At 27.8% G+C, this 288358-nt stretch overlaps 1 protein-coding gene across 4 annotated transcripts; it reads right to left on the reverse strand.

The window, feature by feature from the left end:
- Positions 1-20164: 20164 nt before the first annotated feature.
- Positions 20165-231580, reverse strand: LOC129959639 (neuropeptide S receptor-like). 4 transcript variants are annotated; one of them, XM_056072522.1, is made up of 5 exons: positions 231378-231580; positions 180467-180568; positions 98859-99218; positions 32026-32259; positions 20165-21340 (listed from the first exon to the last, which is right to left on the reverse strand). In XM_056072522.1, exons 3-5 carry the CDS (start codon positions 99180-99182, stop codon positions 20630-20632), a joined length of 1269 nt encoding a protein of 422 aa, XP_055928497.1. In that variant the 5' UTR covers positions 99183-99218; positions 180467-180568; positions 231378-231580; the 3' UTR covers positions 20165-20629. The 4 variants fall into 4 exon arrangements, with proteins under 4 accessions (XP_055928497.1, XP_055928499.1, XP_055928498.1 ...); XM_056072524.1 differs by lacking the exons at positions 180467-180568; positions 231378-231580 and adding an exon at positions 150199-150589 and having other exon boundaries at positions 99039-99218; XM_056072523.1 differs by lacking the exons at positions 180467-180568; positions 231378-231580 and adding an exon at positions 150199-150589 and having other exon boundaries at positions 99003-99218.
- Positions 231581-288358: the final 56778 nt, after the last annotated feature.

Genomic DNA, 288358 nt, shown 5'->3' on the forward strand with positions numbered 1-288358 from the left:
ATTTTTCAATTTTTTAATCTTATTAGATTAGTTAAATATTTTACATTAAAGAAAATTTAATTCAATTTGAAAAACAATGACAAGCAATGTTAAAAATATTTTTTTTTTCATTTGAATACATTTCCTTTTTTTTTTCATTCTTTACTATTTTCAGGGTAAAGGGTTGTTTTTCTTGCTGATAGAGTTTTAGAAGCTATTACAAATTTTAGAAGAAAGCAAAAATAAAATTAGAGAATAAGAATGTTTCTGAAAAGTATGTTTTGCTTATAACCTGATTAACTTGTCCTTGCTTGTTCAATCAACACACCTTGTTCAATCAAAGACCTTGATGCAATAAATGGGATGTTTTTCCGTGGAATTTCTCATATTCTTTCTCAGACGGATGTCTTAGACATCTGGTCAAAAATAGTTTCAGATTTGCTATATAATATTTTAGATGGATACAAAGAAATCATATTCAACTATCCAACAATTTTTTAATATCATGATTTTTGTTTGTATAATTTTTTTCAATATTTTATGAGTTTGAAGAGTTTTTATCAAAGTTTTCAAAACTATTATTCGCAGCAGAAGATATTCGACATTTTAACAGACAGGAATATTTTGATTCAATGATGACAATCTTAGTTTTTATCGCTTTTTGTCAATATTAAAAAGAAAGTCTTTCAATTATAATCACAATAATCAAGGCCGGCCATTAGTTAATTGGGCGGATTACTCCAAATTGTGTCTCGCTCCTGAGGAACAATCTACAGAATGCAGTGTACTTTGGGCACAATTTTGTCGCGTAACTACAATGGATATGAGGGTGGACATGTGGTGTATACGCTATTAAAGGGGCACAAAACGGATAAGAATTTTAGAAAGCTTTTTAAAAAAATATTTATAACTCGGAACTTAAGAATTTTTAAGAAAAGGGTTCGTACCAAATTTAGGCCAATAAGGCATGTAAACTTTTTTAAACTTTGTCACTTTTTTTCTGTTATATTTACTTTCTAGGTTTTTTTTTGTTCGATTTACACTTTTCTTCACCCCATTAAAAGAAAAAGTCAAAATGCTAATAATTTAATAATCATCTTAAACTAATATAAGATAATTTAAAATTCTGGCTTTGTTTATTAAAAAGTATAAATATAAATATGTCGAAGAAATATTCAGGTTGCTTCATTTTTCTTTCTTTTTCAGACCACTTTTTCTTTAATATATTTCATAATTATTAAGTATAATTATTATAGATTCGGGGGATCAATTGTTCTCGAATTCCGCCCAGATGGTATTAAGTCAAACCTATTTGGAAATAAGCGATTAGCTCACAATTTTTTGTATCTTCAAAATATTGAATTATCGCCGGGCATACACAACTATGCAAAATTTTAGAAATTTAGCTCATCAATGACTTAATGAGAAATCAATTGCAAAATATTATTTGTAACAAGTTAAATAAATAAAGCTTAAAAATAATATTAAGGACAGAAGAATGTTGAAAATGTGAAGTTTTATCAAAATTCTGATGCAAATTTTCTCAAAAATTATTATTTTTTTTTTGTAAAGAATAGTTGTTAGGTATTTAAAAACCGCTGTATGAAAGAAATTAGAAAAAATTCGTTTCAAGTTTTAAAAATTTTGAAGTTCTCAAATAAATAGTATTATTCTTTTTAGTATTCGAGAAAACCAACTACCTTTGTTTTTAATAATATAATAAACATTTACTCTATTTTTACAGCTTTACGGAATACGTAAGAAACAGATATTTCTCAATATATTTTCAAAAGAATTTCGCAATATTTCAGGTTTTTAATTCTGATTACATTTATAACGATTTATTTTAAAAGGAAATATAAACAAAAAATAAATGCTACTGGTAAAAATAACACTAGATTTAATGTATCCTTATTGTTTTGAAAATCAAATTACATTTTACAAAAACATTAATAAAATAGTAAATAATAACAATATTTATTTTGAAAACCTTTCTATTCAATTAAAGAATTATAGTTTTATTAAATTGAAAAAAAAAAATGCATCAAATTTCCTGGTGACAATACGAATTATTTTTTTATCCACAGTAATACATTAAATACAGAATTATTATAATTAAAGTCCATCTAGAGTTAATTCTGGGGCTGTAAGATAAAATGTTTTTTTTTTTTTTTTTTTTTTTTTTTTTACTTCTTTGTATCACTCTGTAACCTCCCACCTGGGAAAAAATTCTATCAGTTTGCTTGGAGTTTATATTTAAGGGGCCATTTACATTTTTTTCTTTTTATTAAAAATATGAATTAATTAATTTGAATACTTTTAGTTAAGAGAAAACACTGGATAATGTCTTTTTTCCCCTTTGAAATGCTTTTTTTATGTGGAATGGTTTGCAGTTTCACATTGCTCGCTCTATTCAGACTTTCTTAAAACGCCATTTCACACAAACCCTTGTGATAAATCGTTATTTTCGAACAACCCGGCCGCCACAATCGTCTGATCCCACATAATGCGATTTTTGGCCGTGGGTTTTTTCCAAAGACTCTGTGCCTAAAGACAAATGTCAGGCAATCCCTGATCTGAAGGGCAGTTTTAAACTTTATGCAAGGAATTTTATGCTCTGCATTAGAAAACACAGTGTTCAGAGTGGAATACATGGTGAAAAATAATAGAGGATTCATTGAGTATGCGTAATGCTGCTCTTGTTTATTCGTCGCTACAGAGCGATATTTTTTTATTTTTGTTTAGATTGACTTAGAAGAAATTATTTGTTTTTTATGGTGTTTGAAGTCCTGTAACCAACTCTAGAGTTTTCTAGATTCGTGAAATGAAATTTAAACCGCAATGAAATAAATTTCATCTGATTTTTTTTAATATATGAAAAATTTGCCTTAAAAGTGAATACAATATTACATATTCACCAAACATTTAATAATTTATTAAAATTATTCTTACCGTTTCTTCAAACTTTCATTAGTAGCACAGTTTACAAAGTGTAACGCTTGTATTTCACATTCATGATATGTTGTTACTTTTGGTTCTTTTGAACCGACTTTAGAGGATTCTAAATCTGTAGATTTTTATTTATAAAAATCCTGTACATATTTAATTCCTTTTTTGGACTATTACCATATTGTAATAACAACAAAATATCCATAGCTCCAATAAAAATTGTATACATTAGCTAGATTAGGGTAACAATCTATTTAATAAATATTAAATTAATATGATTGATAAATAAGGTTATTTAAATTGGTATAAAATAATATCAGTTATAAAAAGCCCTCAACTATCGTCATATGTGGAGGGTCTTGAAGAATAAATTTCGCTGCATATAGTTCTCGACGCTCTGATTATCTGAGAATGTATTGGGAGCATGAAAATGACTTAGCTTATTTTTAATAGACGAAATTTGTAATACTTGATGCTTATATATATATATATATATATATATATATATATATATATATATATATATAACAAAAAAGTTTATATACAATAAATTTGCTGGAACTATTGTTACATTGTTTCATTGCAATGAAATCTGCAAAACATCGGTTGCTGTTAGATATGTCCCATCGATCACAACTTGCAAAGTGTGGTTTTAACTTTCTAAAAATGATAATTTCAAGACACACTACAAAGAGCATGATGAACTCTCAAAATAATTCCAAAATGCAGAAGCATTACTTGATGATACTTTCAATGGTGAGCAATACAAACAATAAATGGTCACATTCAATGAAATCTTGAAGCAGAAACGTCCAGAATATGACGAAAGACATGGCAAATTGTTTTCTATCATCGCGATGCTTGTCTGTATGTTGCCAGAACATTGAAGGAAAAAAAAAAAACTTTAGAAATCTTCTTTGAATTGTGCTGCCCGACCTACTGTATTCAGCAGAAGTTGCTCCTTCAGATTATTATTCATTTTGCTTTATACAGAGTTCATTTTCTACAGGTGTCAATTCCCACACTGATAAAAAAAAAATTGGTTCGATATCTAAATGGATTGTATCTCAATATCTATACTTTTTCATTCCAGTTGTTGTCGTGGTTTGCGGTATCCTGGTGATAATGTCTCGGCTTCGGAAGTGGAGGGTTTCAGGCTCGAGAAACCACCGTTCCGATTCCGCCAAAGAACAGTCGTGTATGCGGGTGTGGTGCACGTTGAATCCGTCAGGGCCAAACATTCTTCTGCTGGTGTGGTATGGTGTGGAAGTTTGGGAAGGGGGTGTCGGATCGGTTGTCGTCTTTGGAATTTGGCCGCCGTTCAAAATTACGAGGTCTGTCCCTAAATAGTCCTAGTGTTGATTTAAAACGGGAAGTTAATATTACTAAACTAAATCCAGTTGTTGCCCGAACTTCTTCAACTTTGTTCTTGAATCCAGAAAGATGTACAAATGGTGCATTTCCTGAGTGGAGGTAATTTTAACTAAATCTCCAACATGTGTCTTTTTTTAACTTAAACGAGGACTAACTCGTATTTACACATCTAATAAATAAATCGATCTTTAATTTTTATATCAAACTTGTGTCTTAACTTAAACTTAAAAGTGGACGGACTCGTATTTATACATCTAATAAATAATGCGGAAGGTAAAATAATCCATTTTACGAAGAAATAACTCTGTTTATCCAAAACTGAAACTGTTCACTTTACCTGCCATATAGATTTTCTTCAATATAGCACGCGTAACACTTTAAACCTGGTAGACATCGATTCAGCAGCATAATATAATAACAATCTGATAGATTTCCTATGATAAATATTTCCAGTATATACAGAAATCACAAATAGATGTTGAATTCTGAAGTTTAAATGAAGCCTTTTGAGGCAATTACATATTATGGAATAAGGCTTGTATTTAAGAGCTAATAAAAAGCAAAATAAAATTGAGTGATGGATATTGAATGAAATATTAAAATGCATAGGAAGCATTAAAAAAAATCTACAATCAAAAACATATGCAAGTAGGTACATTTCTCAAATCCTCCAAATTTTTAATTCATATTTTCTATATTTCCGCGCTCTGATATAAAGAATCTTTATTCTGATTATCTAATTTTCAATTTCTGATAAAAAAATACACCTATCCTCAATTTAAGTAGAAAAAACTTCTGAAGAAAGGTTCTGTTTAATTTAATTAGAGAGCATGATTGATTAGACTTGATAATTAAGTGAAAATTGGAATACTCTAGATATCTCACTCGATTTGATACTAGAAAATTTAAGACGATAAAAAAGTTTTAAAATATACCTCGTTGTATAAAACGAACAGTTTTTATTAAATATCTCACTGTATATCCATGAATTTTCTGCGCCTAAGAGCAATCAATATTTTTTACATCACAGAGGGAGTGACTGAAAAATAATATGGTAGCTATTGAGAGGCAAAAGCAGCAGTGCATAACGCTTTGAAACTAAGTTCCGGGTACCGAAGTTCATAGGTATAGCCCCATCAGCTTCAAGAAACGTGCTCTTGCATAAAATATCAATTCAGGAGTTGCTCAAACATTTTCTTTGAGCATACATAGTGGGTGGGCATCGACAGTGTCATCATGAATTTAAAATGGACGCCTAAACAAACGCTTTCATAACTCTGTAAACACTGATAAGAAGCAAAACACTTAAAATAAATGTATATAATAATGCAAAGAAAATAGTTGTTACTTACTATTAAGAAACATTTATACCATTTTTACTCTGATACGCCTGTAAGAAATCAATATAAATGTGGGTGTGCTTGTGCGTGGGTTGAAATTATTTATTTACTTTTATGGTGCTTTATTGAAAACGATACAAATGCTATTTCTTTTTTTTTCTTTAGTTATTTCTTTTGTTTTGCGAATTAAACATAAGCACAAAGCCTTAAAGAAACGTCTATTTAATTGATTTAATCCAGATATTCGTGTTTTTTCTTTAAATATTTGTTCACTTTTTTTAATAGTTGACCGGCTTAATATAAACTTTATAAAATAAAAAGTAATTGGTTTGAAATGGACATCAGTCAGTGACAAACCGTGCATATAAGCTAATGTCAAATATGAACGAATTGAAAACTGCTAAAACATTTTTCAAATAAAGCATTCTCTACATGTCTTAGCATAAATTTTTTCTACTTTCGGAAAAAGGAAAAAAAAATATTTAAAAGAAATAAATTTAAGCCCATTTAACTAAGGGCTAATACTCATTTTGTCGCATCTAAATCTAAGACTTGGCTGACTAATGGTCTTCCATCTGATAACTTTTGAATCAAATGCTATAAACATCGATTTTAATAAGGTCTTCAATATACCTCTAGTATTTTTTGACTGAAATCGTATTCCTGAAAAAACTGACAAAATGAAACCCAAACTCAGCATTTAAATAATTATTATGAAATAAAGTTTTCAAAACAAGAAAAACGTTACGGAATAATTTATTAATTTCAAGATATTTTTACTAGTAATTTAACATTATAAGTTGGGATTTTGTGAACTCTAATTCATTGTTTAAAAATTTAATTCAAAGGAAATATATTTCAGATATACTTTTTTTTAAAACTTACTGTTGTTTCATTAAGGTATTAGAAATATAATAATTTTTTTAAGTTCATTGAGCAATTCATAGAATAAAATAAAATTGAAGAAGCATAAAATAATGAATATCTGCATAGGAAAATTTTATTCACTCAGCTTGTTTGATAGATTTATTATTATTTAAGATGAATACATTTCAGTTATTTTTACTACAAATATCAGAAAACAGGAAAGGATATTTATTATTTCTATTCTTTTAAATGTGTTACTAGATATTTTTATTTTCACATATTTTAATAGTAAAATGCTAAATAATATTTATTCAGTGCAAGAGGAACCTACATATGCTAAGTGCGATAAATTATTTTCAAGTCGAGGATTGTTTTTTCATGAAATATTAATAAAATATTATAAATCCAAAATGCCCTACCGAACATTTTTCAGGCATCAAAGTTTAAGTCTGGATTCCATCGCAATGCTAAATTTAGCTTTCTAGCAAAACACAGATGACATCTGATCGCGCAACATATATGACTTTGTTGGAGACATTTTTATAGTTTTTTGTGAAATATTCCTTTATTTCCTCGATGATGATGATTTCAAGAATGGATATATGATGTATCCCATCTTATATATTTCCTGATTCACCTCGGCTAAAATGATTTCCCGAATATATTACGTGACATGATATTACAACACTATTTTTTAATATTTTTTTTGAAACAGAAACTAAGTTTTTGCTTCACGTTTCCATTTTTTGAAGATTGAAAAAGAATCTTTCTGGATGTATTGTTTGATATAAGAATTTCGACTGTCGTCACTCCGGGATCTGAAATAAATCTTCACATTTGCCATATTCCTTGTCGCAAGACTTGAATCCAAATCTCTGAATCAGTTTCAACATTATTAAATTTCATATTTCACTCTAAATAAATTTCTCAGAAAAATACCATGCAGAATATTAAATATCAATTTCTTTATTTTAAAAAATCATCAAAATCTAAAGTTCTTAAGAGGGAATTTCTAATGAATATTATTCTTACTCCTCAAATTCCTTAAGCAAATCTGTTAACGTGCAAGAAATATATAAATTATCAATTCCTTATTTGTTAATAATTTTATGAATTGAAATAATGTGGAAGAATGAAGTATTAGAGGTATGTTTGAAATAATTCCATTTTTAATCCTCAGACACTCTTTTTATTACTTTTTTATTTGTTGTAGGAATCGAATTAAATCTATGACAGTTTCAGCATTGGGAATTAAGTGCCAACTTAATTCATATTAATTAAAGTAAAAAAAAAAGTTGGAGCTGCTGTACGTGAGATTTTAAGTTTTTTTTTTATTTGTAATCTCTATAAATGAATTAAATTTCTTTCATAATTTCTCAAATAAAATAATTCAATATCGAATGACGCTGTATCGAATCAATTAAATTTTTACGTTTCAATTGTATCGAATATCAGTTTAAAAATCTCGCTTCATTTATAACGAATGATTGGGATTGCTGTTAGTTGAAAATAATGGAATATATATAAATAAATTTTAAAATTACGAAGAAAACAGCATAAAACTTTCAAAGGGTCATTATTTCGTTTATAAATTCCTTTACTTCATTCCTGAAATTATTTGATCAAATAAAACATCATCGGTTATTTATTGAAATCACTGATTTTTCTAGCCCGAGTACAGCAGAAGAAAAACTATCTAAAATTCTAACATTAAATATCTACATAGTTTAATAATGTTAATTCTTTGCTTCACAATTATGTACCATTTATGCTTTAATAATTGATATTTGGTAGTTTATAAGATTTGTTATTATTTATTATGCTCATTCTCTTGTAATAGAAAATTGATATCCATAGCGTCAGTGATTCAATTATTATAGGGAAGTTAAATTTAACTTTCTCCATTTAATTGCTGGAAGAAATTTTCTACTAGAGTTATCTTCTTCATCGTCCAGTTTTTGAACTATTTTGCTTTATCTCCTTTTCTATGATTTGAAAGTGTACCAGATAAATTTTCCATTCTCATTAGAACTAGTTTCTCAACTAAATTTCCCGAATTGTTACTATTCAACAGCCCAGTATAATTAGAATGATTTATAAATTTATTTATAATTAATGCATGATTCACCACAATGTATATTATTTGCCTAATTTACCATTTTGTGTCATGCACAATGAATAATATTTCTTTAGGGTCATTTAATTTGGGAGAAACAATTTGTATGATCTTCGAAGGCAAAGTATGCTTTAACTATGTAACCGCAGACAGAAGGCGACGGAATTTGTCATGAGTTGATTAATAGATGACGCTTCATTTTCCTTTTCTCCAAACACAAATGATGTAATTCTTGGAATCCAGACGCCTTACAGCAAATGCACATAAATTAGGCAAATTATGTATGTACCCTCTTACCAACTAATTTCAGGCCAGAAGGATTATTGGACCAATGTCTCAGGCTAGAGTTTCTCTCTATGCATTGAGGTTCAAGAATAGATATACTAGACTATGTTGTTTTATCATGCGAGAAATGCAGAACAATTAGTGAGGCGTGATTCTGGTAATAATTAATTATGTTGTCCTATAACTGTAAATGCAATTCCATGAATTTCCATGCAATTGAATAGGAAATGTCTTTTTTACTAATAGTTATATTAATAATTCTACAAGATTCCTTGATGTATTCATTTTGGTTTACAAATATAAATAAAGGCCCTGACTATTTTAAAAGAAAGAAAATGAACACCTAATTTTCTGATTTGAAAATAAGTATACGTGTTTATTCTTTTTTCAATCGGATGAAATTTATAGCATTTTTCTGCTGTATTTTGTAATTTTTAAAAGACGTGATAAAAATTTAGCTGCCTTAGCAGAAGCAAATTGATACATCAATGGATGACACATCCAAAGAATTGTGAAAGATAATTAATTGAGCTCCTTCAATTTTCCTTTGAAATATGCAATTCTTATAAAACTCTTCCAATACTTTAAGTAAGTAAAACAACAAAACATATTTGTATTTTATGGCTTATCTAGTTATTTCCTAGAATAACGATCAACACCTAGTTAAAGCGTAAAATTATCGACATGATTCATTCCTCTTGTTAGTATTAGCTACTCTGTTGGCTAATGAATATTATAAACATGGCGGATTTTAATTAACATTACGAATTCGAAAGGCTGTAAAATGATAACGTTTAGCTAGAAATAGAGCATCAATTTCAATTAACCTTAAATAATTATATAATAATTATGATATAAGCTCTTATACATCATTTAAGAATATAGAGAGTATTACTTTCGTTTACACTCCTTATTAATTTTTGTTAATTATATATAATATATAATTATCTCTGTGTGTACGTATTATAAAAATTTATATATATATATATATATATTGGGATAAAGATATTTCATAGTTACATTAATTTAATTAAGCTTCCTTATGAAGTATGAATGTTTCAGGACTGATGTTATAGAACTGATGATGGATAGCAAACAAGGAAGCAATGAAAAAAAGATTTTAATCTTTTTAATCTTTAATGTGGTGATTAACAATATTTCGTTTGATAGATGGATAAGAAAGTGCAACGTGATTATTGGTTATTTCAACATATTATAATTTATGATTTTAAGGCGTAAAAAAATTGTTAGTTCCCTGACCAGACGTAAAATTAATTATGTTATTTTGTTCAAATGTTTCCTTGTTTGAGATTTATAAAAAGCTCATTTATCTTTTGGGAATAATGGAAAATGTAATTACTTAAACATCGTCGTCGAAATATTGTGATGACTCCAATAATGTTAAGATTTTCTTGAATGTTTTAGAAATCTTGCGAACGGAAACGAAAAAAAAAGGAAAATAGGTGTTGTAAAAGTTATAACTTCTGCACAAATGGACATAAGATGTTAAATATATCATCCAACGTGTATTTCATGTATTTCCAAGCACAATCTTATGCACATTCTTATCAGCTTATCAAAAGTATTTTTGTAAATCGATTATGAAAACGCACTCAATCAAAGCTATGAACTGAAACAAGTATCGCCAGATACTTGTTTCAGTTCAACTGGTTTCAACTCAAATTATAACACAAGATTTTCATGTTGTTTGAAGCTCCATTTATATAACACTTGAGGAATAGAAGAACATTTCATAATAGACTTGTTATTGATTTAAAAGTAATCTGTCTGAAGCAGAAGATCGTGCTTATCAGATGAAGACATAGTCAAAGCCAAGGATGAATTGAGATGTAAATCAGAATATAGAAAACCTTTTGATTGCGCGTATTTAAAACAACCTTATATTTCCTTATATATTTCAAGTATTGAAATATCATTTTGCGAGATTATACTTGGTTGTACAGTTAGAGTAATTGTCCAACAATTACTATTCCGTAAGAAGCATTTGGTTCATTGAACGAGGAAGATCAATTACTATGTGTTTCAACTGCAATGGGCACTACAACTCAAAATCGTAAAAATATTTTAATTAAGAAAAACATAGTTAAAGAATGCTATTAGTGAAGTTTATATAGGTTTTTACATAAAAATGTCGTGAAAGTGTAGTTTATGTGAAATATAATGAACGTATTGGCATATCTTATAACTTTAAACGAGCAATTCTTGTGTGTGTGTGTGTGTGTGTCTATATAAATTTATTTCGCGTATCTCGGAAACGGCTCAAACGATTTGGATCAAATTTTACATTTAGATATGGTTTAGCTTTTTAAGTTGTCTATATAGGTGTCTTTCTTGAAAATAACCTTATTTTACATACACAAAAAAAATAAACATTTTTACAACTAACTATTTGAGACTTTTTCTATCTGTTCTCCTGCTGAAAATGTCATATAGCGCCATCTGGTAAATTTTTGTGTAACTTGCATTATTGCCATAGGACAATAACCTACTGGTACCTCAAAAAGTTTGTGAGATGGCGCTATATGACATTATCCGAATACGAATGCATTCGGATCACAACCAAAAGCAACGATGCAATTATTGTGATAACCAAATCGAATAGCATGTTAAACTAAGTGTATTCATGATTTTTTAAATTTTAATTACCAGTTTATATGTAGATAATATTGAAAAATATTCATGTGTAATCAGTATGTGATTCATATCTAAATAATTTCTCAAAAAAAAAAAAAAAAAAAAAACAGCTGAGCGAAGCTTGGTCTCCCAGATACTAGTCAAGTTTAAAAGACTATGGTTGGAAATATAAAGGCATACAGAAGAACTGCAAGTTGTTTTTTAATGAAATGAATACTCATTGAAAAGAAGAAAATCTTTATGAACGGAAATTCAAGCTAGAAATATGAAATTAAAGTCAGATAAATCTCATTATGCATGACTTACAGTATGTATCACAGTACCTGAAATTGACAGAGGAAGATGTGACGCCAGATATATTTAAGGAATTATCACAAAAATAACCGATTTTTTAAAAAAAATTGCGCTAAAGAAACTGTTCTACAAAATCACTTTATCTTTAATCCTAAGTCAGTGTGTGTAAACAAAAATAATTTTATTGCTAAAGGTCAAATAAGTTCGGTCTATAAGGAAATTGCTACAGATTATTAAGTATTAGACAGGGACTAAAAATATGCGAAAAAGGTGTATTAAAAATTTTTTTATTATAATTACAAAATTCAGTTGTATATTTCTAACTTGGATAAATGAAATTTATAAGAAATAAGACATTAAAAATTGCAAAAAAAATTATTTGATACAGCAAACGAGATTTATCAAGAACTTATGAAAAGCTTCATTTTTCGAATTGCCATCAAATATTCTTATTTAAATTTTTAAATATTAATGTAAAGTAATTGTCAAGATTTTAGAAATTAAATTTTTATTTTAGAAAATTAGATGTGTTAGACCCAAAACGATGTGCATTTAAATTTTAAATTTAGTGTTAGTAAGGGAAAAAAATTAGTGCATTTATTGACTGCAAAATATAGAAATATCCTTAGAATTAATTTTTTTTGTGCTGATTACTTTAAGAACATCTATCAGAAGGATAAAATCATGCCACATTCCGCATTCATTTTTAAAACATTCGTTTTCGGTTAAATATTTCATTAATTTTCAAAAGTGACACATATTACTCCACATTCTGGGTAGAAGCTTGTTGAATCAATGACCAATGAACGCAGGCTGAAGTTGTGGATAAGTGTTTTAATTCTGCTGTACAAAATTTCCATTAATGGAAATATATACGTGCATGATACATATAAACAAAGTGAATTTTTAGATTTATCCTAAATGAAAGGCTTTGAGAAAACGATGTTGAAGTCTAAAAAGTACAGCATTTATTTTGAGTATGTCACGAAAATCATTGAAAAATATTATTTGAAATCTTTTTCACCGTTCCTTAAAAAATAATATAAAAACCATTTTCTCTATTCAACTTATATATTTTATATAATTAAACTAGTTATACTACAATGTTAGATCAAATTAATTTCAAATATTGCGTAGCCAGTTTCATTTTTAAACGACCTTAAGAATTTCAGTAATTTTGCCATATTATCCGCAAAATATTTATAAATTAACAAGATTTTATTTCGGCGAAATATTTTATAAAATTATGAAACACTTAAAACCTTGTTCAGTGTAATTTCATTTCATTATGTACTGGCTATTAAATATAAATGAAATAGCCGCTGACTTATTTCAATGATAAACATGATTTTTGCTTTCTTTTAAATATATCTAAAAGAAAAACATTGTCTTATTTAATACTATGAAAGAATAATTTGATTTTGAAATCATATGTAAAGAGACACTGATTTTAAAGTTTCATCGTTGTGTAGCATTTCATTGAAGACACATTAATGAGTATTTGTTTATGAGGCATCTTCTATGATTAATCGTGTTCTAGATGTCACATTTATTGTAAACCGAAACCATTCAATACTATTATTGATTTCGTTGTGAAAGATAACTAGAAAAGCAATATAGTGATAGTACTAACTCCTGTTGTAAATTACTACCATACCATTATTAAGTACACACTACATTTTTTAAGGATAAATAATCAAATATCCATTGTGTTTAACCATAAAAACAAAAACTTTCCAAACAAAAGATTTCATGAATTCTAAAAGTTATCTGCAACTACAGGGAAACAGCAACTTATTTTATCAAAAAAAAAAGAAAAAAAAAACCTCAATTCAGTATTGCAATGTAAATAAAGTAAATTTCAAAACAATAACAGCTCACAAAACAGTTTCTACAAAATGTTTGCCGAAGTTTATATGTAATTTTCTTCTTCGTCGACAGAATAAAAGAAGTTTAACATTTTATATTATAGTAATAATTTCAAAATCATTGCAAGCGTTCAATATATACAGGTAAATCTAAAATTCTATATTTTTTTTTCAGGATTACAAGCGAAAAGCCACGCCTGCTTTTGGCAAAACAAAATGTTCTAGTAGATACCTTAAGTCGGGAGTATGAATATTGGGCCTCAGAGATTCGAGGGCTTTAAAAATATACCACAGAAAATCGGTTTATCAATAAAAAAAAATCCATTTTCACAGTAGCTGTATCCAAAGGTATTTGAAAGCTGAATATTCTGGTCGATACTTTAAATCGGGAGGCCGCGTATAGGGACTACGAGACCTGAGGGCTTTAAAAATATATCGGTAGAAAATCAGTTGGTCAATTTGAAAATTCTACTTTCGCAGTAGTTGCATCCAAGGTCGTTTGGAAGCTGACCACGAGTATGTCGATAATTAACCATATTTTTCTTATCTCAGAAAATATATAAGTCCAGGACTTTGAACTTTGATGTATGTGCTCTTGTCTTCTTGTAGGACCGTTATTAAAATTTATTTTAAATTTAAATATACATATTTTATCAATAAATAATATTTTGTTTATAGAAATTTACATATATATATATATATATAATTTTTAAAGAGCAATAATCTTAAAAATAAGGTTTTAAGATCTCAAACTTAGAATATTTTAAATGTAAATTTTTCAGATATCTGAAATATTGAGTATATGTAATACTCAAATGTGTAATGATATAGTGTTTTCTGTAGCAATACATGTAATTTTGTTTGCGTTTTGTAACGAAAAAAACATTCCGAGCCTGTATAGCCTTACGAGCATCCTCGAAGTACAAGGAACGTTCGTCTTCGCGAATTAAATTATCTACCTTTTAAAAAAATCACCCTTAAAATATTTTTTTGAAAAAATATCTCTAAGAAAATGGAAAATTTTAAAGGAAGTCAATATTTTTACTTGTTGTGCGAAATTGAAGAAAACAACTAAAATCATTGCACGAATAAATTCGAGATCCCCATGGTGGATTTAACAAGGCAAAGCAAGAAACGATTAAAAAAATCGCGCTTTAAGAAGCAAATTTCAGATAATTGAGAAGAACTTCCCACGGGATCTTTCAATAATATTGAATAAATAAAGCAAAATAAAAAAAGTAATGTTTTAGATATGATAAAAAGAAATTATTATTAGAAATTATTAAAAGAATATTCTTGGAATTAAATAATTCAACATAACCTAATAAGCAAAAAAATACTCGCTAAATGAAATGCAGATATACTCATTGGGAACACAATGCAACCTCAGTAACTTTTTATTTTTATTTTTCAGCGGTTGTATACATCTATCCAATTATTTAAAACAGAATTCGGATTGAATTACCTACAAAGAAATTTAATATACCGAAATAGAATTCTTTAATTCCATTCACGAAATTTATATTTCTATTTGGTTAAAACTTTCCAGTAATGAGATTTTAAATTGGAATTCTGTAGCTATTCATGGTTTAAATTAATACGTTGTGTAAATTCATGAAATAATTTTATTAGTGTTAAATCTAAGGCGCCTCGATCCCTTTGAAAAAATAAGTGAAATATCTATTACAAAAGATTTTCCCGTTCTGAAAACAAAATCTATTAATTACGCACATTTCACTGTGCAAAATAATCTTAGAATATATTGGATAAATTGTATTTATCATGAAAGCACTAATAATAGCAGACAGAACAGGAAATAAAATAAATCCGTTTTCTTCTGTAACATGAAATGCGATGTAGTAAATTAAAAAGATTATTACAAAACTAATGCCGCCATGAAAAAATAATTTTATGTTTTATAATGACAAAACTGAAAATAAATCCGTTTTCTTATGTAACATGAAATGCTATGTAGTAAATTAAAAAAAATATTGCAAAACTAATGCCGCTATCAAAAAAAGGATGATTTTATATTTTATAATGTTACTTCAAATAGAGGTTTTATCGATATATAAAGAAAGTTTAAACAAATCCTCTAAAAATGAGCTTTAGTATTTGATTTATTCAAATATTTTGAAACCTAAAAGTAATAAATTGAATAGAAGGACTAAGTTTTTATTTTACTCTGATTTTTATGAATATTCTTTTCCCAGGGAATAATCTGCCTTACATTATTAAAGCGAAGATTATATGTCTGGAAGAAAAAAATTTCCATTTTCTTATAAGCGAAAAGAATATTCTATCCATTCGAGATTTATTTCAATCAATACATTTTCAAATATCTCCTTTTTTTTCTTCTTTTAAATACGAGAACTTGGTATGATTTACGATCAATGGCACTTGTCAAATTGGAGAAAAAAGTCACCCCATCCCAACTCCGAAAAAGGTTTAGGAGCGACAGATTGATAAAGTCATTCAACAAAATTTTTCTGTATCTTTCTTTCTATTCTTCAATGTATGCTTAAATGAAAACCATTTTTGGAACAACGGCGAAAGTATGAGTGTGAAAGTGATATTCATGAGTAAATTTTCAGATAATTTATGATAGGTCCTGTTGTAAAAGAATCTAATACAAAAAAAAAAAAAAAAAATGTAGGATGAAAATTTCGCTGTAGAATACTTGAGCACTTAAGGTAATCTTGGAAGGATTTTTTTTTATTTATGGCAGATATCGAAAAATTTAGAGAAAGTGTTTAAAAAACTTATTTTAGAGTTGAAGTTATGCATTATTATCTGCCATTTTCATAAGTTAAGTAGATGATAGAGTGCTTTATCTAATTCAAAAAAATATTATTTAAAACTTTTCAATAAAAATTTCTGATTTCCCTTTTTTTTATTTATCTAAAAATGGTTTTTTTCCATAATTAAATTGAATTAACAATGTTTAAACCGGAACCTTATATTATTATCGTTAGAGTTAGTCCCAAGTTCATATACGCTTGATACAATCATTTAACTTAAATTATTTATTAACTTACTTATAAATCTAGAAATTTAAATAAATTATGGATTAAATTATTATTTTACAAAAGAGATGAAGCAGAAATTATTAGAAAATTAATTCTCAATATATTTCTTTGTAGTAGATATTTAAAAACAATTTTTCCCTCTGTACTTTTATATATCCCCATTTATATCTTATAATTCAATAAAGAATATAATTATTTTATTGAATGCCATTTTACCGATTATTATGACAGATTTTTATACATATAATTTAGGTGTTGAATCTGCATGTTATCTCTAAGGGCCAAAGCTTTTGCATTTTGTAATAAGATAATATCTTGTAAATGTCATAATTCAAGAAAGATCACCAAAATAAGGTTTGAAAAAAGTAACGTTGTTTGATTATCAGCATTGTTACCAATTTCTCAATAATATCAAAACTGTGGGGTTCTTATCTATTTTTTTGTTTAATACTATCTTATAATTGTTTGGTTTAATGTTATAAGTGTTCAAGCATGTAAGTTCTTCATGCAAGCATGAGACAACAATCTCATTTTATAGTCTGAAAGTGACCAGGCATATTCATATCCAATAAATTTTCTAACACAGATGAATCTCTGCTTAGGAAAAAACGTTATTTATTTGAGCATGTTATTCTTTTTCTTAACACATGTTAATTTCGGATGATGCACTGATTTTTAGAAATGTGTTGACAAATAAACTTGATAAACTCAATATTTTTCATAGAACATTATGAAATTATGTGATGTTTTGTGGTTTTGACTTGCAGAAATTTGATTCGATTATTTGATTCTAAGAATTTAACGCTCTTCTAAATCTAGAATTTGAGAACAGTAAATTTTTATTTTAATGGCAAAATTTAGATAAATAAACATTAATAATAAATATAATACATAACATTAGTAACAAATAATTTTAGTTTTATTTTAATTTAAATGCATGTTATTTTTAAAGGATTTTTTTGAGAAACTTTTTATTGCCTACTGTTGTCTACTGTGTAATTTTATCAAATACTACAAATGCTTTTTTCATGAAATCAATCGCCGACAGTTAAGAATGTCAAATTTTAGGATTTTTTCAATGAATGTTGAAGGATTAAAAAGTGATTTAAAAAATAATTATTAAATTTTAAAATTTTGCTAAACGCAATAACACCATCTTCACATAACATATAAAATTCTTTCTCATGACTCGATATACTGCCTATCGGCAAATAAACAGCATATAATTTACTTAATTCTTTTACTCCGAATTTAGTTTTAACAGGATACATGCACTTTTCATTCTTCTTAATTATATAATAGACATTTAAAAATAATTTAGTACTTATTTAGGTTTAAAAATATTAAATAGTGTTTAAAAAATTATGTGCCTTAAAATAAATATGATTTTCCAAAATTATTTATCTCTTACCTTTATTTTTTATTTCTCTTAATAAAATCCGAGATAACAAATTTATGATTTTAACTATTTTAATGAATTCTGGTCTCTAATTTTCTCTATATTTAGTCTCCAAAAAAATTATCATGTTTATGTCGATTATTTTATACTATATTGCTCCTTTAAATATTTATATGGTTGAAAAAAAGTATAAACAAACTATATAAAACACAAAACGCATTATAAAAAAACTTATGTTAATTAAGTTTAATTGATAAAGGCTGCTCGAGTAATCTTTTTTAAATTGACGCATTCTAAAAGCAGAATAAAATGCCAACAGTTTTTGCTTTCCTTAATTTGTTTATGTGCTTATGCTATTACATGTAAATTATTTGTAAAACTTCTTATTTAATCAAGATAATCCTTTCAAACCTTTTTACTCGCCTAAAATATTTACTGAAATAAAAAATTATTTCATTAAATAATGGCATTTGAATTTCTTTTTAAACTTTTTCAATTTATAATACTTCAAAATGTTTAATATTGATTTTTATAGCTGATATTTTTCTATTTTTAATAAGCTTATTAAATTCATAATCCCCCAAATTTAAAATCAACTTAATTCATTATTTAATCGCTTTTTTATTACATATGAAATAAATGAAATATTCATTTTCACAGTAGTGAAAATGGAAACTGTTTGTTAAATATGTTTCTTATTTTAAAAATTATCAATTACGTTTAATGGGTGCGACCGATTTCTTTAGAAACAATTTCTTAGCAAGACGTTTGGTTTCTCAGTTTTTCACCCACCAAATGCTTAAAATTCGATCGTGCTTTTATGATTATCGATATTTGTATTGTATTATAAAAGTTAAATTAATATGCGTGAAGATCTCTGCGTTTAGTTCCTTTTATCGTGATGAAAAAAAACATTTTCAAATGTATTGGAATACAATGTAATGAATTATAATAATAAAATTAGTTTATTAATTGATTTTCGTTTCTTGATGGGAAAATATAAAATAAATGCATCCAAAAGCATTTTAACATAATTAATAGAATGGCATATTAAAATAATATAATATGTGCTGTACATTACTGCGCATGAAATGACGCCACTAACAATTCATGCTTTGAAATACACAAATGAAAATTTTTTATAAGTTTCTATCTTGAAATGAGTATGCGCCATTTTTAGGTAAAAAAAAGGAAGTGTTTCTAGTAACTTTATTGCATTATATATATATATATATATATATATATATATAATATAATATATGTTTTATTGTTATCAGGACATGTAAATATTAATAAGTAACTAACGCTAGATATTCTTAGTTTTCAAGAATTATTTGTCATTTTCTGCTATTATAAATATGAAAATAAACTTGAACGTCAGAAATATGATTATCTTAAATAATTTCATAATTTTGTCGTGTAGGCAGCTAAAATTAACAATGTATTTTGCAACAAGTTTTTGATTCATTAAAAGATAAATAATAATACTCGCAGTTTTGAAATATAATACAAAGAAATCTAGAAATTTCATAGATAAAATATTTTTTGAAAACGCGCTTTTTATATTATGTATACAAAGAATCCAAATGAAGGAAAACTATTGCATAATAATTCTTTTATAATTGTCACAGTTCCCAAGGAAAAATAATTTTCTTACTGATTGAAACGTGAATATAATGGTAATAGTTAATTTATTTGCCACTGAAAGGGAAAAAATCTGTTTCTTTTAAGACGTTTTACGCCGTAATATTATTTCTTTGAATGATTTTCATTTTTCTATAAATGCATCCCAAGGTAAATTAGTTCCTTTTCAAAGCATTAAAAATAAAAATGTACTTATTTATAAAAATATATCTTTACGAATAAAATCTATTTCACATAATTTAAATATTTTAAGATTTTTTATATAGATTATTTAGATTTATATATAGATTATTTAATTGACTCGTTGTGTCTCGGGTAGTTTAACATCAGTGAAAAATTATTTTAAAATGAAATTAATGCACAAATCAGCCGCAAATTTTTATTGAAACCATCAATAATTACATTTAATTTGGTTTTAAAATGCACATCTATTACAATCAGATCTACAATTTCTATTACTATATTTACACAACAAATGACATATATTCGTCCAATAACAACAAACACGTATCATTTCAATGCAAGAAAAAGCAATTTTCGTCCTAGAGTATCTCATAGAAGATATTTAACCAATTTATACCAAGATTAACAGCAAATATTGAACACATTATACATCTCTCTGTAACATCAAAATGAAGCACGATCATGTAGCAGAACATCAAAGTTAATATCAAGTATATTTAAATGAGTTTTACACTTAAGTTACATCGAATGAAATAATCCGCTTAGGGATTTTCAAATGGAGTCTCTCGATTCCAGATGAATGTCTGTTTCATCGGAAGAAAGTTTTTGAGCTATGAATGTAGCGAGTGGTGTTGAAGAAAGAGAATTCAGACATCTGCGCAGTCACATTTTGGAGCCTTAGCACGTCTGGCTTCCCCAGCTGGAGTTGGACTTCGGCCATTTGGCCTTCCACTGCAAGACCTGTGTCTTCTAAACGGGTGTGGAGTATGATTATTCATGGAAGCAGAATAAGTGGTGTCCCATGAGTCACCACCAACTGCTGCTCCACAAGACTGGGCCATCAAGCAAGTGCCAAGATCTTTCTTGCGATATACAATCTCTTTGAAATCTTTGCGAAGATGAACATTGAAGTAGCCATAAAATATTGGGTTAAGAGCAGAATTGAGCAATGCAAGGGTTTGAACCCCAAGGATGACATTCTTGGAGACCGTTATGGTGTAGTTGCTGTAGATTCTGATGTTGTTCACGATAAAGTAGGGAGTCCAGCATATAATGAAGCTAGCTATGATACAAATGGTGAGCTTCAGGGTCTTGATTTTTGCTCGTGGTATCATGGAGGCTGCATTTTGAGATCTGCGTAGAAATACGGACGACGAACCTTTATGGTGGTGATCTTTAGCTGCTTTCCAAACAGTGCGCAGGACGTTGATGTAGCAGTAACAGATGCAAATGGCAGGAATGATTAGAATATAAGTTGTGAGCCATGTGAAGTATACTTTGCGTTGCCATAATGCAGTGTATCCTTTGCTTTCGCATTTCTGACGAATAATTCCAGTTTCAGCGTCTCTTTCTTCTACCTGAAAAGAAAATAAATTACATGTATACAGACTAAATATTTAGGCAAAATAGATATTATTAAACATTATTAAGATGGTATTTTAACAAACTGTAAATGAATAATTTATTAATTGAAAAAAAATGCTTCTAAATTAATTTTCTGGATTAATTTCTAATTTCATTCTTCAATCTATATTTTGTCTTTAATACAAGTGTTTCATATATTCCTTTTTTAAAACAATTTATATCGTTTTTGAAGCTTTTCTAAGTCTATATATAATATATACGCATAAGTAGATAGGTTTCTTCCAACAGAGTTTGCAAAGTATGAAAAATGTAAAAATGTTCAAAGTTAAAAAATTTGTAATTTTATAATTAAAACTTTTTAATTAAAAATTGATAATTGCAATTACTAATTTTTTAATTTAATTTTTACTTATTAAAAATGTAATTGAGCAACATGAAAATAAAAAGAAACAATTACCATAACCAGAATGTTAGTTAATTACTGAAACTCTTGTTTTCATTTTCGCTACTAACTGGCTAATGGGTTTAGTAACCGCAATGTAAAGTATGCTCGTTTAAAAAAAAAAAGTTTTTTTTTTTAGATTATAGAAAAATTTTCTATGACAGAAATCAATTTCTCCCTTAAAATAGCTTTTTAAAACATAAGTGTTGAAAATTTGTGCTTCAAACAAATAGTTTATCTTCAAATATATCATTTATTATATACTATAGAGGTATTATATTCATTATTATACTATTTTGCGTATTGTGCTTTTTGTAGCTTTCCCAGTGCCTCCAACTCTTGTTTGTTTCGATAAGAAATAATCTGCTATTTTCTTTTATAATATCAATAATTCCTAATCTTTCCTAAGACATTTCATCACTTCCTTTGTGAGGATATATAAGAAAATTTTGTTTTGTTTCTTGTGAATACCTTGTGCATCAATAATGAACGAACTTTAGACTATAGCATGGGACTTTCTATGTATAGCTCGAATTCACTAAAAAAATTGTATATAAATCATGCCAACTTATAAATTATTTTGGGGATCCAGATAACTTTTGTGCAAAGAAGGTGAAAGTGATCTTTAGCAAATAGCGAGATTTTAGATAAGAAAGGTATTCAGAAATGGAGATAGCTTTAGTGGATGTATCACATAGAAGCAAATAACAGAGATAACGGTAGAATAGGAGATGAAACAGGATTTCTTCTTTATCGCCTACAAGTTCTTTAACGGAAATTCACGAGACAATTGCTTCGAGAATGTCACTAACAAGTTGCTGCTTCGAATAAAGAAAAGTGAAAGACCTTTCAGAATGGGCGAATCAACTACTAATGCAATAGCTTTCTTCTTCTCAAACAGAATATACAAATATGTCTCTTCCATCATCAAAGGGTTAAATTTGTAATGATATCTTAAGAACTCATTTTCTATGTATGCAAAAATCTGAATTCCGGCTGGTATCCTTTTATTAGATTTAATTTTGGAGATTTTTGTTATATAGAACCAATAAAAATCTGTTAAAAATCAAACGGCTGTTTTTCCTAAGCTACTGTATTTCCCCCAAAATAAATTACCGACCTTTGGAGTAATTCTTTAAATTAAACGAATTGCGTAGTTAAAAAGTACTCTGCGGGACAAGAAGTCAAGAAAAATAAACCAGAATCAAATATTTGCGGTACTCATTGAGATGTTTGTTATAGAAATAACGTTAAGAAAAGAAAGAAATTTCTTCAAATTAGAGCTGAAATTCCACCAAAACATCTTCTTTTTATTCTCAATGAGTAAATTCTGTTTGATTTTTCTAGACAATGCAGAGTATTTAAGAAAATTTTTGTGTCTCAATAAACTTCTTTTAAAAGAAGAACAGTCAATAAAAGCAGAAATAAAAATTGCATTATGTGTAACTCTACAAAATAAAAATAAAATCTGTGCGATATCACTAAATTTCAAAAAAAAATATCATCTGTTCTATTCAAACATTTTGCATATATTTGCATGGAATTTTCTTTCACGAATGAGTACAAATAGTGTGGCTTCTTTAAAAGTAATATCGTCTTTATATTTCCCTATAATGTCTTAATTGAATTGTTTGAAGAAAATGAGTACAGATATTTCATAGTTAATAGATAATTGTAAAATTGGTGCATTTCTCCAAATAAAGATTTTAATTCTATTGAATAGTTTTATTAGAACCCATCATAAAAGCGTATACGCATTGAAGTTTAAGAATGGCATATTGTGATTATTTCTTCCTATTTATTTAAATCTTTCTCATATTTTTTTTTATTTCCTTCATTCCCTATGGTTAGATGTATAGTTCTGAACAGGCCTTATGGATTTTAACATTTCTATGCTTTTTATTAAATTATTTTTCATATTAATTAAATTGTTGATGTTGTTTCTGATCTCAGATGGTATAGCTGCGCTATTCCACCTCCATGAAACCAAAGATCTCTAAAAAGAATTAAATTAGTAGCGTAAATAATGCCCCATTTATTCTGAAATCGCAAAAAACTTTTTTTAAATTTGAAAATCCATCGCACATCGGCTAAAATAATGCACACAATTTTAAATATTGTCACAGAATTTTTAAACCAAATGAAAATGAACGAAAAATTACGACTTTCCGTATTTTTCGAATAAAATATTAATTTTCTCTAAAGTTAACCCTCCATTCATTTTTTTTTTATGTTTTGCTCCAGAACTTCTTTGGGTCGATAGAAAACCCATATAATGTTCTAAAAAATAAAATTCATGTAAATATATAAAAACTACAAAAATACAAATGTTTGGCTTTTTTCATGTATAATTAATTCTATTATATTTTAACTTTAAATTTCAGCTAGCGTTCTTCGCTAACCCTATGCGCCCGTGGCGATCAGCTTCTTAGCACAGAATATTGAGTTTTTAAATCGTTAAATTATTAATGCAGAATTTATTTAGCTATTAAAACCACTAAACTACTAAATAGAATGCATTTTTTTTAAAAAATTCGCCTTGTTATTTAATAAACATAAATATAATTGAATTGTTCTTCCACAAGTTAAAGACGGTGCAAATTAAAAAGTATAAATACTACGAAATAAAAACAGAGTCAAAACCCTACTTCCGAATCGTCAAAAAAAAATGAATTAAAACATTTTGACGAATGAACTTAAATTTCTTACTAAATTTAAAACATTGCTTCATACTGTACATCAAATTAAAGTAAAAAAAATCATTAAAATTTAATTTGATGCACGAAATGAAAAAAAAAAAAATTGCGGAAATGAAATTGATCTTATTGAAAGAATTAATTTTTTAATTTTTAAGATAATGCAAAAGTTATATTCGTGAGACAATATTATAGAAAGATATGAACGTCAATTTCTTTAGACAAGCTATAGCGATTACCTATCTAGGGATGATTAAGTCTATAATCGCGCTCTATTGAATTTTTCTATTTAATGCCTATTTCTGTCGTCTTTTTTCTTTTGACTGAATCGAGCTTCGGTGACCATCTTCTGGTCATTTCTGACAATATTTTGCTGTTCCAATAATTAGATACTCGAAGCGTTGAATTGTGGCAGTAAAAACATTTAATAGAGCAGTGTGAAATGTTTTATAGCATTATAATTACAATTGACTTGCCATTTGGCAATAAATAACAAGAGAGATTTCTTTGCCACGTACGTTAGCGTTATATATATATTTGTCGGTAAAATTTTTCCTCTGACTTCCGCCTGCAGGTTGCTTTATTCCTCCATATCATTGTATCACACCATGTCTAATCCTTATTAGCCTAAGAAATTCTCCAATATTGTAACTGCATCCATATTATATTGCTCTGTATTCAGAATATCGAACAACATCGTAGATATAATATGCAGTTATTTTCAACCTTCATTTGTTGCTAAAAGTAAATGTATTTCTAGAATCATTCAAAAAGGAAAACATTTCATAATATCTCAATGCATCTTAATTTATTTGCAGTTTTAAAAGGATCAAAAGACCTGATTCTGCGCCAAATATTTTTATGAAATTTCATGGACCTTAATCTAAAGATTCAAAATAATGTATCACCTTTAAAAAATTATCTTCAGATGAAAAGAGAGATAGCATTTTATAGTTTTTCCGCCAAAATACCTTTTCGATAGTTTTTTTTTTTAATCCGCTGGGAATATAAGGTTCAAAAGCATGCATGCATTATATATACACATTTAAAACATTTGTATATTTAATGCTCCTAACAATTAATGCTTACTGCTTTTGAAGCAAACACTTTTATGGAAAAAATAGACCTGGCAAGCCATTAAGGAGTAAGACTTGTATCTCCATTCATGGACTTGTTTAAGTTTGGCACTTTTCTGTTCTGACTGAGGAAAACATTCTACGAAAAGCTTTAATAATTCATATGCATGCTTTTTACTACATTTTGTTTTTTTTACAAAATCAAATCACGCTTTTGTACGGTAATCTTTTTACTTATGAAAATATCTGTTGAAATGTTAGGGTCCTTTCAAATATGTGTGCAGTGCCTTTATTCTTCTCAGAAACATAGGTTCTCACAAAATAAATTCAATTGCGTTTTGACGTCAACAACCGTAATAACATTAATGTAGTAAATGGATAAACAAATGCATATTTTTCTATCTAAAAGCATTTGGAAGAACAAATTCATCATAATATCTGAATGCGGGCGAAATAAACACAGATAAAACTGAACCATCCATAAAAGTTATTTTAACGTCTGTATTCAAAATATCTCCTTTTCAGCTTTTAGCTTTGCTATCGAAATTATTTTAATGCTTATAGCATTTGATAGCTACAGGCGACTATCAATAAGAAGAACAACACAAAATTAATAGTTGCCATATTATGACAATCTCAAAGGCCTTATTGAATATCTCATCACAACAACACGGAGGTGACAAGAATCTCACCGGCCACGGTGCCACCCATCATAATGGAGGTATGTCCCATCATTGGAGTGGGAGTAATTCCATCCCACAATATTACCCACAAGTGAGGTGATGACCTATTTACTTATCCGAAAACCTCTAACTCCCGAATTCGTGTCTCCCTTAGTCGTAGTTAATCGGTTTCACATATAAATTAAAAATCGCGATTAACTGAGCTTAAATACAAAGAAGAACAGCTCAAAGTAAAAGGGTGTGTGTTTCAAATGTGAATGCACCTCATTAAAAATGAAAGTGAAGCCCATTCATAAAATTAAAATTACTCCATAAAGTACATCACAGAAATTAAAGGGCGAAACTGGGTAAAAAGCAAATATTTTATCCAAGTTAAATTAAATTTAATTTGAATATATATATTATATCTTAGATAATTTTCTACAAATTTCAATTAATGATTCCTTTCAGATCAGTGTTGGTAATGAATTTTACATATTTAATCTTGATTAGAAGAAAAAAAGATTTTTGTTTATTTCCCCAAGGATCGGTAAATACACATGACTTGGAAATGTCACATGAGAACATGGTATATTTTCATTTACAGTTTGGTACATAGCTATTTATCATTATATATGTAAATAGTAATTATTTCGGAAATAGCGTTAAAGAATAACAATTCGTTTTTATCCAAAAAGGGAAATTGTGACCTTTCTTTCAAAATTTATTGAAAATTATCTATAAAACAGAAATAGTCCAAATATAAAACAGAATATTTCGCATAAAAATGTTGTTGAGTAAAATAATGCGAGATTTATTTGATACTTGTAACTATGCAAGCATATAAGGAATATATGGAGAGAAATGCAAGCATTCTTTTAAAGGTGAAATTGGAAGACTTCATCTGATAAAAATAATTTTTGATAAAAAATTGATTTAAATTTTAATCATTAAATTTAAAGTTAAAAAAATCACCGAGGAAAATGCCAGCCCTGCCATGTATAATTCTGTACATATTTCAAAGTAATACATGTTTGCTTGAAAGAAACTGATTTTTAAGAAATATTCGAAATATTAAAGTTTAGATTTTAAAAAAAAGACCAAAAGAACTTAATTTGCAATGTCTAAATGTGATTTAAAGAATTATTTTACTACCAATTATCTTATTGGACGTTGATTTTCGACTAAATTAATTTGGGATAGAGACAAAACTTTTCACGTATGTAGTATAACGACAAAAAGAATTATATAATTAAATGCTTTTTTTTTATTCTTAAAGCATAGTCATTGATGTTAAAATAGCAGAGAAAATTTCAATTTCGAATCAAGTGGAATAAAATTGTACAATCAATTTGCTTTTATGATCATGCAGACTCATTAGCAAAACAATCCCTTTTATTTTCTCGAAAAATAAAGAGAATAAAGAGTTTCCTAAAAGAACCTCGAACAAACATTGCATTTATGTTTAACATTATGTAATGTTTTGCTTCTTGGACTTACTAATTGTCTGTTTTTAAATACAAGTTTACTGTACCAGATAGATAGATCGCAATGCAAATACAATTTCCCGTACAAAATTCAAAAACACGATACTCTGAATTAGCAAAAATAACCTTTTGTGCACAGATACGGTGCATACAATGCACCAGTAGTCAGTATTGTTCAGACAAATAAACGCCGTTAAAGGTATAAAAGCCACAAACCCTCTAATCCCTAATAATTACCTCCTTACTTGTTCCGATAGCTACCTACAATAATTCCAATAGTTCTCATATTGAAAGTTTTACCTTAAAAATGATATAAATTTATTGGTTAGTATTTATTAAATCTCCTTCAAAGTAGTATGTTCCAACTGCAATTTACTTCATTCTACATTTTACCTATTCTCAACTTTTTAATGTCGTTTATGTCAACCCCTTCAAGGGTTAAAACGAATTTTCTTTATTGCATCAATAGACCCATATCTAAAACCACGAATAGTCAATTTCAACCATAGAAATAAGAAAGTCATACGGAACCATATCTGGTAAATACAGAGTTTAATGAATAAAAATGGCAACGTGAGAAAGTACCATATTATGGTGAAACAACTTTATCTACTCCAATTCAGGATATTCCTTAATTTCGTTATAGAGATTAGTTCGTTGATGAGTGAGTTTGTCACCAATTTGCTTATTTGTTCATGATTTGGAAAAGTGTATCTTGTACTATAAAGTAATTTAATTACAACGGAATTCACATCTTCTTTAAGGATTTTAAACCACGAAAATACTCTTGGTTTTGAAAAATAGTAGTTTTTAAAGAGATTTTGCCATATTTAAAATACTTTGTAGAAGGATTTGCATTTCGAAAATAAATTATATCATATATAATATTTTCCTAATTGCATTGGTTCTTTTACAAGATTGATAAATTCTTAGTTGATTAAAAACAAATTTATTTGTAGACATTTATGTGAAATCAGATATTTATATGTATCATGAAAATATTTCATAAAAATAAGTTAACAATTTCTAGAATATATGTATGTATCTTATATGAAGTATTCATGACACATTTTATTCATAGTAATTCATAGGAAAAAAATAGTAAATTGCATTTGCGGTTAGAAATAATAAAAACAAATTTTGACTGCAAATCCAACTTTTGTAGGCTATCTTTGCAATCTTTTGAAGATAATCTGCACGATTTTCGACCTGTGTGATTACAAATAAAGCCAATAAAGTGATCCGGGAAAGTTGTTTCGAATATTTTTTAAATGATTTTTTTTTCTTGAATTGTTTATATTTTTGTACTTTCCTTATAACTTCGCCTTGCAAAAACTGATCAATTAGATTGTATTTTATAGGGAATTGCACTCTTGTAAAGATTAAAATTCTCATTCACTAATATATTCAGATTATCTATGATTTAAATTTGTTTCTAAGACCGAAACCGACACTAAAAAATCTAGTAGCTATAATTACATTTTTTGAGTACTCTTATTCAACTGCTACAAACCATTCAACCTTTTCATAGTTGGATGCAAATATGTAGGAATCCAAAATCTGTTTGAGGAAATAGGTAATATTTCTAAATTTGTGGGATTGAATTATTTAACCAGCAATTAAGCAAATACTTTAAAGCATTTCAATATACATCCTAGGTGAAAACATCAAGGTCATTAAGCAGTCAACGTGTTTCTAGAAATGCAAATTTAGAAACAATACTCGTATAAACAGGTCAAATTCATGTTTACCTAATTAAAACTTAAACAAAGATGAAGGCATCGCACCTATACTTGAATCTTTATCTCATTCAATGTTTTGCAAAGGTCCTTCAGCTTAGTGCAATCTTACGAAATATTTCAACATCATTCACCTAAATTAAATGTTCTTCTAAACAACGTCTCTTTATTTCGGTTAAGAACACACACCATGAACAATTTTTAAAGAGAAATTCACTACAGAAACAGGTACTGCAGCATACTAATCGCCTTGCGATTTCCAGCAAAACTAAAAAGACGTAAGGACGAATGCAACATATCTGCCTAACGTCGACACCCCAGGTATAGCGAAACAAACACTTCATTAACAGTTGGAAATTCTGTAGATAGTGAAAATTAATAAAGTCTACATTTTTCCTTTGTAACTTTCTATACAAAACGATATCTAACATGGACCTGTAATTACTAGATGTTTGATATTTTAATTTGTAATTAAGTCAAAGCAGCAATTTATTTAAGAGATAAAAATCAAAATTTACTGAATCGGAATCTGTTAACTTTTTTATATGAATTGAAATAACAAAAAAAATGTCCTAAATAAGTTGTGTTATCTTATTAAAAGTTTAATTCATATAACAAGGTGTTAACTAATTCAGCACTGATGCCGGTTAAAACAGAATATTGGATAAAGAAAGGCTGAATAACAAAAATCTGCTTTTTTTAAAAATATTTACATCAAGACAATCAATTATTATATCACATATTAAACCTATTAGTTTCCTTTTGGAATCCAGGTGCATTATTTAACGTGAACATATTTGTTTATAAAATGGCTAATCCGCAGCTACATAATGAAATATATGGTGGATGGTACATGGGAAAAATATTTTAAGAATTTAATATTGTATCTGACTACCTGCCTTAGTGTTCAAACTCAAATTGAATATCGAATAATTCTAAAATTTTGCAGTCAAATTTAATTTCCTTAATATAATAAGTGATTAAACTGTTGAAAATATATTCTCATGAAATTAGATTTTTCATCGGAGCTAGATATGAGAACATTAGAATTTCGATATATTCAAATTCTTTTATTTTATTATAATTTATTGTATTTTTATCAGATATTTTCATGTAAGTGATACTGAAATTCAAACAAAGAAAATATTCATAAAAGTACGAATTGTTTGAATTTGGAAAATTAAAATATCATAAAATGTGTGAAGATTATAAAGACAAAAGAGTGAAAAAGAATAAATATATTCTATAATCAGTTAATGTTCAGATAATTTCGATTTCACCGTCGCACACATATTTGGGAACACTAATAAAATTTTAAATGCTATATAGAAGGCAATAAAATAACATTCTTTGTTTGGAGTCATTTGAAATAAATCAAATGAATAGAATGGGACCGAATTTCGTATACGGAACATGAAAGGCATGCAAAGATAAATTCTACGAAAAAAAATTAGTATGTAAAGTCGTCGTCACTAGAAAGTATTTTGGTTCTTCTATCACGCACATGCAAGAATATATGCACAATTGGGGTAAATAATGCAAATTTCCCACGCGTACATGGCAGCAGCGGCACTCATTCCTTTCGAAACCTTTCGAAAAAAGAATAAAAATTAACATTCAGTTCTCTGATTAACTGTTCATTTGTGCTCTATATGCGTCCTACCTAACTTGAGCTTGCTTTGCTCCTGCAACCGTTTTATATTAGAGAATGCAATACTGCTGGTGTTCCGAGGAAATCTAGAAAGTTTCATATTTTATCGAAAAGTTAGTTGTACATGGTAACACCGAGATGAATAATTTAAAAATTCAAGGAAATTGGATGAATAGAGTTAGAGCCGACAGAGAAAGATAAGCAACATTAGAGGATGCAACAACAGTGTTTATTAGAAACATCCAAAGATACATTTACGAGCTGAAATAAGGAACATCATATATTGGATGCAATATTTGTACTCAGGGAAAATCAGCAGAATGAAATTATTGCACATGTCCTAAGGAATTCTGTTGAATAATAAAACATTATTTACTGAGAATTTGATATTGTACCTCAACAACTTATATTTGGCCATTTTTATCAATTGTAAAATCTATGAAATTTAATCCATTTTTCTTTTATTGTAGTTATTGATCAAAAAGCCAATTCCGATAGCTTCGGAACCTCTTTTATTGGTACGTTTTAATGCTTTTCTAATAAAATTTCGTTAGTTTTATATTTAAATATCTCCAAACAAGGAAGTTATTTTATATCCACTCTATGCAATAATCTATCATTTCGTTAATTTCTTTTCGGCTTAAAATTCTTCAAAATGTGATGGTTGTAAGTGTACACACGAAATCTTTCTAATGTTTTCTTTTGAGTCTTATTAGGAGTTTCTAAATATTCCTTATGAAAAAAAAAAATTCGTATGCCTGCATATGCTAATGAAACTATTTAGTTGTAAAATTTTAGTCATATACAGAAACAAAATTTTAAATCCGAGTATTTATTTATTTTTGTTAGTATTTAAAATTTGAAGACACAGGTTTTTGAAATAGAAGGCAATATTTAAATATTAATCAAATATTGCTCTACTTACTTGAACAAAAATGAAGATTTGAGGGATAGCAAAGACAAATGCTAACAGCCAAGATCCAATGATGAGTCGTTTTGCCTGTGTGACACCACCTGTTGTTCTCAGAGGTCGACAAATCGCCAAATAGCGGTCGTAGCTCATCGAAGTGAGGATGAAAGTAGTACTTGCCAGGGTCACGATTTGGGCATACACAATCACTTTACATGCGATAGGTCCCAATTTCCATTCTCCAAATACCTGAAAGACAAATCCCAAATATGATATAATGCCAAAAAATTAGCTTTAAACAAAATATTGGCAAAGAAATATATAGAACTTAAGTTTTCTAAATAAAGTGAACAAGTAAACTGTAAAATGTAATAATTTTTTGAATTTTTATTACTTTTTCAATAATGGAATAATGTATTGTATGACATATAAATATCGTTCATGCAAAACTTGCATTATTTGTAATCGATTATGGAAATTATTTCTAAATTATTCTGCTAATATGCTACTCTACTTGTTATTTCTATCTTTATTGTACTTTCTATCTTTATTTAAAATTGCCTGACTCTCGTTTAGTTAATTAGTAAAGAAAAAAAAAACGGTTTTATAGAATCATCGTGCAGAAGGCAAGGTAAATTCAAAGGTTTCAGGAAGTGAGACCATACAAAGAAATTGTCTATCTAGAAAGTTCTATCAATGATATAACAGTTACAACAGGTGATCAATATCAAGCCAAAACAAGCAAATGATTCAGGTTCCCACACGCATTAATATTCGACGGTTGAGATAACATTCTCTATACAGTTGGGCTGCTATCAGACAATTTTCTCCTGCTATTGTAAGTTTAGAGAATACCAGCCGATGATCAGAATGAGTGGACATACAGTGACCTCTGCAACATTATAGATAAGTTTGTGACATACATTTTATGCGAAATAATGTTCTTTTATTATACCTAAACGCTTTAGGAAATCTGAACAATGAATTTCAAATCCTCCTGCTTAATCCGAGTGTTTATAAATAAATATTCCTATTTTGCGAGGCTATTAAAAGAAAAGTAAAAAAAAAAAATTGTTACTCATCGGAAATCAAATATAAGAGTTGAAAGTTTAAATTGAACTTAGTTATGTTGAGTGTGATAAATTGTTCCAGAAATAATAAAAATATAGCGGTACGATAACTCATCTCAATTTTTTTTTTTCATCCTGGTGTGAAACGAGTATAGCAATATTTGATATTTTTGGAGTGGTGTACATCAAACAGCAGGTGTTTGTTCCCTGATATCAAAATATATTGAGGAACGTGAGCAATATCTGCAAGTTTTCTTCTCTCAAGATATGCATATCCCATCAGAGATGTTTAAAATGTATAAAATAAATTATCATATCGCCTTGATATTGTTCGTATTTTTAAATGTGTTTAAAATGGAAATTTTTAACTGTGATGAATTTAAAATTTTTAAAATGTTAAGTACATATTTTTGTTCTAAAGAAAATTTAATATAATTTCTGGAAAACAAAATTGGAGGCAAATTTATGAATTATATATTGTATAGCCTGATGAATGCATGATGCGCATTATTTATCTTCTTTTTGTTTATTTAGATGAATGAATGAATGAAAGAAGCGTATTATTTGTTGTTCAGATTGATGAATGGATGAAATGTATTATTTGTAGATTATACTGATGCATGAATGATGAGCATAATTTCTTTTAGCTCCCAGATATTAGATCTGAAAGGGGATTGGAATCGGGAAATTCCAAATTATTCATTCAAAGCAAATTTGATATTTAGCTTGACAAAGTGGATTAGGAATATTAGGAATGATAATTGTCTAAGAGAAAACAGATGAAATTGAATTCATTCATGAATGAAATCAATTTAGCTAAAAAAATATTGTTAAATATCTGGCTGGAAAAAAGTTTCCTTTAACATAAAACGAAAGGTAGAAATTCGCTATTTTATTGCCTCTTTTGATTATGGCAGGCGCAACTCTTATTTTACGCTTGAAAAACTTCTTTTAAATTCCTTTTAAAAACTCCCACCTTAGAAATTCGCAAAACCACGAAGTAAATTTATGAACAAGGCGTAAATGCAATGACAGTAAAATCCCAAATGCAGCATTTTTTAAACAAAATCGAAAATTTCTTCTTCACGCTTTGAGAATGTAAGCAGAATTTGAAAGTTAAAAAAATTCATATAATAAAAAAAAATAATGCTAAAACTTTGTTCAGATACTTCGAAAAAAAAGAAAGAGTATAAAAGTAAGTGAAAATACTACGGTTGCATTGTTAAAGCTTTTATGAAGTTATCTGATGGTTACTTTTTTATATCTGTAATTTTTCCGGTTTTATTATTCAAAGTTGCAGCCTGCTGCTTTTTCCACATAAATTGTGGCAAACTCTTTTAGTGTGAGTACGAGTTTGAATGTCGTGCCGCCGTTTTCTTTTAAAACTATGAAATATTCGTTTACAATAACTTGCGATTAAAAAGTAAGAAAAAAATATAAAACGAATCACGTATTCTGATCAAATTCAAAGTTTATAGTTTTATCACTGCAGTTTTTTTATAGATTTCTTTTTTAGATTATGAAGAGACAGAATTGATAATATTTTCAACTCCTTTTTATTTAATTTTTGCAACCTTTCCTATCTTTTGCTTAGGCAGTTGTTGAAAAATGATTAGATTTTCACCAATTTAAGATCAAAAATATTAATTTTTTTTAAATATTAAAGAAAATATTTAAGAATATAGAGTTTTATAAAAATTATTGATACATCTTTTTGAAAAATTTTCTGATCCTTTTAAATGTATTTATGTTCCTATTCATTAATGCTATTTATTTATATGCTATTATTGATTAAAACTTTGATATATCCTATGCAAAGAATTTAATCTATAGATAAATTTATGTTCTATTGTTGGAGTAAAATATTTTTTACTGAATAATCTGAAACAATTTCATTAATTCAACTCTCAAATACAAGAATTTTATCATTTGGTTAAAGGAAAAGCATGTTACATGAAATAGAAACATTTTATGTGTTGAGTGTGTAATTTTTCTAACTGATAAAAGTTTAAATGAAAAAATGAAACATAAATAACTATAAAAGCAAAACCAAGTTCTTATGGTAAAAGTGGCGAATCTGGTAATTCTAAACCAAAATTCACAAAAACACTTTCCAATAAAAGCCACTAAAAGACATTCATACCATTCTTGGAATTGGATTTTTCATACTAATAGGAGATAGACTATTCATATAATTGAAAATTCCTTTTTTAAAAATATTTCTTAATTTGGGGGAGGGAGTCTTTTCTATTATTGTCTTTAGCAAAAAAACTATTTATTTGTTGATAGCACATAGATATTTATTCGGTATTTATTATCTTTATTCTATGTTTGGTTACTAGAATCGAAAACATTATAATATGTTCAGTAATTCATCATTATAGCATTTACTGCTAGCAAAATTTTTTCATGAAAAGGTACTGAAAATATTCAATTTAATGAATATTTATCTTATTATAACAGTTAGAAGCATTAAATATGATTTTATGTTTTAATAATTCAACCTAATTCAAGTCTATTTTTTACATGTTATGTACTTAATAACATTATATAATGATTTGAACTTGTAAGTAGCTTTTCAAATAAAACAATCTTTTAGTAGAAAAAATATTTTGTCTTTAATATCAGAGAAAACCTAATTATATCAGAGATTGCAGTATCAGCAATAATTATCTCAGCTGGAAAATTTCGTTATTTTCATATGTTTTAGAAATAATAGTTTCCAGTTTTATTTTAGAGTGCTGGATTTTCACCGCTTTGAGATATTAAAATGGTAATATTTCATAATAACTATGAAGAAAATACTTGTATTTTCTTTTAAAAAAATAAACATTTTATGAAATCATATTTAATTGCTCCAAAATCGGAATTAATCTACAATATCAAACACTCTTTAAGCGATTATCAGAGCATTTTTAAACCAACAATACTATCATCATTAAGGAAGATAAATTGTCGTTGAAAAAGGAAGTCTGCCAATTATTCCAACTATTTACATTTTTTATCCAGAAGATTATTTTTTCTTAAGCAATTGGTTTTAGTTTAACGCTAAGAAAGTTCTATCCCTTTGATATATCGCATAACAAATTATTCGTAACATTTTATTTGAACGAGAATATTCAATTTTTAAATATTTTATCTCAAAATGTATAAATTAAAAGATAAAGTAACGAAATTTGTATTAGTAATTGAAGTTTTACAAATTTTTTAACGTATTTAACAATCTTATAATAAGTTTTAAACAAAAGATATTGAAAAAAAATCAATCATGAGGAATTTTAATGATTTTTAAAGCATCGTATTAATTTCCATATACAAAGTTTTCATTGAAATATTTGATGACTGCATTTATGTATTAATGGTGACAAATATGTAAGCATCTTTTTCAAAATAATATTTCATATAACGGCATTTTATATCAGGCATATATTATAATAACTTTTAATAGTAATAATAATACTTCTGGTACTATGTATGATCTTCTGTTTAGTCTTTGATATGGATAAGTTTATTATAGTTACAAATCATTTTCTCTTTTTTAATTAAAGTTCAAATTATTAAAATATATCTTTTATTTCCTTAACTTAGATACGTTGCATTTTAGTTATGCGATATTATAATTATCATTTATTTATTTATATTACATGTATTTTATGCAATTAGATCTTCATTATACTTACTGTACTTTATGAGGCAAAAGAAAAATGTATCAAATGAAATTCGAAATATACTGTGAAAATAGTTAGTATCTTATCGCTAAATTAACTTTATTTTCCGCTACTTTATTTTCTCGTGATCGCCAAACTTTATTTCATCAAAAAAGCAGATTAAAAATATTTAAGTTTAAAACTAATTAATCCTAACAAAATAATTTCTGAAAATTAATCTCAAATACATAGAATGATTGCATTATTCCAGGAAATCATTCTCATTTCCATTTACTTTCAATAAAGTTGTTAGTAATTTCTTAGAATAAAAAAATCCCGGAAATTAATTATAAATGCTCCTTTCTGTCTTAAGGCTTGTAAACTGTGAAAGAGATTTTTGGAGGAAGAATTTTCCTTTCTTTTATGCTTTTTATTCTTTATTTTCTTATTTTGACGGTAACAATTTGAAACAATAGATAGTTTTCATAGGGATTTAAAATTTACACCGCGATGCTATTTATGAACCAGATATTCAGTTCTAATACTTTACGCTAAATGAAAAAATATTTTTATTTATGAAGTTTTGTATATATATTGTGGAAATTCCTTTTATTTTTCCGTAGGGCTTTGAGTATATTATATTGCTTTCTTCCTGGAACACTTTTATTCTTTTTTGAAGCCGTCTGTATTGTGATACCATGCATATCTAAAGATTTCTTGCTGATTTTTGCTAGACGCATATAAAGTGTCTCATTTTCTTCAACTATATATGAGTATGTAATTCTTTTGTCGTTAACATTATAAATTCAGTTGTACTTTCTAATACATACCCTTTGAAAATAACACGAAGCTATTATATCTTTAAATAGGATTTTTTATGAAAAGTTGGTCAATTTCTTTTACTTTTTATATTCATTAAAATAAATTTAGTTTTGCACTTGAAATCATATTTAAATGCTCTTACATTCGAGCTTGAAATGCTTTCTTTTCAAGCTATTCTTTTATCAAAGTAGATTTATTAAAGTACAAGTTTTGAGCTAATTTTAATTGTTGTGTAAATTAAAAATGTACTATTATTCTTCAGTTTAAAATGCAGATCTAACTGAATTTTTCCCCTTGATGTACACGTCTTTTTTTCCTTTGAATAAAAATTTTGTCTTTCATTTTAAATACATAGCAGAAAAATATAACAGAAAAACTTTATTTCAAAAGAAAAATTAAATTTAACTTTAAAATAGTCATACAATTGCAACTAATATCAATCTTTCAAAGTTGATATCTGAAATATACTAATGAAATAAAGATTAATTTTATTTTATCTTAATTCTCACATTTTTCTGAGGAAATCATCAACAAATTTATGTATTTTATTTGCCTGCAAGGTGCAAAGAAATATAACATATTTAAGCAATATTGATTCAGACTTAGCAGCTAAATATTAAACGTTTTCCCTTTCAGTTTACTTTTCCTGTATCAAGAATGAGTACTGAATGAAAATTTAACTTTTTTGTTCTACATATTATTATCTATTAAGTTATATAAACAATCCTAAATTTTATTAAAATCATTAAAATTCACATAATTTCTTTTAAATTTTTACGAGAATAAACACTGTCTTTTGAAACATGTTAATTTAAAAAAGAATAAACGTAGAAAATTTGAATTCAAGAAACATCTCTTTTATAATAATATAAAAATAAATAAAAAAAATGTTTTAAAATAAATAAATGTTTTATTTACTTATAATCCGCTAAGAAAAATAATTCAGATTTTTTTTTTACTAGAACTTAAAAATATATTCTAAATTCATGAACATTCCCATTAAGATGCTTAGTTGGCTTCTAATTACACTTTTCTAAAAGAAAATTAACTCGTCTGCAGCTTCAAATCATGAATTAAATTAAAACGCACCATGTTAATTGACTGTTACTACGAATGCTTATTTAATTAAAACACACTCACCATCTTCACTTTTTCATTCACTAATACGACGATTTAACATAACAAAAGCACGTAAAAATCTCATTTTAAGAATAATACATGAATGTAGTGCAAAAGCTGCTTAGCATAGAAGCTTTCGTGTGGTATGAAGGATTTATGTTCGAGATAATTAGGATGAGAGAGACATAGAGAAAGGAAGAATTTTATGGACTCGCTATATTATGACAAAATATACATTAGAGATTGGTAGTATTTACTTTTGAAGTGTATTAAAAAATTTTTTAATGTAAATATTGGATATCTACCGTTAATGATACTATAAAAACTGTAATATTATGAACGGAAAAAAAAACTCTACATGTTTTTTATGGATTGTTTGCATTTTAATAAAGGAATGTACCGAATACGGAGGCAAAAAAAAATGGAAAAGTGGAAATAGTTTATTTAATTAAATTTAAAACATCATTGAAACTTTTTTCATAAATTAAGAATTATTCTAGAATCCCACCTATTTCAAAATCTAATAAGTATTTTAACTGTTCACGAATTCATAAATAACTGCAAATGAATTTAACAAAAATAATCCAAATATATATAAATTGATATAGTAGGATAAAGTGCTCCCAAAAATGAATTGATATGTGGCGACATTTTATTCAAAAATATCGATTCTTAGTCTCATGCAAGTTGCTTTTATAGCATGTAATAATATAGTCTGAATTTATTTTTTAAACATTTGTAAATTAAATAAACAAGATTTTGTAGTTAAAATAAGTATGAAGAAAAAGGTATAAGAATGTTATTTGAATTCGAATAATAAACTAGACAATGTTAACAATAGAAAGAAAATAGTTACCTTCAAAATTTAATTGCTAACAAATTTGGGATTTAATGTTTAGAAAAAGAACTGTTTGTGTCTAAATATTTTGAAATAAAAAAAAAATATTTTTTAAAAGATCTTTCAGTTGAAAATATTTGCTAAAAATATCTCTTCTTTCTCTGTTAACAAGTAGTCAGATATCTGAAGCGAAATAATCTAGGGAAGGGATTGAAATTTGATTCGTTTTTCGCAGTACAACGACTAAAGATTAGAGTTTCTGTAAGCGGGTTAAGGATTTTCGGATTACATACTACCTGCGATACAATCAGATTACAGCAGAGCGTATCATTCGAAAAATATGCACCCATGCGTGATTGTAGTGTTTAAAACTTTTAAAAAGCAATTTAATGGCGAGATATTTATGTGTTGTTGTTTATCTTATTTTCTATATGAGACCTTTTTAATAATTTACCTCAAAAATTTCATGTTTTTCATAGCTGGGATATCAGAAAATTTTAAAGAAATTTTTAATTGTCTATCTAAATCCCACTTACCTTCAGAAAGTAATAAGCTTAGCCTAAGTCTCAGAAAATAAAAGATGAATACTCACATGTTTTGATCTCTCACTTTAGAAGGATAATTCTAATTTAGTTTAAGTTGCTTAAGAATGGGAAATTAATAAAAAAAAGTTCAGTTATTTTTGAATCAAAAATATATGGACATCTAGGATTATATTTCAATTCCTCATAGCAGGATACCATTTTAATCGTATTTAATACAATAGAAGCTGAAGAATTTAAACTCTTTTTTAAATAAAGCTTGTCTTAAGAATTTTTTCAGGGTTCTGTCATAAGATTTATGTTTATTCTTTTCCATGTTTATTGAAAGATGTTGGTAGATGAATAAAATATTAAATATTTTAATCATAGAATATTTTAAATAATATTTCCATGAAGATAACTGAGTTACTTAATGAGCTTGAAGAAATTTTAAGTTTTGACTGATGGTAATTTACAAATTCTCAAAAAAAGTGAAAGTTTGAAAAGTGAAAATTAACATACATAAACAAAATATCTAACACCACCATCGTTTCCTCTCGATTATGGAAGAGGTAACATACTTTAAAAATGTATCTATTTCTGTAATTAAAAATTTGAAAATTCTGGAGTTGGAAAAATATAGTGATTGAAACGAAATTCAATCGATACTTAATTTTCGAACAATCGATACTTAATTTATTTCAAGATTTGAAGTTCTCTTGCAAATCATTGCGGTCAAGGCTTTTTTCCTTTGAATTTTACTGATTAATCAGGGAATGGATTTTATACTTAGAAAGTGGTACAAGTATTTTTTCCCCTGAGTTTCGAAGAGTGAAATAAATTTTTACAAAATTTGGGCAAGTAATATTGAGCTAGAAAGAGTCGCCACTTCTATCGTTCCAGCAAACAGATATAACAGAATGAAAATGACATTTATGATAAATGGGAATTTTTACTGTTTGACATTCATGCTGCTCATACACAACCAAAAGACATATTTACAGATAGTAAAATAAAAGCAGAGGGCGATAACATTCCGTTGAGGAAAATTCTTTTTGTGATCTCGATAATAAGAATATTATTTACCTTTTCAAGGTCAGAAACAACGAAGAAGTTTTCTTTTATTCTGTCATTTCATGTCGTATACTACTAACGTAAATCCAATTAAAAATACTTTTGAATAATCTTTTATTTTTTAATACTTTATTCTGTACATTAAAAAAATTGCAAATATATAATTTTAATTCTCTCTCATTTTATTTTTATTGTTATTATAATCCTTGATATAGTATACAAATTTGGAATGTTTCATAACATAAATGAAATTCATAATATACATGAAGGGAAATTACCTGCGCAGATGAATAATTTCATGCAACAAATATTTTTTTTAACTTGTAAAGTTTTTTATATATTTCCTCATCCAAAACTGTTTTTAGAATAGTATAAATTATAATTATTAATATTTTTGCTTTGTATTTTGCTTATTATTATATGTATTAGATGTTTTATATATGTTTTGGGGTTAAATTTAGGAAATTTATGAAACGCTTTCTACAGAAAAATGGTTCACGACAGAAAAAAAAAAATCTTTTAAAACACTCTTTCAAACAAGAATTTGTTTTACATTAGATTCTCCAAAAGATATGCCATGCTTGAAACAGTGTAAAATTAAATATAATAAGGGTATGTCTTTGTGTTACCATGTAGATTGTATTACCATGGACATATAAAAATTAAGATGTTGTCGCTACCTGACAATTTTTCAAACTGAGGATATCCAATAACTCTCATGCATAATCTCTCTCCAATACATTACAAAATTAAACATTATTAATTAAAATTAATTAAAGAATAGATTAAAACGTTACAGAAGAAATCGATTTCAATGCAATTTTTGGTATAGAATTTGGTATTTATTTTTGGTAATTTAATGAAAATTTTTTTTAACTTTACTTCTACGTTGGGAATATATCTTATCATTTTTACTATGTCCGTCAAAAGTTCTCTATGTACAACCTTTGAGAGCTTTATTAGGACACGCGTTCAAGGCTCTATTTTATTAAAAATTCAGCTTGCCTATGAGTTTAGGTATTCAATATACTATGGCAGGAGTGTTATAAAAGTCTACAAAAAGCACTTTTTCAGATGTTAGTCTTATATGAAATAAGATTTGAAACTGCAAGGTTTGTCTAGAAATAGTTCTAAAATAGGTTCTAATAGAAATAGTTCTAAAATAGGTTCTAGAAATAGTTCTAATATATCAATTAAAAAGCACTGCAGAAATTTAAAAACAGTGCTGGTACCATAAATATCGCTTTTCAACAAACGGTAAATTATTTGCATGAAAATGAGGGAAATGATGACATTATTCTGTGGCAATAATATGGTAGAAATTCAAGTCAGGAAATTTCAGTAATTTCTTTGGCGAGTATATAGTGATAATTGTAGATAACAACTAATGTTTTGAACAAAAGAAAACTTGCGCAAGGAAAATCTATGTTCAATATTTAAAGGCTTGTCTGCAGATGATAATCTACAGAGTCTGTCGCTAATTGTATAGAAATAAAATTAATCTAGAAAGTATGGAGGGAAAATTTTGACTTCTAATTCTCTGTTTACATTCCCAAATAGAAAATACCATGCATCATTATTGAATAAGTTAATCATCAGAGAATATATAAAAGGTTAAAACCGATAAGTCTATTTAAATATCTTCTAATTAAGTAAAATAAAGAAAAAAAGTTATTTCAAATAGTTTTTGGAGAATGAGCAGTTCGTTTGGATTTCATAACTAGTAAAACAAAATCCACACACCACTTTGTGATGAAAATTTAATGAATTGAACACTTTAATTGCAGAGGATTATTGCAGTACTGAAAACGGTTTACCCTGCCTGTTAAATTAATCTAAAGGTGTAATCTCGAGCATAAAAATTTACAGTACAAAGAATGATCGAAAATATTTATTGCTAGATTTAAAGAAGTATTTAAAATTCACATTTAAGACTTATTTAAGAAACTGTAAGAGATAGTTTATTATTTTACTTATAAACCCCTATCTGTAACATGATTTCCAGTATCTGCAGAATTTGAGAGGAGCAGGATTTTAACAATTATTTATTAAAACAACAAGCAATTAATTTTTTTTTAAATTTGATTTTTACTAAGATATTTGTTCAGACCTTTTTGGACTATAGAAATTCCGTATTGTCATGAGACTAAGAAAATGTGTGGTAAGACTATATATTCTATGTTCACCAGGAGAAGGCACTTCGGTCCGCCTTCTTGGAGGTAGAGTTCATTTCAGCGCGGAGAAGACGTGTAAACTCCTCCACTCTTGTTAATGAGACAACCCTAAATGCGCGCCAAACAGCGAATGTTTACGCTTTATCACTTACTTTGTTTTATCGTCTGCTGTCGTACTTTTCGTTCTTCTAGCTAATTATTAATAAAAAAGATATATTTAATTTCAAAACTTATTTTTTCAAAGCAAACAACTGCAAAATGTATTTAAAAGGGCGAACTACTCACTCGAAAGAGAGATATATAATAAATAACGGTACTAAATTTTGTGAAGATGAGGCTAGAGCTGGAACACTTTTGTTTCCCCTTTCCCAAGCCCAAAAACGTGCTGCTACAGCGACTGGTGTTTCACTTAGAACAATTAAGCGAATAAAAAATGAAGATATATCCACAAATGGACAATTATCTACGCCGGGGAAACATCGAAAGCGTCCCGAGACTCGAAATGCAATATTGGACAATTTTGATCTGTGTGTTCTTCGAAATATTGTGAATGAGTTTTATGCAAACAACAAAATTCCGTCTTTATCTCGATTGCTTCCCGTGGTAAAGGAGAGAATAAATTTTCCTTGGAAAAGAGGAACTCTATGGAAATACCTCCACACTGCAGGTTTTCAAAACAAACGTTGCAGAAACCAGAGACAGATCTTAATTGAAAGATCGCACATTGTAGCCAGGAGATTTCGTTTTCTTAGGGAAATGAAAAAATTCCGAGAAACAAAGAGAAACATAGTTTATATAGATGAAACGTGGTTGGACAGCAATCTTTCATTCGAGAAATGTTGGAGAGATGAAAAAATTGGCGCTGCCATCAAAGATAGCTCAGGTCATCGTCTGATTGTGGTTCATGCTGGATCAGAATCTGGTTTCGTTCCAAATGCCGGATTAATATTTAAAGCTGGATCTGCAACTGGAGATTATCACGGGAAGATGAACTCTGATAATTTTAAAAAATGGATAGTTGAGAAGCTTCTACCTAATATTCCAACGAATTCAGTAATAGTTATGAATAATGCAGCTTATCACACAAAAGTAATGGATCCCGTACCCACAAAAAGCTCAAAAAAGGATAAAATGTGTGCCTGGTTGGAAAAAAGCAAATCCCGTATGATAAAAAAAATGCGAAAAGTTCAGTTACTTGAACTGATTGCTGCAAATGCAAGTGGCGAAAAAAAATATTTCATTGACGAAATTCTAAAAGAACAAGGTCATGATGTTTTGAGACTTCCCCCATACCACTGTGACTTATACCCAATAGAATTAATTTGGGCGGATGTTAAACGTTACGTGCGAGAGAGAAATGCGACTGCCGACATGAGTTTTCAACGTCTTGAAAGTCTTGCTTCGGAAGCCATGATAAATATTGGATATCTGAGATGGGAAAAACATTGCAAACATATAGAACACATTGAAAAAAAGTATTGGGAAACTGACGGCATTGTCGAAGAAGTCGTGGAAAACATTTCTTTCAACATCAATTCGGATTCTGATAGCGAGAGCAATTTTTAGTGATGATGACACTGATGATAGTTATGACGATGGACATTAATTCTAATTCCTATAGTTTTCATTTCCTTTGTTAAGAATGTCTTGGTTATTTTTAATTAGAAACATTTGAATAAAATTTAATCAGTTCAAGCAGTATGAATAAACGCCTAGTTGATGTTTTATTTATTAGTAAGTTCTAATATTACAAACGTAATGCAATTTTTTTAAATTCTATTTTTATTCATGAAATAATTTAAATCAGGATTCTTCATTATAACTAGATTCTGAATTATGTCTCATTCCAAAAAATAACTGTAACTTATTTATCAAATTTAAGAAAAAGATATTTTAAACCAAATTTATATTTTTTGCAACTTTTAATAAATTTTATAAATGGAAATGTCAACTTCAGCAACAAAATTTCAGTGTTGAAAATACTAAGTATTGTATATTATTTTGGAATTTGAACTATCTATTTTTAATAGTGCACAGATTAAACAAGAAATAATAAATTGTTTTTTTAAAATATAGTAGCATTGATAAAATTGATGTCCATCTCTTTTTAGAAATTTTCCTTGATAATTTGGTATGCAGTAATGAAAATTTTTTTTAAATATTTTCCAATTTTAAAAGAAGTGGTTAATGTTATTGCTATTTACATTACAGACAGCAAATGCCAAGCTAATATGAAATAAATATCCTTCTGGCTAGATTTTATTTATTTTGATCAGCTGAAAACAAAGATTTTATTCAGCATTGTTTTCAGCTAGAAAAATACAACAAATTAAGGGTAAAATCTCTTAAAAGATGTACATTTTGTGTGGTATGTTGAATGTCAGTCAATAACTCATGGAATTCGTCAACTGTCTCACTGAAATGATAATATAAAAAAGTGTAAAAGCTAACGATCGCCAATTGGCAACCTTTCTTGACACTGATCACTTTCTCCTTCCGAAATCATCGAAATAGTATCGTCTGATCCCACGTGATGAGGGCGGAGCCAAGTGCCAACTTCTGGTGAACGAACAATATATATATGTTATATGAAATTTAATTATATTTGGGATATGAATTTGAAAGTTGTGATTTTGTAAGAGAAACATTGTGCCTTATCATATTTCAGTTAAATATAACATCTCATATAAGCCCGGTGTAGACTTATGAAAAAAATGTTGTTATTAAAAAGAATTATTTTCATACTGAGAAAAATTTAGGAAAAATACGATGTAAGTAGTTTAAAATCCTCATAAAAAGTTTTTAATTTGTTACTTGATCTGCTACTTCAACAGCTTCAATAGTAGTCAAGAAATATAAATAAGTTATGCAATAAGGCGATCTTTATAAAAATGGCTATTATTACATAATTTTTTATCATTATATAACGTAAGTTACTTAATATTAATTAAAATTGTTTTCCTCATTTTTGGACACCAGCTTCCTTACCTTGGCTTAATACTAAAAAACATGCCTTTTGTGGTCCATCATTTTACAGGAAATTTACACGTATTTACCATCATTTTTAATTGTTGAAATCAACAATTTAAATTTATCACTTTAAAACCAAAATTCATTACAAAATAAAGCATTATGTCTTCTTTGACTAGCAGAAAAATTTAAGTCACTTAAGATATTCTTTTTGATTACGCAGCTTTGGCAAGCAGAAACATTTAACTTTACAATACACACACGTAATCCAATCCTAATAACATACATGTACAGTTAGGGAAAAAAAACACCGAGCCAAACAGATTTATTTTGCAATCGATCATCCTATGTGAAAAGCTACAAGTACAATTTCAAAGGTAGTAATGAATACTAAAAGTTCATGTTCCTAAAATTTCGTAGGGGTGTATCAACATATTTAAAATTATACAAACTTTTATATTCCCTATGGTAACACCCTTTTTTGATGCCATGAATACTTTCCCCATGGAAGCACAACTTACATTGGGATATATTTGATATTTTTTGTTAAGGGATTAATTCCATATTTAGATGTGTAATATTTTGATATTTTCTATGCGTCAGTAATAGCAGTGTCTCGGTAAGTGCTGATTTTTTAAAATCATTTTTGTGCACTTTAAAAGCATCCATAAAGCTACAATCTGCATATTAAAATCGATTTCTATTTCATTCATGAAAAAATATTCACAGTGAAAATTTTTAGAAGAATTGATATTATTTTGTCCAAAGATATAATCAAGAGCATTAAAAGTTTGTTTAAATTGCACCTAAGCCTGATTTTCCATTACGTTGAATGCACCAAAATGGAAAGTTTCATTATATGAGCGAAATATATAAAATTAAATATATTTTTTATCATTTGAAAATGCCCATTTTAATGTTAAAATTAATAACTTGATGATTTAGAGAGAGAGAGAAAAAAAACTAAACTGGTTTTTATTCTTTTGCGCTTTTTTCCTGAATTTTTTTTAAAAATGTATCTTTTCTATAATCACGGTTTACTACTCTTAAATAGGCATGAAATGATACACCGCTTTATTTTACAAGCATACAAAAAGTAGTGCATTTCATTCACTAATAAATGTAAATATATTTTTTTCCGTGTTTTGCCGGTAACTTTATTCAATGCAAATACTTTTTGTTTGTCAAACGTTTCATTGTATGAAGTCATGTATACATAATATATGGGTGTTACGGAGGTGAAAAGCAAACTGCAGAATATCGCTCGGGATTTTTATTCATGTGTTTAATTTTCATTATTGTGGCACTTTTTTAACCTATAATTCGCCACATATCTTGGTGCTTCTTACATGAATAGAAAATTTGAAAGGAGGTATAGTTATAAGAATTATGATATATAGGAATAATTATATATAACTATAAGAATAATTATTATATATAGGCAATTATAAGAATAAATTTTCCAATGGATGTCTTTAAGAAGTAACTAGCTTAATAATCGAAATTTATATTAGAACATTTTTGCTTAGACAGAATAAAGTTAATTTAATTAAACTGGCATTGTAAAATTTTATATTTATCAATCAACTACATTAAAGGGATTAATAAAAACCGTAAAAACAATAACAAATTGCAATAACATATTATTACAATTATAAAAATCTGTCGATATTTTAAAATTTGTGAATGATACCCTAAATGCATCATTATAGAAGCAATACAGAATCTACTTGTAGGAATGAGCTGAAATTTTGCATTACCCCATAAATTAGTCTTGTTCTTCGATTTATGCCCAAAGTTTTTAAACTCAATTGTTTAAAAATTTTTACATTTTAAAAATTACTTTTTTATGTTAAATATGCATTCAAAATGTGTAGACTATCTTATATTTTCATAACATGAAGATTTTAGGTCATTAAATTTATAACTTTTTAAAAGCTTAATAAAAGTTCAAAATTTGCATATTAAAAAGTTCAAGAGTGTGTTAAGCTCTTTTAAATGACATCTATTTTATGATTGTACGCTTAATGATGCCATAATAAAATTGGGTGGCTGCATTTTTTTTCCAAGACTGTACATCTTTGAGCCTGTCATAGGTCTGAACCCTTTTCTTCCTTTAGGTTTCCATTTGCAATTTTAGTTCATTCCTAATTTAAAAAAAATATTTGATTAAGGTATAATGTGAATTGCTCGATGTCCACATACTTTTGAATCATTAATAAGAAATAAATTAAATTATTAAATTATTTATAAGACTGAATTTTAACGAATGCTGGATCATTCCGAAAGATCAATAGGTATTTAGGGTTAATTATCCGCAGTGAACGCTCTTTCAGCTGAAAAGGCATTTAGAATGTTTTCCTATTTGAGTCCCTCAAATTATTTCCATGTCTTTATATACCAAAAATGATTTTTAAATCTTGCCTATAACCATTATGAATGTTTCTTTTTCTAAAGAATGTAAATGAAGCCTATTTTAAAAGAAATGAGAATACCTCGGCCATTTTTAAATAAAATGATTTAGGATTTAATAATCTTATTTCAAGATCCACAATACCAGTCCAAATGTATTTGATAGAATTTCATTCTAAAATAATTTTATGTTTCTATAAGGCAGTAAAATGTAGAAAGAATGGAACAAAAACACTAATTTCTGAGCTATTTCTTTAAAATTATAAATATAGCAATTCAGTTTTTCAGGTAATAAAGAATGACTTTGTATACTCTTTATGATAACTGAAATCATTTTGCCCATTATACGCGAAATATAATAAAGAAGTGTGAATTAGAAACCTTATTTAGGCTTGCAAGACATGAATTAAATTTGTTCCAAGGATATATTTTTTCGGTAATCCAAGAAATTATTTTTCCTTTCTGAATTTAGTCTATTTTGAGACTTCTGAAGAGGAAAAACCAGTTGGATTCTAAGCAAATAAAACAACCATGATAAAACTGGTTGAGCGTATTGTAAAGATTGATTTAGAGAAGTCTCAGCGAAAACCTAATTTTTGTTGATTTTCGTTTATTGTTAGAAATTTTATATGGAAATATGCGGACATTGAGGTTATGTTTTTTTTTCCCGATATCCTTAAATTAATAGGAATAAAAAAGGGATCGAAAAAAAAACAGACGCAGAATAAAATGGTTTTCTTAGGAATATGGAAATGAACTGGATATTATTGGATGAAGTATTGATGTATTTCTAATCAGTAAAGAAGATTGGAATGTCTGAGGCAAAATAATTCTGTTAAAAGTATACGATTGAATTGATTAGATTTCTTGAAAATTAATTTAAAGTTTTGATCGAAGACAAAAACATATTTCCAAGCAAAGGTCTGCGAAACAAATTTTTTTATTATTAATATATCAGTTATTTTCTTTTATAATAGACAACATTGAATAAAAGGAATAAAAATTGAATCAATGAAAAAAGTTATGTAGCTGTATTCAAGATAAAATCAGCAAACGGGAAAATTATCATATCTGCAATAGAAAAAATGCTTAACCAAAAGGTTTGCATTTTTTACATGTATACACTTGAGAAAATTATTGCAACAAAAGTTTTGCTATTTGTTATTTGGAACATATTTGGTATGACATAAAATATATATTGTTCATGGATCTTATATCAGTACTTCAAATGTCAAAGAAAACATAGAAATTTCCAAATTGTGAAAAGCTTGTAGTCAAAATCCCTTGAATGATGCCAGGATATATGATATATAGAATTTTTCAATCTCTTCCAAATATATCGTCCTTCATTGATTATGACGCCGATGTCACGGCAAAGGAACAGTGCCAGGAAGAACAACGACCAAGAACTATAGTTGAATGTGGGCGTCCAAGAATTATAGCTACTCCCGAGTAACTTATCTGAATCTGGAAGCAAGATGCTGATGTTGACTATTCTTAAAATTTTTCTGCAAGGATGCTCATGACTTGCATTTCATTAAATGTCTAGAGCAGATGAAATCATTGACCCTGGCAGTCAACGCATTTGGAATTATCTTAGTTCGAATTAACGGCCATGGGAATACTGAGCTGTTCACCAATCAAATTGCATTTAATTCATAAAATGATTCGTGACGATTTCTGGATGCCTGGAACTCGGTGTAGGATCAAAATTTCAGCGAACTGTAGTAATGCAGAGGAATTGGTTTCTTGGTTTAGGCCAAGATTAATGTCGGTGGCCTCTCTACATTCACCTTGCAGATTATTCTTTAATAGCAGTGCGGTATAGAGATAAGCATCCCCGTTTAGCATGCATGTACGTTTCTAACAGCCTGATTTTTACTTACGCTTACTACCATGAGACTTAATTCTGTTTTTATGAACAGAAATGTCCAAAATTAACGGCCAAATTCACAATTGTTATACTATCAACTAATGCTTGAAAACGTAAAGACTGCTTTATATGAAATAACCAACACGTGCATCGATTTGAATCCTGTTGATACTAGAATGGTATTTACTTTCGTATCTTAACTCGTCTAGAAACATTCCTAAAAGAAGGTTTATTTTCTATGTTTATGTAGAGATATCCGAAGATTTATTCAAGGCTACTTAATCTCGACATGAATCGATGCTGTTAGGCTACCATAAAAGATTATCACATTCTCCATTTACAGCTCTCTACCATTTAACTTTTTTGCTGTTATCCTACTATTGTGCTAACCCATATTATTTATTGAGTATTTTTTTTTCAATATTTCCTGATTAGTATTTTATTTTAATCTGTAATCTTTGATACTTTCATGTTATCCGATTTAATGTTTTTTTCATATTGTTACTTAAATTTTGAATCCCATTGCTTTTTAAATCGAATCTCCGGAAACATAATACACGATGCAAGCTTACATGATTATATAAATATAATTATTTTATCAAATTCAAGTCGCAACCTCTTTTATAAACTAGCTTAACGACTTTTGCACTAGCAAACAAGATAATAAAATAACAATCCATTCATATTTAAAGAAAAAAATAATTAAAAAATTGTTTTCAAAGCATATACACACATTAAAATATTTATAAAATAAAGAAGGATTAAAACATCTATTTAAAAATTACATTATTACAGATATGAAAAACTCCAAATAAAAGTATGAAGAAATGTGGATTAAATTAATTAATTAATTTTCAATTTCCAATCTGTCTTTTGCGATAGTTTTCTAAAGAAAATAACTAAAAATTTAGGATGAAAATTTGAAAAAACTCAATTATTATTGTAGCATTTGTCGAATTAACAGATTAAAATTAATATATTGTAGATATCACTACAAACACAATTGCAGAATTTTTCCGAGATTTTAATATTAGTCAGGTCCTATTGACGTTATTGTCACTCCAGACGTATTTCATTTCCTAGACATCAACTATTATGAGAAAGAATCTAATGTGTCCAGTATCCTCCCTAATATATAAAACAAATTTTAGAAGATTGAGGTTTAATCAATCATTTGGACCTACTATTCTGATAATGGTGGCCAACTTATCTTTCGGAAATGTTAAGCTGTTAATTTGAAGAAAATTTATGCCCAGGATTAGTACGTTGCATTATCGTATGTAAACAAGCTTAAAACAGCACGCACTTTGTCAGTTCACGGCTGAAGTACTAGAATTTCCTTACAAATGCTTTTGATACATTAGGGTGTTTTCTGTCTGATGGATTCGGTTAGGTTAGTTTAATGGTATAAGAGCCAAGTTAGGTTATGCGCTACAAAACAGATGGTGGAAGTGGACATTGAGGAAAGAAATAAATGATAGAGTTTAGGCAATAATTAAAATTTTATAATTGAAATTGTCACAAGTAATAAAAGGAATAATTAAATTCCTATGGGAAATTTTTTTTCTTTGTCCCTCCGACAGTTTGTACGCGAATAAAGTTCCAACACAATGAAATACCAACTCTCTACAGCAGCAACATAATAAATTTCTACATCATTCTTGCTTAAAGTATTCACTAGATTGAAAAGATGGGTGTGTCTGTTGAACAGTACGATCATCAGATTTTATATCCATTAATTTTCTTTTTCTTATCGAGACACATAAAGAACATGATCTGTGAAAGTTCGATCGTCCCAAAGAAAATCTTTTTGCCATATGCTACTGAACATTTTCATAAAATGTCTGAGTTCTTTGTTAGTATATGTCAGTTTGTGATCTACGGTAACGTATTTTTGTCTATGGAAAAGGTTTCAGTTGTAAATGCGGTATCGTATAAATCTGGATCTTAAAAAGATTTGTTTCTTTCAATGGGCCCGGAGTCCATTAGTATATCCATTCTATGTTCCAGCATATGATCCTAAAATGACAGCTTTTATAGTGTCCTTTCCATATGCAAATAACCATTACAAAATATGCTTTTTCTGATCCTCTCAGCTTAACTTTAAAGTTTTCACGGTAGTTTTTAATCATTCTGTATTAGCAACTTTAACATTTTTCCAATAAACATGATTTACTGTTGACAAATCTTTTCAGGCAATTTGAATTAAAGATATTTAAAAACTGCTGGATGAGTAATGAAAATATATCTTCGAAATCTTGAATTTCATGATACTAGCATTTGAATATAAATGGATATTTCACAATCCCTTTTACTATCTTCTTACTATTTTGCTGTTGCCCATAATGTCAATTTTTAGGATTTCTTACATTGGTGATATGATGCTTTTTCTTAAAATAGGTTTAATAATTTTATCAAAATTTTTTTGTAGTTTTTAAGGTTTTATCTTACTGCAAAGCTCAAGTTAAAAAGTTAAAAATTATGCAGAGTTGAAAACAAAACTTTTGTTTTCTTCTAACATGAGTTTTATTTCGCAGAAAAAATGAATCACTTGAATTTTTCTCGTTATAAATCTTAATTTTTACATTTCATTAGGTATATGTCATTTATTCAAGAAAATGACACTAAATCTTGATCGCCAAAAAAACCTCATTTGTAAATGTGTTGCCAGTTAAAAAATTATTCTAGTAGAATTATTTAAGCTATTTTTTGCACTCATTTTAAATTGTTACAGCTGTTTGTGAATTCTCCCATATCCATCAATATTTTTTGCTAAGAATTTTAATATAGTTTTTTGAACTATTACTGGAGATTTTTAGCTTCCTAGGAATAAACTAAATGAATACATTGCGATAAATGTGTTTAAAAATTCATCTTCATGTCTTCAAATATAATTTAACTAACATTATATATTTCACATTATATTTATCATTTTTCCCTGTAGCAAAGTTTCATGCGTGTACAATAGTGTTTTCTACCTTATGAATAAACGAAAAGTTTTTGTTTCTGAACAGAAAGGATCGTGCAGCAACATCTTTGAGAACTTTTCGTACTTGAAGAAGTTTCTGAGTGCTGTAAGTCTTCATCGTGTCGACTTCACTCGATGATAAATCTTTTACTCTCACCATGGACCCACATACGCATCACAAGAGCTCTTCGAAGTCGCTCAAGTCTTCAAACTGTCTCTTCTTCTTGTGAGTTCTTCCATGAAAGTAGATAATAAAATCGGTCTATCGATTTTCAAGCGAATGACTGAGATGTAGCGGCTTCTTCGATGCGTCAAAAATATCTTCCTGAAGTATAGATAAATTTCTGAATATTATGATGGCTATGAGTGTAATCAGGAGGATGGGTATTGCATATAATTTCATTTCCCCTGAAGCACGGAAACCCGTAATTTCAGATGGTTATTGCCAACAAAATATAAATATCCTTAGTTTATTGTAGAAAGAATATGTTTCATATATTTCATGCAATAGATGGAATAGATTTTAAATAAAGCAAGTATTAATCTAAATATAAATGACAGAGAAGAACACAGGAAGTATAATTAATTTAAATAAATTGAGTATGGGAAAAATTATGCTGGCAGTAAATAGTTTACATTTATTTTTATAGTTTCAAATTCTTACAGGAGCAAAATAATCACTTATTCTTAAAGTAAAATTATTTATTTTGTTGAGAAAGATATTTTAATCTTGAAAGACTATGTTTACGACATTGCTTATGAATTTTCTATGAAATTCATAAGATATGTCGCAATTCCATTTTCGTGCTATTAAATTTTCAAATACATAATCATATTCTATGCAGAATCTTAATTTCACTTTACCCACTTAGATATAAACATAGTTGGCTGAAAATCAGTAATTGTGTCAAGGTAGTTTCAGAGGACAGGTTAAGTGCAGCTATATAACTCTATATATCAACCTAAATATGCTCAATTGGGTTCAGATCAGGAGAAAGTAAAGACCAATACATACATATTATAAATGTATCGAAATAAATGTAATTGTCTACTAACCACATTCTGTATAATCTACTAATACCTTCTTACAGGATGAAATAGTAATCCAATGCAACTAACTGTTTGTAGACAGATAATTGTGTCAAGAATCTCATCTCTATGTAATTCAGCATTAACTTTGTATCTTTGCTTCTCCAAAGCATATCTGCTTCGAAACAAATGCTGTACCCCCAAGAATGTCTTCGCCATGAATGCGACAGAACTAATAGCGGCTGTTATTAAATACCATTGCAGCAATCTTCCTAAATTACTTTAACAACAAAATTTGGAATCAGCTATAAAGGGTATACACCACCATTTATTTGCATTCTAATTGACATGTGTTCGTGTCCAATTATTACGTTCATTTCAGTTGCGTAATATGAGGCATATTCAAATTGCTACATGCCTTCCATATAATTTTCCGTTGTTAAATCTTCTAAGCACATTTGATCATGAGCAGCTTTCCAGTGATTGAAACAAGAGAAAATCTGAGGTGGTTTGACATAGTGGTTCTGTGTCTCCATGCAGTCTACTGAAAATAGCGGTAATCAGCGGCATTTAAACTACAAAAGCCTCACTTATCTGCATATCATATCCTAATGCAGTATTAAATTTTACATACATTGCATAATTTGTTTAAACATTTACATAATTTTGTGTTGAAATCACAATTTTTCGGATTTTTTCCTGATGTTTTGGAAATTAATGTAGATTGCTACAAATGTATTCCGTCTACGATAATATATCCTCAGAGCTTTCAAAATTTTGACAATGGGAACAAATGACTATGAAATTATTACTTTTCGGAATATATTCGATCCGATGTTCTAAACAAATTTTAGCATAGTCATTTCTATTAATCTAGTAGGATTAAGGTTCTGATCAACATGAATTATATTCATCAAAACATTTTGGATTCAATGAGTTACATTTTGCAATGTGAGTTTCATAAAACTCATTGGAAATAGTGGCATATAAGTTTTTATTCATTTGATTCTGAAAAAATACTCTTTTTTAGACTCTTCCTATATATATATATATATATATATATATATATATATATATATATATATATATATATATATATATATATATATATATATAATATAATTTTTTATTAATGTTTTACAATATTTAAAATTTTGAAAAACGGATGAAAATTTAATAGAATACAAACAGAATTTTAATAAAATGAATTGTAAACAAACTAAAATTTATTTAAAAATTCTTATTAGCACTTATTTGAATCGTGTATATAGGGAAAATAGAGCTCAAAAATATATTCAAATATAAAATATTATAACTAACGAAAGAAGAGTATGACTATGTGTATCATAAATTTCATTTCATATATCAAAGAAGAATTTCACCTCTCATGCAATGTAATTTTAAATATTTTCGAAATATATTTTTGGAAGACTATGAAATATTAACATTTTTGAATGAAGCGGAATTTCGTCAGATATCAATTTTTATGAATGTACATAGATGCATACGTTTGAAATGCAAAAGCTCAAAAGCATAAGCTACTCATGCCAACAAACTGCAATTTAAACAACTGTTTAGTTCAGTTATTCTTCAAATATTATTCAAGGTAGTTTTCTGGTGAATCATTCTCAACCTACAAACTAGGATAGTCTGTTCTGTTTAAGGATGGAATTTTCGTATCATGCCAGCGAAATCGTGTGCTCCATTTTTATAACGCACTCTTAGAATATTACAAAAGAAACTCTCTTCAGAACACGAAATCCTTTTTGTTGCAAGAATACTATTTTACTTTTTTATTTTGCCTTCTGCAAATGTGTTTGGTATACATTACTTGTTGAAGAAATTTTATATAGAATTCCTAACTTTGTTCTGTCTTTTCGCAAGATGTGGCATCTGAAATCACAACTCCTTAGGCTTACAAAAAGCATTTGATTTTTTTTTTTTTTTTTTTTTTTTTTTTGCTCGTTCTGAATGCACCTGCTCACACATACGGCACTAGTGGATCCCAAAGAATCAGAAAAAGGTTTTCAAGTTAGAAAAAAATTTAAGAGCTATTACTTTCTAGTTGAAAAGTGAAGGCAGAACTGATTTGAAAAATTTAGAATTTAATAAAATTTATATTATTTAAGACATGCCTTGCCTCTCTTGATTTATCTGAAATGTAATTTGAAATAAATAGTGATTACTTATTTAAGGCTTAAAATGCATTGATGTAATAGTGCTTTCTTCATACATGAAATATGCAATCATAACATAAAAATAATTTTTCATTAGACTAAACATTAAACAAATTCTTAATATAAGCTGGAATTCGAAATTTAACTATATTCTTTAGTTTCGACAAATTTTGAAATTTAAAAATTTAATTTTTATTTTTCAAAATATATGGAGCTAATTCCGATTAAAAACAGCACATAAAAAAAACAAAAAAACATTTTCAATAAGTCAATTATTAAATTATTTCAATCGTTTCCCAAGACAATTCAGTTAAGGCTGCAAAGACACGAGGAAATGATATTAGAATTTTCAAATGATCCAATATATCAACAATACAACTTACAATAATGACTACCTCAGTGCTTTGAAATTGTACAATTAATTGTTATTACAGTAATATAACTTTCCTGCGCAGTTAGTTTCGTAGTAAAGAAGAGTATTTTAAAGATATTTTTATGGATGCTGAATAGATGTCGGGACAATCTTGGCATCCATTTAGCGACAAAAATAAAAATTCTAGAAAATGCAAGAATTTTGGTGATATCTTCATATCTCTCTTTTGACGATATCGTTGTACAATCTAAGATCTGTGATCCACCTTGAAAATTCAAAACCATGTTCAGGGGACTATATAAGCGAAAGTGGTTAAAGCTAGTGAATAGAGTAAATTCTCCCTATAGAATAAGACTGTTAAAGAGTTCTGTAACTGCACTCTGAGAGCTCTAATACTGTGCTGTTATTTAATTAAAGATTTGCTTCAAGTCTGTGCGTTGTTGATTTTTTATTTGCGTAAATTTCTATTGTATTTTACAACCCGTGTTCTATTTGTGGAATAAAGTATCACCAATTGTCATCGAATTTATAGGATTGCACACCTTTTTAATGGATTTTCAGATTCAAGTTAGTTTTCATTACATATATTCCAGTTAAGGAAAGGCCTCGATGGCCCGTTGGTAAGGTTTTTTTCTTCGAAATCCAAGGATCCCAGGGTCGAGACTCGATTCTGCTGATGAACTGTCGTTTAAGCGGGTCTGAGGTAAGTTAATTCCGTAGGTGCCAAATGTAATCCTGCTGATATAGTGAGAGGAGAGGGGGTATGCAGCTCTGATGCCGTCCTCGTCATCTTACCGTGGTTCTGCATTACGAGGTCCATCTTATGATAGCTCTAGAGTTGCTTTAAAGTGGAATGTTAATTTTAACTAAAACTAAGCTCTGCGTGAGAAAGCTTATCACTCAATAAGCATTTACCCAAAAGATGAGTCCATTCTTTCTTTTAAGAAGAAAATAAGAAAACGGCTGCTTCAGTTCTGCTCTCACATCGAGTAAGGAAATAAATAATTTGCGGATGTTTCAGAAAAATCGCAAAGGAGAAAATCGTATGACATCATAGATAGAAAAATTTTAATTGGTTCCTTTACACTTTCAATAATAGCTTAAGCACCGTTCACCACCTTATCTTCTGCCCAGGCATCCAGTATGTGAGAAACAAAATAAATTTTTTAGGAAAACCTTACAGATTTATCTCGCGTATTCAATGTACGAAACTCTAAACGCAAGTGCGATGTAGAAATTAATAGAGACAGAGCACTCCTTTGTTATCGCTCTTGTTATCTGACACTGTTTGAAGTAAAGGTTAAAATTGCCATTAGCCATTACGTAGCTATGGGAGTAATGATATTATAACTGAACAACGTTAATATAAAATTATTGACAACAGAATTCTATTTTTTGTGTGCTGCTTTTGTTCCAATATTTTCACTCGTAAATGTAGTGAAATAAAATTATTATACAATTGTATTCGTTATATTTGGATTTCAACTGTGAAAATATGTAATACTTTATCAAATAATAAAAAAAATAACCAAATTGGCAATTTGATATTTTTTATCCAAGCCCTATATATTTCTAACGACAATATTAAGACATTAAACACTGAAATAAATTGTTACTGAAAAATGATTGCATGTATTCTCAAAGGTTTTTTTTGTTTGGAATAAATGCTGTCTTTTGAAGACATTTTTTTTTAATTTTTCTTTTTTTATATAACTTAGTAAGACAGACAATAAGATAATTGTCATCGGTCTGAATTTTTATTAACATCTGTCAAAATAATTATGAATCGGAATCGGGAAAAAAGTATAAAACATACAATTTCTTTTTTTTTTTTCGTCATTATTATGCCAATTGATTATTTTATTTTTCTGTTTATATTAACCCTTTCTAAGGCCATGAGAAGTATGCTTCCAACCAAATTTATCAATCTTTGTATGAAATTATGTAGGTTGGCATGAGTTCTGACAAATTATTTTAGAAAGACAGAAATTTAGATGCTTCAGTTCTTTATCTCACACAAAATGATGTGTCTTGGTTTGTCACTAAATTATTAATTAACCAAATTAATTAATCAAATTAAATTTATCTAATAAGCTAAATGAATCCCTTTTCTTATTCTAATTTCAAGCCTAAAATATTTTAACATAATATGACTAGAAAAAAATGGCCCTTTAAAGGGTTAAGAGGAATCATTACTCTCAGCATAAACAGGATAATCCCTAGAAATATTTTGTAAGCTAACATAGTGAACTTTGGGAAGTGGTGAATGAACGTCATATAATGCATGGGAATGCGTCATATCATGCCTAGAACGTCATATAATGCACGGGAAGAAGTAAAGAAGACGGAAAATTTTAGAAAAATATGTATTATAAGTAAAATTTAAATTTCTTTATAAGTTACTTCTTAGAAATGTGGGTTTGCTATATGTCAAAATTATTTTATTGAAAATTAAATTTTTATGTCTTAGCATATTTTAATTAAATCAATTTAACATTTTCGATGAAGGTCAGTAAATTATTTAAATTTCCTACCTAATTTCTAGTTTATCAAATAAATTAATTAAATACGTGTACTATTTTCTGAATTTCAGATTACGAAATATATTCTATAAATATTCAATTTATGCTAAAACTTCGAGTCCTTCAAAAGTTTTAAATGAAAAATTCTTAATTATAACGAACAATATTGAATATTTTCATGGTTAAATATTAAAAAGTATGAAACTTTATTCTAAAACTTTTAAAGGATTTTTTTCATACATTATTCATTATAATTGATATAACATTTTATTTATATTCCTTTCATTTATGCTCATTCCAACGACTGCCATTTAAAGGTTAAATCTTGACCAGTGTGACTTTAAAACAGAAAATACTAAATACTTTTATTGAGAAATTATTTATAAAATGAAAAATAGATGTTTAAACAATCTTTAAAGAATTAGAATTTTGAAAATTTTGGATTTTCCTTAATATTTCATTATGCTATAAATTGATCGTATTCAAAAATATTCTTATATTCTGTTCAATGAAACAACATGAAAACCCTTAAGGAATTATAAAACAGACCATTTCCAAAAAAATCAGCAGACATTTCATAAATGTTCAGCATTTTTTAAAGCATTTGTAGTATTGAATATCTTTAAGAGGATGGCGGACTCTCTTAAGAAATTTTGCGAAATATTCATTTAGAGTAATGAAATACTTTAACATGTGTATTAAAATATAAATACTTAATGAATCTTAAAAATCTCTTTAAATTGAAATAAATAATTTAAAAAATTAAATTTAATTATTTTTAAATTTCGAAATCCTCCAGAAGTCTATGTAATATTTTTTGACTTATTTCTCCATACAAATTTATTTAGAACGAAATTGAGCATGATTTTACAATTCCAACTGGAAGCCAATTTTTAAGAAATATTTTTAACCACATTTGAGTTTGTGATTTTTTAAACTAAAATTGATTTTAAATATTTAAAATAATTCGAAACTTAAAATGAATATACAATTTCCTTTTAATATTTAACCGAAATCCTTTATTATCAATTTTATGTAATTTCCTCAGTAATTAAGGTACCTGGAACAATATTTAAATCCAATTAAAGCATCGTGCAGGGAAACCGTCATTTAAATTATATTTATTTCTATTAGCTTCACACTCATTACTTTTATTGAACAATAAATTTATAAAATAATTTAGTTGAATTTAAGAGTATATTGTGGTCATAAAACAACAAAACGAATATTTCATCATTATTTTCCCCTTTTTTCAAAGTCCAACGTCTTCTTAAACTGTTTAATTAGCTTCGTTATAAGTAAAAGAAGTATTCTTAACAATGAACAATAATTTAATTCTTTCTAATTTTTAATCAATATTTTATCATTTTAAATTTTTTTTATTTAATTTTTATTGTTAAAGCTTATATTAGTAATATATTATGAGCATTTAATTCTTTTTATGTGAAATAACTGTATAACTTTTCTCTACGCCAACAAAAATATATATTCTAAAATAAATATAAAAAAATTCAGAATACAAATAATATCGGATAATTATTATATATATTTATTTTTGATGCGAATTTCGAGCTTGTCTCGACTGTGAAATGGATTCCTATAACTTTAAAGTATGTCTCCTTTCTGAAATTACACGAAGGAAAAGTCAGACATATCATTCTCTCTGCTAGACAGAAATATGTTTTTATTTCTTTTTTTATGCAATTACTCCTTTTATTCTTAAGAAGCAAAGGTTACAGCTTTTTTATTGAAATTTTGAATGCATTTGGAAATTTTAGTAAAATGCAAGACTTTATAAAATCTCACTCGATAATGAATAAGTTTGTTTATTTGTTTAAAAACTTTGGCTTTATAAATGCTAAAATTTTTTTGATGATTCGTCTTAGCGTTGTCCAATAATTCAACGTGTTATTAACTACTAGACTCCAAAATTGTTTCCAAACTTCCCTCGTATAGAAGAAACTTATTCGTATGTTTATGAAACATTCTCTATATTCTGAAAGCATATCTTTATTACAAAATGCTTAAAGGTTTTTCACGTTCCATTTATTTTATGGTGCATGATTATTTTATAAAAACAATAAATTCCAACTTTATTGAGTTTCTACATATTATACAAAACTTCAACTAAATAAAAATACCACGCAATGCAATCTTAGCCAATTGTTTTCTGTGTGAGCATAGCAAGTTTCAAAAACGCACAAGAGGTTTAAACAAAATTATCTAATTATCTTAAACTAATTATCATTTTGAAGTAAAAATAGTCCCTTATGTTTCCAGAAACACATAGAAGTTTTGCATAAAAATGAACGACTGGATTATTCAAATCGAAGTTCGAATTATTAGATATGAAGCTACGCGAGTAATTAGCAAGCAATATCAAACGTTATATACTCTCGAGATTGATTTTAAATTTATTAGAATAATATGTCTACTTACTCTTCCAAATAGGTACGTTACAACGTTTCAAAATGTTGTGCAATATTAAATGATGTTAAACAATATTGCTAGGGCCGCGGTGGCCTGGTGGTAAGGTCTCGGCTATTGAGCTGTAGGGTTTCAAGTTCGAGACCCGATTCCACCGAAGAACCGTCGTGTAAGGGCGTCTGTTGCACGTTAAAATCCGTCATACCAAACGTCCTCCCGCTGGTGTGGTGTGGCGTGGAGAGGGGGGTGCCAGCTTAGGTGTCGTCCTCGTCATCTGACCGCGGTTCAAAATTACAAGGTCCGTCCCAAAATAGCCCTAGTGTTGCTTTACAACGGGACGTTAATATAACTAAACTAAACTAAAACAATATTGCTAATTATTAAATAATATAATATCTCTCAATATTGTAAGATACCGATGAATATTAAATAATATATAATATCACATAATACTGCGCAAAATGCTATCACAGTATACTGTCCACTATCACACAATACTGGATTTTAAAACGGAATTCGCATTTTTTTACATGCCGATTGATTCAGTATCCATTTTAAAACAAGAACCATACGCTATGACATAAGAGAGTAAAGAACAGTTATTTCAAAATTATTCTTTATTTTTATACATGCATTTGATAACTACGTATTGCTATTAAAATGTGTGTAGAATACTAATTTTTTTTTTTTTTTTTTTTTTTTTTTTACTTTCAGAATTTTAAGAGCATTAGTAGACATGTAGGAAATCATATAAACAGTCAGTTCTTCACAATTTTTATACATTGTTACTAATTTCATCATTATCAGTAAAAGTCTTTTGGGACCGAATTCTCTGGTGATTCAGAGTGAAAGTTAAATCTCATTTTTAGTCACCTCGAATATATTTTAGATATTATCCCAATACATATCATTAATTATTAATTCATTACCACTACTCTCATTTCACACTTGACTTCTTTTTCATTTTACTTGCGGAAACATCAGTGTCACTTCAGTTCAATAGATAAACGAAGTGCACGTAACTTCGTCTACTTAGTAATGCATTTTGAAGATCTTTTATTTACTTTGAACCTTGTTCTATCGAGGAGCCTAGACAGCTAATATTTGCGCGAAATCTATCCATTCTTTGAGACCAAAGGTTGAGTGTCGTCTATCGTTTTTAACCAAAATAAATTCATCCTATGTGTATGAAGAAATGTAATTTTTATCTTTTGTCAATTTTTATCTTTTTGTATTATTCTCAAAAATATGTGATTAAACTTTATTGGATATTCGACACCTTCAATTTGATTCTTAATAAATTAATGATTATTAATATTTGAAATATATTTGTCTTGGTAATTTCAAAACACCATTTTCATCTGACAAGACATGAAATTCAAGGCAGTCCTATGCTATTTATTTATTTAATACATTAATAACTTTGTAGAAACTCTGCATATAATTTGGAAATTAATAATTATGAAACTATTTGTATAAATTAGAAATTAATTATTTTGTAGAAACTACTTGTATAATTTTGAAATTAATAATTCTGCAAATCTATTTGTTTCAGTTATTGAAATGTTTTATCGATATAATTGTACAAGAACTGAAGATTCTGTGTGATCTGATGAAACTTAAAAATTCGCCATTTCAGTATTTAGTGATTAAACAAAATGTTTTCTTATTTTTTTCAATTGTCTATAAAAATATTTTGAAGATTAAAAGAGTAACACCTATCAATAAAAATCTGTCTTTTAAGATAACCATTACCATTGTCATAAATAAGAACAATTTTAATCGTTGAATCAATATTGATAATAGGACTAAATTATTGAGCTACCACAGCAGAATGAATATGAAACATTGACAAAAACTAAAATTTATTTTGATAATTTTATTATGATAAATATTTTCTTAATTTTTCTTATTAAATTTTATAATTTTACTTTTATTTAATTCACATTTATATTTATTAACAACCCAAATATTTTTTCTTTCTTTGCGATCTGTTTCCTTTCTTAGTGCGATTTAAATATTTAATAATTTTTATGTCTCCTGCTAAATTTATCAAGCCGGTTAAAGATGAAAATGCGTGTTATTAAATTATAATACTCCTGCTAATAATGTTTTATGTTGTTATTCTGCCTCAACTTTGTACTAACTATTAGTTGATCAGTTTTATAAGCATATTCTGATTTAAATGCGAAATCTTTATCAAAATATTATTAATGTGTACATCCTTCCTAATAGTATAAAGCTCACCGCAATCTTAAATTTAGTTCGATTCTTTAGGGATTATTCCTTACCGACAAAATGATCAATTGCATCCTCATAACGTCAGAAAAATAATTTCATAAACTTCTGACTCATCGACAAAATGTTTATTCTGGTAGACACATTCTTTCAGTCTTAACATACCTAGACTCAGCTTGTAAGATTTTTTTATCTGTCATCTCGCAGTCAGACGCAGAACAGAAGATATGATTGATCATTCTGTGAACATTGCCCTGCCCTTTCCAACTCATCCTTCAAAATTTTAAACAGAGAGACAAATTATGGTCTCAGACAAACATTATCGACCTCCTCCGAAATTTAATTCTTCGAAAAATGCTTTTATTTTTATTATAATGTATTTTAAGACATGTATTTTGACTTAATTGGATACATGTTACATAAAATTGTTAAAACAAGGAATATTTTTTTTTAATTTGCTATATTTTTTTCCATTTAATCTGCATTATGGATTTTTTATTCAAAATTTAAGAACAATTTACAATGCCAAAAACTGATGTTATTTATGCCTTTATGATTACAGTATTAGGTTTGCAATTAATAACTTTAGAGCACAGTACATGTTTTTGTCATTAATAATATTATTATTCCTTTTGAAAAACTTTATAATCGCTTTTGTGATAGAACACTCACAAATTGAAGCAAGTACTTTTTATTAGAACCACCAAACAGTTTTATGCTATGCTGCAATAATATAAAAATCTTCAACAGCTTAAAGGGAATTCGCTAGTTCGGGGAGGTACAATTTAGTTTAGTTCAGTTAAATTAACTTCCATTTTAAAGAAACACAAGAGATGTTTTGGAACGTACCAAATAATTTTGATTCATTCGGCCGACACGTGAATTGGCCCACCTCTTTCAAACTTTCGCACCATGCCAACTGGAGGTCATTTGGCTCCAGCGGATTCAATAAGCACCAAACTCGTTATACGACAGTACGTCGGGGTAATCGAGTCTCCAACCAGGAACATTCCAGTCCGAATGCCCAGACCTTACCACAACCCCACCGTGGAAGTTGGGAAATTACAGAGATGGACAATTAATGGATAAGCACAAGATATACAAATGTAGAGCTAAGAAATCCTTTTCAGAAAATTATTAATCAAAAAGGATTGATATCAAATATATGATTCACATATCACATATAATTCACATATCACAAATATGGTAAATTATCACTTATTTAGAAATAAGTCATGGCATTAAAAGAAAATATTTTTGAATGTTTAGTAATAATACACATTATTTCTGATATGTATTGGCAAGAAAAATCTTATTAGTAAAACTTTTCTAAGAAGTGCATGCTGGAAGTGGAGGTTAAAAATCTAAAAACTATACCGAAAAAAAAATATGTATGCATCATTTTTATATTATCAGATTATAAATCTTCTGCTTGAAGTAAAATGAATAAAATATGAATTGAATACTTTTTCGCTTTTAACTATGTAAAATCAACCAAAGTATTTTTCTTGTTTCTTTTTGAAATGAACTTATAGGCATCATAAAATGTCTATAAATTTGAATACGAAATATGAGATTGACATGCATCTCCCAATTTAAAACATTAGCTTCAATTTGAATATTCATATGTTATCTATTACATAGTCTTAAGTTTAAACTTCAAATATTTAACTTATAATGCTTAAGCTTTTAAAAGTACCAAATTTCATATAATATTTAGGAACTGTTTTAAAATATTATAAAGTAATTCAAAATTATGGTTAGCAGGATTTTCAAAGAAGATGGAATATTTTAATTTTCTCGGAAATTTCTCTTTCTAAAACAACGAAAAATATAGTTTTTCGGAAACACGAATCTGCTCATATCAAATTGATTACTGGAATCCACTATTTTTCTGTTTCGAATAAAAATAAATACACTATTACAGAACTGTTTTCAGATATCTAGTCCTCGAACGCTTAGAAAAACTATAAACTGCAATTATTTTGATAAAAGCGATCATTTTAAAGTAAAAATTACAATACTCTATCTGAAAAACGTCATTGTAGTGCATGATAGCGGCAGCATTTCAGAAATGGATCAGAACCCAGTATAAAAACTTCCAACGCGGAAAAAAATAAGCGATTTAGAAAAGGCACATCATAATTACTTCGAGATTTTCCATTTAATCCCTGAAACGATCTGCGCAATTTCTGTCAATGGTCTCATGAATCTCGCGAATTTTAGAATGTTTAAATCCCAAAAAGCAATCAAAAACATTTTTGTTGTAGCTTTATATATTCTTAGCATAGAAGTCTATTAAAGTGAACAGTTAGCCTTTGTAGGCGTTTCCAACTTAAAGGAGGAAAAGTTCGTTTACTAAGCAAGGAATCTTTCTCAAAGCTGGGGACTGTCAAGAAGTTGTGGAGTGCAAGTGACTGCTCTTCAAGAATTTAAAATTCTCTTTTGGAAACATGACAACGGCTTAAAGTTTGTTTCATGATTCGTCGCAAAAGAGAAAGGGCTGATCTTTATTAAGGAACATAGTTTGAGAATTTCAAACACGGAAGTCTTGCTAGATGAAATGTAGAGAAAAAAAGAATGTGCAAGTTTCTCAGATATTTATCAAAGTCCTTAAACTTTAAAAATAAGTTAAATTTATCAACTTTTTTTCTGTTGTCGATTTAAATGGTAACTGAAAAATATTCATTGCGAGGTTATTAAGCTAAAATTGTTATTAGACATGGTTACCCTTGCCCTTCTACTTATTTAGAATGCGTGTATTGTATTTTATCGTATTTCTATTATAAACTTTATTTTGATTTTTCTTTCCTTCTGAAGTTTACCATCGTTTTATTTCGTATACGTATGAAAGTATTGCAAATAATAGAATTAAATACGGTTAACATATATACAAAGTTGGATAGTATAATTTCGTCATTCTATTTTATTGCTTTACTTCTCAATTATCATATTTTTAATATAAGTTTTTATACATATTTTTATATTGTGTTAAAATGGCAAAAATCAATTTTATTCGCTGATGACACTATCAGGGAGTGCAATTTCTCATCAGTTTCAAGTACAGAGAATTATTGTGATCTGAAAACTCCATAAATATATTCGCTCCTCAGCAGGAATGTTGCATTCCAATAATTATATGTGGCACCGTTTAAACTGATGCAAAGAACAGAATAATTTCTGAACAATAGGAATCATGTCCTTTTAATCGACGAAAGTCATTTCAGTTACTTTATTTCATTCTGAGCTTCAGCTTCCCGGACTACAGGTTGGTATATGATTTCAACCTATTAACATAAAGGGAAGAGAACATTAAGGAGGGCTTTGAGAATACATGCTGAATAGTCTCACCAAAGACCACATCTTCGATAGGAATACCATAAATGGAAATCACTATTGTTAGCGTCTGGATATTTGGTCTTGACAAAACGCACAGGCTACGCCGCACAAGAATGTGAGAAGAAGGCATAAGGTCATATTCCTTACTGAGGGGCGTATTTGCTGCTAGCCTTTTTGGGTAAACAATCATTTGTACTAGACGCACTGTTACAATAGCGCTCTTTTTCACCAAATTCTACATTGCATGAACTGAATTTACTCTATAAAGTTTTCTTTACCGTCTAATTACAGGATACTGTTATTATGTAATGAGTGTTATACCACCTAGGTACTTTTTGTAATGTCAAAGCATGATAAAAGTCCTAGCTAAGGTTTTTTTTTATTCAAGCATAAATAAATGTTCAAAACTCGTGCATTTGAGGATTATGGTAAACATGAACACATTTAAGCGTAATCCATATGTCATATCGATTGCAAATTCAATATATATATATATATATATATATATATAATTCATGAAGAACAATTTTATACAACTTACTCCCAAACAAATTATTGTTCGAACTAGGCTAAATAATCATATCTCTCAAAGTTTGACAGTTTATTTAATAACTGGCTTTGTTTAAGCGGGAATAAAAAAAATGTTCAAACAAAAAATTTGGAAAACAAAGAAATTTAAAAAGTTAGTGTGTAAATTGATTTTAATGATAATTTGGTTATCGGATTAAATAAAAAAAAGATTATACAACAACTAGTAACTTTATAAGAAGTTAACAACTGGCATCTTTGCAAAGTATTCTTACTTTTTACATCTTTTATTATAACAAACGATATGCGGTATCTGTTTTTGAATGTTTAAAGTTCAATATCATTTTCTATTCGTTTTGAAAATCAAGATCAAAACCCAATACAAGATGTAAAAAGGGAAGTCAGAACTTAACTGCATAGAAATCGTTTGTAAGATCTCTTACGGCAAGATAAGACGATACAACTGATCATGTATTATATTTGTTGACTAGTTTTTCATCGAATTCCTCTTGCGTGTCCCGGCTTTTTCGTTTTGTTTTTCACTTTGTCGTTTAGAAGAGAACTAATGTCAAAAACGACGTGAACTAAGAAAGTGTGTGAGTTATTGTTAAATCTTGAGTAAGAATCTAGACTTCAATGAAAAATAACTCCTGACATATCGTGAATTAATGGACTTCTTTCTTAATATCAGACATGACAAATGATTCAGATATTACTTAAGGTCCCAAGTTTCGTATAAATTCACAGAATCGTATTAGAGATTGAAAAAGTGTTGATTTAATGATATTAATACAGAAAGAAATGATAAGATCACGCTGAAGCTTAACTTCACAAAAAGCAGTATAGCATTCAGTTGATATCGGTAAAAATCGTCTTAATTTTCAGTGTACTGAAGAAAAAAAAAAGACGGAATATCCTTACAATAGCAATAAAAGTACAGATTTGTGGATTTATGCATGGAAATCTCATATTAAATGTGTCTGTGACTGCTAAATAAGGGTACAATAAATTTTAGAAAATGTTCAATATTATTATATAATTCCATATGTGAAGTAGTAGGTAAGTGTTGAAATAATTATCTTTTGGCGCTAAATCACCCACGCTATTAGATTTATTTTTACTTTATATTTTCAAGCTAAAAGGAAAAAAAATCAAGTTAAAAATCTTAATTAATATTGCTTAATAGCTTTGTTAATTATATTTTAAGGTTCCCCATTTAATTATGCATAAATAATGTAACAGATAATACACAAGAGAATATATAAACGTTGATCATCTAAGACATCGTATGAATAATCAATCAAAAATTTTTCTTAAAATAATTTCTTTAGCCAATTTAATAAACAATTTCAGGTGTAATGTAACGCTCGTAACGATGTATTGACTACACTAGATTAAATAAAATTACCAAAAAGTTTTCTTTCTTCATCCCTTTATGTTTAGAAAAATATTCATATAATAAATTTGATTATTTTTGAAGTTTTGCAATTTCATTTTTGTAATTAAAATTCAAATAAACTTCTGTCATAAAACTTTAGTTAATACCAGCATAATAAAATCATTTTATTAGACAAAGTAATCTTAGTAAATAAAAAAAATACTAAAAACAATTCAGATTCATTTATCAATTATTTTTATTTTATTTTAAATTTATGATAATAAACTTTAAGTGATTTAAACGTTGCTTATTCGAATCCCGTTCTTTCTTCTCCTTTTATAAACGCAAAGATCAATAAGTGCAACCAAGGCTCTGATATCAAAAAGTTAAAAGTTTCTACACTTATTAACATGGGATTTATTTTAGCCATATAGTTCAAATTTCAATGTCTTTTCTGAAAATTTAATCCGGATAATAAATTCAATGACACAATCCGAATCAGTTTATTACGTATTGCAGAATAAACTGATCGACACTCCAACTAAATCCAATTTGTTGAAAAATGCATTTCTCATCATGGGGAAAACAAGAAAAAAAATCATAGTTTATCTATAAATGTATAACTTTGATTTATTTCAATAAGAAATATTTGATTTATTAAATACAAATTTTTCCGAATATAATTCCAATTTACAACTTGTCAATTAATATCTCTCAATCATATATTGATCTATTCCCATTATTCTAGGCTTTTCATATGTTGTCTCAGTTTTAGAAAGTGACATTGACTCTTTATTGACATGCTTTTGATAGTCTGTTTCTACTGCTATTTTATCATCTAAAATATATTGAAATTTAATGCTCGTTTTATAATAATATAACAAATGAGTAACTGATTCTGATAATCACTGTAATGTTTGATTTATATTAAACGATATATCTCTGAAAAAAAGGTACATAGTGATTTTATCAAAATATAACTCACTTTTATAGGCGATAAAATATGCAAAGTAAAGCTATTATTTATTTTTTTTTAAAAATGTAGACATTTCATGAATTTTAAAGTGATCAGTTCCAATGGTCAGAGTATTTTTATTTGAAATTCAAAGAAATTTATGTATAATAAATTAGTGGAAAATATCAAATAATAGGGATTTATAATGCAATTAATGATGCAATATTCTGCTTTGCTTGAAACTATATAGGCTTTTACATTTCCTTTTCAATTTTGCATTTATTAATTTCATATATTTTCTAAATTTTTCATTAGTTCAATAAAAAATATGCAAATGTCATTGCAGTTTGAATTTTGAAAATAATGTTGTTGTAAGTCAATAATTAATTTAACATTTCATCTTAATTTCAAAGCATAATGTTGTATTGTATTTATAAAGTATCTTTCTAAATATTTCTTTGAATTTTGAATAATTTATAAAAGGCTGCATAGAGGTATTGATTCCGAGAAATACTGAAAACTGTTCAATTCGTTTTAATGTTTAAAGTCATTTTACAAGAGCCTTTACAGGAATTTCAGTTTTAAATCTATACTTTCAGTTTATGAGAAATTTATTTCTGAAAATAAATTGCCTGATATTTAATTTCAAATATCACAAATGAGAACCTCTTTTTTAGATTTATAATTGATCTATACTTGTTAATAAATATTTTAAATGTCTTGATTTATCGTTCAAGTACGTATCCAATAGTCCTAGCCGATTCAATTTTAAATAATTTAGTCTCTGAGTTAAAAAAAAAAAAATAATATATCATGGATTCACATATTTTCAATTTGGAAAGCTATATAATCTATTTGATAATGGTTTCTAATTCATAATTCAGATTAGCGTAAGTCTGCTACATTAGAACTCCATTAGAAGAAGCCAGAAGAATATGTAATGCATTGAAGATCATACTTCTATTCAATGCTGTTATTCTAACGAATAATGATATATCTGAATTACAAGCATCTCAAATAGTTCTTATCAAAATTGCTTAACATTTAATGACAAAATGTTTTTACATATTTTACTAATTTTACAAATTATTTGATATAGTATTTTGATATAATGCATTTGGTATAACGATATATAATTTAAACGAGCATAAAAACCTATTATTGTGCCCTAAAATTTTCTGATTCTACAACAGAATAGGCATCCCTCTGAACTTGCTTAGTAATCATTCAACACCACTCATTCTTTCCTTCAAAATAGTGTGTCTTACATTTTTTCAGCTTACATAGTTTGCATTGAAGGTGACATGCACAAGATGTCCTTTAATTAAACTCAGCATAGCACGATTCCTCACTCCCCGATGATGGAAAAAAATCCAATGATCTCAGGTGTTTATGGGTGTTTCCATTATTTTATTCACTTAATGTTAGTATGAGTTAAATTATTTAAATGGCACTAATATAATTGAAATGTGTGTCTGAGCTTTGAATATCACCTGACAATGTACAAAAGGAGTTTTGATTCCCTCAATTTAAAACTTATTGTGTGACATTTAAATTAATATTATTATTAACATAAATTTTTGGTAATTTCTAATATTTTCTTCCTTTTTTTACATGAAATCGAGTTTTCATGGAAAGCAGAGAGCATAAGAAATGTCAATATTTATATAAACATTTTAAATGTTTGGTTTAAAAAAAATCATACTTTCCCTAAATTTTTAAGAAAGAAATTTTCTATATGTATAATAAAAATGTATAACGCACTCATATATGTTATATATAGGGCAGAAACAAACTAGTATATAATTTCATTCAGAAGTGGTTTCTAAAATGAGATAAAAACTAACAACAAAAAAATTTGGATTTATAATTTTCTAACATAATATGTTGCACTAAATGAGAAGAAAAATTTTATTACTTGAAGATAAAGGTAAATTATCTAAGCTTATTAATTCGATTCTCCATTATAGAAGTTAATCGGTTATTAAATACAGAATTCATCAGTTTTACAGAAGAGAGGATTTTCGATTTAAGGAACATTTAAATGCGTTTAAAACCATTAAGATCCTTTAGAAATGTGCAATTTATCATTGCCTTTTTATTTTTACTTTGTGATAAGAATCATACAATATTTTATTAACTACTCCTAATAGATTTTATTAGCAACATGATGTTTATGTTTTCATTTTCTAATATTAAAAAAAAATGTTTTTTACAGCTTTATTCAATTTAAAATGAATACGTAATTTTGTTTTTCATTTTTGTGTCTAATCAAATTAAATTAAAATGTACATTTTAAAGCAATGGTTTTTTTAATAAAGAAGTTAAACGCAGTTAATTAATTTCTTTCTGGAGATGGAAAATTAAATATTTAAGACGCCTTTCAAAATGATTTGGAGCAAAAGAAAGGTCTGATAACTAGATAAGAGTTGAATGGTTTGAAATTACTTCTTAAATTTAATTTCGTACCACATGTCTGGCATTTCCTTTATTAAGAAAAAGAAGTATCATTCCTTAAATTAAGCATCATATTAAAATCTGTCTTATAAGTAAATCTCTACTTACCTTCATTTCATTTTTTTTTTAATTTTTAAATTTTTTTCGTCTGGTCTTATAGTTTTTTTTCTTTGAATGCAGTTCCTTTTTTTTCGTATTATAAAAAAAAAGTCACTTATTTCATTATGATGCAAAATGTATCAAGTGACTTATCTTAACGATTTTTTGAAGACTTAATGGCCTTCAAATTATCTCATAAATAGATAACATTAATAGAAAACTGTTACTCAATTAAAATCCCAAAACACAATCTTTATCCCTAATTATTTATGAAAATCAGTTTTTTTCTATTCAATATTATTTTTTTATAATGAATAATAAATTTTAGAATATTTCCTTAAATTCTAACAATTAACTGTAGTGAGAAAGAGTGGTAGATACTTGTGCTATAGCGACAGTGGTAGTGCTTGCTCTGAACACAACATTTGTCGAAGATAAAAATTATTAGTCACATAAAATTATTAGTCACAATAAAATTCGATATTTGAATTAACAACTGTGTTCCAAGTTGTGGTTGAATTATTTATAAAATGTTAATCATTGCATATAAGTTTCACGTGCTGAATCTTCCTCCAAATTTAACCGTATTTATAAAAGAAAAATGTCAGTGGAAAAAGTTTATTTGTTCTATATTTCCTTTATTTTTACTCCACATTCATCAGATCAGGCACAGAATTGGTAATCTTTTTCTAACAAATTCTTGTTAAATGTTAATTTGAACATAAAAAAATCTAAATTTCTAATTCACCATAATTTCAGTTACACGTCCTTCCAAACTTCAAAGGGCATTTTCATATTAACATTATTTACCTGATTCCTCTAAAATATGCTTTCCTTTTCTTAATGAAAGAAGTTTTTCACTTGTTTTGCACTTGTCACTTCTATATTGATAAATTAGTCACGGCTTATTTTCAATTTCAAAGTCTAAATCTTACATGGAAAAAACCCGCACTATTTTCTAACATGGAAAAGGTGGAGATTTTATAACATAATGAGCGAAACGGAGAGTACATTTCGGGAAGATCAAATCAATTTCGTTTTCAATCATTCACATGACATTTTTATGATGATAAATTAAAAAAAGTAATATAAACTAACAACGAAATACAGATTTTGATTTTTTTAAATGAACTTAATCATTTAAAGATATTAACACATTTTCAATCATTTCTAAGTTGACTTAAAGTTATCATGAGTTACTAAAAAAATATTCAATATATGTTTTAAGCGTCCTTATTTCTAAAAATTAAAAAAATTGCAATAATTAAAATTGATAAAAAGATAAAGTGATAGAAACACTCTTAAAATATGAGATGTCTTCATGCAGCATTAATTACGTTTTGAATGAATACTCTAGTAATAATTGTGACAGGTTAATTATGATTGTCTCAAGTTTTAAAAGATTTTTGTTGAAGATCGACTAATAAAACGAGTCTAAAAATTATTTTTAAAAAAAATATAATCATAAGTGTAAATAACATACAAAGAAAGAAGCTTGACCGGAGAAAGGTGCCGAAAGAAAATTGATTTTTGTAAGTAATTTTATTAAATTTTCTTATGTACTGACTCGAGACAATGCATATCATATGCATTTATACTTTTCTCCTTCTTGTGTCAGTTATCAAACAATATAGATGAGATAACTTCCAGGTAATGAGGGCTTCAGGGGAAGGATGTATATAATTGATTCATTTATAAGCATTTCATTTGCATGTCGTGGTTTGAAATAATGCAAGGATTATATTGAACAGAGAATTCTAGCTCTTGCTATTTCCATTGATTAATTTAACTTTGAGAATACCCATTCTCTTAATACGTTCCCATTCCCTTAAAAACTGACTGGCCAGACAGCTTCAGATAATAATACAGGTGATGATAATCAAAAAAAGACACAATTATGATGCTTGAAATCCTCACAATTTGCTGTATCTCATCATTGGTGTCGAGGGCGTTAATCAACCACAAAACCATTATTGTACCGCAAAGGGGACCGATAATCTGCATAAGGCATTTTCTTATACTTCTACCCTCTCTATCCTGACGGAATCATAACTTTAGTAAAATTAGTGTCCAGTTTTGAAACTTCAAGAAAAGTATTTGGGAATAAACATCGTAACTTTGAGTATATTAAACACTTCCTGCTTTCGTACAACTGTCTATTTGACAACAGCAGAAGGACGTACGACCCCGAAGAGTGAAATAGACATCAAAACCACCCGCGTTTATAGCGGATCTTTTCCAATTTCGTAGTCAAGAATCTGCTTCAAGGTCATTTGGAATGCAGTTCGTTGAGCAAAAATCTGTTAAATTTATCAAATGTGAAAAGCTATGGGTAGTTTGATTTTCTGAGAAAGATTTAGAGGAAAGGAACATACGATCGTGCACATGTAGTAAAATTGATTATTAGGCTTGAATTTTCCGTGCATGCACTCATTTTTTGACATATTAGAATATTGCAATTGAACTGAAGACCTGCTACGAAATAAAAGTACATAGCAGAAAAAGAATATTTTCTTCTAAAATGGATGGTTTGATACATTAAATGCCGGGTCACATTTTATTTTTTTTACAAATAGTCTTCAGAAAAACTGTCCTTAAACAAGATAATATATAGTTAAAATACTTTTTTGGAATATAGTCTCATTATTATTTTCTCTATTGTGAAATCTTTAATGTGATTTATTGTACATAAGACATTACTGTGACTTGAAAATCATTATCGATGTAACTGAGCTGTATTTTTCTCTAAATATTTTTTAATGCTCTAGAAATATCTCAGTGAACTATTTTTCCTCTCTATTTGTAAACTATGTAAATTTTTTAAGAGTAAAATGTTAAAACTAAATTGAGGCAGTTTTGACACTATTTTAACCTTTCGAAGCTTTCATATTTGCAGATGACGGCTTATTTGATATATTTCCGTTTTAGTCTGCAGTTAAACTTGTATCTTAAAACATGCTAATGCACCTTGAAAAAAGTAGAAGACATCCGAAAAAGGCTCCAAATATGGATGTTCTACTTTACTGGAATAGTTTATGCAAATTATAAAGTGCCTGCTCGTGCAAAGGAAGAAACAGAATATTGAATTTCGTGCAAACAACTGAGTATGTAATAAGGGATTTTTTTTGATAATCTAAAAAAAAACAACATAAAATCAATTTAAGGAATTTTTTCATATAAAACAAATACTCTGTGTTATGATGTATTATTTTAAAGCGAACCAAATCAAAGCTTTTGCAACATGTTTCAAAAAAGAAACAAATGTCGGACAAACTTGTTTTATATATCATTGTTTCAAAACAAACAAATATGCAGAAGCTCTTTCAAACAGTAATTTTTTGAGAATCCACAATAAATTTGAAAATATAAAGACATTAATGTATTCATATATCTAAAATTGTTTACATTTTCATTTTCTGTACAGAAAACAGGCTCTGCGATAGATTTTAGCCCTATAGGAAACCATCATATATTTTACAGCATTATCTCAAAACAAATTCAAAAGAAAGGAATTAATGATTTAGTTAGATATTTCACTATAATTATTCAATAATTAGTAAAACAGTTTAGAATTTGGTTGTTTCAGTCATATCAACACACTGAAAAGGACTTGCTTCAAAAATTTATAGCAATTTTATTTTTATGAGAAATTGTTTTATGCATATTTTGCAATGTTTTATGCATTTTATGCAATTTCTGTTCAAAGTTAATTTTCAAAAATAATTATACAAGATAGATACTCTTAGATAAATCTTTTGAATAAATATGAATGTAACTAAATGTTAAATAACTTTAGATAATTGATTACAATAATATTTAGAAGAGATTTATTTTTAAAAAAATGGTAAATTTTATTACAGTATTTTGGATTTTGAACCTGAATCAATATTTTATGATGCTTTACATTCTATATTGTCCAAATTTAATTTTCAAGAATAATTATCTTTCATAAAAAATTGCAGAATTCTTTAAGTTGACACTTTTTCTGAATTTTAAAATAATGTGTTAGAATTTCTTTATTTCTTGACCAAATTTTAGAAATTTCGGCTTGGTAGCATTTGAGAGATACATTTTTTAGTATTTTTGAACAGATGTCAAATTTCTTTTCCAATCAACAACTTCTGACTATGAAATGATCTCGAAAAAAAATAATTGACAAAGTAAGCAAGATACTAACACTTCAGTTTCAAAGATTCTTACTAATCTGTTGTTTCAAATATGGTTAATAAAATCTATTCATATCATGGTCTGTTTATTAATAAATATATGGATATTTCAAATGCCTTTTTTATCGTTTATTATAAAACATTCGACACTTCAATATCATCTCAAAAGCTGCTTCCATACGATCGTCTATTTATTCATTGAGCAACTGGGTGAGAACTGACACAAAAATCAAAAATTTAATCAAAAACCATAAAATTGCTGGCAAATGAATATATATATATATATATATAACAATTAGTAGCATGGAATAATTCAAAAACTGTGTTTCCATTATATTAATTGAGCCTTATATAACAATTAGCAGCATGGAATAATTCAAAAACTGCGTTTCCATTATATTAATTGAGCATTCAAACATTCATTAATGCATTTTCTTCATGATATCTAATATAATAATTTCTCACTAGAAAATTTTTTAAAATGCTCATCATAAGATAGTATAAAGCTGATAAAACGTTTTGTGACATAGTTAACAAAGTGAACTCATGATATGAGCATTTAAGGAATTATAATTAATATATCGATATATGTAATGATTGACTTTGTATTTATATGGGAATTTTTAGCACATCAGCAATTGTTTCCTTTTGTTAAATGTTTTAGTTTCTGAGTCGTTTCGATATTTAAAGGTATATCTATACTTTCGGTATGTTTTGCAAGCACTTACCTGTGAATCTTTGAATGGAGTTATAAATTCATATCATTATTTATTCATGATTTTAGGGCTTTTTAAGTAATATGTAAGCATTCGTGTAGTTTTAAGTTATTTAGATAATCGAATGAAATAATAAATACATTTAAAATATAAATACAAGTTTGCTTTTAAAATGATAAATAACATATCTGATAAGAAACTTATAAGATCTTTGAAGAAAAATCTAAAGATACGAAAAATTCTCTAAAGAAATTGTGTTTTCTGCTTATCATTTTATACCCCCAATCCATTTTTATCTTTGGTCAGTGCAAGAAAAAGAAAAGTTTTTATTGCTACTTTAGTGAATTTCAGAAATGTGCTCAGTTATCATAAAGATACCTAAAGAATATAAAATTTACTGCTTAAGTATTGAATTATTGCTAATGTTAGAAATGTTCACACTTTTTACAATAAGCTTGTTATGTATTATTATAAAAATAATTGAGGATTTACGATAATGGTTTTCTTTTTGTGAAACTTATTCCTAGAGATAAGTTGAAATACTTTCTAAACGATTTATATTAATATTGTACAATGAAGTTGGCAAAAATTCTCAACTTCATCTCTGTAAAAAGCACTTTAGCAGATTATTTCGATTTCCGGTAAGTATTATTCTTTATTGCCTATATATCTGCAAAGTATTGTATTATCTTTAAAATGATACTATTTTACACATTTAAAATTCTTCCTTAATGTTTTTCTCTGTTTTTCGTACATTACTAAATGTCGTATAATATCAAGAATGCAATGCTGCATATGTTACTATTATCGATGCAATTGATCGCATTATTAAACAAAATGAAATCCTTTACAATATACTGACATTTCTCAAAAGCAAATAATTAAAAAAAATCATATTTTAAAATCAGAATTTTTAATTGTAATAAGGCATTTTAAACTTTATATTATTAACTATTAATTGAAGAAAATAATTCAAGATTTAATTTTTGAATAATTAAATATGAGAAAGCCTGATGACATCAATATTATTTATAACGCTATTTAAATACAGTTTTACATAAAAGTAATATTTTCATCTGATTACTCTTTGCACAAAAAAGTACTAAATGTGCTATCCGTTCTTCATCAAAAAATATTTATAAAACTATTTGATATTTTTCCTGTTTGATTGCATCTTATATATTGTCAATTCATAATTATATCCCATGAAGATCGTAGTCCTTCAAACAAAATATAAACCCCATTTTAGTTATTATTTTCTTTATTTCCTTCAGGCATCCTCTTTCTTCATGCCTTTTTTTATTTCCAAGGCAATCAATGGCCATTTCATTATTATTTAATTAATATTAAGAGAAAATGTTAATGAGATTAATTAATATATCAAGTCAAAATTTCTCAGAAAAGTCCAAATCTTGCGATACGACTTCATTATACCGTTGAGAGACAACAATGAGACTGTACAAACACACGATACAGCAGAGCCTGATCTCTCAGAAAAGTAAAAGCTGTCGATTAGTGAAGCGCCTGTCGATTGTTCAGGAGAAAAGCAGTTACGGTCGCTTTGTGTGAGAGAAAATTCCTATCGAGAAAACAGACAGAAGAGTATTGGAAGTTTAATTAAAAATTTTCCATCTTTTCATACTTCTCTATTCTTAATAATGCTACAACCAGCTTTCTTTCTCTTGATTGTGGAGCTAGTTAATATCAACTTACGTCCTTTCTCCTATTATTTTGTGCCTCGAGATTTTCTGGGCCTCCTTTCAAAATGCAGAAGAAAAACTGCCTCCCTTTGTGCATTTCTGTTTTAAGATTTCACGTCTTTTTTTTGTTGACCGATGAGCTGACAGACGCACCCGATAATAGCTATTCTGTTTTGTTAGCTGGGAACCTGAAGCGATGTTTGTATTAACCACAGAAAATGCGGACTTCAAAGGGGTGGGGAGCACATTTGAGGAATGTTAACGTTCCTTCTATGTCATTTCTACATCCTTTCTTTCTTTTATTGAGTTGTAATATTCCAATGAAGATGTTAGAGGAGATTGATGTTACACTGCAAAAGAAAGGGAAATAGTTCTTTATCCATTTTTCGGACAGTTTTAGCAATTCTTCCAGTTCGGCATTTGCATTTCTTTTATCCTTTAAACTTTTGCCTTTCAATTGACGCTATTCGTTTTTAAAATAGTTAAAAATCTCTTTTCAAGGAATAAAAATCATTCTGGTAAATTTACTTGTAATGTAAACTGACTTTTTTTCTGTTTATGTGAATTTCTATCATTTACCTCTTTGAAAAATAAAGTAACATATCTTGAAAGATAATTTAAGCTTTAGGTAATAATAGTAATTTAATCTATAATTTTTCATTCATTACAGTTTTAAAATAGAGAAAGACTGTATATTTATTGATCTAATAAAGACTATAGTTATTTATGAACCAATTCAGACTTTCCAAAATAATCAATAAATTTTGAAATGCAGTTCATCATTTTTTAATGGCGGTTTGATGAAATCTTCAAAACACCTTTGGAAATAAAAATTGTTACGGAGATTTACATTAAAACCCGAAGTCATGGATAAATTTTGGAAGAATGTAAATTGTCGGATGTTTTTAATTCATGAAGAATTTAATAAAAAGTTCGATATCATATACTCTAGTCAATTAATACCTGACAAGAATTCTTAATAACAACCTGGTCATTTCTGTATTTTTCAGAGGCAAATTAACGGGAGCTTAGTACTCGGAGCATCTGTAAAATGTGATCTTCTTTTTTATACAGAAACTGTAATTTTTTTCACTCCGGAATCTATGGTTCCAACATGAAAATATCCATTGCAGTAGGTCATCAAATATAAAGCTGAAACTAATGATGACATTCCGGCAACAATCATTTATTATGGGACTAGCTTAATTTGTTTCAAAATTTTACCAAACTTAACTCCATTGGACTTTTTCCTTTGGAGATACATGATACAGCAGGTGAATACATCTCTTCTAACAGATGGCATGCTATTCAATTCGTGTTAGTCAGGATTATGCAAGTATTCACCTGCCATGTTGTATAAATGCGAAGGGAATTGTAGTCCAGATCCCAAATATATATTGCAGATGGCAGAAATCTCTTATTCAAGTAGGTAAACGAATCAAAAGATAGATTAGAGTTATTTTTTTCTACATTTCCTGTCGTCATTTTTCTGGAAATCAAGGTCAATCGAAACCAGGTTACGTTCTTGGCACTGGTGTATGCAAAATGTCTACTACTTTATGTCTATGATACTCTGCAACTAAATTTCTATGATACTCTACAACTTCATATACGGCTTTTTCTGTAACGGGTATCGCTTTTAATATAAATATGGCTAACTTTCTCATGAATTAACATTATAAATAGTATACTGCTGCCACTCAAAGGATTTTTGCAATTCCCGAATTCTACTTTTCTGACATTAGCTGTTGCCGTTTTTATGTTTATGTGAGAGACAGGTTATTAAAAAACATCATGCATATGTTAATAATTTAAATGTGAAGGCATATTGTTTCTTTAGATTACTATGTATTCTTTAATCTTGCCTAAATTTTATTATTTATATGATATTCATATGGTATTATTTTAATGTGATGTTACAAATTTCTCATTTTTAAATATTATAAACTATTTATTTCAATTGTATTCGTTTATTGCCTTAAGTGTTTCTATATCATTATATATTTAAAATTTTAATATTTATTCCTGTATAATAAACGTTTTTATAAATGCATGTTAAATAAATTACCGAAGCGGAACTTGCTAGAAAACATTTTGAAAACATCTTCTAAGATGAGTTTTTATTAGATATTCCTCCAGTTTATTTGAAAGTCCACAGGAAGCATATGATCTGATAGCTATTAAAATACAATTACATAGCAATATACAATTAATAAAATATATAATTTGCAAATACACAATAAAATGTGATCATATTATTATTATTTTTTTTATTATTTGTGAAAGGATGCCTATTCGATTTTACGAAGTTAGATGGTGAAAAGAACAATGTGACAAGTTATTACCTTTGCCTTTGATAGTATTTCTTAGTTATTTTTGGAATTCAAGAACTGCCTTCTTCGATCTGAAGAACCAGAGACGCATTTCAATGGTTCTTTGTGTATCATTTCCCAGAGGGGACACTTCTTTGTCTTCACTGAATCGCCGTATCTAGAAATCTCATTGATATGTGTGGCGTGTTTGGTTACCTGGCCTGCCTTTTAAAATGCCATCATTGAAGTGTTGCGAAAATAACTTGTGAAGTAAAGAATCAAAATAAAATCTACAAACATTCTTTTAAATTAAAATAGCATCAGATTATTCTTGGCCAAGCTATTTTTGTGCTCATGAGTAATTTTGATATTTATCCTGAACATTTAAAGTGATTCCAAATTAAGGGCTTTCCTTTGTAAGAGACAATATAATTACGATATTCCATATATATCTTTTACACTTTGAATCGACCTCAAGTGAAATTATTATTTTAATAAGTATCATTTTATTAGTAATCAAGCATTAATATTCTGATTCAATAACTGTTTTTTTTTCTAAATAGCTATAATTGTTTACTTTTCATGCATTTAAACAAAATTCATTTCAGATTTTCCACGAAATTATCTCTCTCTCTCTCTCTCTCTCTCTCTCTATATATATATATATATATATATATATATATATATATATATATAATATATATAATGAAAATGAGAATATATATCGATATATATATATATATATAATCCCTTTAAAGTTGAGGGATAAAGCAGTTGCAGAAATCGACATTCGAAAAAATAGAGAAACAAAGAATTCAGTTTCTGATGCGGTAAGACACAAAAACTCAAGGTAATCACTCATAATAAAACTTTACCTGTGTGACTCGAGGGACACGAAAGCCGGAAATGAATGTCGTCAACAGTTCTTTAAGAGAATCGCAATTTGAAGATTTCGTTGGTTTAGAGAAGAAGGTGTTAGTGGAGTTCTTTCAAGATTCAAGATGATAAAACTGTTTTCTTTTCAATCTACAATCTCTTAAAGGAAAAATTATGCGACTTCTTCAAACTCTTGACAAAAATATGAATTGTAAATTATATATATATATATATATATATATATATACTAAAACCATTCTTACAACTATAAACAAACCTGTGTACTGATAAGGATTCATCAATTGAGTAGTTATGCTATACTGACTGAGGCATAAACTAGTAATTTGATATATTTTTGCTTTTGTAAAGTAGCGAAGGAAAATAATTCTCCAAATTAATGTTTGCTTTGTGACTGTTACAGTTGGTTCAGCCGAGGATCCTAAATTATTCAGATCCAGATAAAAATTTGATTCCAATCCTTAGAATAGTATTTGGTTCCTAATTGTTCAGGAATGCATAATTTTAAAATTTCGGGAATATAAAGTTTTTTTATATTATCGTTAAGATATATATAAAAAAAGTTTAGATTCAAAAATAAAGTTTCATGATTTTCCATTTCCTCATGAAAATGAGAATAAAATTGGAGACAATACAATTATGATACAAAAAAAAATGTGGCATATGTGAATTCCGGTTCATGTTGTAATTTTAAAGTACAATGGAATAAAACAATGCTTTTTAAAAAGTGAAATTCCTTCTAGGTACGTTTTTTTTCTTTTAATTTTAAATTTACCTCGCCTAAGAAAATTGCAAGTGCAAACTTGAATAAACTGCATAGCATCAGTGCTTCAATGAATAAGACCGAAAGGCTCGAAAAGAAATAATAGATTGCTTAAAATGCACGACAGAAATTCAGGACTAAAACAAAACATAAGAAAAGAAAATATTACCTTGATAGCTAGGATGTTATTTTTACGTCCATCATTAGATAAGGCAAATAGCATTTGAAGCATGGCCTTCGAACTAGAAGTAATGATTTGAGAAGCTATAGACTGAAGAACAAATAGCTGACAAAGTCATCAAAGAAAAAATAAATAGGATGTTTTACATAAATATGTGCCCTATGGCAGTTTCCCATTCTTTGGTCCAATAATAGCCTCCTAGGAATGGAATTTTCTACAAAATTACTTAGCAACACATTCTGTAGGAATTATAAGGAACATGTTTCTTGATAAAAACATCAAAGTAATGTGAACGTCGACAAAATTACAGGGTTTACACCAATCTAAAATGTCTGGGACTTATTGGCACGACAATTTTATGCAAATATGAAGCAGTGCAACAAAAGAAAAACTTGAATCTTTTGTCATTGAATCGAGCAAACGTATCCCCCATTGAGTAAAAAATGTACGTAATATATTTGATACACAGTGTAACGTATGAGTAAGAACATAAAATATAGTTTATTTTTTCAATAAAATTATTTCCGTGTGATTCTACGAATCGTATTTGTGTTATCGATTCTTTTACCATATGTTTAGCTGGAAAATAGGTTTAAAATATTTACTTTTTTTCGATTGCTGAATTTTGATTTTTTTTTTTTTTTTCATAATTTGATTTAAACTGTCAGTAATTTGTGCTTTTTTAATATTTCACTCCTAGCAGTAAAAATGTATTCTATTTGTGATGGCTAAATTCTGTTAGCATCATACACAGTTTTTCTTGTAGAAACCAAAACTGGACATTTTTATGCTTGATAACGCAAATATCCCTTTTGCAATTTACTTAGAAATTATCTTTTCAAAAAGTAGTAGATTTTTCAGTGTTCGGATGCACAATTTTATAAAAAGGCATGAATGGGGTGTAGTTTATTAGATGCAAAATAAAATTGGCTGCATTTTTTGTTGCAAGCCATGTTGTTTGTTATTGATTAGGAAAATAATATAATGATTTGAATTGCATTAATTTATGTAAAAATACGAAAGCTTGTATGCCAATAGAAATCCATGTTACTTTTCGTTTCCATATAACTGAATTTTCAAATGAAATTCAACCGTTTCCTCCAAATCATGCTTCTAAGTCCGAATCATAAACTATATCTGAGCTATGAAACATTAATTTTACTTATTTATAGTAGCATGATGTGAAGACGCTATCATTTAATATCGTGTTAACAATCGTTCACAAATATAATTACGTTAAAGTGAATTCGAGATACCTCGCTATTTTGAAAATTAAAACAAATGTTACATGCACACTTCAGTAATGTTAAGAGATAATTTCTTTTCTAGATATCCAAATTTATTAAAAAAAATATTGTAACTTACACTTTTATTTTCAAAATTTTTGGCAATAAAAAGTATATTTCATTAAACAACATTAAATAGAAATTACATTCGTTTCATAGACATGATTTCAAAGACAAATAATAAAATTAATCTCACACCTTGTAAAAATAAATAAAATAAAGAAAAAGTTCAATCTGAGTCTCTAAAATATTATCTTTTGAAAATATGATAGGAAATGACAATCAATATATAAATTGTTTTTAATATACATAATGCATTTTTTTACAATAATATTCAATAAAAGATTTAAATTGTTGCATCTACCTTTGTTCTTATTAACCAGTTTTTAATTAAAACCGTTTAAGTTTCTTAAAAAATAAACATTTCACGTAATCACTTTTTGTATTATTTTGTAACTTAATTATCATTAAAAGAATAATGTATGAAGGCACTCATAAGTAGATTGATTTTAATAACCTTATTTAAATCGTAATCTTATCCTATATAAGAGACTGGCCGTTAAATGATTTGTCTCTTTTAAAATTACTCTTTTTGAGAGGTTGTATTTTTTTCACATTCATCAAATCAAACAATTTACTAAAATATTTTTAAATAAAATTTAGAAAGCAATAATAAATTTAAATGCGGTTCTTGGTATTTCTCAAAGCTATTTCTTGTATGAAACCTATTTCATTACCTTGTTCCTCCTCTTTTGTAATACTCATTTATGTATTTGACGATCAATTCAAGCTCTTGACTATAACTTCCATATTGTTTTATTTTAAGTAACTATTCGATTTGAAAAGACAGTATGAGTTGAAAGTATTTTTACGACTTCTTTAACTATTATTCCAATTTCCACTTTAATTACACCCAAAGGAAATTGCCTATTATGAATTACCATCGCCAGATGTCTTAGAAAGTATTAAATCGATTTCTGAGATTTCACTCATCATTACTTCTTGGTATCCGATTACTTGATAATGACATTAAAAGTAGAGACAAAGAAAGTAAATTTGATTCAATATCCCCGAAGTTCCCCTTTTACTCGCAATTGTTAAGTTGAGTAGTCTTCAAATGAAAAGGAAATTGAACACTTGTAACTATAATCATTTACATTAAACTATTATCATTTGATTAATTTCAAACCTTTACCTAGTTCACTTTCATTCTAGTATATCTGTATATTACTTACTAATCTTCTAGAGTCTTTGTGCACAATGAAATATTGTTTATTAAAGAGTTTATCGTATCATCTATCTGAATAGAGAATGATTTTTAAATGCAGTTAACTTCTATTCCGATTTCAATAGACGCCTTTGAAAGTTGTTAATCAAATATTTTCCAACAACTTTGAAAAAATTACCAACATAAATAAAATGCGCATGAATGAAAAGTATATAATCATTCCTATTGCTCGGCAATGAAATTACTCAAGAGAAAATATCAGAATCATCAATACAATGTTTGACTTCAAAAGACTTCAATTCAAGATTTGACTTCTATACTTTAATAAGCATCATAGCTTTAAAATAACCCTCAATACGATAAAAATATTTTTGAAATCATATTTGTATTTATAGAAAAATTGAATTCGGTGTACAGTCCATACACATTTTTAAAAAAATTAAATTAAAATTTTAATTTTTTATATTATATTAAATTAAATTAATATATAAATTTTTTATATATTAATGTTTATAATTTAATTATTTAAAAATGATTACGCATGACCTGCCTAGCCTATCTTTTCCCCATGATAATGGTCGGTCTATTTTTAATAAAGAACTGGCAGCCTCCTCCATTTGGCATAACATCAAAAGCGCTTCTGTATCAGGTCTATCAACTTTCTTACTCTTATGTATGCGAAGCATACAAGAGAAAGTATTGTAATTATAGTGAAAATATCGAACTCGAGAGTTTAAAGAATTCGCAAATTACCAACCTTCCTGAATTCGAAATAATTCGAATTTCCGTACTTTTGGAACTATGTCTGTCTGTCTGTCTGTGAACAAGATAACTTAAAATGTCTTTGATTTGGACGTATGAAATTCAATGAATGGTCTTTACATAAAAATTGTAGATTTTTATCAAATTTTGAAATAAATTGATTGAAGTTTGTCTGACTGACTGTCCGAATATAACCTAACACGATGACAACAAAATATCTGTCGGTCTGTCCTATCACAATTGTGATAGGATATACCGACTATAGACCACACACACACACATTATATATATATATATATATATATATATATATATATAATGATTTAAACGATTAGCATTATATTTAATCAGATATGGTAATAAAATGGTATAATTTTTGTAGACAAATTTCAAATTATTTTCTTATTTAATTTCATAAATTTTATTTTAGAAGTCACAGTTTTCAGTTTCAAAGAAAAAAATATACCCATATCTGTCATTTATTTGAAATAAAGTTTTGTCAGTCAAGAGGCATAGAAAATGCTGACATAAATTTAGAATGTTAATTTATTTCTGATTGAAAATCTGAAGTCAAACTTTCTATCTTGTGTTCAGAATTCAATTTTATAAGAAAAGTCTCGCTATTTTCAGTAATCTCTGCTTTTGAAACTAGTGCCACTCAGATCTTTAGAATTTTCTGTAAGTGAATTCGAAGATTTCTGAGCGATTTATCGAACTTAAATGCATATCTCGTTCCCCTTTTACAAGACATCATTTGAATGCTCTTCGGTAGAAAACAGTAAGGCTCTTTTCAATAGAAATTGAACTTATTTGCATGATTACTATTAGCAATTGTATTTGAAAGTAATATACTATCACAAATCGGTTCGATTTGTCTGCGGCATCGAAAGTATTCCGGAAATAAAAATCTCGAGTTACTATCACCCGCGATTCTTTCTTTTTCAATAGGGATTTCAAGAAATACAATTTCCTATGAAGATTTAGAGTTCTATAGAGATCCATTCTACAATATTTGGGTTCTGCTGCATTTCCGCAGAAATACCTTTTCTTCGACTTTGTCATCGAACCGATTATATCTCTTACGCACTTGTGACATGAAATATTTCTTGCCTAGAACTTAAAAATAGAACATATATTGCTTTTTCCAGTTAAATTACTGGATCGGAAATTGAGTTCTCAGAATAACATCGAAAAGATTCTTGCTTGAGTTTTTTTAGATGAAAAATGATTCAAGAAACAAACCATTGCTGTTAACATATAAAGTCCTATATTTCATGTGAATTTCTCTATTGATAAAAGAGCTTGAAACTGGACATATTTATCGATGTCTATATTTATCATTTTGAATCAAACTCGAGGTGTTTTTCGGAATGGAGAAACCTTGTTTGAAGAGTAGTTGGATTGAATTTCTCATCTAAACAATTTAGTTACGTAAATATTTTATAAAAGTATCAAATCCATGAATATATGGAATATCCATTATACCCGTTTCTTCAATTGATTGGTTTATGTATTATAAGCATAATTTGAAGTCAAAACGTATTCTTTAATATTTTTCAATTTAATTTATATGAAAAGTTTTTTTCTCTAGCGGATTTTTTTAACAACTTGTGATTACAAGTTAGTATAATTCATCTACTAGTATTTAATGGATTTCCTCAGATGTTATTAAGAATTTGAGATATTAAATTTTGCTTTATTGAAACTTAAGTGAAAATAGATTTTGAAGCTTGATATGCACATATACATAAATAACATTAATTAATAATTTCGGGGATATATTTTAGAATAATTCTAATTCATTTCTTAAGTTCATTGAAAAGATTATTCCTAATATCAGTTTTTTACTTTATTTTTATTTTTATTTATATTATAAGTTTCATGTTTCATGGTGAAAGCTATTATATGTAATTTTTTACCAATCACATCATTTGAAATTAATTAACTGATATTATCTTTAAATAAAAAAAAATAATAAAAAGTAAATATTTTTAAGAATCAAATGAAAATTAGCTAGCTAGACTTTTTTTTTAATATTATGCTTTGTTCTATTTTCAAAGATAATACATCAAAATAAAATGTATATTTTTGCATTTTAATACAAAAAATGTACTCAATCATTAAATGTTTTAAGGGATATTAATAAAAAGTGCAACAACAAGTACATTACTTACCCCAGGTATGGTTTCAATATACAGTACAGTGATTTTCATTTCAATTGCATTTTTGCCAATCAGAATTAAGCATTGAATTGAATATTTATAGTTTATTTATCATCATTATTATTATTATTGCTTTCATGTTGCGGATTATAAAAAAATGGAAATTAAAGTCTTCATTTTTTTATTCTATAATCATGAAACAATTTAGACAATTAAGTAATAAGCATAAGGATTTTGATGCTTTCTTTTCAAGAAAATAAAATGTTGCATGAAAAATAACTTAAGAAATTACTTTATTTTCTGATAAAATGCAACGTATGTTTTTAAACAAACAATTGGATTTTAATAATATGATAATTTGAGAATTAATAAAATTTTGCATCTTATTGATACAATTTACAATAAACATAAACGAACTAAACTAAACATATGTCGTTTATGCTTAAGACTAGAAACGACATTTTGCCAGAATCTCAGAAATTCATAATAATAGCCGGAGAAATTTACTTTATTTTCTTAACTATAAAAATGGAAACACCATTTCTAAATAACGGTAACTTATTTCTAGATAATATTTACAAATTCTTAAAATTCATATCACGAATTAAGTTGCTAATATTTTCTTAAGTTATTTCAAATTAATTTCTTTGACTTTGGAACAAAAAATATTGACCTTTATTTTTAGTATGGAAATGCATTTGTTATTGATTTCAAATTATTAGATAAATACGTCAGTGAAAAAAAAATGTGGAACAAATAAAACCCTATATTTTAAGAAAAAGTAAAATTTTGAAAATAATCTTTTTTTTACATGTGAGGAGTAATCTTCTTCATCAAACAAATTATAAGGAATCTTTATTTAGACTAATGAATTTAATAAAATCTATAATCCAATTCTGATAAGAAACCAAACATTTATTATATTTTATCCATAACATTATATTTTTTAAGTTTTAATTCTGCTTAATAGTTCTTTTAAATATGTGTCATGAAATCATTAATTCATTTGAATGTTCATTTGTATTAAACGTTATTTACTGAGAAAATATTCATATGAAGAACCTGATGCCTCCTTACGTGCATACTGTCATATTTGGCTATATACGAAAAATAAAAAAGAATTACTCTTTCAAACTGGCAAAATAATTTTATAGTCAGCATAATAAGGGGAAATATTGAGTAGTATTTAATCTTTTTTAAAAAAATTATCCTTTAAGAACTGAAATTATCTAAAATATATACAATTTTTTTTTTCTTTTCTTTTTTTTCCCCTTCTTTTTTTTTTTTTTTTTTTTTTTTTTTACTGCTGCTGCTCAAATTTAAAGTTATTACAGGTTTCCCAGCTAAAAGTCTTTTAAAGATTCTCTCAGCCCGCCTTTCATTCAATATGTCCTAAATAAATATATAGAATTTTTAGGCTGTGGATAAATTAGTTATACGAAGGGCCATGAAATCCTTTTAATTTAATGGCTTGTATTCAGAGGAAAATCTTCCACTGATGCAACATTTACAAGAACCGTAAGTAAAGAGTTAATCAATCTTCCATGTAAAGTACTAATGCATTTGTGTCTAAATCCATTAACATTGTATAAAACAATAGATAGTCTATATAAAGATAGTAAACATGTTGCAGTTGGTTCATTGAAAGCCTAAGTGATTACTTCCAAAAGCGATAGACTATTTGAGTTGCACAACTATCCTTAAAGTCTAATCTTTTCAATGGCCCTTGATGTTTCCTGTTTTAAAGACACCGACAAATGTCCCCTTAATGTATTTCTAAGTGCTCTTCTATATTTAAAGCCCTGTAAAGATTAATTCTAAATTAGAAATATGTGGTTAGCAGCATGGTTGTGGCTATTTTAAGAATGTTTATGTATGCAAGATAGCATTATATTATTAAAAGTCAACAGCTTCCAGCTCTTCATGTGTGTCGTTTCTCAGAAGTTAATGTAATTAAAATTAAGCAAATGTGATCAAAAGGAATCAGATGTTGTCGTTTAGCCAACAATTCTAGTTTTTTATTGTGCTTTCCGGTTTGTAAAATCTAAAGGATGTATCTGCGATTTTGATAAGTGTTCTGAACAGTCTTAAATTTGACTTACAAGCAATAGGAAAAATGTAACCTAAACAATTAACTTTTCCTAAATATTGTATATATCATAATTTCTTTCTACCATTACACTTATAATATTTAATTTTGGTAAGAATATGGTCCGTTATACAAATCGTATAGAAAAGACTTATTGTCTTAATTTTTTGGCAATTCATACCTTTTAAGGAAACAGTATTTATTTTTAAAGAAATATTATCTGGGTATTTTAAGAAAAAAACCTCATCTAAAAATGCAAAACTAAAAACTTAATCCATGAATAAATACTTTCCGAAGTTGCATTTATAATTAAAAATTCTTTATAATTCATAATTAAAAAAATTGCAGTGAATATAACCAATGTTGATGAATCAATTAAAATAAATAACGATAGGCAAATATCAATAAAAAATATCTCTTCATGCTTTCTGGTAACACATTTTTTCAGTATTTCTTTTCTTCTCTATTTTGCAGGGAACTGCATTCTTTATCATTTAAAAAAAAAAGAAAATATGTTTTAGTTTTGACCAGAATCTTTTATTAGTTGTTTAGAAATTGATGAATGTCAAAATGGTGAATAAGCTGGGCGAAGATATCTTGTGCACAGGGATGAGACAGCAGCATATAAGCTATCGGATTCTCGGCTGGTTTGACGGCATATCGGATGAATAAAGACAACTTTATTTTTCCGGCTGGTGAGTAGGTCCATTCAAAAATGGGAGGAACTAACGCGTTGAGTGCACCCTAACTGACTTGCCTTGAATCACAATTCAGCGTCTGGACTGCGCAATGTCATTAAAGTTTGCGAGTGTGACTTGCCCTGAATTAGTTTCTGTTTTGATTACTAAGGCTCAGCATTCATGAACATAATTAAGTCACGAATAGTTTTACAATGATTATTCTAAATAATCGAGTTTATTTAATTATATAAATTCCATCATAAAAATTAGTGTATTCATATTGAGATTATCATAAGCATAGAATCTCCAATCTTTTCTTTATATAAGTTTCCTCAGTTGCTTATCGTTCTGATGTTTTTGATTATTTTCTTTTTCTTATTCTAAATCTTTCTATCTGAACAGAGAAGAGTGAATTTATATTTCAAAAATGATATTCCCTATATATATTCTCCGAAGGAACCATTTCTAAACCGCTTGCTTGAAAAAACCCGCATGATCCTTGCTTCAAATCGAGATTTCAAGCAAGGGTCTTTGTAATTTTTCATGCTAATTATACTTAGATAATCTTTTGGGGAATATTCTTTTACAATTCAATGTTAAATTCATTCATGCCGATTATTTCAAAGCATTACCCTTCCTATGGATCTTAAGGTTGAATAGTTTCTGTGGAACTAGAAGCTTCAAGACATGCTTCATTTTGCAATTTTAAAATTTTATAAATATACATACAAAATATTATGATTAACTTGTCCAAAATATAAGCAATGCTTTTTAAATCCAAGCATCTTTTCTGTTAAGACTGAATAATTATTCTTGTATAATTAATTTCATTACTTAGAATGTTACAAAAAAAGAAGGAAGCATAAATGAATCGTGATATGCAATTGCGTTATAAATATTTATGAATAGGAAAAAAATTGTTTTAAGAACAATGTAAAATGTGCCTAGAATTAAAATTATCTTTCTCTCAATAAAATGATTTTCAACATATATAAAAAATATTGGTGCAAAATTGCAGAAACAAAAATTCAGATTTTTTTTTAAATCAAAAATATTTATTTAAGAGAAATTTAAAAACTTTTAATCTCTCATTGATGGAATCCAAAATAATGATTATTTCCTTCAAATTAAACGTCATTTAAAATTTAATTTATCTGAAAAAGAAAAGTTAATTATCTGAAAGAAATTTATGTTTCAGCGCAATAAACAAATTCATCCAAATTCATTTTTTTTAAAGAAATGCAATCTTTCCAAATTTGACATATCAGCGTCATTAAAAAATTCCTTTCTTTCAGAGATAATGAAATAAAAGTCAATGTTCAATTTAATTTTCATATTCCTATCATCTCATATTTATGTTTCATCTTTTAATATACAAGAAAAAAATTCCTCTTATTTGTGAAATTTTATATGTATCTGAATAACTGTATAAATAAACCGTCTTAAAAAGAATTACTAGATTAATTCGTTGAATTACAAGCTCAATTACAACAAATTTTGTATAATATTTTTCAATATTTTCCGATATGAAGATTATTTTACATTGTTATTAAAGTATGGAGGAAATGAATCGAATATTATTTTTGACTGTTTGACGTGTAAAATATTAGAGTTTGTGAGACTTCATACAAAGATTATGCCCTTTTACCATCTTATCTAATGGCTTCATGTTGTTAATTGGTCTTAGTGAGATTTATTAAACATGCAGTTAGTAGTTCTTAAAGCACACTACTACTTTAAATTTGTAAAAGATTTCTGAATACTAATAGTTTCCAAAGAAGATGATTTCTATTCCATGTACTTCAGTTACATCTAACATTCTTTCTATAACTATTCATAATAATTATTTTAAAATTAATTGGTTTATGAAAAAGTTATATTTATTATCAAGATTTGCATGAATATACTTTATTTTACGATATATCACCGAAAATAAGTTCTTGTGAATGTAAATACAAAATAAAAATAATACTTTCAGACATTGTAGGTTTGCTGATATTCAGTTGGAAATTAACAGTGCAGAGTTACTTCTGAATTCCATATCAATATCTTGGATTTCACGAAAATGCTGTTGAGAGCTTTGACATATTTTCAAATATTGAGCTTTTGAAAGTTTTAAACATTATTCAAATAACAGGATGCAAACTTCTGTAACGAGAATGCGATTAGATGAACGTCTTATTTGAGAATGCAATTTTCAATAGCTAGTTAAAGATGTAACTTTCAATAGAAGTTTACTGGCATATCTCATTTATGTATTGGGAGTATCATATAAAATGCCTTGCGGACTCTGTAGTGTGCCTTCTTGAGATGCTTTGTTCAAGTAAAATTAAAATCGATCGCTGTCAAAAGAGAATATCTTTACATTTTCGAAAATGCACAATCAATAACTACAATATTAAAAAAATATTTAAATATACTAAAGTTAATAAAAAGAAAGAATATATATATATATATATATATATATATATATATATAGTAAAAGAAAATGCTTTTTACAGTTATATCAGTTTAATGAAAAGTGAAGTATGCATAAATTGATTTGTCATTTTCCCTTTAAACTTCTTTCACCATTAAGGATTTTCATTTCCAATACCTGTTATTCTTTTCATGAATGTCCTGGGAAATACTCGACAAGGACACATATGAGCCCCTAATTATCGAAATATAAGGAATTTTTACCATTCTTTTATTTACTTAAATATCAACATTTGATGGATTTCTTATGTATAGCTCCTTCATCTTCAAAATCGTATTTATATAGATTATGAGAATTTCGTTTTTGGACAGTTTGATGCATTTATTATTTTTCGCGTTTCTATCTTCTGATGCTTAATAAGAAATTAAAACAGAATAATAACAGACGTAAATACGTAAATAAGAAACTAAAACAGAAAAATGTTTGTATTTTACTTATATTAAAAAATTTCACCTCAAATATGTCACATGTGCACAATAATAACGCATCTGTAACGTATCTGAAAATGGTATTTTTTTTTTCTTGAATTGATGAGATGCTTTATTTATTTTATTTTTTTTAATTTATTTTTGCGTTCTTTGCCCATTTTCAAAAAAAAAAAAAAATAGCGAAACAATTTCTCACTGTCGGAAGAAGTTGATAAAAATAGAACAAAATGATGATGGGTCATAAAACATGGGAAAATTACGTCAAATAGAAACAAGAAAACGATGTAATTTTGGCTTAAATTGAATGTAAGCTAATAATATACAAAAAATATTTTCAGTAAAAGTAATGAAGATGATTACAAAACGAACTGAGGCTTAGTAATATTGATTTGTTGTCGTCGCCTTTAATTTTTATTTCTTTTCAATACTGTTCAGAGTTGTTTCTTTTATTAAAATTGCAGGCAGGTAAATATACAAAAAGGAAATGCATCTACGCCAAAATGTGTGATATGTAAATTGCTTTATGAAACACTTATTCCAAAAAATAACTCAATTTTCTTATCTTTTATACATGTTGGTGCTATTGATGCTCAAAAAAGTTCTTATCACATTTATTAAGGAGTTCCAAACTGCACTAAAATGTAATGTATTCTGAAATTTCAGCCAACAATTAACATACCGTTTAGTGATAGCTTTTTTTGAGATACCTAAATTTAATAAACATTAATTAATATGACAAAAGAAAAAATAAGAAATGCCAGAAAATTTTCAAGATTTTTTTTTTTTTGTTTACAGAAATTTTTGTTTTATAATCAAAAATCCATGTATTCCAATTATGATTTTTAAGAAATTGCTAATTAATTTTAATACAATTCTTAGTTTTCCCGATTTCTCTTTCGTTTTAATTTTCTGAAACACATAAGCCTGTGATTAATCATATAGAAGTTTCGTATTGCAGACTTCAATTTTGTAACTTTCACAAAAGTAATCTAATCATGTCAATTCTATTTTTTTTTGCAGTCGATTTAATGTCATCCTTCATTGCTGTATTCACACACTAAAAATATTATATGTTTCTTTTATATTATTTATGCATTTTAAGAAAATTCATGCGCACATTCTAAATTATAAAAACTTATTTCAAAAATGTCCTAATGTTTTTCACCTTTCTTTTTCCTTTTTTGTTTTCTTAAATTCTGGATAATTTTTTTAATCATATCAGCTCCGTATCTTCAATTTCAGAAACAATGGAACTGGTAATATATAGCTAAAATTCTGGCATATATTTTGTGTATAAAGCTGTAAATTATAATAAAAGAAATGGATGGTTACTTTTCATAGGATGTTTAATTATGAGTATTGCCTAAAGCATTTAAAGCATTAAAGCTGGCCATATCGTTATATGAAACCTGATTATTTGCAGCTAACAAGGCAAATGTGGCTCAGAGTAGGAATGCTAGAATATCGTATTGAAACCAAATGGTGTAAAGATTTCCGTATAGCTATTGGTGGCATTGTTGCATTTGTTTTTAATAAAATTTGAATATTTATTTTGATATTACTTGATCTTCAAGCAACCCTTCAAAATATTGTTCTTTCGTATTTGACCTCGTAATACATTAAACTCAATCATTTTGATGTTTACTACCCCCTTTTAAAATCTCCTTAATCTCTCTTAAATGGTACGTGTTTCACTGCCTGGTATTTATTTCGTATTTCACCTAATAGTATATAAACATATATTTAAAAATATGCAGGCCTAAATTCAAACAACAGTTTTTCAACAGTGAAACATATCGCCAAGTTTCCAGGGGAAAAAGTTACCGATTTATTTTGAAAATTAAGATAGATATTTCAATATTTTAATGTTTATTCTCCATGCAAGACTATTCTTAAGTTTGTGGATATCTGCGAATTCGAGCCTCGGATTCGAATCTTACTGATTATCCACCAGTAGTCCAACTGGCGTTTTCATATTCGTATATTAACAGTAGCAGTGTATCTTAGTTGTAATTGTAATATGCATATGTTCATATATAAAATCCAATGTTGATAATAACTTTCAGTACCCATTTCCTCATGGCGATATGAAATAAAAGACTTTGTTTTGATTTTAAAGCGGTGTTCAACTTATTCATTATCTCATACACCATAAGTTTTATGAATCATTGGAAAATCGTTAATATTAAAACAAAGGCTAAATTGATGAATGATTTTATAATAAATACCATTCATGTATTTTTTGATCGATGGAAGTAATACTTTCAACATTTTAAGTCTAAATTTGATTAAGTTTTGGGTTTTCCTCATTTGTATGTTCAGGGAAGAATTCATTCTGTTGCATGACTTCAAATATCGCGATAAATAAAATGTAATTTTAATAAAGACAGGAATTTCAGAGTTACAATGAATAGTGAGGAGTCTACAAAAATTAAATTAAAAAAAACATTCTCAAATTATATTTTAGAGAAATTCATAATTTCATTAGTTTTTCGTTACTAAATTTGACACCAGTTTTAATATTACTCGTTCAATGGTAGTTAAATATATTTTTTTTAATTCTTAGAGCAATAACTATTCTAAAATATTTCTGTAGAAAAAAATTATAATTCTAACAACAACTAGAGAGCTATTCTTGGAAAAATATTTCTAGTAAAACGTTTTATTTCATAAATGTAAAGTTAACATAGATAAAAGAAATTTTCTTGTAAACAAATTAAAATATTTCTGCAATATTTTTTTAATGGTTAGATGCAATTAATACTAGTTACTTTTCTTATTTTATTGATTTCAATGGAGAAGTGTGTTAAGATCAAGTTTACCAATATATTATGCTTTTCATAAACTAAATGAAGAAAGTATGATGAACAATTTCCAATCGATCATATTAGGAGTTCCAAGAAATGCCTGTTGATGCTGTTGCATATTATTAAATTATATTTTACTCACATAGTTATTCCGACAAAACATAAATGCTTCATAATTTCGTTTCATGGCTTACTTTTTATAGTATTTTCCCATTTCAAAATCTAAAACTAATCCTACTATTAACTTGACAACAGTCAAGAGTAAAATTACATCATAGGACCAAGTATATTCATTTGATTTTTTTTAATTCCATTTATTAATATCTTGAAATTTTAGAATTTTCCCATGTTAATATGTTTTTTATCTTGTTTATTATCAGAAAAAATAAATTCCTACCTTTCAAAACATCGTTTCTGTTGCGTATTCTGCAGATGAATATTTACTTACATCTACTTAATTTTTAAGAAAATAGGACCCTATTAAGCTAAAGTCATTTTTAGCTATCAGTTAAGTAAAGGGGAAAAAAATGCCACATTTTCAAAGTTCTCTAACTATTCAGTGTTAAAATACCAAGACGTTCGAGATATACTCTGAAATATTAAAAAAATTACATTGTAGAACTTTCAATGAATTATAATTCATTGAATATTGCAATAACGTCTATAAACATTCGCTGATAATTGTATTCTATGGAAAACTAAAATGCATTAGCTTTAACTATTCAATATTTAATGATATTCTTCTAACTGTTGCTTAAACATTCATTTATTTCATGTATTCTTCTACCTTATTAACAAAGTTTAAGGAACAGTTAGAAAGAATATATTTCGATAAAAAACTGAATACTTTCCGTTTAAATTATTGTTTTTGCAATAACTCTATCTTTATTCCATTAATGAAAAATGTAGAAATCAATCGGGTATAGCGACAAAAAACGATACATTTAATTCTTAATGTAAGAATATCTTTCTGAATATTTTGCATAATTTTTCGATGCATTTTGTTACTAATTTTTATTTATTATTTAAATTAAAAACTCAAGAATGAAAACAATAAAAATCTTTTATAAATGCCGTGAAAGAGCGACACTCGGATTTTCTGTGGAAATAGATCTGATTTGTAATCCGATGGCAAAGGATAAATCTTTTCTTGTATTGACTATACTATCAAATGTCGGAACTTACCTCGAAAAGAAGTTCTGACGTCATGGTTATACAGCAGACTGCTAAGTCACCAATAGCTAGGTTCAGAATGAAGATGTTTACTCTGGAGGAACGGTTTCGATATCGAGATAAAGATAAGACCAGCACGATAATTGTATTTCCTACCAAAGTGACAAGGATGATGACGGACAGGGTAACAACCTGTTGAATAACAGCCCCACTCCATTCATTTTTTGGCCAGATAGTCGTATTTGTTGAAGTGTCGTTGAATTCGTCGGTGACGTTAGCTGTGACTAAAATCTTTGGCAATATAAACAGAACCCAGAGGGATAAATGGAATGCCATGTTTTAATCTTGTAGTCTTTGTAGGAGTTTTTACACCTGAAAGAAAAACAGTCATTGTAAGATATATTTATCCCAAACAAAACAATGCTTCGCTTTAAAACAAAATATTCGTTTCAACTTAGTATCAAACAAAAAAAAACATATTTAAAACATTAAAAATTACATTTAGCCATTTGTGAATTTGAAAAACAACTGAATTATAGGATATATATAATAACTTGCAATATGTAAACAAGAACTATAAAAGCGGACATTTTTCAGATGTTACAGCAATGTGGTGAATGCAATTGCACATATTATCAAACATTTAATTGTAATTCTTACAATTCATTGAGATGCTGAGCCTTCCTGCAAAATTCGCGTTAGGTTTCAAAACTAAAGTGGCACATATGTTGGATGTTTAGCAGATGGGCCTTAATAGATTACAACTGGCAAAAATTGGACAAAATTATGAAATGAAATTTAATATGGAAATGTCGGAAAGTCTTGAAATATTGGGTATTTTAAATCAATGAAAATTTTCTTTTGTAAAGTAATTTTACTCCATTGTAGTTAATGATTCAAAGTCAAAATAAAACAGGAAGCAAATTACCAAAAATTTTTTGACACAAATTACTACATTCAGCTTGGAAAATATTCCCATATAGAATTTGTCAAATATATTTTTCAAGGGAATTTTAAACATATAACATATGGATTAAATATCATTTGATACTAAAATAACGCCCTGCAGCTGATCCCTTAGAGATTTTTTATATAGGTTGAACAATCATTTATTATAATTTCCTGAAGTATCGACCATGTCAACAAATGTTTGTTAAGATCCTTTTCATTTGAGACATTTTATCAATTTTATAAATAATGATGATAAAGTTTTTTTATATGTGATAGTTATACTTCAAGAAATTTCAGATAAATTGCATAATAAGCATACAGCAAAAAATAGACAGATTCAGTAATGCAATTGAATTTATAAAAAAAAACTTAAGTCGTGGAATTTAATGAAGGTATTTTTAAAGTAAAGTACTCTTTTAACCTTAAGCCATATGGGATTTGTTTTAAAAATATATCGTGTTATTATTTAAATAACATATTTTTCAATTCGAATCAATAATATATGATGCTGAACTCACCATCTAGTATTAGCAGTGAAACAAAATATTTAGACTGTTTCTAAACTTTACATGTTTGTCTCAAATGAAAATTCGATTGAAATAAATGTCTGAATGTCAAAAAGATGCTTGATAAATATTATTTGGAGCATATCTTTCTAGATAAAAAGCAATAAAATTTTAGATTAAATTACGCTTGCTTCCAATTTCCCCGAAGTAATAAAATTATTTGGACGTTGTGTTTTCTTTCTTGGAAAAGAGATCAATTTTCATGGACTATTGCTTATTTGACAATTCTCTGGGTAATATTTTTCGAATAATCTTGCTCAGTTTTATCGACTTTTCATATGAGCCATCAGACAGATATCCCCAATTGCGTGCATAATATTAAACCAGATTTCTGCATTATTGGTGAAGACCTAAAGGTCAAATGATACTACGAGAAACAGAGTCGACTAACGGTTTTTCAGAATAATTATCAATAAATATATAACGTAAATATAGTCATCAGAGTATCGCAGATTCTATGAAGTTTTATTTCAATTTTGATAAATTGAGCTGCAAAATATATGCTTATTTTAGTAATGGAACCAGAAACACGAGGGTTAAGACCGGAGTATCTATAAAAAAGTGTATTTAATTTTTAATGAAAGTTTGAAAGAATCCAAATTAATGATATTTTAGTATTTTTTCAGAATTCCTCTTTTTAGAATGATATAGAAGAAGGTATTAATATTAATTAGCTATAAACAATAATTCGTATTGTTTTTGATGAACAAATATATTTATTTTAATGCAAACAGTGACTAAACTACTATTTTTTTAAATCATCTTATATCAATTTGACTCATTTATTATTAAGATCATATAGTTTAGTCGTTAAATTGTTCACTGAGTAATACACATTTAAATCACTCTATTCATTCAGTGTTAATAAATTAATTATTCCATAGATACTCTTTATATGTTAGAATCCACTACATACTGCCGTAAGGTTATCTTTTGAGGTTGATTCCATCAAATATTGAAAGGTCTCCTTAACCAACAAAAATCTACTTTTCATTTTGAATGTTTTAAAATGACTGTTTGGTTTTATGCCGAAGACTCGTTCTTTTATTTAAATACGTAAGCAGAATCTTTACTTCAACGATATGAGTTGAAAACATATTTTCCGCGTCTAATCCAAATGTCAAAGACACATATATTAAAGGAATTCACATCCTTGGATGATGAATGGCAATCGCCTTCCCTACAGAGAAATGTACTTTATGCTTGTTATAACAGAAGCAATGGTATACGAAACATGAACAGCTGAAAAGTATGATAGTTTAGTTTTTTTACTTAAGTGTCCTTCTGAAATGACTTTTGCAGAAATTTTTATTTCGCTTAAGGTATATGATTAGCATCGGAAGGGGACTTCAAAAAACAAATATTTTAATATTTATATGATGTTTTTTTATTAATATAAGGATAAAATGATGAATAAAAGTGATAATATTTAAAAACTGTTTCAGGTTTTTATTAAAAAGCATATTTTGATTTAAATTTTAGCATTCATTTTAAAAAATGGATTATTCCAGATTTTAAAAAAAATTGTTACAGTTTTTCATTTTTTTTCTAACATGACATATATAACTTATCTAACTATTATCTAAAAACTGTATTCAAAAATAAAAATTGTGTGTGTAATATATGAAATTATCTATAAAATTTTGAATTTTTTCAACAATATTTACATTAAACAATGATAAATCCACTTCTAGAGAATTCAACATCAATTCACAGTTCATTAAATTATGCATAACATAACGAGCACTAATTATAAATTTCATTAAGATATCTTTATTATTTTTTAGATAAGACGATCCCCTTACAGTGGAATTATGAAAAAACTCGTTCTCTATAAAATTCATCCAAAGTTTTAAAATATAATAAGCATCACTGACATGTCAATTGTTTGTTATAACTTGAGACAAATTTGACTAATTGACTAATTTGAGACTAATTGACATAGAGACAAAATAAAGGCATCACTGGAAACAGAAACGTATCTATTGTTTGGAACAGCAAAATAAATAAATATGCGAATTTTATTTAATGCTTACACACCTTTTCAATCCAGTCGAATAACCTAAGCTAAAAAACATTCTTATTCCGTTTTCCAAATACAGGCTTTTTTTTTAACCAGATCAACATAAATTTTCATAAAATCAAGACTTAACACAGTCGAATCGAATTTTTTATGCCTGAGTTTAGGTATTATTTCTTATTTTTAATTCGCATAATTGATGCAATTGTGTGATATTTGTAATTATATATTATTTTTAAAGTATGCAAGTTATTAATTCTGAAAACATTACTGATAACATTTACCTTACCATAACTGAAAGAATATATACTTCTATTGCATATCCCTTAATGAATGTTGACATGGCGAATTCAAATAAAATACGATTAATTTTACAAGCAAACAATACTGATTTCAAAAAATTAATAAAAGCTAGCATTAAAATTCATTTCTAATATTAATTTTATTCATTCCTTTTATTAATTTTATTATAAACTGAATCCATGAAAAATAATTAAAAAGAAATGGAAGCATACATATTTCAAAAATTTAGAAACAAAATAATTAACATCAGTTCCAGTTAAATCCCCCAAATTTCGGTTAAGCAAACACGAATTCGGGGAATCTATAAACAATTTTTTATAAAACACTATCATTTAATATAATAAATATGATTTCATTAAATGCAATTCCTTCTTACATAAATTTCATACAACCCTTTAATAGTTTCGATACTTTGTTGAAATTGTTCGCCTTTTATTTTCTCTATTTCAAAATGTATGCTGCTGCGGTATATTTCTTACAATCCAACACAATAACATCAATATAAATATTCGGATGCAATTTTTAATAAAATTAACTACATAAAGTATTAAACTTAAAGCATTTATGTGATGAAAGAGTTTTCTTCAAATGTATGATTTTACTATAGTTCTGAATAATCTACGTTATTCTTACAGAGAATCATCTGTAACAAGAACGAATAGTAATTCCCAATCTGTTTTAGTAATTATTTTTCAAGCGAAGTGTAGATATATTATGAAACTGCGTAATATTTGTCTTTTTCATTGCATTTCGTTTGTATTTTGTCCACATCCACAGGGTTGGAAAACAAGGTTTTCATATGAAAATGCTTTATTCTATAAAATGATTGCGGAAATTAATTGAAAGAATAAATGCATCTTTAAAATTTTCCTTGGTTAATTTGTCCAATAATAAAACACATTTCTTTCAACTTGATGATGTGTTTTCTGAAAATGCTTGATACAGTATTTTGAGCCCCCATTATACATACACAAACTCAGAAATAAAAGGGAAGCTTCGAAAATATATGTCAAGATTCTACCAATAACGTACAAGTACAGGATGAATATAATTCATAAACAAGGTTACTGCAGAAATTAAATTTATATTTTAATGAAATGGAGGAATATACCGACAATTTTGTGAAGAGTCTTCAAAAGGATCCGTTTTACATTTTATTCATATTTTCCGTTTGATTTTCTTATAAAAAACTTTCGCAGGTTTATATACAGAAAATAAATTTACGGAAAAATACTTTTGTTTTATATTTTTAATTCAAGTGATCGTATGAAGCTACATAATACTTTAATTTACATCCATACAATTCGGTTCCAAAAAATTGCATTGGACAAAAAATTCGATTAAGTTTCAAAGTATTAAATATGTTAGGTTAATAAGAGATTTTGTTAAAATTCAGGATAGGAATATGCATTGGTGTCCAAAAGTTAAGAATAATTGGTAATTATGAGAATAATGAATGTTATCTAAGTCGATACGACATTAAACGTGATATACGGAGGTAAAACGGTTATAAAATGTAGAAACAATGCAAAGAGTGATAATATTTATTTTTATTTTCTAAAAAAATATTTTGAAATTAAAGTGATCATAAAAGGAGTTCACACTTTAGTAAAAAAAAAAAAAATATTCATTGACCCTAATGAACTAAGCAGGTGGCACTGCAGTTCAATAAGGTATGCGCTTACCTCTAATAGGCAGGACAATACACAGCAATATCTCATACTTGTTATGACATTGAGAATGAGTAGTGAGCTCAAAGAATTCCAAACATCACGAACAATGCTTTTCAGTTCTGAAACAGATGTTGTGTGTGCGGTTGCTAGTTGTCTCTTGATAATACCCCCATATGCTATATGTGATATAAATCAGGTCAATGATCAAGCCACAGCATCCGTTGTATATTTTCCATCGCAAGGAAATCGATGATTTGGTTTTCAGAGTAGCAAAGCACGTTATTATCCATATATATGAAATCATGATCGTTGGTATTTCGAAATATGCGAACATAAGACTCAATACCTTTACCTCTGTATCTTTTAAAAATCACAGGCCACATCTCAAAGATATGAAGATCTGTTCAGCTGTCCAGCATGACATCAACCCACTCTATTATTTTCCATGACGGAAGCGAGGTCTTTTCTTTATGTTTTCAGACTGAAAACGAATTCCACGTTGTTGCCATATTATTTGCTGAGCATCTCATCGGCCCATTGTCCCAAACTCCTGTACTGATGCTCCAAACTCTAGTTTAAACGAGCGCATTCATGCGTATATGTTAGGGGAATGCAAAGTGCTGGTCAATGTTTATAAGATAGCAACATGGTTGAGTCTCTAGTAAATAGTCTTTAATACGGCAAGAATGAGGAATTGTATTGGAAAATTCGTACTCCTATGGCGGCTGTGAGCGCTGAGGTCGGTTTCCTAGAGCATCTGTCCTCTGACGTCGTGCAATAATTGCCCAATATCTGCCTTTGTCAACAGTTGTAAATCTTGGGCCACCTTCATATTTGTAGCTGGCTAACATTACCAACACTTTCAAAACCGTTACTGATCACAGACTGAGGTACATTCAGATTTCGAGACACTTCGATTTGTGACCACCGTCCAAATTGGAATATTCCAACGATCCTTTCTTTCACAGACATGCCTGTTTGTAAATTTTGTGGAATAAAACGAAACCTAATTAAGATTAACAATAAATTATGTCAAAACAAATCTAAATAGAATCATTAAATAATATCTTGAATGTAATTTCAAACATGAACTAAAGCAGATAAAATTTTACTCCAGTTTCAAAAAGAAATTCTGCGTTTGAAATTTTCTTTGAATTATTTTCTCTTACCTCTAATAGAAAATGAATATACTAACCATAAATACTAAAAAGAAAGATTTATAAAATATACATAAAATAGCAGCATTTTTATTTCCTTTTTTTTGGATAAAATTCCTGTAAATGTGTAGATAAATAAAGAATTGGATACGGCTAGAGTGTAGGACATGATGTTTTTCATTGTGATAAGCGTTTCCTTCTGATATCTCCACCATTCTCCAAATACCTTAATCCAGAAAAGAAGATTTCAAGAATGCGACAAAGCATTCGGAGTTCAGGAATGGGAAAAGGAGATTGCTACGTCAAATAGCTAAAGAGTCGGTTTCAGTAATGTGAAATCTTGATATGCCCTTCAAACGATTTTTAGATGATGGGAATGATTTCTTGAAAAAAAAAAGATAAAGATTGCTTGTCTCCAGCGGAAGATTGCTGTCACTGTGCTCATCTTTATGCAGTTGGTTAACATATAAATATTCAACTCAAAACATATGCTATCTATTGGGAAAGTATCAGTAGCAATATTGAACATCTAATACCGGCCATATATTCCTGTTTCTGAAGATTTGCTTACAGAAGAAATGTTATGGGAAATTAAGCTTGGTTCTGAAGGTATTATTTTGAAAATGGTCGGAAACAAGTATTTTCAGAAAAAATAAAAGATTACTTTTTACGGCTTTTCTTCGAATATATAATAAGTTTAAACAAAAATAAAATTGGAATGCATAAAATACTTATTCAGATTAAGGTTCATTCTATAGCTATTTGCAATTAAAGAAAACAATATGAATTGGAATTCAATTTGATTTTCCAGAAGGATTTACAGTTACATTTTAGAAAAGTCGATATACGAAAGATCAAGCACACATTATCGCTTTCATATAATACTAATTAATTCAATTTAATACATCTTGTATACATTGAAAAAAAATCAAGGTTTAATTAATAGATATTTTCAGAAAATTCCTAATCTCCTCATAAATCAGTTTTAGTGGCTGAGGTAATGAAATTATGAATTTATTTATATCCTTCATATCCGCAATTATTTGAAACACATTAAAAATTGATAAGCATAAAGTACCCTACACTGTCTTTTCATCGATTAAGTGAAAAGATCCAGCTGTCGAAAAGAGAATTGTTTCATTTCTCTGTGGCCAACGCTTAATAAATCCACTACGTACCAAACAAACTTCGACCTCTCATACAGAAGCAGGGCACGCCATCGGTAAGAGCATCGCTAATGTTATCGTACCCATCAGGAAAGCTAAAAACTGGTTCTAAATATAGCATATTTCATTTCTATATCTGAATAGCTTCTCTGGTGGTATCTTAAATATTTATTAGAAAAACAAATATTTAAACTAGGATATGTTTACTAGTCTTCATAACAAGGCTATTTTAGACCTTACTTAAAAACGTTGAAAATCTGAAATACCAATATGAAGTAAATTGAAAAATTTATCATTTTAAAATTGCCAATGCCAATGACGTGTGGGGTTGTTTGGAAGCTACTAGGCTCGGTGGCCTTTCATCATCCGCTCGGCTGAAATGATTAATGAGTGAAGGACAAAATATTTTGAGCATAATAAAAAATCTAATTAACGGTTCCGAGTTTTATGAAATCTTAAAATCATGACAATTATTTTACACAAAAAACAACAACAATTAGAGCTAAAAAAGCCTTACAAGGACTTTGAAGTGATATGTTAAGTCCTGATAAATGCATTGGCCGTTAGCGGGTAACTATCACGTTGACCAAGTGCTCGGGTGGGTCAGTTAGTGGATAAGCTTCCTTGGTCTTCTTCCATTTCTATTACTTTTTGGAACGTAAACTGGAATGTCACGAATCGCTTCGTTGCTGTTACTGTCTAATTTTTGGTAACAGTTAGTGACTAGCTTTTCTAAAAATTCCTCGACTGAAGACAACTGAAGATCTTTCAGAAATATTTATTCCTGGTGTACTAGTTCATATTCGCTATTTGTCTAGCCGTTCCATTTTGGAGTGTTTCTAGTTTTTTGATGTGGGTTTTTGCTGCCGTCCCCAGACGGGGGAGGCATAAATTATCAGTGGGCGCAGCAGTGACTTGTAAATCAGAAGTTTATTCCTTAGCGAGAGTTTGGAGTTCCGGCCCATAAGCGGGTATAGTACTGCTTTTGCTTTTTTGAATTTATCTCTTATTTTGTCTATATGGGGTCTGAAGGTATAGACAAAATAAGAGATAAATTCAAAACAAAAGGAGCACTATAACCGCTTTTAAGATAATTGTGTATTTGAAATGTATCATTTCAATGACCTTTGCTGTTAAAATTTATACATTGCATAAATGTATATAATACTGAAAAAAGTTCAGAAACTCAACTGCAAATGCGCAAAACAGGAGCAGTTTGGAATATTATTTCTTTTTAAATTGAAAAATCAAACTATGAACGTCAAAACCATCTAGTATCCCTAAAATTCTAAATAAGATTTAAATGAACTATAAATATTTTTCTTTCTGAAAACTAGAACGACAGTTCCTTCATAATGTTATCAATACGTGAACATGCTCAAGAGTAAATAAGCCAATATATGTTGTTTAATGTAGGATTTCATAGAGATAATTTGTAAATTTCAAACTTAAAATTATCTCTGAAAGAAATATTGTAGGTTTCTTTAGGGATAATTAATTGAAGAAATGTTGAAACTCAAATGTGATGTTCAATTCGATAATTGTCTTCCACAAACTTAAATAAATGAATAACATAAACATATTTGAGAATAAAAGATTGTGGTTTACATGCATTTTAATTATGCCTTTGCAAACATTTGTTGAATGACAGACAACCTGAAAGATAATCAATTAATATCGTATAATAGGAGCGGTGGGCAAATTTGATGCATTCATGCGAACATAATGATAATGGCGTCGTAAAATTTTAAACAAATGTAACCATAAAATATGTATCAGTTATATTGTTCTATGAAAATGGCAATTAATCTACTACATATCAATAAAGTGAGCAATGTAATTACTTTAAATTAGTAATTAATATTGAAATTAAATTCATTTATTAGTAGCACAAAATGGTCTACAAAAGCTGATTGATGTAGCAATATTTAAAATAAACAATAAAGCCTAATCATAATTTAAATCCATTGTTATCCAATCATTACCAGAGTTGAACAAAAGAAATGTATTGTTTAATAAACGTGCCTATAATTTTTACACCCTTTTTATTCAATAAAAATTACCAAGCAAAAAATTTAAATATAATGACATAAAAATAGTTCCAATTTTTCAAAAGTATAGTTTTGGAGAAGCAATTCTCGTTATTTAGTGAAATTGCATTTAAATTAAGTTAAACTAATCATTTATTATATGTACAGAATGAATTCAGTAATGGCGCTAAGGAAACGAAATTATTGCAATTACGAAATCAAAGAGAATGGTATAAAATTATGTATTTTCATCAAAATTTAATCATAAAATCACGTCATTTTCAGCAAAATTTAATCATGAAATCACGTCATTTTTAAGCAAAATTTTGACTGTCATAATTTATCCATTTGATGCTTGCTTTCTTTTTTCCATTTTTTCCTCAAAATAAAAATATAAAACTATATCATTAATTTGATCTTAATTTTTATGATTTTTTTCCTTTTAGCTGTTGATAAAATTCTATCATGATATAGGTTTAATGTTTTATACATCACTGCATTATCTGCCTATTTTTCACAAGGAGGATCTTCGCGTTTAAATTTACTTAAAAAAGTGCATTCATTTCTTAAAACCATGAGATAAATCTTTATTTTCATACGGAGAAATAAAGGAGAGAAAGAATTCATCCTGTGTTATTGTATTGCAGTGAATGGTTAATTAGACGAGAAATCTTTGTTTTCAGATTTGATCTAAGGGTAATTTCCAAGAAAACAGAACGACGTATCTTAATTAACATTTTTTTTTATTTAGTTCAGATTCAACATTCTGCTTCCCCAATTTATAATCGGTAAATTTAGGCGTCAGATAACACCTTTTTTTTTCAAAAAGTTCTGTGAAAAAAATCTGCATTATTTTTTTTTCTTCCTTAGCAATTTAGCAGGAGTTTTGAAAGGGCCAGTGTTTAAAAGATATTCCTAATGGTTTTTTAAGGATTCTAATTAGTAATTTTTTTATGAATTCCTTCTAGCATTATTAGAGATTATATCGATTATGCAAAATAGAGTCTTCAAGATTCTAAATTAATGATAAAGAAATTAAGAAATTTCTTTACAACAGGAAGCTTTATTATTGCTTTTTAATTTGAAAATATTCTTGAAAATTTTGACGAAGAACTAATCTAATGATTAGAGTAACTTAAATATTCAATTTTGACAGACATTTAATTGGCAGTTCTACCTGATTAAAGAAAAATCATACAACTTCTGTATAGATTTACTTTTAGTAATTTCGATCTAAAATCGCATTTCAATCTATAAAATCTAAAAAGTTCCATAAAATGAGAATCAGGGAGCACATTTTTATTTGAGAAGCATGAATTTTATTTGAAATTCATCAAAATAATGTTCAATGTATATTTCAAATGTAATGTTCAATATAAGTATTTCAATTTCAATATACATTTCATACTACGTATTTCGAAGAGAATATTCACATTTAATTTTAGAGATTTATTGATTTGGTTTTACTATTTTCCCACCGAAAAAAATTCATCCAAATATTTATTTTGACTTTTTCACAAAAAAAAAGAAGTGATAATATTGGTTTTATTTATTAAATAAATCCAATTATCTTTCGCTTTATTTACTGTATTTTTCTTTTTGCAATATCTGCTGATAGAATACCTTTTAATTTCTTTTATGACTCATTCCAAAATAAATCGAGATTTATACGATAATATTTCTTTGATTACTATGTAATATAAGTCTTAATTTCTACGAAAACTCAAATGTCTCAAAATGAAGAAGGTTTGTAAAAGATCATCACATGCATCTATATATAAAAAGAAATTATTGACAGTTCTTATCATCGGTAATTAATCATCATTATATAAACTCATAGTGAAATAAATTTTTAGTGTATAGAAAAGAGAATTATGCAAAAGGAACAAAAAATAAATGTGAAAAAAATTTTGTGCAATTATATTAAAACACATATTATTAATTTTAATAAAACTCGCTTGCCTCATTTTATTAGATATACATCGACATAAATTAGTTGAAATCTCTATTATATACATATATTTCGTGCAAAACATATCCATTTCGTGCTGTCAGGAAATGTGGTTTATAATACTTTTATAACATACTTTCCTGTAAAATATCTGTAACTTTGATGAAATATATAGAAGTAATGCAAAAAAAAAAAAAAACTAATAATAATATTTTGAATAGAATTGTATGAATAAATGTGTGTAAATAACCCATTTTAATGACATTTGTTGCTAAATAACTGTGGCTTTTTGTTGTATACTTAAAGAAATGTTTATTTTGATTTAAAATTTGTAATGAAACTATCATCCTCTTAAAAATACAGAAATATAATGTTTCAATAAATTTTTGATGATTCATCATGTATTGGTCAAATTGTATGTAGAATTATTTTTTCCTTAGTGAGATCCTAACAGGTTTTAACTATATGCCCCTCAAAAGTTAAATATCTGAATTCTGTAAAACCATAGAGTTATATAATTGGTTTCAGCGAAAAGTATACTGTGTCAAAGACTATACTATATCAAAGCTTTCATTTAAAAATTCTGTTTAAAATTTCATGTCCATCGCATTCAGATGATCGCTTTGTGACAAAAATGTTACTAGAATGACATCCTACATTTTCTACGTTACATCCGACAATTCTTCGAAGATCTCCGGTTCCAGAAGAGATTTTTATCAACATAGTTTATAGCTAGCAACTACGGATTCTTGATCTGTCAACATACGGAACTCTGTCAATATAATATTTATTTTCTTTCGGCTAGTCTTTTGAAAAAAAGATTCTGGCATCTGGGAAGATATTTACGGTTCTAACTCTCCATAGTTTATATATAAGGTTTTTTCAGCTCTTCTTGAAAAACAATGCTTATAAGCTGTCCTGCAGTGACATCTGAAAAGTTTCTGAAATTCATTGTATTTAAATTTATGCAATTCTGCGTTTGATGGCGAATTTTGTCTTACAGAGATTTCCTCGAATAAAGCTACTCAGTTGTTTTGAAGATAAGTAATAATAATTCCCATAAAATGAAAGTAAGTGATTGCATTATTTTTCTTATTTGACAAAATTTGCAAGAAAAGCGGCTTTTGTTTCAGAGCAACATTTCTAAAGAATGATGTGCATTATATCTACAATGTGCTAATTATAAATATTTCAAAATATTAAATGGGGAAATTACTACTTCTTTAAAAATAATGATTCATATTAATTTGTGTTTTTCCCATTTTGACTTGATTAATTGATTTTTCTTGTTTTTCTTCCCCTAATTACACAAGAACTCAGAGCTCTTAGATTATTGAAAGAACTACTGTTCTGCTAAAATTGCTAATTAGTTATGTGAGCATTTTCTAATATTGTGCATCTGTATGAGTTAAATAGTGTTAATTTGATATTTTCATATATATATATTAGAAAATTTCTGATTTGATTCAAACAAAATTTCGATGATTAATGAAATTACGTATAATGTATCTTGTTCGATGTTATTTTAAATTACTTTATAAAGTTGACTTCAGTATATCTTCAAATCTAAAATTACTAATGTTAACTGGTTTGTTTTAAAAGAACGAAACTTCATATTCCAAATGGCTTGTGAAAGCATGTGAAAAAAAAATCGACAAAGAAAATCATACTGTCTTCTCTAAATATTTCAAACATTTTTTTTAAATATTAATAAATGGCTTCTGAAACATCCTGTTTCATATTTTGGAAACCATTTAATTAGATCGGTGAAAGTTATGCTGAAATTAATTAAGTTGATTTTCTTTGTTTTCTTTCCGAGATAATTTGTTTCTTCTCTCTCTCATATTATAGAAAAATTTATGCTTTCAAAAAATTTTTCATTCATGGCATTAATTTTAACTGAATCCGATTCAATATGGTATATAATAATTTTCTTTTGAAAAATAATTCTCTGTCGCTCCGATCAGTGGTACTATAAATTAATATACTCAGCTTAATATAACTAATATCTATTGAAAATCGAAACTTTGTTCTCTCTGTAAATGAATTTATATTTGTGAAGGTAGAAACTATTATTAATTTCTCTCAGTACTCTGAAAATTAAATTATGAAATTTCAAAGATATTTAAGTATTTAAATAGATAATTGATCTTTAACATTACGAAAAAATAAATGTTAAATATTGATATTTAATATGTCGAAGGATAATAAAGATATATTTAAAATTTGTCAGAAAAAAATTATCTAACTTGTAAAAGAATGGAAGGAAATAAAAAAAAAGTCAACACTTTTATTAAGACTGATTAGGTACGTTTTTTGCTCCACACCTCATTTTAATTTATAAAATATTCCAATATTAAAAAAAGGCATTATCGGGCATGGTTCCATTCTTTTTTTTTATAAATTGATATATTTATCTCTTAATGACTGTTTGAGCGAGTTTTTTATTTTCTCAATCCTTTTTAGCTTAATCATTTGAATTTCAGAAATTCTTTAATGCGTAAAATTCGTAATTATGTGTTTTAAATGCAAAGGGAACGCATTAAATTACTGAATATGGAAATGAAATTTCTTTCATATCTTATGATTGACTTCTTATATAAATATAAAATATCTATTTCGTTTTCTTTTTAAATAGGATGAATTGCTTGCAATCTGTTTCTACTAATAATAATGAAAAGCGTATGGTTAGCGCTCTACAGGCTAGGCCATTTGATCAAGAGTAATCAAGTTTGGCACATTTACACTTTAGAGGAATGACTGTTTTAAAATTTAATTATTTATTAAGAAAATTAAGCGAGATTGTGCATTTTTCCTGCAGAACTTTCAAAAATATTATAAAAAATAATTTTCCATAACTTTAAAATTTAAAAAAATGATTTTTAATTATATCAATTTCATTGTTATGTTTCCTCCCTTAATTTCGGCAATTAAAAAAATAAATATTTTGAGCATAATTTTCAATAACAGTTTTCATTATTGCAGATAAATTAAAACAGTTTTCTTTGTTTCATCTAATATTTAATCACTCGATTTTCTTACTTTATTGACAGCTGAGGATTAAAGTTTATTATCTGCGTATTTTGTATAATGAATTAAAAAGTAAAGTTAGATTACCTCGAAATTTAACGCACAACTAGAAAATAGATCACCAGCACAGTCACATTTTTAAGAGCTATATGATGTCATAGAATTTGTATCCATTTAGATGTTTAGAAACAGAATAACAAAACATGTATAAGCTATAAAGGGGACATGTACAAGAAATAAACAATAAGCATAACATGTATAAGCCATTAAATTAACATAGCTTTATGTTTATCTTAATTTGATTCCTATAATTAATTCGTTAAGGGAATCATGGACAAGATTTTAATATGAAATTTGATCTAATTAAATATTACTAATATTCTCGGTGAGCTAACTGGTCACTAAAGACGGAAAGTGCAAAAAAAGTCCGGCCATAATTTTGCTTCGACAAATAATGTTTTAAGATATGATTTGAATCAGTTAGATACTTGAAAATAAACATCATACACATGAGCTTGTTGCATGTTATACTTGTTAAGAGCCAAGTATTTGATGCGGTAGTTTGGAGAGGATCACTCAGATGTCGGTCATTCTTGTTATCCGGTTATGGTTAAAAATTATTAGGTCTGTCTTAACCCTGAACTTTAAGGGAAATTAATCTGCATAAATACTTACATGTATTTATTGTATAATTTTTATTTAATTAAATTTTATGAAAGACTCTTTCCCAAAAAATATAAATATGAACTTAAAATATCAACTAAATATATTTAAGTTCCCATTAATGTAGGTGTCATCTTAATTTAAAGCCAGTGACGTTACTTTTATGTCCAATTTAATATCTGACCTTCATAATATATTTTTAATATTATTATTTATTTGTTTATATTTTATTTCATAATATAATATATTAAACTGATTTAAATCGAACATCTTTTTGGCCCAAAAAACTTTAACCCTCTAAGATCATTTATGTTTAGGTGCCTTAGAATACGTGAACACATGGATTTTTCTTCCAAAGACAAGATAAATTTCCTACCCCCTCCCCAGAAACCACAATAACAGCCCGCGTTCTTGAGAGCTGATATACAAGAATTGACTCAGCTTAGCTCATGGCGATTAAGCAAATGTATCACCGGACATCTTTTCACATAAAGCCTGTCTGTCCCTTAAACCCATATAGGTGTGCCTCTCTGACGAAGAAAGCATACGCCTTGGTTATTCAATAATTCATGCTATCCGAAAAGAAAAGCAAATTTCTCAGCGATGTCCAGGCGTTTCGGAGTACCATCCTCAGTTTGTCGATTGGAAGTTTGAAGCATTTCAGTATTGATAAATTTAAATAAATAAGAGTCCCATGTATAATTTAAAACGCTTTCCCAATCATATATCCATATAATTAAATTAATCAAGTGAGAGAGTCATTCATTTTAATTTAAAAAAGTAATAAAATTGCTTGCCAAATTTCCGTGAAATGATTGAAAAAAAAAAAAAAACCTTCCAAAAAAGTTTTTTTTTACTGAAGTCGGTTCCAAATAACGCTTAGTTTTGAAGCTGCACGATGGCTAATTGGGGACGGCCTATTCTGTCATTGTAATTCGTGATGTAATTAAGCGCCAGTCGACTCCTTTGATAGTTTCATTTCGTTAGTAACAGCTAGTTTTGAAGCAGTACGAAAACTATTTTCGGACGGACCTCACCATTTTACATGAATGGCATCTGGATCAGCACATACTGTTCTAAGCTGCCACACCTCACTAGTGGGAGGATATTTAAGCCTAGATGTCAAATTTAACGGGTGACAGCCTTAAATACACAACCGAAGTTTAGTGGAATGAAATTTTGAAGTTTTCACCTTCTAGTCTCTAAACTGAGATATCTCTGTTCTGACCCCCCCCCCCCCCAATCAATAATTGCAGTTCATGAAATAATTCATTACGGACACCATTCTTGTGGTATTATAAAATAAAGGAAGACTGACACCTATTTTTCTAAAAAATCAATAATCAAGACCATACAAGTATCATGATTTGTCAAATGTGGCCCCTTAATTTGATTTTGATTTCCATACTGGGTATTTCTGTAAGAAAAACTATTGTCTGGACAAAATATAACCCAAGAAATTGTGTATTTCCATAATTTTCTATGAAATATCTGCAATTAATTAATTTTCAATATGAATAAAAATTCACAGCAATGCAATAAAGCAGTTTTTCAAGTCCTCCAGTTTAGTATTTGATTAAATAAACTTATAGCGGTTAACTCGTCTGTATTCTTTGAAACTCAAACTGAAAGAGAGTTGTAATTTTGAATTTAAAATTCACTCTGCATAGAAAGTCTCTTTTTTAATACCGCTCAGGCTTTATTCCTTTCACCTTTCAACGCCTAGACGGTTTTAGTCTAAATATTATTAACACTAGAAAGAGGGGAAGTTACTTTCTACCAATAAAGCATGGGAGAACTCTTTTCAGAGCTCTGAGCTGAAATTAGCCAGATTAAAAGAGATAATGCAATGGAGCTACTCAACTGTAAACTGGCCTGCATTTTTACGTTTCGGATGTTTTTAAGACAATTTCTAATGCGGGACATAAAGCAAGCAATCCACCGAAGGATGTGTTTTCACAAGGAAGTAATTTAGGAATGGATTTCGTAAAGATCTTTCCGCACAGCTCTTGGATATTTATCTGTTATTTTTTAAAACTAATATCTTTGTCCATTACTTTAAGATAACTATGGTTTGAGAAATAATTTCAATTGACAGCATATATATTTACTTTTAAGCTTATTTTTCAGTGTCTTGCGAATAAACCTTGTATTATTCGTCTATTAAAGCAATGCACAAACAAATTCCCGCATAAAGGAAAAAAACAACATTACGACATTATTTTGCTCTTAAATTTCTTATAAAGAGCTTAGTATTTGTTCGTTGTTGTATAGATCGCATTAGAATGTTCATTAACAAGAGTCCCTTGTATGTATTCTTAGCAATCTGCCTGCCAGGCTAAATTCGAATTGTAGAATCTTCAGCTTGCTTAGAGAAATATTAAATGCTTTTGAAATGAATTATTTGTTAAAGAAAATACATATTGCACGGTTAATAATAATTATAAAAAATATTTTGGAAAGAAAGAATTTTCATTTGACAAGTTATATAATGTAAATATACAGTTTATTGATCTACCGATTTGTGTCTCACTTTACACGCTTAGGGTAAATAAATAAGTTTTTGGAAATAAAGGGAAAAACATTATATAGAAGCATGCAAGCATGGACAGTTTGATTCTTTGTATCATCTACTTATTAATGCTGCTTTAAAAATTTTTTTAGAAAACTGTAGTAAATGATTTTGATAAGCGTGTATAAGTTAAACTTATACTTAAGGATGTAATATTTTCTTTATTTATACTTATGATAGATACATAAAGCAAAGATCAGTATATACATTCTGATATTATTTACCAACCGCGAGTAGTCTATTTTATTCTAATTACCAATTCATCTCATGATTTATTATAATGCCTTAAAAAATGCCGAAACAATATAAAAAATATTCATGTTTTGAGACAAACATTTACCTGAATAAAGTTCAAGATGACTGTCGACAAATGATAAAGCTTATTTCATTAATTTCTGGTTTTAAATGCTGTTACACGCTAGTGTGTACGCAGAAAAAAACTTCAGTTTAAAACTTGTATTTGTTTGGATAAAGAATGGGTGGTTTTCAAATATTCACTGAAAAAAAACTGACTATTTCCTGGGTAAAAATAAATTTTCATTCACTATAACAACGACACTTTAACCATCCTTAAATTAATTAGTTAATTTTCTTTAACTTATATTGTTTTAAATTAAGCAAAAACTTTCTATGACCACATTCGATAGCTGAATAAAGAAAAGTCAAAAACTTTTCTGGAGTAGAAAAACGAATTATTACGAGGTATAATGTTACCCAAAAGAAAGCCTTGATTTAATTAATTCAGCTGTTCCAATCGAAACACAAAATGAACAGAGAAGGAAGTTACGTTGTTCCTTTTTCATTTTTTTAAAGAATTTGCTTGCTTTGTAAACTTGAAACTTTTTTTTCAGAAAGGAAAGTCTACTCGAAATCTTTTGCCTTTTGAAGATGCTTCTAGGAGACGAAGACAATAAAAAAGTAACTTCGTGTGTTACGACAGAAAGAACTTCCTCTTATGTTAGGAGATGCGACAAAGAAGAAGATTAAAAATTCAAATTCATATAAAAGAAAAGCTTCAAAATTTTACGAACAAATTTCTTTTTGTAGTTTTCTCTCCCTTAAAGACGTTCGTTTTGCTATATAGTTTATATCACGTATTGCTTTGAAGATATTTTAGGCATTTATTAGAAATTAAAATTTTAAAAATTGTAGAAACGTGTACTCTTTCTAAAATACTGGTAGTCTATTGTGTAATATTTTTGAAATATAAAATATAATTACATATTTAAAATTTTGAAATAATATTTCCATCAGTTTTCATTCTACATTTTGCTTTAAAGAAACAATTTAATAATTATGTTTCTTTAATTTAAAAGCATTCCCCCAGCTTGCAAAATTTTATTAGCTAAATGCTATTATGTTCGGGAACTGTTTAGAATGTTTTGAAAATGCGAACGATTTATTGTATTACCAGCAGATAAAACACAAGGGTATCATCTGATTGACTAGTCAAAACAAATTTCATCCAGTTAAAATACGAAAAGTACATGAATGTAACTCGTCAATAACTCATTCATTCATAATATCAGTCTCATTCAGGTACTTCAGAATACTAGAGCGTCCGAGTTTCTCTTTCAAAGACATTTCTCTACCCTCTCGAAACCCACAATGAGTGCCAGATGTTCTGAGGGAGTTGGTATACGAAAGAGAGCAGTGCTAACTGATATCTGTTAAGCAAATATATGCTCGGACTTCCATCGACTTTTCTCAGAAAATTTCTTCTTCTCAAACCTTATGTGGACGAACATCTCTAATGAACAAAGCACGCACATCTGGTATTCAATAGATCACACTTAAAGAAAGGGGCTATAATTTCTCAAGGGCTTCTAGGTGTGTCTTCCATCCACCATAGATTCGTTGGACTGGCGTTCGGAGCTTTTCAGTATTGATAGAGTAAAAGGATAGATAGAATTCAAAATTTCTTCTTGTGAAAAGGTCAAATTTACGTGCACTGTTACAATAAACTGCCTTTTCACCAGCACATCCTGATGTCAAATTGCTCGCCAAAGCATCAGTTCAAGCATTCAACAATCAAATTATTCTCCTTTTGCGACATGTTACTTCTATCACCAATGATGAATTTTCTTTAAAGGCAAAAAGGTTTAAGTTCCAAAGTACTACAAAGACAAAAGTAATAGAGGTAATGTGACTGCAAAATGTTGCTTGAAATGCACATTTACGTTTTTTGCGACTGATGGCAAAATTGCATAGATATATGAAGTAGTTAATTGAAATATACTGCAAATTCAACAAAAATGAATGGAACATATCTGCAACTTTGTTATTTATTATCGCATCTGCACAAATCTGGGATGTTTGAAACTTCATTTCTTATTGCGGGATTAATTTTAAATAATTAAAGGATGAATTTGATTTAGAAGAAAAGGAAATGTTTGAATATTTAAATTAAAGGAAAAAATATTTATATATATATTTTTAAATCATACTCATATTAAGGAAAAATCTGAGACATTTTTGTTTTTTCTTTCTAAATTCCAGGAATAAAAAAATCGAAGGAAGTCTTATTTTATTACTAACAAGCCGATATTTATTTAATATACGGTGACAAGTAGGCTGGCTCTTTTCCGGTAGAGTATTCAGCAAACAAAATTAATTATATCAGTAGAAATACTGTGAAATTAGGAATGAGATTTGATACGCATACATAAGAAGACTTGCTGAATCGAATTATTAAAAAAATCTCGATTTCCATAATGGAAAAATTCCAAGAGAGTAATTGATGAACTATGTTAATTATCTAATTACCTTGGTAAAACACCTTGTCTATCTCAACAAAACTTATCTTAAACCATTCTATAGACAAAATTTTATGAAAATGCGTTAATAATCAACAAAGTTACAGAAGTGTTCTTTTTTTTTCCTGCCAACTGTACAGACAAGCATGCAGCATCCTTTTTTCCAAAAACAGAATAAATCCTGGAATTTTTTTTAATGTAGCTGAATGTAGTATAATTTTTTTTTATTTCTGTTTGCCGAAAATAAAACATCTATATGAGAAAACCATTTTTTTTTCAACTACCTCATACGATAAAAGACTTCACAGCTTCGTGCTATCTCGCTATCCTAAAGGTCTGGTGTTTGAAGCCTGATTTCACCGAGAATACGAGGGTGCGCGCCTAGTGCTCATTAATACCTATCAAAATGAATTTGAGGCTTTTAAATAGATGAAATGTGGAAATCCAAAGTGTTTGTTGTTGGTTAAGATGTAATACTCGTCCTATAACGACGATATAAAATTACAAATTCAAGGTACAAATAGTCCATCATGCTATAAAAGAAACAGGAGGCAGATCCAACAACTCAATTAATAATATCAACCTATCTAACTGGGATTTTAGAACAAATAATGATTTTGTTTTTACTTTAGATGATAAGCCCTTGATGGAAAGCCCAACTCAGTATTTCATTTTTTATATATACAGGGTGGTTATAATTAAACTTCCGCTATAAACAGCATCATACAACGCAAACGGGTGAACGGATTGCAACGAAATTTAGTCTACTGACTATACACGAGATGCGCTCAAGAAATTTGGAAAAAAAAATGTTCCAAAATGTCCACCAGAGGACGCTTTTTCAGGAAAAACATTAATTTTAACACAATAAACGATCAAAACGGAATTATAGAAACAATATTAACTAGTTTCTGATCACCTTATCATCGAACCATATTAAGTAAAGGTAAGGAAAAAATAACAGTACGCTGTTTTAGAGGAGGAAAAAAAAACAGTTCAGTTTACAGAAACAAGAACAAATTAGGACGAAATTCCACAAGATGAGCAATTGTTAATCGTGTCCAGGATGATGTAGGGAAAGGTGCTTCATGTGATCACCCTCATTCACCTGCAAAATTTCAAGTCGATGGACAATGTGTTCAACAGCAGATGGTGATCAGTTGTGATACTCCGCACATGAAGCGTTATGAAGTTCTTTAAGTCACTGAATGTCGCAACAAGATACCGACATCATTACAGTTTTTCCCGGTTTTACATTTTATTACTCATAATTCTTGTTCTGGATTGTTAATATTGTTTCTGTATTCCGTTTTGACCGTTTATTGTGTTAAATTTAATGTTTTTCCAGAAAGAGCGCCATCTGGTGGGCATTTTTGAACTTTTTTTTTTTTCGAAATTCCGTAAGTGCATCTCGCGGAAATCCTATATACTATATTTTGCTGCAAACCGGTCATCCATTTGTGTTGTAGGATGCTGTTTATAGGGGAAGTTTAATTATGACCACCCTGTATATATTTGTTTCATTTCATATTCATGAATGGACAGCTTCAGCTTCTCTTTGTTACATATAAAATTTGAAATTTATCGGCATTATATAAAGATGAAGATCTATAAAAAACAAGTTTAGAACTAATCAGGTAAACGAACGTTAGAGTTCATTTTGCTGATATTGGTGACAGTAAGTTCCAGTCACGACTCCCAAATGCGAGATATATAAAATAATCTTAAATCTAAAAAAAATATTGCGCTGTCTTCAGTAGCTGCATGAAAGAAGGAGAAAAAAAAAACGCGATCAGAAACATAACTGTAGAACATCACTAGATAGTTTCTTAAGTCTCATCAAAATAACCTGAACAATGTTAGTTCTTTGATATTCAGGTCTCATCCATTCTACCACAATAGAGAGCTCAAAACAACAAATTGAAAGAACTACTATGATTGCAAAAATTGAGACGTGTCAGCGGTATAGAACGTGACTGTATGTAGTAATGGGAATTGCGTACTGTCATAAAAAAAATAGAAAATACGGATTTATGAATAAAAATAAGAAGATCATCCATTTAATATACCTTGGATGTGTTCTCCTTCAGCACAAGGCGTTTATAAATCAGGTCAGTGATTTTCATTGCATTTACGCTAGAAATAATGAGTCTCCATGAAAAATGAAGTGTCATGTTTCTTACTGTATCCTTAACCCCCCAAGCTCTTATAAATTGGCTGGCGCTTTCAAGAAATTGATGTGAACGCTGATAGCAGAAAGAGGCGGGGATTTTGTATTGGGTACTGCTGAAACTGCAAATATGTATTTCGGAAATAAGTTGAAAGAGAATAAAATTAAAACTTCGTTTGTTCACCAACAAGAATTTCAAGCTGTGATTTATAATTATTCTTTTTAGTTTCTTAGAAACATTGGATTGGCATATCAAATGGTTCGATATCCCATATCCATAGATTGAAGACTCACTGCATGCTCATGAATGTACAAAATAATTTCTAAGAATTTTCATTTATTCCATTTATTTCCCAGCAACTAACTCTATCGTTTTTAATACATTAAATTTAAATATCATTTTTAATACAGCAATTTGATTTTATTTTAAAAACCTAAAATTATTAATAATTATTTGAATTTATAATTGCAGTGGTTGACAATGACTTTACTAATAATATTAAGAAAGTAATGACGGATACTGTGCGTTATCAGGATTTTTACTATATAAAAGTAGTGCTTTTTTTTGTTAACGTGTATTTAAATGAAAAATTTTTGCTTGGAAAAAATTATGCTTTCTTGAGCTTTAAAATATATCATAACCATAAATAAAAATACTAAAATATATCATAATATCAATATATTTTATCTTAAAACAAATGTCTTAAAATATGTCATATTTAAAATATATATAACATAAAAAATGATAATTTTATAAATGTTGGATTTTTTTCGATAAAATGACAATGTGCTCTTCTCATGTTGAAAGCACAAAATATTAAAAAAAAATACACTTGTATGTAAAATAAAATAAGAATTAGATTATTACAGAATTCCTCTAAATCAAAATAATTATCGAAGTACTTTTTTCTGAAAAGAAACGAGAGCCATTTTTCTTTATATCAAATATATTTCGTACCAGACGACCAGCCAGAAATCTTTTAAGTCTGACTTTGCGTTTTTAACTTATTGGCCTCTTATGATATTTTTCACTTGTTTTAAATTATTTATATTTAAAATTTCATTTTTCTTATTTTGAAATTTTCTAAAGCCTTTCCATCATGTTATATAAAAAAATATACATGAATTAAATATGAACAAGATTCTAGTGTCTTTCGTAATTTGAATACAAATATTTTCAACTTTTCAAGAAAAGTTTAGCGAATAGTCTTGGATGTCTGTGAAAAACATGCGAAATTAACATTACCTGAAAATAACTTTTACCATTTATGGTCTAGCTTTATATAATTGTGCCTTTTTTGACCTGATCATAAATTTTTCGGTAAAAAGTGAACAAAAAGCAAGCTAAAGTGAAAAATCATCTCTATCCAAACTATCTTAATGATGTTTCCCTAGAAGGCAAATGTAATTTGTTTAAAGGAAGACATGATAAAAGACATTACCGACACGGTGACACATTTCTGTAAATTATGTTATCTCAGGCTTACGGTGAACATTTATTGAAAATGCAGAATTTGACTTTCTCGTTTTGCTCAAGGCTCTTTTCTTCTTTATAGCATTCTTATAATGAGCCTTTTAGCTTAATTTAAATGAAATAACCAGAATACAATGAGGAAAGTTATACCTCTGATATAACTAAAAGTAAGAAAATGACCACAAATGCAATTCATTATCAAAGCACTGAGAAATGTTTCGCATTTTTTTCTTGAGAAGTATCATTCAATATTAATGACCGGAGGGGGTTTCGAATCTTTCGCGTGCCAGGTTTTAGCACGGTTCGCTTACAAGATCCCTTTTTTCGTTTTATATTTCCTGACTATTTAAAATTTGTTAAGGAAAGAAAAAGGCGTAAAAAATAAGAAATTCTCATAATACCTTGTAAAACATTCAAAGAGAGACTAACCATTGAAAGAGAGACTACCACTTAAAGACATTGTAGTACTGTAAACATTTTTTGGCATTCTTACAGTGCAATTGTTTCAAATAAACAATTTTTAAACCTCCTGCAAGTTTATGCTGTTTGAATTTTTTTTAAAATAAAAGATTCTCATTAACAAATCCGTCTTTACTTACTATATCAGAGTAGAATTATTCTGCAAATTAAAATTCCTGATTACTTATTTTAACTAGCTTATAATAGAGCGTTAATGTAATTAATCTCCGAAAATAAATCTTCTCAACTTCGCTTTGTTTCCATTTAACACTGAATATTTTCCATGTTTGCTTAGTTATATAATCCAACTTACAGACCTGAACATCATGGAAATATTTATGGGAAGAAAAGCAAAATAACTATATAAAAGCTGAAAAAATTTCACAATATTCTTCACTTATTTATAAAAAATAATAAATAATTCTTATTAATAATCATACATACTTCTATCTTTTATTATTAATTTAAACTGAAATCATCATTAAAATTTTATCATTTTCAGTTGACAACACAATTTTGATTAAAATCGCAGTTATGCAATCCATTTGAATCAAAGCGCAATACTATGAAATTTGTATTTCAGATTTACTTTGTTGATAAACTGTTTAATATAGTTAATAATTTTATATGGTTTTTCAGTTCATTATTGTTATGAAAAAGCATGATATTTTCATACATTATCTTTAGATTAGTTGAATATTTGTAAAATATTGTGACTATTCTAGTAAATCAGATTTTTTTTTAATTTGGCACTTATACAGTATATATTTATATGTAACCTACTTAATCATATAATATATATTCTATTTGCTTATATAGTATATATTTTCTAATCAATAAATATTGTTTTGATACATTCGATAAAATTAATTTTTTTAATGCAAATCAGTTTATGGTGTTGTATGGGAAAACAATGAGACATATTATTTATTCCAGTTCTTCGTATCCATAAAACATGAATTTCGCAATGCAAGATTTACTTTCCGTTCCATTCATTAAATTTATGATTGATTTTTCAGATGTTTGTTTGCAATCGTAAAATCATAGAACGAACAGGACATAAAATAAATTATTATTCTCCAGAATCATATGTTTAAGAATTTGGCTAATTTTAAATTCAAATGAGATTCCGTAGAGGCCACGAATTGAAAAGAAAAATTTCTATGAATGAATAAAATATTGATAGATTCTTCTGGATTATTTTGGTTTGTCTGATTTTGCTGCAAATTAGCTTGGCAAAAGATAATTATTTTTGTAAGAAAAAGAATTAAAATTACTTTTAAAATCTGGAAATAATTTTACTGAAATATTTTTATGCTTTAAACAAAGTACTCTGATGATATCATTTAACAAATAAGGTTGAACTGCAAATTTTTCAAAATATTATAAAGTTTTAAAAGAACAATTTTAAAAAATCCCAATAATAATTTATAAAGAGAATGTTTGAAAATAAATTCTACTAAAAAAATATGATTTCTGAAAAGGGATTATGGAAGTAAAGTAGATATCACAATGCTCTGCAAATATATACAGAAGAAAAAACAAGCTTTTTAAGTTTTACGGCACTATCGTAGTTAACTTAAAGTCAACAGTGAGAAGAAGATTATGATTTTAGCCTAAAAAATATTTGAAAAACTTACCTGTATTTAGCGTGTATCTCTTTACTTCACTTTACTGCCCAGACAGTCCAAATTTTCTAAACGTAAAACTATTTTTATCGTCATTATTTTCGTTTAGAAACTTCCCTTTCTAACTATCTATCATTAAATCTATATATAGTTCTGATAAATGGATGTGTTTATTATTAATTACTTATTCCCATCTGAAAATATAAAGCGCATTAGTAAGCTAATAACTCAGAGAAAGGAGCTGATAGAAAATAGACCGGAATACTATCCAGGTTAAGTCTACTTACACGACAGTTTCAAATCCAGGGTTATGTGTGTAACAAGACAACTGCGTGGCGCTGTTTACATTTCATAGATGGGATCACAATAAGACGATTGATATTTGTCATCTACAAATACCATCAGCACGATATGATGCCATACGTTTAGGTAAGAAAATAGCAAGTATATTGAAAATCAAATAAACATTACTGAATTATGTGCAGGAAGTACACATTATAATTATGTAATAAATATTCTGAAATTTCGAACTTGTAAATTTTAAAATAATAATATAAAAATGTGAAAACAAATTGTAAATCAAAATAGTAACTTTAATTTTTTTTCTAAAAATACCCTTTTTTAAAGGCAGCATTTGCTGCAAAAAATTATAAATAATCAATTTTAATGGCACTTAACATTGTCTCGAAAAAAATATCGATAGTAGTTGATAAATATGTTATGAATTATTTTTTTTGTAATTGTTTCAGGGTATAACCATATTTTTTCAGTAAATCATTTTGTTTGTGGTTATTTAAAAATCAAGAGTTTTGCGCGATATTCGAGGAGTTATTGTTGCTATAATGTTACGATTATTGTAATTTAAAAATTCTTTTTTCATTTCATAATAATAATCGTGTTATAGCAAATACTAACAGTGTGAAACCTAATTATTTTCGTAGAATAATAATGCATCAAATCATGTTTGTTTGTTTTTAATTGAATTTTTTTTTCCGTTTCAGTAAAGTATTTGAAGTAAAATTCTGGCTTATATGTTCATTAAAAATATTTTTCTTAAAAATTTATTTTTTCACAGCATATACCAAAGTACCTTTATTAAATTACTAAAAAATGCATAAAAGCAGTCATTCATGTGTTTTTCTGAATGCTCAGCACGATTTAAATATTAGCTTCTTGTGTCTGTATTATCTTATAACACAATACAGTTAGTAAGAAGAAGTAAAATTATTTTGAATGATTCAGAACGTGTCCTGAATTCTATTATTTCATCATTTATTATATTCCTTTAATATTTAAATTCAATTTGAACTAATTTAAAGCAATATTTTCAAAACGAGCAATGGCCATATTTTCAACTCTTTATGCATAATTATCAGATATTCTTAATTAGTTCTAAAGACATATTTCATCGTCATCATTCTCTTAAATAATTGAACTTATTTCTTATTAAGTTTATTTCTTTAAAAATAAGGTTTAAACTTCTTAAAATATTTTGCTAACTTTCAAAATTCTATCTGGATTAACTAAATATAATTCATTTTATTCTAAACACAAAACGACATTGACAGTTTCGTTAGTTGCTATAATCCTACTTTTTTAAGTTCCTTTCATGAAAACAAAATCGCTTCATTACCAAACACTTGAAATTTTAGTGAAGGATTGTAAAGGATAAAGAAATTTTATTCTAATATAAATGAAATTGTTACCTCCGTAACATTGCGTGGCGATATTCACAATGAAAATAGGCACCGTTATAAAAATAGTGCCTCAACGCTTACTGGGCCAAATCATAACATTATAATTAAAAAAGCTTTCAGCCATTTTATTACTAAATGAAGCCTGCTAAAAATTAATTCAGAATATAACCCACAAAACTTCTGTGATAAACGATCAGACAAAAATGTTGGTGGGTTTTACTATAAAAGCAAATATCTATTACGATTTTATGTAGACTTACGAATAAAACGTAACTTTAATTCATAAAAATTAACCAAACATTATGAAGAAACAACATAATTTAAAAAAATAAATTAGTTTTATTTATTTAAGACACTTTTGTATTGAGAAATGAAGTAACGGAATATATCTAAAACTTTATTGAATATCTGAAACTACCCCTCTGTCTTAATCAATTATTCTTTTTTCGAAATGGATTAAGTTTCTGTTTTATTTTACTTCTTTATTTTTACCCAATAATTCTTCTAATTTTGCTGGTTTTCCTTTAAATGTGACATGCTTTCACTAAGCTCATTAAGATGATAATTATCTAAGCGTTTCAAGTGAAGTAGCTTAACCCTTCTGGGGTTTTATCTTACGCGAAGCTAATTAAGCGTTTAACGGGATCCACTATAATGATCGCATTAAAACTTATTTTCTACTTATGCTATAATATAACCATTGAAAGTAGAATTATTTTTCTAAAAAGATTAAAAAAAAACTCAGCAATAATTCCGGGGAAAATGTCATATAATAGAGGCAAAGGATAAAGAGATAAACATATAAAGATTTAAGTTTTCTTAAAAAATTTATAAGACCCCCAAAAACTTAATAAACCCTAGTATCATCTTCAGAAGCAAACAACTTTAATTGAAAGATGATTTTAAATCCTGGAAAAGGCTATAAATGGAAAACACGTTGGATGTCGAATGAAAAGGAAAAATAAATTATAGGATTTATCACTCAACGTGTAACTGGCTTCGACATTTTTCTTAATTAGTAGGGAGACTGGATTCCGGGCAGACTACAACTGGACAATAAAATATTTCAAACCATATTTCCGATGCATTCTTACAAGAAGCCTCACTTAAAAGATTCACTATCGTCAATTTACTAATATGCGAAACCATGAAAAATGTTTTTGAAGTATTGATGACGTGAAAGTGTCTAGACCATAAGAATCATCATAAATACAGGGTGTCAGAGAAATCTTGGACAGATGACAAAATTTATTAAAGCAGAAACCATAAGGTATAGAATCATTTTTTTTAAATACATACTCTAAAACTGCTAAAATTAATACTTTTAAATGTGAGTTCCTTTAATTGCGCATAGATTTTTAAACGATACTCTATTTCACCCCAGACATTGTAAAAATCTGAAAAGTTATATGTCGAATAACAACCCTGGCACGATGTTTTAAACCCCTGCAAATTACAGAAAGGTATCTGATACACACAACCTTTCCATAATCCCATACGAAAATCATTTTGAAAATCTCATGATACGGCTAGTATAACTTAATTTACGTATTGAATCATCATCAAGTCAGCCGTATATAGCATCGTCTATAGGATTCTGACAAATAAGAATATTATAAGATAAAACTATATGAGCCACTTTAGTAATATGTAACATCGCAGAATCGCCATTATTCCAAATTATTATTTTGCATATTTTGTAATGTGTCCAAGAATTTAATAAAAATGTGGATATCAAAAACTGTTATAGCTGACTTCAACGGAAAAAAAGACTCCAAAAAAAGCTTCTCTTTCAAAATATTTAATAAATGTTGCAGATAAATTCATATATAACGCTGCGTTTTATAAGAAAATTCCAGGATTCTTTGTACATTCATTTTGTGCATTCTTATTTCCCTGCCAGAATTAATTTTATCCATCGTCCCAATCAAAAAATCAATTTAATGTATGCAATGATTTGATCTTAGTAGTGATTTCTAAATAAAATAGAAGAATTTAGGATCAAAAAGCAAATAAGCATTAAAGATAGGCAACTAACAGTTAGTAAAGAAGATAGGTGGGTTTCACAAAAAAATATATTTTATTTCTAGTATATAACTTGCTATACAAACGGATACTTCACGGATAAAAAATCACTACATAACCAAGAATCACCTGACAAAACCAAAATGAAGTTTCTACTTGGGAAAGAAGAATTAGCAACCAAGCAATGGAAAGCAACCAAGGGCAATCTAGTATGACTATGAGGCCCATATTAGCGTAAAATAAATTTTACTTTAGGTATACTAATTTTTAACCCATAGAAAAATATTACATATAGAATATTTGCCGAGAGGTACAAAGAACTTAATTACATTGCACATAACTTATTAACTGATGTAACTGTTAAATGACTGATAAATGCATACGAATCCTCTCAAAACACAAGATAATTCTTGGTCTTTGGTTTTGCTTGATTTTTCGTTTAGCGATATTTACGTCTCGTTTCGAAACAACTCTTGGGCTTTTTCGGGGGTGGGTTTCATATTTTTGAACCGTGATCGGATGACAATAACGACAGCTGGGATAGTAATCCTCTTTACAAGCTTGAAGAAGAGAAAACGGCCTCGGCGGATTTAAGGAGCAACATATCTTTTTAAGGAATGGGTTTTCGCTGGAAACAGGTTTCGAACATAGAATCCACCAATCCTGAAGTCGACACCTTACCACAATTAATGGCATTTACATTGGGAGTTTCTAATCTACCTAGTGCATAACAATGTGAAGAGACTTCCGGTATACTGCGCAAATTAGAATCAAATCCGTAGATCACGATTTCTGAAAACATTATATACGATCTTTGCAAATTATGTATAATTGAAATCCTAACTGTTTAATATAACGAGAGTAAAAGTAGATAGTAGGTCCACAGCGTTACCTAGCAAGAAATAACTATCTATCTCTTTTAAGTCTGAAAGCAAAGCATTCTGCCTTAAATTTCCGTTAATAGCTTTAAAGAGAGTAATGGAATTTTCTAGGTCAAGAGCACCGAGGAGAAATGTAGAAATGATGGGGAGAAATAAATTTCCATGAAGAGTCTGTCGATATCAAGTGCATGCCTTTGAGTTATTTAAAAGCAGTTGGGTGTGATGACAACATTTATACTCCCCTTAAAGGAATTTTAACTGGATTCTAACAAAAAGGAAGCCGGGAATAAATGGAAATATAAATGCTTTCCCATAATTTAGCACAGAATTCCCTTTCCGATACGTATGCGAAGTGGATGAGTAATAGGGAAAGATCGGTGTGAAATTGTCGTTCCCTAAAATTTAATGGATCATTTAATTTGCCCGTGTTAGGAAATGCGGAAGAGCAAAATTGAAATAAACGTACTCCAGAGACTAGAAGATAATGATGCAGATTTATGGTGTGAGATCGAAACCATGTGTAAGGTTCGTCCAAACGGGTGATCATATTACAATGCGAAGAGTAGGAAGATAAATGATGCTGTTAATTCATTCTCTCGTTTATCATTACAGTTTAAAAAATTACACGTCTTGTGTTAAAGAAAAATTCAAAAGCAGTGTTATGGTTGAACAAAATAAGTCAAGCAACGCAAAATATTTAATTGCTTTAGAACTAAAATATGATGTAGTAAAAAATATTCCTTTTAGTTTCGAAGCAGAACAATAAGTAAAAACCAAACAAGCAAATACACGGGAATCGTTTTTTCAGAAATAAGTGAATATCACGAATTTTTTGAATAATTCAGGCGACATCCACTCTTATTAACCTACAATAAAATTTCTATATATTTTAAAGAAAGTGTATTTATTTATAAGAAATTTATTTAAAGAAACTACATCAAAAACTTTATTTAAAAAACTACTTCTTCTACTACTAATATAATTAAAGTCTTTTTAAAATATATCGAAATATAAGTAATTTTAAGCGAAAGAAAATTTAGTTTCACTATTGATCTGGATTAAACATACAATTATCAAAAGAAAAGTAAAAATCATTACTTATAAAGGTTGATAAATTTGTTTTCTTTGACGTAAAATAAATATTCAGAATAATTTAAGCATATATTTTGAAGTAAAATTTATTAACAATCTGATAACTGTTATTTACTTTCCTTGGAATATGACATTAAAATAATAAAAATATAAATTTTTATTCTTACGTCCTGATAAGTAGATTATACAAATGTTTGTTTGATAAGGTTATGAATAAATTGAAATTAGACGGCTGGATCTTCATTTTAAATTCTCTCTGACGGTAGATATGAACGCGAAGTATTTAAACGTAAAATGTATTCTGAAGGATTTGTTTAGATCGGAAAACAGAGTAGTGATAAAATAAACATTTAAAGTCAAGACTTCTTTCATTAAAGACTGATAAAGCCTTCTGAAATACTTTTTTTTGTAATCAGAAGAAAGAAATTTTATATCTAATTGCTTAAGATTCTTCATTGTGATCATTGGTTTACTTAATATATTCTTTCTGATAAATTTCGAAAATATAAAACATTACTTTAAAAGGATATTTAAAAATGAATCGCATTCCCCTCAGTAATGTATATATTTTATTTAGAATTGGAGCTTATAATAATAAAAATGATTATTCAAGATGAAGAGACAATTGTTTTATGATGAAACAATGAAATAATTTTCATGTGAATTATGAAAAATTTTATTCCAAACTTATATGTTGTCATTTGTTATATTTGCAGGTAAGCTAGCCAATAAAACAATAAGAAAATGTAATAGATAGATAATGCGATTTCAGAAGCATTAAAACCTCACATATTTTTACTGGAAATAGCTGAATTCCAGGAAAGTTATGGTTTTGTCATGAAACGAATATGTCGGGTTAAATTTAAAATACTTTTGCGTGAATAAATTACAAAATATTGAAAATCTGTAAAATAGTAAAAAAGAATATTTGAATTCGAATTTCTCCAAATTTTGTGAAATATTTGCATGTTATAAAATCAGAACATCCTATAATTATGCAATATTAAAAAAAAATTATATATATATATATATATATATATATATATATATATAAACTGGAAAACAGGAATAACATTCATGCAACTTTCGTAGATTATAAAATATAAAAGCACTATAATTTATTAAATCTTGAATCTTTCAAAAAAAAATATAAATGCTTTATATCATGCATAATGAATATACATTGCCTCACCAAAACATAAAAAAGATTTTAAATCAGAGTATTCAATAAAGGTAAAGTAAATATTAATGGAAGATTAGTGAGTGGTTGATTCTTTATAAAAGGAAGAAATTTCTGAGGGATTTTTTAACTATCTATAGCAAATGCTCAACCAAAGGTTCATCCGAAATAAAATTAAAAAAAAAAAAAAAAAAAAAAACACTTGTGACCTAATATTCAGAAAGTCGTAAAATTTCCATTTAATATTGCTTCTTTTTTCATTATACATTCTCTCACATAATTTGGACTTTCTGGAGAATACTGAAACCATTTCTCAAGTTGAGTTGAATAGACGTCTAGAAAATGTGATATAATTCAATATTTTTAAATCAATGTAAATATGTTGATTTTAAATTCTTTCTTATTCAGAAATTAATACAATATCATTTGATCGGAATTTGAAATTCTTCCAGTATAAGTGATCTCTATTTTGCATAAAACTTTAAAATTATTCAGTATCTGAGCATTATTATTAGAAATAGAAGAACACAAAAAAAAGACTAAAACAGTTTCAATATTGACACTGAATTCAAGAAACATAATTAGCATTTACATTCTTAAAAATGGTAACTCAAATCATTATAGGTTCGCTTCCTAAGCAAAGTAGCCATAAGTGACTCTTGAGCCAAAGAGTTCTTATTTTTTTCAAAATAAATTTCTTTAAAGCTTCAATAGGCTAATTTCTAACGACTATCGTTTTTTCATTCAGTTAAAGGGAAAATAGATTATTTCTGATTAAATTTCTTTAAGATGTATTTATTTTTGCTTATAACTGTTTTTGTAATTTTTCTGTCATGAAATTTCAGCTGGAAAGTATTCTCGTTGAATGTATATTATTTCTTGGTAATTTTAAAATATTTAGAAACATTTGAGCCTTTCTTGTCCTTGCTGCTGAACATCAAGAAATCTTAAATAAGCTGCTTTTAAATATATTTAACAAAATAAAATTGCTGAAACACTGCCGTACTACTATATCGTTCCGTTTCTATAGCATTCTGGAACTATATTTTACAGAAGAAATTCTTTTTCATTAATATCTTGATTTCTATAAATTCAGTGAGGTTAAATTGTTTTAAATAAAACCACATCTCCTTAAATATTATATATTTTAATGAAAAAAATGTAAATTTTGTTTCTCGAATACTGCTACAAATCTTTAGCACAAATAAAGTCCTAAATTCATGAAAAAAAATAGGTCACAGAAAGATAATTAGATAAAAATTTGCACCAGAGTACCGTCTGAAAGACTTGTCACGGATATACATTTTCAGTTTCCGTGACTTTTACTTATGTTTCACTAAACAATGACGCTCTTTCAGAAAAGAAAAGAAAATGTTGGAAAAGACAGAATAACAAACAAATTTAGAAATGGATATGTTTTCATTACTGTACTTCCTAAATTATTTCCTGACTCTACTATTTCCTTTTACTTCCCATAATAGCTGTCATTGGTCAAGTAATTGCAACGTTCTCTTGAATAATAAATACCTTAATGACCCAGACTTCGGTGATTTCAGTGGAAATATCTATTATGTGCTTATTGTGCAATGAATACAATAATATTCATTTGTGTTCTAAAGCATTCATAAATAAATGTAAATTCTGCCCCAATTTTTTTCCATGGATTTTAATGTGAAATACACATATTATTTCTTTACAAAAATAGCTTAATTAGATCTTTGAAAAATACGAAATAGTATAATAATGTCATCTTTTATAATTTATTAGTGAATAAATAATTAATGAGCATTGCGGTAATATCGGTTTATCATGCGATATTACTCATTTATTTGAGCAATACCGCATGAAGCTATAAAACTCCTTTTTAAATTTCCATGAATAAATACAATTAATGTTCTTAATTAATATTTTCTATTCCAAACAATTTTAATTTTTTCATCAATTTTTTGATAATCGACAAACAGTCTAGATTTTGGAGCTGAAAATACTGTAATTCCAGAATGTGTGGAATTTCTAATTTCCACCGTTTAAGTCTTTTTATAATTATTATAAAATCAAAGGACCAGAAAGGATCCTCAATAATTCCAAATTTAATTGCATAATTCTATAACTTTTCGTCTACAATTCTTTCTTTGTTAATTTTAATAAAATTGCATATAATTACTGAAACAAATCCCTTTCAAACTGAACCATTTTAAATAAACAAAGTGCAATTTATTAATGGAATATAAAAATGTGTTGTTTCAAAAGTATCCAATGAGATAAATAAATTAGACCAGCCCATATATTCTAGTTATGCATGCATTACTTTATTGAAGGATAACAATTTAGTACATACCTGATGCTTTTATTATTCAGAAAATATTATATTGGTATCTTAACTTTCTGTTTTATCTGCGACTAACCACTAATACCCTGGGGCATTTCATGGTATGCCACTTATTGAATTCATTTCAATCCACAACTTGATCCACCGTCTATTATGGTTTAAATCTCATATCAATGCCAGCAGAACAATGAATTCCTATTAATTATTCTGAATTTGAAATCATCTTATATACATCTGTTTACGACGATGTGGGTTTGACTTTCGGCACTAAATATATCGATCTGGTTCTCATTCATCAAAGGTTTATTAAAATTTTCATTCAACTTCTCCATTGGAACAGTGGCAGGAATATAAGTTTTGGCTGTTCCTTGAGTATTCATTGAGATTTTAATATATGGTTTAAATTTTTTTTCATTAAAAGTAAGAATTTCGATGAATAAATTGTCAAAATTATAGAGAATATGATAATGCAATTCCCTTTGCAAATATGTTATAATGTAAGGGTTGTGTCAGTTACATAAAATTTGAAATATTATTCCCTGTTCACCTGTTCTCTGGTGTGTTTGATCACAAAAAATTAATAATCATAATCAAAATTTTTACATGTTTATAAAAGTTGTATTTTATTTAGGAAATAAAATATATAAATTTCGTAGAAAAAAGCAAAAAACTATAAAAAAGGAATTATTGATAATAACAGTAACCATAGATCAGGAATTAATTAAAGAAACAATTACTAAAACGTTAAAATAAATTCAATTTAATGGGTTTTAGATTAAGATACAGATATAATGGGCGTCTTTTGAAATTTAAAAAAAAAGATCTCTGGTTAGAATTCATTTTTTTTATTCAACTGAAAATAATTCATAAAATAAGCATATTCTAAAAAATAATACATACAATACATACTTAATAATATTATAATGCAGTATCTTAATTAGAAATTCACCAAATTTTCTAGTCATTTATCTTCTAAATTCCATTTTTCATAAAAACATGGTTCTACTTGTATATTGCTAATTTTTTCAAACTTAAATTTAAATGCTATATAAATAGAAGGATATCCTTTGCCACATTTTCCTGAATTGTTCACATTTATTGATTACATTTTTAAAACAATCCATGCTTTCTTCTTCTTCCACCTAGGATTTTAATGAAGAGAGAAGAAATAACGTTTCCTTCTTTTCACTACATTTTAATATAGTACAAAGATGTAAGATGGTCCATTAAGACCATCTGAATGATCGAATGTTCTTGTTTTTCCTCATTTGCAATGAACTTTTACCTCATGAAGGTCATAACGCAATATAATAATGGTACAAAATCATTTATAAAATAAATATACTTCCGACAGATTAAAGTCGCGAGGAGAGCCAATTCCACTGACCTAATGGTACAATAAACGACATCACGACATATTCAGGAAAGGCAAAAATTCTATTGATTCTATCTTAAGCAAAAAATTATCCAATATTGTATCGTCATCATAAATTATATTATCATCACTATTTCAAAGTCATGTACAAAGATAAAAAAGTGTATGCATAAAAATTAAAAGAGATATTTACTTCAACCACTGCACTATATCACGACTTAAACGGATTGATCCCGGAAAAATACTGATAAAAAATAAAACACTATTTCGCGGCTTGAAAAACACGATTTAAAATTTTTTTTCATTTATTTCTAAATATTCTGACTCAGGAGTCGTCTCAAGGAATGTATGACAGTGAGGGATTATTGATTACTTGAATAACGGCTGTGAAATGGTTAATTATATTCCTCTCAATATACAACATATTCAAGTTAATGCTAATGTTGTGCTCAGAAATTGTAACCTAGTTCTGTCTGACAAAGCGTAGACTAGTTTAATTATAACTAGAATGTCCTACCTTCTAAACTAGTAGGAAATTATTTTCAAGCACAGGTCAGAAAGAAAGAGTTTTATTATACCATATGGCATAACATCACTAACTAATTTTTCATTTCTTCTACTATGCTGTAAAAATACATAAAATGAGATTGCCTGAATTATCTAGTACTTGTGTTTTATCAAACGTTGTTAAAAGTAGAGATATTTTCTGAAACATATTGAATAAGAAATGATTAAACCGTTTAATAAAAATATAAAATCGATTGTCTCTCAAAGAGTTAAACTTTTTACGATTACAGCTGGAATAAATTTTTATGATAGAAGGTTATTTTAGTGCCTCACCTCGTAACTTGTGATCTGAGAAATAAAGCTTTAACTGCAATACGATTTAACCTAGTTTAAAGTCGAGGCCACATTGTTGTGAGCTGATTACAAATTGTTGAGTGATACACAAGTATTCAGCTTAGAAAACCAGACTGAATCAATACCATGACATATAGAACTCCACTTGTTTGATGAGAGGGGGGGGGGGGAGTAAAATATCCTTCGTATTTTTTTGTTTTGGAGTTTGAAGTAATTTGGAAGAATAATTGATTTCATAAAGTTTTACTGATATCGGAATAGAAATTTATTTTTCAATGATTATTAAATTGGCCACATTGAGAATGCGATGTCAACAACAATTTATTTTGAAAAGCATATTGCAGTACAAATATGTTACCAATCCATTATTAATGTAATTTTAAATGAATAATATTAAATGCAAACATTAATTATCTTTAATAATGCTGTATAATTTTTTTTCTATAATTCAAGAAGCAGCAGTCTCTAAGCGAAAGAACAAAACTTAAGGAATCAAAATATTCCAAGTAACGTTTTCAATTTTTGAGATATTAAGAGCTGGGAAAATTTAAAGATAGACTAAAACATGAAAAATACGTGGGTTCAGAAATTATTATGGTTTTTGCGGCTGATAAAAAATTCTATTTCATATAATCTAGTTTCCTCCATGCAGACATCAGTCATCATGATGACAGAAATGCCATTGCTTTTCGACTTTTAGCAGTGACTTATGATGGATATCCTGCTGAATGTTTTTTTACTTAAACGAAAATCAGAATTTCATATTGACTTCAGAATATCGTGTTGGATTTACTTTGTACATAAACTTTTAAAAAATCATTTTCTTATATTTTTATCCCGAGTTTTTTATTTTGCTCATTTGCATTTTATATTTCGCTGCGTAAGCAACCATAATGTAATTGTTATAATGGTGATAAGGAATGAGTTATTTTTACAAAATATTTTACAGGAATATGTCGTAAATATCAAAAAATTGTTTCAAAACGCGAAATAAAAAGCAAATGTCTTTTATAAATTTTGCAAATACATAGTGTTCTAAATGTTAATGTGCTATCCATATAATTAGAATAATATTTTCTTGTTCCTGTTTCAACAAGCAAGCAAAAACAAAAGAAAATAATAAAAATTATATAAATTGGAACTATCGCGACAAATTATTGACGCTTGAAATATATGAAGATTGAATGCAGTTATGTATTTATATCCATTTAAATTAAAATAAATTTCAAGTACGTCAGAAAAACAATGGTAAATAAGTTAAAAATATGATTACTTTTGAATAAATTTAAATTAGAGACATTTTCAGAATAATTATTGAATATCAGTTATCTTTACAAGTTACGATATTAGAATCTATAAAAAAAAAGAAATCATCAGGATTAAAATAAGGATGCGATGTAACGCTAAATCAAGAACACTTTCTTTCGTATAAACACTTAAATAAAGGTTATTTGAAGCAGAAAAATTGTTTTCCTATTTTATTCTTTTATATCTATAAAATGAAATAATCTTTAAGGAGAACTATTTCGAAACGAAGAAATAGAATGTTTCAATGGAATAGCATCTGGGAGGGATTTTGCAATCTCTTCAAAATGAAAATAAGGAAATATCAAATGAATTTACCAGATGTTACAGCATGTTGTGCTGGTTACATTAAAATCCGATTTTAATGCATTTATATTTCAGTTTCAGTTTCTTCTTCGCTTATTCTGGTCGTCACATAAATAAAAAAATCATTTCCTGCTAACCATTTAAGGTATCTTAAACTTCTACAACTTCTCAAAACGTCATAGACATATTTCACTATTTATCAAAAATTATGATGGTTAGAAAATTCTGTACTTTAAAAAGTTATATGTGCTCAACCCATCCGGATTTTAAAACCAATACATTGATATGAGAGGGCAGACACCAAATCGATTATGTTTATGACATTGTCTCCTTAATAATATGACCTTTTTATTTCATAAGTTTCCGGATCTTTGCGATTTACGAGTTGTGTTGGTTTCGGTTGATTACGACATATTACCTTATTCTTTTTATTCTTTAACCATCATTAATCAACGTGTTTTAGATAGGTGATAAGTTTCGCTCACATAAATTACATATCTTCTGATACATATAAAAATTCGTGTTCCAACCATACTTGTTTCTAGTAAAATAGTTCGAATTAATTAACAAATATAATTATTCACGATGAATTATCAAAATGATCACATTTTTGATACTTTTGATTAATACTTAGAAGCAGAATTAGAAGCAAGGGTAATGTATTTTTATTATTATTCTGTAACCTATGTTTGTCCTTGCCAATCAAAAAATCTTATTTTGAATTCTTCACGATCCATGCTGGAGATCTCAATCGCACTTTGGTTCAAATATTTAGCTCTTTCCCCAACTTCTGCAGAAGTGTCTCTGCTGAAAATGAGCCCTTGACATATTTCCACCGACTTTAAAAAGCATTCAAAATTATTGCGCCATATCACTAAATTTTAAATGATTATAAATTTTAATCTGAATTTATAATATTACAATTAATTTTGTGCTATGCATGTTCCTTATCTTGTAAAAAACTGTAAGTGAGATAGATCTTTTATGAAAGCAATGTGAAAAATAATTTATTACAATGCTTTTTATAGTGACTACCAAATACTAATAAGCAAATGTCATACGTTGAGTCATGCTATTAATATCGATATATAAAATATACCAGAAGGAAATTAGGCTTTGGGGCTATCAAAAACTCTCGTTTCATAGATATAATTGCTCCACTTATCCATAATATTTCAAATAAATTAATCTTTTTTTCTCTTTAGATTCTGAAGCAACGGGGATATTAGAAGCAATTACAGATTTAACACATAAGTTTCTTTATTTCTGCGGCACTTTGTTCGAATAAAAACTCAGTAATAGCAATTTTATATTCCTTTATGAGAACATTTTCGTTTAATGTGTTCCTTAACTTCTAGCTTTCCTACTGGATTGTTTTTCTCTCTCGTCTAAATCAAACAATATCTAACCTTTTATTCTTCAGCCACATTTAAAGAGCCTTTAATGACCATATAAAATGTTTTGAATAAAATGCGAAATACTTTTTAACAAGTTATAACATTTGTTGATGGACAATGCTTAAAAGCTTGCAAAATGGAGCTATATAATTAAGAGGCTTTTTAATGCCACTTAAGAGCTACATTAGCTTATATTCGAGCATATAATCTTTGAAAAAAGACCAATAAAAATTTTGAATAGAAGTGTTTTATGCTCCGAATAGTCTGAGGGGCATTCTTATGAGTGTTGCAATTACGATTATCGCTCAAAAAGAGGTAACTTCAGTTAAGATCTTTTTGATAACAATAATTGATGCAATTTAAATCAAACAATTTTTGATTCTACAACTCAAAAAACTTTCCATAATTTATTTTCCAACTATCCTCATGATTAACTTCATTTAAGTTTGTTCAATTAAGTTTTAAGTTTATGAATTGAAATGTGTTTACCGTTAATTACCGATTGCAATAATTTTTTTCTTCTCTAATTCCGTACCAAGTAGTTTTTCATTTTTTTTCCTATTGTGTCACCCCATGAGTGGAAAAAATTGTTATTAATGTAGAACGATGTCTAATAATTATCAGGGACTGTGGAAGCCATAAAGCAAGAGCGAGTTTATTTTACAATGAGTTACAAAGAGGAAAAGGACTCATTGTTGGTTATTATTGTTATACCTTACTCTAAAACGTCTACTAATATTTCATTCCGTTCACTCACCAGCCACGTAAGCTTCATTCTTAATAATCAGCTATTCATATTGAAAAAACACAAAAAGGAAAATTAACTACAATGATAGAAAGATGTTGTACTATTTATTAAAAAATCTAATTTCAATAAAGTATTCGCTTTTAATATTCAATGACTAAAATAACTATTTAAAAGGACTTATAATAAAATTGCATTATGTTGAATTTAAAATGCGGAAATTATCAGTGATAGAAGAACGTGGAAATTGATATGTGAAAGAAATCTATTTATAGCTTTTAATTTTGCAACTTTGTATTTTACAAAAGGGGTACTCTTTTTATTCTTAAAACTGCCTTATTGAACGATATTTTTAACTGCAATAACTCTTCAAATTTCACTTATCCTTGAAGATTTGGTTGTGGTGACTATATAAATAATTCTTGGAAGGATTTATATTATTGATCTTAGCAATGAAGCACATAGTATAAATTAAATACGTAAAGTAAATATGATTATCTTAAATCTGAAAGCCTCTTCATTAAAATCTAAAAATGTGATGCTTTTCAAAAAATGTAATTTCAAATTAATTTCTACAACTTAATTCAGATGACATTGCTTCTTAAAATTTTCAAATGGAAATATATATATTTTATAAATTTCTTAACTCTTTTTTAATAAAAAAATATTGGCACACTTTTATAAGGTGATCCTCTTCAAAAGTCTCATTAAAAACCCTATATATTGTAAGTCCTTTTAATTTTTTAAAATTCATTTTGTTAAATACTTTAAATTCACAGTATTAGGGAATGCATGGTTAAGGAATAAATTATGTCTTTCATTATATCATTCTAAGTACTTAAGTATATTTAAAAGAATGAATCGTAATTTACCGTATCTAGAAGTTTATACCATAGAAAAAATATTTTCCTAACTGCAGGCATTATTACAATGATGTGAAATGAATGTTGTCTTATTTCCTGTAATTAAGCTTCTAAGATATTATTCGCCGCCACATTGTTAAAACCCTGCTAGACTACTTCCGAGTGAAAATTATTCCTTATAGTTCCCAGAATTAAAATTTCTTTCTTTACCAGACTTTTAACTATTTCGATTCTTGTTAGAAATTGCGATTTATTCAGAAGAGGGCTCTTATAAACGTTTTATTAATGTGATTACTTCTGTGTATACACATGCCTTCTGATGAGCTTAAAATTTCTTTAAGATTCGTTTAAGTGTAAATAATAGTAGAAGTATATCTATAAATATAAAATTTTTGCAGTTGGGTATTTTTCTGAAAAAGGAATTGAAAATTAAATGCATTTTAGATCGCACTACATATAGGTGATTCTGGAATCCATTAGATTCTTCATATTGTAATGGCCATTAACGAGATATAGAAACTTTATAAAAAAATATAAAAATAAAAATATTGTGGTTGGGAAAGGATTTTAAAATAATCCAAAACTGAATTAAAATACCATCGGTGTGCACGTCAAATTTGGGTAGGAGGAACTCTCTGTTTTTGTATTGGTTTTCTTTACCCAGGAGGGTGCATTGAGTCGAATTACCTCCAATTGCAAGAAGGGGAGTGGCACCTGAGGAAGGGATTGTATAGTTGTCGTTATTGGCCATTAGGACTCAACCTTAGTTTCCAGACTCCATGGTTTGTGGATGCGGTCATTCAGTTTGCCCTAGATGTGTAAACATAACAGGATCTAAACTCGACATGATTTTAAAATTCTGATATATTATAAATGATCTTTTTTTGACCTAGCAAGAAAATATTGTTGCTTCCCTGTAGCCTGAATCGAAATTATACAAACATACAGCTGGTTTAGTATGTACTATAGTGTAAATATATCCACAAAACAATATATAATATTTGTCCTTATGTTTATAAATAATGGAATTTTTAAATACGAAAATAATAAAGAAAAAAATCGGAAAAACTCAAATTATTAATGCGAAATTAAACCTTAATACATAATAAAATGTTATCTTCTAAATGATCCATGTAAAATTTACTATTGTTTAAAAAAAAAAAAACTCTTGAAATTTTAATTATCTTTCTAAATATGTTTTTACTCCACATTTTAAATACTTTCTATGCCTCGATTGATTCTACATTTATTTATTTTACTTCAAAATGTTAACTAAGGGAATTAATTTAATAAATAACTTCATTCTCATTTTTCTCCATACGCCTTGCATGATTCAGTTGCACGTATCTCAATTTACTTGTTTACCAATTAGTTTAAACTTCTATATAAAGGAGCATTTTATATTGAAGTGAGAAATTTTCAATAATTATTAACTGTTAGCTCTATTTTGCCTATTTCCAAATATTTGGCAAAGCAAAGCCACATATAAATCTTGTACCGGCAAAAGGGAACCAGAACTAATAACAATTAGTAACATCCATTGAAACAAGTGGTGTAATTTTATCGAAATAGACAAAAGTCTATTTCCTATAAAATATGTTTACATATTATTCACTCACTCAAAAATAGACACTAAATCCGTAATGCCTTTCCGTTTTATTGATCACAATAGAAACGAGACCTCATAATACAAGAACTAGATATCTCTATCAGAATTTGACAGGAATGCAAATTTAAATATATGTCTAGATTTTGAGGAAACCAGCAAATTTGAATCTCTGTGAGTTAATACACCAGTAAACAGGAGATGGTGGCAGGCACATTCAGATGCATAACTAGAGGTGGAATCGTTACCGGTTCGAAAAATGGTGACGATGAATTCTGAAAATTTGCAAAGGTAATGCAAAATATTCTGGAAAGTTTCCAAGTCTTATTTATTCCGTTTCTTAGGTCGCAATACTGCATACAAATTATATTCAAAGCATACAAAATAAAGACAAAAACAGAAGTTATACGACTAGAGAGAGAGCATTTCCTTCCATCTTGACGTGATCATTTCTGTATTTTAACAGGGAGATGGAGTGGGAAATAATGTGCAATAAGTATCGAAAAAATCTTAAGATGGGTAAAAATAGAACAGATGGTCTTTATTCAAGAGGAAAACCAGCAGAAAGCGTCAGTCAGTGCTATTCAATAACAGAAGGAAAATTTTGGTCAGAATCTTCCAGAAATTCTGATTTCTCTCAGGCACAAAAGAATAATAGCTTTTTTATCTACCACATACTAAGTTTCCATTTTCTTTTATTGCCATAAAAGAGGTTGGTTTTGTGTTTAGTTTGGAAGAAGTGGAAGAAAAAGAAATTTTATCGACAATGTTGACTTTAGGTATTGAGCTGATAATGGCTTCATGTCATTCGTGAAATCGCAGTAAAATAAAACTTCATCATTTCAACAACTTATAAAAGTCAAAAGATTATAAATATCCTATAAAAGAATAATAATCCTATTTCTATTTGGAATATTTATTCATATTAGTGTCTGGAATTGATGAAAGTATTTATTACTACTGAAACAACAGATGCTTGAATAAATTTCAATAAATTTATAAATGGTAATACTCTCTATGGAAAAATATTTTATTCTTAGCTATTTTTAATACTTAAAAAATTATAAAATCGAGATATTTCTTAACATCTTTCGATGGCAAGTAGAGTAAAAATAAAATCATTTGACAGACATCTCAGAATATCACAGAATATTTATTTTATTCAAACAAATTTAAATAATTGTGAAATTTAAATGATGATATTATCTAAAATAAAATATAAGTTTTTAAGAAGTATGTTAGAGTTATGATATTTGTTATTTCGTTTATGTATCAAAGACACATATACTTTTTATTACTGAAATTTGTGAAAATAGCAGTCATTTGAATGTAAATAAGTTACTTAAACTGCAACAACATTCTCCCAGATTTATTTCATATTCACGAACAAGCTAAATTCGAAAATATGCTGAAATCCAAATAATGTATTGATTTCAAAGGTTTTGTCTTTTAAACTATACATTTATTTAATCGCACTTATAAAAATTCATACATATCAGTTCAGGAGCATATAAAAAGAACTTTTAAAATTTCTTTTCAATTTCAAAGTTATTTAATACAATTAGTATGCAGACTGTAATTGGCTGACTAAAATTATATAACACATTATTAAACATAAAGAATATTCAGCAATAAAGCATGTTTGTAAATGATTATATTTTCTTTCAAAATTTATTTTGAACAATCAAAAGAGTAAAAGGTGTTGACTTTAACATTGGGCAGTGAAGAGTAAATAAATTTTATTATAGATATTAGAGAATGAACTAATTTTCTTCACTGAACTGAAGCAGATAATTTCACTAAGCATGGAAAATTAATTTCTTTTATAAGAATAGCATTAATCAATAGAAAGTCGTAGACTTATAATAAAGAATACAATGCTTGTAAAGGTATGCATAAAACGGATTTTAACATTAAAAAAAAATCATGTAAAATTTACTATTTCAGATTATTTATGCTTTTACAAACAACATTAAATTGATATAGTTCATTTTCTTAATAGAACTATTAAGAGAATAGAATGAAAGGGATAAATGTTCAAGTAAAATAAAAAAACTAATTTATTGAAAAATTAATATTTAAGTGAGTTAAAGGAAAAGGCATATTTGAAATTTATCAATCAAACGATTTTATCTACACCTGTTAAGAGCTACACATTTGAAATTTTGTATTATAATTCCACTTTACTAAAACAATTATTGATTTTGTCATTTTTATTAGTATTCTGGTTATAATTATTGCTTTTCCGTATACCTTTAAGACGATTACAAAAGTTGGCATATTAATTATGAAGAGTTCATTTTTATAGACTAAATTTTAATTAAACAGAATATTAGTTAATTTTTAGACAAAAAAATATTATTGTCGTATAAAATGCTAGGCATTGTTCAATTCTAGTCGAATTTCTAAGGGTTCGTTAGAGGAAAAAAAAAAAAGATTATGATGTTATTTTTAAAATAAAACATGGATTTTTTCTAGCCTGCTCTAATTTTCTTAAGATTTAACTTTTGCTTTTTATTAATAGTTAGCAATAAAACATCATAATTACAAACATTCTCCAGAAATTATTAAATATGTGTTAATCATTGATGAATCGAATTTCTATGGCATTTTAGGAACTGTCAAAGTATTAACTTATATTTTTTTCTGTGCGATAACAGAACTCATTTAGTTTCATGATCTTGAAAATGAATTGATTTTCTCACGGATTTTACTTTTGTTTTATGATTATTAATTTTTATTTATGAAAGTAGAGGCACAATATCAAAATGTATTATTATATCACTGACAATTGTGAATTATTTTCTTTCATAAAATTGATGAAATCGAAGCTTTAAATATTTCTATCTGAACCATTTTGATCATTCTGATAACATCAGATAATCATAAATTTCAAAGAAGTAATTAACATCAAAAGTGGATTCAATAATCAGAAAAGCATTCCATACCGTTTGGGATGACTAGAAATTCTTTTAAGATAAAAGAAAAGAGGAAGAAACTATCGGATAAAAAACAGCGTAATATCGAATTTCGATGGAATTGGCTTCACTTCTACAAGTTTGAAGTTTAATCGTCTCTTCCCAAGAGGCGCTAGTTACATTTTGATCTTAGTTTGAAGATTGTAAGGTATCGGCATTTGTTATTTTGACGTTAGTTCAATGATACAATTTATCTCAGGATTTCTAAGTCTAAAGTCAGTATACACGTGACCAAAAGAAATTTATCTCTTAAGAACTGAGATTTATTGAATTCTGTAAGATGTATGATTCAAGTTAAGAGAAGTACAGGTAACTCGCGTTTACTACGGTTGTTAGATTAAACATCATGTCTAGTAAATCAGTGCTATACGAAACAAAGAACTAGAAAAAAGAACAATACAGGGAGTCCGAGAATTCTTGGGTGCATTACAAAATTGTGCGAAAGAATAATTAAGAATGATAATGCTTCTTTGGTGCTACATAAGATTAATATAACTGATAAAATTTTATTCCACAACATTATTTTTCTCAGAATTCGAAAGATGGCACTATGGTTTGATGATGATTTAATAAGAAAATTTCGCTTGTGAGTCATGTCATTTTCAAAATTAATTTCCTTCGAATTTTTTCCCATTGGGTTATGGAAAGATAGTGTGCATCAGATGTATTGCAATAAATTGCGGGGCTTAAAGCAGCCTATCACAATCGCTATTCAATCTAAAACTTCTCTAATGCTTGTAGATGTATAGCCGGAAATCGAGTATAGCTTGGGCATACTATGCGCAATTAAACGATCTCACATTGAGACGTATTGAATTCTAGTATAAATAATTAGACTTTTGGCTTATAAACAGTTTTTATTTTAGAGAATTATGTAATCTGTCTATGATTCCTCTAACACCCTGTATTATTTTCCAGAAATTAGAAAAATATCATAGCATTAATTTTTTTTCTAATTAATAGAACTATTTTCAATAAAAAATTTAAAGGAAGGATTTGAAATCTTTTATTAAATAAAATAAAATTTTTGTCTTCTTTTATACTAAATTATTTTAATAAAAAATATTTTTGTTTATCTTTCTAGAGAAATTTTCATGATTTGAAGTTTCTTCGAGATCACCCTAACTATTCAGCTCATTTCACCTTCTATTCAGCACATTTTTAAAAATATTAGTCATTTTACAGTATTTGTTTTAGGTGATATCATCTTTAGAATTGAAATTCATAGTTTAGTTGTAAAATCTTGGCATAATTTTGATTTTCTGTGGAAAAATCTTCATTAAGAAACTACAGCTCCAACTTTTTAGCGATTTTTCTCTACGCATTTTAGATCAAATGTTTAACCAGTTCATTTTTACTTGGACTGTTCAGTTCAAAAATATATTAAAATTGCCGTTTCTACCTAATAGGAATTCTCAATTTATTCTTCTACCAATACTTAAGTGATATTTTTGACAGTAATATATTGAAAACCTTCACCAACAAGAAATGCAGCATTTAAGATCAGTTTCATAGACATTTCCCTAATTCTCAATGAGATATCGTTTTCTATTTAACACTTTTAATTTATAAAGTTTTATTAAAAGATTTATCTCATTTTTGAATCATATTAGAAATGTTATGTACTGTAATTTGGATTTCTAGTTCTTTTGACGCACAGACTTACCATAAATCAAAATTATTTATTAAATAAGAAATTGATAAACTTTAGATTTCCTGTTCAGGTATAAATATTTGCAACAAAGACTTGCATAAAAATTATGCATATGAAAATTTACAAAGTTTTATATATTTTACTGTATTATGAAAAAAAAAGGGACACCGGTAATTTCTAGTTTTGTTAATTAAAAGATATAAATTCAGATGGGCATTTCTATAGGAACTAGCTTGAGATTGGTTAGTTGCATTATAGGTATTATTGAAATTTCCAAGTAATTTAAACATTTATTAATCAGAAAATGACTCAAATAGTAGATTATCAGGCTGGTATTACTCCACTGGTCAAAATACTTGCTACTATTAATTGATGATTTTATTTCAGAAATATTTCTCACCATTTATGAGCTTTTGTTTCTGAATGTTTAGTTAGGATTCATTATCTTGCGTATATTTTTTTCTTTCACTGTTTTTCATTTTCATCTTAAAGCTGGAATATAATTTCTAAGACCCTCTACACCCCCATCTTTGGTATCTGCAGCATAAATTGAGTTTTAATGAATTTCCTTCAGGTTCAAATTTATAACGGATTCATTTATAATCTATACCAATTTCTTAACTTATTGGCTCACAGATGTTTTACTGAAATATTTTTTATGATATTTACATCTCATAAATAAATCAGTATTTATTTGTGAACTAACTCTATTATATCAACAACAAATAGTAAGAATCATCTATTTGCAATTTTACATTCATAATCTAATTGTTAATGTAAATGGACATGAATTGTATATTAAAAAATACTTATCATATCAAAAACCAATCAATAAGAAAAATATCAATACATCACGCAGATATTCTGCATAGACAAATAATAAGTACAAAGATAAAACTAAGTCCTGCGTGTATAGATATATAAGCAACACAAAAAATGACGATTATTATTAATTTATATCTCATTATATTTTTATATTCTGCGTTTATATCTGAGATATTAACGAATATCACCAAAGCTACACATTTTAACTTTTTCGAGAACTTTACTTTCTTTAACAGTTTGCCAAACATAAATTCAAATTTCAAGAAACACTGAAAATTTAAACTGGCAAAATTGCTGTTGAATTTGCTTTTCCCAATGGTATCGCAATAAACTTGAAATATTTTATAATTTTAAAATATTAAAAACATCAATATGTTTTCATGGTTAAACTTAATAATACTACTGCCATGAGAATTCCCCTAATAAAATGGTTAATGGCTGTTCTAGCAAAATATAGAACATGATTTGATGTTATTACTTAAGTTTCTCATTTCTTCTCTCTTAAAATAATTTTTTAAACTGCGGAATTAAATTAATTAGAATTAGAATAATAAAATTTAGCATTAGGAAAATTTATTAATTAGAAAATTAGTTAACATTTATCTTATTACATGTTTCATTAATAATGTATATCCATTATTTTACATAATTCTTTTTTATTTAATATAATTGATTGTACATTATATATTTCCCCAAAGAAAATATTAAATTAAATTCATTCTTTGAAATACATGGAAAATTATTATATAGATCATCTCAAATAATCCCGATCCAGTTTGCGCACAAATTAGTTTTTAATTTATTTTTAAACAAAAAATGTATTTTTAAAATAATTTTTATAGACATTTAATTAATATGTAAATAAAGTTTTCTTCATATCGTAATATTAGTCCTAATTAGAATGAAAATTGCTGCAGAAATACTTTTTTAAAAAAATAATAGGTTTAAATTGCACTTTTATATTCACTTCAGCAATCAATACATATTAATATATGCAATTTTTTTTTATCTCACGAAGAATATTATAGGGAATAGCACTCGTTAACTGCTATGGGTTATAGTTTTCAAGGTAAAAAATAACTGGTGTTACATTGAATTATTTATTCCAAACACAACACGTAAAAAATGAATGGAAGTTTTACATTTTTAAGGAACTTTTTTTTAAACTATTCTTTAAGTTAAAAAATAAAGTTCAAAAACATGTATGAATTATATTATATTATATATATATATATATATATATATATATATATATATATATATATATATATATACAAAAAAAATATGAATGCAAAATAATTCAAAAAATTATAATAACTGTTTGCTCATTTAGAGTGAACAGAATAATTTTAAATATAATATAACACAAAATTAATTCATCACTTCTGAATCATATATGTTTGAATCACTTATTTGTTCTTTCTCAATAAATTAAATTAATTTGCAACATGATTAATCAGACAATTTGTTTTATAAGATTATCTTTGAGTATAAAAAGTTTCCTAGATTGTACGAATTCAAAAAAGCAAATAATAGCATTTTTCTAATTTAATGATTTTAGTTAAATAATGAAGTTAAATATTTTTAAAAGATATATCTGATTTATTTCTGCCAATTATATATAAATATTTATACTATTTATAAAAAGATTATTTTATTCTTACCTTCATATCTTCATGAAGAAAGAACTGCTTTGCAGTTTTTGAACACAAATCATTCGATCATCAAAACAAGAATAATAGTCTTTCAATAATCGGATTTTTCCAAAAATATTCTTAAATCCTACTTTGTATCCTCTTTGTTGGTTATTCCAATTCAATAAGTTCCAGAATAACCAATTAATCACCATATCTATTTAATTGTAAATTGAACTTTACAGTGGTATTAAAAAGTTTTCTAGAAGCAGTCAGTCCTAGAAATCAGTCGGCGCGTTAATTCAGCTATACAATGAAATGATCCAAATAATTTTATGCCAATACTAAAGACTGATGGTTCTTTAGTCAGATAATCATAAAATATCTCCTCCTCCGAGTTGCACAAGACATGAGACTGAAGGACGCGAGCTACTTGTCTAGTCGTTCCCATTACATATAAATATTTTTCACCACTTCCGCTTGGTGTAAATGTCAAGATGTGTCTTTCCGTCTAACAAATTCACATTCCGATGCCATCGCGAAAGACAGAAGGCTTCTTCAAGTCGACATTCCATAAATTTACGGAACGAACAAGACTGCAATATTCGATTTCGTGGGAATAGCATGCTATTATTTTCTGTCCTCTGCAGAAACATGCATCTCAAAATTGACTTTTTAATTACTATTTTTAGATTAAATGCACTCATTGCATACAGTTTATGATTGTTTTACTGCCTTATTTTTGTACAAGCCCCTTTTAAGATTTTGATCAGATAAAACTAAGACACTACAAATTCACAAATATTTCATATTAGAAAAATTCGTCCAAAGTTGGTATTTGATTATTTTTTCTATTTAAATGACTCTACTCTAGACATTTTGTTGCAATATTGCTTTTTGTAATTTTTCCCAGTTTCCATATTATATATATATATACACAGGGTTAAAGGATTGTAAAAAAAAAAGAAAAAAAAAAAACTACTTGGAGTATGTTGAAGAAATTTGGTATATGTTATATTTACAACATAGGGAAATGAATTACACAATAAAAAATGTTAGCTAATTTTTTGCAATAGATGGCGCTGAAGATTATTAAAACTTTGTTTTTGCTCTGTACTATGTCAAAATTATATCACTTCAATTTTTAAATCTTTATGTTGATAAAAATCATGTATCTTTTAGCGATAGCCATGACTTTGTCACAGATAGAACGCGTTCTGTTAGTAAAATGTTGTTACCAAAAGAATAGCAATTGTAGTGCTGCTTTGAAAGAATATCGCTATCTTAAAGATTTGAAAAAAGGGCTGATGTTTGTGAATGAATTAAAGAAAATGATTAATAAATTCGAAACTACAGGAGAACTCGGACTGCTACCTGGAACCAGAAGAAGATTTGTGAATTAGGAAGTTGTGGAAAAGATTAGGGAAGCAATTGAGTCAGGGTTAGTGGATCAGCAAAGTAAGCGCTAAAAGTTTAGCAAGCACTTTATCAAAACCATGGGTGACCGTACGCAAAGTCTTGCGCTACATTTTAAGGTGCTATCCGTATAAAATTAAAATTTTGCAGTATTTGCAACCAGACTATCCACAAAAGAATGGGCGTTGGATTCGCATCCCTTGGGTTGTGAGTTTGAACCCCGCCGGCCGAAGACTCTTCGTGTGTGTGGTAGCTGGCGCACTTATAAATCTTTCGTGGTCCGTAATACCACTGGGGGTACTGGTTCAGAGGTGATTGTTCTCTGATTCTGGTCTAAATTACGATCTGTTAATGAGTGAATGAAATGCATGAATGAAGTCCGTCCCATAAAAAGGGTTTTGAAGCGTGAGTAGCTAAGACGTGCTCTTGGCCCTAGATGGCGCTACTGAAAAAAAAAAAAACAAGAGACGATCTCTCGGCTTAAAATCGCTGACTTCGTCAGTGACTTTGTCTATGACAAGTGCCATTAGAAACAACAACTACAACGAAGAATTGATTTTGAAAATTTCATTCTGGCCGAAATTGATGAAGACGAATCATGGATTCGAAAGATTTTGTGGAATGATGAAGCGCATGTTACTTCATCAGGACAAATCAACACCCACAACTGTAAAATATGGGCTCATCCAATCCGCATACCGTTTTTGGGAAACCCTTGCATTCAACGTTTGTTACAGTTTGGTGTAGTATGACTGCTAACTTTATAAATGGTCCATATTTTTTTCGAAAATCTTACACCAACAGGGTAATTCGCGGCACCGTAACAGGCACTAGTTACATTCAAATTTTAGAAAGTAATGTGATCCCTGCTTTGCAAGACCGAAACTGCCTTGATTAAACAATATTTATGCAAGATGGAGCACCACCTCACATTGCTCATTGTGTTACACAACTGCTTAACCGAGCTTTTAGTGAGGATCGTATAGTTAGCAGATGTTTCCAAAATGCGTGGCCACCTCGTTCACCTGATTTGAATCCTTGCAATTTCCGGCTATGGGTATATTTAAAAATCGTATCTACAAGGACAAACCTAACTCTCTTGTTGCTTTAAAAAGCAGCATTACAATACATGTCCTAGAAATTCAGCAGGAAACATTAGGTACTACTGTGGATCACACTGTCTTGCGTCTACAGTATTTGATAGGACTTGAAGGACATCATATTAAACAAATATTTTAATACATTACGCATTTTATATTTTAACAAAAAAATGTTATAATTACAATGTATAAAATATTGCCATTAAAAAGCGCCACCTATGACAAAAAGTTGACCAAATTTTTTTTTCATTGTGTAATTCATTTCCCCATGTTGCAAATATAACATATACTAAATTGCTTCAACATATCCAAGTAGTTTCCCCTTTACAGTCCTTTAAATATTTCCACTTTAATTATAACCACCGTGTGTGTGTGTGTGTGTGTGTGTGTGTGTGTGTGTGTGTGTGTGTGTGTGTGTGTGTGTGTGTGTGTGTGTGTGTGTGTGTGTGTGTGTGTGTGTGTGTGTGTGTGTGTGTGTGTGTGTGTGTGTGTGTGTGTGTGTGTGTGTGTGTGTGTGTGTGTGTGTGTGTGTGTGTGTGTGTGTGTGTGTGTGTAAAATGTGCTTATTACCATTGAGTTACTTCAGAATGATTTATGTTTCACATTTAACATTAACATTTAATTAACATAAATTTCGAATTTTGCAAAATGTGTTTTTTTAATCTTATTTTGCAAAAAATATATATTCTAAAAACTATAACCAATTCAAGGTGATTTAATTGAAATTTTCTATTCCTGGAAGACACCTTTATATATATCTCAATCTTTACCTGTGCCTCTAAGTTAAATCATTTACATTTCAATTTGATAAAAGTTAAAGCATTTAATAATGCGCAGGATATAAATGGAGGTGTTTTCATTTTATTGTTCAAAGTATTCTCGCTAAAGAATAAAAAATTTTGAGAAAACTTACATTTTTAGAGACATTTGTCGAAATAATATAAATCCCTGCTAAGAAAAAATCAAATCTCCAATTTGCGTGCGGCAAATGATTTTTTTATCATATGTAACAGAAAAATGTACAAATAATGTTAAATCACTTTATTTATTAGGCCTTTAATGTAATAAACTTATTATTACCTGTTATGCTTCTGTATATATTTAAGAATACAAATCTTAATAGCATCTTTATAGAATGATTTATATATATATATATATATATATATATATATATATATATATATTTAAAAAACTGAATTTTACTATTAATTTTATTTAAGAAATTACTAACACCTATTCCACAGCTCCTTAATTGCAGTTTCATTAATAGATCAAGAGAAATTATTTTTAATTAAATACTGAATTTTTCTAATACTTATAATTATTTTTATAACTATATAAAACTAATTCACCAATTGTGAAAAGAAAACCTTCTTTAGTAATTGGCTAAATCATTGTCAATATTTTTAATTTCCGATTAGAACATTTTAATTAATGTTACAGGAAGGAAATTAATATGATTTGGGACTTTAACACAGTAACATTTTATCATGTATTAATACTCTTATAATATTTATAATTATGCAGAAATTCTCAAATAAGATTATTAATTTTAAAAGCTTTTCACAAAACACCGGTCACGTTATAAATATCTGTGAAATTTTTTAAAGAATTATTCGGCAGTTAAAGAATATTTAAAGCTGAGTTTTGATATTTATACGCCTTTTTAAATATTTTAAAAAGATCGATATACTAAAAAAGTCTGAGTTAACGCCTTTAATAAATTAAGGACGAAAAGCTTGTGTTTATGAAAAAAAACTCTTATCCCGCTTAAAAGTAATCTGATTTATGATGTTTATAAAATTTTAAATGACGATATCTTACTTACTCGGTTAATCTATAAAAACGCTTTTTACGGAAAATGTCATGAATAATGGATGACATTAATTTAACTTCAATCATCCACACGTCAATGAGTTGAAGAAATTTTGCGTCCTTTTTTTTTATCATTTTTAAAGAAAACTTTTGAAGTTAAAATCTGGTTAGAAAAGTCTTTGCACTCAGAATATATTAGAAATTCAGGTCAGAATCAATACTTAAAAGAGAAATATTTTTCATATAGGGAAAAACATAAAGACCTCCGTAGATCACTGTTAGGATTGAATAGAATACTGACATATATAAAATAAAATGACAAAAATAATAAAAATTATAATGCTAAAAATGGTATAATATTTATCAAAAGTGTTCTTTAATGGATATATTGAGTATTCAAAACTTACTTCGATAATTATCATATAAAAGTAATAAATATCGTAGAAAGAGACTATAAAACTGCTTGATAGAATGAAATGGCACATTTTTAAGCATGTTTGGATTTTCTAACTGGTGAAAACGGCAAGAACATGGTTTGAATGCACAAATTCCAAAATAAACAATCGTATGTCACCATTTTATTTAAAGCAAAGCAATGATAAAATATAAATTAAAATGGCATCCATCACTCGCTAAAATACAAATAAAAATCTTTGGCATTTAAAAAAATAAATGCAAGATTATCATTCGGTCATTAATGTGTCTATATTATCAGCAATAAACAATTCCTCTTCATCAAGAAACAGAAATTACATATTTATTAACATATATCATTAGAATGTGAAATAAATTATACACTGTTGAAATTATTGCAATTATAAAGCGATAACTCTCTTTCGAGACATTTAAATTTTTCTCAAGATAAAGATACGATTTCAAAGCAACTAGCGAAAACAAAGTATACTATGCAAAACCCTAATGGTCACCATGCTGAAATGGAAGTCCAATGATTATGAAAATTGAAGAAGCAGAGAGAAAAGATTACAGGTCATGAATTGTCACACACAGTTTTCTATTTGATGAAATAACGTACCTGTTCCAAATTATGCTTCTTTAATCAGAACAGTTTGATGTCCCTGAGAATCTTGAAGCTCATATGTGTGTCAGTTTTTGAATTTATTTTGAAATTAGGGAGTCATCTTAGAGACACTTACAGCATTTGCTTTTCGAATGGCTCGATGTTAGCACATCGTTTTTGATGTCATTTCATTATTTTTTATTACATTTTAAATTTATTTTCTCTTTACCTAAGACAGCATATCGATATTCTTATAAATGGAGTATTATCTTAGAATGGGAAATCATCTCTGCATTGCCGTTCTGAGAGGCTCTTTACCCTCTCTTTTTATCGTCACTCAAAGTCGCCTATTTCTTTTTGACGCCGAATTCTCCCTTCAAATACTTAATGCCATCAATATCGTCATGGTTTTATGTTTTCCAAACCAGATAGTTGAAGATTAATCTGTCTACATGTCTAGACTCATATAATCCGATTTCTCTTTTATACCTTAAGGTGTAATGGACCTGATTTCAGAAGGTAGGTAACCTTACATTTATGACAGGAAGTTGCAATTTATAACATTTATGATTTTATACCTTAAAAATTTCGTCCCTTCTTTTAAAATACACTCACTGTTCAGTTCTTTCAATTGTCGATTCATAAGAAAATTACAATGTGCTGATTTTTAAAATTTAAGTTTTTTTTTCATTTGTGATTATATTTGTGTTTCATAACATATTCTAAATGAGCTTTCCTTCATTTTTTTGTTGATCATGATCACAGTGCAAGCAACAAAGGTTTAAAATGTCTTTCAAAAATATTACCTACACGATGAAATTCGGATTGAAATAAATTTACTTATTCAGTGAAGCATGTATTTTCCTAGCTCTTCAAAGGATGTTCTGGATATTATAAAACTTATAAATGGAGTATGAGTAGAATTTTTCATTTCATACCTATGAAATAAATAAAAGAATATGTCTCATTTCCATTAGTTTACTGTTCCTGATTACAAAATATTATTAAAAAAACTCAGTAAACACAAAGAAGCAAATATCGTGAAAAATGTATGAGTTGTGCAGCATTATCAGTAACTTATACCTTTCATTCTGCGAAAACTTCTAATAAAACTAGAAGTCTAGTATTTTTAAAACTTTATTCAAAAAATATGAAAAGAAATCGGACAACATTTCTTCTTCTTATTATTATTTCTTATAAAATACCATTTGGCACAGTTTTAAAACTGAAAAACTCGCCTCTGCTTTGAGGCTCAGCCAACATACATTGTAAAAATATTATTCAGAGGACTTACTTTTATTCCAAACGGCTTGTAAATAATGGCACGAATAGAAAATTTGAACAAAATGCTAAATACAGTTTTGGTTGCACTCATAATTGTCCTACGTATCTTATCACACGGCTAGCATTCGTGTAGCAATTCATTTCATTACCATATAGTACAGATTGAAGTGAAGCATTCTTTATGGATAACTGCAGTTTGTTGACTACACTACAAGTTGGTGTTAATATAGAGTCCACATCTTATCCCAACAGGATGAAGACAGAAGAAGAAATTTCTGAAGTTTTAGATCGCCGTAATTGCATGTAGATATCGAATATGCACTAATGTCTGCGAACATACTTTGCTGTGCCTGACGTAAAATGAACTACCGTATAGAGAATGTCCTCGAAAGCAAGGTGAAACATATAGGGTAATGCAATACGCAAATGTAACTTAAAACCTCACGGATTTCTTTCTATGTCAAGGTCATATTCTTACTTTCTATCATTACTTTCTATCTAAAAGAAAGTTATAACCATTTCCAATTTGCTTCAATTTTTTGAGTACCCCTTATCAATTTCAAAAATATTTGCATACAATCTCATTCCAAAAATATGAATAAATAATAAGAAATCAGTTTCTCTTTTCATATACTGCATACCAAAAATCGAAGTGCATTTCATTCAAAATAATGATATCTTCTGATTGTGGCTAAGTATTTTTAAATAATATAATTCCATGGTTAGTGACTTCATACTTTATGAAAACTTCAAACTAAGCAACTAAAATAATTTGCTACTCTTTCTTCCCATATTTCCTTTTCACAGAATCATCTATAATGTACATCAATTCATCAAGAACAATTTTAGTTAACATGTTCCACATCATTAACGAAAGGTCAGACGAATTCCTTCCATAATTTAGTAAAACGATTCATTAATGCTTGAATGCGTCACCAATAACTTAGCTATACCGTAGATTATCGCATATCATATTTATTAATCTAATACTTTAGTAAAATACATGAAAAACTATTCCGTATTTAGCTTTTAGAGAAAGTTTCTCTAAAACTTGGAGTAAAATTCCATTATTTTGAGTTACAAGCTGCTTTTTTAAAAATTTTGCCATGTATGATCTTTTGCTTCATTCAATATATCCAATATATTGTGCATGCTGATTAATTCAGTAAATGGATAATTTTACAGTTTTTCTGTCTGTCACAAGTCAACTTATAGAATAACTATTCAAGGTGTAGAATTATTAATTTATTGCTCACTTCATCAGTTATTTCATAAATTAATTATGTATTCTATTATTAATGAATCATACATTTCAACGGTAACATGTAATTTATGTTTAATAAATGACAGCTCAATAGAAAGCATTGCGTGTAAATGAAAATCATATTTTCTACATTCTTAACCAAATCGGTAAAGTCAACACCATTATTATTATATAATATTCATAATAGGTTGAAAATGATGTTTTAATTTCGGACAGTTATTCGCACTTCACACTCTTTTAATTTCAGAATTTTGAATAAAATTACTCTGCAATAGCAATATAGTAGCTAATATTAAGAAGCTTGATGAATCATGCAATTTATTTTACATATTAATGGTTTGTGTGTAGATTGTGGTTCAACAAACTAACTAGCTAAATCATTGAATGCAAATGAAGTTTACCCTGAAAAGGATTTGAATAATTATTTCATAAAATAATTAGGTACTCTATGAAATAGGAAATTTCATACATTAATATTCAGTGTACATTTTACTTGTTGTATAATTCAGTTAAATTGTTTATTTCACATTTTTACTGGCTATCATTAATCAAATTGCATTAGAGCTAGTCGTTTAATAAATTAGCTATCATTTAAAATGCTGCATAATTATTATTAATTTAATTGATTTTATCAGCTATTTCATAAAATAACCAAGTCATATATGAAATAATTTATTTCTATATTTTAAAGGTTTAAAAGTAAAGACTTTTTCCTAAAATAATCAGTTTTAATTAAACAACATCCCATTCTAAGCCCAAGAAAATTTATTAGCAATTATGTCTTATTAATCAGTATTATTCAAATCTCAGATTACTCCTATGACTTAAGTTCACTTAAAAAACTCATGAGATGAATACTCAATTTTGAAAATATATATGCTGATAGGGTATAATTTACATGCAAAAAATTGCCGCAAGGGGTAATTTTTCAGGAACATTAAGAAAGATGTATGTATAACGGTTAGTAAAAAACTATTGTTGCTTATTTAAAGCTTTTTAGAGAGGTATCTGAAACGTTTGCCTGTGAGCATTTTTCCTATAAGCCATTTTCACGATAGGCAGTTTGCCAGACTAACCTGGGCATTTGAATTTATTAGATCGGATATTTGGTTATAATAAAATGGTAGTTGGCTTATACTGGAATGGATTTAGTCAAATTTTGGTGTTAAAAGCTTTTTTTTAAATAATCTAGTTGACATGTAAATAAATAATACTTGTACTTCAAATATCGCTGTTGAGTATTTTTTGAATTAATACTTTTTTGCCTTTATTTTTTTAAAAATAATATCAAAGTTTTAATGTAAATTCGTTTCAAATTTTATTTGTTTCGTCAACAAATTTAATAAAATATATTAGTACATTAAAATGATTTTTTAGTAAAAACAATCCTTATAACAGATTTTTTTAACAGGTATTTCATTCAAATGGATTTATTCAGAATAACAGGTTTATAATTTTTTTTGATATTATTGTTTCTATTATGACATAGTTGACGTGCTGAAGAAAAAAGTATGTTTTATGTTGTCTGTTTTTTTATTGTTTAAGTCTGTTTTTTATTACATGCATCTGTCTTTTTTAAAAGCACGTATCTGATATCCTCGTAAAAATAAACAAAATGTCAGGGAAATTTCTTTTTTCAAATTTGAGAACATGATGTTTTAAGACTTTCTATCTAATACATTTAAGCATTAATTTTTAGTTCAATGAATTTAATAAGCGCTATGCATTCTTTAATAAATGTGAATAAATTCGTGTTTGTGCAAAAATTTTTCCCCAGACATTTACTGCTACTTTCTGCAATCTTAGATAAAAAATTAATGCATATCTTTTTAACAGAAACAATTTACGTGTCGTTTCAAATGAAAACCTTACAAATTCCTATTAGCGTATATTTTAATTGTTTATGTTTGCATTTTCCTGTTGCGAAACAATGGAATCTTTTAATATCGAATCACTATATATTTTTTCAGAAATCTAGGATTTCCAATAGAAAATATTTTTTGTAAATTGAATAAAATTCCGAAAAAATTATGTCAAAATGATTGCATACGGAACTAAGAATACAGACTGCAACTTTATTTTACAATTACAGCTACTTTAGTTTTTCATTAGTAAGAATATAAAATGAACAGGAAAAAAGCTCTCTTCTCGATACTTTGTTGAAAAGGAATTACCGGAAGACCGCAAACCAATTGCAAAGATGTAATATGAACTTTGCAGTAAGTAATATTCTATTCTCAGCATCTATTATACGAGCTCTTATATTTAAATTGGAGGTAGATTTTTACTTTACATTCAGTTCAGTTTTATAATATATTTATAATGAGTATGGTCCTTAAGTGTAAATTTTAAAATATGAAAAAGGGAGTCGGCTTAGTAAAAGATGCTGAGAGAAGAGCGGAAAAATAAAGACAAGGAAAGGAGAATTTTGATAAATAAAAATAATACATCTTGAAAAATATTTATTTGTACTTTTTTCGATTATGGTACTTTGATTCTTTAATGTCTCCTTTTGTCCAAAAAAATTAGCTATGCATTGTGGATTTTAGAAAGGAAATAAAGAGGGTCTTCCACTTTACTTTAAGATTTCTGAAAAATTCGATACGTAAATTCATATAGAGGTTGACTAATTGGACATACAGCAAACAGTTAGCATTCTAAAAATGTTAAATGTAAACCTTATAGCATCCGTGTCTAAAATGTAGTAAAAACAAACTGCAATGTAAAATATAATTAAAATACAGACATTTTAAACCGCCACTGGAACATATTCATTAAACCCCTTAATATATTGGAAGCTATATATTTTAATATTTTTTTAATTATAGCATTCTAATATTTAAAAACAGCATTGCATTTTCCTAAAGATAATAATTTTATCCTCTCAATAACTATCATTTTAACATTTTGAGATGCACTGTAGTTCTTAAAAATAATCAGAGGATGTGTTCATTCAATGAGGGTATATATCTCTGCATCTTACATTTAATTAGAGTTCCAATCAGTTGCACATGATTGATTATTCGATTTCAGGGACACAAGCATTTTGTGAAGATTTAGTTTTAAAGATCTTAATTTATGAAAGAATGCAATCGAATTTCCCAATATTTTTGTGCAATTATTGTGAGTGCAGACTTAATGGAGTTTTTGAAATTTTTGTAATATGATTTAAAATTCATAAATAATTAAATAAAATCTTTGTTGTACCTCATTTAAGTAAAACATGACTTAACATATTGATAAATGTCACTTAAATCAATACATCGAGGATTGAGAAATTTGTGTTTTTTATACCTCACTAAGTAGTCCCACGGGGGGGGGGCACCTCGTAATTGAGGATGAGAAGCTTCCGTCGTGGTGGTTGGCTCCCGCCACCCTTGTGGGTACACATAAAGGTGGGACATGGCTCATCCCATCGACGAAAAGGACGTACTTCCTTAGGGAAGGGTTGTTCCGTGGCTGGAGATGGCCCTTAACACTTAATCACAGTTTTCGCTAGTATTGCTATTGCGGCGGTCCGGTCATTCAGGTTTTTCCGTGTGTCTTCCGGCGGGTCGGAGTTTGTGGTTATACCTCACTAAATATTTTATAAATCTAAGGAGCTCTTTTACAGAAAGTAAAACTGATGTACTTACATATGCCGGAGAAATACATACATATTATATCATAATATGTATTGGTCCAGCTTGATAAATTACTGAGAAAATTAAAACAATTTATTAGAAATTTAATATTAAAAGAAACGAAATTGTACTACGTCAATCCTTTAGGACTATAAATAAATAGTCTACATATCTTAGTTAGAATAAATGCAGTCACAAAACATATTTTTGGTTTTGTCAAAGTAAAAAAATGGTTAAGACCACAGAGTAGAAATATTTTGTGCTTTACATTTTCTTTTTAAAAGACTAATTAAAATGAAATTAAAAATAATTCGTAAAAATAAAATTTAGACTTTTAAAACATAATTGGTTTCTGTACCAACATGTTTAATATCAAAACATATGAATGAAATATTATTTTATTAACGTTTATAAAACTTGAAGTGGCATATCCAAGAGAGAATAATATTCCGGCCATTGAGTCAATTGGCAAAATGAAAATAAATTGCATATTGCTGACAAATTATAATACATAAAAAAGTATATTATATCCAAACAATAACAAACGACTGACTTTAGAATAAGAAAGTTGTATTGCTTGCAAGAGTTTTCAAATAATGAGAAACTATATAAACTTTATCTGTTCGGGAGTAAAAAAGGAAATAATCAAATCCACCATTGAAACTGTGGAATGTTTTGATTTGCATACTACCCGAATAGAAAACTTTTCCATTTGCTGCCTTGCTTTCTGAACCAAAGAAAAAAACTTATACCAACTAGAAAAATGTTTACGGAAGGGTATGTCAACTTCCTTCAAAAGTAAGATATTTGGAATATTTTCGAAGTTCGGGGAGCTGATTATTGTTCTTTTGGGCATTTGTTGAAAATTTATAAATCCTATCAGATCCCACTATAAAGGATTCAGAGTTCTATTTTTCCACAAAAAGGTTCCTCCTATTTTGAGCAAGATTCCTTAGTGAATGCTAGTTTCTTCTTTTCTAAAACGTGTTTTTTTTTCTTTATTGATTTGGCATGAGAGGTCTCAAGAATTTTGATAAAATTTTGCATTTCGGGTGGTGTATTTCAAATACTTTGATATTTCATACACAAAGCACGAACGCCGCTCATTTTTTCATTTTTATTATTTCTTGAATTAAGGGAAAAAGGCGTTTGTCATTGTTAGTGACGTTTGCAACAGAACTTCCTATGCCTCAAAATTATTTTTATAATGAGCTTTTGGTGAGGTTTTAAAGATAATTTTATTACATAAATTTATATCAATATGTTGAGATTAGACAGTTCATATTAACTTAGTTAGGTTGAAAGTAGATTGATGTCCATAAACAAAGGGACTGTTATGAAATACTAATTTTCGTACTTAAAATTAAATTGTGAAAGATCGGAAAAACTGAAAGAAACAAACTTTCTAAATTTTATCATTTTAAGTACCTGACATGTGGAAAGATATAACTACTAACAACGATGACTAGTTAATTTCATTGAGACAACCTTTCACTTTCTCGTTACGAGTCATACGTAGAGAAAATATTGTATAATCGTCAAACAATCCAAACTCCAGAATTTGATGAATCACCAAGTTTCAGATCTCCTTGGATCCGAAAAATACATTTTTGAATTATGTATCTCTGTCTGCGAACAAGGTGATTCAAAAACGCTTTGAAATAGACGAAATTTGATATATATTCATAAAAACACCAAATTTTCAGATTTATAACAAATTTTGAACGAAAATCGGTTAGTGGAATTTTGTTTGCCTGTTGTGCGAATAGGAGGTAGCAGGATAATTACAGAAGAGCTAAATTGATAAAATCTGTTGCACAGATATGTCATTTAAATTATAGATCTGTATCAAATTGGAATCAAATATGCCAATGATGTAACCGTCTGTAGGTCTTTTCTGTAGGAAAATTCTTTTGCAAGCTACTACTTAAAAGCGCAAAGATTTAAATAAATAAAATTTGGTTCGTAATCTTGTAAGTGCTATTCTAGCTCTTTTCGAAATATTGGTTTCAATTGGTGTCCAAATATTCCAAATATTGGCAATAGGTTTCCAAAATTGTTAATCAGTTTACTTATGCATGAATCTCATCTAAGTGATTAATCGCCGAAAAATCGCCAGATCCCACTTTAATAGGCTCTTTCGTCGCAATTGTCCGCCAGTAACATGTAGTTATCAATAAAATATGGGTTTTCTTTAATATATTATTACGAAATACTCAACTCTCATGAGCGGGATAAGCCCAATTTTATACGGGGTGAGAAGAAGAATAGCATTTTTATTGGAGATAATACGAGAAAGATACAAGGAGACCACTCCAGCAGATGGATATCATTAATTCTTTCTTATTGTAAACTTCAAACTACTCATCTCGGAGCACAATGCCCCTTTCTGTATTAGAAGGAACATTCACTGAGTTAAATATTCCATAATTTATTCGCAAAATTCCATAGAGTTGGCATTGCACATTTCCAGCATATCATGCGATGAATAATCTGAATTATATTAAGGCTTCAAAATAGTTATGCCTTTTGAAATTTTCATATTCATAATTTATCTCATATATAGGTTTAGCAAGAAATAAGCTACCCACTCCAGAGGGCTCTAAAATGTGTTCTATTGATCCAAATGAGACAAGATTTGAACTACAAATTACTGAGATAATGCACTTTAAATTTATTTAATTAAAAAATAGTACAAAAATTTATTGTTAGGTGGCATTGTAATACACATAAAACCTACCATTTAATATAGTTTATAATTTATGGTTATGCCTTATAATAAAGTAAAATAAAAATTGTTTAATATGTTCCTCTTTATTTTCAACAATATGCTCTAATCGGAGAATCATATTTCCTAAAGATGACCGCAGTGAGTTTGCCGGAATATTAAGAATATGGCGCCGAATGCTGTCCTTCAGATCCGGTAGAGATGATGGCCTTTGACGGTAGACACTGCCCTTAAAATAACCCCACAACCAAAAGTCACAAGGGGTAATGTCCGGCGAGCGAGAAGACCATGTTATTGGGAAATGATGGTTGATGACTCGTGCTTCTGTGAAATGCTGTATTAACAATCGCTTTGCACGACGATCAATATGAGTGGGTGCACCATCATGTATTAAAATGATGTCTTGACGGGATGTGTCGTCCATCCACGCTGCAGAAGAGTTGGGATTACAAAATCCCTCAGCATATCATGATACAGTTGTCCTTTGACGGAGCAGATTTTGATACCATTTGAAGTTATCTCTTCAAAGAAATACAATGACAGAAGTATCTGTAAAACCACACCATACTGTCACTTTTTCAGGATGCAAGGGCTGTTCCTGGATAACATGATGGTTTTCCACTGCCCACATTTTACAGTTGTGGGTGCTAACTTGCCCGTTGAGGCAAAAGTAGGCCTGATTACTCCACAGTATGTTCCATGCAGGAGTTGTATCAACCACCATTCGAGCAAGGAACTGAAGTGCAAATGTTTTACTGATCTCTAAGTCCCCGTCCAGCAACGTGTACACAGACTTGATTTTGTATGGATAAAAATGCAAAATCTGCCGTACGATTTTTCGTACAGTTGAATACGGCATATCCAGAACACGGGAAACAACTGGCAAACTCGCACTATTATACGGCGACTGACTGCTGGCATCAACGAGCACGGCCGCAACATTTTCGACGCTGGAAGACGGGATTTTTTTTCGTCCTCTACCCGGAAGAATGTCATGTTGCCCACTTTATTCAAATTTCTACGTCATTTTGAAGTAGGACACCTGAAGACATCGGACCTCTTCGTATCTGCTTCATATGACGAAAGCCCTTTAGCTGCAACGGAGTTTTGTTGGTTCTGGTAGAACAATTTCACCAGTAGCGTTTTTTCTTGCAAAGTTGGCATGACGAAAAGAGAAGAAACTAATGTTCGTGCAGAATCCGCCTTCTTGTTATCCAGAGAAAAATGGTAATAGACATGCGATATAACGCAAATTATGTTTCACATTTTCAATATATGCAAATAAATGTCATTTGTGTTACAGCGCCATCTATTGGAGAATTTTTGTACTAATTTTTTTTAATGATTAAATGTAAAACGCATCATCTGAATAATCGGTAGCTCAAATTTTATCTTATTTGGACCAACAGAACGCATTTTAGATCCCTCTGAAGTGAGTAACTTATTTCTTGCTATCCCTGTACATTTTTCACAAAAGATATGTAGTAAGTAAATTTAAAAATCTTCATTAATTTTTTATGAAAAAATAACGTTACCCATTAACGCAAAGAAAAACAGATTCAATTTTTCTAATGGAAGATTTTTAAATAACACTTACATTGCAAAAGTTAATTTTTAAAAAAGTTAGAAAAAGAAAGGAAAGAAAAGTTTAAATTTTTTAAAACATTTTAAGGTTTTTTTTTTATTTTTTATTATTATTCTCTTACAACAATAACATTTTTTTAACCTTAAGGGATAACACATTTTTTTCGAAACTTAGTTGTGAATTTTTTATTGTTTTTACTGTTAAAATTAAAATTATTACTATACAAATATCATTTTTTTGTAAGTGAGAAAATATTTCGTTTCTCGAAAATATCAACCATAAACATATTTGTGATTGCTAGCATTTCTTAGATATTTTTATTTGGTTACATGTAATTTTCGAGTTCAATAATTTTCAAGTAATATGTTCAAGATTTAAAGCCTAAATTCGCAAAAATTTTGGATTCCGTAAAAAATGTTTACGTACAACTTATTCATATTTACGATATATATATAGAATACATTTTTGTTTATTTTAATAACTTCGTTAAAATCCTGATTATGTTCTCAGTCTAAGTAATAAAGTTGAAATCAACTGAGTTCGAATCATGTCATGGCTTTGAAGATGAAATTAATTACCGGTAATTTGCCTTACTCAATGCTTGTCTCAAATCTGAATTGGCCCTTCGTGTTCCCACAGCTTCAGAAATGTTCTCTAGTTGCGTGAGTAATAACATTAATTTAGAATTCTCATTTCATCTCCATTTATGATGTGTATTTAACGGCAATGCTTAATAATGAATCTTTAATATCGGAAAAACAAACCATTTATTGTCACGAATTCTTCCGAATTTTCTGTTGTAAAAATGTTACGATCTCACTACTGATACCCTTTATTTAGATGATACACTTTCATGTAGAAACTGTAAATAAATTACAGAAATAAAGTACTCATAGATTATTATTCTAGATCATGAATTTCGCTGGTAATAAAAGGTGAATAATATTAAATATGTAATGGTTTAAATATTCTGGTCGACACAGAAAGATTATTGAAAATGAACTCATATAACCATTAATCTTCTTTGTTATAAATGATAGATCATACATAAAAAGTGGAAAAAAATGAATAATTTTAGGTATAAAGTTTACTGCATTCTAGTTGGCAAAAAAAGTTTAATGAAAATCAATTAAAATGAACGTTAATATTCTTTGAGATAAACTGCAAAACATGTATACAAATTAAATAAAAACTTGACGAATAATTTTAGATGTACCATTTTCTGTGTTCTGACTGACACGTATGCTTTATTGTAAATGAAATCGTATAAGACTTAATATTCTTACTAATAAATTATAGATCATAAACGAGAATTGAATAAAACATTAACATAAAATAATTTATCATTTTAATTTTCTTAATTTTTCATGTTAAAGAAGTACACGAGCAAACTGCGAAATAAAACTAAATAAAATATATAAATTTAAATTTAAAAGTTTTAAAACTTTCTAAAATTTTACATAATTAACAAAAAATTGAAGTAGTTGGTATGTAATCAGAAAATTGTATTCTAAGATTATATATATTATATATTAATAATGTCAGTTAACAAAGCAGATATAAATTATAAATATATTGATAAAAATTAAATTCCAAAGTTATATATTATGCTAAGTAAATTTCATTGGCTTTACAAACTTTCATGCTGCGTGCATGGAAGAAGATAATACGCCTTAAGAAAATCAATACTTAGTAGAATGTTAGAAATATTTTTTAGAAATTAGATTATAATTCAGCAATAAATGAAGGACTATTACATATTTAAAGAATTCTGAGCTCTGTTTTCTTTCATCTTAGAACTTTTAAAACAACAAAATACCTTATTTGAAGTAAATGCAAGTATCGTATTGGAATGCTTCAATAATATGTATTCTCCTATAATATGTATTTTGCTAATAAATCTTATTCATTTTTGTCACTTTTTCCAAAAATTAGTGTTGTGTAAAGATGTGTTCAATATCTGGAGTTTTGCATAATAAAACGTATTTAAAAAACGTTCTGATTAAAAATGTTCAAATTAAAATATAGGCATTGAAACACATGAATTGATCGAAAGCAAAGTGCATAATATTGGAGCTGTGTATAAATATCATAATAGGTCAAAATCTAACTTTGCTCTGTGAGTAGTTAAAAAAATTTGTTGATATCAGTTTAAAAGGAAAAATTATGAATGTGTACAAATCCAGACATGTTCAACTAAATTTAAAATAACGTGTACTTCAGCCCTTCAATTGCTTGATTTTATTACTTAGCTGTTTCTTAGAGGGGGGGGGGGGTACTTAGCTGTTTCTTAGGGTTTACAGTTGTAAAGTATCGGCTTCAGGATTGAAAGGCTAGAGATTTGAAACCCGAATTCATATTCATATATTGTGTATGCGGGTCTGATGAACATTAAATACGACGTCGTGGATTAAAAATCTTTCCATTTGTGTGATGTGAACGTTCACAGATGCGGGGTGCATCCGAGTGTCGTCCTCGTCATCTGACCGGGGTTTAATATTACGAGGTCCGTCCCAAAATAGCTTTATCGTTGCTTCCAAATTGGACGTTAGTATAATTGAATTAGACTCTTTAGTATTCTAAGGTTATTTCATGAAAGATCTGGTCAATGAACTGTGGTCAATTGGCGAGATGTCTCCACTAGAACCAGAGTCCTCTCTTCTCACGCTCACTAATTTAAATTCTCTGATTATCACTAGTAGTTGACAGTCAAACTATGCTGCAGTTGCTGGCTATACACCAGTTAGAGTAAAATCCAGTTTCGAACCCACTACTTTAAGCCCCCAAAGACAACATTCTGCCTCTCTATTCCCGAAGACGATGTTCTTCCACTAAATAAACATATACCTTTATAAACCAAGGACTATCACATCTCTTTATTTTCAAGCCTTCGAAATAATATCAAGTTGTGCAAATTTCAGATTACATAAAACTTTTTGACTTAGAGCAGAATAATTTATGATAACATTCACCACAAGGGAATTGTGCTAAAGTGGTAAACGCTTAATCAAATCAGAATATATGTATCAATTATTGTTAATAATGTAGAATCGAAAAGACTTAAAATGTAATTAATCGCATAAGTTCAACACTATTGTTAATGTATCTCGCAGTCTACTTGAACACTCAATTATACAAAAGTGTAAGAATAAAATAAATGTTCCGCTCTTTAGTGATAAATGATGTTGGTGAAAGAGAATTCCGACAAAGACTTAGATTAAAGATCCGTCTTACCTTTGTCTTCGACCTCGCTTGTTTGACTATTCTTTTGCTGCAAAAAATAGTCCAGCATGAAAAATAGGAAAAAAGAGGGAAAAAAAACTCAGAAAAAATAAGCTTCACCACATGAGGAGAAAAGCAGAATAAATTATCTTCTAAATACTGTCATAAATCAAGATTGATTTATAGGAAAGCCCTTTTGAGCAAAACAGGAATAATTTCTTACTTAAATATTAGTTTTTGATGACGAATATTCATAATCTGTAACTGTTAAGCTATTTTCGCCATGTTTTTCGATGTTTACTCATACTTTTTCTAGTAAAAAAAAAAAACATTCTCATTTTTTTTCTCCTTATCTTTTTTCCCTCGATTTTGGCACAAGTTGCAGTTTTATCGGAAGAAAAACTTTTAAAAAATGGGATTATCTAAAAATTAGAAAATCTTAGAGCATTAACTGAGTGATAGTGTTTCAGTATATAAACATCCATCATGATTATTTTCTTGTTAAGTTTGATGGAATTTCTCAATATCTGGGGGAATAAATATTAACATAAAAATATTAAACTTTTCATTAAAAACAGAATGATTGAATATTCTAATCTTGAGGCCCCGGAAAAAATATTTAAAAACTTTTTTGTTTTGCATATTTATGAAAAAAAAATATATAATATATTTCTTAAAGCGCAAAATAATGACTCAAAGCTAAATAGTTAGATGGTTCCGAGTTAAAAGAAATTTATTGACAATTCTCTTATGTTCGAAAAAAGAAACCTGTGTTTTATCTGTGAAATTGTGAGCATATTTCAAAATTTAAAGATAGAAAACAACAATGAAAACAGACACACTGATAAGAGTTAGATTTCACAAGAAAATAACAAATTTAAAATGAAAAATTTTTTTTGATAAAATTGAAAACAAAGCAGAAAATGGAATGTTTAAAGGAAAAAAAATAATAACAAATGTTTCTGGTATACCAAAATAAGGTGCTTCTTTAGATTTTCATTTTCATACATTGATATTCTCTTTAAACAAGCTGTGTGAATACTTCAGACAGTTTATTCTTTTGGATTCATATGTTTCCCACCTTTTACTCCATGTTTGTATTTGTTGAGTAGAAAATGTAAAACATGGACTGGAATGCGCAACATTGTAATTCCTTTTTGACACATATAGATATCAAGAGACTGATGGTTTATTCCTTAGTACACGTTAATTTTACTGAATAAATCTCACTGGAGATAATATCTAAATAGCGGATCCATGTTCGCTCTGATATAAAGCCTCTGTGAGCACGAAAATTGCTTGTACTAAAAGTGTTTGAAAATAAGTTAGTTCTCAATACAGTAAGTAACTTTGATACTTACTTCATAGGGGTATTTCAAAATAAGGTGTTTTGGCATAAAATGGTTTTCTACAGTAATAGCAACTCTGCCATTTAATTCGTGGGAATATGTAAGCATCTATTGTAATGTAATCATTTTCAAATTTTCACACCTTCATAAATAAAACGCAAAGAAATAAAGATAACAAAAATCTGAACTTTTATTTTATTTTGCAAACGTAAGTAATGAATATAGAAATTTCAGTTAATCGGGTATGACGAAATATTTTAATGCGAAACGCGATTATGAAATACGCGAACTTGAATATGTTAATTACACGGTAGGCAAGTTAAGGAAAAATACAAAAAATTATTAAATATATCTTAAAAACTATTGTGAGGGAAATTAAAATTTATTCAAATACTATGTGTAACTAATATGTATCTTTGTATTTTGAAAAGAAATGATTTTACTTTTTCTAGCATTAAGAATCATCAAAATATAGGAACTTAGCTATATGAATATTAATTACCATCATAACTTGAATATGCAAGTTATGATTTCTCCAAACAAAACTCCTTACCAATTTATAATTTAAAATCCAATTATAGAACTTTTATTCGAAATAATTTAGAATCAAATTTAAATAATTAGAAATGATTCTCTATGCAGTTATTGGATATTAATCAGGACTTTTTTTGATTTAAAAAAATCAATTGAATCTAACTTTACCATTAAATTATAATTTTTATCATTATTAATGAAAAATTTGAGTTGTCATTCTACAGCATAGACATCACCGATGATTTGCACTGTTTTGTTTATAAATATATTATCATGCTTTATACATTTGCACAATACTTGAATAAATACATTTATTGATAAAATTTTAATCATTCATTTTTGAAAAACTTACAAGCATGAAACTGCATAAAATTTATTTTCTAGCGTACTTAGAATCAAAATATAATGCAAGACATAGATTGTTATTCATCAACGTGTGTTTTATAGGGCTTTTTCTCACTTTTTGTTGTTTATCTTTATAATCTCTAGATTAGTTTATGATTCCTATCTCAAGTAGGCCTCTCTATATATGCATTTAGGATTCAATTCGAGGCTTCAAATTATCTTTTAATTTTACACGTAAATGCAGGCTTAGCTAGAAATGTTATTAATTAGCTAGGAGTTCCATGATATTTTGGCCTTATCAATTGACCTTTCAACATCAATTGATGGTACATTACTAATCCGGAATAAGCAGTTGTAAGCAGACTTAGCTGGAATATTATATAGTTAAGCGTGTAATTAATTTCTGACATAATGATTTATTCAGTAAGTTGCATGTCATAATTACAATTAAATAAAATGAAGGTAACATATATGCAGTACTTGAATTCGTGTCCATTATTCGCATTTATAGAGCCGCTAGTAAAGAACATGTGAAAAGAAACATTTTTATGCATAATGGACTAATTTTACTGCTAATTTCACAAGGATATTTCTATCACTTTTAATGATAATATAGAAATTTATCAAATTTATTTAGAATAGTAACGACGAACAACTAAGTGAAGCGGTAAACTGACTGGCTCTAAAATTTCATGAATGAAATTATCTGGCGAAATGAATGATGAATTCTTTAGAATCATTCATTATAATTATTTTGTCATTAAAGATTAATTGAAACACTCAAAACACATTTCCTCCAACAACACCTCATTCAAATCGGGAATACGATTTTCGAAATTAAAGGTCAATGTCTGAAATGAAAGTGAGTAATAATTATTTTAAGTAGATGTACGCATCAAAATGACGTACATTAGCATTCTAGGGTTAAATCAATTCTACCGTTGAATATAGTCTACCGTTACTATATTCAACGCTGAGTCGAAGCATTTCATGTGGCTGTGAAATTAATCGAATCATTATTGCACGTCAAAACCTTCTCAATGCGTCTGTCAGCTTGTACCATATCTAGGAAGGTTCATTCCGACATACATAAAATAAAACCATTATTTGGAATAACTTCACTGATATATCATAATTTATAATGATGAGAAATCTGTATATCAGGTCCCTGTCTCATTCTTAATGGATTTGAATACCACAACTCATTTTATCTTTTTCTGCATAAAGCTGTGATCTCTGAATTATCAATATCGATTTTTATTCCATATTTATATATGCGTATATTTTACTCTTATTCATATGGTAAAAGCATTTATAAAAAGTATTTTACCATAAATTTCCCTCCAATCCAGATATTTCCTTCTGCATAATTTCCTGTACTTATTTAAACATATTTGTTTAAATTTCCTTAAGAAGGCCTTTAATAAAGCTAACTCTTGAATATTTCCATGCATAATCTGTATAACGTTGTTGCATGCTGATTTCAGCACTTAAATGTTCGCATTAGAAGCCAAAGAATTTTTACTATCCAATTTATATTGAATTTAATATCATCCTCTATACTTTAAAGCATATTTCTTAATCAATATTAATTTTTTATTTAAAAAAATTCGTAACTGGTCTTTTGTAGTATTTTTATAACTAAATTCCATCATTTTTGTAAAGGCATAAACTAATAACTTGTAGAATCTTAAGAACGACATTTAAAGTTCAATAAATTGAAAATGTGTACCGATTTCTGGGCAGTATACTTAAATCCAAAAGGCATGGTGTTCCTTTCTTGGTACCATCTTTCTTAATGTATATAAAACAGTATTCTAGCAAAGACTCTAGTAACTAAACTATCAACCAGTAGACCATCCTTTATTTACATACAAAAAATTTGAAATATATTTCGAGTCTTCTGGACTGGACTGAAATTCTATAGGCCTCGATTGCAATTCTTTTTATTAATGTTCATTAAGGAGTGTTTCACCAAGATCCTGTCAATAAACTTCTAACAAGTTGAACAGTTTTTCATTTAAGTTCAATAAATTTAAGATATTATCAAGTTCTCTGTACTTATTCAATTCTAAGATAATTGCTATTGTAGCCTTCATTCTTAATATCTATGAATTAGTGTTCTATCAAATAAGAATCAATTTTTCAGTGAATATGATAAGATAAGTTATTATAATTTTTAAAGATAAGTTATTATTATTTATTAATCATTAAAAGTTTCTACTAAGAAAAAGAATCAGCTCATTTGCAGTGTATATGTAATTAAACTACATTGCTTTCATAAAAACCTAAACTAACATCAATTAAAGCATCTTTATTTTAAGAACTTCAGTTAAAGTTTCATATATTTAAAACATATATTTGGTCTTGTGGCTAAACTCGAATATAACATGCATGATATTAAAGCTCTTTTTAATACCTATGAAATATTTTTCGACCATTTGAAATAACTATCTTTGTATACCATACCAAAGAAAACTACAACGGTTAAAATACCATTTCCGTTGAATGAGAATTGCTCATAATTATGTGCTTCCATTTTAATTAACTTTAAATTTTAACCTGTAGAAATTGTTTCCCAACTTGAACTAACACCGATATTAATTAACGACACTTTTAAAGCAAGTTCTGTATAAACACGCATGACATTCATAAACTGAATAACCCTTTCCCATTCATTCAGCTCTGCAACATTACCAATTCTTTAATATTTTCCGGTCCAGAAATCTCAATATGAGTATCTTTATTAGCTAGCAGCAAGCTTAAGATTGCTTTTAAAGAGAATTAAAATAATGATTTATAGTTTAGTGTTCATCTAATGGTTAGCAAAGTAATAAATCATTATTGTATTGACTGCTACCTTATAATATCCGAACCACACCCCGGGTAAAAGCAATAAATGCTCGTTGTGGCATGTAATAACTGTCCGATAAATGCAAGCACTGTATATCATTTTCATGATCTTGCAGCTGCACATGTACGGTTTTTTTTTAAATCCCCGTAAAGCTTTTGCGAAATTTCATCACCACTCATAATTATTAAAATCAATTATAAGAATGAGTAAATTCTATATAAATGGAATTTGAGTTGGATCATTCATTTGCAATAATAAGTTTGTAGTATAATGATTTTACAATTTCAAAAGTAAATAAAAGTTCATTTAATTAGGTGAAAGAAATTCACACGTTTTTATTTAGTAGATTGCAGTTATGATATTAATTACTAACTAACAATCCGTAATTCATTTTCAGATTTTGTAATATTGGTCTCTTGTCTTCAAAAACTCTAGTTACGATCAAGCTGACAAATAATTAAACTTCTAGACAAAGAATAAGCCTTTATTTAGTCATACACTTAAGTAACTGTAAAATTAAATTTTCACTGTATTATAAAATCTTTTCTGTGGAAAATAGTTTATGCCTGTTAATTTGAATCTTTATAGCAGTCAGATTCATAAACAACCATTAATGTGAGAATGAGTTCTTAGTTAAAGAAATTAATATCATGACCTAAATTCTGAAAATGCATTTCCCTCAAAGAGTGCTTTGTGAATAGTAACCGATAAAAAAACAATAAATGTTGAATAATTCATTAGTTTTCAAAATAAAAAAAAAACATACTTTATCTCATTGTGGATTATCATTACAGAAAGTTTATTTCATACTAAGAGGTTTTGTAGGATAAATGAACAGTAGTTGCAGTTCATTTGCATAAATAATTTCTTAATCTGGAATAATAAATGAAATTCATCAACAGTCTCAGTTTCGCAGGTTATTCAGCCACTGATTTAAACATAGCATTAATTGCAATTAGTTTTGTATTTACCAATACAAAAACTGTGATACAATACATAATTATCTCTAAATATTTATTAGCATCAATACATTATGTGAGGAGAAATCAAATCGGAATTTCGGGTTTTCTTTTCATTTTCAAGTTTTTTACTTGAAGTTTTACAATATCCATTTATACACTGAAAAAATGAACATAAATGAATTTCAGTGGTGTGCATCGGTCGTTAGTTTCATGAAAAAAGAATATGGAGACGTTAAAAAAGCCTTCTGTTTTTTGCAGTTTGATAAGTTGAAATCCGTAATACAGTTACAACGAAAATGTGGCAAGAGGATTGAAAATGTAATCAGTTTAAAAACACTTAATGTATATGAAGACGCGAGCAAATTACTTCATGGAATTATGGAACATATTTTCGTTTCTGTAGTCAAATATCATCAGACTAATGAGTTAGGAATTATAAAGAACCTTGCATGTGTCCGCCACTATCTACTAAGTTTTCTGATTCAAGTGCACGGCTGTTAACGTAGTCACTCCCATTATTCTAGATCTGCTTATTAAAAACAGTATGATTGTTTATCTGTAAAAAAATTATTTTTGTACTGAGATTTTCAAAATATGTTAGGCTTATTCATTTTTTCTGTCGTATTTACATTGAGGATCAAAGATCTTTATAGGGTGGACATTTCATAAAACGCCAATATTCTTTGTTACGACTCTTATTTACTGAAATTTAAAACTAGCGATGGAAGAAAGGCTAGTTATAATGCTATCGCATTCTTTCACAAAAACATTATTATGTGTTTTCAAATTATCTTTCAAAGGTAAAAGAGATGTTCAAATTCTTTCAATTGAAATTAAGTATTTTACGCTGTATATTAGTCAGTAACATAAAATTATTTGCATAATATCGTAGAGTTTTTATACATATTTCGAATTAAGAATAATTATATAACATTTGCCCAATTAAAATTCATTCCATAAAATTTTATATATTTAGCAATATTTTTATTACAGAATAATAAAAATTCAAGGATCATTCTTTCATCGATATATTCCATTCACAGTATGGACGATAAAAGACCAATAACATATATTCTTCGATACGAAATCATTAAAAATACGTATGTATCAAAATCATTCAATTTGTCTTGGATCCGCATTAAAATAAATTTTGAGCAGATCCAAATTTATCACAGCCTGAAATGATTGATGGAATATGACAAAATTATTTTCTAAATACATTATATTTTATAAAGACTTATTTTATAAAGAAAGAATATTTTCAAAAGACATTATATTGTACCAAGAAAATAATAAATCACTAAATGTACTTACCTATTTTCTGTTAATGTATATTCGTTGGAAAGATGGCAGAAGAATTTCAATAATCATATATACAATTGATGATTTTTTAACTCCTTTTATAACATCACAGCATCAATATATAACTTATAAAGTATATGACATTTCTATTAAATTTTTCAAACCATCTGTATAATCCAACATAAAATAAGTAAAAATTTTCTCCTTTATATACATATAAAAAAAATCAGATGTTTGATGTAATCAAACGTTTTGTATAGAAGAAATTTTTCACACATCATTCATGGCTCGAATTACTATGGAAGGCCGTTTGTCAAAAATGATTTAGTCTACACTATGCAGTATTATTCAGAAAATCAGTCAAAGATGAAATCTCATGTCTGTCCTACTTTTTTGCTTTGAGAGAATATAGATTTTAAAACTGTTTCCGTTGATCATCTTCCTTCTTTCATAGAAGAAAAATGGTAGGTTTAGCTTATGACTATGTTTAATTTCAAAATGCGTTTTTTTTTCTCTCTCTCTTTCAATCCGGTAGAGAAACAATGTATTTTTAAAGTCTGAAATACGAAAATAATCGTATAATAAAGTTCATTTGTATTTTAATTTTTTTTTCTTTGTGAACATTTTACAATAAAAAGTTAAACATGACGGATACATATTCTAGCTCAATTATATATAATACTAATAAAGTAGGTACTCTACCGTAAACATGCCATTCAACTTCAAAACAAAAAATAACTGATGATTATATTACGATACTTAATTAATCTTGTTTAATTGTTTTCACTGTGTTTCTACATATCTATTCTAAAGAGTAGTAAGGAATTCAAAGATAGTATATAGATAAAATTTTCCTGCTATCAAATCTAGCCAGAATAATTACCAATACATTATTGCTAAATGAGTAACTTACCCATTTATTTAATAAATCTAATGGTGCTTATTATTTCGAAATGTTTATTTAGAAATATAAATTAGCATATGATAATATTGTTTTATATTTCTCAGTGTAATCATTGCTGCTTTGTTCCTGAAAAAATTTACTATTTCATTTCATTCTAAATTTATCGAAATTACATAGAAATTTAATTTTGGATTATAACTTGTATCTTAATTTTGGTGGTTAACATTCTTGCATTTAATATATATACGTGCAGCACAGAATTGACTTCCTTAGAATTCTAAGTTGCAAGAAAAAATGGAGAGGTTAACATTTGTTCTTTTAACACTGTTACTGTGTCGACATGCAATACAATTTTTTTTTTCTGTGTAAGTTATATCGGAAAAATAAAATTGTGACAAACCTCCATCTGAAACTGCTGTTATTGGATAAAACAGAGGTTAAAACAGAGTAGGGATGACATGCTTGAATTGAAGCCAAATGTAAAGTCTTATTTTTTGATGATCACAATTTTTTAAGTATGCCACCGTTTTTTCAATAAAATGGTATCTTAAATTGCCTATTTTTCTTCAGTCATTTCAGTAATTTTATAATTTGAATTCTATTTTAGACTTCCATGTTTATCCTTATTAAAATAAAATTTATATTTAGAATCAAATTCATATATGCCACATGCCATATAACTTCGTAATTTACATTGGTTAGAAAATCATACATGTACATCAAATGTTTCTGTCAAGAAACATTGATGTCAACATTGACTGTATGAACTGAATCTCATTTATTATTGAAGAGGACATAACACTAATTATGTGGTTAAGAATATTGTCCTCGGCTCCACAAAAAACGATTCTCTTCCTGCCTAACACCCTAACTTGGCTAGTTATCTGTGGGCAGTCTGTCTTGTAGTTAACGTTTCATGCAAAGTATTGATATCCCGTAAGAGTTCTCAAGCCGTGTTTCTCTGTAAATCCTAAATATAATGCCAGTTTTAGATTTTTTTGAATGTGTTGAAGCCCTTTGGCGACTTTGGATGCCCTCTTTGGTGATGGTAACTGTGATTTGGAATCGTTTTCATAATCTGGAAACAGTTTTCAAATCATCCCTAACAATCGAGCTATGTCCCTTTAAGACTTTCAAGCTTAAAGCACACTCTTTCCTTCCTTAATGCCTTATTAAAAAAAATTCAGAGAAAATATCTTTACTTTAATCTATTGAGTATTGAGTTATTTCTGTTAAAAAACACAATTCTATGGACAAAAATTTCAATTAAGAATATTGGTTATTGTCATGTTTTCTTGAAAGTGCTACATTTGAAATATTAAAAATGTACTTAATAAAATATAAAGGCTTATGATGCATTTTTGATCCTACAAATATATATCATATTTTAAATATTAATGTTAGTAATTTAAATAATTTCTAAAAAAATTATTTAAATTTTGGACACTAGTTTATAACATTTTGAAAGTTTATGCGTGTATTTATAGTACATACTGCAACTTATTTGCACTTGTTCACTTTCTGATTATTATTTAAATTTTATTGCATATTGCATTAATTATTTCTTCATATTTTGCTTTTGATTTTGATGTTGATGTTTAGTCGGTATGTATTTTTATGTAAATTTCTGAAGCCTTACTTTTATCTCATTGAAATTTTCATCTTCATTTTTCTAATAAGGTTAGTTTCTAATCATGATGAATCATTCATACCACATCATAAACAAAAAAAAAATATTTTTACCTAAATTATTTATCGATATTGTATATTTAGTGTTTCAAAGAAATAGTGAAGTGTTTTTCCCATTTAGGAAAATATTTTTTTAAAAAAAATGATTCATTTTGACCAAAAATGGTGAAAAATGAATCTTTCGTATTACATTAATCTTTATGTAAGTTTGACAGATACGACAGATTTAAAATTTGACCTCAAGCAGATGTGAAATTACAAAATGGTGTAGAAATAAAATATTAGGAATCCAACAATACATTACATTATAGCAATAATGCAAAACTTTACTACCGCAATGATCTTTTCTAATTTTTTTTACAAGTAATGTAACATTCCTTACTTTTAATTTGCAAGAAATGATATGAATTCTTATTTTATTTATAAACTTATATGCATTTAAAAAAAATTTTGTTACATTTTATAATTAAATTTACATTGGAAAGCTAAATAGGGCTAATATTGAATATTAATATATCTGCATTCTTTTAATTACTTGCATAAAATGTGAATCCTTAAATTTAAAAGCATTCGTACTAATATGAATGGTAAGAATCATAAACTTAGTTTAAGTGTTTTATTTAGGAGTTGCATCAGCTATGGAATGTATTGTTTCATAAAAGAGGGCATTCACTAACTTACTGCTTATCTGAATTTTACAGATATATACTTTAATATCAAGCATGATAAAGTTTATCGATTTTATTTAATAGAGAATACTAACTACGAAAAATCGATTATCATCTATCTATGCAAGCGTGAAAAAATAAGTTCCAAGCCATTCCTCCTATTTTTTACATCAACTTTTGGTGTGCGAAATCTTTCTTCCTTTGACGTCTATAGCACTATTCTTTCCTTTTTTCAGTGACTGTTCCTTCATCCATTTTCGGCTGACAACAACTTACCATATCTTATAGCTTTAGATCGGCATTATATCTGTGACCACTCTTACATGAGCCTTTCCAAAAGGAGTTATGAGACTGCAAGCAATCTACTCTTAATTGCGTGCAAATACCTTAAAGGTGTAATTCTGTGCCTAAAACGGAAGCCACTTCTGAGGCAATCAGTTGCCTCTTGTGTTGCTTGTCATCAATTGCTTCACGAATTCTAGTAATTAAATAAATGTGCGATATAGCGAATATATTTCTTCTACCTATATTAAATTATCAGCTGTTCAATAACTGAGATTAAAATCTTGAGCTGAGAATATGAAAATTAAAATTAGAAGAAAGTTTTATTTATAAAATATAATTAACAGATCTTACCGTTTAACTTGTCTATTTCTTGAAGAAATCAAAGCTATATGGTCATTCTTTTGAGATCGCTTCTACTCATGCTTCATTTGAAGGAAACTTGTTGAGTCCAATCTAAAAATAAGAAAAATTAAATATTATTATATGTGTTCTGTAAGAAAAAAAAATGAAGAAAAATAATACCGTCTGAAGCATGCAGATTAAGCATCGCAACGAAGTCATTTTAAAGCCTTTAACAAAACTGCTGCGCTCATAACCTATTTATTATCAAATTTAATTATAGATGTAAAGATTTAATGAGTTGTATTCTTATTGAGAGAATGCATTTAAAGTAACATGCCAATTTATATATAATTCACTACATATCTTCATACGATTTTTATACTTTTTAATCGATTGATTGAATTTTAATTTTGGTGTAGAACAAAGTAAGTCCTAAAGAATTTTATTTGATAAAGCACAAATTTAATATAAAATCCGAAGAAATATTCGAAATAAATATAAATCATTAACATAAAATTTGTCAAAATTCTCATTTAATGCAATGCCTTTTTCTGCTATCATTATATTTGCTCAATTTAAAATTAAGACACAAAGAAATATTTTTAATTCCTTTTATGTGCAATAATCAATGAACAAAGAATAATAATTAATCAGATTAAAATTTCACTACAAATAAATTTGGAGGAGATAAAAAAATATAAAGGGATAAAACATAAATAAAAAGGGATGGTTTGAATTTCGTACGGTTCTTTTAATTAACTGAAATGCTTTTAAACATAAAATACAATTGTGCAATAAAAGCAAAGGTTAAGAAGATTAATTTCGAATGAATTTAATTTCTCTAGAGCACATGAGCAGACATTTATTAAGTTTTTATTCTTGGTTATGAAAATTATTTCAACTAGAAACTGATTTATCAAACATACGATGAGTTTTATGCCCCGTTTTAAAAATATTTTTTTAATAAGGATTAGCGTGAAAATTACTTTAAACAAGCCACTATGAAAAGAATACTTCCGTTTTAAAAATGGGACTTTCGAGAATTATTGTCTTTTATAAAAATATAGACTTACTAATATAGAACTTATTTGTAATAATAGAAAGAGGGAAACAATTTTTTTTTTAAATTATTAATTTAGTGATCTGCAAATGAAAGATTTAGCCTTAGATTAATAATTATTTTAAAACGTCTATTAAAGATTCTTTCATAAATAAATATTATCTACTGGGAGAATAAGGCAATTTTTCTTTCCACCGTCAAGTTGCATAAATATGTAAACGAGTTCACCCGAATTCCTGTGGAGCAACACTTCTTTTAGATAAGAGGGTCAAAATTCTTAAGAATGTTTTAAGGAAATTATGGAATGGTGAGGCAGCTGCCGTAGCGATATTTCCTAAATTATGAATAACCTCCTCTATAAACAATTACCATTTGTTACCCCTACATCACCATTGTTCTTTCTTTCTATTTTTATCTTAAGAGGAGATCGTATCTTAATGAGTTATAATTTTTAATAAATTATCTGCCAAAAATATAAAGTTCATGATTAACACATATTAAATGTATATGCCGGAGTCGAAAAACTTCATTTGTTAATTTAACCATACATTTGCATTTTTATCAATGTTATAATAAAGTTATGAATTAAATCAATTGATAAATTTTGAAACTTTATTAATATTGAATTAAAATCCATATAACTCTTAGTAAATGCTATTGCCACGCAATGTAAAAAAGCAAAATTATATTGTTTAATTGTAGAAAGAATGAAAATAAAATTAAACTGAAAAAATCTTTGCAGTAAAATGAAAATGAGAAGAAAGCAACGGCCCGAGAACGGAATATTTTTAACGCTTTTTTATTAACTCCCTGTCATGTCTGCCTTTTCCGGTACAAATTTTGAATTTAGTCTGAAACTAATCTAAGATTTTTAATGAATAAAAATTTCATGAACAGATCCCTAAGCCCTGACAAGTCGTAGTACTGTTTATGTTTTTATTCGTTTTAAAGTGTTTTTATAAATTCTTCTTGTTTGTCTGTGTGTTTATGTGTTCGGTACAAATTTTGTAATCGATTTTAAACTGATTTCCCGATAAATTAAATATTGAAAACTTTAAATACAGCTCAGAACTGGATGACAATGCAATATTAACAAGTTTTCTTATCTGTTCGGTAAAAATTGTCATCGGAAGTAGCTCATCGGAAAGTTAGTTTAAAAGCTAGTGCAAAAATCTCAGAGATGCAAGACTGGAAAACAGAAAATAATTATTTAAATTTTAAAAAATAATGTACCCAGTTTCTAAAATGGATACGAGGTACAAAATAATTTTTCATAACCCCATATAGATTTCTAACTCCAGACAAATTGCCTTAAAAATTTGTGATTAAAATATTTTTCAATCAAAATGTTCACCATCAGGAATTTCTTAGTGGACATTTATGATAGATAAATTTCTTAGTGAACATTTTTTTTTTACTAAAATGTCAGCATTAATCTCATTCCCAGATGTTTCTAGAAATGACGCAAAATCAATAATTTACTAACCTCATTTCAAAGAACAAAGTTGCTATTCAAAAAAATTAATATTTTAAATCTCAAGATTATCTAAATCAGATTTGGTTATATGTTATAGTAGGGCTACAAAATGTAAAAATGCTTCAAATGAGCAGAAATTATTCTAAATCTAAATGCAACATCATAACACTAAATCGCAAATGTATAGCTGCAGGATGACGAGGAGATTTTTGCCCACTAATGGGACTGCAAAAACTACATAAAGGAAGGTAACAACGGAGGTGATTCAACGCAACAGAGTGAGGATGGTGAAGATTAAATGTCTCGGAGGAATTTCTTTATTTAATGATTGTGGAAGAAAGAATTAATGGTAGAGATTGACAAAATTTGGATTTTTTCTAGAATCACGACAAATAACAAGACAGTATTTTGGGTAAAAATGTGCTTACGCTTTTCTAAACATTAGAAACTAAACCTTTATTTCTATAATTTCATTTCATCCTTCAATTCTTGCCAATTTTTGAAGTTAATAAATCAAATTCGACAATGATAAACGAAATAAGTATTATAATCGAAATGTAACCAAATTGATTGATTCTTTTCGAATTGACTCTTTTGTTTGTCAAATTTGGATTAGTTAAGTTTAGTTATATTAACGTCCCGTTTTAAAGCAACACTAGGGCTATTTTTGTCTAAATTTGGAAGCATAAACCTAAGTATTCTACAAAAAATGCAAAAAATTATTTTTTGCTTTATTATCAAAATCCTGCAGATGGCTTAAAATGCGGAAATGAATAACATATTTCCATATCAAAGCATCCTAAAATATTTCGAAGTAAAAAAAAAAAAAAGAATCAGAAATATTTAAAGGCGAGAAAAATTTTTTCTTTTGCTTTTCAAAAATTAATTGTTAGAAAAAAATATGCTATTTTTGCTTATTTCTTTCCAAGATAATATGAAATAAGGAATAAACCAATAATATTGATTGTTTACATAATAAGACAATTTATTTCACTTTCAAAATATTGAAAACTTTAATGCGAGAAAATGCTGTCAGAGTTTCAAAATAAAGGTGTGGATGAAAATATACTGCTTATACTTTAGTTTCTGAATACATTTCATCTAGCTAATTACAATATATAGAACACATAAAGAAACAATTTCCTTATATATATTCTCACTAGACGAAAAATTATTGGCATTTTTTAATTAAAAAAATTGTTTAAAGTTTTTCGTAATAATTAAAAGAAAATAATCGGTTATAAAAATTAGAATAAGAGTTTAAATAATATAGGTTTGCTGTGTTTAAATAATACTGTCGATGCAAAGGTAATCACTTCATTTATCTCTTGAAAATCTATTAGCATTGTTTATGTATTGTATAGATAAAGAATTTCAAAAACAGTTTTTTTTTTTTTTTACTTGGAACTATTTCCCAAGTATTAAGATTTTTTTTTAAATGAAAAACAAATTTAGTTGTCACTTTAAGCAATTTAATTTCAAATATTTCCGGGCCACGTAATCCCTTTCGAAAAAAGGAGAAAAATTTAGTGAAACAAAAGAAATTAGGTAGGATTGATTCATTTTATCTTCCAGCCGAGGCTTTTCAAAAACTTGTGAAAGAAAAAAAGAAATGCTATATCATTTCTACTGTGTTGTTTTTACGGTACATTTTTTAAATTCAAGTTGTCAATTTGATTGATCATCTCTCAAATCAATATATATATACAGAGCTGTAAAAATGGGATTCAACTGATCCCAGTGAATTGAACCAGTTTTAACTCGCTATCAAAAAAAAAATTTTACACTCGGAGATAGATTTCGAAAAACAAATTATTTCTTCTCCATTAGAATGATTTAGATTCAATGAGAAATTTCAGAATTTTTCTCTTGCATATTTTTTTTCAAATATTACTTTTTAAAATTGATGGCAAATTTATTGCCATTAAGTGACATAAATGATTAAACTGAGGCTGCTATGAATTGGATTCGAACAACTAATTCAGTTTTGATGACTCGAACTTCAAGATAATTTAAATGGACGCCGCTCGATATTCGCATGAACCTTATAAAAATATTTTGCTAAAAGACTTAAAACTATTTTTTTCTTTTACTATATGATGAAAGCATACGCAATTATTAAAAAATCAGCTAACAAATTGTTAGGGAAAGTAGAAAAAATAGAACAAGCCAGATTCACAAAGCAAAGTATGAAGTGTTCGATGATCTGAAAAATAAATACATGGATCTTCAAAAATGATGAGCCAATAATATTAGATTAAATTTATTAATTTGCTCGTACATATGTTTCACTCGTCATTATCTGCATTTTATTGGATATTCTTGTGATGAAAATGCTATCATTTCAACTGCAGTATTGGAAGACAGTGCTCTCTAGCACATCCAGTTAGCATTTCTCGTAATAAGTTTTTGCTAGTGCTTTTGCTTCGTACCTGCTCTTATAGGGATGGGAAGACAGGAATTGACGGACCATCCTATGATAAAAGATTTAGAAAAGCTATTTAACTTAGAAGGGAGTTTGTGTTTCTCTGTCATTACTAGGCGTCTTTAAACGGTTGGGAAGATAGTAAATTTCGCTAAGACAGAAATTGTTTATTGAAAAAGCAATATTCGAAAACAATGTTCTGAGACATTTATTGCCCCAATTAACAGGAAATAATTTAACCCTCCTGTGGGCAGACATTGTGATTGATATATTTGGCAAAATTGTCAAGCCTAAAGAAATATTTACTCTTGTACTTCAATTGACACTTAGGGCTAAGGGATTGTTTCCCCATCTGTTTAGTAAGGGTGTTATTAACAGAAGAATATTAATAAGAATTGTGAATAAAAAAATGTCTAAGATATTCGGATTAAGTGTACATAAATGGAAATGGATTTTATCCAAAACAATTATCGTACCTTTGTTCCAGAAAAGTTCATAACTGGTTAAAATATTAGAGACGCAATCTATTTTCGACCTAATGATCTTTCCACTCATATGTTAAATTTTCATTTTTAAAATGAAACCTAAACTTAACTAGTTAGCAAAACTAATGCAAGACATTTTGTTTATCATAAGATTTTGAAAACTAAAGAGAAAAGAGATTTATTCGAAGTATTTCTAAAAGAACATTTGAATAAAAACAAATATCTTTGTGTTATTGTAAGCTGTAATACCAAATTGTGTTCATAAAACAGCTATATGATTCAATCATTAAAATCTTTTGTTTGTATTAATTTATTTTTAAAAAGTCCCTTATACAAAAAAAAAAAAATGATAGTAAAAATTTATGATATTTTTGAGTATATAATTGCTTTAACTTTTATGTAACTATTTCTGTACTAAGTGTCTTTAGCGTAAATGTCATTGTTTATTGATTCCATGCAACAATGCTTCCAAAAAATCTCAAGAAGTGGAGTAGCTTTAACATTATACTTTCCCCAAGTCTTATAATGCAAAACCGGTACTCTCAATCAATTAATTTGTACTATTAAATCAAATAGTAAGTTTCCATAAAAGTTACAAGCAATCACTTTATATATTCAAATATTATTGGCAATATGCCAATTATTTATACTGTCAATATAACGAATATTGACAATATATACAGCAAAATATTATTGAAACTATCTTCATACAAAATTTCCTCATAAATACGTAAAATAATTTCATTAGTTTTTCTAGTAATACATCTTTCTATGCAATTGACTGGTTCATTTCTAATTTGGAGTTGTTTTTGATTGAAACGATTTAGTAATCTTCTAGTGCTTGCCGCACTTGCAAAAATTGTTTATATTTCATGACTCAACTTCTATTAAACTTTTTAAATTAAAAAAGGTACTTATATTTGCATATTGTATGTGCATTGTGACCAATAAAATGCATTTTGAGATGCATTGCCTATTAATATTTTAAAACTCATTCTCGCAGTTTATTATTTCAACTCTTATTATCTGCTCATGTCTCGATGTCGACTTGAGAAACGCATCTGTCAGCATTTTTATATTCTGGAGTATTTAGATATTAAAAATTAATTTCTATTAACATTCTCTGTGCCTTGATTTAAATGTGAAATTAAAATATAAAAAAAATGATTTTCACAGTCTTTGTATTGCAGTTCATGTGTTAGTTTTTTTTAAATATTTAAATGCTATATTGTAAAGGCTACGTCATAACATTAATTTTTTTAATTAGTTGTTTTAGTATTTTAATTATTTAAATATAAATATTTAAAATATATAATGTTAAATTTTATTATAATATGTAATAGACGTTTATTTAAATAAAATATCCCTATGTTAATAATAAATATTCAAATTTTATATGAAAAAAAATTAAAGAAACAATGTATATCATAATACAATGTCATTTATTTTTTGAATAATTATTCTATATAAAAATTACTCATAATAAAATTATAGATTCTATTTACATTTCGTTATAAAGTGTTTTATAACCTGAAGTTCAAATATATTAATATTGAAAGTCCGATCTTTTAGTTTCCTCTTAAAATTAAACAATCATACATACTTTTGCAATAAATTATCATTTTGTTCTAAACTTTTTACTAGATTTTATAATAATACTATTAAAAGTAACTACTGAATTCATTCTGAATTAATCTGTTAAGCATGCAACTCATTAGTTTAGGAAAAATCTTATATTTTTCTAGACCGGCTTTAGGATGAAGACTCTGGACTATATGAAACTACTATATGAAATACTATATTGTTATTATATGAAAATTCTCGCTTATTTAATTATATATAAAATAATATTATAATATAATTAGGCTTATGTCAAGCTTTCTTATGACCTAGTCCTTTATTTATTGTTAACGAGCAACTACTTCAGAAAAACAAGCTTACAATCACAATCATCATAAACAAGATGATAACCATTATGGATAAAAGCGCTCTTTATTTCAGCACCTGCTTTCGGTCATATGCTGGGAATCCACCGCACATCCTGCTTTCTTGGAGAAACGTACGCTCCAAGAAATGCTAGGAGTTCTAATTCTCCACTTTTTCTTAATGTGATTCTTGACTATTTCATGAAGTCATCAGCAGATATATCAATAAGTATATTACGAAGATAATAAATCGCCCCTGGTCTTTCTAAAATAAAGAGGATTGGGATTTCATTTTTATATTTCCTTAGAAATGTACGGATTTGCATTAGTGTAAAGTTATTAATAACAGAGCATTGCTTTATAAACATTATTGTTAAATATCTGCTTCATTCTTTGCGGAATCAAAATTCTCTTTTAAGATGCTTTAAAAATCATTAATTATATCATCTTTAACAAAATCAATTCTTCTTTATAGAATCTAAACCTTGTTTTATTTTTTACCGAGATTAAATAAAAAATTTAAATAACCTCAAGGGGAATGTATTTCAATTAAAATTGGGAAACGTCTTATTTTAAAGTTGCACACAATAAAACAAATTCTCAGAGAAGAAAAGCCTTCTGCTATTTCTAAAAATAGTTCATCCAATTGAGAAATAATTTTATATTACAAACTTTAACTAATGTTTAGATCATAATTATGTAGGCAAATTTTGGTTTCCAAGTTCAATAAATTATTTTTTAAATGATAACCTACTATTAATTTTCTATGTTTCCAGATATTTTCTCAATTTTTTTAACAAGATCTGCAAATAATTGAAGGAAAATATTTTAAAGAATATTTCCTTTTATAAATTATTTGCTTAAAACCCCATATGAAATTTAAAATCAATTAAATAGAAATTTGCATAATTAAATGTCCCTGAATCTAAATTTGTAACAATTCAAACAAAATGATTAAAAAATCATTAAAATTGCATCAGTTTTTTAAATAATAATAAGTTTTTACACTTTAATAGAATAATAAATTAATTTAGATAATTAAATTTCAATCTATAGTTCACACTTTCTATTCATATCGAAATTAAAAGACTGCTTCAATATGAAAAATGGATTGGTACTGCAACTGTGCTTCAATATATAACAATACACCACACACTTTTGCATTTATGTGGATTAAAATTTTAAAGCATAATTAAACTTTATTTTCCCTAAAAATTTGAATAATAAAAAACTCTCACACCTCAAAAACATTCTAAGTTTATTTTGTTTGAATTTACTAATAGTAAAATTTCTCAATATAGTTTGGCTTAACTAAAGAAAACTAAACGATAGCTTCATTAGTGCAAATACATCTGACGTTTAATTAGAAACATTTTTTCATTCCAGCTGTTAAATGTCGCAAAGAGTCTGAAATAGAAGGAAAATAATGTACGCAGGTTTGAAAAAACTGGGCTTAGAAAAACAATATTTAATTAGCAAGATGATCATTACACAAATGCTTCTCTTTCAGAAAAAAAATTGTTCCGTAGGTGTGATCATTTCCATTAGTTATTCTGAGCTCTGAAAAATAATCTTGTTCATGAAACAGCAGGTGTTTCAAAAGAAGAATTGAAGTTTTTAATTTTGTTGAGTAATATCATCCTATCATCTCATGGTTGGTTGTTTCTGCAAACTTCCGGTGAATGGTATTCAACGGCAGCAGGATATTTTAGATAATGACAGGCATTAACGGATTTGGGACTGAATGATATTTAAACGATAATAAATATATATGATTAGTTTTTTTGAAGCAGATTATTTTTACTAAGTTGTTTTGTCCTCGGCTCCTTAATTAAACGTCAAAAAGTCTTAGAAAACAATTACGTTAATTAGAAAGGTGAGAAAATTAAGTAAAATGAAGAAAGTAATCGCATATGGACTGAAGCGTGAAATAGATTTGTAAGGAATATATAGCAATTTCGTTTGTCGAAACTCCGTTCTCCTGTTCTACGTCTACTTTAATTATGGGAAGTACATTTTCTTCGAGGAGACGTGTATTACTTTGCGTCTTCACAAGCATTAGGATTGACCACGTAACGAATTTTATGGTGTAACTTTTCCAAATATATAAATCACTCTTGTCTTATCGTGGTTATTTTAGGCACCCGTTGTAGAAAAGAAGCATTGGTCTTTTCAAAGTTTCTCTTTATATAAAAGAAAGTTATACAACGCAACAGGCATTTCAGTTGCTTATTTTTGTTTAAAAATCTCCCAGAGAAATGTTATTACTAAAAATTTAGAAACAAAGCATGTTAAATATTTACCGCCTGTAAATAAATTCTAATATGTGAAATAATATAAACTATAAAAATATAAATTTAAAAAATAAATTCTCATTCATGGAGCATTTATAATATTTTTTTAAATAAATAATAAAATAAAGCTTTAAAAAATAAAGGATATTATATTGAAATTAATATTTTTAATAATTTAAATTATATTTAGAAATAATGCTTTCTAATTTATTTATTTATTTTTCATTACTTATGACAAAAGATTCAGAAGTGGCTCCTGTAAAAAAAATACCAATCTCAAAAACGAAATATATTGTGTACTAAAGAAGAAAAATAAACAGATAATCATTCGAATAAAGTCTTTAACGAATTTTATATTTCGAATCTTTCTGCGCCAAAATCCTTCAATAATCCAATATGTTAAGCTGTTTCAAATTTTGATATTTACTCATTAAATTTAAATAACATTTATAGGTGACAGGGAAAGTAACCAAAAAAAAAATCCAAATAATCCACTAAACATATTATTCTGGCACCGTTCGTTGTAAATTTCATAAGAGATAAAATTTAAAAAGAATTCTAGTTTGATAAATGTTCAGATTTTCTTAAGGGAGTCGCTACATATTGAAATATGAATTAATTTTAATCATTCACTTTTTATTTCATTATTAAATGATAACATGATAAAATTAGGCTGCGTATTAAACTTGATTAAAATGTCATCAGTATATCTGAAGATATTACCTTTCTGCTTTCTTACGATTTGAAGTTTTCACTTCGTATTGAGTTACGAAAGATCTATATGATCCTGTGATCCTGTATCAATAAGCATCAGACCTGCCATCTAATTAGAAAATTAGCTTCAAAGAAATGTTATTATAAAGTTAATCAGAGTTTGAAATTCTTTTTACATTCTTTTTTGACTTCTAAAAAAATTCTGCAGATTTTAAAATGATATTGATGAATAATAAAAGAGTAATAAATGATTATTTTTAATGTTACATAAAGAAATTTAATTTCACATAATTAAATAAACTTTTGTCTTATTTAATGCAAAATATTCTCGAATAATATTAATTAAAATATATTATTGCATAAAATTTGCTTTCTGTGGAGCTCTTCATTATCAATACACTTTCTTAATCCATCATAAGCAGAGCAAAGAAAAGAAAAGATACTGTTCTCGGGTTTTATAGATGAGAAAACATTAACTTTGAATCAAGATAGTTTAATAAATAGTTCCTTCAGTAATAAATGTTAATAGCCAGTTCTATTGCCATTTCTTTATAAGCTTGAATTTTCATAATTTTAGGTGGTTTTTCCCGGGTTAGAAGACTCAGTCAATAGCAATGATATATCATTGCTATTGATTAACCATTTTTGTTAAAGTTTCAATTTAAAACATTAATCTTAATTTTGTGGAGATATTCCAATAAATTACCTTAGAAATTTTGTAATCATTATTGTGACAAGAATAAACAGAAAATTAATAGAATAAAGTTGATAAAAAACAAGCGAATGTAGTTGATGTATCATAGATAATTATTGCAATTTAAATCAATAGGCGTTCATATTATTTTGAAATCAAAGCATTGTTCACAGAATATAAAGGACAATGCTTGTTTTTTTATTTAAAATTTAGTTTTGAATGAAATAATTTTAGTCCATTTTTAGTTTCATCACACGAAGGATGCGGATAGCAGATTTGTTTGAACAATGTAACAGACATTTCATATTTATAAAATTTTATTCATGACAATTATTTAGAAAAATTGTTTTAATATATTTATGTTATTAGGTCAGAATTGAAAAACTATTAATGAAACAGACAAATATCCGAAATAAATCACCATTATATAAAGAGTAATAATGTTATTGCATTATTTCATGACTTTAGACCAACCACTTACGAAATGACAATGTCTGTAATGGAACAGTCATTAGTAATAGAAGCAATATCATTCCTACATCAATGGATATAGGCACAGAAATTATGTCCTACCATTTGATTTGAATAATAGTGATGTTATGCTTATGTGCTTGACCACAGTAAAACATCATGCATCTTGTACAAAATCAATATCGTTTTGCCATGCTCTGTATTCGGCTAAATATCGAGAGCACTGTTGATTAATAATTCTCTTGAAGAATGTTCTAATATATTTTCTTAAATAAAAGTTGCCAAATTAGGTTCATTTAACTTTTAGAAAGTATTGAATTTTCCGAATAATTGTATATTCCGAAAAATTGTATTTTATTTATTAATAACGGGTTCATATTTCTAACCCGTATAAACCCGAAGAAAATGTATAATCTAATTTTATATTAGACGTTGTCTTTCTAATTCTCTCTTTACAAATTCCTCCTGAACCCTCTGAAATTTCTTTTGTTAAATACATTCTTTACGTCGAATAGTCTTTCTCACAACCCTGGCAACTCAAGAAAGCAGACAAGAGGAAAAAGGTGAATTCTTGGGAGCCTACTTCTAAAAGACCCTATTCAAGAATGCCCTAGAATAGATATCTTTTTAACTTTTTCGAACTTATCTTATCGGGCTAAGATAAAAAAATTTAAAAATTCAGTAAAATTCCTCTATCAGCAACCGTCAATTTCAGTTAAAATAGAGATTCTTATTATTCTTTGAATAAAAAAGGTATTGAAATTATGATCACAGTTGATATATCCTAAAAGAGAAGACACAGAAAATATATCCTATAAGAAATATCAAAATGTACTTTACCTTCGAAGAAATTTCTTAGGGGGTATGACATTAAGAATCGTGTTTTCAACTTTCGAATAAATGCAAAGTTTAAGCAAGTGCAAGTTACGTTTTATAACTAAAAATAGTATTTGCATTCAAACTTATTTATTAGGGATTAAACTAATAATGCTTTTAAATTCTTGATAAAAATCCTTAATTAAAAGACACAGCATTACCATTAATTGTCTATTTCAAGGTCTTATGTATTTTTATATGATGACATATTACCAATTGTTTAGTTTTTAAATTAACACTAAAAGTTAATTAATCAACATTTTTAATTAATATAAATTTTGAGATATATATTTTTTTTAATTTTCAAAATGATTTGAAAAATGGAAGCATATACTATCGAAAAATAATATATGGAAAAGAAATACTAAATGAAACTTGACATTTATACTTAGTTTTAACATTACATTTGATGTACAGAGCAGCAATTCCAAATATTTAGATATCGATATTTTTTATAGTTTTCAAAAATGATTTGACAGGTTATATTTCATTTAAAAGCAAAGCTGTCAAACAGTCCTAATTCCAGTTTCGAAAATTGTCTGAATCTTTCACAGAAACAAACATGAAAAACTTTTCCTGAAAAATATCATTGTCTGATTTTTTCATCGATATCAACGAGTTCAGCCAGCTGTGAACCATCTTTTTCATATCTGAGAAGATTGAAAAAAAACCCTCCGAAGCATATAGTAGGAAGAAAGAATTTCAACTATCTTGGTTACAAAGTATTTGTTTACTAAACTTTCTGCTTTCTAAGAAAGTTGAAACAAGAACTTCAGAGGCCAATAGATAAAAATTATATCTTCATACAGCACCTATGATATTCCAGAAAAATATTCATAGATATAAGTAGAGAAAGGTTTGCCACATCTGCACATAAAAACTGATATACGAGAATGGGTAAGGGACAGTAAAAGAACCATAACCAAGATATGTTTCCAGAGGGATTTTGCTTTAAGATGTATGTAGTGGTTATCGCAGCACATGTAATACACGTGTTAATAATACATTATATTCGAGTCTAAACATGTAAATAGTACACAATGTTTTTAAGAATATTTTGCCGGAATTAAAAGAAAATATTTGGTTTTTGAGTAATATTTGTAACAATATTATTTATTACAAATATTACAAACAATGATAAATTCATACAATATCAAAACACAGCTCAAAAGACTGAGGCTCTAGTGTTTTATTATATGGGGATTTTTATAAGAAGTTCTTAAACATATATCAGTTTATAGGTTTCAGTCATTAAGTGAAACTGTAATAGAGTCATTTGTTGCTTTGAAAATGCCTCACAATTAAAAATATTTAACATAAGATCTTCCAATTCAGTAATAAGTTTTGATTCCTGCATGTACTGATTTTTTAGTGGAAGTCTTAGAAATTACTTTTATTCAGTTTTCGAATACATTGACCATTTTATTAATAAGATAATTCAAGTTCAGGAACCTCAAAATGCTCGAAAATCCCAATTTCTCTTTCAGAGATAAGAAAAATTACCTACCCTCTCCTTCAAAACACACAATGACAGCCCATAGTGATTTATAAAAGAGGACCCTAGTTAGCTTATGGATAATCAACCAGCGAATATACGCTTGGAAATCGTTAGGGAGTTCTCAAAAAATTTCTTTGACCCTCCAAATCTATTTGGGCGAGCATCTCTAAAGAACAAAGCACGCACTTCGGATATCAGTCAATCGTATTTAACGATGGTGAAGGAGATTTCACATTACTATCTAAACGTCTTGATATCCAGCTGAAATTTCTGATGGATTTCTTTTTCACTAGTTGGTTAAAATTCAATAATCATATTATATATATATGGATTCTGATGGATTTCTTTTTCACTAGCTGATTAAAATGATATATATAAAAATTCAGCTTCGTAAGTAAATTTGCCTGTTTTGCACATTCTTCAGAAGCATTTAAAAGTAATATAATTTACTGGACATTAAAAAGAAGGTTTTATCAGAAAGATATAAAAGTATAAATGAGCATAAAAAATAATTTTAGATTTAGTTATACTTTTGAACAGAAATATAAGTACTGCAGATTTGAATAAGAGTCTTTACATTTCATTGCATTGCTGCATTTCAATACAGTAATCATATTTGAAGACAATCAGTTATCAGTAGGCATTTTGATGTTCAAACTCAGTTTCAAATATGGATTTACCCTAAGAAAATCTTTTGCGCTTAAGCTTTGATTCAAACTTTTCCCATAAAATAATTTACAGCTTATTGTAATTTGAACGATGACAGTAAAAATAAGAAATGATTTGTGAATGGCTTTCTTCGCCTTCTTTATTTGAAGAGATTTTTTTTTCTCCACTGGTTCTAAATCTGATTTTTATAATTTCATCCTTTTTTTTTCTTGAGTAGTGTTTGAAAAACGTAAATAACATAAGAAAAAAATTTAAAAAAAATAGACTTAGTTATTATTGATATTATTAATATTCTAAAAGAGAATAATGAATTATAGATGTACGCCGTATCTTAAAAATAAATTTATGAATCAATGAAAACTTCGGAATGTTGTGATATCACCTTGTAATGCTACATTTTAAAATGTTTCTGTGAATAGACAATTCTTAACAGCATATAAAATATGCAATTTTAAATTTATCTTTGCTTGCATGCTATTTGGGGATACTATAATTTTCAAACTTTTCTGAAAATTTCACATTTTCTTTATTTTTCTATTAAATTTTGTAAGAACCGTATTTTAGTAATTTTAATTGAGTCACAATTGTTTTACTCTAATAGTTAGAAAAGTTAAGTAAGGCGAAGGAGATATTTTATAGATTTTTTGTATAGATTGTATTTGATATTGAAACATTGTGTAAGTATGTTATGAAATATTTTCTTATCAATCTTGTCCCAGTTTATTTATACATTTTACTTTAGCAATATTTTTTTCCAAGGGGTTGTTTTAAAATGCTGTTGTAGATTTAATATTATCTTTGAAAAAAATTGAAAAAATAAAGAATTATGGCCGGGATCCATTTTTTAATTTCATTTTATCCTTCCAAAATGTTATTGTTTATTTTTAAATGTAATTTGATTGCATATATAAATTTATAGATTATTTTAATTTTCAGAAAGTTTATAATTTGACTATTTTTTAAGGCAACATGCTTCAATAAAATTTATAAAAACATCGATTTTTTTTTTATTCTCCAATAACGTATTTGGAATCATTTTAAATATACCAGTAAAATTTCAGCGCAATATCTGTTTTTTATTTAATTATTAGTGATGCATGGTAAGAAAGTAAACAGTGATGTCACACCCACTTTTAAAGTCCTAAGTTATCAAAGGGTTTGTTAAAACTTGAAATACAAAAAAAAAAAAAAAAAAAAAAAAAAAAAAAAAAAAAAAATGCAAAACTTTTAAGTTGGTACCCTGCCACTTTAACGCTGAATTTTCAGCATGCGAATTCGCACAATTTTCATCGAATAAAGCCACTTGTGTAGCGATATTCCATTAAAATATCTGCTTATAATCTTTTCTTCATTGCCAATATCACTAATTTTCATCAACAGATTACTCAAAATATGTATTTTGTCCTTAATTCCTCTTAATTCTGTGAATGTTTATTGCAATTAATACCTTTTTCCAATTTTTCATTCACTTTAATATTATGATGTAGCTAAGATAGTTACAAAACTCAAAAATTTATAAACTCGCCCAATAAAAGAAAATTTGAATATTTTGTTCGATTCCTACAGTTTAGGAACTTAAAATTGTATTAGTAAATCGAAATTTGACACCAAAACTAATTTCTCATTTTAGCAGAGAAACTGAACTATCGTTTCATGCTCGTTAAGTGAATTAGTGAATATGTGGTGCATTTAAGTGGTCATTAGGAAGAAAAATCGATTATGCATCTCATCGTTTGACAATTTAAAGTTACGATTATTAAATAGACATTTAGGTAAAAGAAATAAAATCTGATCCCTTTATTGTTATTTTTAAACCCATTTCTATCACATATTATAAAAGAATATCTAAAATTTCTGTAAAAATCATATTTTATGTCGTTTGTTCTGAAAATTATAATTTAGACTTTTTGAATTAGACTTTGGCAATTTTCGGATTTTCCTATGATCACTTATATATGCAAGATAATATTGAAGTAATTATTCAATGTAATATATGTGTATTTTCCAATAACTGGTCAAATTTACAAATGAAGGATGATATCTTAATTTAAAAACCGGAATTGAAGAAAATTATTAAGTAAAAAGAAATTATTTTCTGAAATATTGGTTTGTTTAAATTCAAGCAATAAATAAAAGAACGCAGTAAGCGAAGCATAGAACTGATTTCAAGGATTCATCGCAAAATCGTAAATTATTAAACCAATCGTCTGAAAACATAAAAAAGTAATTTTTTATGTTCCCTAATTTTCAAAAAAAATAGAGAAGAGAACAATTAAAGTCAAAATGTAATTCTTATTTGACTTGCATATAAATAAATATGTTTAAAACAAATAATCAGTACTTTTTTAATTGTCTGTATAAATTGCTTTTTCCTTGGTCGGAAAAAGTTATTTTAGTAATTTCAATTGAAATTCCTTTTAAATTAAAACCTACATTGATATGCATTTCGATTTCACGAGATGAAATTAGTATCGTAAATCTTTTGCATTCCTTCTTACATATTTTATGTTGTATTTCTTCGCCTTAAAAAGAAGTGTTTCTGCAATGATGACTTTCAAACAATACAGTAGTAGTAACAAAAATATATAATACAAAAATAATTATTGAAAAACCATGTAGAGCCTGTAAAATTACAAATGTTCGTTAATTTTTCATGATTTACAAGACTTTTTATATTAAAAATTTTAATGAAATAAAATATGACATTATCAAATCGTCCTTTATAATAAACATTTCATTAATTAAAACTAATTCCATACTGCAATAATTATCTTCCTAAAAATTCATTTTCTCCTTTTCATTCATCTATTAATCTCATTTAGATATAATTCACTTATTTTTCAAAAGACTAATATTATTTAGAAATATATACAATATTTTAATTCCATTACTTATTTAATTATTTTGTTAGAGGAGGTATTCTGTTTATAGAGTAACAAATATGACGCTATTCAAAATTGTAATTTTAGTAAATAAACTTAAATTTTAAAATATTGATCTAAGCATTCACTTGCATTTTAAAACTTGTATTGATTCTAAATAATGAAACAGTCCTTTAATGATTTTAAATAACAAAATCATGCTATTTCAGATACTTCGAGTAATTTTGTCCTTAATTCTGTAACACTGCTCGACACGACTTAAAAAGCTGACAAGTTTATAATATTGTTTTATAGAAATTAGCTTTTATTAAAATATAGCAAATTGAATGGGAAATTCATTGTGTTTTACTGCAGTATTTACTATTTTATAGTGAAAATTTTGAATTATTTGAGATTCTATAACATATAAATAAATACATAACTGAACTTTGCAGCAGTAACAACATGCGACAAAGAATCATTAACTAGATTTCATATCTAGATTCAAAATTTTACATTTCAAAGAAATCATTATATTGTTTGTTTGTTTCTTATGGCACTTGCCACTGACAAGCCCGCTGTTACGAAGACAGCGATTTAAGCCTGAGGGGAAAGTCTCTTATTTTTTATAGCAGCGCCAACTAGGGCCAAGAGTACGACTTTGCCACTCACGCATCATTCATTCGCTTGCACAACCCCTTTTTACAGGAGGGCACATTCACACATCTCACAGATAGAACAACAGAAGAACGACCATGCCCAAACCGGGACTCGAACCCGGGACGCCCAGATCACGGGGAAGACGCGCTACCCCTATGCCAGGACGCCGGCAAATCATTATATAAAATGCGAATAAAAATATTCATCAAAGTATCATATTATACAACATATATCTATCAGTACCTCTACTACATATACGTAAGAATTCTTTATTATATGACACCATGTGTTGCAAATTAAATTCTCTTTGAAAAATTATGCAAGATATATTTTAATTTTTTTCTTATATTTTTTATGTAATACATATTTTTTAAAGTGTACTGGATTTGAATAATACGGATATGAATTTAAACCGAGGAAACTGAATACAGCACCAATGAAGAGTCAGAATTCTATATTAATTTCGCGAATAAAATCCATTATTTAGAAATGAAGCTGAAACTGAATTTTGTTTCTGCATTTTAAACGGGAAAATTTTCAGAGAAGTACATAAAAGATGCTAATACATTTTTTATCCAAAGTATAAATTTTCTAGTAATACATGAATACCGAAGTACCTATCATGCTACTGTTGCACTTCCCAAATTGCATTTAATGAGCTGTCTAAATGAATCTGCTGACATATAATACGATCGCCAAAAAGTTTCGTATTTTAAAAATTTTCTTAATTTTCGTTTCACTACCTATGTTTTATTTCAAGAATAATTTGTTTCGATATCAGCATTCTGAAATATAATGTACGGAAACTTTTTCTTCAAAGTAATGATTTCTCACTATATTTGATCACCAAATATGCAAAAGGTTTAAAGGTAATTTTGTTACATTAATATATTCGAAAAATACCCCTAATGTAAATTCTATAATGAAAAATTGTATAATGAATATAAGGATGTTATTTCCTTTTAATTCTCTGTTGAACGCGTTATATTCATTATCAGCATAATCAAAATTTTAGTGTCACGAAAAAGAAAGCTATTCAAAAAGTTTTACAAGAATCTTTTTTAGTTTTGAAAAAATAGACAAAAAAATAGCCATTATGGTCTGAATGTCTCATTTCAGCTTAAATACACCTCATCTTTGTTTAAAATATATCGGTTATTGTAAGTTCCGAAGCATTCAATATTTATTAATAATATTTATTTAATTTTGTGACCTATTTTATAAATACATTTTAGCTGCTTTATAAATTAAAATAGTTTGTTTATGTACTGTAAAAAGGGGTGACAAGGAAAAAAATTATGTTCTTATTTTTTTTTTTAATATGGTTATTCAATTTCTTGTATTCTGAAAGGAGCAGGACAGCGTCATAGAATTTAAATGGCATCTTTATAGATGCGCAATTTCATATATTATAAATTTAATAACCGTATTTAACTTTGACTTTTCTTGAAGGCATTTCATTCTTAAGAATAAAAATTATCTAGTAGGAAAATGCCATCCATTAAGAAAATTAAGACCACATATAATTGGCAAAAATAAATTTAAAATCTGTACAAATAATTGCTTTTGTAAAGAAATAATGTTAAACTAATCTTCAAAAGTATACCCTTAAACTGAAATTTTTATACTCTGATAAATCATTTTGTCCGTAATAGTATACTTTATTACATCTAAGCTAATCTGCAGTAGAATCTTCGTTATTAACTTACTCATCTCAAATGTTCGTGGATATAATATAGCTTATAATCTCATAGATCCGCTATCATGGCCGACCGTCAGAGCACTATACCTCTATCTGGAATTTGCAAGGTTTCAAATTGTCCGCCCACGTTCTCACGATTTGATGGCAGGGTAAGGTGCAAATTGATAAAGTTTGCAATAGCGAACATTACCTTGGACCGTTCATGTACTATGAGTAATAAGCCATTAGTTGTTGAAAACACATTACGAATTATTGAAGCGGTGACATGCAAATATGTATCACCACATACTACAAGCAATAAACGTATGGGATGCGACTCCAGACTTAAGACTTAAGAATTATTGCATTGCAGATTATGATTATGATTTAAGATATAAAACATTCAGGATAAATGGGGTACGCAAAAAATACTTTAAATCTAAAAAATCGCATATTCAAATCGATTAATTGAAAATTTATTTACAGTTATGCTACATACTATAATGGAAAGAATTCATTTTCTAAATATCAGCAGCAATGATTTTTTTAAAACTTTATCAAGTAAAAATATTCATCTGTAAGTAGACGAGATTAGCTTGCTTTTGATCGGAGATAGAATGGATTTTTTTGTCCTTATCTTCATTTTAGAAATAAATTGCGAAATTCGGTCATTATACAATATACAACAAATTCCAAATATAAATGCCACGATTTAAACTCTAAGAAAGGCCCATATCATCATTATTCGATCTTGAGTGTATATCAGAAAGATTCTGGAGCACTTTAAGAAACGGAATGATGTAAACAAATTAGTTGAACAAGCAATTCATAATTGTTAATAAATCAAGAGATAACAGGCATAATGATATCAAATAAATCTTAATTAAAATACTAATTATATAGCACATTAACAAAATATTTGCAAACATTTTTTTTTTTTGTTAATAATGGAGCATTAGAGAACGATAATTCAATATATTGTTTTCTTCAAATCAAATTAGCTTCACTTAATTGTATTTAAGATTCAAAAATAAAAATAAACAATATGCAAATTTCCAGTCAAGAGTGTTATGCCCTTCAAACTCCATGCGAGAATCAGATCATTGACATTTGGTAATCTTCTCAAGTTTTTGTCAGATTTATGAAACAAAATGGCCAGCATCTGTTCTAAATGAGTTAGAGAAAAGTCTTCAAGAGAAATGCTCATTGAAAAAATGTTTGAAAGATTCTGTGAATTGCTTCAAGAATGGACTTAATAAGGTGATTATCGATGTTTTGATATGCGAGAAGGTTTGTTTAGAATGAACCTTAATGATTCAGTTATTTCGATTAATGAGTAAGGACAGATAGTCTTTGTTATTTCCATAACATGGAATGAAATGCTTTTGCCCTTAGAATTAATGTGGCACAGTAATATTTTCAGGTAATGAATTCCACATTCACTACACATAGTGGTATGGAATTCATTTGTTTAATAATTTTCATTATGAATAATAACATGATAAATTAAGCCTAAATAAACCTCCTCTGTTTAAAAACTTCTATGGCGAACCAAATTGAATATACTTGCACTACAAACTGAAGTCAGTTTTAAATTGCCACAATCTTACATGCAGGGTATACATATGGGTTATACAGCATCGAAATGGCTATCACCAAATTATAATATTAATACGTCCTAACAGACCATACAAGTAACGAAAAGCTTATAAGCTATTTGAAGAATGTTGTTCTTTTAGCGTGAAGCTAAAACAATAGTTAGTATTTAATATAATAATTGCTTTTGAAAGTTAATTCTTATTATCTTTTTATACGTAACCAACAAGCTAATATGTCCAACAACATGAATTATAGTAAGATTACCTGCGTCTGAAGTCTTAACCAGTTAAGCTTTTTTGATATTTATTATCTATCTCCACTTCAAAAATGATGTAAGTCATGTTCCTTACTTATAAGAACATCAAAAGATTACTGTACTAAAGAGATAAGAAGTCCAGGACAAAGAATAAACAACTACTAAACCTAAGTAGCTGTAGATGTCTGCAACAACAATTTCACAAAATGAATGATGGAAATACTGAATCAGCATGAGCTTTATTTTTTCTTCAACCATGTCTTCTAGGTTAGATTTAGGACCCTTTTCCATTTCTTAGCTTTATAAGATGGTTTCTCTTAAGTGGAATAAAGAAAATATTGGGGAACTGCGTTGGAACAACTCGTTAAAGCACAAACGAAAGCCATAAAAATTTAAAATATGTGTTAAAAACGAATCAAAATGATCACTGCCGGAATTGCGGTAAAGCCAGTTAACTCTGTCGATTTGACCAAAGAATAAGCCATAAATCTGAACTATTGCAAATTGTTAGATATAGTCTTATTAAAGTGGTCGAAATACTTATAAATGGTAATCATAATAAATCTGTGTTCAGTGAAAGGAAATACTGAAGATGCGCGTACGCAAAGGACTTTAGATATTTTTCAGCAAAACAGTTTATAGAAGAGTGGGTCATTTCATCATCTTTTTGACTTTCTTTCAAAACTTGATATTGGCATTCTCTTTCAAAGTCTAGACGATATAGTTTTCGTTATTTTCTGCTATATCACGTAATAAAAGTTAGATGGGCAAAATCATTTATTACACTTTTTTCGAGCTTCACCCGGTTTCGAACGCTAATAATGATGCTGAAACATATATAAAGCAATAATAAATAGGCTGTATATTTTATATTTATTTCTAAAGAAACAGGTTACATGTTTCTCGAGTTTAATGAAATTGCATACTACTTACTCTAACTAGAATAATGAGAATTTTTTTCATTACTGTAAAGTCTATTTATAGATAGTCTTCTCTTTTATAAAGGTATATTACAGCAAAAAAAGTCAATCATTATGGTTTTGAAACTGCAGATTTCATAAATGGCGTGTCGATGACTTTTAAATAGTATCATCTTACTGTTAAAACTTAAAACATAAAAAATATATTCATAGCGTATGGATAAGTTGTGTGTTATTGTTAAGCGAATATATTTGCAAGAATATTCAGCTTTCCTTCTTCGTTTTAACAATTAAAGTTTAAATTAATTTTTATACAAAGATGTCTTCAAATTAAATTTTATGAATATTTATTTTTAAATTCAATCTCTTTAAAATTAATTTAAAATTAACATAAATATTTCATTATTCTTTGAATTACTAGAGTTTGCTAAAATTTATAAATATTTAATACCGATTCAAACTCATTTTATGTCAAATAATTTTTTTAAAAAAACTCATGATGATAATAAAATTATTTCCTATATTTCATTACAACAAATATCTTATTATTTTTAAGCATCTTTGAAACATTTCAAAAGATAATTGAAAATTGCAATAGTAATCGATTTAAAACTTTCTAGCTCTAAATAATAGTAATATGAAAAGTTGTTCTGAAAATATCGTTAGCAGAGATTTCTAAAAAAAAATATTAGCATCTATTGCATCTTATATAGAGGCTCCATATTCCAATAGAATACATATCAACTCAAAGGAATTGAGCCTAGTTTAATGATATAGCTCTATGGAAGCCTTTAACCTATGACCTTCTGGCCTGAATTCAAAACTTAAGACTCCAGGCTACTTCGACTCTACTACGTAGATGAATAACAATAAACTGTTTTTTTCATGAACTTATCAACTTTGTTTTTCTAACTAAAACCGATTTTTGATCACAGTTTTCATGTCATTATCTAAGGATATTTCACATTATGTCGCAAAAAGAAAAAATATATTTATAGAATTTAGTAATGTCCTGAACATAAAATTTGCTTTATGAAATATAACTGGTCATTAAGAATTTTTAAAATGTTTTATGACGTTAGATTACCGTTGCCTCAAGCACTTGGCATAAATCAAGCATAAAGACATTCACGGCGAAAAGTAGTCAATTTCTACTTAATCACCGAGAGTCCTTATATTTTAATAAATAATTCAAAATGGTCATGCATAAGGGACCTCTACCGAACCCCAAGGTCCCTTCGATTAACTAAAATCTTACAAAACCCTGAAATACAATTAATTATAAATTTGTATCTGCTGATAGTTAGGTCATCCACGCCAGTTTTAATTGGTTTTAACAGTCAGAAAGCAATTTCATACAGTTTACATACGTCCAGAAAGCTGCAATGCAAAAGTTAATCAGAAATGATTTCTATAAATGACAATTATCTTTTTAATAAATATTATATCTTCAGATACATAATTTTTAACATGGTATAACCTTCATTTAAAAAATACTTTTAACAACTGAGTTATTTTAACAAACGTAATATAAGTCATGCACGATAAGAATAGCAGCCAACAAACATGAGAAGTGATTTAGAATAAAAGGATTGATTGCTGTTTTTCTAATATTTACGGAGAAAATTGTTACTGAAGGGATATTTTTTTTAGAAAATTGACGATGCAGAAAAAAGAAAATTCCGTGTATCATTAAAACTCTGCAGTTTTATCATGTAGTTCATAAACTTATCAAAATTCTAAAAATGAGACGCTAATTTGTTTATCCGAAATATTACTAAATTTGGCTCTTTTAATACAAATAGAGCAAATAAGATTATTTCATAGTGAATGCCATAAAGGAAGCATTTTCATACGATTTCACATTAAAAATGCAATTTTTTTGCTATAATTTTAATTTTATTGTAATTAATAACTCCCACATTATTTAAAGAAAGTTCATCACATTTATTCAATAAACACTTTCTAAAACATATTGAGTTTAAAGAATATTTTCTTGCCTTCCAATTTACACTTAACTTGTTATAGCAAATATGAAAAGCATTTGCATTTTAAGGTTTTAATAATTTTACACCATCTGCTACCCGAAGCAAATTTTCTTCTGCTTACAATGTAAGATAAGTTTTTTCCTAAGCTTCCGTTTGGTACATATCCGAAATCATAAAATCTTACTTCTGTCACTAGAAAAAACTTCTGTCACTAGAAAAAAAGACTAGACGAAACAAGGAAAAACCTTAGGATTCAATTAATGTAAGTGAAATAAATTGCATCTGATGACAATAATTAATCATAATATTCCACTGCTTGGTTTTTAGAAGATTGCCTGTTACTCTGTTGAAGAAATGTTTTTAAATATTCCAAGGACAATTTTAACTACAGTTATAATTGTTTATCTGTAAATAAAACCCAACCTAATTACTTATTAGATCTTACCGTTTTTATAGCCATATTCAGTTAAAACACTGTTACGAAATTAATAAAACAAAGTTTAGTTCTACTTACAATAAATTCGCTTATTTTTCAGAGTACGAAATCGTAATATTAAATTAATGTTGCATTTTGCTAGAAAAGCTAAGAACGCTAATTAATGCTAATAGTATATCGGTTTAAATATTTTAATAGATAATTACGATTATATAATTCTTCTTCAATATCAATATATTTTTCTTTGCATTAAATGCTAGAAAGACAAGTTTTCCAGGGTGGCGTATTTTTTAAAATTGAAGTCATTGAACAAAAAAAAGTATAAATTGGATCCAGTATTATATTTTCTAAAATACATTTGTGTAAGGTTAAGTTGTGAACAGAGTAGAAAATGTAGAACAGAGTAGAACACATAGAAAAACCATAAGTTAGCTGACATTTTCTATTAATATAAAGCTGCGGTTTGAAATAAAAAATGAGTTAATATTTCTAGCTAGCTCATTTTTATTTATCTAAAAGTATAAAAAATAAAATAAGTGAAACCTTAAAGGGAGCCCAGGAAAAGAGAATCTAGAACTTTCGTATATGCCTCAGAGTAATAAATATGTCTTCTGAATCTTTTCTACATAAATATATTTAATTTTACCAATTTCTTCCAAACTATAATTATTATGAATTAAATCACACATTTTTTGACAATATTATTAAACCAGAGGAGTTTCTATAGAATCCAATAAAAAGTGTCTCAAAAAAAAAAAAAGAGAGAGAGCAATGGCACACAATTTACACAAAAATATTTCTATGAAAATTTCTATATTTTAAATATAGAATACTTTATTTCTATATTATATATATATATATATATATATATATATATATATATATATATATATATATATATATATAAAGGAAATTATGGATATGAATAAAAAATCGTTGCATGATAAGATTTATATATATTTATTATAATCATTAAAAACACTAACTATTTAGATTATTTATATATAAAATACGATTGGTGTTTTTTGTTCTTTTATATCAATATAAAATCTGAAAGCATATGTAAAATTTTATTTCACGTATAAGATTTTAATCGGTAACAGAGGAATTATTTCATTGCATAGAGGAATGATTGCATAATTTAAATTTGATTAGTGATCTAATCAAAATGTCACTTTTAACTCAGAATAAAATAATATTACTAATACCCTTTTCAAGAATACTGATTCTGAGATATTATAAAACTATTTCTGAAACTACTGAAAAAAAATTCCTGTCATAAAAGATAACTGTCTAGAAAACTAGATGGTATAGGATCAAGCTATCAATAACGTCCTTGCAGTCTTAAAGCTTATCCACTCACTTTAAAATATTTCGTTAAATATTCTCAATATTTAATCAATCTAATTATGTTAACATAAGAAGAAGTCGTAAGAAAATTTCTGCAGCATAATTATTACGTAGTCTTTCATTAAATTCATCAACAATGCCTAACTTATCTGCATGTGAAAACAAGTAATATCAACAAGCATTTAATGAAATTTTTTAGGTAGTTAGGTTTTGATAATCTTGAGGGAAATCGCATTTTCCAAATAGTTAAGGCTTCAAGAACGTTTAATTATATAAAAGGTGATATTTTCTCATCTTTTAATATAAGCTGTTAGATGCTAATTTGCTTTAGTTATGATTATCCGATTATTGTAAGATCTGTGACAGAAAATTCAGATTATTCAACGTCATGCGTATGGAATTAATATGAGTTTATCAGAGTTTTTTTTATATATATTTTTTCGTATTTCATTCTAATTTTTCTTATTATTGCGCCACTAAAGTACGTCACGAATTGTAATAATTGTGAATGGGAGGAAATGTAGCACATTCTGTTTAATTACTTAGGACTTGGATCCATATTAATGACAGCAAAAATATTCTAGCAATTATTTAAGCAATCCATACCTCAGAGAATATTTGCAGAAGAAACTGGTCGTTATTTATATTATGCAAGACAAATAATCTCTCTCAGAATCACTGCCAGGCTTTCTCTCTACTAAATCAGGTGGTCGTATGCAATATTTATATCATTGCAGTCTTCATGTATAGCAACTTCTTTAAGCATATCTTTTCATACTCTCAGTTTCTAAATTTTTGAATTGATGACCAATTTCTCCTAATTTATTAATTGACACATATTATTAAATTTAACTCTTTCCAGTTTAGAATATTTTTAACATTGGATCATGTATCTATTCGTATTTTCCATTATTTTAAGCTTATTTACTCAATGAATTAAGCATTTTTATTTTTAAAAAATTAATAAAATCATGCATTATTATTATACAGTTAATCATAAGTTTTCCGTCCCTGAAAACGGGAAATATTTAATTACTTCAAATTATTAAATATTAATTGCATTTGTCTGCCATCTGTCTGCTCCTCATGTTATACCCATATTAAAATATGTTACCTTATTGGAATAACTGTAAGTCATTGACTTAAGGGAACACGAACTACTTTATGAAGATGAAGATCCATTTTTTCTATCCTTTTTATGAAAAGAATCTTTACGAACAGAATTTGCTTGAAGATCATTTCAAAATATTTGAATTGCATATTTCTAAGTTTTAAATTCAGAATATAACTTTATATGTTTCTCTTTCTTTCAACATAAGATATGTATTTGCTTACATAGAATACTATTGTTTTCTATTCCGATTAAGAAAACTGTAGTTATTGGGTTCTGGATTTACTTTTACATTTTAGGCAATGTAACCAGTCAAAGGTACAATTATTTGTTTGAAATTATAAATCAATACTGCTGCCTACTTTCTCCATCACTCAAGAGACTTTGAGCTTTCAAGTTATCAAAACGAATGCTTTTGATGAGTTCTGTCTAAAGAGTTTAATATTGTTTCGATACACTAACGAAAAAGGAAGTTCGAGTTTTTAAGTTTCAGATTAAAATATATGAATAAGAATGCATACAGAGATCATTAAAAGAAAGGAAATGACCTGGGATTTACAGTGACAACTCAGGGGACTTGAAAGCCAGAATTTTGTACCTTTTCATTTGCACATATTGGTGGTCCTGTTTAAAGGACTTTGGCTAAACAATTGACTTTTTCCATTTTTTATTTAATTCTAAATTAACAGAAAATTTATTACCAACAAATTAGAATGACGAAATCTCTAAATCTTCGTGTTATTATAGATTATAAAATTAAAAAAAATATCAAGTTTCGAGATACTGTAATCAGAGTATCATACATATTTTTAATTCTGACACCATACAGATAAAAAAATATATCACGATTCCAAAAAAATTGAACTATATTTATCGTTTTTCAGACAATTTTTAAATCACTTCCATAAGTAATGTTAGGGACAATGTTATCTATTGTCTCCTTATGTTTGATCCCTTCTTATAGTAATGGAGTTCTGATTCTATGTTAATGGGTCCAAACTTGAAGCTTGTTTACTGGATCAATACCACTGAGTGAAACCATAATCCATACGGACCGTCGTCGGGGATCACATGAGCCTAATCTGATATAGCATGTTTGTGACAGTCTACTAAGGATTGTTGGTCTCAATACACCTCTCCGTCACCTACAGGAGTCCAGATTAGGCCTTCAGCAAGAGTGGTCGGTAATTTATATAATCCTAATCAACACCCACTTGCGGAATAAGAAAACAAGCGCAGTGGAAATAACAGGATCTTTGAGGAGAAATCATTCTATGATATAGTGATTATAGGCGCAAAAGCATTTATTCGCACCAGTAACATTTTTTCTGACGCATCCATGATGAGCACTTAATTTATCTTCTTTTGCTGACATTTTTCTTTACAAAATAAATTTATATGCAAGTATATAAAATTATATATGTATAGTTTTTATTAAATATGGTGAAAAGTTGTATGAAAGAACTTTGGCTTTTCTTAAGTCTGATTGTAACATGATACAGAAAACAAATTTTAATACGTACTATACATTTTTTAAAAGTGTCAAATAATAAAATGCTGCTTCATTCATTAATATCTGCACAAACAATGTTTCAAGTTTGCAGATATATGCTTATTTCTAAATTAGGAACAATATTACAGGAAAACATTTATTTCATAAATGCAAATTTTATCAATACAGGAAACGTGTCATATGCTAACATTTCCTTGTAGTACAACTTATAATCATCATGATTTCAAAAATAATTGGTAATCAAAATGTTTTTTTTATCAACAGTTGTAACATCGATTTTATAAGGAAGAGAAGAGAAATTTTAGAAACTGAACAGTTAGATTTAATGAGAAATGATGGAATGGCTAGAAAGAAAATAAAATTCTTTGCTCGCAATTTGCATTTTCTAAAAGAATGATATACTAACATTACGATTACATCTATGTTGCATGTAATTGTTATGCTCAGCTACAAGTATATAAATGACATTTTTTAAATATCCTGCATCCTTATAGGAAGTGAATATGCAGAATGATTTAGTGGCAACAAATTACAGGATTTTTATTTCTCTGAGCAGAAATGTGGAAAATGAGGTTATATACAAATGATACAGAAATTGTCGCTTTTGCTAGTTTTCTATGTTATCTCATGCTAGAAGAGCAGTCTGTTCAGAATTCTTTGTTACAAAAATGTCATGTGGAGAAGAATACTGTCACATAATAAACTGCCTGTATACAGCATTCGTGGAGGATATGAACTGTTACAAAATTTACATAGACAACTAACTATACGATCGGCGTCTAGAATTTTTCAGTTGGGCCTTAGTTCTGTCAATATCAAATCCTTCCTTTTTGAGAAATATAGTTTGGATAGGAGAATGTCATTTTAATCTAGAAAAAAGCATTAATCTTCAAAACGATGACTTGATAAAAATCTGTCATTCGTGCAAGAGGTTCATCATCACTGACAATTTTCTATAAATATCGGGTGTTATATTTTTAGACATTCGCTGGTAAGTTATTTTCGGCTATACTATACTGAATACTTACAGATATATTCAATTAGTTTTGATTAATATTATGTCTGACCTAAGGGATATATTGTCTTGTGCAATCCACTTTCTGTAGATATTTAAGGACCAAAATCAAAAAGCCTGTCTTGATGTCAGAAATCTTAAATTGGATCTTATATACATAAACATTTTTAAGGGAATATAATTGTGTATAGATTTCGAAGAATGTGTGATTCTTTTCACTTTATGCCTCTTAAATACATTTTTGTGATATGATTATACCTGAAACAACGAAAAACTAGCAAAAATACCGGTTCATAGCTTTGTAAAAATGTTCTATAAATTTGCCTTTTAATATGTAAGCAAATTTTAGAAATATGAAGTTTCGTATTTTTACATATGAGTATAGGAAAAAAATTTTACTTATTGATTTCTTTGTAACTTTTTATTTTCCCCCACTTCAGAACATAGATTTAAGTATCTTGTTTTGTGAAACTTTGCAGTTGTAAATTTATGTTTAAAGCAATAGTTAGAGAAATACATACCTGTTCCACTATTTGGGACATTCCAGATATATCGGTTGATTAAAAGTGAAAGATGTAAAATACAAGAGCTGCTATTTTTTTTTCTTTCAAAATGACATGAAATTGATTAATTCATTTAAATTTAACTATTTTTCTTCTACAGTTCAATTATGTTATCAGTTCGTGTATTTTTAAAATTTCTTAGAAATAAATATCGAGTTTATAATTATTTTTCTTCAAAATATAAGAATATTGTTTAATATTTAGATCCTCGGACAACTGAATCTATTGAAATCCTTGAATAATCTTTTGAAATGGGAATTGAAAATTCAGGTATGCCTTTTCGCTTCAGTCAATGAAGTAAAAGATTTTAATATTATCCGCGCAGTTGCAAATTTTTATCTTCCATTATTACCAATATACCTAGCCACCACACTTGCAATGAAATAACAGGAAAGGAGAATGAAAGTCTTACAAGGTAATAAGAAGAAAGACACATTCGCACAGTTAGGAAATGAAATTCTTAAGAATTTTTGTAACTAAACATAGGGAAAACATGTAAAGAAAGATGCTTATAATTTAAGAAAACAAAACATTAGTTTTAAGAAATTGCTATTTCGTATGGTGATGTCTGAAGCAAACATTTGAAAAATGTTTGGCATGTTTAAGGAAAGAGTGGCAAATCATATTCCCTAGAGCTTTCAATTTTCCTTCATTAACAAGTGATCATCTATTTTACAAATGGTCTTCATTCAATTGTAGAATAGGTGATCAATATTTTATTTCGCATTTCTTCAAAGCTACTGAATTCTGAATATCATTATTTTTCATCCTTACATCTCCTGAGTTAGATGAACTTAATTTCTCTCTACCTCCAAGGTTGCAGTTCTTAATTTTCTGTCACAGAATGATCTAATCAAGCAATAATTAAGTTGTGTTCGAAACTTTATTAACTGCTGCTCTAACCCATAAGACCATTATAGTGATATCCCACATTCTCCTTTATCATTATATGTATACGTATCTTCATAAGGGATTTTTATCTACACTTTTCAACTTTTTTTTTTAAATCGGACGATAAATATTTATCATGTTTCATTTTATTCAAAATGACGTTTCAGTTACTAGGCAACATTTCGAATATGTTGTTGACCAATATTTTCAAAAATTGATTCCCATTATGCGTGAAGTAAACAGGCATGATTATCTAAACATTTTAAATTGCCTACATAATTCCTAAACAAATTCCAAGCAGTTATGTGATTTTGCTTGCGAAGGAAATAGCAAAAAACTGCTGTAAATGGTAAGGATCAAATTATTTATTCAAAAAAGATTTTTGAAACTTCAAAACGTTGTGTAAATTATTATTCGAAAGACTAAATTAAATTTTATATTCTTAGATTAAAATTTTAATTCAAATAATTGCCGAACAAAACTTTTCAGGAAAAATGTGTGTGTGTGTGTGTGTGTGTGTGTGTGTGTGTGTGTGTGTGTGTGTGTGTGTGTGTGTGTGTGTGTGTGTGTGTGTGTGTGTGTGTGTGTGTGTGTGTGTGTGTGTGTGTGTGTGTGTGTGTGTGTGTGTGTGTGTGTGTGTGTGTGTGTGTATATACTATACTGAATTATTGAGAAGAATTTAATCACAATAAGATTAAATTCTTCTCAAAAGTTATTGACATGGATGAATATTTAGAAATCTAATTTCATTTCTTCTTTGAAATAATTAAACACAAATTCATTTTGTTTTATTTTGAAAATTATTAGCTAGCATTCTACCTTGAAATAAACAATTTTTTTTTAATTTCAGGTAAGTTTAAAAGTTATTACTTTTTAAAATGTTAAGACCACTTAAAAATAACCGTCAATTATTTAAAATATAATTATAATTGAAAAAAAAGAACAAAAAAATTATGGCGCCCTTAATATCACGAAAATAATTTTGAAATAGAAATAAAATATGAAGCATAAAGCAACATTGAAGAATTGAAAAGACAAGTATGAAAGGAGAAAAAAAAAGTGAAGCCAGATTCTAATTCGCTCTATCCTACTTTCTTAACAAAATTCATTACAGAACATCTTCTTAATAGGAAGAAAAAATAGAACGACTTCTATAGAGCGTAGAAGAATCTTAATCTAGGGAATTAAGCATTTCAAGAATTTCGTTTAAACACTAAAGCTTAAGCGGAAAAAAAGTTTGTTTTAATAATGGAGTTAAGTGCATATATTTAAAAATAAGTAAAACCTTGAAACTAACAACGATAGTAAAAAAACTCACTATTTTTGTATATGTATTAAAAAAATAAACGGCAATTTAACTTTTTTCAAAAAAGAAATAAAAAACGAAAAAAAAAAAATCATCATTGTTACAGACTAAAAAAACACTAAAATTTTCAAAAGCATATCTAAGCTCATTTTTTTTATTTCAATAGAAAAAAAAATAATAAACTTCTCAAAATTAATTGCGTTTCCAAATTTGAATAAAAATATCAACTATTTTTCAGTAAAAATTTATTTTTTGCTGAATTTTTCATTCTGGTATACAAAGCGAAAAGAAAAAAAAATGTCCTAAGCATTAAAATATTTGACCTTATGATCAGTGAGTAACCTTTTGATCATAATGAGGCCATTTTTTTTTTTTTTTTTGAATTTTGGTAATCTTTCTATGAACACTATTACTAAGAAAAACTTTGAGACAGACGGATGGGAAGAAATTTGTAGCTTTCTCACAAATTTTGGAAGAAATTCATTCAAATGAAAATTCAGTGTATGCGGACAAGTGAAGAAAGTAATTAGCAAACGCAATAAACTAGATATATAAAAACTGGTACTGAATTTCACGGTTAATAAGAGAAACACAAATGCCCGAAGGGAGAATATAAGAATAATATTCATTCTTTCATTAATAAAGCAAAATTAACTATATCTTTAAATTATATATATACACTAAATGTTAAATACAAATAATTTTAGTTTAATGAGAAAAATAGTTTTAATTAAATTACTTATTAAATAGTGAATTATATTATTTAGGGCGATTTGAAAACACATGATAATTATACTCCTTATTTCCCTGGATTTTTTTTTTTTTTTTTTTTTTTTTACGATTTTTACAAAAGTATATTTTTTTTGCTACCCTTATTGTTATCACATAGATAGCCATTTGTATGACATCTTTTATTTCTTCGAGTTTCTGCTCTCCAAAATTACTTCGTAGAGTTCAAAATTATTTGTTAGGTTGCTGGAGATCATAAAAAGACTTTCTTTATGGTCTTCAGAAGCCTTCTTTCTGTGATCGGCGTGAGGTCGGATAAGGTCAAATGCTAAATTTTTAATAATTTTCTCTTTTCGAATTTTGGTGTAGCTCCTTTTATAATACTCAACATCACGCAGGAATTAATAAAAGCATTTCATACTAGTGAAGAAAATACTAACATAAGCCATCTGTTTCAAATTATGACTGAAATATGGAGCTTCCATTTCATCTATGACACCAATTGAACATTTAGGCAAGTAATTTTTTTCTGGCATTCTGAAATCTTTTGCACTGTCATCTAAATATTATTGTCATGTAATATGGCAGAGCATAACAACATTCCTTATTTCTTTAGGTATGTTGGAAACGTTTGTAATTTTCTTCTGAAATCCAAATAAATTAAATATTTGTATTTCTCCTTTAGTTCCAAATAATGAAGAGCATAATTCATTGCTTTTCGAATTTTTTCTACTTATAATGAAGAGCATAATTCATTGCTTTTCGAATTTTTTCTACTTATAATGAAGAGCATAATTCATTGCTTTTCGAATTTTTTCTACTTATAATGAAGAGCATAATTCATTGTTTTTCGAATTTTTTCTACTTATAATGAAGAGCATAATTCATTGTTTTTCGAATTTTTTCTACTTATAATGAAGAGCATAATTCATTGTTTTTCGAATTTTTTCTACTTATAATGAAGAGCATAATTCATTGTTTTTCGAATTTTTTCTACTTATAATGAAGAGCATAATTCATTGTTTTTCGAATTTTTTTACTTATAATGAAGAGCATAATTCATTTTTTTTCCAAATTTTTTCTACTTATGCATTCTTTTTCTCCAATTGTTTAAGTAAAAGGGAATAAGACGAGTACCAGTTATCTGTAATTATAATACCTCCGTATTTGTAAATGTTTTGCATCAATCTTATAGCAGTTTCACTTGAACTGTTATCCACTTAATCAGGACAGTCAGGCTAGAAATGTATAAATTTAGAAGTATAAAATACTCATGAATACATCAGAGGAAATAGCTTTATTCCATACTGGGATATTGGTTTATCTAGCATACATGGTTGCCTAAGTAAAATTATTTCTCATATTCTCCATAAATTAGAACCGTCTCTAAAGGGTTCCAAATATCCATCAAAAGGTGAAAATTTGTCCTGCACCGTATAAGTTTTAATAGTTTTCTCCGAATTTTTAAAAATATTTTAAACAGTCATTATTCAATTCTTGATGCCTTTAAAGTGTTTGCACATCGTCGGACAAACACCGGAGACTCTCGGTAGAAAAAGAAGAATTTTGTGATTCATTTCTTGTTGAAAGATGAGCAGCACTATTAACAGTCTTCTGATCCTTCACATTCACTTTGGATACTGTATGAATTCCACAGTAAAGAATAAAACTTGATTTCAAACTAAGACCATCTATATGCTTTTGGTGTTTAGTTTTTGTCTAGCTGTTTCTTTACTTCTATCAATGTACATAATAGCCGTTTCTTTTTAATATTTCAAATATGTTATGAACAACAAAAGTGATCAGGCATCTGGAAAGCTTCAAGTATTTTAATGTTCCCAGGAAGTATTATAATTTTATTCTTGGCTAGAGTTTTTATATTCTCCCAGACTTTGCTTTCGATCGGGTTTTGTCGTCTTCACCCCTAAAACATCATCGAAATTGTCAGCAAGGAAAATACAAAATACATCAACTGATAATAAAATACAAAATACATCAACTGATTCCTTATGATATTTTGTGACTGAGGATAATGTCGTATATAAATCCTTTGCTAATTCTTCATCTGCAACAACAATATTTTCTTAATCGGTCGAAACTTCAAGTATCTTTGGTAATAGTTTTTTTTTCCTCCTCATAACTAACAAAGACACATCGTTATCTTTCTACTATTTTCTCTTAATTGAACTAAGAGAATTACTGACATGAGGACACGCAAGGGATTATTTAACCACCTTTAACTGAATTCCAATGAAGAAAGATAGGAATTTTTCCCCAAAATGGATGCGCATTTTGATTATGACCTTGAATGCAGTTAGAATGGATTTGATTTTTAATAACACAAAGAAAGTCAATATTTTTAAATTATCGAAGCTTGGTGTGTTAAAAAAAGCATTTTTTGCATCAAGGCTTAAAAACCATTTTATATTATATAATTGGATAAACTGGAGACAAAAGATCCAAGAAAAACAGTCAATTGAATCTTCAATGCGAAGCATAAATTTCAATTCAAAACTAGGTTAATACCACAGTGAAAAAGAATAAAATTAATGTTAACGTTCTTAATTAATATGCAGAATACCGTACCTCTACTTCTTCATAAAAATATAGTTTGGGATGGCATTGTAATTTAGCGGCTTAATTTTAATCTCAATTTTTATATGTTTTAAGAAGATTGAACAAAGCTCAATTTCTACTATACGATCATAAAAGTATGAGTTGTGCCCTATAAAATAAAAATAAAGAGGAAATAAGAGAAAAACAGCATATCAGGACAATCATTGCAGTTTGTAGACTGAAGCAAATTTTTTCAGAAAGAAAAGTAATTTTGCAAGGAAATTGATTTTACAAGTATAAACCTCATAAAATTAAAGTCCATAATCAAATGCTTTCACGAATAAAAAATACATATATGCATTTATGTTTGAGAATCAGGTTTTACAATGATGGGTTAAAGAAATTATGGTTTAAAGAAATTGGAAATAATTCGTAATTTAATTGTATAAAATCAAAATATATATTCTTGATATGAATAAACAGAAAAAGATAACCAGTAATATATCAAAATCTTTCAACCGTTTTTAAAAAATAAGAAGAATAAGAAATAAAAAGAGTATAACGGACAAAGTGTTATTAAAACAAATAGAAATGCAACACTAAATTGAAGACACACAGATGACAATTCAGAATAAAATTTAAAAAAAAATCCGAATTATGATTGCAAGTTTGAAAAAAAAGTTGAAATAATAGTTAATTACATGAATAAATGATATAAAATGAAAAAAAATTTATCTCCCTAGATGTTATATATAACTATAAATAATCCATTTAATTGCTTTACGCCATAAAAGGTTTACATTCTGTAAGCATAAAGTACATTTATGATATTTAAAATATGAATTGTATGACATGATATGCAAAAATACATTTCAAGTCATTAAATAGACATCAATTAGAACATATTTAAAGCAAAGTTCGTATAAAATATATTCAATTGCTTTATATCATTATTATTTGCTGTAATAGAAGCTCTCAAACTTGGATTTCAAATCTGAAATGAAGGGAACGTTCTTTAATAGCATGAACACTTCGGTATTCATCTTATTAAAAAAACAAAAACATTTACAGAGGATGTAATTTAATTCATATTCAAGGAAAACAATCATTCTTCTAGATGAATAAAAATTGAAAAAAAAATATTTTCACACAGAATTCTTACTAATGAGCATTGACTTTCTATTGCTCAGCAAATTAGCAATTAAACCGATATTCGTCTCAGTTTATTTTAATTTGTTTCGAGAGAAGCTTTTCACAATCATTGTATTTCCTAACTATTCGTTGAATCTAAATTACATTCCAATCTATTTCGCCTTGAATTTCAATTACTTCGTAAAAGTGATGACCTCAAGTTAGAAACATATAACATAGAGAAACCATTAATCTGCTTTTACGGCGATTAGTTTAAATACAGGCTTCAAGTAAAATAATAATAATTTGCTAAATATGATAGCTGATAATATTAGAGCGTTGCAGAAAAATAATGAGAACAGGCAGACGTCGGCCGTCGAAATTGTGTAATGATAACGTTTACAGAACTAAAGTTAAAAATGTTTTCCAAGATTAAGGAATTAAATGCTTTGAAGTTTTCTTGTAATTTAGAAGCAACTTGTTGGTTTTAGAGAAGAACTGCATAATTATATATTGTGATTTTAGAGAAATAATTTATCAGTGTATCCTTCTGAAATGAACACATGAATGAAATGAAGATGAATTTTTCTGAAATGAAAACTCATAATATCCTGTTAATATCTGTTAAAAACACCATTTCAAAGTTCATTAACAATTTAAATGCATGCATAAATCATCTAATGTTTGATATTTTATGTAACATCATATGTATCATAATATACATACGAAAATAATTGTAACTAATTTCCCCAAAACATAAATAAACCTAGTATTTACATAGCGTATTTAACGATATTTAGTAGTGCAAGGTATAGATCAGTATAGTTCGTCGTTTTCTTTAGGTTAACACCTTTTATAGATTCAGATTAATTGGTAATTAATATAGAGAGACTTTCGTTTCACTCCAGTTTAGGTTGTTATTCATATGGTTTCCTGAAAAGTGTAAAAGGAGAATAATGCTAAAGTTAACAAAGTTTTTGGAACAAAAAAGTTAATATAACGGATAAAAGAAGTGAACTTCAAGAACCATCAAGCTACCCTCTCAGGTATATTAAAATTTGAAATAAGCAAAGAAAATTCTTTTCGTTCAGACTGAGTTACGAAACAAATTTTAACTAAAACAATCCAGTCGGATTTCAGATATTTCTTGATATATTATATATAGAAAAGTATTAGTAAAAAGAAATAAATAAAAATAAAAATGAAACATCATAAAAGGACTAACAAAAAATTCAAAGCATTAAATTTATCTGCATTTCATAGACTAGGAACAAACAAACAAACAAAAAAAAAAAGGTTAAAGAAATATTCTACAATTTTGAAAAAAAAAATGTTTTAATGCAGAAACTAAGACATATAGTAGCGTGTGTCTTTGTTTTTATGGAAAAAAAGGAGCTTTGCTGGACCGTTGACTTTTAAAGATAAGACAGATGAGTTCACGTATAATCAATGATTATGACTAGAAACCGCAATCTAATTATTTCGGAAAAATTCTGTTCTAGGTAAAGGATTCAATGTGTTGTTTAATTCTAGAACTTTCAATGTTATCAATGGTAAATGTACGGTGAAACGAGCTCGGTAAACAGATAAGTTATGTTATTTCAACAGAAACAGCGAAAGCACAGGTAGCAAAACACAACCGAAATACTCTCGAAGACAACACAGGCAGAAATCAGCAAGATACAAGTGGATTAAATAACATAAGTACAAATCGTTTAGAGAGAACTTACTGAAGATACGCACATCAAATAAAAAAAAAAAACTCACAAATCCATCCCATCTAATATATATGCCTCAGCTTTTATAGCTCCCGTCACAAAAGCATCAAATATTCGAAAAGAAACAGTGCCTCGAATTCTAATAGATATATCAAAAAGATTCATGTTTATTCGACAATCGCCAAACTCGTCTCTAAGGCCGGGCATGATTAACCCGACATCCATTCAACACACGCTTAAGCAATTTGACTGACATCCTAACTGTGAGACAAACTGCGCCGTGAAGCAAAGTCACAGATTCGTAACAATATGCTCTAAAGAATTTAGTTCATTTAATCTAATGAGAATATAGTCTTTTGAAACTACAAGAAGATATCCACGGAATTTCAGAACGAAGCTATTATTTTTAGACAAGGAACAGATATTGAGGAAGACACCTCATCAGGTAATCCCTCTCGATCTAGCGAGAGACAAGATAAACGATTCGCAATGAATTTAACGCGCACCAGGCCCATACAAACTGTGGTCTCGAAAAAGCAATTTTCTAATTCTTAAGTTGTAATTTTTATATTAGACTACCTTAGCTCCCTTGAGAAGTAACACTCAATTCAAGGTTTATTTATTTCAATATTTATCAATTATAGAACATTATATATAGATAAAATAGACAGTTTTAATAAATGAAACTATTTCTAAACTTTTGAAGAAAATAGAGGGCCTGAAATAAGTTAAATTATCAAGAATCACTAAAAATTTCAAGCTACACAATAGCCAAGGTCGAGAAAAGGCAAAATTTCGTCATTGCCAAATCCATACATTTAATGTCTGCAAAAATAAGCTAACAGTGTATTAATTGCTAATTTTAGAAATGCACGAGAGCTAAAAAATTGTTCATGTTTTATAGAATTAGTAGATAACTTTTTCATGCTTCGTCTGGAGGAAAATGGTAAAATATATGAAATGAATGCTTTTCTGCATATCATTCTAAAAATTATCTATTTTTCAAAAAACACCATTTATGTCTGCAAAGTTAAATTAATCCTTAAACAGAAAATTAACTGAGATACTAAAAAATCTATTTTCATCTGAAAATTGTAATATATCCTTTTAAAAAAGAAGATTTAATTTAAATTTAAGACCTGTGTGTTTTTTTATGATGATGTTTCGCAAAGTTTTCATTTTTTCTGTTTCAAAACTTAAAAATATGACTTGTAACATGCAAGTTTAAATAGTTATGAAAGTAATTAAAGTGGTGTCTAAAGAAGCTCAGATTATACATCGAAATTTCAATCTATATTATGTTTAAATTAAAATTGGTGCATCCCCTGAAATGTTATTAACTTAAAAGTTAAATTATCCAAAAGACGTTTCAAAAAATAATTACTAATGGAGATATTCTTGGTATTTCATTGGAATTATCTGTCAAACATTATTAGAATTATGCTTTAATAATTTACATAATCTAAAAAATATTTAAGAAGTTCTAAAGTTTATGCCAAATAAGGCAAAACCAATAAGATAACAATTATTCAAAAGTAAATTTCTTTTTAATAATTTTTATACGCACCAACTATTACGTAAATTTTTAATTATGATTTTGTCTCATTTATCATTGCATATTTAATATACATGGCATGGAAAATATAATGCGATCAGAATAAAATCTGTCCCTCACTTATATGAAAAGAAAAGTCATTATATCCATGTATACTGCATCAACAAATAAAATTATTTACATTTTATGCTGGTAGTGATGAAATAAAACTAATAAGTAAGCTATTTATTTTCGTACATTAGAATATTGCTGCCTTCACATTTATTTTCGTAGATTAGAAATATTGCTGCCTTCACATTTATTTTCGTAGATTAGAAATATTGCTGCCTTCACATTTATTTTCGTAGATTAGAAATATTGCTGCCTTCACATTTATTTTCGTAGATTAGAAATATTGCTGCCTTCACATTTATTTTCGTAGATTAGAAATATTGCTGCCTTCACATTTTAGTATAGAATGATAAAGATCTGCAGCATTTAAGATTCCATTAGGTTTAAAAAAAATCTAAAATGTATCACCTTGCTTTGAAACATAATACATCAGAATACTTGCAGATCCCGTAATATAAAGATGTTTCCTCTTTCTAAATGAACTTTTTCCCAATATATTTCGTAATATGAGTTAATACGGATAAAGTATCATTTAATCTTTCCAAAGGAATCATCCTGTAATTCAGAATGACAGTGAATAAGTTTATTCAAATAAAATTTTATTTTTATCTGAAAAATTTACATCCTACGAATGTTTGAAATATGAAATATTAATTAATTTTTATGGAAAGCAATTTGAATCCGGTTCCCATTATGTCTTTTTTTTTATTTTGGTTATTTTTATTGTTATTTCCTTTCAACATATCTTAAAATATATTAACAATAAAATGTATTGATAAATTTTTTATTTATTACTCAATCAAGCAAGTCGAATTTCAAAATATAATGCTAAGTATTTTATATTTTATCAGTGACGACATTTATCTTTGACATCTTCAGAAAGCAAAAACATATCATTTTTAAAATCTTCATCATCTGCTCGAAAATGGTTGTACAAAAAAGGAATTCAAAGTACCGGTATATATATATATATATATATATATATATATATATATATATATATATATATTATATATATATATATATGCAACACAAATTCACTTTTACTCTCATTACAGGACATGATAATACTTCGTAACAAATGCCCCTATAGAAATTATTCCGCAAATAAAAGGGAAAGCAAGTAGTCTTGGATAAGGTGCTTAATTAATAGAATGACTAAATAACGGCTTCGGTTTCAAAACGAAACGTAAGCCATACAAAAAATAATGGAACCGGAAAAGAAAAAAAGAATATTTCTTTTTTGGCATCTAAACGACTTCAAAGAAAAACATGCAACAAATATTGAAAGCTGATGAAAATTAAGGAAACTGTTCTGTTGTCTAATAAATCAAATAAGGTATTAAATGAATTCCTGTCAAATATAAAAGTATTAGAATGGAAAATAAGCAATATATACTTATATCACACTTTCTACAATTTTCTTTCTTATAACCATACTCAAAAAATTATAATTAAAATCATCCATTTTATCGTGTGATTCTTAAAATATGTTTTCTCAGAATTTTTGGGGCTTGGTTTAATGGTGTTGTACAAAGAACAAATGAAAAATTCAAACCTGAATTGAAGATAATTGAAGATGTAAAGGGTATTCGATTTTTTTTTTTTTGTATGAAAACATATATTCGCATTTTTACAATAAGGGAAATAATTTACAATTTCCGAAGATACAGCTAAATTGTTATTAAACTCTTATTTAGCAAGACGTGCCTCATATTTCTAAAGACTGAGTTTGGTAATCTATTTTTCACTTTCTGTTAAAGAATTGAAATTTCGCACACTTGTCTGTTTTCACCGATAATGCACATTTCAGTAATTTCCAGTAAGTAAATATTAGAAAATCATCAATTAAAATAAATTTAAAATAAAATTAAAATAAACACCGGTAAATTGACTATAGATTTTAATAATTTCAGAATGCATTTATTAAGTAATCTTTAGATAAATTAGATTTTGTTAATTTAGCAGTGATGCATCTAGTGTGTTGGTTTCGAGAAAAAAATAGTATGGATATTAATAAAAAGAAAAATCGCTACATTAAAAGAAATATCTTGCTTAATTAAGTAATAACAGTTTTGCATAAAGTTAACAGAAATTTGTAGAGAACATTTAATTTTGAATTTAATTCATTTCATCAACAGCCAAACAACTTAATTTGTTTTAAGTGTTTCGTTATTCAGTGCTTTTTCCAAATAAATGCGTTTTTTTTCCATTCCAGCAGCATTTTATAATACAATATCATTATATGATATAATTGGGACAGTTAAAAATAATTTGTGGCCTGCCAATCCTACTGAAAAAGTTAATTTACAGAATATAATAAAGTTATGAAATGAAATTAGTATTTGCTGATTAAAGTTACTAAAGCCAAAAAGAAATTAATGAAGGTTCAAATATGTTTAGATTCTGAATGTAATATTTCATAATTTTGAAGAAAATTATTCATGACAGATTATTATTTTATTTTTAATAAGTATTTGTAAATAAAAATTTCATTCTTTATCAAGATATTCTTCAAGGTATAAAATGGCCCTAAAGGAACTTAAGATATATTAGCATTTTTTAAAAAATAATATAAGTAATTAGCGAATCTGAAAATAGAATTTCTTTATTTTACAATGAAGGGAGTTATTGAAACTGGATTATTCTATTATTAAAATTAAAATATATTCTTATCTAAAAACCATTCCCAGCGTGCCAGAATATAAATATTACAACATACATCTTCGGTTTGATACTTCACATTAAATAGTAGTACATTCATATAAAGATTTAAATTAAACTTTTTGCAATGCCTGTATCAAAATATTATGTTCAATGTTCAAGTTTTACTTTGTAAATAATTTTTGTTGAAATAATGAGCAGAAATCAAGCTTAATTTCCTTAAGAGCAGTTTTTTAAAGTATCAGATATTTGATAGCTATTTTGCTATAAAAGATATTTATTTGTCATTCTTAAGAACATTATTATTATTTCCCCTAAAGATTGTTAAAAAATATGACAAAAAAGTCCACATTCACACATTTATGAATGTCAAGATGCCTAATGAATTCAAAGACCTGTAACACTGCATTCATTTTATTTAAAGTGGAAATTTGACAAAAGTCGCTGTTGCATTTTGGCAAAATAATAAATAAACATAATGTTAAATTATGTTTATTTATTAAGCTAATTCGTTAATACCTAATTAAAAGCTAATTCGACAAATACCACGACTTTTAGAACAGTTACATACGATCAGAAGAATAAATGAGAATGCTATATATAATTGGTGTTACTGATTTATATTACCTGATACACGTTTTCAATTGTAGTTTTAGAGCAACAGCCAAACAGAAAAGCGCATATGCAAATAACCAAACGACCATAAACATCCTATTTTGAATGAACAACAAATGAAGATACTTATTCAATATATCTTAAGAGCCACGGTTTTGTTAGCATTTATCGATATTATTCTGGAGCGGATGGTTTCTAATGTTTTGCCTATATAAAAGTTTGATACCTAAATTATTAACTTAGAATGATATCTAATTCTGCAACTATCTGAAAATAATCATTAAGTTGTGCTCGTCATATGTCACCATAAAAAACCCTGCATCAATAAAAAAAAATCTGTTGACAAATTTTAAATTAAAATTAAATTAAATTAATATTGCTTGGCATTTAGTTACAACACTAAAATTTCATCTATCTTAAAATGGGATGGCTTGTAGTTCCAAAGAATTCAAAAATCTAATTTCCGAGGTTCAGAATCAGAATATTCTTTCCATTCAAAGTTAAGATCGGGTGATATATCATTGATCCATAAAAACATGACTTCCACCGTTGTCTTGATTCCTCTATTAGACAATTAGACATTTTTTTTCCATCCAGCCATTTTAGAAATAGATAAGTCCATACGATATGGACAACCGTCGTCCAAAAGTTAGGTTGTAATGTACTGCTCTGTGTGTTCGTATAAAAAGCTTACAGCTGACTAATTTGCACAACCATTCTGCACATCATTCATCATCACACCATTTCTGCAAAATGTAGTTTCGTTGCTGAAACAAACCCAAGTCGTAAATTGGGCCTCTGCTACAGTAAGTTATTGAATTACTACAGTGACCTGTTTAACGATCATTATTAATGTTAACGATCCATGTTCCTAGTCAATTGTTACTAGGATAGTGTGTCAGTTCCTAGAGGAATGTCAGCTAACATCTAGTCATCATCTGACCGAAGTTCATAAATATGAAGTTCGTGTGAAAGAAGACCTGGTATATATCCAGAACTTCCCTTTTCTGATGTTCATTTAGCAATTCTATGAAAATTCAGTAATCGATTTTTTTTATTAAGTTTAAGTTTAACTTACGAATAACCTGAAATGATCGAGAATTGCATTTTAAAATTAAGTTCGAAGACTTTCGTATATTCATGAATATCTTCAACGATGATCCAAGATATAATTCATCGAACCTTTGACAAATGCTTAGTATTTAAATTCGTTCTCACGAGCACGAATAAGATGGTGAAAAATAAAATACTGAAATATGTTAAATAGCTGCTTTGAGATGCTTTGTATGTTAGTTACTTGAATTTTTTCTTATCACTGCATTCAAATTTCATCATTTTCCTAAACGAGTTGAAAATGTGGGGGGAAAGTCTTTTATAGGACACATCTGTACTCCAATATAAATCGAACCGTTTGTAAGCTTCTGAAAATGCATGAAACGAAGCAATGATGGAAATGCATGAACAACAAAGTTTTATGTTTCAATATAATTTCACAAAAAAAGTTACCATTTCATTGAGTTGTATGATAAAAAATGGAAACATCTTTGAACTATATGCTTTCACCAGTATAGTAGAAAATATTGATTTGCTTCGAATAACTAGGCACAGAAATTATATAAAAGTCTAAAAAGTGTTTCCATGTCTTCAAAAAATGAAGTGATAATTTTTCTTCAAATTTAGCCAGGCATTTATACCAAAAAGTAAAACTTGCTAAAACTTTTCAAATTCAAAATAAATCAATTGCTGATTTAGAGCAAAAATATATTTCCGAAAGAAAAATAAGAAATCTTTACTTCTTAAAATGAATATCTGAAATATTTTTCATAATAATATCCGCAAAGCATCTGTTTGGATTGGACTAAAAATGGGTTTAAAGATGTGCGATAAAATGTATTCATACCACAAGTCACTGTTTTAATTTTTATCTCTGATTTATAATAATAAGGCGAATAATTTCAATAATTCCTTATTTAATGCCTGGAATAGCATAATGTAAATTTTAATACAGTTACAGAAAAAGATTTAACAAATTAAAGAAAGTTTAATCAAAGAGAATTAAAAATATAAAAGAACATAACTTAAATGCTAAAAAGACGGTCATATTGAGGGCTCTTTACTCTAACATCTCTTCAAAAGGAACTCGCAGAAAATTTCATAAAAAGATATTAAAAACAAAATCGGATTTATTTATATTCACTCTTAAATCAAGATACATACAACTTATTGATTTAATAACCAGCTAATAATATCAGAAAGGATGTGAACATATTTTTTTTTTTTTAGTATTAATCTTCACAATTCTAGAAAAAACTATTCAATCACCTTTCGTCTTCCCTCCCAATTTTATATTCGATACTTTAAATCTGAATCTTAATTGTCAAAATAAATTAAATTGCGATTTTGTTAGCTTCATACGAGTTCTGACTTCCATCGTTACTATTAATTTCAAATAGAAATACTTTACAAAGACTCGCAACAAGAAAACTCAAAATCTAAATTATTTTTAAACAGAATTATTAAATAAACTTATTACATTCAACTGACGTTCATGATGTATTCAAGTTTAATTAGGAATTGATATTACAAGGAGTTTGGTAATAGAGCTTGGATATGGAAATTTTTCTTGGCGTTCTTATTTTCTATTTCATGGCACCAAATTTACGATCAGTGAAATTAAAGAGAAATGAAATGTTTAATAATTCTCTCAAAATTTTTTTAAACCAAGTCGATCACAGATCTTTCCTTTAATTGATTCCAGTGGGTTAAGATATATTTTAAACTATCATCAATTTCATTATGCATTTAATAATACAAAATTTAGTTAAATAAGTAACTAGAATGTGTATAATTAAATAAAAAATAAGTGATAATGAAGTGAAGTTATGATAAAAATCAACAATATTTATAATTATATCAGGAATGCAAGATAAAATAAATGTTAGGCAGATATTTCAATTAAAAACTTTTCGCGCGATTAAAAGAAACTTTATAATGAAATATATCTTGAACAAAAATGCAAAATTAAAGGTGCTAAATGTTAAATTATACGATTAAAAATTTCTTTAAATAAAGAGAGAATCATGAATAGAAATTGCGATACTCAAACAGATTAACTCCGTGAACGGTGGGAAAAAAATGTCTCTTTTATTACTGTAAATTGGTTACCTACTTTTAACTCATAATATTGCAGAAATGGTTTCTGGAATCTTTGCTTTACAAAATCTTTGAAATAATGAATTTTAAAACCTGTTGCTCCTATATTTTACAATTATGAAAGAGGCTATATTGGCCCGTGGGAGCAAAAAATATTCGATACTCTTAACGTAATTACTTTGGAAATGAATTAAATTAATAAACTACGTTTACATGCTGTGGAAGTGAAATTTTAAAAATCATTTAATTTTATTAGACAAGAAACGGAATCACAGAAAAGAATAAGTAAATTCCTACATCGCAATCATTAAAATTAATCAATACATCTTGAAAAACTTGAAAAAGAATGAAAAATTAATCTAAATATTAATGATGACAGAATATTAGCCAACAAAAAATCCATCTTTGATTTAAATGATGATTTTTAATACCTATCGTCATGAACTGTATTACATACCGCGAATTATATCAGAAATAATCAGATAAACGATCAGGCAGCAGTATTTTTTAAAACTAGTATGAGCAGTTGGTGATCATTTAAATTATTTCATTCAATTTAAGCCAATATACTGGAAATTGCCATCCATTTAACATGTAAGTGTACCAACATTTTGGTACACATACTTGTTGGAAAGTATTTTAAACACTTCCTTGATTAACTTTTTTTTAATCGGAAATTTTACCTGGTCTCAAAGTAATTTTTAATCTCAAGTCCACAAATATCGCAATGTTCAGAATAGTAAGGACATAATTTTCTATCATCCATGTTCGCTTCACGCCTCATTAGGCAAAAGAATTTTTATCCTTTCTTGTAGTCAAACATTTGATAAAGGCTTTAGCATAATATATAAATTACAAAAAGTAATAGAAAGATAGAAGAATAGACAGTATAATTTTTTTTTAGATTATATAACCAGGTGATAAAATGTATATTGCCAAATTTTCTTTGATTTTAATTGCAATATTTCATTGCACCAAATTAAAATGAATTCAATTAAATAATTTATAATTACATTAAAAACACATTTAATATAAAATAAATTACCCAATTAATTATGTTAGTTAAGATTTTAATAGTAATGAAATGAATACATAGACTGAGACAAAATTCTTAATTTACATATATAATATACGTATGGGACTTTCCTCAGATATCAAATATAAAGATTGAGCTGTGTATAAACTAGAAAGAGTCAATTCACAAAAAATCATAACAAGAAAGAAACATGTAATACTTATAATTTCAACAAAATTCATATATAAATATTGAACAAAAAAAATGAAACTTGATAATCTTTTTTAATTTTAAACTAGACAATTCTTCACATCACATTATTAAAATATGATTCAGAAAATGTGTAATGCATTTAAAATGGCTGTAATGTTATGATTTTTAAAGACATTTCATTTTAAACCCTTAATTACATCAATCACAATACATCCAACAGATTTTGATAATTATTTGTGCGACATTTATTTTTTTCAAATAATCAATGTGCTAAAAAATATAAGATTTCAATAAGTAAATTGATTATTTATTAAAGATAAAATGGATAAGAATTAGAAAATATTCATTAGCATACTAAACGCATAAGCGGACTATATTCTACGAAAACGACAAATAGCGCTTTCTTTTTTTTGACGAAAAAACTGATCCAATAATTTCCCACTAATACGCTTGGCTTGAATTTTATCAGGCATTAATGATACTTTAACATCTTACATCAAGTATTCAGTATATGCTGTAAATTTTGCATGAAGCGATTGCATGATCAGTATTTCCTGAATATTCATTTATTTCATCGTTGGCATGAAAACAGGAAGTCATAGAGACTGATGAATGTGATCGGTCATCGACAACTGCGAATCCATTTAGATAAACACGATAATTTCCGAAATTGCTCTTCTTTCAATTGTCAGAGCTTCATGAGTAAGTATTTATGCCGATCAGCACACTTATGTTGTTTCTTTACTGGAAGGAGTTTTTGACAGAAAAGCGTATTTCATTATCGCTGGTTAGATAGAGAAAACAAAGTTTAGAATCTCTTGAGGAGACATCTTTTTAGATGCATGTTGGGAAGCAAGCATAGACGGGAATAGAATTTTCTCAAGAATCAGAGATTTAATTTTTTTTACAATGAAAGAATATAATTTGTGAACGACTATGTAATGTTAGAAGCTTTGAATATTGGATTTTTCATTCATACTGCTGATCAATATGATGGTAAATTGTTAAAGTGTTTTTAATCTTTATTTAATATATTTATTCTGTTGGTGAATCTAAGTGAGAATTGTAGATGAAAATATTTATAACGTTTTAAGTACTAAAATTTTAATAGAAAATTTAATTTTAAAATTTTTATCCAAGTAAATCAAGCGCGATTCATTTATCTGAAGAAAAGATAAAGCCAAAATTCCTCTAATAGTTGAGCAGGCGGAGAAAATAAATTATATTTAAATAAAAAATATTTCAAAATTAGATTTTATCATTTAATTATAACCTAGAACAAAAATACAATTGCGACTTTCAAGCATGTTAAACATAATAAATTGAAACTTTCAAATATAAAATATATTCAAATTTATATTCACACACAAAAATATTAATCCTATAAGAAAATGTTATATTTTATTCACCGAACACCTGTTACCATACATATACAATAAATAGAATATAAAAATATTAGTACCCAAACAACAAGATTTAATGTATTGAACACAACTTATTTTTTAATAAAAGAAATTGTATGCGATAAATTATGCATGTAAGAAACGAGATGTTTAAAAATATTCAATAGTTAAATTTATGAGGCAAACTTTAAGTATAAGTAAACTGATAAAATTGAGTATAAAAAGCTGTATGCATAATTTTTGGCATATAATTTTAGGCCCGAAAAAGTTAGAAAATCCATTTCAAAAAATAATCGCAGCATAGTGAAAACTAATCAATATTTAAAAATGCACTTTTCTCTATAAACATCTTTAATAAATTATTTTTAATAAGAAAATATACAATACAAATTAAAATAAAATCTAATTTATAAAATTAATTTTAGTTTAAATTGTTTAAATCGGTTGAATTTATTTTCACATCACAGTCGCAATTTATTTATCCGATATTTCGGAAATACGAAATGAAAGTTACTGAATTGAATTTTTATCATCTCAGTTAAAAAAATATTCTATATAATTAAACAATAATAATTATAAATAAGATATAAAATATTGGAAAATAAGTTTCCAATATTTTCGTAACGTTAAGCGAAACTAAGCGACTATTATAAATTTTACAGTGATAATGAATCGGTATATAAAAATAAACTTCTTTCCAAAAAAAAAAAAACGATTTCCATAAATCATTTTTGATACAAATATATACTCAAAATCAAGATTGGAATATAAGTTATAAAATCAATTGAAATTGAAATTAGTTGAAATCAAAACAAATTATATTTTATATATTCTTATCAAATTAAAATTAATATTTTGTATTTCTTTCAATTCATTTAAAAATTAATACTTTTAAATAACAGCTTAAAATTACTATAATAATTTTGAAGAATAAAATCCTATTTAATGCTTCCGACAAATATATTAACTTCAGAAATCAAATTAGTTAATTAACTATTAAGTTGCAAATTATCGCATTCTGTACATAGGTGATTAAATAAAAATATTTTTAATTTCGTTTATACAGTTAATTCTAATTTCAAAAATTTAATTAACAAAACCCAATTGAAATTCCAACAATGAAACTGAATTGTTTTTTAACTTTTTCAATGTAAAAACATTTATATAAAAATTCCATCGCATGATTCAATTAATTCGCTTAACAACAACGCTTTTTAAGTAGAAAATAATTTTATATCAAAACATAAAAAATATTCTCCATAATACTGAGAAGAAAACTCGCTGTTACGTGCGCGGTAAAAGTTTTGAAGTTTCCTTACTTTATGTTTTTCCAAAGTTTTTCATAGTTCAAAATTCAGGAGTTTCCGACTCCACGGAGAAGTTTCCCTTCATTTAAATTCGGCTAAAGTTGTCACGTTGTTTCAAAAACTGTTGGAAAAAACCAAAATCATTTGTAAGTAATTGATTGAAGAGACAGGAAACTTTGCTACCGAAGTGTGCAGCGCGGTACTAAGAAGTGACTGAGTTCGGGCCTTTTTGTCCGAGCTTCACTGCTACAGAGTCATCTACCGTTTACCTCGGGAAACGCGGCATCGATTTTTGCGCGGTTGCAACTTCGTAGAAAACTGTCCATTTACAGTCATACACGTTGGCGTTTCAAACAAAATCTTATGGCTTTAATAAACATAAAAACTATAAACGTTTCTTAATCTGAATAATATATCGAAAACGTTTAGCTGAAATGGCGTATGATAATAAATGTCAGTCAATGCTACTAGAGGCGGATAATATATAACTCCAAAGAATTTCTGCTCCCGTTGTAAAAGAAAATTTATCCATCCAAAGCATCCTTTAGAATAATTTCCTATAGTTCTTTATTGCTACCTTGGTGTATATCTGATGAACTCGTGACTGATTTTTTTGAGGTAAAGACAAGGTAACGAGGTGTTTTGATTTTCAGAACAGTGTCTTCTCAGAGACGAAGCCAAATGTAAAATGCGCTCTTTGAGTGTTTTTGGATGTGCCTCATTGGTTTTACGTCTTGGATATTTTTTTAAATCATTTCTCTATCAGAACGCTGAATAAATCATAAACAGTAACACATTTACCTGTACTTCTTCAAGCAAGGAGTCTTTCCTGCTAGTGAATCTACACCAGAGTTTATTTTCGAACAATTAGCGGTAACGTTTGAAGGAAAATAATCTATTATTTAAAAAAAAAGAAATTGAATACTGAAAGAAAAATTTTAAATTAATTTTATGAATAAATTGAAAAGATTTTCAAGCGTTAGTTATTTGGATAGAAATGCGTTTTCTTATAAAATCTGTTACAAATGACTGAGATTTGTCACCAATTAAGTATTCTATTATACTAGACCGTGGAAATAGAAGGATACTAATTGAAAGAGCTAACAAAAATTTTGCAGTGGTATCGTCACGTTTCTTTTTCTAATTATTTCCTGCTTCTAATTCTGAATTACAGTGAAAAGAACAATTGAAGAAATTTGCATTTTAAGAATGAATTATCAGGTCTGAATGCTCTTCTGTTTCAATATTCAGAGAGATTATAAAAAAAATAATTGCAAATTATTTCTAAAATGTTTTCCGAAATCCCAATTTTTTTATATTTCAATTTATATGATTTTTAAAAAATGAAAAGGTATTTAAGTTTTACTTTGGGGTTTATTTCAAACAATTCTAGCAGAAATTTTAGTACATTTTTTTCATTGTAGAAATAATAATTTATTGATTTTATTGCTTTTATGAAAAATATTGATGATCAAGTATCGTATATATAGTAAATGAATAGATACAACTAACAAAATAAGTAATAACATAAAATTATTGATACATGGCTTAGTTCCATTTCACTGAATAATTATTTATCAGGTGAAATAATTATAAAAGTAATATATTAAAACAAAGTAGTTGCGATACATATAGATAAAAAAATTATTTTCAACTGTGAATCAAATAAACAGGCCGGAAAAATTACCTTAAGTGCTTCTATTTAAATTAATGAAATTTAGATAAACAAAAAGCAATGCTTTTTATAATTGGCATGCAACTTATATTTCAGAAACAAATATGCAAAAAAGGAATCTTGCAAAAAAATTGCTCTTGAGTTTTAGTCTTGGGTGCATTAAAGCTGCACTTTAAAGCAACAGTAGGGATATTTAGGGACTGACATCGTGATTTTGAACTACAATCAGATGACGAGGAAGAAATCTGATTCGAGACTCCTCTCCAGACTTTCGCATCCCACCAACGGAAAAATTTCTGTTGAAAATCAATTTGAATAGATACTGAAGGAAACAATTCTTGAAAATTATGAATCCGCTTTTAGTTACTCATCAAAACATGCCAATACAGAGATGGCATTAGTTAAGGCATGCGACACTTTGAAAAGCTGACTTTTGCTGAAAATTTTGAATATCCTTTTATTAAATTTTCTTTTGTTTACAAAACTGTTATATTCTTCTATGCTTATAATTATTGCAGTTACAGTGGTTTATATAATCGTAAAATTTGAATTTTATTACTATTTTCTCAAATTTTATATTCTCTTCACGAAACGCCTTACAAGTTAGAATATAATGCAGTTTTTGTTCAATTCCGATATATTATTTTCTCAATACGATTTGGAGTTTTTGAAATGCAAAATAAGTAATCTGTTCATTTAAAGAGATTTTATCAATGATTTGATTCTTCCTAAAATTTAAAAAATGGTGTTATATATTATCTCAACCCCAATATTTAAAGACTGAGTAGAATCACAGAATATCTCCTAGATCAGGAAGAAAGTAATATTTATTTATATCCAAGAGTTTGAACAAATAATTTGATAAACTACCAAATTAAAAGGCTTTTATTTCTTTTTCACTTCTCCGAAAACTTTTTTTTCCCAAAACCCTTTTGGCTTGTAACTAATTTCCTATGTGTGTTCAATTCATTTCATACAGGATTTTTTTTTAATGTATACATGTTATATAACAGTCTCACAAAATCCAAACAGGACTTAGCAGCATACCATAAACAAGTGCATTATTACAAATATTCAAAAATAACTGGCGGGTTTTTCAGACTGATCTCACATACTTTTGATTTAAGGAAACATAGAACAAAAGCTAGGACGTTAAAACAAGTGTCTATAAAGTAATGCGGGCACATTTTTTTCGTCAGCAAAACAAATTCAATACACTAAATATTAAAAAGTGATTGTTTAAAGAATTTTTGAACAAGAATTCCGGCTGGGGCAAGAAACTTAATATAATTTTCAACAATTAGTTGTAAATGATTCGGTGCTTTTTTTTATTGATACTTTTATTTCTTAAAGGTATACAAAAAGAAATACAAAACTTTTTAATGGAAAAAAATGCCGTGAATTTGAGCAGAAAAGAATGTACTTTTGTTGAGACTGCGAGGAATCCTGGAAAATTACATAGAAGGATCATAATTTTTTTTAAAACTAATCAGTGTCTAAGGAAACACTTTCGAAATTATACTGGTATTAAATTTAATATAAAGTGCATGGAAAATTTATTAGCGATTTCAAAGTGTATTCAAATATTCTATTTAATTTCTTTGGAAATTAATTGTATAGTCTTTCCATAGAAACAATTCAGTCTTGTGAATGCTACTTAATAGTGGAACGTTAGAAATGTTATTTCAGGTCGATTGTAAAATCAGTTTTCAAAAAATTATTCAATTTAAGAAATGAGTGCAACTTTCATCGTATTCGTTATTCTTCTGAGTAACTGAACCCAAATTTTATCACAGTTGACAGTGACATTTTATGTCGAGGAGGCATAAAGTTGAAAGCAGTTTCCTTAAAATAACTTTTATTGATGATAAACTATAAAGTCAATGTGTTCATTACTGGAGCAATCAAAATAATACGATAAATGTTAAACTCAAAGTTCAAATTAACATTACCCAACCTTGGTCAACAAATTCGGACCATTCATCCTTTTTGTCAAACATTTTAACGAACTGAAATAAACTATCTTAAAATGGTGAAGCAACAAACCTATTGCACACAACTAACTTCTCTTCCGCCTCGACCAAAGAGCTTAAACCACTTCTCATATTCTGTCTGAAATATGCTAACACGAGGCGAGTTTAAATAGTAGCCAAATTTGCATTGCAGTTGCTGCCAACCACAAATCACGAAACTTCCAAAAAAAAAAAAAAAAGTCGATTTTGAATCTGTTTGTTTATTTGAGATCGTTGCGCGGAATTGGAAAAACACAAGGACACCATAAAAATTCGGATCCGAAATAAATTTCTGTATGGATCTTTTCCAAATGTCCAACAGTATTCCTTTCTTGTTTTCATTGCATTTGCTTCAAATCCACTAAAGCAATTGATAAACTACAGAATTAAATATTATCAAAATAATTCAATAATTTTATTGGAAATACATAAAAGCGGAAATGATCTCCTCAAAAATTTTATGTTCTTTAATAGATACGAAAGAGCCTGTCAGTGTGCGATCTATTATCATTTTATTGGCTAAATAACAGAAGTCTATTTTGGTCTTCTTTAAGCCGATTAAAGCCAAAATTTGACACAAAACTACAATTGCAGTTTCAAAATCATATACTGAATTTCTTATATGTAGGTCACTGTCTTTTTGAGTTATTGCGTTTATTAGCTTATGAAAGAATAAATCGTCAGACGGTCACACCTTGATTTATTTGGTTCTAAATTTGACATATAACTGCACTTTAGATGTTGAATCTGTGTACTAAATTTTATTTATATATCTATCTTTATTTTGCAGTTATCGTGTAAACTTACATTCGGATAACCGGATAGGCAGATTTTTTAATCGATTTCGTTGAACAGTCGATAGAAATTTTCATATTTGGAGTAAAACCATATACGAAATTTTACCCATCTAGCTCAAAGCTTTTTTGAGTTGTCGTGTTCACAGGCCGACAGACAAGCATGATTCTATTTTTTTTTTTTTTTTTTAACTCAGGGACTGTCTGAAATTTCGTTTTTGAATTCTCGTTTTGTCAAAATCTCGTTTTTTGAATTTTTTGAAGAATTGAAATACTTTCTATGTGTATATTTTTTATACAAGAAATTTAAAAGGAGAATCTAAATCTGTGTGGTTGAAACATAAAATCAATGCTATTCATCATTCATATTGATTAATAATAAAATTAAAATTTTGAAGAAATAAAAATTCAATGTCATTGAAATATTAAGCATTATTATGCGTTTCTAGATTATTTTTTATCATTTTAAAATGAATAAATGAAATTTATTTCTATTAGAAAATCATAATTAGGGAGATTACGAAATGCGCAATGAGCTGAATGGATGAAATGAGGCATCAAATACAACTATTTTTCATCTATTTACACACTTATACATAGCGGAAGACAAATATATTATTTAATGTCGACAAGATTTATTGGACAATATTTTAATTTTTTACGTACTATATTACATTACATTTTTGTTACATTTTCTACATTAGCTTCCAACCTTGCGAGTTACTGAAATTCCAACTAACATTCTAATGCAAGATGCTCAAACAATGGAATGTTCTTTAAAAACCTCATTAGAGTAAATTTAAATTTTTCACATCATCGTACATGATCCTTTGAGTCTGATTCATTTATTAGAGTTTTCGTGTCCTGGTGGAATAATCTGGCCTTCATGATCGGATTCCCCAAGAGATCCCCTGTATAGTAACTTGATAACAACTGCTATGGTTGAAACGATTTTAGATTGTTTCGCATTCAAAGTTTGGAGTGTGTGATGCCAGTTCAGGAGCCTTTGTCTTTAGATAGCAAACATTCAAAATTGAAAAAGAAGAATATTACAAAATAGCCTCCATGTACCTTCAAAACTTGACTGCAGTCTAATTAAACTGAACTTTCCATTTTGGCTTCACTAGAATATATTAATAATAGAATAGGACATATCCTCGAAAATTCTATTAAAAACTCAAAATAACTAAATGCAAAGAGACGGAAGTAAATATAAAATAAATAAATATTTGCAGAAGAACGATCGTTCTGAAATTAAACATTTTTGTTTAGTATACCATACGGATATTTTTCTAAAGCGGCTTATTAGCTAAGCTATAAAGCTTTTATAACATTCCATATGCTTTTAGGACTTTATTGGTCTTCCCAACATCGTAATCTGCCAAAGTTCTTCCAATATCAAGCAATCCCGTATGATTGCATGAAGAGATTTCTGCATACTTCCTTTGGTCGCTCCGTACTTCTTTCTACGTCGTATAATCACTTCCTGTCTGGTTTCATTGGTCTCAGGAGATTAAATTGACACTAATCAGATAAAACATATACACCACAAGGATCAACTGTCTGATTGAGAAACATTTGACCATTTAAAGATTTTTTTTCCTCCTCATTCTTTTTGCTCCCAATTTATCAAATTTTCTTACTCAGCTCTCCTAAATACTTACAATCAACAAAATTGTTATTGCTGGGGATTTATAAAGTTTCAATTCCTATAAAGTGTTTTCTGTATACTTCAGAGATTAAGAAGGAAGAGTGGTTTACGATTTAGTTCAAATGAATAAACAGCTTCAAGGCGTCTCGCACTCTCACTTCGCATATAAATTCGCATAGATCATAAAAATCGAAAAAGGATTAAAACTTTGTTCATTAAATAATTGAAACATTCACTAGGAGACGATAATTCAGCAAACATTAATGATGACTTATTTTGCATATTTTGTGAATAGGTAGAGGGAGTTTGAAGATATTTGAAAACAAGCTGTTATAAGGTTTTATAAAATAAATGCTAGAACTTCTCTTTTGCTTTAAAGAAAAAGTGATACATTTTTATTAGATTAAAACAGTTCGTTTTTTAGCCATATATTTTGAATCAAACTGAAATAAATGTTTTGCAGGAATAAATTTTTCCTGCAAAATCATTTTTATCGGTATAACATAATTGAAGGCAATGTTCCTCTTTAGTTTTAATATTATGTCTGCATAAAAATTTCTCTTCTGTAAACAGAAGTGGTGTTATGCGGCCATATTAAAAGATAATCAATTGGAGATAATTTTTATCACGTGAATAAGAAATGGAGTTTTCTTAAAAAGCTGCTTATAATGTTTAGAATTATCCGATAATTTTTGCTCAATAATTACGAATCATATCTCTGATTATATGCATTAAATAATTGTGGAAAGAAATATCCTACTTTGTAGTGAAAAAAATCAAAATCAAATATAAACAACTCGCTATGAGATTTTTTTCGTAAAAATATGTTTTTGTGCTTTTTTATTTAAGAAGGAACAACTACCATTAAAGAAATGAATATCCTTGCTAACAGTATCATCAGATTTGTTCAATGGAATAATAGAACGTAACAATTAAATGATTTGCCTCGATTCATATTCTCCCGGGTCCGATCATGCAGAAATGAATAGAACACTTTATTTTTATTTATTTTTTTGACAAAGAGAGAAAAAAGGTAATTTAGCTTAAAGTATTTCTTCGTTCTATCTATCTTTCGTTCGGTTAATCGTAAAAAAAAAGAAAAAAAAAATGAAAAAAATATATTACATTTTTTGCCTCAATTACTTATATTAAAAATTACAAATTACATTATAAAAATTACGATTCGCTATTATAAAAAAGACATTTGCAACTCACGTACCACACTTCATAGCGCAGGATAATTTTTAAATCCAATTTATGATAAATGCTCCAATTCCCAAAATTGTGAAACCCTTAGTGTTTTTGATATTTGTAGGCTAGCTCCTTCGCTTGATTTTACTTAATAACACAAAATTCAATGGAAAAATATTACAAAAAGTAATATTCAGTTCTCTAAACCATGTTAAAAGTTATATTTAAATAAGTATTAAATAGATTACCACTCTCTTTAACTGATATGAAGTACCCTACCTTAATCTAAATGTAACCAATTCATATCGAACAATCTTGTTTTAGAGTTATTTTAGCTGTTTATATCATATATTGTTGCCCAAAAGTGAATATTTCTCATTATATTAAATTATTATCTTAAACGAAGGTAATTTCTTAATAACTGATTAATTTGCCTTAATTTCTGAAGTCATGTTTAATCAGACACACAAAAGAAGTTTCATAGGAGCAGAAAAGTGTACTCAATAATAAATGCTGATGGAATACCCAATCCATTACAGCTAAGACAGAAAAATCATTTGTATAAGAAAAGTAAGAGCTAAAGTAATGCACTGTGAAATTGAATGTAAGGATTGTTTTATGCAGACTGAAGGAAATGGATTTGATCCTAGAATTCATCAAAAGATTTATTCTCGTGTCTCACATAAAGTGGTAAACATTACATTAGCATAAATGTTATGCTAATGTTGCAGAAAAACCCTTGCACTATTGAAATGTGGAGTGATATCGCAAAATATTTCCGATTTGGTGTTGATGGCAAAATACATGGTTATTCAAAAAGAAGGAGCGGATTTAAAATATTTATTTTCAATATATAACAATAGATAGAGATACATAAAATGCATCACTGAATATATGAAAATTCGAAGTTTTATCTTATGCATTCGGATAATCCTAGTAAAAAGAGACGTTGTTGTTTGTCTGTGAAAAAAGGGCAACACCTCAGGAAAAGTTTTGTGTGTTCCAGCATATAAAAATAGATTGTAGAGCAGTGAGGATGTCGTTGTGAGTACAACAAAAATCTATCTCGCCATAAACAGATTTACGGTTGGTTCCCTAAATTTTCTATGGTTATACATGCAAAGGGAAAAGTAATCGTCATTCTCGGATGGCGAAAATATTGAGCGTGTCTGAAATCTACTTGAGAGCGCAGTCTTTAGAAATGTAGCCTTATTTGTCGAAGTACATAAAAAGGAGCGTATATGCTCCTACTGATCCTGCTGCTGTCCAAGATCTGCAAAATCGAATTGTGACATCAGCGAATTCCAATTACTAAGGACCAGAAATGGATCCCGAGTCATTGTTTGACACATAACAAATGCAGTTCATGTTGAATGCCTAAAATAGAACTTTCCTCTATCCAGATGTGTATTGTATGTGTCTATATATATTATTCTTCATAAGAAATAAATATTTTAAATCTGCTTCTTTTTTATGAATAACCTTGTATGTGCAATAAGAAATTAGAGAATATTTACATTATTATTGCATTACCCTTACTATAAAACTATAAGTTAATATTATAAGCTAAGGTTGTGTAACATATACATGATTAGCATTAGATTGTGTAACATACACATGATTAGCATTAAGTTGTGTAACATACACAAGAATTAGCATGGTTAACAAAAGTATTAATCAGTAAAAATGAGCGAATGGGCTATTTGAATCTCGAATGAGACTTTCCGCTTGTAATCCTTTAGCACATTATGCATGTTTTATAGACAAGTGAATTTAAGATTCAATCATGCTTCCAATGTGTGCAATAGTTTGTCCCAACCCTTTCTTCGAATAGAAAGTTTTTTCATTCGAAATACCATTACCATTCGAATAACCGCAAGGTTTGAGGTTATTGGGAACAAAAACGAACTACACGAAACTTACTTACTCGCAACATGAAACATGGAACATCATGTAAATAAACAGCTTTTCTCAGAAACTAGCATGTTTAGAACTAATGACTTTCATTCTCTAAAGCCTTGTCTACATCTTTCAATCAGACGGTGAAGTACCCATTTCCTGCACTGGTTTATATTCAAAGGATAGCTATAATCACCAACTTCCTTACGATTTGAGATAAATAGCATTGGAAGCAATAGATCACATTCTGTATAAGGGATTCCGACTGATACTGATTACATCCAAAGCCATTATGGCAGTTCTGATAGTGGCACTTATCAAATAGTAATAGTAGTAGTTTGATATAAACTATGGTAAAATTGTTCTTTATTGAGACAATAATAGTGGCTGCTATACACTTCTTAGAACAGTACTTATTACAATCTAGTGGGATTCAAGCTATATAGCCATTAAAAACCGGTTTGATTGCAAGAACATTTATATTCCGTTGAATCACAATTCATCTGTGTAAAAGTAAGCATAATAATTATAATATGTTCAAAAGACGTCCGTTCATTATCTGCGAGAGATGTTACTGAATATAGTATTGTATAATCCGCTATAGAATTTAAAATTACCTGAAGGTAACATAATATTGTCAAATTTTGTTTGTAAAATTATAACACTAGATAATGAATATTTTTTGACTTACTGACCTTTTAAATTCTAATTTATATATTCGTACTGTTTCTTAAGTTGCAGTTTGTAATTATTCTTAAAAGTAATAAAGCTATTAATCGAAAATTATATCTGAGCAATAGCATCATTTATATGATTATATTATGATATAATTAATATGCTATTTGTTAATAACATGAACAATGCAATTAGCTAAGATAATCAATTCTAATGATACATCAGAATTTCTGATAATTTTGATGCACCCTTAAAATTGATCATCATTATTAATGACATTGGTACTATAGATAATTGGGATGCGATTTGTACTGGAATTTAAAGATTTTTTCAGCTAATTTAAATCATTTTAGTAGAATAACATAACTAACACACTAACATAAAAGTTATTATAAAATGTTCTAAATAAAATGACATAAATTAAAAATTCTACTTGCTCTAAGTTTATAATAAACAAGAAATTATACTTATTGCTCTTAGCTTATTATTTATTATTTGCTCAAAACCTGAATAATTTATTGAATTTATATTTAAGCTTTTCGAAATCAGAAATTTGCAATTTCCCTTTTCTGTGGCATTGAAGTAATTAAAAACTTATATGTCTTTAAAATGTGAAATAATTGCAGAAGTATTTAAATATTAAATTTCTTATAAATTTAACGAATGTTCGAACTAATCCATTTAGAGTTGAAGTAGTTTTACAGAGAATACTGAAGCAGTCAAGCTAACATTATTGGAATACAATCAAGAGTTTTCCTATTAATTAGGAACTAATCTCTACATCATCTACATTCAGCACTTTTTTAATAAACAAATTTCAGGAAAGTAGAAAGTAAGATTTGGGAGCAAGCCATCAATTATGTAAAAAGGAAATGGCACTGAAAAGTCTAGCCATTGCAATTACAGTAAACGGGGAAAGGAAAATCTTAGATTTTCAGGTTTAAAGAACACTTACATTCGAAATATATGACACTTGATTAATGTGGAAGATTGCACAGCGTAATATTTTTGAAAGAAGTATACAAAATTGAAATAAATGTAAGCATCTTTTGCTTGTTTACAATTAGTACTTTTACATTTTTTTTATATTCTAATGAATATATTCATAATAAGAATAATTATGAGATGGTAACTTTTTTTCCTACTTTTAGATATTTTTAAGATGCATAAATATTTATAAATTGATCTTTCATACAAATGTATGAATTAATTTTTGAGCATTTTCAAATGAGGTTTACTTATATTAGTTTAACCACCCTTCTCACTATTAATACATTTTTAACTGAATGCCAGTCGCAAATTTAAGTATTTTCCAGTCCTACGCACATTATGAAGTCCCCCTTTTAAATAAGTTGGCCAATTTAATTTCAAATTTTAGTTCATTTTAACATATTACTGATATATTTATTTTAGTATTTTATTAATTTTATGAAATTTAATTTTGTATTTATCTATTATTTATCTATTATAACTTCAGGATACTCGTCACCCACGTTTTAGACTATATTATTGATTCATATGTTTGGTTTCATAAATATTTTAATAATTAAATGGAAGTAATGAAGCATATAGGAACCTGATTACAATAATAGTTGAAATGTGAATATTATTGCAATATTGCAATAAATCATTCATAGATTTTGTATTTTTTAAATACATACAACTAGGAATTTTTAAAAAAAAAATCGACTTGCTTGCGGCCTTCTCTTGTTGTAGCGGTCATAGGCTAGTGCATGCTTCTTATAAATTATTCAGAGTAAACATGATACTCGAATTAAATCATGGATTATCCCTGAGAATTTCTGAATACACTATTTAAACAATGTAGAAAATTATTTTTGGAACTGCGAGTTAAAAATTTTGAATTAAGGGGAGCATAACATCAAAATACAGATTAAAATGAGATAGAAACTACAGGTATAACAGCTATAAAATCATGCAAGACGTATTTCTTAAACTGAGTTCTATTGTACATGAAACCAAATTGTACATTTCTACATTTCCAAAAGTAAAATCTCTACCAGATTATTTTTCTTTCATGTTTAATGAAAAATGATTATTTCTTTTGACCCTTGACCATTTTTTTCTTAATATGATTCAGGCATATGACTTCCTGCCATTTTTTCTTTATTTTCAAAAACCTATTTTTGTTCAACATAACAATCGAAAATTTGATTTGTTAGTAGGAGCAAATAAATTAAATGGTTCTATAAAGATGATATCTTTTGGGGAAAGCCAGAGAAGCGAAAACGATAACGCTCTGGATTTTAATAAATAAATGAAAAAAAAACTCGTTTCTTTCATTCTTTATTTCCTGTCATCAAAAATTGTTACTGCCCTTCCGAATTACCACCAGATTACGTGTTCGCTTCAGATTTGCTGTTTTTTTTAAAAAAAATCATTTATAGGTGAATGAAATTCAACTTATGGAGTTTGTAAAGATCAAATAACTTTAGTCTGTTATTGCATTATTCATATACAGCAACTGTACAGGTTGTTAGTGGAAACTTAAAACGTAATGAATAATACCGAAAATTCTATGATTTTTTAGAAACATTAGAAAAGTTTTATTTTTCCCTTTCAATAGTTTCGATTTTTCATTATGGTAAATTTAACTACAATATTGATATATGAATCAAAATATTTTGATGACATGAATGAGCTAAAGCTTTGATTACAGAGAAACATCATCTAGTAAAGTCTTTCTTGTTCTAATAAGATTTGAACCGTTTGTGCCTTTTTGAAACTAGATTCCATAAAATCAGAAAACTCAGTAAAGAAGCAAATTCACAGAATCAGTTTAGCAGCGATTCGTTTATCTAATTAAGTTTAATTGCTTGGACATTCCATAAATATGTCTTCTCTACAACACGAGCGGCCATTATTTTGTTTCAAAGGGGTTTCACAGCTGATATTTGTTCTTTCGTTCATCTGGTTGAAAGTACAAATATAGTCATAACTTCAATTCTTCATATTCATATGGTCAACAAACAAAAACCTTTTGAATATTTCCCAAGAAGTCAGGAATAAATGAATGGCTAACTGTTATCATAACCATCTATATTTTCCTGAACTTAACGTAATAAGAATTTTCATGGAATTAATGATTTATCAAACAAAGAATTCTACTAGTCTACCGGATGGCCATGACAATATGCAATTTAAAATAGTTGTAATTTTATATGTATACGTAATAAAAAGAAGTAAGATTTTCAAATTGTATTGATAGTAAATAACTGTAATATTAAATTGATTTATATTTTTATCCACTTACTAATTTCATCAATAAAACAGGAGCACAAAACGCATCATCGGAGAAACAATCTGTTTTTTTCTTCGTAAAATGCGATGTTTCTTTCTTATACTTTGTTCTAAACATTTTTTTTTGTCATTAGAAGAAGATATAATCTCGGCGAACCAAAAATACAATTATTTTGTCTTCTAGTAATATAATAAATCAGCTCTGATTTATAAAAGAATGAGATTCTTAAGTTCAATTTCTAAAAAAAAAAAAAAAAAAAAAAAAAAAAGCTGTTAAAAATAGAAAAAAAATTCCAGATACAACCAGTTTTCCAATCGCTTTGTAACTTTTTTTCCTCATATATTAGCAAAGGTACAACTAATTTAAAGTGCACACGAAATTCATCACTTAATGAAAATGGAAATTCAATTCAGCCTTTTAAATTAGGAGTTACGATTCTGTAATTACTTTATCTGTTTTTACATTTCCGAGTTGTAATTGACAATATAATAGACATATATAATTAAAATATACTGAATTTTTTCAGACCTTTGTGAATACCTTTTCTATAAAAATTCTATCTTTCCCATTTAAATCAATTTCACGGCTGTTATAAACTTATTAAATTAAATTGATTATTTTTTTAATGAGTTTAATAAATTAAATACTAAATACTGAGTTAGGTTACCACTTCACAAACATATTTGTGGTTTATTAAGAGGCAGGAGTATGTGTTTAGGAGCTTATTTAAACTTAAAACAGCGTTAAATACCAAACTTCTTTAGCATGCCTATTTCACTTGTTTTAACAGCAATTTCTTTTTCAAAAAATTATTCGTTCTTCAAGTTAAGAAAATGCAATTTTAAATGGCATTTTAAAATTCTCCTCCCCCCCCATTGTAATTTCTTAGAAATTTTGCTATTCAGATACTATTCTTCATTCAACTTTAAAATGCGACTTTAATTCTATCAACAAATAAAGAATTAAGCTATAAATCAAAAGACAAAATAAAATAATAATAATAAAGTGTCAAATATAAAATAGTTATAAAACCTATTCTACTGCTTAATGCATTAAAGACATATAAATTATATAACTCCTCTAAAAGTTCAAATATTTTGAGAAACATATAAAATATCATGACGTATTGAGAGTTATAGAAAATTTTAAATAGAAAATTGCGTCTTCAAAATAAAAATGTGTCCTGCCAATTAAAAATTTTGAGCAGGAAATGGATGATTAGATTTAAGTTTTATGACTATGCAAGATTTATCCTTATGAGGACTAAATAAATTTTGAAGATTCTAAAGTAAGAATAGGCGTTATTTAATAACAAATGTATGCTTGCATATGAAAGTATTATTTCCACATCCTGTATTATAATTAATCACTTGATCAGTATTTTTAACTTCCTTAGGCAATTTTGAATGTATTCTTGTCGCGAATAACTTTATTTTCTATGGAAATTGCATTCGTAGACATATTTTTGCCAAATCTAATAAGGAAAAATAATAAATATATTTTTATACATATTTATTACAATTGTGTGCAATGAAATAAATGTTTAGATATATTTTTGTTCCCAAAATACTGAATGATCGTGTTTACTCTTGGTTCTAAATAAGATTTTATGATTCGATTTAAGTCTGAAGCAAAACTCAGGTAAAGCAATACCAAAATAGGGAATAAAATTGCAACATACATGAAATGATATGTTGATTTTTACTTTTCAAATCAATGTTTGAGATTTTCGATTTCTATTTTTATGATTTTCTATTTATATTTTCTTCATTTTTTGACGTATGTAATTCGTCTTGAAATGTGAAACGAATGTGATTTCAGATAAAATAAATACATAACTATAAAATTCGATATTTATTACATTTTTTTTAATTTGATAAATATTTGACATTTGTACAGTATTTCAGAACTCAGGAAATTTTGTTTGTCGTTGCATTTTAATGCAGAAAAAAACTTGATAGTAAATAAAACAATTTTTTATAGATAAAATGAATTTTCTATTTACTGTTATTTTTTTGAACACTTGGGCCACAGTGGCCTGGTGGTAAGGTCTCGGCTTGTGAGACGTAGGGTTTCAGGTTCGTGAAACGATTCCACCGAATAACCGTCGTGTAAGGGGGTCTGTTGCACGTTAAATCCGTCAGACCAAACGTCCTCCCGCTGGTGTGGTGCGGTGTGGAGAGGGGGGTGCCAGCTCAGGTGTCGTTCTCGTCATCTGACAGCGGTTCAAAATTACGAGGTCCGTCCCAAAGTAGCCCTAGTGTTGCTTCACAAATGGACGTTAATATAACTAAACTAAACTAAACTTTTTTGAACACTTAGATTTCATAAATGAACCCTTAATTGTTTGATATATTCTTTTAAAATAGTGTGTATATAATTACACAAATAAAGATATGAAATTCAGAAAAAATAATAAAAAAATTTTTTAAGTGTATTCGATAGATTTCATTTAAGAAATACCTGGTACTTATTTATGTTATATTAACTAGAACATTAAATAGTACATTTAAGCAACACAACGACTTTGATGACAAGACTTTTGGAATATGTATATCTTCACCAATCATGATCCCGAGATTGCAAATCCTCCAAATTCAAACATTTATATAGAGAGAGATGTATAAAGCTTTGTGCATTTTAACTTGTTTACAAGATAACTCGAGTTTCAACAGAGTTGTAAAATGTTCGCGAAGGGCTAAATATTTCGACCGAGTTAATGGACGAGCCAAATAAATCTCAGAGAATTGAAATGAAGAACGGGTTAAAATTATCATTTCCCTATAACTCCCTTACGATTGAAGATAGGAAGGGATTCAAATGATTAATTTAAACTAGGCGGAGAACGACCTCATTAATATAAAGGACTTTTGGGTGAAAAATTTTCTGTTAACCATAAAACTGAAGAGTCGAAAATTCTTCTTGTACATAAAAAGTATAGCACTAAAACATGTATACGCTTACGTTATATATTTCAATTTCGTTGATTCTGCAGTATTATCGAGATATAAACCAAAAGAGCATGGATTCAATATTCGGTAACAAGGAACAAGGTCGTGTATACACGCAACTCGAACAAAAATATTAATTAATATTAGCATTTCTATTTCCCGATAAAAATTCTTAATTTACTTAAAATTATTAAATTAGCATTTTAAATATATAGCTAAAGCTTCTTCTCAAAACAGAGTAAGATTTCTACTGAAAATATAATCAAAATTACATCTAAAGAGAATATTTTATACTAAACTAATTTTACGACCTCTTTTTCTGAAATGGTAAGTGATAATATTTACCAGTTTCCCATTCAGGAAACATGGTATTTTTAAATTCTTTTTTTAAAAGAATATGCTATCATAAACCAGAAAAAAAATATTTTTTCCCAAAAATCGTTGCAGTATCTCTTAGAAGTATATCCTACTTTACTCTAACTGCTCTCGATAGTATTTGGAATAGATGTTTAGGCCCGTATCGAATGGAAAAGCGATAAACTGAGGCCCACATTTTGGAGACACTTCCAGACGCTGTTTAAGTGAAACTGGCTATAAAACAACCGATATGCTTGATTGTCAAGGATTTACTGTTGAATAACAAATAAAGTCATCTTCAGAAATATAAATGCACAAACCAAAACAAACACCATAAACAAGGACATTACTCACTCAAATTTAATGTACTTTTCTTTATTACTAGCATGCCAATTTATATATAATACAAATACAATAATAAAATTTATGAGACTCATAGGCAGAATTTGTTTTCTGTCTTAATATAGTTAAATTATTGTCCAATTATTCACACTTATTTGAAATTTCGATCACTTTTTTTCTTTTTAACTTTTTGTAATAAGAAGTACACAAAAAGAAAGTATTTTAACCAATGAAATATTTCATTTTCAGATTTTGATAAATCTCTTTCTTACAGACCAAACTAGATCTAAAAATACACTTTTAAATTATATCTGTCTGTAAACGTGATAACTCAAACACACGTTGAGCTAAATGGATGAAATTCGGTATATGGTCTTTATTGCATATTGCAAATTTGCAGATTTCTAACAATTTATTTTCCATTCTCAGGAAGTATATCTGACCGACTGCCCGAATACAAATGAACATTTAAATGTAATTATTCAAAAATACAACAACTTAAATAAATGAAATTTGGTATGTACGTTCTGACTTTATTTGTAGACTTATGTCAAATTTCAGTATTAATCGGTCAAAAGAAAAGCTTTCAATATATATATATATATATATATATAGGGGATAATTTCAGGGGATTTTCGGGTCACGAGGAATCATTTTTAGACAATGTCTGTTTTTCCTCACAGAAAAAATCCCTTTCTTTGAATCCCTGCCTGAGGGTGACCCTTGAAAAAGTCTTCAGGCCGGATTCTTTTTTTATATTTTTTATAATTTTTTTTGGTTTAATTTTTTTGATTTTTGTTTTTCCTATTAACTTGATTCTAATACTTTTGTATATATATATATATATATATATATATATATATATATATATATATATATATATATATATATATATATATATATATATATATATATTCAATTTTCCGGTATGTGTATTAACCACATGCTAGCAATTAAACATCAAAGATCACTAATTATTGATCACCATTTGTCTATTAATACACAAATACTGGTTTCCTTTACTATACTACGAAGTATACAACTATCATGCACAGAACTATGAAAAGACGATAATGAGCCACTCGTTCCGCTTATGTCCAGGCCCAAGGACAATGTCCTACTTTGATTTTATACAGATGGAGGAGAATAACACCTTAAATAGAAAATATATGAGAAAGTTTCAGAGACCACTCCTGCTCTTTATTTATTTTATAAAAATGCTTTTCTGAATTCTAACTGAATTCTGAGCAGCAGAAACCGCGTAATTATTATCTTGCAATACCACACCATATTTACTTTGGGTATGAAATCATTTAAAAAAGTATGTATGAAATAGCAGAGAAATTATAATAATATACAGAAGGTTTTTTAATAAATATTAAATATAAATCGTTTCAGAATAAATGATTATGTATTCTTCATTCTATTCTTAGCTCGCCAATTTCTGTATTCATTTAGTTTCTTTCAAATTTCTTAAAAAAACACTGAAATTCATTGAAGCAAAAATAATATCATGCTCTATGTTTCAGCAAATTTATAATTTTTTTGTGGTTTTATTCATATGATCGAAAAGCATAGAAATTAAGATCCTAAAATCAAAGTTTGTTCAAAAAATCAGAATTTGTTCAATCGTATTAAGCCGAAATGTGCATGGTATGCACTTTGCATGTATTGAGACTCAGGTGTAGTTGCAACAATTGATTTAAGATTTCTACCATATAAAGTGAAAACATCGTTATGTAACATTTTTCCTTTGCTACAGAAAGCACAAACCTTTGATTTAAGCAAATCTTGTGAATATGATTTCATATTTCTGCGACGAAACAGATATTTATATACACTACAACAGTGTTGCTTGGAAGGTATAGAATATTTTAGGCACTGAATCTTCGCTGCCATAGTAAGATGCTTGGATTTCTTATATGATGACTCAGGAATTTGAAGGGAATTTTGATGTAACATAATACAGAAATAAGCTATAATTCTATGGCGAAAAATATTAGCTTAATGCTGAACCAACGTCAGAAATTACCATTCTTTAAATAATACGTTCTTAAATTCATAGTTTTCTATCATTAGAAAATTAAGTAAGGAAGAAATCAATGAAAAATGAAAAATTGAAAATTTTTCATTTGTCAAAAGAATGTTTAAGAGAAATCCGTCATTCGTTACATATACAAATACTTTTAAATAATTTTAAGGATGATTACACTAAAAACCAAATCTCTCCCAAACCGCGCAACATATTGAAATTCTACACTTTAGCTGTTTTGAATGATTTGTTATGAACGCTCTGCAAAAATGAAAATGCAGTTAAACATTATGTAAATATCAAAAAAAAAAAAAAAAACGAAGAAGTTACTAGTCAGTTACAAATTCATTGCAAAAAGAATTTATTTTGAAAAACGTATGAAAACATTTTGAATGATTCACTACCCCTTTGCTTAACCCATAATTTACTCATGTTGACAATAATTTATCTTCTTTGGCGTAGTAGGTTTTTGTATCCAACTCCTAACTTGTCATGTTTTCGAGATCTATTCTTTTCCAATGCGAGTAGTATTCGTGAGACTTTTTTCAGTTACATTTGCTGATTTGCAGTAGATTAACTTGGATGACAAATATATAAATATGTCTAAAAAATGTAAATTGAAATTTGCATAATTTTTTACAATCTCAAGAATATTTTTATATTCGCCATATGAATATAAAAATTAATTAATGTAGCCAATTAATATTTCAGAAGTAAAATGCTGTATAATGCGTTAAAGAATATACGTTAGTTTTTCCAACTCTCCAACTTCTGCTTTTTTGAAAAAGACATCAAAATAGTGTTCGATGCCAACAGATTATTTGTGAGACGCGCAGTCAGTCATCCGTTGTAGAAATCAAAACTCTATCAATATTTACAAGCGCGAGCGAAGTAACTTTCCTTGCAAACTGAAATTCTTCATTGAGGTTGAGGCGTTTCCGATGGTTGGACGTCATTAATTTTCTTCCCAGCAGCTACTTCTGAGCGAAAAACATTAGGATTAATTAACTCGCGAGCGGAAAAGAAATATAAATATAAGTTCACTCTACATTGATATATTTTCCTCTCTAGATCTTCTTCAGAGATGTGTGAAAAAGCTCCAAGTGATGAATCAGCTTTCGCTCCAATAAACATAAATAAAAAGTTTTACTTCTAAAGAGAGTAATGACTTTCTCCCTGAGAAGATCTTTAAAGCTCTTCACGAATGATTTGTGGGGGGAAAAAAGGCGAACGAAGGATTCGTAACACAAGCTTAACGAACTCTTTGAAACTTTGGGTAGTGCCATCATTTCAAGTATTTTTACGGTTTTTCAAGTGACATCACTACAAACAGCCAGCTATATGTTTTGCTTAATTGTAGGTGTTTAAAGCTTTTTCCAAAACATGTCTCCAGACATATATGTCAATAAATTCATGTTCAAGTTCATCCAAGGAAATTAATCACTTTTTAAACAATATTCGCAGTTAATCATGAAATGCATTGTTATATTTTGTTTTTCTGCTTCATTGTTTAAAAAAATATTTTTAAGTTTAGAAGTAAAGAATAAATATTATCAAGAACGTATTCATTAAAGGAAATAAATTAATGAATTTAATTAAAATTAATGGATCTAACAGTAACGGTGATAAAATTAGAAGACAATAACTTGGAACATAAATTTAGAAAATGAAATAATTGAAACATTCAATTTAGTGCAATTAAGCTTTAGATTTTCTGTTCTTTTTTAATATTTTAATTTGAAATAACTGTGCTGTTAAAAGAAATAGCTTCATGTTTTTTTTCTCCACATTCATAACGCTATTCATACGTTTAAATGTATATGCTATCATTAAAGTATGAAATACGTTATTTCGTGGAACATAGTTATCTAGCGAAGTAATTTATTCTATGAAATAACAGAATTACAGAAATGTTCAACATTATTATAAATCTTTCCGAAAGCTCCCATGAAATCTGGATGAATACATTAAAGCAATAATATGAATTTATAGTAATAACGCTGATTTTTTTTTCGATATTCATTTTTATAACATACATTTAATTTATCATATTTTATAACATAAACATATTTTATAACATAAAATAATTACATAAACAAATTATGTTATTATGTTACATTTTTAAGGATTCTATAAAATAGTTTTTAACATTATTTTCTCTATTTTAGCTGCAAAGTATAATTTAAAATTACTTTCACAAATATTATGGTGGATGCAGATTTTGATATGTTAATATTCAGGAGAATGCGTTCTTCCTGTGCAGCGAAATACTCATGCCCTTGAGTCCTGCGTCCAATGTGACACCAATTTATCAAGCGTAACGCGCACTCTCGGCGTCGCTTGTCACCAGTACTCGTAAGTTGAATGGAAAAAAAAAGGAATATTGTTGCATTGTTTTTCTAGTGGTTTTAAATATAAAGATTGCGTGACGTCGGTAAAAGTTCTTAGTTCTGAAATATCAAAAAATAAATTAACTATTATGATAAAATTCATATTCATAAAATAAAATAAGGTACCTTTCTCAGTTTTTCCTTCAAAAATAAACAAACGCGTCTACGTTTTTAAAATTTCTATTATGCGCTTTTACAGTGGTTTATCAGGAATAAATAGCAATTTGAGCAAAATATTATAGGTTTTCCCCGCTCGCTATGTTTTATTTAAAAACTGAAATGAAACAAGCTAAAAAATTTTTTCATGGTGCTTCGAAGATAGCTTTAGATGCATTTGAACTATTCCCCATTAAGTCACTATGCCGCTTTATTTATAGTACACCTTTTAAATCAAAACAACGACTTCAAAATTTATGTATTTTACAAGAAATAATTCTTCAGTTTTTTTTCTTCTTTAAATATCCATAACAATGTAATAGAAGAGTGCTTATATAAATAGAAAATAAAATATTTCTTGCTAAATTATAAATATATTTGTGATTTGTGCCAGCTGGAGAAATCTTTTAATTATTCTGGACTTGATTATAAGACTTCATATATAACAATTGTTCTAACACATTATTAACTTTAAAAACATTTACAACTCAACTAAAATCAAAAATTATATCCCATTTATTGCATCAACAAATTAGAGGTCTTCGCATTTTTAAACGAAAAATGTTTAATATTATGGTTAATGTCACTCTTAAATTGAATTTAATCTCAGAGAAAGAATTGATGTAATAAAAAAACAAATAATTCTATCAAAGGTCAGATTTGTTTATTTATTGCCAGGTATTATTCTTTATAAAATGTATTTCTTCGATGTTAATGTTTTTTCTTATTTATATTTTATGAAAAGTCCAATAAGTTTTCTTTCTATTTGTATTCCAATAAAGCTATGGAATAACAAAGCCTCTTCCAGGTAGAAGCAAAACATCGCAGACGAAAACGTGTGGATAATAGATTTAATTCCATTCTACAACATGTATCTATATCAAAATAATTGCGATTTGATGTAGACGCTTGTAAAGTAGGATAACTCAGTCTGTCTGGATTTCTCACCACAGAACGTTAGGATAACACCTGGATATTGTTTAAAATAAAAAAGAGAGGAAGATGGAAATCAAACTAAAGATATGTATCATGGTTTCCTTAAAGGTTACAAAATTCAGTGACAGTTAATTTTGACGATTCTTCATAATCCATGTCTGGATGGATTAACGGGCGGCATGAAATTTGATAAAGTAAATCAGAAAGAATCTTTCAAGCATTGTCACTAATAAACTACCAGATGATAAAGTGATTTATTGAGACATGGCTATCTTATAATATAAGCATCTGAAAAATGCTGATCACCTATAAAATCAATAAAATAATCTTTCAATTGCTTTGGTCCAATGTAAAGACAAAGCAAAAACATGCATTTTTTGTAATTAAATACACTACCTAGGAAACTGACGAATATATCATTAATGGCAGTATTAAAGTCGCTTTGAAATACTTCAGTGTACATTGTAACAGCGTTATAGAGAATAAGTTAAATTGTTTCTGGATCCAGATTCCTCTAATCATAGTTCAATCATTCCACAACATTTTTTTTCTGGTTTTCATATTTCCTGACTGCGATTAATATTTAGTTTTGTTACTACATAGAGAAGAAATGTAAGAAAACAAAGAATTGTAAGTGCTTTCTTCCTTTCCAAATGATTCGAAAGTTAGATCCAGGGTCATTATCAATTTCTCATAGCTTTACATATCCATGTCTTTACTTTTAAAAAGGAGCCGCTTGCGATATAGTAGAAAAATAAAATGATGATTGATACAATATAATTTTTTTAAAATCCCACTAGTATTCGCATTTTCAAGAGAAATGTTTTTCAAAGACATGGCCATTAAAAGAACATGATAAGCGTAAAAGATTCTGGCAGAAATTCTCCATAAAAAAAGGAATTTTGATTATTTTCATAAAATAATTTTTAGTGAATGTTTAGGAGTTTCCTTTCATAGTGGCTTGATTTTCTTAGTGATTGGTTTCCAAAGCCTCAAACGTTTACAAACGTATTTTCTTCATAATTTTGAAGTTAATTCTTTGATTTTAAAGCACTTATAATGGAATTCTCCATTTCATCATTAATTATTTTTCAGATTTCATTCTTTAAATTATTTTATTAATATAATTATAAAAGATCTGATCGTCATTCTATTTTCAAGTTCTTTAAATAGCGTCAAAATTAAATATAATTAAATCAATTTAGTGATAAGTAAATTCTGTAATTTTTAAAATATTATATTGTCATATCGAATATATAATAATACAAAATTGTAGATTTCTAGCACGGTAGAAATAGAACGGATAATGAACTAAGAACTTAATGTTTAGAAACAAAAAATTTACAAAAATAAGCAAAACGTTAAGTTAAAAAGATATAGCATTATAACATTAATATTTATAGCATTATAGCAGATCTTAAACTATGAACTGAAAACGAAATTGGGATATCTAAGGCTTATGGTAAATCCACTTGTCTATGCTGAGATGATAAATATATTAGTTCAACTCTTGCACACGCTCAGAAGAAAAATAATAATGCAACACTTGAATAAGCTCTGAGGGAAAATATATTGGTTCAACATTTGCGCACTCTCAGAGGAAAGTTGTATAGGAACAATACTTCTCCCAGGCGCCTCTATAACGAAAAAGATTTTTAAAAAAATCAAAGTGAAATTACTCTGTTAATTATTCGACTTTACAATTTTTACTGTTTAGACTAATTCTAACTTCCAACGAAAAATAGTTTTTTTTTTTCACTGAAAACAGTGAAAGCTGAATCGTTTAAAAAATAACAGGGTGTGTTGAAACTTCAAATTGGTAATATGAATCACGCATACAGGAGAGAAAACGAATGCTAATTTTTTGTATTGCTCTAAAAGATCGATTGGATGGAATCCAGAAAAAACAATTCAATGATGCGTGAACATTACCGAAACCTGATTTGAAAGGTCTTGTCAACGCATTCGTAGTGCACAATTTGCTTCTCTCGCACTGTTATTATCTTCATGGCAGGGCTCTTGAGTGATGCTTGTTGCTTGTGACTCAAAAAGAGGGATTTATGCGCCTAATAACTAAAATTTTTTGGCTGTTCTGCGCATGAAAATAAAGAAGTTAAAAGTAGATGTAAAACAACTACTTTACTATGTAGAAAAAAAATAGCTAAATTGATTTTCATTGGATAGCTCACCTGTTCTAATCAGTAATTTTGCTTTTATACCAATTCTTCCACTTTTTTATATGCCGCGACTGAAATTCCTGTAACTAACTAACTGGAACTAAAATTTCATTTCCATTAGGATATATATAGCTAAAATACTCGTTAAATTTTTAAATACAACTTCGTAGATGAGGTGTCTTAATTGATTACTTTTGAATAAACTTTTCTTGAATTAATTATATATAATACTAATATGATTCTTTTGCTTCATTTTATATAAATAAAATCCATTAGTGTTATGCAATTATTCTTAAAAGTCAACATTATAAGAATCTAAAATTAATTCTGAATACTGGAATGTCTCGAATAATCTCATGTTGTTCATATTTAAGGCCAATGCATTTTTTAAAACAGTTTTTGGGATAAACAGAATTTGGCAGAAAAAACGATAAAATAATGTTGGGAAAAAAAAGAAAAGTAAAAAAAGGCGATATTCGCTTCTTTTCAGGTTAAAGATCAACTATTATGTAAGATTTTCTTGTGACACTTTGACCACAAAAATGTAGCATTCCTTCCACCATGGAATATAAAAACGTTAGCAGGAATTTTCTTCTTCTTTCATTAAATTGGAAATATCGGAAATATTGTTTCCATGCTGTGTTTCTTTAGTTATAAAAGGATTTACGATCAGTAAAAGTTATGAAGAATTCCAAATAGCAAACCACGCGTCACTGAGATATTAAATAAACCAGATGTACTTTTTAGATTTAGGTAGAAATAGGAAAAAAATATGCACAACTAAATTAATTTTACGCACATTTTAAAGACATTAAAAATGCAAATATCAGTCTTTATTCAACTTCAGAAAATATTCTAAATTGAAAATTTAATAACAGGTATTTGCCTTTCTGCTAGAAATAGAATTAAGTAAAACCAATCAGGACTTAAAATGTATCGTATCTCTTTTCAAAGAAAAGTTCCATCATCTGTAAGTTTAAGATCCTCAGGTGGAATATAAAATACTTTTATCTGTATTCAAATTTCAAGAAATCATTATGGCAAAAGAACGAATTTTATTTCTATGATCTCATTTCTTGCAGTCTAATCAAACTTGTTATTGGCAAGGCTTCATATTTCCTAAAATTCTCCGTCCCTTTAAACATTTTTCTATTTAAATGATTTCAAAAGATCTCTCTGAGGAGCGCGAAAGCATGACAAAATCTGCATCAATTTTACTTAGGTTTCAAGATAATCAAAACAGTATGTTCACATGAGTGCTATTTGAGGAAAACATTTTTATGCTAAAAAACAGCGATGAATAAAATTTCCCCGTTTCTGTCAGTTATTTTATTGTGCGGATAAGATGGTTTAAAGTGCAATCGTGCAAAAAAATAATTTAAAATAACTGTGTGTTTTTGATAAATATTCGTATTATAAAATCTACAGTCTTATTACCAAATTCGGACAATTATGAGGCAGATAATTTGGAAAAAAAAGAATCTACATGTTAGTTCCATTATATAAAAATAAAATAATTTCATTTAGAAAGCAATTTTACTTTTTTGATTAATCTTACTAAAAAGATAAAAGTAATTTAATGCATTCCTTATTAAATTTTAAAATTATTAAGATTATCAATTTTTTTTATTATGTTTATAGTTGAATTCATATAATATTTAATAGAAATGAAAATTTGCTAGACATTTCACAATGAAATCTTATTTCATGTTGCAGGTGAAAAATAAGTTTGCTTAATAATTCTCAAGTGCATATAAATTTTCTAGAGCCAGGAAACGTGTAAATATTCCTTTGATAACATTTAATAATTTCCATGATGAAATTTCATAATTTATCATAAATAATTATATCCTTTGATAAAATTAATGAGTTTTCAAATTACTTTTTCCTTTGCTATTTTAAAGATACAATAATATTTTACCATAACCAACTAGATACATTCTTTCATTGGAAAAATTAAAGTCATTGAAACCTATGTTATACACAACTTAAATAATGAAATATTAATAATCTTATTATAATACAGTTGAAAAGTTATCGAAAACTCTGTATAATAGATTTCAAAAGTAGAAAATAATGTTTATCATACAATTACATTCATTTTGAAATCGAAATCAAATATTTCAAATAAAATATTTTGATTCATACGAATACTTCTAAAAAAGCATAAAACTGAAAACCGAAATAAATTTTTTAAACTGACTTGATGTGAATGTTCATTATATTTTACGTATTAAAGCTTTATTTTGGGAATAGTCTCCAATTTAATTTTTTTTTCTATCTGGTCGTCTGGTCTCGTTTTTCCTATGTACTATTGCTGTGTCGAAATATATTTGATTTGGATCGAAAGATTTAATTAAATTTTAATGGATGTTAAATATTTATAAGAATATTTTAGAACTTTGAAATTGAAATTCTTTATATTGTGAAATCAAAATTACAGTATATTTAAAAAAAAAGCATTTATTCTCTGGTATACTATTTTTACTAAATTATTCTTTTCCTGAATGTGCAGATAATTAGAAATTAATGCTTATAATTAATATAGCTAATAACAGTGTTTAATACAAGAAAGCAAAATAAAACACAAATATGTGCCGATAAATTTTTAAACTGTTGTTCTATGATAATTATGCAACAAGAAAAAATATATGAAGACTAAATCAATGTTATTTTTATCTTGTGGTAATTTAAATCCATAGCAGGAATGAAAATGTAACTACTCATACATTTAATAAAGTTCTGAATCTGTTCTCTTTCCATGCTCAAAAATAATAAACAGACAATGTCAACAACTAACACTCAATATTATAAAATTATAGGCGGATATAATCATACTGTTTATTTGAAATAACAAATAAGATATATTCAATCATTCTATTTATTTGAAATAACAAGTAAGATATATTCAATCATACTATTTATTTGAAATAACAAGTAAGATATATTCAATCATACAATTTATTTGAAATAACAAGTAAGATATATTCAATCATACTATTTATTTGAAATAACAAGTAAGATATATTCAATCATACTATTTATTTGAAATAACAAGTAAGATATATTCAATCATACTATTTATTTGAAATAACAAGTAAGATATATTCAAAAATTTTGCGTCTTTCTCCGCTCTGTCATGCGACTTCTGTAAAGTCTGAATGATCTTTATCCCCATATTTTATAGAGACACAGCGAATTATAAAAAAATAGATTCCATTACGGATGCTTTTAACCTAAAATAAGTAGATGCTAAATAGAAGAATGCACTGATATTGAAGCCGTCAGTTAGTCAAAACTCAATATAAATGGGGATCTGAGAAATGCTAAATTATATGACAACTTCTCAACCTCTCACTCAAGGTAACTCTACTTAAAGAGGTTTCGAGAAGAGAGAAAGTTCTGTCTTCAAGTTAAGTTGTATGAACGTCTTTGTTTTGAAGCAGTAAAGGTATAATTTCAAGTGAAAATCAGATGACGAGGACACCACCTGAGTTATCAATCCTTCTCCAAACTTTGGTACCACATCAGCTAGAGGATCTTTGAATCACAACGTTTGGTTTACCATCCTTAGCTGATTCTAGTCTTTCACATATGTAGTGAAAGATTGGAATTTGGTTTTGATTCAGGGGCTTTCCATCTCGAGACCTTACCCCATTAACGTTGCCGCCATGTGCTTATTTTCAAAGACTACTTGACATGTTTTGGCAAAATATGTATCGAAAGAAAGCACTTCATCTCATTCTGATGATATTTTTCAATTGTACTGAAAATAAAATATGCTATACTTTAAAATATTGGTATCATTTCTAAACATTCTCCTTTGTTTCCTCCTCAGTCCCAAATATCCCCCCCCCCCCCTTTAGGAATCTTTATTTGGACCGATCAAATCATTCCGTGTACCTAATGATTTTCTATCTAGAAATCAAGTGATATGTCGATAATAGAGAATATATATAAGTGTTTTTCATTTCTATAAGCTTGTTATTTTATACTTTTCAATTCTTAATTATTCAATAAAAATCTCTGCTTGGACCTGTCAGATGATTAGCTCGTCTTGGGGATTTTTTTTTTATCCTGCATTTCGAAGGATTAATCGCCATCTTTATCGATGGTGAGAAAGTATATGAGGACTTTCGATATGATGAATGATTATTGTCCAAACTGGAATCTTATTTTCAAACTCAACAAATGATGCCGAAAATTATCCCTCATAAAGCTGATAAATCAAACCACCTTCTTAATCATCTAAATCGCAAAAATAAGACAACATTTTTCGAAACTTTATTTGATTATCAGATTTCTGGTTTCTAAAGAAGTCTATCGATTAGGGGTTTATTATTTCGGGAGGAAATTATGTTTTATTCAATTAAAACTTTATAATAGCATTATTTGTTTTCTGGCGTTTACACATATTTTAGTGGAACTAATGAAAAACAACTGAATTTGTACTTTCAAATTGAGAAGGAATTCGAAATAAACACTAACAAACTATGTAATTGATAATAGTTCCCTAGAAAGCCTTCATGATGGAATATTCTTTGTTCACCTTTACACGACTCTTTCTAAATAATGCTCTTCATGAAATGCCCTATTTTAATAACTAATAAGGTTTTGTTCATCTGTTTACAACTTTACATTTTGATGTTTCAAATTTTCCATTTTCTACTACATTTTAAAATATTACAATACATATATATATATTAATTTCAGTACAATCATCACTGAATTGAATAACTGCAACTGTCAATCAATTCATGATAATTCTCTTAAGTGACCACTTTAGTATAAAATTAATAACTAATGTATGATCATTGTTGAGGATAAAAAAGAAATTTTGAGGCATCAGAACAAAATTTAACTCAGTCAGAATAAAACATATAATAAACCTATAAAATCAGAGTGAAATATTTTATCAGGCGAAAAAGTCTGCTTGGAATCTTTTGAAAATACGTTAGATAAAAAAGCTTCGCAAAAACTGAGAAACATAACACTCTTTTTTTCAAAGTCCTATTACAGTTTTAGACTTCTTTTTTAAATTAAAATAATTCCAATCCTTTAATGCACTTTCAATCCCTTTTGACATAAAAGATTGAATAAGCGACGAATTTTTCTTTTACAAAGCTTCTACTAATGAGGAAACTAATTGAACTATCTAATGATTTCAATTTCCTTTTCGTTTTGCGCAACACTGAAATTGAAATCAGAAACTAAATTATCTCGTAGGGCAAAAAAATGTGTGATGAAATAAACACTTCCAGTTTAGTATTTTTCTGCGCAGCTATCTGTTCTTGACTTCTCTCTCCTTTTTTAGGTTTGTAGATTTAATCTATACCTTTAATTTGTTTTCCATTAATTCAAAATTCTATTAAGTTCAAATCACACTAGGATTTAATATGAATATCGGTTTTCATTATTTTAAGAAAGTCGTCCAGTGAAGAAAATGAATATATTACTTAATGACTTTGACATTTCACTTTTAAATTGAAATAAGGAGAATGTGGCTGAAATTGGAATTATATAAATCAAGCAGAGGGAAAGTTACAATCTTCACTAAATTTTCGCAAATATGATGGGCATAATTCACCTTCACAAATAAGATCATTTGGATTTCTAGGAAATAATTAGTTTCAAAAAATATAAAATATCCAAACAATACTGTGTTTAAAAATATTAAGTGCTATTTGTTTTACCTCCGGTCGGGAAGTATTCAGATGGCTATGCTTAACAAAACTGTCACCCTAAAACGCATGCTCACTAAAAAAGTCGCAATTTGGGCAAAGCGAATGTTTTCCCTTTCTACGTGTTTGCTTACAGTAGGGATACTAATCAACTCGACCTTCGAAGGACGTTTTGGACATCTGTTGCTTATTGCGTAGATTTTTTTTTTCTTTTACTTTTTAAGAGAACACTAATTCTAGTATTCTAAGAAGAGATGGAAATTGCTTCGTAGCTTCAAAATGTAATAAGCCTGTGTGGAAATCTTTGATCTTTTTTTCGACTTTTTATAAAACACATTAAAAAATTTATACGATTTTTTTTTTAAATTTTTGCTTTAAAATGCATCTAATTGTTGCAAATTAAATGTCTAGTTTGCTTAATGTTAATATTATCTTTTAGAATTTTACTACGCTAACTGTAAAATTACTTCTCGAAATTAGGTATGAGAGGTTTAATTCTTAATACAAAATCAAACATACATATGTATATTTTTACATGAAGTAAATTTATATTATGTTTTGCCAGTAAAATGTATGCATCTGCTGTTTTGTACATTTTAAATAATAAGTTAGACCGATTTGATTTCATAGTACCTAAAAATAGTTCTGTTCAATCTTTTATAATCAGTAACTGAATTAATTAACTTTCTTAAATGTTAAATCTGCATTTTGGATTAATTTTTTACACCACATTTCTTGGTAGTATTCGCAAAAAGGAAATACTGTATGCTACCTTCAGAAATATAAGATGTTATCAAACTTAAAACTCATAATATTTGGCATTGATGATCTTATTTTATAATATTATAATGTGGGTTTCCATAAGAAAGAATTCAGATACTTTTTCTTAATTTTTCAGTAGAGTAAATATATTTTATCCATTGCTGTTAAATTGAATCCGCACATTCTTTTGTGTGTTTTCATAAAAATAAGGATGAGACTAAATTAATTTTACAGTTTTAAAAACAGAAGTCTAAGTAAGAATCGTATATAAACCTCAACCATATTTAAATTCATTATTAGAAAAAATTGCATATTCGCATTTATTTGCTTCGTCTGCTTTTATCTGCTTAATATATGGGTAAGAAAAAGCAAAATTCTTTTACTTTCAAGTCATAAATTTTTATATTTAATCCTTTAAGAAGTTTTAAGATTTTCAACCGCAAGTTATTACTAATTTAAAAATTTTGAAAACTGACATTTTTAGTTTCAAATTTAGCCTAAGTATAAAATATCTGTTTGAAGCTAATTTTAATATAAATGAAAGTCATTATGGCTATATCTGGAAATATGCTGCACATCCTCTTATTAGCGACTGGGCTGATTTCTATCAAAATTTCAACGCTTATTCTTCAAGACAAGAAAAAGAATGTGTCATCTTTCCGAAGTGTCAAAAATTAAATATTAACCGAAATTCTACTATTTTTTCTGCGGTATTTTAATACCCTTTTAAAATTTAAAATTTTATTATTTCAATGATATCAATTTCGTTTTTTACAATAATTCTTTCAATTATAAATAATTTTTTTAAAATTAAAATTAATATTATAATTGAGCTATCTACTATCATTTTAAAAAATTTGCCATTGATTTTGTGCATAACTTTTGATGACATTTTCAATTTTCAATTGCATGTAGATAGTAATTTAATATTTTCTAAACGCGATCAGCCGCGGTGGCCTGGTGGTAAAGTCTCGGCTTATGAGCCGTACGTTTTTCAGGTTCGAGACCCGATTCTACCGTCGTCTGTTGCAGGTTAAACACGTCATGCCAAACGTCCTCCCGCGGGTGTGGTGTGCTGTGGAGAGGGGGATGCCAGCTCAGGTGTCATCCTCGTCATCTGAACGCGGTGCAAGATTGCGAGGTCCATCCCAAAATATCCCTAATGTTGCTTTACAACGGGACGTTAATATCATTAAACTAAATCTAAAATCGAGCGTTGATCAATCGCACAGACAGAAGCAAGAAAAATAAAGTTTTTATGCGCATATAAAAACAAATATTAAAAGATAGCAGTGAAAATAACTTCAAAGAAAATTATGCCAGAAAATATATTGTTGCTCCATTTAATATTTAGAGTTTTACCTTTCAAGTAACTTCATTTTCTTTTTTGTGTAATTTTTAAATTGATATTCTTTAAAAGATTTAAAGCAGACGATTCTGAAATAAGGATATTTATAGGTACTCCTTTGCTAGTAAATGTTAAAAATTTGAATTTCTCTATGAGCATTTTTATTTAAATTCCGCTTTTACGTTAATACATATCTGCTGCTAATCTTTTTTTTTTTTTTTTTTTTTTTTTGTCTGATTTAAGATAATTTTTTACGATAGCCTAAAGAAAGCATAAACGCCCCTCTCAAATTTAAAGGCTGGAACAAAAAATAAATTGTTCATAAGTAAAGAAAGTATTTTTCATTCAATGACGAACACGAATGAATACGAAGAGCTATTGCCAAAATGCATAAACAAATTCTAAGAGAAATCTTAAAAAGGCAGTTAAGGGTTAACAATTTATTTAATAAAAGCTATTGTTTTAGTTTAATTTAAGGACTTTTAATGATAAAAATTAACTATTTAGGTAATAGTTACTTGAATCTTTGTTATGTTTGAGAATTTATGAAAACAATTTGGGGAACTAATATAAAGATTATTTCAAACATCTAGAAACTCAGATGTCGGCAGTTTTTACAAACTTCTGCTTCAATTCATATTTTAATTAAAAACATTTCAGACAGTAAGAGTTTTTGTTTTGTTAGTCATGCAAAAATACAGGAATGCAAACGGTAACTGGGTTTTAAAAATTCATAGAAAAGTGGCTTTAATGTTAAAAAAAATTATACACTTGAAAGAGTTTTAGTTCCAGACAGCGCCGGCTTTACCAACTAGTAACATATAATTAGCCTTAGGTAAAACATTTAATTTCTAGATTCATATTGATTTTTAAAAGATTGGTTTTTACTTTAAATAGATCATTTATGCTAAGATTAGACATATTCAAAGCTCTTTGTTATCAGATACAAATTCAAAAAATATACAAAGCAAATAATTTTTAAGGGTTAAAATGCAACGTGCAAGTTGAATAATGTCAACACACATTTAAATAAATATGTATGCTCTTGTTATTCTTATGCGTATACGTACATATATGCTCTGGTTCCTCTTCAATATCGAGCTAATGTTTCGCCTTTTACTAAAGATTTAAATAAACATAATTTAAAAATGTTTTAATTGTTTTTAGGTAATAATTTTGTAAAAATATGCTTGGCATGCTGCATATTTTATGATCCGTGTTCATATCCTTTCTATTTCTATCGCATTATACTTCAAACTTTTTAGGTACAATGTTTAAACAAAGTTTCAAAACCCAGTATTAGGATTTTGAGTCTGATGATATGCAACAAAAAATAAAGTCTACATGTTACAACGTCGGTATGCATTAAAATGCGTACCTAGTGTTTTAAACATAGTGCGATAAAATATATGATACTATTAAATTTAATCAATAAAATAAAAGGCTATTCAACGACCTCAAATAAAAAAAAGCAATAGTAAAAAAGTATACAATATATCAAATGGGTACATTACAATTACAAAAGTGCTAAAATATGAGACGAAGTTGGGCCAAACGATTTAAAAAAAAGTGCAACGGTTTTAGAGGATGCTGTTTAGTATAAATCACTGTCCATACATATTGAAATATTCATTTTTATTCTAGATAATTTTATAATTCTAACTAGATAATTGAAATATTCATTTTTAACTAGATAATTGAAATATTCATTTTTAACTAGATAATTGATTAATTAACTAGATAATTGAAATATTCATTTTTATTCTAGAGAATAAAGTGTCTAAATACAGCATCTAAGTTTAAAATGGGTAAAAGCGCGCAAATCATAGATGTAATTAAATAGCAATATAAGCTAAATATTTGTTTAAATTAACTTTGAAAAACTGATTAAAAATTGAAAAAATGATTGTGTGGTAATCAAATAAAATGACGTTAATCAAATACTATTTTTTTTTTTTTTTTTTTGATATCCTATATATCGGGCTAGTTAAAATACGGATATATATAATACAAGATTTCTTTTTTCGTGCGTTCGATTTTAGGTTCGCGGATTAAAACTTGATTTGGATACACAGTTACCCTACAAACCTAAACAAAAATCGCTCAGAATGCGCTACTTAATGCATTATGAGTTGAAAGATAGATCCCACTGACGGTCAATCAGTCATTGACCTTCAACTGATAGTAGACACTCCCGTTCATTATACCTGCAACTGGACATCTATGTGAGACAAAAATTGGTAGCAGGAAAATCTTGGGTCTAACATTTTTAAGCGACTTTTTTTCACCCGAGGCACAGTTCAGCAATGGATTTTAAAACCATCCGCGCTTTTCGCATGCGTTAGGATAGGTTTAATTCGTCAAAATAGGGGTGAAAGGAGGAGATGTTTACATTTAACAATAAAGACTCGCGGTTTTCTGAGACGTAAACATTACAGATAATTATACCGGAAAAAGCGCTTTTTTATGCCCTGCGCTAGCTCTTTTGAAGACAAAGAAGCTTGCAAAAGATTTCTTGAGTCTGGCGCTAGGAGAGTCTTTAACAAGCGAAACCGTCTCAATAGACCACTCATTAGTTCTTAGTATGTCGATTGTTAATCCTTACATGCCTCGCTAATACTATCATATCGTTCTTCTTAATACGGTGTTTTGTCCTGGTTCCCCTCCATGCACATCCATTTTATTATTACTGAAATTCTAGATAGAATTGCATCTTCTACAAAACGTTGTCTACTCTAAAATTTCGACAACTCTATCTCAATCTCGGCAAAATGGGTTAAAAAAGTTTTGATTTGAGTATTAGATGCAAAATGGTAATTTTTAACATTTATGAAAGTTTATATAAAATAAATTTTCACAATGCTATGGAACAAATGAAAATTGCAGACTTGCTCTAAAATTTCATATATATATATATATATATATATATATATATATATATATATATATATATATATATATGAACTTCTGATGATCAATTGTCGGCAAGCAACAATTAACAAATTTGTATTGTGATTTTTAAAATAATTTATAGATGAGATAAGTCAAGATGAGTGAGCCATGAGATAAGTCAAGATGAGTGAGCCATGAAATAAGTCAAGATGAGTGAGCCATGAGATAAGTGTTTTTATTCTTTTCCTTTGATGTGTTAAAAATATTATTGATTTTATTATTGTTATCGAGCGGTAAATATTATCAAAATTCTTAAATCCTGAAGTCCTCATATTAAGCGGCAGCTACTGTAAAACGTTTTTTAGTAACTGATGAAAACAATACAAGAAACTTCTTATTTGAATAAATAATAGTTCATTAATAATTTCTGTTGAAACCTAAATTTACCAAACAGACCAAAGTCGCTATTTTTTTTAATCACAAACAAGAATCTGTCGAAACTTCACAATTTGTTTTTTAGATTAGGTTTACAATTTATAATAAAAGGTGGAAAATAGGGTATGTTATAAAAAAAAAGCAGTAGATGTAGAATAGTAGATAGAGGAAAGTAGACATTTAGTCTCATATATACGTAAAAAATGTAAAATATATTTCGAAAACAATATTTAAATGGAATCTGATATGAAGAAATAGATTAGATTAGGCCTAAAGTTTAATAAAATCATCTGAAATGAATTAAATATTATTTATCCATGACATACGGAAGTCTTGCCCATTTCAAAATAAAGCAGAGAAATAACAACTTAACTTATTTTCCTTAGAGATTTTCTCTTGCAAGACAGTGTTTATCGCGAAAATCTTTAAGTGATGCAATCGATAAGAGGTTGTCTTTCCACCCACCTTACTGATAACTTCACACGGCGGAGTTTTGCTTTTAAACTGTCTTACTATTTCAAACCGATTCCCTAAGGATGCAGTAAACTGTTTCTTTTAAAGCGATTTTTTTCTCTAATACAGAAATCTGTAAAACGGCAAAGATAAGAATGTCCAGATCCCAAAGACGTGTGATTAATGGTTTTACTCCCATTTCGTGGTCTTGTTTCACATTCTCTTGAAAAGTCAAGAAAAAATGAAATTGACTCTTAAACATTTTAAAATTATTTCAAAGATTAGAAAGGCAGAAAGTTGCTCCGAAAGAATTTGTTTAGATATGAAAAGAACTTTGCATGTCAGCTTTGAAGTAGAAATGTCCTTGAATTTAAAAATCTCTTTTGAGGAAGGATACTACAAAGGATACTTTTGAATGGTACATATTTTTTAAATGGCATTATGTTCTGCTTTTCAGTAAGTGTCTTTTCTTGTATGGAATCGTTGAAATGGATTTTTCTTTTATATTTCAGGTATTTTTATAAAAATTTTTTGTCTCCATTCTTCAATTACATTTCTATTGAAGAAAATAAACTAAATTGTAAATAAGTGTAGATTATATGCGTTTGATATCTTAAAATAGTCACCAGGAAAAGTTAAAGCTTCCAAGTGGTTCTACTTATCGTAAGGCATGAAAAAAAAGAACTCTGTCTAAAGGGATTTTGAAGTAAAGATAAAAATATTAAACAGTTTTAATGGATTTCTTAAATTTTCTGAGGTATTTTTTTCCACGAATAAGCGTCTATTATATTTATATTTGAATGCAATTATTCAAAAGAATTATACGTATTTTCATACATATTTTTAATTATATTAATTTATAATGTAAATCTTGCACTTTAAAAATCGGATATTTAACGAAAAGAAAAAGGAATAAAAAGAAAAATCAAAATGATCTAATATAATGGTATTATGCAGTCAGAAAAATGCATAAATATTTCTAAATTCTATTATAATTACTTTTGTTCAGAAGCAATGTGAAGAATATTTTTGGACGAACCGTAGAATTTTGAGCAATGACCAGATGTCGAAAACGATTCCAGAGCGGGCGTATCATCTCTTAATTTCACTCCAAAGAAAAAGAAATTTGATCTCGGAGCATTCGTTTTGGACCATGACTACATAAAAGATGCTTCTTCAATGAAATCAAGATATCACCCGCAGAACCATTGAGCGTCATAGCGAAAATGTTACCAACAGGGCATCATTGCTCTTGCTTCATATCCGGGTGTTAAGATGCTGGTATCAAAAATTAATAGAGTTTCCAATATCAATAAATTATTGTAATTTGAAACTATTGTATGTAACCAATTACCTTATCAAAAATTCCTTTTCTCCCCCCCCCCCTCCTCTTAAATGCTGCTAATGTAATTGGAAGGGAAATAATATATTTATATCCAAGGCTTCAAGATTTTCATTTAATTTGTGTCAATTGACAAAATATTTTTACGATAGACATAGTGTGAAAAGGTACTTAACAGTTTTGAAGTTAAACTTCCTAAAAATGATCATAAAACTTGTCATGGAGAATTGCGAACGGATGCAAAGTCTCTTGTAGAGATTCTTGAAAGCGAATGAAAGTAATAATTTGATGGTACAAATTTCTGGTGTATCTAGCATAATGAGTTCTTATCTTCGACCACACTCGGAAACATAATGATTTACTTTAATGAGATCCGTTAACATCAGTAAAATACCTATCGTTAACAAACAATCGGTTCTTTTATTGGTATTAGTAGAAAAGATTAAAGCTTATTAATACCATGTCCTGTTCCCACTTCTTAAACTTTGAAATCTTGTTTGTCAACAATGAACTCCCCGATTTTCTTTAATTAAGCTAATACTTGATATCACAATGAAATTGTGTTTGTTTGAATCATTATCTCTTGTTCCCATGTTCATTTGGATGATTATCGAATAAACTGATATTATAATTGCCCTATTCTAGTAATTATTACTATGCATCAGAAACATCTTCGAAATTTTACAAAATGCATTTCTATAAATGAGTGTATTTAATAAACTGATAAAAAAGTGAAATCATTTGAAACTAATGCATTCATTTGACGAATTTACACAACGGCAAAAACTGTGTTCTCCAAGAAAAATTTGGATTTAAGAAGCTTCCCGAAAAAAATCAAAATAAATTGTTAATTTCTAATATTTAATGGAATTTATCAAAAGCTCTAAATAGAATTATACTTAATTTAGAGAAGGTTTCACTATACGTAGAATATGCTTATATTTTCAAACTCCGTGGTGTAAAATGTTGGAGATTTTTCTTAGCATTTTATTGGAGATTGAAATTTTCAGGTTAAACAATGTCATGCGTGTAGATTCTAATTAACATATTATTGCAATAAATCAATTATTGAATTCAAAAACAGTTATTTATTATTATTTCATAAATAAATATACTCAAACGATCATATTCAATCAAGCATTATTAATATGAAATATATTTTTAAAAGCAGAATTAATTTTACAGAAATTCCACCTATCTATACTAATAATAAAGATGAATGTGTTAGTGCTCTATTGGCCAGCCAATTTAACCTACAGATACAAAATTAGAAAGTTAAAATATGCACCTCAGAGTATTTTTTTTTGAAATTTTATTTAGAATTTTAATTAATTGAAAATTAAGCTGAATTTTGACACTTTTCCGGATAACTTCCAAAAATATAATTGTAGAAAGAAAATGTTACAACGTTCCAAAATTTAAAAAATGATCTTTTTAGTAATACTAATTTATTCGTCGTGCATTTTAGCAATCTTTAAAAGATATTTTTTCTTCATTTCCAACAGTAGATTACCTTATTACCCTAAAATTCAAATCGTTTTCATTATTTTGCCAAATACTTAATCGCGTGGTTTTCATCCTTATATGAAAGTTGCAGAAGAAGGACTCTGTTTTATATCTGTGTAGTTTGCAAGACGAATAATAAAATGAAGTTACAATATTCGAAATTTAGAAGATAGCCGAATAGAATATTTACTCTTTTCTTAGCGTTATGATGTTACCGGACAGTTTCCATTAGAAAGGATCGTGTACTCGATGAACAGATTCGAGCTAACATTGCTTTAATGTTTGATAATTTGGGGGAATCAGGAATATGAAGTTATAAAAAACGATTTATCTGAAATCAAATGTAACCAACATTCCGGCGAACCAGCAGGTAACCGGTGGCGACTATTTTTTAAAAAAATCTTTACACAATTTGTAAAACTCTTTGCTATGAAATTCAAATTAATCCATAAAAACAATAAACCATGTACTTTTGCTACTGTTAGAATAAAATTTTTATTCTATTTTTCTCTAACTCTATTTGCAGTTAGGAAAAGGCAATTTATCAAATAGTTTTAGATTCTTTGTTAGTGTTTATCTCCACAAATTTTTATGTAAATATATCATATAATTTTGCCGAAAATTGTCAAATGAATAAATAAAAATATTATCTCTCTGAAAAAATGACTTTTTTCATCTTATGACATTTTGGCTTATGCAAACTTAATGTAAGCGGTTAAATTTCATGAAATAAATGTAATGTATTTTATTAAAAATGTGCATCCTGTATACCTCTTATTTAATAAAAATACATATTTTAACAACATTATACATATTTCATAAAAAAAAATTATTTGGAATGAAAAAGTCTGTACTTAATTTTCAGAAATCACAGGATATACTAAAAATTAAAACAGTGCAATTTAATTTTTTAATTAAAAATGAAACGATAGTGAGTATCGTCCAGGAAAAATGATTGTAAAAAAACAGCTTTAAAATAAAAATGCAGTGCATACATAAGTATTAGCTTAATTCATAATCAGTTAGTTTTAAGCAACTTATTAAATACTGGGCTTATTATTTATCACTGACTGATACTAAGCAGATAAAACAGTTATTCGATTTCTTTGGAGAGTTTTATAATTTAATAGGGAATGAATTATAGTTGAATATAATTTAATAATTTTCCAACTTTAGAAATTATACTTATTTTATTAATGGTTATAATTTACTGGCTATTTATAATACATTAGAAAGATAAATCTTTTCTAATAATTATTTGAACAGTACCTAATTGTATGTATATGGATGAAATAGAAAGTCATTTAGGTTTGAAGGCCAAATTAAATAACTTTTAGGGTTCTGATTTTTGTTACTATTTATCAAACTCATTTGTTAATATCAACTGGGAGGTAAAACATCAGAAAAATAGTTGTGCTAATAACATTAACTGAACTTATAATTATTTAAAAATCATATGATTCTAGTATGAATACGGCTGTGAAATTGCATATACATCTTTGTCTAAACATTTGAAGATGATAAATGATATGTTGGATAAATTTAAGTGCCAATTAAATATCCTGTTGGCTAGCCACCACGCCTCCTTTTATTATCTCTTATAAAATTATTTCATTTTGTATTATTTTATAGTTTTATTTAGCATTTCATATATTTCAATAGACGTTGAGAATAAAGTTATGAATGCTCCATGGAATTTATCATTTATATATAAAGTAATTTTAAGTAATCTGTTTCTATAATTTCTAGCATTTTGGAAAGACAATGTATTTATAAATTAAAATGCATTAGAGCTGTGGTTCTCAAACATGGGTTCCCGAGTCAATATTTTCGACACAAGTCAGCTAAACGCTTGACTATCTTTCCACAGTTTGTAAAAACTGTGACAGGGTTTTAAATCTACATCAAGCCACGTGAAAAGACGTGTGACAAAAAATAATTCACTATATAAACAAGCGACTCGTGCCGAATGACAAGAAATGAAGAAACTAAAAAAATGGCTTTTGTACGTAAGGATGATGCAATTAAATCCACGGCTTTTAGTCCACGATACGTTGGTTGCCTCGTCTGTTGTTCGAATTAGCGTCTTTTCTTAAGATTATATTTCTATCTATTACCTGAAACTCCACTAGTTTTATCATTTTGCTCTGAACTTTGAATTCAGTTTTGTTTCGCTTTCATTATGAACTAGTTTTCACTTTCAAAGATTATATTAATTTATGATAGGGAAATTCCAAATCTTTTTGATCTTTTCGCATCTTCACAGGTATATTCAAGTCATAATTAATAAAGCATTTTTGCATTTTATAATCTTGTAAATAAAGCAAGCTGTAAAGAAATCTTTCGAATTTCCGGCTAAAATATTCACTAAATTAGAATTTTTTTTAAATCAAATAATTTAAGGTTTTTAATGGAGTATTTTTCTCCTTTCTTGTATAATATCTGAACGATGAAATTTCCTTTTAGCTTCAGAAAAATAAATTAATCTCTCAATGTCTATAATTGTGAGAAATAAAATTTCTGAAAAGAATTGAATTGTGGCCTCACATATTCATGTACTTCTTATAGTTAAAAGAGCTATTAAATGTCAAATTAATTATTTTGAATTATTTTCCTGAATTTTTTTCCAAGAAATTAAGCATGCTTTAATTATTTTATACATTTTTTTAAATGAATACTTAGATTGTTACCTAATATAATTTCGTCCCGATTATATTAACAAAATATTCGCAAAAGAAAATTCCCAAACGAATTCTGTTAATTTAGATGATTCCTTGGGAGTGTAAACAGCCAAAAAATTAAACAAACCCAATTTACCCAGAGAGTTAAAAGGCAAAAAGCTTACGCACCTTGAAAATTACTTCGGTACCATTCTTCGGACGCATAAAGGCTTGCTTATATATAACTTAATAACTTAGCATATATATATATATATATATATATATATATATATCTTTAATCATTTAAATTAGCATCCCATTAGTATTTGGGTGATGTATAATTGATCATTTTACATAAAAATTATTACATTTTTATTCCTCATATAGATTAGAAGGAACAATATTCCATCTGATCTCATAGTATTCAATGTGGTCATAAAATAGCTTTCGCTCCTTAAAGATATCTGCAATTCAAATCAATGAATAAAATGAAAATTTCTTACACAGATTGTCGAAAGCATGGGAAGAAGAATTCCAAAATGAAATGTTTGAAAAGTTGCCTACAGAATATAGTATACACAAGAAAAACCATTTATAACTTTACAAGTTATCCGGTGATTTCTGAAATTTATTTATATAAGATTATTTTAGGTATGTTTTATATTGTATGTGGTACATTTTTACATGTGTATTTTTTTTATCATTCAAAAATAATAAGATTTTGCGTAATCTATTTTCTGTGCGTTCATCATGACAGACAGCGTCAAAATCGTTCTTATCAATGTTCTTTTTTATTAAATTTTTATACAAAACCCTCTAACCCATGCCTTCTACAATCTGTAAATGAAATTTAATTGCATTCCTTTCTTTCATCTTAGCTGTAGATATCCCTAAAGAGGAAAAAATTACTTTACGTCACTCATGTTTTCATCATAAAAAAAATTGCTTCCTAGAACGTAGAAAAACACTATAAAATATGAGAAATCCTTCATCATAGGAAAGAAGTTCCAGAAATTTTCAAAATTCTTTAGTAAGAGTTTTTTTTTAGTTTTAAAGTATTAGCATTATCAAAATAACTTTAAAAGAAATTAAATACAATGCTTAAAATAATTTCCTAATATCTTTCTTTTATATTCTTGTTTCTCTTTGCAAAATATGCACTTATTTTCACTGTTACTTTTATTTCAAGCCATGGCTTGAATTGCTTAATACACATGGTGCTTAGAATCTGTGAATAATTAGAACTGATTTTTACGTTGTGTTATATTCCCAGAAAGGTGTCTTACATATTTTCGGAATTCTTTGGTTGTTTCATTTCTGAGAAATTTTGATTTGGACTGTTTGAAAAAGTAGAAATTTAAATTTTTAGAAAATAACAATACCAGTTTATGAAAAAGGGAGAACATTATTTTTTTTCTCTGAAATTAAATTGAGCTATTATTTTGAAAATGACCTACTACGAAGTTTAAATTTCGATGAAAATATATTAACTATTTTATTATGTTTTAAATAAAAACTGCACCAAATTTTTAGTGAGTGACGTACCAGCGACCTAAAGATCATAAAAATCAGTGATTGTTTTCGCTGTAACAGCTTACGGAAAGTGATATTTTTCAGATTTAATTCGTAATTTCTCATGTATTAAAATTAAAAATTAAAAGTCCATAGAAATAATGGTATAATATTCTGATTAATAAGAAGTCTTGTGCAGTTACACGATGAGGATTTGAAAAATATCATGATTTGAGACTAAAATTTGAATAATTGGTCATATTTTGAAATAATTATTTCAACATGATTACCAGTTATACAGATTATTACAGCTTATGCTTTATGAAGTTTTTGTCAGATAAATTTGGGCAAAGTATGAAAACATTGATGTATATCATCGTTTCAAAATTGGCTTGTAAGAAAGTAGAAATTTGAATAAGTTTAAATTAAAAGAGAATTAAGAATTCAAGCGAAAAATAAACATGAACGAATCTCTAATTAAGCATATATAGGGAATTTAGCATTAATTATATTAATAGACTGTGAGCTCTAGAAGTGAGTTTGAATTTCAAGAAATAAGAAGATCTGTAGATAAAAAAAAATGCAGGAAACGAATGTAAATTTACAATTACGTTGAATTACAATAATTTCGTAGCATATACTTGAAGCCCACATTGAATCATGGTAATAAGAATGTCTTACTATTGTACTAGATCACACTCGAATAAAACATGACTTACGTATTGCAGACATACGTCCTTGAATAGATTCCAGAATTGAATAGAATTCCAGAGATTTAAACTAGAAACTCGAACATTTAATTTCCTTGTTTTTCTATTAATTATAATAATCATTACCAAATTGTGACAGACAATATATAATTTAAACAGGCAGATCAAATCGTTGCTAGACATTTGAATGATGTTCTATTCTAGTACAAAAGAAAATGTTAACTAGGCGACAAATTACCATATGTTGCAGACACAACATACTAAGGGACAATACAGAAATTTCAACTTTACTTTTTCTTGTTGATTCGATTACAGTTAAGCAATCTAACAATGGAATTAATGAATTGTTTATAAATAGATGCGGTTACGTATAGCTTCATGATTAATTTATTTCATATACTGTATCTTTATCTTTTTTATATATCTTTCATTTATATCCTTTATTAAATATCTAAGAATCATTAATTTGAATGAAAAGTAAAAGCCAAAATGCATTTTATTACATAGCTGTTTGCTCATGTAAAAATTTACAATGCTAAGCATCTGTCCAAACAAATTATAAAGCAATTATAATAATTGGATTGCATGTTATCTTTTATGTAATAGATTGATTTTATTTTGAAGAGCAAATTGTACGCGTAGAGATCCTTTTTCCGCTAGCAAATTATATATTCTTAAAAACGCAGTCAATTCCTAATTACAAAACTATATTCAATTATGTTTAGATCACTTACTTTCACCATCAAATAATTTCGAGAAAGCAAGAAAAACTTTAATTGTTATGACGCACATAGTATATTTACTTTTACAGAGATTAGTCATAAAAGCTTTTGCCAACAAATAAAATATATGATCAGACAAAGCATGTTCTTCATTATTTTTTACTCATTTAATGCTTTTTCTAATGCATTGCATTAATGGCCATTAAATGTTATCAATAACAACACATTTGCATACCATTTTTTTATTCTGAACCGAATTCTGTTTCTCTCTTTGTTATTTGCTACACTTTTTTTCATAGTCTATATCATTATACTTTTGATGTGAAGTGGCGTAAAAGAGCTTTTAAAAGCAAGAAAATTTTGATTTTTAATAATAAACAATAACTTTTCAATTATCAAACAAGAATCGGTGATATTATTGATTCTAATTCTTGCAAACAATTGTATTCCTTATTTTGAAGCATCCATGACCATATTTATGATAATAACGAAGAATTATGCCCTTTCTGATGTGGTATCTGGGGTGAAATGAATGATCAAACAGGTGCAATACATAACATTGGGAACTATGATTGGAATGTAAAAGCCCCATTACGAACAGCACACGATCTGATTCTTCATACAGAGGTAAAACCCGTCATCGACAACAGACCCAGAGAACAACACCATTATTATACTCAACAAGATAGAACCAACCACCTTAGTAGATATCTTTCATTCCCATATCTAAGAAGCCGTTGTGTTACGTTAATGTTACCTTGTTGAGACTGTCATAATATTAAAAATTGTATCTTTTTTTTTCTTTGAATCTTTCGTCCATAAACCGGGCAAAAGCAGTGGAAGTATTTTTTTTTCCTTCTTTTTCCAGTACATCTTTCGCATGTGAGAAAATAAAAATCAGCTATTCGACTTTAACTGTTTAGTTTTATTTAAAGGTTACATTGTTGCATTGTTTAAATTTTACTATCGTAGTTACTATACATTGTTTTTGAGGTTATTGTCTTCTATTATAAAATTCTAAAATTTCTTTCCTTCTTTTCTTATAATAATATAAATAGTTTCAATAACTAGTAAAACTCTTTTTTATTTTAGGCAGTAAAATAGACTTATAGCATTTGTATGAAATTTACTGAAAGAAACTTTGGTTTCTATTGATAAAAAAGCTGAGAACTGTTTCTCTTGTTTCTTGAAAAGAACATTATACTTCATACAAGAAATAAAAAGAATGAAAATTCAGTAAGCAATAATACATTTGTGTCCCTCCATATTTGCAATTCAAATAGCGGAGAGAAAATAGTGTTGGGAAAAAATAAGAACTTGTATTGATTAATGTGTGGTTCCTGTGAAAGAAGAAAGTGGTTACCAAATCCAGTAAATGCTATTTATGATATAAATAAACAAAACTGCTTAAATGGAGCTATCATAAGAGCTCTTTGTGGCACCATCTTTCGATATTTGTCCTCTTAAGAAATGCAATAAAATCTGGAGAAATATTATAAGGCTTTTAAATTTAATTCGTGTTTGAGACCTCATAAATGTATCTTCACTAACCTTAGAAATATCAGATTAGCTTCGAAATAAAGCGATCGAAATTTGAGATACAAAAGGAAAAAAAAAAGATTTAGACGCATATTACCAGCAAATTTTTAAAATAAACCTTTTTTAATGTTTTTCTTTTCTTGAGAATTTAAAAATTTTCATTTTCATACAAACCAAGGTTAGTTTTTGCATGCTTTAGATCAAACATGTTAAAATCAAAAGTCAACTCGCTCCAAATAAATATTGTATATGATTAGTTGAATCGGATGTTTCATTTGTTGTACTGATACTTTTTGAAGCTAGAAGAGATTTATTTTGTACAGAACATTGGAATTTTGAACTATTACCAGTTGACAAGGATATCATTTTTAACCAGTATAACCTGCCCATTTTTCATAAAGCCTCAGCACCACAGCATTACACCCACGACTGATTAAATGAGTGTCCAGTCTATTTATCTGACGGATCTTGGCGGAAAAGTATGACTATCCACTTCAAACGCCCTCTATTTGTCAACTGATCATCGGGCCCTATTTAATTGAAAATAAGTGTTTGATTCTTTATAGATTAGGCATATTTAAAATATAAATGATATTCAAATATATAGATATAATTATATTAAAAAAATCATTTTTATAGTATAACTTTATTTCATCAGAGTCGATATAATAACAAAATGCGCATAAATGTAAATGGACGGAAAATAATGTTTTTAAAATATTATAAATTTATTCTGAATTTATCTGAGAAATTTTGCTAGTTACTATTTTATTACATTAAAGTATTCATTAGACTTTATCCTTTAAGTTAACAAATAAACTTTTCTTAACTTAAATTTTGAAATTTACTGTATGAATAAGTGTGAAAATTAATTTATATTTTAGCTTATATAATATTTATATATTTTAATTTATATATATTTAATTTATATTTATATTTAAAAGTCCTCCATCTCGTGGGGGAAGGGAAGTGAGTAGATCACTCACATAGATGTTTCATGTGCTGCACACTTATTATTTTTTTATATTAAATAAAACTGAAAAGAAATTAAATCTATTTAGTGTAATTCTTAATTCTTAATTATTTTTTTTAATTATAAAATTACACTCTTCAGAATAGCATAAATCAAGTAATGTCGGAAGTTACACAAAGCAAAATGTCTTCTTTTGGCTTAAAAACTAGATTTTTAACTCATTTGTTACAACTTGTAAAATGACCGTTACTTTAAAGAGAAGGCATATCTAGCCTTGGCAATGCATGGCTTGGAAATTCAAATGAATCAAATTTATAAAAACCCAAAAAAGAAGCCCAGTGTATCTATTTATATGCCTTATATGATATAAACAAAAAATAAACAATTTCTTCCTAACGCTAAGCAAATCCTTTTGAAATTAATCCAAGAGTGGTATTATTTTGCAAGTATGAAAAGCATAAGAATTTTCTCTTTTCGGAATATTCAATTGTTTCTGTATTTAGGATGGAAAATATTTGTCACAATCGAGTCTTGCATCGTGAATGCACATTTCCAAATTTTGTTTCAAGGCAGATTTTTCTTATTGCTTTTTATAAAGCAAGCTTCTTGTTCTCTAATTCCATGGATTTTATCAAACGGTGGCTATAAGTAAATTGTTTAAAAAAATAAACTTGTTCCAAAATTTATAATATTATTAAAACTTTTTATACTTAGTTTTCTTTGGAAAGACTATTAAGATGGTATCGCTTTTATATGTCAGGAGAAACATTGCGTGGCAGATAGGATATTTGTTTTGAGATCCGGGTAACTTGTGAATTGCTGTTTTTTCTTGCTTAATCAGGACTGGTCTGCTATTATGACACCTCAGGCGATCGCTTAATGGTTTCATAACAATAATGCCGAAGCCTATTAGATGCAATTGTTGTTCTTTCATCAAAATGCTTCAGAAATGTACCTTATGTACCCTAGTTTTTACTAGACATTCTAGCTTCATGCTAGCTATCTTGATTTTACTAACTCTTCACTAGGTCTATCCAAAAGGGATGAAATTGGACAAATGTAAGAAAATAATTGATATTAAAAACAGGAAGAATTTTCTGAAACATGTTGGCAGTTTGTATATAGATGCAGATTATTATATGTTAAAATCAGATGTAGTGCTCTTCTTGAAATTTTCTCTCATACTCTCTAATATATGTATTTGTGCATTGTTGATTGCATGACACTGATGAATAATGAAAGAGCCTATCAGCATGTAATTTCTGATGAATAGTCGCTTTCTGATGTGATTAATGCATAAGTAACCAAAAAGTGAATGCACATTTTGGGCGTCTTTTTACCGGCCGATTAAAGATAAAATTTGGCATAGAATTACACTTACAGTACAATTGTAAGCACAATCGTACATGAGTTATTGCGTTTTTAGCATTTGAAAGTACAGATCTACAAACGGTCAACCCTTGAGGAAATTGGCTGAAAATTTGGTGCATGTCAACTGTTTTAGATGTTAAATCTGTGTATAAAATTTTATCAATATATATCTTTTGTTTTGTAGTTATCTTATTAAATTGTATACATACAGTCGAACAGACATACTTCTTTTGAACGAATGTTGTCTAAAATTCGAGATATCACAAATTTGGCTTCAAGGTCATAAACCAAATTTTGTCCCTCTCACTCAAAGCGTTGTGAGTTATCCTACTCATAGACAGACAGTCATAATTCCAAAAAAGGAGTTTTTTTCTGATTCAGTGAGGACTGAGAAGTCTATATTTTTCAAAATTTGGAGTTCGAATTTTTTAACGGTTACAATGCTTTCTGTTTGTACTTTTCATAGGAGGAAATAAAAAAAAAATTCTTCATTTTTATATACAGCTTTGAGCTAATTTGAAGACCATAAATATCAGTAACTAGTTTTTAAAAGACTTTCTTTTAAATTTAAATTAATCAGCGCAGTCTCTCGATCAACACTGACTGACTGATCTAACACAGAAAAAAAGATGAGCACAGAATTACAACAAATATTTAAATTGGTATATTAAATCAAACAGCTGCAAGAATAAACATAGGAAAAGTCGTTTCCTAATGCTAAATAGCATTTTCAAATATTTGTTTAACTTTAACTAAGATTATAGTATAGAGAATACAAATATATGATCAAAGATTGAAGTAGATTTGAAGATACGAAGAGATTTCCCTTTACGTTGTGAGTAGATTTTTCTTTACCGAAGATGCTGTAATTCCCTTCTATCTGTCTTGTGTCCCATTCTCATAATGTTTAATATTTACCCAATAGTGTATTAAACAAATTTATCAAGGAAATTTGAGTTGGCTTTTAACGAGATTATCGAGTATATACAAAGTAGAAAAATAATCTAGAGACAGCATGGTTGCCAAATAATTTGAACTAACATTTAGAGAAAATTTTACTTTGAGAAATATAAGTAAATGCATTTTGGTCTGAAATAATTCGTCTTTTAATTGTAATTATTCATACAAACTAAAATAATAATGATTATGAAATGATGAAGAAAATGATTAGGAATTCGAATAAAAGCAAATCATAATCATCTGTGAAATATTGTCTAGTAAATCTATTCATGCTTCAAAATTTTTAAAAACAAAATTTAAATTTCACTACTGCTTCTAAAACAATTTTCTACATTCTTCAATTCTGTTAATTAAGTCGTTAAGTTATGACGGTTTGACAGTGACGTGGAAAGTGTGACATTGGTTTCCTTCATTTCATTTTAGAATATTTTAATACATCAATTAGTTTTTATTTCATGAATATTTAGCTTTCTATGAATTAATTTCAAGGGTATTATTTCATGAAACTTATGAATACTCTCCCACATCAAAATTTTCTAGGACGAAGCAAAATAGAATATTCATGCAATAATTTACAAAATAAAAATAAAAAGTAATCAAAACATGGTTTTTTTTATGTATTTCTTTTTTAAAAACTGAAAATAGTAAAAAATAACCGCTTTCATTTTACCTTCTTTTAAATTTTTGTGGCACCATTTCTTTCTTTAGCAGAGATTTTAATTCTGCTGTCGACGTGCCATGTAGGACGTACTAAGATTTCTTAACTTGAAAGGTTTATAGTAGAAGCTAAATATAATTTCTTTGCACTCATTAAAATGACTGAAATCAATGTTATTTTAATTGTTTTCAATCTCTCTATTTGAACTTATGAACAGATTTCCAAACAGATTCTGTAGCTAATACGTTCTAATCTGATTTTTAAAACTCGCGTTTTTTTCTCTGTATGAGAGCAACTAAGATAGACCTAGAAACACAATTATTTTATTGATTGTAAAAATTAGTTGCAAATTATATAATAGTTGTTTACTAATATAGATGGCTTCAATTTTATAATAGTATTACTAAAAATGAATTAAATATAAAAACCTTTTATGCAATCACCTTACTGAAATAACTTCCATACTGAAAATGAAATACAAACACATTTTTCTGCAGAATAATAGGTGGGCAAGTAGAAACTCGGTTCTGAAGTTATTTGCATTAAAAAACATAATGCATTCAGTTAAATCCGCCTTCTTGGATATATATAGCTTACTCATTGATATTTATTTTCACACAGGTTTCACTCAATTATAAACTGTCATCCTACGTGTATCAGTTTTATAAAAGATGGATGACGATAAGCAGCATTTAAGTCATAATATTATATTTTGTTTTCAAATGATAAAAATGCTGCTCACGCTAAGGAATTGATTAACTCAACTTTGGATGAACATTCTGGGAGTCATCCAACAGTAAAAAAGTAGTTATCAAGATTTTGTAGCGGAATTTTTTCGAGATGACCCATGATGGAAAAAAAATTGAAGACCAAGAACATGACTTGACTTGATGAAAACCCATGTCAAACTCAGGAAGAGCTTGCGGAACAATTTAGGAGTCTCTCACCAAGCAATTTCATTTGATTTGCATCCGATGGGAAAGATACTGACAAAAGGGAAATAGGTTCTTCTTAAACTGACTGAAGAAAACAAAAACCGAAAAGTTAACATCTGCGTGAATTTGCTTTCTCAGTAGAAAAGAAAGAATTTATTACATAAAATCATTACAAATGATGAAAAGTGGAACTTATGCGGCACGTTTTACACAGTAAAGTATGAACTGATCCAAGAAATCATCAGTATTACTTACAAAGATGAATACTTGTGTTAAGAAAGTGCTACGTTGTGCCTGGTGAGATTGGAAAAGAGTAATTTACTACTAGCTTCTGGAACTTCGTCACACTGTTACGGATGAACTTTGCCAGGATGATTTGATCAAATTATGTAACTTTCGGGAGGATAAAAGATCAATAAAAGTCCTAAAAAGGTGGAAAGTGATATTGCTGCACAACAAAGCTCGTCCACTTAACAGAAAAACGAATTAAGGCTGGGAAATTGTGAAGAATGCGTCAATTTTCCAGACTTGGCACCTTCTGATTAACACTTATTTTGATGTCTTCATGTTTGAAATACCGGAAGCTCACGAAAGTTAATAATGTGCGAAGATAGCTCAATGACTATTTTGCTCCGAAATACTAAATATCATACGCGAAGGCATTTATCATCTACCCGATAAATGGTAATAGATGAGAACGGCGAATATTTCAATTATTAATTTTTGTAAAACATATCTTTTCGTTAAAGTTGAATTTGCTCACACAAAGCTGGAGTTTTCTGCTTGCACTCCTATTACATGTGTTTAATCTTAATCAGAAAACAACATGAATGATATCCGGAAGTGTTAGGTTTTTAAAAATTTAACAATTACGTCATATTATTGGGTTCGAAAATTGCAAAAATAGTCTTTAAAATAGGAAATCGCAGCTTTAAATTATCATAGAAAACAAAACATTCTATCACTTAAAACTTTTTCTGGAAAAATAACCTGATAGCATTTCAGATTATACATTCAATATGAAATAAAATTGTGCTAAAAGAAAATGGACATTTTTAGAGAGATATATACGAAACTAAAAGTAGTATGATGCCTAAAGAGAAATTCAAATTTATTTATTTTATTTGAGGTTTTTAAAAAAGAAATATGCTATTTATATTTAACTCTAATATTGTCAAGATTTATGAGTTCTTTACAGCATTTCTTTTACAATATTATTTGAAATCCCAAAATTATCTCACATTGTACTATTGTGTATTTTCAAAGAATATATAAAAGGATTTCAGATTGAGTATCTTAAATAATTGTAGTTCATATTACAATCGCAATGCCATAGTAGCTAACTTTAAATGGAACTAAGAGGTCTGTTTTGTAAAATGTACGTAAAGTTAGATAAATTTCTTTTACAATCGATAGAAAATTAAGCTAAATGTGATTGGGAAAAAGTGAAAAAAATACATTGAAGTGTTTATATAAAGATATAGGTAAAATAAAATTTGCTAAAATCATCTTAAGGATAAATAAAGTTTGAAAGAAATTCTTTGAACTCTTCTTATATTACGATTAACCGTTATTGTACTAAAAACATTTTCATAATGAAAATCGAATTAATATCATCTTTTAAAAATGAAATTTATATCTCGTCATAAAAACAATATAAACTCCAATTTCGAAAGTTTTCGGTTAACTTTATAAAAAAGTAACCTAATTCAATTTATAATTAACATAGTTTCAGAATAACAATACTCTGGAACTCGAGATTGTCTGCCATCAGTACTCATATTTGTCCTTGCAATGAAAGATGTGTCTTGTAAAATATGTTATCCTTTTTCTACCCAATTAGAATTGTTTCAACTGCATTCGCATTCAGACATCAAACCGAAATGCTTTTTATCTTTAGCTTCATCGAAAACGTCATTTTACAGCGCAGACATCTACAAAAACATAGAAAAGCGATTTAATTTGAACAACCTAATTTGAAATTTAAACAAGCAGGCAGAGATTTGGTGGCTTCCATTGTCTTCTTTGTATCTCCATTTGTTTTAGAGGCAATAAAATGCTTTTTGAGTCTGTTTTACAATGTGGAAGAAAAGAAAGGGTTTGAAAAAGAAGTTTTATTTTATTTATAGTAACAGTCTTATGAATTACCAATAGGTACCTGTGCAACTTATTTCAATGTTATCTGTTTCTTGCTTTCAATCGCAAATGAAAGTAGATGCGTTATTTCCAACAATCGAGACGTGTCTCAAGAGTCTTTATCGCAATAAAGCAAATAGAATTTGATTAATTCTTTATTTAAAAATATTTTTGATAATGAAAATATATCACTTAAAACATTAACAATTTAAATACAGTAAGTAAAAACAAAAATATGTCTGAAGTATTTCGCTTTGTTCATGAAAATCACTCAATATATTCATAATTATTTTTAACTAAGAGGTTTACAAAGACTATATATGTTTTTCATAATTCAATTTATATACTCTCATTCTAAGTCATTTAAATGAATTCAAACATTAATTGTAAAGAATTAGGTTTATGTGAAAGAGAAAAAAATTTATGAATAAGGATTGAATTATGTACCAAAAATCTGAGTGAGTTCCATTGTTTATGACAGAATTAAAACAATGTTGTGCAAATAAATATGCCGAATTTTTCAAAAAAGTTAAATTAATATAGTTAAAATGGTTTCAAAGGCAATCATTAAACTTGAATTTGAAATTAAGCCAATATTTTATCAATATTTTTCAAAAACTTGTATACGAATTCCCTCTCTGCCTTTTCGGCGTCTTTTATTAATCGAAAAGAAAAACTTATTTATTTACTGATTACTAATATTAATTCTTTAACCTACTAATTATTATTTTTTTCAAACTTTTACTTACATTTTACTTATTTTTCATTTATTCATATTTATTATGATTTTATTATGTACAATTATTTTGTAAAACATTCACAAAAGAGAAAAAAAGGATTTTTTTTTTCATTTATAACCTAAATTTCAATTAGTTTCATAAATTTGCATAGTTAATTATATTCAATTTCCATAGCTCCAAATTAGTAAAATCTTACATTTATTTTATTTTGTTACAGTACATCATTATTTTAGTTCTTTATTAAATTTTTTCTCGAATTAAAGGCAGTTTCAGTAATATATATATATATATATGTGTGTGTGTGTGTGTGTGTGTGTGTGTGTGTTATAACTTTTGGTTTATTTTGTGTGAAATTTACATATCATTTAACATATTTCATTATGTAATAATAAAATTTAGTTACTAAGCGGTAATGGAATTTTTGCTTTATGAATAATACAATAAGGAATTGTAAGGAATTGGTAAACATATTCCTTATATTTTCAAAGATTTCTGAGTAGTTAGTCGAGCATGAGGGCTTTGGTTTTACATTTTTATAATAAAACACGTGGCGGAAATCTCTATTTGTAATTTGTGTTTTAGCCAGTACTGATGCTAGACAGAATAGAAATATCATTTCATTAGTAGCTTGTTTTAATTTGATACGGATTTCATTTTGAGGTCGTTGCCTTATATATTTTTATCTACATCTATATCTATATATCTATCTATCTATCTATCTATATATCTATCTATCTATCTATCTATCTATCTATCTATCTATCTATCTATATATATATATATATATATATATATATATATATATATATATATATATATATATATATATATATATATATATACATTAAAGCTACAATATCAACTCTAATTTCATTTATTTTTTAATGTATTTAAGATATTTACGTTTCAAATAACTGTACTTAGTATTAGAAATCACATTAGAGGGTAGTGTTTTTTCTTTAAAATTGTCTGTAAGACACAAAACAATATGAATTTTTACGATCAAAATCAATAATACTTATTTGTTTTTCAAAAAACATGGAGAAAGTGCATTTATTTTGTACATGTATACTTTATGAAAGTAAATGAAATGTGAGCATCATAATAGGTAATAAATAGCTATCATGTTTATATGCAGAATATTTTGATATATTTGCTAAAAATATAAAGCTAATATAGAAATGCAGGTGGTTATCAAAATAATGGTAACACCTGTGAATAAAAGTGGTATATTTGAATGCGCTTCGTAAGCATTAAAATATAATAATAGCCACCAGTATTCTTATAAATAGCAATGTATATATTCTGGCAGTATGTGTTAGCTTTATTGAAGCTCTGTAATTCTTGGATTTTTTTCAAAAGCATAAAATGTCGGACCTCTCAGATTTTTAAAGAGGCTAAATTGTAGGAGCCCGTCTAGATGGAGCAAGTGTGACCGAAACATCCCAACTTTTAAGCCTTTCTAGAGGTACGATGTCTAAAGTCATGACAGCATACAGACAGCGCGGCACGACAAGCTCGGCAAAGCAAAATAGTGGGAGGAAAGAGAAGCTTGGGGAAGGAGACCGATGGGTATTGAAACAGATTGTATTGTCTAAAATGCGAACAACTGTAACAAAAGTGACCTCAGACCACAATATCCATCAGTATTCTCCAGTGTTAGTGATTACAGTTAGAAGACACCTTCATAAACAGAACATTAATGGCAGAGTAGCAATTCCCAAGCCAATTATCATAGATGTTAGTGGTAAACGTCGTCCACAATGGTGTCACACTCATAAAACCTCGTCAATTGGTAAGTGGAAGAAAATAATATGATCTGATGAAGCATGTTTCACACTTTTCCTTCAACAGGAAAGTGCAAGTTTGGAGGACACCTGCACAAGCGTATGATCATGATTGTCTCCTTCCAACTGTCAAGCATGGCTGTGGATCTGTCATGATATGGGCAGCTATTTCGTGGTTTTCTGCAGGACCAATCGTAACCCTGAAAGGAAGGATCACTGGGGAGAAGTCTAGCAAAATTTTAGCTAACCAGGTCCATCCTATGATGCAAACTTTGTTTCCTGTAAGAGATGGAATTTTCCAGGATGATAATGCACCTATCCATACAGCGAGACTTCTCCAATCACGATTGGATGATCACAAATATGAAATTAAACATCAGCCCTGGCCCACACAGTCACCAGACCTCACTATAATTGAACCGTAATGGTCTAATTTAGAGCATTCAGTGCGGAATCGATATCCTCCACCGGCATCTCTCCCAGAATTTTCACAATATCTCCAGGAAGGATGGTACAATATTCCTCTAAACACTATTCAATACTTGTATGAATCGATTCCTAGGCAAATCCAAGCTGTATTACATTCCAAAGGCAGTCCTACACCATACTAATAAAGGATTTTTTTATAAATCTAAGGTGTTTCCATTATTTTGATAACCATCTGTGGAGGCAACAGAATTCTTCCCGTTTTACAATTTAAATACGTGAACAGAAATGGCGCTTTGAGATACAGGGCATTAAATGACTTTTCCATGTGAAAATTTTGATCAGCATGCACTTTTACAAGGTTAATAAGTTAACTACCATATATATTTTATGTTTCAAGTCAACAAGATATATTAAAGATAATTTCCGTATCCCTGGTCATCCAATCTTCTTTGGTTAAAGCTTATTTTCTGTTCAGAATGTGGTATCGGGATAAATAGATTATCAAATGTACAAAGGAGAAATTCTGAAGTATTAAACATAAATAAGAACAGAAGAAAAACAGCCTTATTTGCAAACGCTGCATCAAAAATTTCTGTCACTTCAACTATTGTTAATATGCCGCATGTTCTTCAATTAATTCACTTTTTACATAAGAATGTGCATGAATAAGATGTAAATACCATTAGCTACAGTTAACATTGCCACAAAATAAGAGGGAGATTCACAAACTGAACACAGTGAATTACACATTCAAATTCTTGAGCTTTTATCAAAATATTCTGTTCCAAGGGCAAAATAGTTCATTTGTTTACAATTATAAATATTTCAGATTTTATTGAATAATCGAAGACGTTAAAATTTTTTATCTAAATCTTTGCATATCATTTGAAAATACAAGCATTGCAAAAAAATATATGAATATTAAGTCATTTACTTTGTGCG

The sequence above is a fragment of the Argiope bruennichi genome, chromosome X2 (assembly GCF_947563725.1).
Source record: "Argiope bruennichi chromosome X2, qqArgBrue1.1, whole genome shotgun sequence".
Classification (NCBI taxonomy): Eukaryota; Metazoa; Arthropoda; class Arachnida; order Araneae; family Araneidae; genus Argiope; species Argiope bruennichi.

What these genes read in the sequence shown, in the direction of transcription:
- LOC129959639 (XM_056072522.1), bottom strand. Translation starts at nt 99,182, where the DNA reads ATGGCATTCCATTTATCCCTCTGGGTTCTGTTTATATTGCCAAAGATT. An exon ending in CGTCAGAACTTCTTTTCGAG is followed by an intron (nt 32,260 to 98,858) that starts GTAAGTTCCGAC and finishes TTTGTCTTTCAG; the next exon opens with GTATTTGGAGAATGGAAATT. An exon ending in AAATCTTCATTTTTGTTCAA is followed by an intron (nt 21,341 to 32,025) that starts GTAAGTAGAGCA and finishes TTTTCTTTTCAG; the next exon opens with GTAGAAGAAAGAGACGCTGA.